Genomic DNA, 278,612 nt, shown 5'->3' on the forward strand with positions numbered 1-278,612 from the left:
TGCTATATCCGCTTTCTTTAAATTATCTCCATCTTTTGATTGCTGTGGATTGGATTTATCCTACAACCTCCATTTTGCTTTTGGGGGATTTCCCTCCATCCCACCTTAATCCTCTTTGACATTTGGTCACTGCTGGTGGTGGAATTTCTTCAGTGAGTCAAAGGACTTACAGAGTAGCTAAATGTCACGATTGATGAGGTTCAACATAAAGTTGTGGATCTGTTCATACCCACTGACGCATGAGTCTTCCTTCATGGTGAGATTTATTTGGCATTTGATTAGATGTACATCTACCACCCACCCCCCCACACCCCCGAAGCATTTCGTAAAGTTTAAAGGCTATGACAAAAAAGACAACAAAAATGTAGCATTTGTTGTATTATACATAAAACATTTCAAATCCATTAAAATGAGTTGTCACATCACCATAGTCACAAAAACTACAGTGTAAATGCAGTTGTTTGAGGCATGGGCAGGTTTTTGATGCATATGGAAATATTAAACTATATGCAAAAGTCTTACCTACTGTAAAGGACACACTGTCGAGCTAAAAAGGTTTCCTTTAACAAAAAAAAAAAAAAAAAAAAAAAAAAAAGAACCCCCCCCTCCTCCAAAAAAAAAAAAAACAAACCTTTCAGCATGCCAGAAGATAAAAAAAAACATGCACTGCAACTCCAAAAAGCAGGTTGAAAACTAAAACTAAGCAAGTTGGATGGGGGGAAGGGGGGGGTCAAAGGCAGCAAACCATCTTTTAACCATACATGCAAATTAGTTATACTTTTCACAATTTATAAGCTTTTGTTTGTTCGAGATCCACTGTGGATTGTCAATAAGCCAAAAGAAGGAGAAAATAACCTTCAGCAAATAAAAAAAAATAAAAAAAAAATTGTATATAGTACATTCAAAGATGAGACACACGTGCACAGTCAGACACGTTTACAGCCGTTTCCATTGATGAGCAAAAGCAGGTTGAATGCTGGTAGTTGTGGGTCGACTGACTCTCAGGTTTATAAAATTCATCCTTGAGTGGAACGATTGTCATCATATCACGGGTTTAACTCACTCCAATTCATACAGCTTCAACCTGTCTTTTATTACAATATTTTAGTGATCTCACTGAGAAACAAGAACAACAAATGATCCATCAATACCATGACAGAAACTCATCTGCAGTCAGCGACGTCACCTTCCTCAGGTGCTGAAAACAACCTCAATAACTGAGAAAACAGCTGCAGTGTGTGACGAATATCACATTCAAAACACATCAGGCCTGAAGGCGCAGCATCCACAGATTACCCCCCCTCCCCAAAAAAAACTAACAAACAAACAAACAAACCAAAAAAAAAAAAAAACTCAAACAAAAACCCCATTTAGTTGAAGGACAAGCGTGCAAAATATTGGGCACTAAACATAGCAAATACACAATTACCCTGTGATGATAAAGTAACAATACCGGGACTGCTTGCATGATTAAATGACTTCATGATTGTGAGTTATTTTAAATGAATGTATTTTTTAAATTGAAGGGCATGATATCATCTCTAATCTTCACATATACACTGAAAAAGCTCCATTCCTTTCCCTAGCTGATCAGTCGGGAGATCAGGCCATATCTATCTCATAATAGAATAGTCTGCAGTCATAATTTATCTTCAAAAAAAGGAAACAATACCAAACTCAGTAATTATCAATACCACAACATTTTCTGATACATAATGCCTTTTGTCAGCATTTCCTATTAAGAACCCAGTGGGAGCAAACCAACTGTACCATCTCCCAAGTTCAAAACTCTTTACTACAAAACATCACTTGTTGCAAATATGTGCTATAAACCTGGAAGACAGCATCATGTATCGGACTAGTTAGAAAGTGAGCAGACAGAAGGTTTTTATGAGCAAGTAGAAATCAAGATGTGGGACATGCTAGGACAGAAAAAGCTAATGAGAACAGTATTTGTAGCTTGGAGACCGACAGATCATTACAGATATGTCCATTTAAACAACAGAACGATGCAAACAAAAACGCACTGTTATTATTTGCCTTGTGTTGAAACAAAACACACAAATATTACAAACAGGGCGGCACAAACCTGAGGGGGTTATTTACATCAGATCTTCTTGACCAATCAGGCCAAATCTGAGACTTTTCAAAAGCTTTGTTCAGTTGGCGCAAAAAGTAAAAATGCAGCTTTCTCAGCCCAAATGTAGTGTTTCTCTTTTCTGTACACAAACAGTCCTCTCTGCTCCCTCAGGTGCCAAAGTCCTACCAAAACAACAACAACAACAAAAAAAAAAAAAAAAAAAAAAAAAAAGAACTCAGGAGTCCAACTGCGTCGTTTTCAGAAAGAGGGCATCCATCTGTTACTGTAACACCTCACAGAAACAGGCTGCTCCACCATCTGATGTCTCTGTATAAACTTAAAACTCTCTGTAGTCAGCATTTTAGATAAATGACAGTGTGCTGTATCGTCTCCCTGTGCAGAGAGCATTCATGACCTTCCTCAACTAATAGTTAGTGTCTGGGTGCAAATCCCTGCCCTCCGTCCTATACCACAGTGCTGAGGGAGGTGCAGTCAGCAGGCATGGACGCAGGAGCGTGGCCATCTGTTGGTGTTTCAGGCCCCACTAAGAGGGTGCTGCTATCTATGGAGTCCTCCCTCTCCTGAGAGGACGGCACTGAGCCCGGCATGGAACCAGAAGCATTGGGAATATCAGCCTGGAGACCATCTCCCATGGTGCTCATCTGGCTTGTCACCATGGAAACGCCGCTGTGACCTGAGGTAACACCGAAAGGGGAAATCAAAACTCTTTTCTATTCATGATGAGCTACGTGAATTACAAGGCAAGGATGTGCACCCACCGAGGTCCACATATAGCAGGCTTTCTGGGTTGATGGAGGCCTCATATGGAGGAGGGGGGTCGTCGGGGTGCTGGATGTCTGGGTATTTGTAGGCTGCATATGGCGGAGGAGGCTCTTGGAAATGAAAAGCGCCTCCTTCTCCATCATCAGACAGATGCAGAGGAGTGAGGCCAGTGCCAAAGGCATCCGGGCCGTAGTCAAAGCCTGGGACTCGTCTGCCAAGGTTAAAGTGGTGCACTGAGAAAATAAAAACAGATACAGGACAATGTGAAATGACTGCAACCACAATACAATACCAGCTCATCATCCAGCTAAGTATGCTTACAGTTTCCTCCAATCAATGTTTCAATGCGTTCACGTCTCCGCTGACGGAGTCTGTGCACCATGAAGAGCAGCAGAGAGAGAATGAGGAAGGACGAGATGCAGCTGACAATCAGTCTCATCCCACTTGCCATCGAGTCAAACAGGCTGTTTCCATCTGAGGGCGAAGAGGAAAAGTGACAAGAACATAGGCCCAATAGTTTACAATGACTGGCTTATTTCTTTGAATTCCGCCTGTAACACAACAATAACAATCATTAAACATTTCCTTCAACTATTAAATTTATGCTGTACAAGTTATCTTACAGACGACAGTAAAGTTGTCTTGCAGCTGCAGTAAATTAACTTAAATCTGTAAATCTGTGAGGAGTTCCACCTTGTTGGACTGTGAGCACTGATACATGTAGAAATCTTTAAAAATGAATGGTCAAAGTCTCCATGTATTGAGTAATTCAGCATTCTGCTGAGTGAGCGAAAACACTTCTCTGCTCAGCCTGATGTAACAGGAGGGGGCAGTACCTGGGTCCAGGCAGGTGAATTTGCAACACTCTTTGGGATCCTTGCGGAAGTGCTGGCAGCCCTGCGGCCGCTCACACAGCGCAGCCACACACATCTCCGGCTCGCCGTCATGACACGTGCAGCTCAGACACGGATCGTCGCCCTTTGGAGTGAAGTAGTAGCCCTCGTTTACAACATTGTCTTTTATATCCACACATGTTTGCCCTGTTGGGAAAATACAAGAAAATAAATTATCACCAGTGAAACAAAATGAATAGTGCTGCCATTTATCCATTTGGAAGAAGAGACTAAATGATCATACTCCTCTTGCAGAGAAAGGGGAACTTCTTGTAGCAGTTCTCAGTGTGCCAACTGTGCAGGCCTCGTTCATTCATGCTTTTGATCTGAAAACGCTGCAGCTGAGCACAGAACACGTTGTCCTGGGTGGGAGACACCTCCCCAAACTTGGTCAGACCCTCGGGTGGCAGAAACACCTGCATTGACCCTGGTGAGACACACAACAGCAATAGAAAACATTAGCATGAAGAAAGAGTAGAAATTATATCTTCTTTCTTACTTTAAGGAAGCAGATAAAAACAAATCTTTACCTTTGTATGCCACCTCCCAGCGCCCCTCCACAGAGTGGTTCTGATTAGTGATCACATACTGGTAGCCCACCCAAAACCTTAAAAGGAAACAAAAGGAGTGTTAATTTAAAGTCTGGATTGGTGTATTTCAGGATTTGTGAATGGGTCAGCCTAAAATGAGTAAACTACCACAATTCACCACTAGATGGCCAACAACCTACAAAAAAAAAAATAAATAAAATAAAAAAAATATATATATGACAGTATGTCAATAACAACACAGTCAACAAGAGGAAACCCTCAGTTTAAAGCAGAGATTTCATGTATGCATGTTCAGGCTAATATTTATGGTGTAAAACAGGCCAAAAAGGGAGTAAGAGGGCAGAGCTTAGACAGAGCTGTGCACAGGAGCAGCTGTTTTGTCTTACAGAAACTGTAGATGAATAAGCATTAATGTCATCCAAGGAAACCATTCATCACATAATATTAAATGGTCTGTAGAACTCCAGTAGGAATCTTGACTACACAAAAGTTCATTTCTTTCTGGAGTTCATCGCCCAAGGCTCAGACGAGCACCACATTTACCAAACACCACCGCTGTCGGCAAAAACTCACTTGCACTGGTCTCTGCGCTCACAGACTTTATCATCAAAGTCCACCTCAATCTTCAGTATGAACTGCAGCTCCTCATTTGTCACAAATGTAGCCAATGAGCCGTTGACTTTCTGGCAAGTGTCCACAGCCTGCCAGTAGTTCTCGTTCCTCAGGTACACTTTGTAACAGCTGGCTGTCTTCTCGTAGTGGTGCCACCCACTGGGGCATTTTTCTGCAGCCGGAGGATACACATTAGCATTGTAGTTCACACGCTCCTACTGCAGCTTCAAATCTAAAATCAGGTCGAGTTAGATGCTTACTGTTGAAGCGCACAGGCTGAGCCACACCAATGACGTCTTCTACCTGGTCATATCCGTTACCAAAACGAAACCTCTCCTCCTTTATAGCTGCAAGAAGGTGGCTATAGGTTAATATTTGTTGATATGCATTTCTTATTTCAACTTATTAAATAAAGTTTCCTGGAACTCTGGAACCCAAATATTTTTTTTTCCAGGTTGTGCAACATGTTGGAAGCTTGTGACGTAATGAGCCATTGTCAAGCTGCTCCTGTGTTCAAAGACAAGAATAAACCTTTTCATTTGCCTGAGAGCTTAATACATAAATAGGGGTTTGAGCCAGCCCCCCCCCCCCAAAAAAAACAACCCATCAGTGTAGCATGTTTCTGCATCAGCTGCTGTTTCATATTCCCTCTGTTGGACAAAAGCTCTTTAGTGTTTTATGTATTTATGAATGTCCATTACCCTGAATTCCTCTTTGTTTGCTGCTCTTCCCCTCATTTATTCTGAACTATGTCAGTATTTCTTCCATACGCATAACAATTAAGCGACAGGAAGTTTATGGCTACACAAATATTTTCAACTAAGAAAAAATAAAGGAAGTAAATATATATTTCAGGAAGATGACTGAAGAACAAGAGGTTTGTTGACTTTTATAATTACAAAAATCAATCTCATGCTAATATCCCACATAAGTAGTGTAGATGTTTCTTCATGATATACATGAAATAGGTTTAGGCATGTATGAAAGGAAAGGCGTTACGATGCTCTGTTGGACTTAATCCAGTAAAATTCGAACTGCTGACTGACCAGGCAAACAGCAAGAATCACTGTTTATGAAAATAACAATACTTCATCCTGAAGCAGGAAAGTCAGTACTTAAATTGAGACATAAACTGATGAGAAGCACTGAGAATAACCCAAACCCAAATACTTTCCACTAACAGTATGACATCTGCAGTTCTCAGCTGTACAGTAACAAGTCTGTAGTTTTCAGTGTAACCTTTTGCTAAAATGGGTACTTTATATTTTCCTTTTTTCAGTTTTGTACTATATTAAATTGCAAGGTTGAACTGTTTCATCTGGGTTTTTGTCTGGCTGGAATTGGTATGATGGATTGTTGCACCTTGCCATGTTATTCAACAAAGAGCTAATACCAGACAAGAACATCAATTTCCATGGCTGCTGTTGATTTAACACAATAGAAGAACCAAGTGTAAACATTGTGTGGGTTTTTCTTGCCTTTCCCTATGAAACCGCGGCCCCTTTGCACAGGCGAAGATATGATATTCAGCTGCAAGCTTTACAATGAATGAAAATTAATACCTTTGTTTTTGAATTGGTAGAATATTGTGTGTGCAGGTCTGTGGTTTAGTTGTATAAATAACTGAAAAAATAAGAAGTTTTTCCTTTAGAGATGAGAGTTGTTGGTGCTGTTTTAACAAACAATTCTTGCTTTTATTTCCTCTTCTATAAGAGTTCAGTGGAAATTTTCACTCAGCGTACTGTGTTGTTGACTGGCTTACAGCAAACTCAAAGCAAGCACAACTACTGCTGTATGGAGGTCACATGCTGGACTCAATCCATTCAATAATTCCCTTTATGCGGTCAGAGATCTGGGGATAAGGGCTCTCTGGATTTAAGGGGGGAAAACAATAGGATTTCGGTCAAAGGCTTAGCACTGCAACATCTATGCTGTGCTGAGGAGATCAACAAACAGTAAACAAAAACAGATACAGACACATGTGCAGCCACTCAATCTAACTCTGTCTGCTTCTGCCATGTGATGCTGTCAGTGAAGAGTGGCTAATCTTGCATTGTGTTTCACAGTGGGGGATTAGCAGGACTTTTTCATACCTGCTGTTTTAAAGCCAAGTCTTAACTACTTGGTAAAAGCAAATCAGATATACTGAACTGTGTTTTATTGTGCTACAAGCACATTCTAAACCTGACAGGGCTTTGCTGTAGTTGAGTGGTATTTGCTCTCAGATCACAGGCTATATATTATTTTAAATGTGATGTGGTAAAATGAAATGGAAAAGAATCCTTTTATTACCTTTACTGCTTCTAACAGCACTATAGGTGTCTGTTCCTATGTGTTCAACATGCACCACTGAACACCTCTGAACAGCTTGATTAGATCCCAGTGTGTCCTGGGGTGCGTTCACACCTGGGGTGTGATAAAAGTTCCTGGGAGCTGCTATTCCTTTCAGAAATCAATCATATTATGGATGTTAGGTAACAGAGTGGGTGTAAAAGAGCTTATGTGAACCATACTCACGGGGACAGTCCATCTCGTCACTCTTGTCGTCACATGCTGTCCAACCGTCACACTGCCAGGACATTGGGATACATTGCATCTTTCCACTGCGGCAGGCAAACTGCCCAGGGCTGCAACGTTGCTCTGAAATACAACAAGAGTTCGTGCGGTCAAACCTTAGCTTTCACGGCAGCTTATAAAGCAAGCTGCACACCGTAGATGGGTTGTGGAATTAATAAATTGTTAATGTTATCTCTGATAGTGCAAATTCAGGAAAAATCACTCAAAGAAGAACACAACAACCACTGAAGTCAGAGGGATGAACTCAATTTGGACACTTCAGTTTGTTCCAGCACAGTACATTCAAGAAAGGGAATTTTTGTGCAAGCTCTGGCTATGTATCTAAATGTACACACACCCTGTCAGCTCAGCAATAATATAATAAAATAAAAAAAGCAAAGCAGGAAAAAACAGACAGTTGGTAGAAATAATATAGGGGATCTTGGAGGGGGAAAAAAATTAACCATCGCAGCTGAAAAGAATAGGTTAAGATTTCTTTTTAGACTATTTTCCTGAAATGTGACAGTGAAAGCCTCTAACCTAACTAATTTAAACCATGAAGATTGAAACATTAAGCATTTGTAATCTTGTGTTTAAATAACAGTTCAGCAACTGGAAAGAGTCTTAGACCAACAGCAGACACATATGGAGCAACATTTCTTTGGGTTTGTTTTTGCTTTTTGTTTCCCTCAGCTACTCAGTTTGTGCTAAATGGGTCTCCAGTCCATGTCTGATTAACATAGGAGAAGCCATTAGAGCTGCCTGTGTTGAGCCTTTATTATGTGATCAATAACTAATTTCCCTTTAACATTTTTGATTTTAAGAGATCCGTTAAAAGGACACTTTTTCTAACATAATTAATAAATCGTCAGTTGAGTCTGATTTTAAAACTCTTCTTCTATGGAAAAGTCAGATTAAAATTTTTCTACCAGGTTTGCATTGCCCCCCCACCAAATAAGGCTCAAATAAACACTACACTAAAAAAGATACTGCTTGCTTACCTGACAATAACCTTGCCAGAGCTAGCCGCAAACCTGAAAAAAAAAAAATGGAAACAATAAAGTGACTGACCTGTATGTCAGTGTCTTAACCTTAAGGAGTTTTTCATGTTGCACTTCAAGCCAATGAGATTTTAAAAGAGGTCGATGCCTGTCCTGTCTCTGTTGCTCATTATGTTTGTCCACAAGGAATTCTCTTATTTTTACAAAGCATTTCCTGGTATTTGTCAGTGACGTCCCCAGTTGCCTTCCCAGCTGTGAGTACATTAGGCCATCTGTCCTCGGATACAGGTGGTTTTATGTACCTGGACCACCCGGTCACCTGGCAAACATGGCTACACTATTTTTACTTCAAAAAAAGCTCTTAGCTATTTCAAGACTGTGGTGGTGGTTGTTGTTTCAGCTGTGGACCAACCACCTTGGCTAGTGTTGAGCACAAAAAATAGACTCTCAGCGTTGATGATGGTACAGAGGAAGGTCACAACCTCCAGTCAGCAGTAATTCAATCTAATCAGTATTTATTACTTTTAATGCTGCAGAAATTAGTCTGAAATTAAATTTTAAAAAGTGTGGACACATGACTTACCAACTACGTCAAAAGAGAAAAAACATTTTCTCATCCTTCATTTATGATCCCTCTACAGAATGAAAATGATATACAATTCATCTGGATATCTATTCAGCATCTTTATGAAGAAATTAATAAAGAAAACTATCATATTTTCAAAACCAGAAAAAAAAAACTGTCACATTACAGCAAATATACCTGAATGCAACAAAGATCACAATGGTTGGATGGTTACACATCCTGCTTTATGTAGCTGTGCCAAATAAAGGTAGTCAAATTTTTAAAGTCTGCTATCCTGTTTCAGTTCAGTTCAAACAGTTGTACTGTGATAAACTATAAATGAAGAAAAAAAAATAAAACACTTATAAAAGTAAACTTATGCTTTATTGCTGACCTTAATTCAAATTTGCCTTCATGCTGCCAAAAGGTGTTGTGAAAGCTCTGTGACCCAGCAGACCTCCCCTTATTGGGGCTAAGTGGATTGAGACGCATTACAGACCTGTCTGCCCCCTGAGACTGTATGCATGTCACACCAATGGATTACATTAGAAACCATAAATAAAAAATAAACTACGTGTATATAAAATGTGTTTTGTGATTCTGCATTACATGCCTACACAAAGTGAAAAATACTCTTGCATTTCCTTCAAAGCATGTTAAACAGAGAGCTGTGATCCATTTCCTTACCATGTACAACTTTCAGTTCTAAGTTTTGTCAGAAGACTTGTTGCATTGCTACATTTCCTTGTTGGGAAACTAGAAGCCAAATCTAGCTACTTATTGATTAATTAAATCTTGCTCACTCTTATTAATCCTTTCCTTCATGTGCTCAGGTCTAGAAAATAGATGCTTTTTGGTGCATCTGATCTCTGTCAGTGTCTTTCTGTCAGCACACATTTGTAATTATTCTTTCCATGTTTTTCAGACGACTGCTGTATTTTTTATGTCTTTTAAATGCCAGTAGCCTACAGCATGAAGTTATCAGCTATTAAAGGCTGAAGGCACAGCCTCAGCCTTCTGATTATAACACTATGTTTAAAGGCTTCCAGTTGCCTCCCTTGCCATCACCTTGATGTCCTGCTGACTCGGACAGAATACCTGAGCCAGCTGTGATTTATAAAGCTTATACTATCCGCTTGATTTCATCGAGAAATCAAAAGGCGAGTATTAACCACCACAAGTCCGATGCAAACTGACTCTTGTGCATGGAAACACAATGCCTTAGAGAACATTACTGCTGTATATATTGTACTGCAAAAAATGCTGCTAAATGACTGATATGACAAACATAGCACTTCTGAATTTATGAGAAAAGTTGAAAATAATAAGGAGCACACACTCCTCTTAGCGAGGCTATTGCCTTGGATTCTGTGATGTCAAGTCTTCAGATGTGGTAAATGGTTACCCTGAGAAAAGTGAGCCTCTGCATCTCTTATATAACCAACAGAAAAATACAATAAAGACGATGAGATTGCCCCATTGCAGTTGGACTGAAGTATAACAGCACAGTGAACTGCCCTTGAACACACACTGCTTCAACTCCAGCCACCGATGATTCACATCAGCTAAAAGGCTCCCTGTTAAAAGCAGTGAGTGGGTACAGGCATTCATGTCCATTTCATTATATCAACTAGCACTTAAAACCAATATATTGTCTCTGCCCTGTGTAGATAAAAAGCATGATTGTTCAACATCCTTTGAGAAAACCAAACTGTTGGGTTTGAACAACAAACATTAAATGCTTCTATTTCTCCTGACCTGAACTCTGAGTGTTGACTTTCAATACTTCTTACTTCTTGGTTACAGACTTATACCACTAAGGTTTAACATATTAGTTAATATTAATCATTTTGAAAATATTCGGCATTTGCAGTGAATTCCAGGGGCAATAATCATGATCTTTACTGTTGTAGATCATAAAATATCCAAAATATATGTGCAGGTGTGTAATGTACGTGCCAGCTTTGAGACTTTGAAACACGTTGTCAACCTTTCCGTGTGATCTGTCTGCCCCATGGCACCGCCTGTGTCGTCTCAACATTTTCATGCCTTCCACATGCACTTTCTACTACTCAGTAGTAGACTGTAACAGCAGTCTCATCAGCAGGGTATGAACCGAAACATCTGACAGTTTGTCGACATATAATGCCTGCCAAAAGTTCAACTACAGCCAACCTTTTGAGCAGAACAAACACTGCTAAGCCAACTGCCAGTGTAACAAAAATGGGGTCCTCACCCCCATTGACATTGAAACAAGTTCAGCCAACTTGTAGCTTAAATTGTTTGGATGGGAGGGCATCAGTCTTTATTTAAATCAAGGGCTTTTTCACACTTAATGTTTACAAATGGACTCTGCTTCAGTAATTCATTCATCTTTAAATGGTTATCTGTTCCCAGGTCACAGGGGGTGCTGGAGCCAATTCCAGCTTACATTGGGCAAGGGCAGAGTCATCCTGGACCGGTCGCCAGTCCATCACAGGGCCAACACACAGAGGCAGACAGAGACCAACAACCACTCACACAAAGAGCAATTGAGAGTCGCCAATTAACCTAAACATTGATGTCTTTAGATGGTGGAAGGAAACCCACGTAGAAATGGGGAAAACATGCAAACTCCAGGCCCAGGATTTGAACCCACAACCTTCAGTGTTAGTGTGATGCTCAACTATTTTAAGTGAATTCTAAAATAAAGCACTTGATGTGCACCAGCATGGTCTAAAAACACATACCTCCCTGACAAAACCTGCAGCTTCTCACCCAGACAACAAGCTGTGATTTCAAAATGCAAAGAGAAGCTTAAACGAAGAAAAAAAAATACACTTTTCATAATACTCATTCAGGTTACATTTAAATGTTTTGAGTTCAGTCTTGAACGTTAGAGCAAACAATGACTTTTCCTTGATGATAAATACAATGCAGAAACAATTATGGACTAATTGAAATCCCAAGGACCAAACCACTGCACATATGAGCACACAGGCTGTGTTGCTATGTGCGCTGTATTTCTGTCCATGAGGTTGCTGCTTTAAAGTGAGCCAAACAACAACATTATTTGTCCATAGGTGGACTTGAGAGCTGTTTATCTAATTTGCACAACTGTCAGGATCACAAGACTAAGCCTGAAGCAACCACAAGATGCATTTGCCTTAACTGTATCTGGGGGTCTTTGGAAGTATCTGCATGCAGAGCAAAACAATACAAGTGACCTAAAATCATTTGATTACTTGATTCATTAAACAATGGCCTTTTAAGACAAATAATATACTTGAAGAGGGCTCTGTATCAGCAGTCTTAGAAGTGGAACCATTTACTTAGTCATGTGTTTTCATGATTTTTATCCTTTGATTAAAAAAAAAAATCTCAAATGATCAGTTAATAAGTTACATGAAAATGATCCAAATCACCTTCAGTTACGTTATAGTGCAGTTTATCAGTCTGACATGTTCAACTGTGTAGCTACAGACTGAGTAAAAGGCACCCAGGTTGAGTGATGCAGGAGACTGAGTCTCTGACATGCATTTCAAATCGCAGATCCGTGGCTGATGCTCTGACAAACCAAGGGATGTAGTGGAGGGTAAACAAACCTTTCCACAAGTCGACATAAGTCTTTCTTTATAATCCCCATAACATCTGGATCAATGAGTATGGAAAGAAGCCAGAAGAGCAAAGATGGGCTAGTGTTTTTTTTTTTTTACCTGAGAATAATGTGGCTGTGTGGACTGCACGGGTAAATCTTACTGTGTCTGAGGTTAAACCTTACCAACTGGTTGATATAACACATCCACCTTTAACAGTACAAAAAAAAAAAAACGATTTGGTGCTAACAGCGGGCTGCCTGGCGGCCGGAGCGGCAGTTCAGCGGCGGTCAATAAAACCACGGGAGTCCGCGGTCTGTGGAGGCCTCCCCGCCTGACCCGCCGCTTCTTCCACTTCACACAAGCAAAGGAGAAACACACAACTTGTATTGACTTACCTGTCCGGGATGGGTCCGTTACAGTGAGGACGAAGAGAAGAGAGAAGAGGACGAAACTGCTGCTGTCAGCCTTAGGCAACATTTATCCTCCATTCATAGTAACTCCTCTATTCAGAAATGTAGAAAATATACCGAGGATCCGCGCCGCCGCCGCCCTCTGAGGACTTACTACGTTAAACGCTTTACACAATCTAGACCCATTTTGTTCACTTAAAACGGGAGTCAACGAAAAAAAAAATCAGCTACACCAGTGAAACATACTCGCGTCGTACGGGGAAAGAGATTGCGGTTAATCCGGACGAGCGGCTAACGCTAGCGGGCTGAGTTTCCCCGTCCGTCCGTCCTCTCCCCCCGCTGCTCGGTGTGGAGCGGCGCCGATCCAAGATGGCTGCGGCCTCTCATCACAACAATCCCAAACATGCAGCACACAGGCCGTCAGCTGGAGGGGCTGCCGGGGCCGCCGGGGCGGAGTTAGGCAGATTAAACCCCAGATAACACATGGACACCAGTGTGTGTGTGTGTGTGTGTGAGAGAGAGAGAGAGAGAGAGAGAGATTACGTGATAAATCCAAACAAAAATGTCATCGCTGGTTGTGCGTGGCGGATACACGCAGCTGATGGCTGACAAAGTGTATAACTTAACACGATTTCGGATCTAAAACCAAAACAATTTGAACTGCATTAAGTCGTTTGCATTTGTATTAATGAGACACACTGTAATCAGAAAAAATACAAATCTGCAGCTGATCAACGGGCTACCAGATATCGTGCGTTATTTTATGGCTTTAATTCCACTAAGAGGACAATCTGACCTGTGTGACCTTGTGATATGGCACATGGACCAAACTCCGGCTGGTAATTATGACTTTTCAGCCAGCTCTTACCATATAACACCGGAGACATCTTTTGTCCTCATCAGCAGAATTTTGGGACAACAATGTACACATGATTTCTGTGTCCATCAGGAACTATCATCATATGTCCCAATACATACAACCACTGGGCTACATCTTCGTCTACACATGAAGTCAAAATTGTAGTAATCATTCAAATGCATTTTGTGTATTTACTACTTTAATCTTCATTATAAAACATTCACAATTATGTGTACAAAAGAGGAGTTAATGTTATGAAGCCAGCCCAGCAAAGAGATACTTTATAGGAAACGCACAGAACGAGTTATAGAGCCAGTTCTGTCAGATGCTATCTGCTCTAATCAGACTTCTGAAGCCTTACATGAGCTTCTACTGAGGTTTTAAATACATTGCAGGGAGTGCTGTAGTTTAAGCTCCACCCCTTACAGTGTGTTGAACTAAGCTTCATTGATATACGGTTATTGGTAATTTGTTCACTTCAGATATATACTTGAAAAATATTTAAAAAGAGATAAACCTGCATATTAAACACCAAGTCCTACATTTGAATGCATGCACATCTATGTTAAGCTGCATTATGTGTTGTTTTCACCCAACTGCCTAACCTCATTTAATAAATAAGAATTGACCTCAGAGGTATCTTGTAAACTGTAAATACAAATAGCACATGTTAAAAGTTTGTCTTTCTGTAGTTGAAACACAGAACAGTAGGAGCAGGACTATATGTGAAGACTGCCCAGGAAAATGAATAGAGGCATATGTTTTATTATTCACAGTTCTGTTGTACCACCATGGAGAATAGAACTGTTGACAGATGGCACGTTTATTGTATTTTTTAGCACAGAATTTTTAGTCAAATATGGTGAATTTTATTTCAGAAAAACATTGCACAGTTTTATAATACTAATGAAGCTGTGTGGATTGTTTTTGCTTTAAATTAAGTAGACTTAAACCAAATCTCATTTACACTGACACTCAGTGAGCTGTCTAATTGCAGCCTTGTGCTGACAGGAAAACTAGTTGTTAGACCAAACTGTGTGTTCTTTTAAATACTTTCTATGATACAGAGACAAATTGAAATGCCAAAGCTACATCTATGAAGTGTTGGGCAGTAGGCTCTTGCATACTGTGAGTAAAAATGTCATTTTTATGCGGAATTCCTGTCATAATTATTTCAAAAATATCACCTAAATATGGGAATCCCGTGGGAACAGCAAAAATTGAACTAAATATATAAAAAAAGGAACAGGTAGTTACATTGAAAAGTTTAACCAAGATCTACATGAACCGATCTGCACATAAATGTAACAAATAAATCCTTCAAATTCAAATTCAAATTCTTCATTCTGTTGTATATCTCTTTATCCAGTAATCCATCGGCAAGTTGTGCTTTTTTAATTTGGGAAAATTGAGTCTGAAGGGTTTACAGTAAAGTTATCCACATAATGACAAGTCTGTTTTGTAGAATCCCAGCAGAGAGCAGCTTCTCTTACTTAGAAAAAATCTGAGGCTTTTCGTCTTTTGGGCAGTTGCAGCAGATTGTCTGTGAGTGATGTGAGGTCCTGAGAACTTGGAGTCTTGGTTTTGTTTGGTGTTGGTGTTCCTGATGGAGTGGATGGACCGCCGAATGGAGACTTGCAGCCAATAACTCTGTGTGAAGGAGATGGGGTATAACTTGCTCTTAGTGCTTTGTCCGTGTATTTGCTAGATGTCCGATTTACGAGTCTCTGCAGGGCGGGAGTGAGGGCTGGGCTCAGGCCTTTTGGTGTAAGACTGCAAAACAAAGCATTTTCAGTTTATTTATGGAGATTTTAATTTCTTCTTGACTGCCCAAATACTGTGGAAAACTGGTTGTGTTAAATACATTTCTTAGAATTTAATCTAATAGAAAAAGATTTTGACAGATTCAGGGAAGCGTTGCCATCTTTAGAAGCAAAAAGAAAGACAAGATAGTAGAAGGTCAAATATTTTTACCTTGCAAGGTTCTCTGTGACCTTCCGCAATGCTTCCTGTTTCTTTGCACGGTTTTTAGCTGCAGCTTCATTGGCCATCTTTAAACCCAGCCTCTCTCGACGTCCTGGTTCTGGAATCTTTTTGAAACAACACCAATTGTCAACATTTTACAACGTAATAATAATAATAATAATTTTTAAAAAGACAACAATGCGTGCCAAATATTACTGAATGTACCTTAAATGATGGTCCATGATTCCTTTCAACATATGGAGTATCTGATCCATCCAGACGAAATGGGGTACTCTCAATTTCACCCCAAGTCATCAGAGGAGATTCAGCTACACCTGAGGAAAGAAAAACAATTTTCAGATCTCTAGACCACAAGGATTTATCCATTCATGTGTGAAACATTTATTTGAAGGAGAATTTTAAAACCAATTTACCAGGTGCAGGGGAAGGTGTTCTTTCAAAACCGTATCCATTCACTGTTGGGGATTCATGCGGGATGAGCTCTTTTCCATCAGGGCCAACTTTACCCTGTTTGAACTACATAAAAAAAAAAAAGGTTGTATATTAGCTGCTTTATTATTGCTATATATATTATTTAACTAAATAATAAACTGCCTTTCAGAAACACAAGCATGGAGGACATACAGGCCAAAATAACCTTTCTCAATAAGCTATCATGCAGAATCTTTTGTTTTTATTACTCATATTTCTAAAATGTACCTGTGCATTTAGAGCCGCAGCCTGCTGAATCTGGCTTTTGTTGAGAGCTTTGCTGAATGGGTCTCCCACAAAGCGTGTATTTTTATGAACGACTTCCCTTGGTTTCTTAAACACAGCATCATCGTCCTTAACACCTTAATTAGAAAATACGAAAAGCACATGAAATATTTTTTTCTTGCAGCTAAATGTGATAAATCTTTGCTTTTAATAAGGATTCACATTTTAAAAATATCTTACCCTCTGGATAATACATTAGTGCATTCTTTGCTTTGTACTCCCATGTCTCCAATCCAGCTTTGACACATTCAAGTGCTGCTTTTTCCACTGATGGTAAAGCCAGGTTCTCCTCATGGCGCTAAAAAAGTAAATGTTTATTTTTCACTATAGCCTGTGAGTGTAAAAAAAATTATTATTTTACTGAAAGCGATCAACTGCTAATTGAATTGAGCTAATCAAGTCAAGAAACTCTTATATCCATCACAGATGCAGTTTTTATGCAGGAATAAGATTAAAACCTTTTATAGCCAAATTTGATTCTCATAGGTTGATTTTTGTAATTAAGTTTCCTCAAATTCAAATTTTAGAAACAACTACGACCAGAAAACCAAAGCTTTGAATTCCAATTAAAATTCTGCACATAGGTACCTGTTTGAATTCAGCCTCAGCTTCATATAACCAGGCATGCCTTAGTTTCTCTTTGTCCTCTGCCAGATCCATTATCTGCTCAAATGATGCATTATCCTCACTGGTGTTTTTAGCAAGGAAACGATCAAGAGAGGGTAGTTCTTTCTCTTCCATGTCATCATCTTTGCTCTCTATAAATGAAACATAAATAGATTTCGGATTAAATTACTGTTAACGTTTTTAAGCCCATTTACGATAATACTGCCAACAAATATGTGCATTAATGGAACCAAATAAAGGCTTGAATAATGTAGAGCATTGGAAATGATTGATCCAGATCCATGGAATAATGTGAACACACAGGGCTCAGAGCTTCTGTCAAATTGTTTGCTCTTAAAGTTAAAAGTTAAAAAAAAAAAAAAAAAGGTGCTTACCTCTATCTAAATATTTGGCGCCCTGAGTGGAGGAAGGTGAGGCGGAGCAGCCCACTGGTGTCTCAAAGCTAGCTGGAGTCACATCTGATATGAAAAAGGGGACAAATGAACACAATGTCAGTACAGCACCATGATGGGAAATTCCTGCTGTTTTTTATATTAAAGCATAAAAACATATATACTCTTTAGTAAACTTGTCATAATACTCACAGGGTGCAGAAGATCGAGGGGTGGATTTTGTCAGAGCTGATCCATACTGGATGGATATTTCTCTCATTCTCTCAAGGTCTCCATTTTCCTCTGCCTCCAGGTAGTCCTTCTGCGCTTGCAATTTTGTCACATCTGGGAAGAAATCCCTCTGAATAATCTTCTCTAAACTCTGTTGGAGGTTCACATATAGGAATATTTGACTTGTGAGGATATTGGCTTGTTCTTTGATACTATACAACAACAGCAGCGATAGAACTGACCAGAATTTCTCAGACACCTGTCACGATTCACTCCATCTGATATACTGTTATACATGGCTTATTAGTGTTCAGAACAAAACAGATGGCAAGTCTGCAATCCATATTTTAAGCATCAACAATACTATTATTATTCTCACTATCTTCTGATCTTTGAGTGTTTGTCAATTTCCCACACTCCAATGAAACAGTATCTAGGAGTTTGCTGAAGCTGCGCTGTTGAAAACACAGACACATGCAGTTCATCACTGCTGCCAAGAGTTTCTCAGGCAATTTATCAAAGCTGTAGCCTGTCATTTCACTTCAATACGTTTTTTCCCCATAGTATTAAATCATAATTTCACGATTGCCACAGCTTTATAAACTCTCATCATGACTTCTATACTGTTGTGTATCCCGACTTTCAATATGTCTCGATAATAACAGGAGTTGAAGCAGATCTGGCTGACTAGCATTCACCTCGCTAACACAACAGCTCATTTCGCCTGATAAAAGCCACGAAACCACGTACGACCGTCTTTTATTTAACTACCTCGATGTACTCCTCTTCGTCGAGGACCTTTCTCTTCAGCCTCTCGGAGCCTTTCTCGTCGGGCTGCTGCCGGAGAGCCACTGTTGTTACCGACGGAGAGACCAGAGTCCCGGACAGCGCTTTCCTCACGCTGGCGCTGCCCTCCATTGCGGAGCCGGGCGACGGCTCAGGCACAAACATCGACAGGATGGCAACACAAAAGACGTCGCTTCTTTTTCACGAACAAAAATGTTTTAATTAGAGAAGTAATAGCGGTATAAGAGAAATAAAACGTTTCGAATAGCCGTTAGCCAAACTAGCTGTGACCCCTTAGCCAACAAGACCGAAACGCACCACTTACGTTATTACGTAGAATATTACGTCACCACAACCGGAAGATTGTGGTACGAGTCAGGAGACTTCCGGTATTTCTGTTTCTAAACGTCTCTTGGTAAGAAAAGGCTATATTTGTCATTTCCCATGTTGTAAAATGAAGTATGATGCTCTTTTTTGTTTATCTGCTTATTTATTTTACCTCTCTGATTGTTTTAAGCTTCAAAAATCAGAAAAGTGACACCGATTCGTTTGTCACTGTTTATTGGCTACATTATTCCTACAGCCAATGTAACAATCCCATTAGCTTTTTCTCAGTGGAACAATATTAATGCAAAATTTCGAGATGATACAACAATCAATCATCAATTTCTAATTTACATTTTAACAAACCATACGTGTTTTGTGATCAGTGTTTGCATAAAATGTAGCCAGCTTTTTGTTGTTATTTTTTGGAAGGCCTAGTGGCCTGATTAAATAATGCATCTGAAATTAAGATCCTTTAAGAAATCTTTTTTTTTTTTTATTTAACGGCACTTTTAATTAATTAATAGGATAGCGAGTAGTACAATTAGAATTCACTAATTTGAGAATAAAGAAATCACTACAGTTTGTCATCATTACTGTCTCCAGTATCCAACATGCTGATTACAAAGGACTCTTCTTTGAGAGAATCAATTTTGTTCCTTCAGACTGATTGATCGCTGGTTTGAACTGACTAAGTGATATGGAAGTCCATCAGATAAATGTGGAAATTTACTATATTATATTGCATATATGTCCCCTGAACACAGATGAGAAGATTAATAGTAAACAATTTCAATTAAAATTTTAGGAGTTCACTACATGTCATGTATTAAATATTATGAATCTGCAACGCATGATTCATTGTGTAAAAAAAAAAAAATAAATAAATCCTCCATTTTTTTCTTAAAAAAAAAAACTTTATTTGTTATCAACGTACATTCCCAAAACTGGTGTAACAAGAAGAATCCATGACAGGATTACTTACTGGATGTTTACCTGTTAGGATTAATATTAGCAAAAGCAGTGAGTATGATGCCAAACAGCCTCATAAACAGGTTACAAAACAGAGGCATGATCTGACTGACACAAAAGGCTTCATATCTTTGTATTGTCCTGGCCTGGAAAACAAGATATTGTTTGCCTATTATAGCTGATAACAATAGCAAGCAACATTCTTAATATAACTCACTCACTCATCCATACATACAGTATAAAATTTAGTTTTCTGTGTTTCCCACACTAAACGAAAGTCTTTTCTGGCGCCTCCACTTTGCTCTTCTGTTTTTAAACCAAACCTATGAGAAAAGTTGGTTGATATATTATATTGAACATAGACATTTAATAAAACTAAAAGAAATAGACATTTATCTGAATCTATGCAGTAATTTACAATACACAAATTTGTTACTTGTCATATATATTCATTATAAGGTGACTTAACAGAGATCGTATTTATTGAAAGAAGAACCTTGTGTTCATCGCAATATCATCTTGTCTGTTAGTAGTAGATACTTCAATTTGAGATTGCATTTGGTGAAAAAATGATAATGAATGCCATTTTGGTCCAAAAAGATGAGTTTGTAGCTCCCTCAGTCAGTCAGATTTATGTATTTTTTTTAATCTTGGGCCTTACAAAGATAACATAAATGGCACTGTTTTCAATGTTTAGCGTTCAGAAAACATGCTCATCTTGGATGCGCCAAACTTTTTTTGGACTATGAACAAAACTTTTCAGGACATTAAAGCCCAAACAGGGCAGCCAGATTAAATATTTTTAAGCCTTTATCAAGGGTGGAAAATGTGAAAATAGATGTACAGATCTTGGTTTGGGGACCTTTTTGAATTCAACAAAATTTGTGGCAGTACTGCAACAGCCAATCTGATTTCACACAAAAAGAGTTTGTGAAAGGCTGAATGTGGTATAGCAGTCTTACCTCTACTCTTTCTTCTCTTAGGTGAGTTTGCTGTGCTAATTTCTCCCTCGTGTTCACATCTGGATACTGGTTCTGCAGGAAGAGCTCCTCCAATGCGTCCAGCTGCTCCTCTGTGAAGATAGTGCGGTGGCGTCTGGTTCTCCTCTGCACCTGATTCTGTGGCTGCTCCTCTCTTTGAGCCTCTCCCAGCCTGCATGGGTTTGAGAGCATTGCTGGGGTCCATCCATACTGGCAGGCTGCAGGGAGGAAGTCTGATTTGAGGTTATGAAAGAATAAAATAAACCGATGACAAAAAGCAATGTGGAAAACACAGCTGATACTTAATCTTACCTTCATGAATGAAATCAGCTCTGAATATGTCTCCACAGTGGGAACAGTAGCAGCAGCACACACAGGTATGATGAACAGTCTCTGTCTGGTCTCCAACTGTAGTCTTCTCTTGTAATCCAGTACCACTTGTCCCACATGTCCGCCTGCCTCCAATACTGCTTGGATATTTGCTCAATATGTTTTCAATAGTAAAAGGAAATTTTTGTCTTTCCATCCTGATCAGATGACATTCCAATAATAAACAAGCAATGGTGATCACAGGATATTGACACACAGGACTTTGACAGACTCAGCTGCTCCTCTCCTTCTCCGCTCACTACAACAGTGTGTCAGACCCTTATAGTGAAATTGGGAGGCAAAAAAATAGTAAAACCATAATCCCCCCTATGGACCAGACACATAAAACGTTTGAAACTTAATTCCTAGCTAATCTGGGCAGTTTTGTGAAGAGGTTAGGGAGGACAGCAGATTCAGTTAATCTTGCCTCATTCCTTTCTCCAAAGAAATCAGATTTCACTGCATAAAATGAGAAGTGGAGAGCTCCTAAGATCCTTATTGTTGAGGTTTTAGAGAAAAGGGGATTGCTTGGTATTAGAAACCTGGATTTGAAAATGAACGTTTTTAGTGTGGTCACAGGCTTGTGTATGCCTAACTTTAGGATTAACTCCTATTTATTTCATAATGTCACTTTCCTATTTAGCTTTATCAATCAAGTGATCTTGGAGGGCACCCTGACAACAACAATGCATTCTAATTACGCACAATAATTGGGATGTGGCAGATGAATGAATTACTAATTTTGCCAGGTGCGTGTGTGGTGACACTAATGGATTTGAATGTACGTCTCACACAGATAAGCACAAATGGCAATAGTTAATTAAGAAAAGAGGTGTCTGTTCAACTGGTTTATATTCACAATCATACATCATGTGTATAATCTGTATGGTGCAGTCTTTTCAGTTTGACTTCTCTGACAATGTGCACAACAGAGGTAAAGCTATTACAGGTTAAATTCATCCCCCCAACAAATCCTGTGATTTCATACAAGGCAATACACGAATTAATGGATTTCCACAATCTGTCTTAAGCTCCTCTTATAAGGGCTTTTGAAAACAGATAACAATAAACACCATCCCATCCTTTTCACCTGGGTTTAATAGCGTCCAGATTGTTGACATATAGTTTGAGGAGCATGTGAGATCACTATCTGCAGTTATTGTGGTTCTCAAAAGAAGGAATTGTACCACATCCACATTGGTTCACACAGTTCAAAATTCATTATTGGGGATTAGAATGATAAAGGTTCAATTTGTTGTAAAAGTAATATTTTGTACAAGAACTAAAGTGAAGAGAAAAACCAGAGCCCCATGGTTAATTTTCAATTTAAAGTGGGATTGATTTGCAAACATTGTCAACCATAAATTGGTAAATTAAATGCTATATGATTTTGTGATACTATCAATATGCTTCAGAAACACTTTGAAGTCAAAAAAAAAAAAGAAAAGAAAAAAATTACAATTTAATTTCTGTGTTTTATGTTCTGTTACTGCATCTGTTCTGTTACAAGTGTTTTATCTTTGGAAAATGGTAAAAAGTAAATCACATAACAGGTAATTGGGGAAAAATTTTTCAACATTAATAATAAAGCGCACAAATCAAATCAGCACAACTCAAATAGGAGACACAGGATCATGAAATTCACCCAGACAGTGCCAGTTTGATAAATGAGCAGACAATTGAACATGGCATGAGATGATTCACATGTAAAAAAGCTTTGTGTTTCCGCTAACTGCTGTACCAGAGCCCCGAACCTCCAGGGAAACTGGAGATTGACTCTGTTTGTTCAGGAAATACAGAGGATATATCATCCACCTCTTTCTCCACACTTTTGCAAGGAAGCACAACTGTTAAACTTCAGACAGAAAAAACCCAGGGAGTGGGTGGGATTAGAGAAAACCATGATGTGATTGCAGTCTCCACATCATATAAGACAGATAAGATGGCCCTTTACTGATCCTTCAAAGAGGAAAAATGGATTGATACAGCAGTTCAAAATGCACAATATACATAAAAAAGGAAGCTAGAAAGAGTGAGATACATTAAAGAAAAAGTGAAGAAAGCGTTTGATAATTATTAGATATTATGAGATAATGATAGCTTTTACACGTTATGTTTCCTTTTTCCTCATATCTTCTCCAAGTAATCTGAAATTTTACTGCATGATCTGGTTTTTAGTTTGTCTGACTTAGACATCACCCTGGAGACTTTCTGAACTGAGCCATATGTTTTGTTTTTTTTAGATTTATGAAATTTAGGTTTATACTATACCCAGGTGTGAGGAGACAGACAAGTCATCCTCATGTCTCACTATATACTCTATGCGCAATTAGACACATCGACACTCCAGCCTTTTTACAGTTAAATTTAAGTACCAGTTATTGTAATTAAACTCAAAAGAGCTGATTTGTTTTTCTAAATAGCATTGGGTTGACTTTGCTGGATTATAATTAAGGTTTAATCATCCTCCTGCAAATGCACTTTATAAAAGAAAGTTAATTCACAGCTGCTAATTGTGGCCACCCCAAATTCAATATTGATGTGAAATTGAACAGTGAGAGTTGTTGTCAGCCAATTTTGTAGATGTTGTGTTTTGGGGCTGAGATGACAACATGCCTTCTCCATTATTCATGTCCACACCATCATAACAGACTCTGCTGATGGCAGATGTTTCTCTCATTTCATGTTTGACATCAATTTCAGTAATAAACCTCTCCCCAGCTGAGAGTTTGTTTAGCAGGCAGTATATTGTATTGTTCTTATTGTTCTTGTGTTTGATATTATTATTTTTCAAATAAATATAAAGTCTCTTAATCCAGTATATGGGAACTATGTAACTCAAAAGATACAGTTAATTTTAAGCACAAAATTCAGTCAGACAAACAACAAAGTATTTCAGTATTTAGTGGTAAAACCCAGCATTTGGATTAAACTGACATGTTACCCAGCAGTGAGGTAATTTTTAATTCTTAAGAACACATTCTACAATTTTTTTCCTTGTATTTGAATTCAGTTTGATGATCTATCTGGTGTTGTTTAAAACATACATCAAGTTAAATGATTGACATTGCCTATAAGATACAGGCCACAGTGGCTGATTTTCTCAAGCAGTTTAATTTTTGCTTCTTGCTTTTAAAACTAGAGTATGGGCTGGGTGGAGGTTGGAGTTGTTCCTTTTTTTTTTAAATGCATCTGGTTGACTTTAAACCCAGCCATGACAAACAGCATAATTTGAAAGCACACAGATTTAGTCTGCGTAAACCATGGTAAGATCTTGGTATCACAAACTTCAGTTTCGTAGGAGCAGTATATATCAAACAGATGTACTGTGAAGAAGATGAGGGAGGGGCAAAGAAGTGGGCGCCTTTTCAGTAGCAGTTACACAAATTCTGACTTTCTGAGAATAAAGTTCTGGTACAAATATTTTGTTTTACGTGACGCCTCTCTCTCTTTCTTCATCCAGCCGGTTGGGCCCGGTGGAGAAGGGGGTGTGGTGAGCGGAGGAGCGGAGGAGCGACACGGCGCGGCAGACCGTCCGCCACTCGCGATAACTCGCGTTGCGTCGACGCAGCTGCTGGGCGGAAAAGGCGGGAGAGGACTGCCGCTTCCGCGTCCGCGCAGCACAGATACAACGGTAGACCAAAATGGACGAAAAGTTAATATTGGCTGTATTTAATTACCCAGAGCTGTACAATATCACTTTACCAAATTACCGCTGCACGGAAAGTCGGGCCACCGCCTGGAGGAACATCAGCATCCTCCTGGGTCTGTCCTGTGAGTATTTGTTAGGTGTGTTTTTTTGTTAATCATAACTTTATTGCTGGATATTATTTGCTAAGCCGATATTGGCACGGACGAGCAAAGAGACAGAAATGAGAAAAGATACGCGTTTCCAACTGATGGGGACATTTCAGGTGTCTCTTGTGGACAGTTAGTAGCTTTTTTGTTATTATTAATTATTATTTTTTTTAACCGCGCGGCTGCAGCCCGGTGCTGTGGCCGCAGACGCGCCTACCGTGCTAGCGGTAGCAGGCGCGGCTCGCACGCCTAGGCCGCGCTGCACCGGACGGCCGACTCTCGCCGCTCCGTGCTGCGCCTCCAGCCACGTGCACGGCACGGCACGGTACGGTGTCAGCTCTGCGCGGAGGCGCGTGCTCTCCGTTACGACCGTTACCGGAGCGGACTGACTGACAGCCGCTCCGAGTCTCGCTGACGGCACGCTGAGTCAGAGCCGGGACGCGGACGCCGAAGTACCCGGTCCGAAAGCTGACCGGGTCAATGAGTCGCACACAGATGAACTTTGACCTTCAGAGGGGGCGTGTCCACGCGATGTAAATAAAAACAAACCAAACAAACTAGGCTCGTAATTCATTCCTAATTTTGTTTTCTTTATCTAAGTGCCCATTATACGTTGTTGACTTTACATATCCTGACCACTCTATTCAATATAATATAACAAAGCGAAAGGTTATTGGGTACTGTTTATATTAAAGCTTTTCAGGACAACCTATGAACGGTGTGATTTAATTTACCATTGTTCATAAATGGTAAAACAAATATGCAAACGATATCAACACCACAGCTGAAATAAGCAGTTTATTTTGTTCAACTGGTAGTTTATAAAATTACAAATTTTCATCCGTTAAAATAAATGAAAATATTTGAACTAACAAAATAAGCAATCTGAGCGCATGTCCTTAGACTGCAGGAGATAACTTCATAAACATGATTCACAGCTTTCTGATACTTTATAAGGCTCTATTAATTGAGTAAATAATTGAATCATTAATAACATAACTGTCAACTGCAGCCAATAACCACCCCAGAGTCCAGGTTTCTTTGTCTTTGGTAATGCAATTTTCCTAATTAGTGTGTTATTAATAAGGGAAATTATGTGATTTCTTTCTCCACCCACTTTAACCTTTTTCTTTTTACTTTCTAGCTGAGGAGTGCAAAAGAAAATGGAAGAACATGAGGGACCGGTACTTGAAGGAAGTTCGAATGGAAATCAAAAGCAAGAAACAAGGGGAGATCGTACAGAGCAGATGGAAATACAGACAGCTGATGAACTTTATTGCACCCTTCACCGGATCAAGAAGTGGGGTGGCAGACATCTGTGGAAACAATGAAGAAGACCACGAGCATCCTGATAATGAATCTGGCAGCGCGGAAGGAGAAACAGCATCACCAGAGGCAGTCAAGGCCCCGCAGTCCATCATGAAGGCCCCAGTGAGTCAACCTGACCTCAAACCCCAGGTAGCATTTGTCTCGCAGCTTCCTACCATGGCTCAAGACACACAGATGGCCCAGCTGGCTGTTATGGCCAAATCAAGCCCACAGACAATCCCCATCAGCAAAACTGGACGGAAACGGCGTCAAATACAAGAATCACTTTCACCCACTTCTTCTCAAAGCACAACATCCCCTACAAAGTGGCTGGTCAAAGACAATGGCGCCTCTTTTCCCTCCAGGCCACGGGATGAGGATGAACTATTTCTACTGAGCTTTGTCCCCGCATTAAAGCGACTTGCTCCACAGAAAAGGTGTGAGACAAAAATAAAGATCCAGCAGATTATGTATGAAGCAGAGTTCAATGTTGCACAGTCAGAATCCCAAGATAGACAGACAGAGCCAGAAACACAGGACTAAACCACACTTACTTTTTTGTAGTTTATTCTCTTTTCTATAAATCTTTTCCATAAAATTGCCAAAATATCTATTTTCTTTTTTTTTTTACAGCATAAAATGGTTGAGTTTGAAGTAAGTCCTTTTTCTCATGAGAAATTATTAAGAATTGGAACCCCTCCCCATCCGTATTTATTATGTTGTTTATCAAACCTCAATATCAAATATGTCCTGTAAAATTTTCAGACCACTTAGGTTTGGTGTGCCTTTATTTGCACATCAATTGGACAAGTAAAGGAAAAACAAGAATGAAGGCCAATACATTTACACCTTCACTGGAAAATGAACAGATGATGCCTAACATCTTTATTTACATAGCTTTACTGTAGAGTGAGTTCACATTTAGAGACAAAGTTTTGTCATCCAACCAATCTTCATTTTAACTCTGTAATACAGTATTTTACACTCCAGGTACAGTGAGATATGGTTAACTGTGCAAAATAAAATATGTTACACAGGAACACTGTTTCATAAATAATTTTTTCAACTTCTTATGCAGTATGCATCAATTGCGATTCTTTAAAATCTCATCAAAAATAAAGAGAATAAAGAAATAATGGCTGACTTTGTCCTGTATCCACAAAGCATGTGAGGGAGCTTGGTGAATTTCGAAAGAAAGATGCAATATTTGTGACCTCTGAAAGAAGTGGGCAGAGGTGGGTTCCTAAGTGAACAGAGATTTGGAATGTGTGAGGCACATGCTCTTATTTAGCTTGTAAGGCATCTGTTTTACGTTAGAAATTTTGCCTTGACACAAAAGGAAAAGCACAGCTGTAAATAATAAAATGAACTCTCACTTTCAACATTTGTTACAAAGACAAAATGAGTGTTCTGCTGTGAAAAAGGCCTTGCGACAATGGAAACCAACGTTGTGTTTTACAGTTTAATGTTGATTTTCTTAGATTAGTGCAGATAAATTTATTTTATATTAAAGTTCCTACATTCAAATATTTGTCAATGGCTTGATGAAAGAAAAAGAGAACTCAAGAAAAAACAGCATTTTCAGGGAGAATACCATTCTCACAAACCCTCATCATGTACTTCCGTATACTGGCTTTGTTGCATCTTTTGGAAGATGTTGATGATGATGATGAGTTGTCTTTCCATCCATTTATGCAATCAGGAGCCAAAACATGATCACCAGAGCAACAAACAAGAAGAGTCGAGACAGGAACTGTTCATCCATGTGTTGTGGTGTCCCTGGGGCTGCTGTTTGGGAAATTGTTGGAATTAAATTATTTGATAAATTGTTGAAAAAAGATGAAGGGTACAAAATATACCTGGAGGAGGTCTTCCATCATTGATGTTAAAAGCTGTAGCAAAGATACCAAATGGAAAGGCGCCGATTCCAAATGACATTTGGAAACCCCCATCTCCAAAGCCGAATCCTTGAAAACCCTGTAAAACATGACATGTATTTTAATTCTTCTGTTTATCCTTATCTTCACAATATCTCTTTAACTTTGAGTTAGTGAAATTTGACACAACAGGCAGTGCAATTTGAAGTAATTTTCAAGAGACACCTCTGCAGCTCAGTTTTTAGCATCTAATAGATCCCAGTGGGAAATGCCCTTTCGTTAATGAATAAAGCATAAGGTTGTGCTACAACATCTGCACCAATCATTGCAATGTTTCATCATGAATGGCTTATGTTACTTTAGAGCTGACATTACAGTGAGAAACTATAACAAATAGTACTGAACCAGCACAAAATTATGAATTTATACATACGTAGATATATACAGATATGTTTTGCCTTATACTTGTGTGCAGTACTTACACCACGGTTTTCTGGCTCAGGCCTTTGCCCTTGAGGTCGAGGGGGTGTTCTTTCTCTATAAAATTGAAAGTGCAGTTTGTAAAAGCCAGTTTAAACACTTTATAAAAGCAGTTTAAGTTATTATTCTCACATTACAAAACTGTAATACTACATAAAGCACTAACCTGGGATCTTGTTGGCATGTGCTTCCCCGCCCATATAAAGGGATAACTTTTTCGCGACTGATGCCAGCTTTACACACAGGACACACTTGTCTGTTGGGTCTGGTCTCCAACCACTGCATAATAACAAAACCATATTAAAATGAAAAGTACTTAAGTGGCAAGGCATTAACAGAAATACCCCATTATTAACAAGGTAGGTTCAACTTACCTGATGCAAACAAGGCCAACTTATATTAGAGAAGAGGCAAAGGAAACCGGGAGATGAGACGTTGGGACAGAGAAGAGATTAGATTAGATACAAGTTACTTATGTGCTAGAATAACTACACAGTGCTAAACATCCAGCATTTACTAAAGGAAACGTCCATTTCTGATGAGCTCTTTCAAAATAAGTCACCAAACTGGCCTGGACAAAACTGATATCAGACCAGAAGCCAAAGACCTGACCCGTAGTATTGATATAATCAAAACTAATATTTTTCCACCATTGTGGTGCAAATATGCGTCTCGGTAAAAGTATCAGTGTTGGTGTAGGTCTGCTTTTTCAGACAAGTAGCTGAACATAGATCATGTTCGCTTTATACTGTTATTTTTAAAGTAAAGATAACATGCATACTCCAAAACTGCTCTGATATCAGCAGCTGACTCGTAATTGTTGTTGTTTTTCCCCAATAAACAGCTTTTTAGAGGCGAGTCTGGAGGATCTGGACACCCTCCCTGCCGCCTGAGGCCTTCATGGGTTAGATGTCAAATCTGAAACAATCCCAGACAGCAACATACCAGAACAGGTGTCCACACAGGCTGATCACTGCATCCTTGGCAGTGTCCAGACATATGTTGCACTCGAAAGTGCTGTCCTGGTTGCCGCCGTCGACCGCAGTGGAGCTGCTGGACCCGGGACCGGTGCTGTCAGGGGCCGCATTAGAGTCAGAGGCTGGAGGGGGGGCAGCGGTGGCCATTAGGAGACAGATCCGGAAACAAGAAGGCACAGGTGGGGTGGACTCCGCCGGGACTTCAAAATGAGGACATGTGTTTCAGGACCTGGAGCAGATAATCCTTCACCGGAGGTGTGAAACCAAACAAACCCCCATCGGAGGCTAAGCTAGCTGCCGTACGGATCTACAGACGTTAGCAAGCGGAGAAGACCGAAGTCAAACACACGACAAGCAGCAGACACAAATACGCCGACACAAGCTGTCGCTGGCTGCTTTGGTCTCTGAGTTTACACTCAAACTTGGTGAGAGGAGTTGGAGTAAATATTATCCGTAAAGCTTGTTGTTGCATCACACGTCCTCAACACAAACCGGAAGTAGATCATTGAATGGGGGGCGTGGGGCGTGGCCAGATAGGGGGCGTGGTTTGTGCCCTCAGTTTGGCCTGACAGGAGCAAACAAGCAAGAAGGTCCAGAAATCAAGAGAGGTGAGGAGGTTTGTCTTTTTTGGCAGCGAAAACTCAAACACAGCACTCAAAAGTGATCATCTTAAAGAGAAAGTCGGTATGTTGGCAAAGCCTTGAAGCAGATACAGAGTCCTTACTGTCCTTAAAAAAGTTCTGCAGAATTAAGAGAAATGTTAAAGTTAAACAATTTTTATTAATTTTGCTGAACATAAAACCAGACAAAACACTGCTTCCTACTTGGGTTTCATAAGTTCACTTTGTATGCATCATTTTCTGATAACAAGATTAATAAGAAAGCAATTTGCTGGTCAATACATTTCACATATCCATTTGGTTTTTCATGGTCACATTGCACGTTTCACCTCAGGAATATTTTACATAAAGTCAGTTCATCGAAATGATTTTGTAATGCTAATAATACATTCAATCAAATTTGCAAATCTAACAATAAAATATGTAACTCATTTACAGACATAAACCAATCCAAAAACAAATAAAAGCATGCATAGTTTTATTTTTGTGTAAAAGCAAGTAAATTCATGTAAATTGCTAATCTATAGCTCAGATACTTTATAACTGATACTGATCCAAGGTTAAACATGCCCTCATCAACATCAAACAGCTCAATAATTATCAACTTTAAAGCACTCTATTTCATTGAAGGCAAAGGTTTTAATTAAACTTTAGATCATTTCCACTGACCTAGACCTTGAGTGATTTAAACCACCTGTGCGCAAATCCTCTGCCATTGCATTTTCTATCTTGGATGTCAAAGACTGTTTTAGTGTTTGTTTAAAGTCATTACCAATAAAGACATATAGAACTGGTGATATGAAGCTGTTTGCTGCAGCCAAAGTGGTCCCCACCTTCAGCCCAGTTTGAAATACTTCTAGGCTGTAGTTCCTCAAGTCTAACTCTAGAAGAACAAATGTATGGTAGGGGACCCAGCATAAGAAAAATGATAAGATGAGTGCTGCCATGACCTTGTAAGGCTTTGTTGACTTCACAGTCAAACTTCTGAGCTTCACACTAAGCACAGAGCAACAGAAAACAATCATTATGAAAGGAATAAGGAACCCACAGATGAATCGCGACAGTGCCACAACATGGTGTAGAGAATGGCCCATGTAATCTGTGTGGCACTGAGTGACTGAGCCATGGACAGTGGTTTGTCTGAAGATCATTGAGGGCAAAGTTAGGAGTGCAGAAAGGTTCCACATGAGGAGAACTATTCCAGATGCTTTCTTATTTGTCCGGTGGTTATGGGACCAAACAGGAAATGAAATCATTATACAGCGATCAGTGCTGATCAAAACCAGCAAAAATACACTGCTGTACATATTGAGAAACAGGGCAGAGGAGGTGATCTTACACAACACCAGTCCAAAAGGCCAGTGTGAAGTTATCATGTAGAATATTTCCAGCGGCAGAAACACACAGAACAAAAAGGCTGAAATGGCCAGACTGGTATACCAGGTGGTATTGACTGTTCTTTTCATTTTCCATCCACAGATCCAGATCACTACAGAATTTCCTCCAAGGCCCAAAATAGTTATAAGGATATTGACTGCCACCAAAATATGAGTCACATAGGATCGAGATCTGCCAAAGACTGGAAGTCCAGGTGAGGTGGTATTGGTTTCAGTGTCGTTGTCTGGAGTGTAATCTTCATATTCAACATATTCAAAATCCATTGTTGTTGCTCTTCCTAGTGATATCCATAAATTGATAATGTTTTGAACTACAAATTTATCAGGAAAATACATTTTAGTTCATAAAATAAATACATGAATTGGAATACTGACCTTCGCTTCAATGTGGAAACAATGACTTTCAAGGCAGCTTCTACTCGGTCCCTTGACACAAGATACAACTTCTCATTTCTGTTTCCTGTGCAGTACATATAACGAAAGTTCCGAATAATCAAAAGTAACATGTAACAGAAGAAATGAGAAAGATTTGCTTTTCCACTTTGTACCACTGATGAAAAGCAATTTTATGTTTGCGGCGGAGAACAATTTAATTATAATAATCATATAACTAATCATATATAGGCACACAAATAGAGTAGATTTTCATTTCCACAGGGTGTGCCAATAGAACGTTTTCTCTTGTAAAAAATAAGAATGTCAAAGATCAAATATACACTTCATCATCAATATCACTCGTTTTCAAAAACATGAACACAAATAAAAATCACAGTTACATTTTCCAATTGATTGCGACTTATTATAAGTATTATAAGACTTATTATAAGTAATAATAAATGTTGGAAAACAAAAACAAGTGTTACATTTCATCATCATACATTACATCTTACATTTGATCACTTTTGCTTTTAAATACAAGTTGAACATTTGTGAAGACAAAAAATTGAATTTCCCAGAGTTAACCTTTCACAGGATACTGTGAAAGGTTAACAGAACAAGCCATACATGTATATGTATCAATGCCATGAATTATGCAATACCGATTTCATCTTTTACCAACAGCACTAAAATTGAGGATTGGATTGAGGGTATGGATTTTGTTTTAAACATGAAGAACAAAGGAAGACAAACTGCACTGCTTGCATAATTTCTTGTCCAGCACGTGACTATTACCACAGCTTTGAAACTGGGTTTTGTTGGTTATTATGGTTTCAGTCATTCAAATAGAGCGATACGTGGCATTGTCAATTTCAATATGCTGTAACTAAAAACTACTTATTTTAAAGGCAATTTGACCATTATATTGGGTGACTGTAATGAATAAATTTTTACTGTTACTTCACTAGACATTGACTATCACCACTAAAGTATATTGCATCAAAAGTAAAAGTTCGATTTATTCAGAATTGCCAAGTAAAATGTCTGCTTGAACAATCAAGACATGAAGAAATAAACACATATAAAACACATGTTTTTTGGAGATCTTGTTAGTTATGAGTCCTGGTTGGAAATAAAATGCTTTCAGCCTGGGTGCATGCCTGTTTACTGTGGATATGCTGTTACATAAAACGGCTGCTTTTAAAGACTTTTTTCTCTGCCACTGCGTTGTGTCTAAGTATTTATTAGACCGTGATATTTTGCACTGTCAGGAGCTGGCGAGGAGCATCTTTTCTCTCAAGTGTGTTATTTTATTTTTCCAAATGCCACGAGAAACGACAAATGAAGGTTTCTCTTCCTTTGTTTGTGTGAATCGGACATGCGCAGAAGTGTTTCCCTTAGCCCCGCCCCGCAGAGAAGGAGCTCGAGCCTGTCTGCCGTTTCTAAGTGCGTCACTTCTCCGGTCTCTCAACATGGCGGGCACCATGGCCAACAGGTGTCTGAATCCTCTGTCCCTCATCACCAGGAGGCTGTCTGCTCCCGAGTTCATCACCCAGTGCTGCTACCACAAGAAGGTAAAACCTCCGGTCTGTTCCGCGGTGTGCGCTCGAAGCGGGCTAATGTTTCTGGTTCAGGAAACGACGGAGCCAGATGCTACCTTCTCTGTTTGGCTCCTAAAATAAAACAACAACAATAATAAAAACAACGAACGGTTTGTCTGAAGGTATTAATAAGTACAATTTAAACATCTTATTTACTAGATTCCAAATGAATTTAACATTAATTCAATTAAAACGTGTAAAACATATAAAAAAAAAACCCATATATACCCAACTTACAAAATGTATATAGTTAATTTTAAAAGCTAATTCTCATCTGTATGATTCCTGTTTCACGATTATACTTCAGTAAAGCTTTAGTTTTGTGTGCCCTGTGGAAACGCATCATATGGCTGCTGTTATGTTACATCAGCCTCCTTCCTCATGAGTTGTGCAACACATACATACAGCATGTAAATAAATGATTGAAACACCTACAAATTAAATTGACTTATCACTATCTGCTTCATGCCACAAGTAGTTAACAAGTTGAAGACTAGAATAACATCACTAATCTCTCACCCAGCTGGCACTGCCACAGCTTTGATACCCGAATCACATCCGATTAATAAGCTTTGAGGGCTGAAGGAGAGCAGCGTGTCGGAACCGCTTGTAAATGTTCTGTCATTTGAAGATGTGCCCAAAAAAAGTTCCCTAAAATCTCCAGGATCATAAGGAGATGTGATTTTAACTAGGTTTAATGCTACACCATATAGATAGTTTCATAGAGCTAAAAGATCATAAATACAGTATGAAGATTCTCAGAGCAAACAAGCACATAGACATACTTAAATTTAGAGTCATTTAAAATTGTGCATGTTAAATATTGAACATTTTTGGGCATAAGCTGCGATACAGCGCTCAGTCATTGTGACTCAGCAGAAACTGGGGACGAGGACAGGATGTAGGAGCTGGTAAAGAGGACAATGAAGTTCCATTCTAATCAGCTTATTTCAGTGTCCCTTATGTAACGGAGGAAACGTCATTGTATAACAGGGATGCACGAGATTTCTATTTATTTATTTTCTGACTGTAGTAGAATGGAGATCCAGCACAACAAATACAGCAGCATCCTGAATGCAATCCGGGATGCTGCTGTCAAGAGGGCGATGCTTCCTTTTAGTATTATTAAATTCGGTCAACAGCAGTTTATGAACACTGTTACTTTCTCTGTCATCTGAAGGTGGTGGATCACTATGAGAACCCAAGAAATGTGGGCTCACTGGACAAGAACTCCAAAAATGTGGGGACTGGTTTGGTGGGAGCTCCAGCCTGTGGAGATGTTATGAAACTCCAGGTATGTTTGTATGTATTGGATAGAATACAGAATTTGGTAAACACACAGACACACTGGGGCTGAATTTTTATAACACAGAAAAAGAGGACTAGCCAGATGCAATAAATCATTGCATTTAATCTTTATTGTAAGGAGTAGGTGACGTATAGTCTTTTATTATTGAGTTTAGCATTTTTGTAAACTATTTCTTCTGTCTTTGGTAAATACACTGGGTAAACCTGGTTCAAAATTGAATAACTGAGCTCCTTCCTTTTTTTTTTTAAATGTCTTTTGCATGTGAGTAAAACTGTGAAAACCTTTTAGATTGAGGTGGATGATCAGGGGAAGATTGTGGATGCCAGGTTCAAAACCTTTGGATGTGGCTCTGCTATTGCCTCAAGCTCTCTGGCCACTGAGTGGGTAAAGGGTAAATCTGTAAGTGAACATGTTGCACACACCTGCTCTGCGCTTTATTCATTTTTCCTCTTTATGTGAGGTTTTCGTCATTATTACTGCATGTGTTTTCTTCCCAGGTGGATGAAGCTTTGACAATAAAGAATACTGACATTGCCAAAGAGCTCAGTCTTCCACCAGTCAAACTTCACTGTTCCAGTAGGTCTTCTGTGAATCCTTCTATTGTCATTTTATTCATATTGTTCTAGACATTCAACCATTAAATTCTGTTCTATAGTGCTTGCAGAGGATGCCATCAAGGCTGCTCTGGCTGACTATCGCCTGAAGCAAGAGGACGGCCAGCAGGAGGCAGTCAGGGCCAGCAATTGAACAGAACACCTATGTGGGACGCCATTGCTCACTTACTGAATTACTGCTGTGAAGACAAGTAGCAGTACTCCACTTTCCTGCAATATTGATAACACACACCTAATCTGTTGATGACATATACACGATCATCAACCCTCTGTAGCAGTGTTACACCAGGTTTAGTCTGTTGTCCTCTAACCCTTCATACTTTGTCCTGTAGCCTGTCACGTAAACGCACAATTTAATGTAATGTTTGGGTTGTTGGTACAAAGCTGAGCCTTAGTTTTGCAATTGTGATATAGTTCAAGATTTTGAAGCTCTAGGAGCGTATATTTGAATGGTGTGATGGAGATATGGATTGACACTTAAAACTGTTGACATACCCTCTTTGCACCCTAAACACTGACTTTTGACATGCAGTAAAGCAAAGCGAGTAGTTTGTAATTATTTAGTAATGCTTCCTTCAACGTCTGCAATAAAACTACCCTGAATCATGTGTTTGTGACTTACTACTTTGAACTTCTTGAATAAAAGTTATTTTCAATAGCAGATTTAAAAAAATAAAAACCTGTATAACTCAATCGAGTTGGGCTCTAGAATTAAGAGTGCCTTTAATTGCAGAGATGTTTTGAGAATAGAAACATTTTATTTTGCTTACCTGAAACCAAAACTGGCCTTATAAAGTTATTAACACTTCATGTTCTTACAAAGAAATTCAAGGAATTACAGAACAAAAAAATAACCACATACAAAGAGTGGTTGTAGTGCCAGATATTACTTCTTGAAACATATTTCATACTGCCATAGTATGCAGTCAGTAAGTAATTTAAACAAAAAGATTAAATACTAAGTGTCTGGGACTTGGAGTGGAAGCTGCTTGTTTTTGGTTTGAATTATGGCTTTTTTTAGGCCACTGGTAGACTTTAGAGCAGAATATATTGTGGTGTTAGAAGGCTGTTTTCTCTCCTGCGATCAGTTGAAGTGTGGCAGAATCATTGTGAATATGCAGAGAGGAGGGCCGCAGACTCCGGCCAATCAGAGGCTCCTGTGCATCGTCTCTGTCTGGATGAGGCTGCTCTGAGTCATCTCCCACTGGATGAGGCTGCTCTGGAGGAATCGGCTCTGGGTTTCCTCCTGCTGTAGCTGCTTCACCGTTAGCGAGCTCGCGTGGCTCCTTTTCCTCAGGAAGACTTGGTAGCTGCAGCTGCTGATCCAGGATGCTGCCATCTGGTCCAGAGCTGTCCTCAGGACTGTGGTCACTTCCCTCTGAGGCATCAGCTGATTTATTTGGTGTGCGCAGGCTCTTGGCAGCCCTCATTATGTCAGCCTGGAGCTGCCTGTGAGAGTCCACTGGCTCGGTTTCCTGCTCAGGAGCTGGTTTCTCTGGCACTTCATTGAAGGGTTTGATGCCTCCAGTTTTGTCCCTGCGGTCCACATACATTTTTGAAGGGAAGGAGGAAGGGTAGTATGCGTTGACTTTTTGCCTTCGACTCATAAAAATTGCTCCACAGATAATAAGTAAGACAAGAAGAATGAAAGTGGCTGCAACAAGGATTAGGAGCATGTTCTCTTCAAGAAAATTCACAATCTGACTTAAAATGTCAGTTTCCACAATAGTGAGACCAACAGACGCGGTTTGGTACTCAGAGAAAGGGAAGCTGGTGGGCAAGGGGGAAGTTAAGTTGTATAATTCTTCCTCATCAGTGCTTCCTTCCAGAAAATTGTCGAAAGGTAAAGGTGTGGCCAAACTGCTGCTGATGCTAAACACCACACACAGACCAATCTGCTGAAAGGCCATGCTTCTCCACAGGATCTGTAAATAACAGTAAACATCAGCAACTGAGATGCCAGGGCCATATGTGAGGATGGTTTAGCTCTAAGCAACTGTTCTTCTGAAAAACAAACCACAATCTTTGAAAAACCCAGACCAGTCTGAACATCTGGATGAAAAAAAAAGAAAAAATCTTCCCACGGCAAGATTAAAATAAATAAATAAATAATACATTTTCTCCATCATTCAAGCGTGTCAGTGTTTCCCAAGCCAGAGGACAGAGGCAGGAAATAACAGTGTCTGTCTTCAATTTGTATGTTGAAAATGAATATTAATAAATTTAATTAGCTTTTATTACCAGCTGTATTGTCCTTGATGTCATCCTACTCTATCCTCTATATTTAATGCAGCTAAAATGTGGGGAATGAGTTAAACTAAATTAAACTGAATTGAAAGTCATGTTGTTTTCTGTCTATGTGATTAAAGGAGTCTATAATGTTTCTGGAAAAAACCTTCTCAGCCTATGACATAATAACACAGAAAAGCAGAGATCCTTTAGTCGAAAACTTCCATGTACACCGCACTAAACCTCAGTTATTGCATACTTTGTATATTTCTGCAGAATATTAGCCAAGTTTCTCATTATAAATGTTATTTTTATGCTTCATGAGCAGCCCCTACATATGACAAGATGACATACACTACAAGCTTACTTTATTCTATCAAAAGAATAAATAAGTCTGTTGATGTTGATGTTGATTCACCACAATTTCAAACACTCCAGTAAGAATTTTTTTTTTTTTTTTGCTCATTCAGATGAGTCCACTGTGGACATATGCTGTAGGGGAGCACAAAGAGCTCAGACTGTTTAAAAAAAGGATAAATTTGTGTATTTGTGTGGATTGCAGTCTGTGCATCAGCTGCTTACACACTTTTATCCTCAGTCTGCTGCATCTGTGTTCAAGCTGGGACACATAAAATCCTGCCCTCATCTGGAGAAGGAGAGCTGCTGGGTTGACCGCACATACCTGTGCCATCAGATCCATAAACATACGGGCATATGGCAGTCGTATGCACAGATACAAAAAAAGTTATTTCAACATTTTTTTTGTTTGGGTCTTTTTAATTTTAATTTCCAAAACTTTAATTCCTGTTTCTTTCTTTCTTTGAAGTCATGTTGCCCTCCCAGATGCTGGACGTTGCTCTGAAGGCATCGTGGTGTTGTCACTCCAGTTGTCAAGTGAGTTAACATGATGTGAAAAAAGCCTAATTCTGCGTTACTGTGTAACACTCACCTGAAAAATAAAATAAACAGAAGCAAAAATACAGGAAATGACAAAACGTTTTACTCACCATCCACCACAGAAGAACAAGTTCAGTTGGAGTTCCCTCCGATGGGGGATGAGTGAAAGCAGTTCAGAAAAAGTGAACTGAAACACAGAGACAGAGCACGGCGAAGAGTGGTGAATGCTCAGAAAGCCACTCCACCTCTGCAGTTTCAGGTTTCAGGTCGGAGGTTTGTCTGGATGAAAAAAAAAAAAGTAGTTAACCATGAGGACAAATCCCTCCTTCTCCCTCTCCTCGGTTCTCCTCCCCCTTCAGCTTCCCTGAGTGTCTGAGCTCTCTGGGCTCCACACAGATTGTTCTTGTTAGATAGGAGTTTATAATGTGCTGTGGGGGCAGGGTCCCCTCCTGAGCTCTCCATTTTGATTCCTTGAAAAAAAAAACCAAAACAACAACAACAACTTAATGGCTATTAAAACTATCAACCAACCATCGCCATCATCATCATCATCATTAGGGACTTATCAAATCAGGAGTCTCTTATAGCATGCAAGGTCTTCTGTCAGACTCATCCTGTGACATCAATGATTAAATGATTAAATATGTATCTGTTGAGTAAAATAAGAGCCAAAGAGCAGCCTTTATGGGTGATCAGCCAATACAGGAAGAGGTTAATGTTTCCTGTGTAGCAGCCAGGAGAAGGGGGCAGACTGTTCAACTCAATGTGGTGTTTTTTTCCCCTCTAGAGGCGAGCAATAAGAGTCACACGACGTGTGACCACTTTAGGGAACGAGTGTGACTTTGTGTGAGTGAGCCTGTAAGTGAATGTGTATGCGTGTGAATGCATTTTTGGCAAGACCACCGTGTTTGTGATCAGTCATGGCAAGTCTAGCTTTATATGGTCAGCAGGAGCATGAGATGAAGTCCGGCATCCTCCAGGTTTACATTTGTCTCAGCCCTGTTGAAAGTCATCAGTATCTGTTTCTGCTGCACATTGCTAAATGTAAAAAAAAAAAAAAAAGCTGGAGGAGGAAGAGAAAGAGGGAAAGCATGGCCTCATATCCCTTATAAGCATTCAGGGCTCAGTTTTGTTTTTACAGGAAGGGAAGTGAATATGAAATCCAGTCCAGGGGAGAAGAAAAGCCTCAAGTCCATAAATCCCCCGACGTTTTATGTTGAGCTTTAATTATTTAAATGAAAATAACTCAGAAGCATTTTTATTTAAAATCTTTGACCACAGATCATTTTATTGTTGTGTAAAGTCCAGTAATTTTATAATAATTTCCTATAAATTTTTCTGGAAATAAATATGCACCATTGTATTGATTCTCAGTAAAATGCAGACCGTGTTCAGCTGCTAAACTGCTAAATAAACATTCAATGAAATGTGTGACTGCTTGAGTGAATGTCTTCTTGGGTTTCAATGAAGCAATTCTTTCAGAATTAGCAACTGCTTTTAAATCTAAAATAACAGACTTCAGCAAAAGTTTGTACATTTGAGGAAAACCGCAAGAAATGGTAAAAAAAAAAAAAAAAACATCAGCAAATGTCACAAATAAATTATTCCAAGACAGAAAATGCCAAAGCTGAAAAATACTTCATTAAGCTTCACAGCTGCTAGAATAGCACTGGTGAGTGTCTGTAAAGAACAGTAATCCATTGACAAAACAAGTCTTCCTGTCTCCTGTCGCTAAGTGAAACACCATCAGGGCTCAGTTCAGGATGTGTAAAAAAAACCTCTTTGAATGTGCTCTTCATCCTGGTTTAAAGTCTCCAGAGGAAGGCAAGCATAAAACTATGGAAAACATGTTCTCTAGATTAAAATCCAAATTTCAACAAATGCCAGATAAAGTTACTGGTGCGAGAAAAACAACAGAAACATGACGATGGTGTTTGTGGCTTCTGTGTTTCCTCCTGCACAGTAATGCAGCATGCATCGAAACTAACTCCATATCTAAGAGGAAGCAGTGTCTCTTTTGAAGCAGCGTTTTTAGTTTCTGCTGCTTAGACATCAGACAGATCAGGCTCCTCTGAGACCTGATCAATCAATACTGATGACTCCATTTAAACAAAGCGGTCATTTTCTGGAAGGAAGCTGCTCAGAGTGAGGTTATCTCCCCCGTCCTCGTCGCTTTCTCCAGGGGTGTGGATCACCAGGACTCCGTTAGAAATGGGATTGCGCTGCCTTGTGTAGGAGAAATCCCTCTCTGGAAGCAGGGCAGAGATACACATCATCTCTGTGGCCTGCTGAGGTTTCTTCACCTTGTGCTTCCTTGCTGACAGCATGGTGCAGAGCACAATGGTAGAAACCATGAATATGGCGGCCAGTCCACCCAAGGAGGCGATGGCAATGAGGCTTTGTTTCACCAGTGCTCGGGTAGAGCAGGGTGGGCTCCTCGAGACTTTATTAGGTGCTGCTGTGGTGGCTGCAGTTGAACCGGCTGTCGGAACTGGCAACCTCTTGGGAACGTGAGGGACAAAGAGTCCTGTGGTGCTGGTGGGGGTGGAGAGGTTGAAGTCATTTGAGCCTGTGCTGGTAGGAGACACAGTGGTGGAGCTCAGACTTCTTGTTCCAGGAAACTGTGAGATGGAGATGTTGCTTCCTGTCTCAGATGTACTGGAGAGCTTAGTGCTGGCAGTGGATGTCTCAGTTTTCGTGACTGGTAAAGACGTGACGGGTGGTAGCTCGGAGGTAGAACTTGCTATCTCTGTGGTTGGGGTGAAAGCTGAGGGACCGCTGGTGATGTGTGAAGCATTTTCTGTTGCATTATCAGGTGAAAACATGGTGGTAATATCCAGTTTAGCTCTGAACGTAGGACGTGGTGAAGTTGCTGTAGGAGCTGTTGGTGGGTCGGTCATGACCGTGGAGGCAGCGGATGATTGTTGTTGTACTGGATGCTCTGGGGGTGTAGGTGTTGGAGGTGTTGTGGTATTTTTGAAGAGTTGTGAATCACCTCTAGTGGTGGGTGTGTGATCCCCCAAACTGCCTGTGGTTGGAGTGGACATGACAACCAAACCACGTGTGCTGCCGCTTGAACCCCGGCTGTCAACAGCTACATCTTTAGGAGTTGGACCCCACGATGCAGACTTTGTGTCATCATGAGGCGGAACGGTGGGCAGCCCGCTTGCTTTGTTTGGCTCAGTTGAGTTGCTGCTGGTTTCTGGGATTGAGGCGGCCGTTGTCTCCAAAGGAAATAAAACAGACATTCCCCACAGCATTGCAAGGTACGCCTTAACGCTGAGAGGCATCATTGTCCAACACAAGATCTGAAATAATAGACAAAAATGAAGTTAACAGGCTGTAGTGCAAGAAGACTCGTAAACAGTTGTAGTCACAGGGAAATTGTGTGTCATGGGTCTGTTGGTGACATCTTATGATGAAACAGTCACCAGCCAGTCTTTTACCACACCCATTGTTACAGTTTCACAGAAAATCCAGAGAACCCCCGACATCGTAAATTCACATTTCAACCAGAAGAAGTCTACAGAGAAAAAAAAAGGTCACACTGGATGTTCCACTCAACAAATTAAAGTAGTGGAACAAGACAGCATGAACTATGTACTTTGGAAACAGGACCAAGCACACAGTTTTCCCTAAAACCAGAAAGATTCAGCATAAACAAAGGTGTTAAATGTGTCTCACCTCACTGCTGGTGAAGCAGAGAATAGCAAAAGTTGGATTTACATTTCAGTCTCTGTGGCTGAACATCCTGGGAGTGCTGTTGTGCTGATTGTGGCAACGCTTTGAAGAAGAAACAGGAAATGTACATACTCTTAAAAAAACAGCGCCATACATTTCTGGATAAGTCAGATACAGACACTTCCTTTGAAACGAATAGCTTTAGTTTGAATCGGTGAGGAAGTAAAATGTATCAGATCTTATATCCCTTAATGGGCAAATGAAGAGTCTTACCTTGCAGATGGAGTTCAAGAGGAGGATTCAGGTGAACATCATGTTTGTTCTGTCAGTCCTGATGTTCTGATCACTACTTTACAAAGTAGCAGGAAGTTCGCAGTTCAGTAAACCACTGAGTTGTGTACCACACGTCAACTTCTGAGCAGACCTCTGACTAAGATTTAAAGCTGTAGGTCGTATGGGAGAAAAAGGCTGTGGTAGTAACCCAGAGTGACTGACAGGCAACCACACAAGGCCAGCATCAGCTCAACATGGAGTAGATTAAGATGAAATGGCATGCTGTTCAATCCGGTGACATTCAACAACAGTCAAAATACCTAAAGTTTAACCTTCCACATTCGCAAAGTGATGAAACAGAAATGTTCCTTTAGTCTAACACCATGACTACCACTTCCTGTGCTGATGAGTCAGACTGAGATGTCAGTTTAAAAAAAATAAACACAAAGGTGTCACCAAGACAAATCTCTTTTTGTGAAAACAGAACTGCCTCTCTGTTTACAAGGGGGAAAAAAAATCAGCAGGGACTGACCAATATTTCAGATCCAATTATCACACTGCTGCATTTGACTACATTACCATTGGCCTCGTCTGTCTATAACTGGGAGTGGTGAGAATGAGTCAGTGTCAAAGCAAATAAGACATTTTGACCATATCATCACATTTATATTTCGTGAAGGTGGGAAGGGAACATGCTTATTTATTATTTAATACATTATTTATTACTCCTGTGGATTCCCATATTTAATTTGCTTTGTTTTTCTATTTTTGAGAATTGGTCTTTGGGTGTGGAAAACTAGCATTTTTCACTTGATGATTTAGTATTGGCTCCCTGTGGACTGCATCTTTAATAAAGATGGAACGCATAATCATTGATGTATTTTAGTATATTGTTTGCTTTAAATCATGTTTGATGCAGTTAAATTCCCATACATCCTGGAACATACTCAATAATTTAACATTCACACCCATAAAATTAAGAGTATCAAACTTAACTGGCCTGAAAAGTTCAACTTTGGGCTTTTAAGATCTAAAAATAATCATTGGTCAAAAGGGAAATTGAGTGTGTGACAGGACTCAGTTTTGATTAACCCAAAAATATAAAGAGAAACGTAGAATAAAGCTTTTCATGTGTAAAATCTTTATTATGTGCACAGAACTGTTTGTCAGGGGTTCAGTGAAACACAAGCTGGGTGAGTGGTCCCTTCCCAACACCACATCTGCACTGGAGAGGGCGACTTTAACTCGACCCTTAACAGTGACAATAGGCACCACTACACTTGCACAACATTTACACCAGAGAGCTGCACACCCCATCCTCTTCCCTCCCTCCGATTAAAACCCAATGCTGAATTCCAATCCCAGAAGAGCGGGAACAAAATGTTTCAGAAGTAATTCTTCCACATTCATAAATCTGATGGTTATCAATAAGCAAACTGTTGGAAGGGAAAAAAATTCAACAACTATCGTAAAAAAAAAAAAAAAATCCAGTTTGACTAATTTATTCTATCAGGTTGGTACTGGAATGTACAACAGGAGAGAAAATAAATGCAAAAGCAGTGCATTAAACCGCACACAATTCATATTTGGCAAAACAAAGAAAGAACAATGGAAATACTGGATGCTACATACAGTTTTGAGTAGTAAGTACAAACTTCACATAAGAATGATTTACCACAATCTGAAAACAAACAAACAAAAAAAATTAAGACTTTTGCTTCAACAAAAATGTCTTTTCTTCAAATTTGTACATGAGCAAGAGTTTTTCATTTTCTCAGTGTGTGTCAGGGCAAAGTGTGAAACCAGAGGCTTGATGAGGAAAAATAAAGTTCATCTTGGAATGTGGGCCTGGACTCAGCACAGGGATAACGCCAGGCTGAATGAAGCCGAATCTTGAAAATCTGACTGTGGCTGACCCCATCTGTCAACTCTCCCCAAAGCAACTTTTTACATGGCAACCTTAGCAACCTGTTCTTCCAGTCTGGCAATTCGACGGTCTTGAAGGATGACACGGTCCCTGAGTGACTTGAACTCTCGGAGCACCTCTTCCAGTTTATCTTCCATTTTCTGGACAAAAATGGAAAAGAAGTTAGCTCGACAAAATAGTTTACATTTTTTACAGCGAGAAGTGCTTACAAGAGTAGGCGATGGCTGTTCGCTTGAGCTACTCCAAAAACAAATTTTGTTGTTAATCCTGGCAAAATAAACTGCGGGAAAGAAGCCCTGTAGCTGTTCACATTTTCCTGCTCCACTAACTTGTGACTCAAATAGCTAAATATGTGCTGATCCATAACTTCTCTGACTTGTTCCAGCCATAATAATTACTGTGAACAGAAGAGTCCGAACGTCAGCAAAAAAAGTGTTGTGTGCAAAGTATAAAACTACAACTTTAAAATCTAACAGATTGGTTTTCATACAAAGAAACACAAGTTTCACAAGTTAAAATCTCATTAACAGTTGAAGGAAAAATAAATGTGCACAAAAACCCCAGGGAATGTGACATGTTTATGTATGAAACTCACTACTGTGGGCTGGGAGGCATGCTGGGAGACATGCTTCTGGACAGTTGAGATGTTCTCAGCTTTTGTGGCGGGCTTGGTCTCCAGGACGTTCGCCTTGACCACTTTCAGGTCGCGGTTCTTTGTTGAGACGTAGCCATCTTTGAGCGAGATAAGGATTGGGCCCCCATTCTTGCCAGCAAACCACTCCTCTGCCTCCAGGGAAGGATCAGGGCCGGCTGTGTCTGGATACAGGTCGTCCTGGAACAGATCCGACTGGACAGGTGGAAAGAGAGCAGAGGTGACACAGGAAAAGCCATGAGATAAATGCTTAAATGTATATATGGAGGAATGCCTGGCCTGTAAAGCAGCCTTAACGAACAGCATAGATAATGAAAGGCACAAACGTTCTTACCTTACGTGGGACTGTCATAATGATTGGTTCACATTTTCTCTCATGCAGTTTGTAAAACCTACAGAGAAAATGGCAGAAGTTATTTTCCGCACAGCATTTTCATCATAAAGGAATGCTAATGCACTTCAGTCTATTAAGTATTATCATTGTTGGTAGGTGAAGAACAAGATAATCTGCTGTATGTATAAAAAAAGTCTGTAGATTTAAACAACATTTTTTTCCTCAAATATAGACTCCTCCATTCTGATAACTTCTTTAAAGCTGATAGTTAATGAAAATGTAATGGCTGTTCTACCTTGCGATTTCACATTTGTTAACGTCCAGGCCCCTCTTGGGCATGTATCCCATGCCCCTCTGGGGCTCCTTGGTGGAAAAGGTGTTGAGGTAGTGAACAAACGGTGCCTCATCTGTGATCTCAAAGTACCGAATGCTGCTGTCACCCTGAGGAAAACACAGTCACAACTAAAAGCGAGTTTGTGAATCCAATCTCACTGTAAACAGAGGAATTTCTGCCTGTCTGTATTTTGATTTTCTGGAGGGCCAGTTGTCCGATCAACCTGGTGGGTAGTTCACTGAGAACCAGACGAATCTTTGAGAAGACTGTGAAGTTGTTTTGGATGAGAAAACTGTATGTCTCTGTCCCAGGTTCAAATTGGCTGACAATCAGCTGCTCCCAACTGATCTATAATGAACAGCGCTAGGAAACAAAGTAAGAAAACTGTGATGATACACTTCACTCACCTTTCCACACAGGTAGACTATATTGGTGTCAGGGTCATAGAAGGGCAACAGAACTCCATTACTGCTGTCCATCTCCTGAACGCATATTGGCTCATCCATGTTGTCCTGGAAACACAAAATTCAGCATTTGAAGTAATAATACAGTTTGGAGGATAATTTACTATCCAAGGTTAGCTGATTGTGTCCATGAGTTACTCCTGTGATGGATCATTGTATGCCAAACTTTCACATATACACAACTAACCAAAAATAAATCACACACTGGTAGTACTCAAAAATCCAAGCTTTTGTCTTTGTATTCACCACCCCCTGCTGGAACTAATACGTTACAGACACATAGTTCAGTGTGAGAAAATCTGAGCAAGTTTCCAACACATGAGCAACTAGTGAAACCTCATCTAGATATGTTATCGGCAGGAAGTTGTTAAAAGTTCTAAAATAGTTCACCATCCATTTAAAATCAGTCTCTCTGTGATGTGTCAGGGTGAGGAGGATTAAAGGAGCTTCTCTTCAGTGACGTACACTTTTCCACAAAGCTAGCTGGCGCTCACTCATGCGACTGAATCCAGTGGTGAAAATGTTTCCATCTGCTAAAAAGATGGCTCTCATTGGTCGAGCTCCCTCGTGGGCTTTGTCCTTCTCCTAAAAAAAAAACAAAAACAAAAGTACCGGTCAGGTTGGACAGCCATGCTTGTAGTTTTGGTGAATGAAACACCAGTCAATATATCAAGCAAACGCCAAATCCCCTCAGTGTTCTCACTTACCGCCACAATCTTTTTCTTTCGGGGGTCAATGACACGGACCTTCTTGTCCTTGCAGGCAGTGCAGAGTAGGCTGCCATTGCGGCTCCAGCTGACACTAAAGATAACATCAGGGTGCATGTCCTCCAGGTTGATCATAGCCTCTCCCGTGCCCACATTCCAGATGATGATCTGGTTGTCACACCCTAAAATGGACACACACAGCATAGGCTAAATGCACCCACCTCTGTGTCCAAGTCTATTTTCAGCACTTTACATCACACAAAGCAATGCAGAAAAATATAGCCTGAGATAACTGGTCAGATTTGGAGTTCAGCTGTGCGCAGTGGGCAAATGGCAAACTGGTTACATGTTTCAACTCGAGGGCAGAGGATGTACCAGACGTTTAAGTCAAAGGTTACCTGCACTGAGGAGAACGTTACGTGCAGTGGGATGCCAAGACACAATGCCAACCCTCTTGGAGTGGCCCTCTAACACGACCACAGGCTCAGAGAGGGGACTTTCCAGCCCATTTTCAGGGATCTGCCAGACCTAAACCAGAAAAAAACAAAACAGATGAATAAGAAAGAATCTGAGATGTTCATTACTTTTTGATATTACGAATACTAAAAATATGGTGAATTCATGTGTTTCTTTTCTGATGACATTCATGTTCCATAAGACCAAACACAGAGAGCACTACTTTGTCTTAAAAGATGTGTCAAGCTTTAACAGTGTCTAACAGGAAAATAACTATGACTAAAACAACAAAACCAATTTTCAAAAATATAATTTACAATGATTGTTATTCTCATATTCATTGTAACCCACTGAATGAAACAACTATTCTGTGAATGCTAGTTAGGTAAACGCCCTTTTCCAGATTTTTCTTTAATCATAGAGATAGCATACTGTGCAGTGTATATTATTCAACCCTCACACAACTATACACTTTAACCTCCCCCAACAAAACATAGCAAGGGTAAATAAGAACATACTTTTTAGTTCATTTTTATTTAAATACAGTACACCCCTTTCAAGGTGTAAAATCACAAGTTGAAAGGTCAAAACTTATCTTATCATATTCAAGAATTTTGAATTAATATTGTTAAATAACAGCAACATAAGAAAGCAGGAAAAACTCAAGTGATGCTTCAGAGATGAACCGGATCCTTACCATGACCGTGCAGTCCTCTGAGCCGCTCGCAATGACAAGGTCATTATGAGGACACCAGTCGATGTCCAACACTGGGCCTGTGTGACCGCATACTGTGGGGTAGACTTTGTCTATACGGCCAGTCTACAAGACAGAGGACAACTCTGTGAGAAAGCTGTTAAAGGCTGTGACCTGACGTAGAGCAATAAAGATCAGTAAGTTGATATCTGCCAAAATGGATATGAAAATGACCAGATATAATGGGAGTATCATTTAAACATATATTCAGTGCTACATGACTACACAATAAGTCCTCACTTTTCATCAGGTTATATTCAATACAGAGCAAATTAACATTATAAACTAAAATGAAAATAAACTCTTCATCTAGCTCTGTAACACACCAAATAGTCAATCAATCAGTTGACCCTGAGAGAACAGGAAGGCTTCCAATAACACTTAATGTTGAAACCTTGAACTTAAATTCGCCATGGGCAGGAGGAGGTCAGAGGGTCAGAGGACATTTGATCGTCTGGCAAGTGACCACACAGTAAACACGTTTTTTAGTTTTCATAAACATTCAGAATTTGTATCTTAATATTGCAAAGTGGGGTGCTTCTTAGCAGACTAGAGATTATGCAGTAAATACAAATGAAGTAACCCACTGGCCTAAAATACTGACAGAGCATTCAATCTCCCTGTGAGTATCGTGCACAACTGTAACACTATATGCATCTTATACAGTATCTGTTTACTATCAGGCACATTTAAAGACCGATCATCTACTTCTTTAGAACAAATATGAGCCTCTTGGTTGAGGCTCACAGACTCACAGCAGCAGGAAACGGGCATATGGAATTGATTCGCCACATGCTTTAATATTATTTCATATCATAGCAATCTCTGGATTGTTTGTGAAAAACTACATTTCATAATAGTCTGTCTAATAACTGTTGAAACATTGCAGTGAAGACCGAGGAAGTGGACAGGGTACCCATTTCTAATGTATATGTTAAATACTTTTTGATACCTTGCAGTGCTTCTCAAATAAATTTAAAAAACATAATTTTTATATCTTGATGTAAAGAAGAGGAACCAGGAGATCGTCTCACCTTTGTTAGAGGGAGGACAAGAAAAGCTCCTCCCCCACTGGCCTCTATGATGATGGCAACAAACTTGGGGTTGACGGCACAGAAGGAGCTGTCCCAGGTGACCCTGGAAACACGGATGTCATCGTAGCACTGGTCATTCCTCACGGCCTGACCAAAGACGTGACGGAACTTGCTCTGTCGCACAACTCGCCGCAACATATCTGCAGAGAGAAATAAGAGGACTCTTAAGTTTTGGAGTGGCATTTTCCACAGAAACTGATGTTACAAAATTTAGAAAAAAACAAAACAAAACAAAACAAAAAAACATGTGACATCTTTTCTCCAACGCTATTTACTCCTTTACTGTAGGTTAATTCTAGACTTCTCAGAGTTCAGTAAAGGTTGACACTAAATATGCAGAAACACATGGGTTTAGTGAACTTTCTTCTTTTGTGTTAACGTATTCGATTCGTAGTCGATTCCCCTTTCCTCTTTTCATCTTTAGATCTGCAGTCAGAACATGAAATAATGCACAACCTCAAACTTTTCTATTGCAACTAGGAAACTCTTCTCTTTGACAGCTGAAGGGGATCTTTCATAATTTTAGCGACAGGCCTTGCTGCGTAATTGTGTGGAAAATATCGCACCTCAGGTCCATAATTATGCTGCCAATCTGAAGCGTCACACTGAGCTGTGTTAGAGGATGCTGCAGGATTTTTCTCCACTTATCCATGGATCTGTCATCACACCAAACCTCTTGCTCCTTCACATTCAATTACAGATCATGAAAATGGAAAAGCTCACAGCTTTCTGCTGACAATAGAAACTTGGCTTTTCTCAAATATTCATTAAGAAAGAGAAGAATGTATTTCACAGGGATCTGCCATATTTATGTATATTTAATATTTAAATGCTTTGTACATGTGGCCTTAAAGAAGCTCCATCTGCCATAATCATCAACACAGACAAACACACACACACACAAAAACAGCACCAAGGTGAATTACTGGACAAGATCCTTTTATGAAACAATTACTCTGCTGGGAAAGTCCACCAGTGTCATTGATCATGTTCCTGCAGGGCTGCATCACGCCCGGACAGCACAGGACTACAGTCTGCACTGACCAGCACAGTGTGTTCCCTCAGCAGGTTCAGGAAAAACTGCCCTCAATTCAAGCATCCATTTGACTTTACGAGCTGCCTCTGTCCATGTGAAGCTTTAGCCGATGCCATGCATACATCCCTATGCCCTGCTCCCCCCCATGTCATCACCCAGCAGGGCATGGCTGAGCATCCTGGTGGTGCTAATAGGGGAGCACCGGTGGAAGGCCTCTGGGTGCAGCAGCTGATCGGCCCATGCAAACATATGAAGGTGAACAGAACGAAAGGCCACGGCTTCCTTCATATGAATATAATTTAGTGAGCAGCCCTGCAGGAGCCGCCCCCCCCCCCTCCTCCTCCTCTCCCCAGTCTGGACAATGAGAATACATGGGTGTGCTCCGGGCCACTAAAGAACCGATCGCCATCACTGAGGTCAGTCTAAGCTCATCGTGGTGCCGTTTTTGGATCACATCGGCCGGTGTGTCCGGCAGATGTGCTCCGCCGGCTGTCCCCGTTTAGACAATGGTCGGCGGCTAACGCTAGCAGATGTCACCACAATGACCCGTCTCCTCCCAAATAAAACAAGTAGCTACCAAATCACAAAGCGGAAGTCACAGTAAGATATTTTTAAAGTAGACTTTTCAGTGTGATAAATCACAGTCGGTGATGTTGAAGGGAAGCTTTAGCCACAAATAAACTATTCATGCTAATGAAGCGTTACCCAAAATGTGTGTGTGTGTGTGTGTGGGGGGGGGGGTACCATATTTTGGTATGTGTCCGCCCCAGTTGTGGACTCTCAGCGAAAAACGTCTGTAAACGGGGGGTTTAGTTGAGGTTCTGGGTTTATTTATTACAGCTAAACGTAGGTCCAGAGGAGGGGAGTGCCGCTCTCAGACCGGGCTCCGCCGGCAGCTGTGCCGCGGCTGGACCCGTCTCAACAGCCGCCGACACGCTAGAGACACCGCGGACGTGGACGATGAGAGACGAGTTACGTGTCTTTTATTCATATTTTATTGAACACACATCACCGGTGGCTTGTGTGCCATGTCCCAAACAGAACTCCCCAGTCAGACTAAAACGTGTTTGCTTTTTTGTCCTCCTCCGGTCCTCCGTCTTGCTGTTTTGCCTCCACGCTCCGGCTAAGCTAGCAGCTAGCCTAGCCGCCGCTAGCTGCGGTGGACCGCTGCCAGCTGACGCAAGTGCAGATATTTCCACCCGACGTTTGTCAAAACCCATCCGGCGACCTAAACGGATGCTGCACAACCCCGAGCGACGGATCCCAGGGAGAATGCACAAAGCTGCGAGACGTTCAATTGTTTCTTACCTCCTAAATCTATGCAAGATTTTTTTCCTAAGCACGGGGAAATCAGTCACAACACATGAATCTGGTAGTTTTAGGCGCGCCCTTATCCTGCAGGACGTTGCTCTAGTATCCCTTGTCTCCACCACAAAAAAAAAAAAAAAAAAAAACCCAACACCAGCCGCTTTGCTCTTATTCCCCCTCCTGTCTGCAAATGTGTGGGCCGGAGTCAGTGTTTTAATCTACTGGTATTTGAAGGATGCCATCTGAAGAATGGAGCATCTCCTGTTCACTCGTCACCTGCGGGAGAGCAGCAGCAGACTATTCTCATCGTTATTAAATTCAGCAGATACGGTGACGACCGGAGACGGCACATGCGCACACGAAGAAGCCAGATTTCATTTCCCAGGGCTGTGGTTGGGGATGGGGCTGCAGGGAAAATGGGCTTTTCTGCTCATTACATCCCTGAGTCCTCTGATGTGCACCCCTCTGAACCACTCACTTTTGTTCAGATGTGCAAATTTGTGATTTTTACGGCCAGCACCATGTCTTTTGTCAGGGTGCCCCCCCCCCCCCTCACACCCACCACCCGTCCAAAGCTTCTCCCTCCTCAATACATCACGCATATTCAGCAGAATCTTTGCCTTTTCAGCAATTTTGAGTTGTCAGATAGTAAAATATCAAAGTGAGTTCACGCTACAGTTGAACTAATTTTAACTTTATGCACAATTGAAACATTACTTTTGTATTTGAAGTAATTCAACACAAATCGGTGCAGCTCTTCGTGTGATTTTTCACTTCTAACTGGTGGATTATGTCAGAAGTAATGTACAAAATTAACATTATTCCAACAACAGTACATCAATTCATGAGTTCACAGTTCACCCTTCGTTGCATGTGTTTTTGAGTGTAAGAAAAATCAAACCGGTACTGAGATATTAAACAGGAATGTTTTCTGGGGATAGCCTGCTTTTTCTATTGAATTACTTAACCAACCAGACACCAAAAAGCAGAGCCATGATAGAATTAGGTTTAAAAGATTGCGTGCTGTATATGTATGTTATGCAACTGTGCCTTTACTCTTGGGGTTTTTCATTGTGCAGGAATGCCTCAACTGTTTTGAATTAAATGTATTCAAATACTGCCATTAGCTACAATAGATAAAATCTTAACATTCATTTAGAATCAAGTTTAGTCCAACATTTTTGATCCACTGTTAATCAACTGATAAGCTTGATAAACTGATTTCTGGGTATTTTTTCAGTCGATTTAAAGCCACACTCACAAACATATCCAAATATGTTTGGATACCTTCATGTACCACATGTAACTATAAAAATATTTTTTAACTCAACCATTTTTTATACTTCATCAAATCCGCTAATGCTATGTACTTCTAAGATACATCCTGGTAAAAAGTCCTTACCTTTCTTTGGAGATGGTTGAACTTCTGGTGGTCTCTCTTTGGATTTCTTTGGAATATCAAAGGCGTTCTTCATTTGGGATACTTTCACGCTTGGGCTCTGCTCTGCCACTTGAATCTGAGCTTTGGCCCCTTCAGGTTTGACCCGACCCTGATGTCTTTGCATTTGATTTGTTTCCTTGATAATTTCCGCCACAGGCTTGTAGGAACCCACCCCACTGGCTGCATCCATATCAGTCCTGCGGTCAGTCACAGCTTTACGGTCACCTGAGTTACCATGGCCACTGTTGACCTGTACACTGATTCTGTCAGGGTAGATTTCTGGTTTTACTGAACAAGGGGGTTCGTGTCTGTGGGTTTCTAAGTCTGATGTGTCCTCTGGCATGTATAGATTCTCTGTGGATGCAAAAGGATTTGGGGGCTTTTTTGCAACTGTAGGAGGTGAGCTTTTATATCTGGATCTTCTCTCTAGGAATACATGTCTCTGCAACATGTCCAGGTTTTGTGGATCTTCATCTGGAGACAATTTTGCTATGCGTGCACAATAATTATAATCGATCATATCTCCATAACGATCATCCATGTCTTCAAGTGAAAGGTTTTGCCAAGGGCCGACGTCAACAGACAGCCGCCGTATGTTGGTTGGCATGGTGTAAGTGCCTTTTTCATCCCACAACAAGCACATGTCCTGATTGAGTGGGGTGTTGCGAGGGAGATCTTTGTAAAAATCAAAAGTATGGCGTCTTCTGACCCTCTCTTCAGAACGCAGATGATCTTTGTTTCTTCTTTGCACATCAGTTGACATTAGTTGTGCAGTTTTGAGCTTTATAAATGGGTTTTTAGGCTTTTTTGGCACTGGTGGAGGCGGACCTTTAACTTTGGGCTTTTCTTTTGGCATAGATTCTCCTTTGGAATCACCTGAGGAGTCTGGTGCCTTTTGTAAAGTAGCCGTATTTGCATTGCACCCTGTTGCCATTTCCGTGTCTTTCTCAGGCAACAGGTGAATTAAAGGTGGAGGGGTGATGATGGCAGAGAAGCAAACAAGCTCACTCTCCCTCTTTAAGCTTGCTATCTGTATATTTTCATCACAACCTTCTTTCCCTGGCAGAGGAAGAGAGGGGATTACATTGCATTGTTCCAGTGAAAATGAGAGATGGTCTTGCAGTTGTGGTATTTCAGAGTTTGGGGGCTTGGCCTGTGGGTGGTGAAAGTCTGCTGCTGTACTGAAATCCTCTCTGTCCTCTTTCTTGCATGAAAGATTACCTGTTTTAGCCCTCTTCGACACAACACCAGCAAACCTGTTCTGACATGACTGATCCCTTTGTGTTTTTGGTGCAGTAAATCCTGAATTGTGATCGTCCTTTTCTCGATTTTGTGACTCTCTCAGACAAACAGCTTCCTCCCTACCCCCCTCCTCCTGCAGCTTGTTTTCCAAATCACTACTGCTGTAATTTTGCGTTGACGGAAGTTGCTTGTTGGTGTGAACGGAAATTGGCCTCTTGCTGTGGTCGTTCGTGCTGCGTTCCTTCTCGGCTTTCCCTCTTTCAGTTGTCTCAGCGTGGGCAGCTCCAACACTGACTCCTTTTAGCCGACACCTGCTGTCTGTCACTTCAGCCAAACGTTGACCCATTTCGCTGTGAAAACTGGCACGTGCTTCCACACTGTCAGTCGTGACTAAAATTGTTTCAGATGGTCTTTGATTCCCACTGACCCTTTCTTGAGGGATTTTGGTGGAAGGTTGTGGAAGGTAATTATTACCGTGTGTAACAGAAGAGTCTTCCTCAGCTCTTGTGACATATGACTGACGATTCTCTGTTTTCATCCTGTTGCCGAAAGGATTACTTCCTCTGTCTGAGGACATCCAAGTTTCATCTGTCTCGAGCAGCACAAAGTCCTCATCATTAATTGGATCACATGAGGCTGTTTGAGTCCTGCTTTGAGAATTAGAGGCTAACATGCTGCAGCCAGGATCAGATTTCTTCCCTTTTTGCTGCTCCTCCATAACTGTAGTCCAAGTAGAAGCCACAGCCTTATGCTCAGAGCCTTGCTTTTTTGTTGAAGTTTGTCTGGTCACCGTTGGGTTTAGGAGAGTTTTTGACTCCTCTGCAGCTTGAGTGACCCACTGGCTCTGTTTCGCTCCACCCCCCCGCTCTCCTGTGGTGTTGAGAGGGTGCTTCTGGTGATGTAGAGGCATGATTGGCTGCCCAGTTTGGGGGTCTGTACGTGCAGAAATGACTCTGTGCCCTGCATGCCCTGCCACAATGCCACTGATCCCTCTGATCTCACCAATAATCTGAGGGGTCACAAAACTGCCATCATCTTGATGTCTGCTCTCATCTTGTTCCATTATCTCAGATTGCTGTGTCTCCACAGTTTGCGCCGAACATTCTGAATTATCAAGTGACTCTTCATCTTTTTCCGACAGCCTCTCCAGCTTCTGGCCCATAGTTGTGGCTCTGTCTGAGGAAAAGGAGACAAATGTCAAGACACAACAGTGTATTTATACAACAGTCAAAGTGACGAAATGAGGATGGCTCCCCCTCATATCAATGAAATGAAATCATGAAACAGACGCTGCTGTTCAACTTTCAGTATCATGAATCTTTGTCTATTTTTGTATTTTGTCCTATATGGCTCACATTTGCCCTCCTGAAGCCACTCTGTCTATCTCTCACTATTCTGGTGGAAAGGAATGCTGTGGTGGCTATAATTAAAGTTGGTCAGACTGCTGCCAGTGAGTCAGGAGGCCAAAAAGGAAACAAGACAAGTGAGATAAGGGGTCAGCTGCCAGTGCCAAGGTCAAATAAAGGGTCCAGAGAAAATGCAATCAATGAAATAGCAACTATGTGATCTATTAAACATTTCAATCACATTAAAGCCTGGTTTAGAGTGATTTGTGGGTTTAATAACTCATTTTGTACAAAACATGTCCCTTCAGTGCCAGCATGTTGTGAGACATCATGCACAGTCAATTACTGGTTTGGAGACAAGGTGTGTTTGTGTTGCGTGTGCGTCCTGTCCAACTATCTGGGTGTTTATGATTGTTTTGGTTACAGGGTCAGAGAAAGGTCCCCTGTAATACGTGATGCAAGTCACAAGTGCCTTCAGTTGACTTCTGGACTGAATTGTGTGTCTGGATCTTGATGGGGCTTTAATCACTGACGTGATGGATGCTGGAATAGAGATTATTACAAAGGGGAAACAGCTCAACAGGTTTTGAATGGCTTTGAAGTGCCATGTGGAATCATAGGTTGCAAACAACTAAATGTACAGTTGGCATACACAATACTGTGGCAGTGCATGTGTTTCTGCAGAAACACACACAGTATAAAATTATGTATTATGCTATTTTATAAGTGGTCATTTAAACAATTTTTGCCATAAATATTTTTCTGTCCGCTAAGAGGTGAGTAAAGAGACTGTCTCTAGTCTCTGGAGGGTTCGGTGTTCAGTCTGGTCTAGTCTCTAGTCAGGTGTGCATCCTATCCAACTACTGTTGGGTTCTGGTCTTTCTGTATAACTAACAACGGATAAAAAGATATGAGTAGCTAGAAGTCATTGCCAAACCGTCTTTTAAAACAAAATGTTAACATAAAATATAGTTTAAAGTAACTGGTCAATCTGTAATCTATAAATGGTTAAACTACATCGAAAAGGATAAATATTTGAAATAACTAAAGGTAACGGATTAACTGGTGGAATAAATGGCTTGAGTTTATCTGACAGTGTTGTGTTACTTCTGCTTCACATGAACCTAAAAGGAATTAGCAGAAAATATTGTTAATAAATGCCTTTGAAAGATGATACTGAATCCAGTTTTGATGTGTATGAAGTATTTAGCGTTGTCTGTCTTTGACCAGCTTCTAACTGATTTGCTGTGGTGTGCAGCCAAGCAACGGACTTCCATATAAACAGTGTTTAGTTCATCGTGGTACGCACTCTCTCATGCACCTGGTGTCTTTACACGTCATAGAGCTTTAACCTGGTTATGATGATACAAGAATCCAAAGCTTGACAGATGCGTTCACATGCAGCTTTGGTGTATCTAAAATGTTATTTTGGGATGGGTGCCTTACAATGGCAGTGGGAGTGACACTGGCTTATGAATCTCCCTGTATCTCTTTGCATTTCCATTCCTGTGTATCTCATGATTCCAATAGTAAGCACACAGTTTATAAGAGACTTGTGACTCAAATGATTAGCCAGTTCTTAGGAGGGACTTTTTTTTTTTTTTACTCCACACAAATTACTCTCGCAGGTCTTAAAAGCAATACATGTATGAAATAATACAGCTCAAACTCAAATGGACAGCACAACATGACGATATGACACATGATCTAGTCAGACAGTAAAATTTTCATAGCATTTTGTAAGGCAGGACTTGTGGTCATAAAAAAGATCAAGATAAATATACTTGTTTTAACGTGTCAGTGGATTTATGCTGTATAGCAATTTATAATACTACAATTTGCTGACATCTCTAAATATGTTTCATCTTATTTAATGGTAGATATTCACAATATTACCACAAACAACACAGGCATGGCAGTGTTCAAAAATATATGTCATTGATCCAGAAAATATTTAATGTTTACTGACCTTTAACATCAACGTTTTTCTCTTGCCCTGTTGGTACTTTAGCATTTACGAGGATAGTCAATACTGATGAATGATAGTGATGCTTTTCATAAAAAAAACCAAACAAACAAACAACAACAACAACAAAAAAAAAACAACTTATCGAACAGCCAGGGTAGTTACAAGAAATCATCTTTGGAGGATAATAGAGAGACACTTACTAAATTGAAGTAAAAAAATGATGATCTGTCTGCTGTGTCGTTCTGGTAGTCTTCGGTCTTCCTGGGAGATCTTCTCCTTCAGCTGTCACCTGCCCCATGATGTCAGCCAGACTTCATTTGACTAATTCAATAAGATATGTCTCTCTGCCCATTTTATTAAAGAGCACGCCAAGGCCAGAGGCTGACGCAGGCATTTAAAGTCATTAATCACACATGAATGATTATTATATTTAATCATTATTATACTGAAATGAGTGATATTTACAGTCTATAAATAGATTGACCAGCTGAGCAGTTCATGTTTGACATATGCCCAACAATCAACTGATTAAACCAATTATGCAGAGGAAATGGTTTATTTCCATGATAAACATTAGACTGGACATCATTTTAACAAAATGTAAAAAAAAGTGCATTACACATTAACATTGGCAAAGTACAGTACAGTACACAAAAGTTAACAAAAAACAATTAACAAAATCTTACTCCCAGGTAGGTTTATCGTTTTCTGTGTTTTTCACTCATACATACATACTTTGGGGCAGACTTGTGCTCTATGAATACACTCTATTAATGCCTGCCCCTCTCCCGAGTAGTTAGAATGTCCTTCCTCACACATAAAGTCTTCCTCTTCGGGCCCTTAAGTAGGATTGTCAGTTTGATGTCTTGCTGCCTGGGAATAATGCAATAAAAAACAATCATTGCCATTTTAATAGAGCCTGAAGACGTTTGCCTAAATTAAAGATGGTCTTTTTTGCTGTGGTGGAAACACAAGAACTTAATTATAAGTATTTCTCAATACACAGTAGCGTTATCAGTGCTTTTCTTAATATTGACCGCATCTGCAAGCTAATGTACTCAATAGCAAATTGTAGAGAAAACTATATACAGACTGATAAATTTCAGAGTCTTAGATCCATCTTATCTAATGTTTTCATGTAAATGATAGTTCTCATTCCAGCAAGTAAGGTTCTTCAGCCAGCTATTGAACCAATAGTGTACCACAAGTTTCAACAATATCAAACAAATACAATATTATTATAGGCTATTAATAAATGGAAGTCCATCAAGTATGTGTGTATTGAGGGAGAGGAGGCTGCTGTGCATGGGCTTATGTGTGTTTGCATACATTATATTATGTGCCAAGTTATACATTTCAAGGAGCATGATTATTATTGGGAGTAGGTGAAATAATGTACAAAAAAACAAAACAAACAAAAACCCAGACCATCAACACGCTCACAGAAACTTTGCAAAGCCTGTGATGCTTTATGACAGAGCTAAGGCCGAGGTTAAGGCACTTAAATGCAAAAGCAATTTCAACACATGGAGCAAAGAACCAAACATACTGCTGTGGTCTGGGAACACAAAACAAAAGATTTAGTGCGCATAACAACTCATGAATGTCAAGCATCAGGCCCACCTGTCAGGAAGGTTAATATACTGAGAACAACTGGCTTAACTTAGACTCATTTTTATCAATAAAGGAATTGTTCAAAATTTTGTAAAATAAGCTTTTTGGCTTTCTTACTAAGAGTTGGAGGTGAAGATCAATATCACTATGTGGATTGTATAGTAAATATTAAGCTGTAGCCAGCGGCCATTTAACTTACCAGACAAATAAATATCAAGTTTGGGTTTGTCCACAGGCAAAACAAAATCTGTCTCATAGCACCAATTCAGCTCACTGAAGTGTTGAAAATCACTAGATGTTGTTTTACACTTTGGTTTTTGAATGAGTTATAGTGCATTAATCACTCAGCCTTTGTTGTGCTAGTCAGGATTTTCATGCCCTCAGACAAAACCATCCCAGTTTATCCTTTTTCTAGTCCTCATGGTAAGCTAATTGAGAGCTAGCTGCCATCATCATCCTTTTCATTTGTATTTTTGCAAGAAAGCAAATAAACATATTTTGCAAAATGTTAGACTTTCAGAAATCAGTCTTTCACTGCCTTTAGCAATATTATGAACAATATTGCAATATTGATGAACTGCCTAATGGCAGCTGCAATGCTTTTTTGTTCAGTTTGCAACATTTCTATTTCAGATGCTGTCAGTGGCATATGTTACATCGTGCTGAAATGGCCATGTAAGGGAAAGAACAGTTTAAAGGCGAAACCTAATTACTTAAATCTAACTAACGGAGCAAACCTGCAGCTCCTTGGGATCCAGATAAAGACAGAAGGAACAGGCGACAAGTTAATTTTGTTTGTCTAACTTCCTACTAAGCTATTTAAAGAAAACCAAAAGATAGAAAAAGAAAATACATTAAATCCATTATCAAAGATGATTAAATAATTCCCATTCATTCTTTGCACAGTTTCCATTACCTCTGAAGCACCCAGATCTTTAAATCATAACACGTGCTTTTCCTACAAACATCATTCAGTCCCATTCTAGCACACCCAACGTGCCAAAACAGTAAGAACACAACAGCAACCAAACAGAGGAAGAGAGTAACATCCTATGGCACAGTAACTTTGGATTGAATTTTAACAAAACAGTTCAAAAGTTATAGCAGCATCTGCTGTTAACTATAACTATCTAATGATTATTAGATCAAACATCATTCTTACAGCAATGGGCTTTTATAGATTTTTCTATTTCTACTTTAGTGTGTATAAATGTCTTCTGATGGGATATAGCTATCTGTGCACGGTGTGAATGGATACAAAGTTGTGCTCAAGTGCTAAATCTTTACATGACTGGTGTGCCTTTGCAAGTATTTGTGGGCTTTGGGAAAGTTAGTCTGAGGTTTTTCGACATGTTACAAAAAAGTCAACCCTTACATAAATGACTACCCCCCATCAGACTGGGTACAAAGTTAAGAAAAATATGTTGGCCAAAGGAAACTGCACTGAGCTTCTTCCTATACTATTGTAGATGATAAACTAGACCTGGCAATGTGATATGGCTTTGGATGTATACTAAATCATCCGACTAATAGTGATATTTAAGTTAATGTTTCTCAATGCCTGAATATTGTAATGTCTCCCAAGGAGGGTTAGGTATTTCTTTTTGTCATTCTTGCAGACATTAAAAGAAGAGTTAGGAATAATTCAGTTAATTTACAGATACCATAAGTTGTCACTTAAACTGAATAATGGATACGTGACGTTTTTTCAATAACTGAGAAGGTGACTTTAATATGTCTTCTGCCTAAGCACATAGAAGATATGTTTTGTGATACTGCAGAGTCATGCGTTGCTAAACTGAGCACTTTAAGGACATGATTAAATTAACTTTAGTGGAGGAGGCTCAGGAGGAACCAAACACTGAGCAGAGACAAAAGTCTTTGATCAAAAACAGTCTGAGACGCTTGTGGTCCGAGGTACGACGCTTTTCAAAGAGGCATTAAAAAGGCTCACATCCTTTTTAAAAATGGTTATGCTTTCAGATGAATTGCTCTCTCTTGATGCAAAAGCAGGTAAAATATAAGTGAAGCTAAATGAGGATTCAGTCATCAATGATGGCATTAGGGATGCAATCAAACAAGCTCAACGGCAAACATTCATTGAGCTCCTTCTGATAGTATTGTTGAGTTGTATTGAAAAACATACAGTACACTGAAAGAGGCATTTTGCTCCAGATATTTTTTTTCCCATCAACGTCCAAGTGTTAACTATCGCTCTCTCAGGAGTTGGAAAGGGACAAAAAATGGATGTTACAAACCTCAGTTTGTCCTGTTTTTGGGAAAACAACAAACCTGTCTATTGAGGGAAAAATGGCAGCATTACGCTCATCTCCACTGAGGGAAATGTGGGGAAGTGTGAAGATCCTGTATGATTGGTGGGGCAGACAGGTCTGAGGGAAAAGTGAAGGACAACTGGCTGTCAGCGAAAGTTGAACACAACCAGCCTCATCTGTATCTTGGTGCCAGCAGACAATGTCAGGATTCTGTAAATACACAGAGAGCTGTAGCAGCTTTGTTACAGAGGAGCTTCAGGCCAGAACATGACAGTACAGGTCAGAGCAGAGCTTTGTTTCTGGTATGACACCACAGTGACAGTCATCTAAAAAGGGCACACAGCCACCATAATGTACCTGGCAGAGGCGGTGCTAATCTCTCCTCCTCCTTATGGGAGCTGGCCCTCCATGGCCAAGTTTGGCAGCTTCTCAAGCTGCTCTGCACTCGGGTGCATGAGTTCCAGACCAAAGTCTACACCCAGTCCTGGCATTTGCAGCGGGGCCAGAGCCTGCTGATGGAGCTCCACTGCACCACCAGGTTGTAATTTCAAACCTTCAGCAGTAGTTGCAATGGTGGGCCCTGTACTCTCCCTTGATTTTTGGACTTCCACCGTGTCACCAAATTCATCCATGTCCACTGTCTCCGCTGAACTGCGGTCAGAAGGTGTCTCTTCACAGCTCATGGGTGACACCCGTTTCTGGTGGTTGGCTAGTGGAACAAGCGGGACATCTGGGGCACAGGTGGCGCAGCGGTAGAGGTGAGAACAGGGTTGGACCAAGTTAGGTGGGACGACTGCAGTAGTTGGCATAGACTGCAGAATTGGGGTGGAAGCAAAGTTTGTCCCAGGCGGATCTATGCATATGGAGGGAACAGTGCAGTGGCGGGAGGGGTTAAGGCGGTGGGAACGACCTCCTGCCGGACGGTCACAGCGCCGACCTTGTGGCAGACGCAGGCATTCTTTACAGGACTGATAGGAGGGCTTCACTTTTAAAGGGTTCCCTGTGCTAGCACTGTCCTAAATGGAGGACAGAAAGGAACAGAATACAGAATATGGTCAGTGGCATGCAGGCTATTTAAAATGTTACATTACATGTATAATATGCTGTTGATATGAAAGCCATTTTAAAACTTGTAGACAACCACAGCATGACTTTGGAATTGTTGAAATCTTTATTTTCATGACTCACATCAAAAGCTGCAGGGCAGCTGCGCTTTGCAGCTAGCCGATTGCTGTTGTTGGTGTTCAGGTTGGCAAGGCCTAACCGGCTTTCCTCTGTCCTCTCAGCCTCTTCTCCAGCTCCCTTCCCTTCTGAATTTCCAGGTGATTGGGCCAAGGCTGCCATCTCGGCTTCCTCTTTCTTTGCCTCTTCCTCATCCTCCTCCTCCAATGTACTGAACTCCAGCCTCAGTCTCATGTCTTCCAGGGGGTCAAGACGTCCACATGTCTGAGCTGCTGTGCCCTCACCAGGCAGGGCTAAGTGGGCCATGGGGAATCCCTCGTCCTCCAGGAGTGCATCTCTCTCTACATCTTCAATCTCAATGAAAACTCTTTCCATTCCCAGCAGAGGGGGTCCCCGCACTGGAGTGGAGGGCTCACTGTCTAGTGCAGAGTCTGACAAACGCCTGAAGTAGTAGTTATAGTTAAGAGAATCAAGGGGCTCCATCTCCAGACCCATACCCCTGCAGGGAGACGCCCCACAGCCTCCCCAGGCTTCTTCCTCCCTCAGCACCGGAGTCTCCTCGCCACCAGTGCAGTGGCCAGTGGCTTGTAAGTCATCTGATCCCTCCTCATCTGTCTCAGGCCTCCATAGCTTATTGTGACGCTGTTTGCTGTGTAGGCACAATACACCAATGAAAATGACCAAAAACAGAAAGCTTCACAAAGCAGCTTCTCAAAACTGCGTTCCAACAGCATGTGCATAACATTTACTAGTTTTCTAAAAAGCAAATGGCTACTCTAACAAAAATAAAATAATGTTAATAAAAAACAGCAATCGCAAATCTGATTGAAATTGTCGAGCTTCTTACCTGGCGTCCAGGATTCCCTCATACTCTGCCAACTGCCTCATGAATCCCGTGTTTGGCTGAGCTATACTCCGTTTCTGCTTGACAAAGTTGTAGGCTTTCTCCAGAGACCAGCCGTACTCCTTCATTGCATAGGCAATAACTGTAGAGGCAGACCGGCTCACCCCCATTTTACAGTGCACCAGGCACTTGGAATTGTTCTTCCTGTTGGGCAGGAAAGAAATTCATTAATAATCCATTTAGGGTCCAGTTGATGATGAGGTAGACAGTGTAGCTTAGTATTCAGTACATGTTGGCACATCTTGTGTAATACAGCAGATTAGTAGATGAACAGGATGTGGTCATTTTCAGGATTGTGCTGTGTTATTGCTGCACACTGAGCCTGTCTCAACTTTAGCTCTTCCATTTTTATTTCTATAAACATCCTTTTCTACCTCAGGTTAGCATGGTTAGACAGTTGCATAGCAACCGGAGTGACTGCACCATTTCAGTGTTACTGGCACAACCCACAGCTGTGTCTTACATTTGGGCAGGAGAAAAATGTGTCCTATGTGATCATGGTCCCAGAACTCAGATACATGATGTGAGACAGTTTAACTGCGATCACTCAAAAATATTGAATAAAACATCCACCAATTAACACTAACCTTAACCCTCAAACCTGTTAAATGCAACTAAAGGCACAATTATTGTCGTTGACACTTTTCTGTCTAAATTCTTGTGAAAACGTAGTAAAAATTGAAAAAAGTGGAAATAGATTTTTTTTTATGCGTCAGGTCTCACTTTGCTTTGACAATAAAGTTGTAGGTGTCGTTCCAGTGGGCCAGCAGGTCGGTGGCATCTTCATCGTACACACGGACGTTGTGATAAGAAAACATCCCTGGGAAGAAGTTGTCGATCTCTCTGGTAACATTAAGGATGTAACCAACTCTGCAACCAAACATACAAGCATAGGCTGAATATAAAAATGGATGAGGCTGAAACATGAACTCAATGCTTAGGGGCCTGCATTAAACCTGCATTCTATCTAATGACTATTAGTGGGCGACTCTACTTATTGCAAAAACATGTGTAACTCCAAAAGAAAATCAATCAACAGGGGAAATAAAAAAAAGAGCACACCTAAAGCGTTTATTTAATCCCGTATAAAACAAACAAGCAAAAAAATTAAAAATAAAAAATAATCACAGTTTAATAATACATCAGAAAACATGACGTGTGCATCAGCTCACCCACAATCACGTAATTCTTCCAGGTTTGAGGCGTTCCACTCAGAACCCTATGAAGGTGATACATAGAAACATTTCAGTCAGAATAACTTCCAGGGTTTTAGTATAATGGCTTAACTGAGTGTATTGTAAAAATAAAATTGAAATAATAAGCCACAGTGTGTTTGAGTAACAGCGTGTTGGAAAAGTGAACAGTGCTATAAAACCACAGAAAAATAGCATAAAGTAAAAATTCTTACCAAGTACACATGATCAAAAATAAGTGTTGCCTTATCCATCTGACCCAGGATCAAGAGCATTTCGTTATCTATGAACTCCTTGTACTCTTTGAGGTTACAGCTCATATGCTGTTCCAGCTCGTTACGAATCTGAGGATCAAAAACATATGTTTTTTTTTTTTAATAACTAAACTAAATGTGTATTTCCCACTTAGAATATAAACCTACCTACCTACCTTTACATTCAAATATGTTTTAAACCGAATTTTGCTTTCATGACATCTTGAATTATGCATCTGAAGTATTTCTGGCATTAACTGTGTAAAGGCTACTCTTTCACCAACACTGAAGAAAATGGATTTATATTGTCCTAGATGTATCTTTAGCCTACAATACAGTATTACAGACAGATCGAGACCAAAAATGAATACTGCTGTTGTGTTAATTTGGTACCTCCTTGGATGTGATGTTCTCCAGGTCTTGAAACATCATGATGTTGCGTAGCTTGGCTTTAATGAGACACTCTGTTCTCTCCCGCTCAGTTGGCCTGCACATAATGAGTAAATACATTAGTGGTGCCTTCTGAATACAAATTTGTATGACAGTGTAACATTTTTGACTGCAGAAAACAAATGGCAGCCACAAAGAGGACAACAATTGGTTTTTACAATTGATTCCATGGCTAAGGATGTTGATCTGATTTGCCAGGTAAGACCAAAACTGTGTCTCAATTCTCTTCCAGCACAAACCACTAAAACCTGCTTTTCCTACATGTCATACTACTATTGCTGCTCCAGTTTTGTCACAGCTAGAACTCACTGATCGACAAACATGTTGGGTGAATCAGGCCGGGTGGTCTCTAGGTCAGTCATAGCATTCCACTCATTAATACAGCTCTGCTCTGAGGTAATGCAGCTCTCATAGAAGGCCATCCATGTGAGGGCAATGCCCCCTGGGAAGTAATTGAACCGGCGTGACACCTCACATGCTTTGTGAAGGACCTGCAGGGCAGACCTGTGACAAAAGAAGGCAGTAAAGCTTGATGACCAGAAATAATCAGTAACAAAATGGATGTAATTCCAAAGGAGCAGAGTGAATAGGAAACCTCAAGAGAGAGAACAAAGCAAATTTCTTTAGTGGTAATTCTGAGAAGTGGCCAGCAGGTGGCATGCGGACACAGGAGGATGCTTCTGCTTTGGAGAAACAGTGATGTCACTGGTAAACCACAAATAGTTACACTGGACCAGGGTGTCATTGAAGTAAGAGACATGGTGGCAGATTAATCTAATGCCCCAGAGCTGCTTGGAATTTAACCAGGGCAAAAATTTAAATTGAAAATTTCAGATGATATTCTAATGTGGTGGATGAGAGAGGCTGACGTTTCAGGGAGCCTTCACATTTAGCCTGAAACTACTTTCCTCCCTTGTTTATAGGCTGAATCACATTCACTCAGCGCCAGAGAGATCTCTTCTATGATGCAAGATATTAATGAGGTGAGAGATCATGCCCATCCCTGTTATTTATAAGGACTGACAGAAATATTAGTCATATGACAAAAGATTTCATCATGCCATGTACGTATTTCAATATAAATCACAAAACATTTACTTTGTTAAGAAATGTGTTCACACAAGGAATATAAATGCAAAGCCTCAGTGTTGACTAGTCAGTTACTTCTGTATAATTTTATTGAGTTGCTACTTAAACCCATAATTCAGATAACCTTGGCTAATCTAACTGTGCAGACAAACATGAAAAGGATCTCCATGAACAATCTAATTCAAAATTGTGCAATGTGTGACCTATAATCCCTCGAAATGTGGCAAGAGTTGGGGCAGGATGTGAAGAAACTCTAAATCTAGGTGGTACGCTAAAAACCATTTAAGACACAATTCCTCCAGTGTGCAAAATCACCCATTCCCTACACCTGCTCATACACAGCAAACACACAAAGGTAATCACAGGTAAACATGAAGAATTTCCTCACCACATGGCCTGCACAGAAACAGGTTTGAAGACATGTGACCGCCCTGCTGTATTCACGCTGAAGCCCCTGGTGAGGAAGAGGTGAAGGAGGAGGAGGATCAGTTTGAGTCTAGTTAGAGATGAAGAGTGATGAAAGGGAATGTAAACAGAGACTGGACGTGGCTGGCTAATGGGACTATTCAGGCCACCAACCAGTGGAACATTCCTTCAGCACACACACACACACAGACAATGTTAACAGGTCAGCAAGAACTGTTGTCACAGAGAGAAAAATGAAAGAAATTCCCTCCTCTGCCACTGGTGGGCAGTAAATCCTACAGGGCAGAAAACAACCAGATCCGCAGCTCTCACTTGTACAAAGCTGCAGCTTCAGCCTTGGCTGAACTTAAAACAGCTGAAATACACAAGAATTATTTTAGGTTTTGGAAAACTGAAACTTACCCATCTCCATCTAAATGTATGTTGGTATCACTCCATAGTGGCAGCACCATTCCAATGGAGCAATTTTTACTGAGGGTCAGAAAGATTACAGATTTTTTTTTAAATCTACTAATCAGATTAAACTGTGTTAAATGTAAAACAGCAGATAGATTAATTACCCATCCTTGTCTGTAAAGTCCATTCCCAGGACAATATTTTCCTCTGTATCTTGATGTCCATTCGTATAAATAACAACCATGTACCGCACCCGGTCCGACCATCCGCTCTCTAACCGGACAGCCTGAGGAACGAAAGGAGAAACTTTTTATTATATGAGAATGATTCTGACTGAAGCTGAAATCAATCAGACTAAACCTCATTAAGGATGACTAAAACAGTCAACTTCTGCCACAAACAATGCATGAAACCTGCTATCCAATGAAATGTTAGCATTTTACAAACCAGTTTAATGCGATCTTCAGACCGAAGGATCTTAAACATGACCTGCAGGTGCTGAGGTAAGTCACCTGAAAGTAAACCGTATAAAACTGATTATACAACAGAATGACAACAGTAAACAACAGCACAACAGTAACTAAAACTGCTGTTAATGATCTGAAAAAAAAAAAAAGTACCTAACATCCAACAATATAGAGGAAATAACTGTAACTCTCGATATGCTCCTTATGGGCGTGCAAACAAGAAAAAAACAAAACAAAAACAAAGGTCAGCTACAAACCGATCATTCATTATTTTTTGCTATATGCGTTCATTGTTAGTTTTTCTTTTCCAGTAGGAGGAAAAATATTTTCTGATTTCTAAACTAAATGTTCAGAACTGAATATTGCAAACTGCTTGTGGTGCCCCGCTGCAGTCTGTATGTTGAGTAACACCTGAGTAATGAAGAATCTGACTTCTGATTTGTTCTGTATTTATCCATGAGTGACGTCAGACTCTGCGGGGACAAAAAGTACTGGACTACACTGAGCGTTTTCGTTTATTTTTAGATTGTGCAGCACTACGACACAAGTTAATGTCTCTTTGATGTGCAAATAAAAAGCAGCAGTGTGATTGTGTAACAATACTTGGCCAAATCTGTTGGAGCCGATATAAGAAAAGTTTGCATGACATAGCACAAAAATCTGCAGTAATTTGGACAATACAGGTGTTATCAGCTACTGAGAGCTGGATGACGACAGCAGCACTTTCTTAGCTTGGAAGCTGCAGTAAATAGGCACAGTATACACATGCAAGTTCTTTTAAATGGTCATCATTATTATTATTTTATAATTAAGATATGTAAGGCCCAATTAAATTTTATATCAATGAGCTTCTGTATGTAGTCTGTATATGCAATCCTTTGAAATAGCTTTAAGCAAACTATTTCTTGCTTAAATCATTTGCGGGTGTCGGTAGTGTCTGACTGCAGGTCATTTGAGGTTGGACCCAGCAAGGCAACACTTTGGAATAAACACAGACAAACCCACAGAGGCAAAAGCCACCTCAGCTGATACAATTTTCCTTTTGTCTGGAGCTCATTTGCGACCTCAAAAAGAACAAGAAACAAAGCTTCTTGTCTCTGTGTGCTTGTGTGTTTGTTCCTACCTGCATGTTTGTGATGAGTGGGGGTCTTTGGTCCTTGTGCACTGCCTCCCTGCTGTAGGAAGAGGGCAGCTCCTTTGACCATGAAGAAGCTCTCGCTGAGGCTGGAAAATGTGGGAGTGGGAAATAAATGAAAGGCTACTGAAGTCTTGACATGAGCGATTTTGAGGAATGATTCTCAAAATCAAATTGACAGAAAGAAAAAAAAAATCTAAGTCAAAAATTGGACTCCCAAATGATCAGAGACTGCTGCAAACGTGTCTCGTGCCAACTGGCCATTTCCATATCCCACACCTTCATCTACCCTGAGAGGCTCAAACTATCCCGTTTGACTGGGTTCAACATGCTAACCAACCTCCATGTGTTCAAAATCCAGCTATCAGGAAACTTCTTCCATGTGTAACAGTCAGATATCATTCTCCAAGAACAGCAGCGGCACCATTGTTTTTCTCCTGCTTGGCTCAGGATTTTAAACAAGATTTCTTATGTCATTACATTTATTCTAGAACTAGAAGTTTAAGGACATTCTGTACTTCTACAGATGTGCAATATTCACAGAATCATAAAGACTTGGACGAAAACTGGACAGGGAATCGGGTGGGTTTCACTGGAGTGGATGCATTAAGCAACATAACTTCCCCAACGTGTTTCCCATCGCACTCTCCGATCCAGCCTGTGTGTGGATGCTTCACCCCTTGGGTCACGACCTTGCGGTAAGCAGGAGGAGAGCTCTAGCGTCTTGTGTCACACAGGACAGGGTGCAGCTTTGTTTAACCACACTCTCATTCCCCTCTCAAAACGCACACACAGAGACACACAAAGCCTGGTATGACTGAGTGGGACCATCACAAGGCCTTTTGTTCCGACTCCCCTGCTACGTACCATCATTGTTCCTTTTTAAACAGGGTAAATTTACTTCAAAGCTTGATGAGCTGAGCTAACATGAAACTGGCAAAAATAACTTTCTTTGAAGAAAGTGGCACTCCACTTCAAATGGTTCAACTATTAGAATAAAAAAATCCTTTCTATTGTTACCAGGGTAAAAACTTAAAAATGAAGCGTGCACGTTTTTAAAAAATAAAAATGTTTTAAAACTGTGTCCCTGTGTCCTAATGATTCTCACCCATATATCCAATTAATTAACCGATACCTGACATCCCATACTACCACTAAACATTTACGTACTCTAAATAGCCTCAATGTTTGTGCTGCTGTGAAAACTTACATGCGACAGATCTCCCTCCGAGTCAGATCAGCGTTTTCCACAAAGTGAGGCAGCACGGTTAACATGGCTTTATGAGACGGTTTCATGACCAGATGCATCCTGATGGCTGTTTTACTACTGATAGTCTCTTTCGAAAAACTTTATCTCCTCCAGAAATCCCTTTCTTACGAACATCTTTCCTATTGTCATCTAAATCTACAGCCTGCCTGGGCAGCCTACAAAGTCTCTCATCACGGTCTTGGTCTCGGCTACTCCTTCCTCTCCTCCTCCCACAGCTTTGTTTCAAACTCAGGTCTTTGAGTTTTTCTCATCTGCGCTGCTGCGTCTGCTCAGTTTCTGCTCCTCTTCACAGCGCGTGCTTCAGCAGTCAGCGGTCCCTCTGCAACACTTTGCCACAATGCCATCATTCATGCAAGTGCTGGGAGGCGGTGGAAGTGCAACTTGGCGTCAGTGTCAAGTTTGACATGCGGAATCCTAAATTAAGACTCCGCGCTGATGAATCACTGAGCCACAGAAACATGTTACTCACTGAGTTGGACAAAGCATGACATGACTGTTTCAACTGTGATGACCCACACACATGGCAAACACAATGACGGCGTCCGTGCCAAAGCTTTACTGACACATACCACAGCTTTTGTGACGTCATGTTGAAAAAAAGAAACACTATGTGACTGAGCAGAGTTTATGTTGACTCAGTTATGTAACTGAGGAGAGGAAGCATCTTTTAAAAATCTCTTCCATTAATCAGCAGTACCTCAAGCAGGATTTTCTCCTCGACAACACTAAGAAACTAATCGCCATTAGAGAAAATATCTGACGCTCGACAGCCTTTTAAGAACCAAATTTGCTGACATCACGGAATGTGAAGGACTGAGGACAAGACGAATAGCTCATTACAGGCCAAAAGAGTTTTTTAATGATTAAGGTCAACGCGATAGAAATGTTACATCAGTCCTCAATAAACAGCATGCAGTCAAAATCTTGTTTCCGTTAAAGAACTGTTACATTCACTTACAGTCTGCTGCCGGTGTTTGGCAGAAATAAGACCAAATAATCTAAAATACATCTGCAGCAGTTATTTTTTAGAAATATTAGATTTCATGATGCCACTCTTTTATTAGCTCTGCAAAGATTTTCATCTGTATTGTTTAACCCTCCGTCTGCCTACCAATCACTGATTACACTGAGCATTTTTATTCATAGTAACATAATTTTATTTATAGATCATGTCGAGAAGCTTGTTCAAACTGCAGATGTGAAGCTTACACATACTACTAGAGTTTTGTCTGACACATAAAACAAAATATTTATGAAAATATTTTTGGTGATTTCTTAAGATTTCGGTAAAAAACTAAGATTTCCACCCTTTTTGTGTTTATGAATGCTATATTTTTCACAATTTGAACTGAAATAACATTTTGAGGAACGATCAGTCAAGAGGTCTTTTTATAGCCCCAAATCAAACAAATCAACCAGAAGTTTATTCCAGCTTTCCTGAACAATAAGACTTTATTTAATTCAACACTTCTCACTAAATATTTAAGGAACAATTAAACCAAATTAAGCAAATTAGTATGAAATAAATACAAAAATTGACTTTAAAGCCTCATTTGTTCACTAAGTGAATAGACCATGTTGTTGTAGAGATTATACTCTCACTTTGACAGCAGTTTTAAGTCATACTACCCTCTCAAATACATTTGGATATTGAATATTACAGTTTGAGGAAACACTACCTGCTGGGCTCTCCCTATGAAGCTACTATGGATTTATTCAAGATCAGAGAGAAACTGACCATCAACACAGAATAATAATAATATATTCCACAATGCAAACAATTTTACAAACATTTTTTCTTGACCTCCATTTGTCTCTAGACAGAACATCAACTGCCAACTGCACAACTTTTTAAATTGATTAATCTTACCTCTGATTATTTTTCCGGTCATCATCACCTCCAAAGTCCTGAAGAGGAAAACAAGACAGATGGTTTAACACCTGACACAGGTTGTGTGAAGAAACCATACAAAGATTTAAATTTTTTCTGTCCTTCAAACCAATCTCTGAATCTAAATCTTATCTGAAATCCAGCAGAAACCTCAAATTGTTCTTGTGATTATTAAACAGACAATCTCCTTCTGTACGTTTTAAAAGAAGTGTTTGATATTTAGAATACAGTAATATCAATAAAAGTGTTGCAGGACTGGTCAGATAGAAATAAGGTTGTCTGCGCCACCTGCTGGTCCTCTGTGATCAGTGTTGTGGTCTGAACCGTCCTTTAGAGCTTTCAGATGAATCATTAGGACACCTTCAAACAGCACAAGTTCAGCAAAAAAAAAAAAAAAAACACACATCCTAACATCACACCCATCCACCCTGTCTTCCTGCAGCGCTGGCTGACTGGTGCAGTGAGAAGAAAGAGATAATAAAAACCTACTTATCACCAAAGACGAAATGTCACTGCTTATTTTTGTACCTCAACTCAGCTGGGCCTACTTATAAGCACATAATCCACTTTCCTAAAACCAGAAACTGGGGCACTAACACTAATGTTAGGATTTCACTGTGATGTCAAATGTGGCAAAAGTTGTTACATATTTTTCCTTGGATGATGCAAAATATAGGCTGGAGATGTGTGCTCATATGCAAGTCTGCTTTGAGTCATGCTGCAAACATGTGACACCTCAGCATCCCACATCTCTCCACTGCGAACACCAGTAAGGAATAAGCCGTTTTTGCAAGTTCAGAACAGAAACATTTGACCTTCCTGTTTGGTTGTTTGGGAAGGAAGGGGAGGGCGAGTGCACACACAAAAATTGGTGTCATTTCCCTTTAAAGTCCCCCAACCTTCAGTCCGCATTAGAGCCAATGGAAGCCCAATAACAAGGAGGGAGGACAACCTGAGAGCAGCGCGGCAAGTGTTTGTGCAGCAGCAAAATGGGTACTTTGTTCTGACAGCTAAACCCAGCAGCCCCCCACCTCCCCCCCCCCCCCACCAGCAGCAGGATTTTGTTTACAAATCCGCTGCCACATTGGCCACAAACAAGTCGCCCCCCTGGAAAAACAGGGAGACAACACATCAAGTTTGTGGGACACACAGCAGTGGCGGAAGTAAGGTTAACCCTTCCTGCAGGATATTAAAACACCACCCAGATTGGATTGATGCGGGTGATCCAGGCACCCCCCTCCTCCACACACACACACACACACACACACACACACACACACACACACACACACACAAAGACCACTCACCTCCCCCGCACTGCTGTTGGTTGTGCTGGCCGAGGATGCTGCACTGGGAGTGGGAGAGCGCTGCAGGGTGACCAGGGCCATGGTCGGTGGGCAGCGGGAGGGAGGAGGAGGAGGAGGTGGGGTGGGGGTCTGAGAAAATACGCCGCTGAGAGTGCCTCTGTCACCGGGGAGAAAATGCCTAGTCAGACTCCCATCCGGGGGGCACCTGACTCCCGAGTCCCGGCGGTGCGGTGCTCCCTTTCGGTCCTGCTCCGTGCGTCCTCCGCCGGCGGCGGAGCCTTCATGGGCGGGAGGGGGAGAGAGGTTTCCTCCGGTTGCACCGACGGCCGGCTCTCATCGCTGATGCGCACACAGACAAACAAAACACGGCGCAGGTTGAAGCGGGGCAGAAATGACACGCAGCTCCCCCGGCCGCCTCTGATTGGCTGGCCTAGTTCGCGTGCGCGCTGTCATTGGGCCAATGTTGTCAAGGTGACAGACCAGACTAAGAACTCCCAAATACAAAACGAGCACCGAGATTTTTCTGCCGTTGTTACGAAACGCAGCGAGTTTGTGTTCGCTGTTCGCTGTCAGTGATATTAACGCGATGGTCCATCAGTCCGGCGGCTCCTGCTGTGCGACCACCAGGAAACTGACAAACACGCCATTTTCTCCAGCCTCAGATGATGTCATGTTCACTCCGGCCAAGTGTTCATCCCCCAAATAATCAATGTACTGAAATGTTCACATCTGAGAAGCTTTATTGAGAAAATTTGGCATAAAAGTGGTAAATAATAGTCAGTCATTAGCTTTCTGCTGCAGCTAATTATTGTATTCATTACTTACTAAGTTTCAGATTCATTTATTAATTAAATATTAGTCAAAAATAATGATTGAAAAAAGCTTAAGATCATGGATAGTAAAGAAAAACAATTTTTTTGCTGATCAATCAGTCAAGTGATCGTTGCACCTCTAGACTTAATACATTTATCAGCAAGCTGTTCACGAGGAGCCATCATAAAGGCACCACTAATCTCTACAATTTGGAGATTTACTGACAAAATGTAGCCTAAAGGCATTTAAAACCTTTAATGGACAAAATGGCTTCAGACAAAATAAAGAGAAAAAGTAATCTATAAAATAAAATCTTCCGCCTCTCGAGGGCAAGGCTTAAAATGTGTAGCTCTAAGTAGAGTCTGCACCGCTCATCATCGTGTCCCTCTGTTGGTTCTCATGGCCTAAATGGAAGTGAGGATAAACAAAGCAGTCCAGGATAAAGTGCACTTCCGCTCTCATTAGACATGGGCAGTAGGCCTACCCTCAATTATCACTCCCTGCCTGTAATGAGATTGTCCCCCGGTGCTCTTCACCCATCATCGCTCAGATGATTCAATCCATAGTTAAAGAGACAACTCCAGCATCTGTAGCATCTTGGCAGGTGACAAAATGTCCTTCTCTTTCCATTTCTTCCTTTCCTTTTCACCTTTGGACTGACATTTGTGCTGTAGCATTTGCACGGCAGGTTGTGTTGGTTGTCTGCCTGCTGACTTCCTGGTGAAGACCGGACTCCTGCAGTCCCCGGCCTAATGTCTCAATGGGAAGCCACAGAGACGCGATGGTAGCCAGGAGACAACAGCCACAGTACACCGACAGGGTCAAATACACCGATTTTCTCAGCATCACCTAGAATCAAAACACAAGCTCTGTGGATGCAGGCAAAGAAACAGACAGTCTTATCTGATTGAGTCTGACATCAGACTGGTGCTGGAAATATTTTCTGCGTCAACAACGGATATACAGCATCACTAAATATTCAAAATGTATGCCAACTATTTTTTAATGAAATTTTGAATGTCTTTAATGAAATATAGTATTGTATAGTACACATATAACACATTCATCTTTAAATGACTGGCAATGATGCATTTAGCAACTGTTAATGACAGCGCAATCTGCCAAATAACCAAAGATTTAAAAGCTACATTAAAAAAAATTTACTGAACTAAATATTTAAAATTTCCTCTTTCAGAACAGCAACAGAAATGGCCACTCCTTCATACCTGGGCCACAAATGAGGTGATCAGGGCACCCACCCTGCCCATCGCACTGCAAGTCCCCATTGCGAAGGCTCGATTTTCTGTAGGAAACACCTGATGACGAAATAGGAGACAGCACTTTGTCTAAACATATTATTAAATATGATAAGTGTAATAAGTGGTGAAATAGTATGTCATCATACCTCTGGTGTGTAAACAAAAACTACTTGGAATCCTCCAGAGACAAAGGCTCTGGCAATAAAGATGAAGACTGTTAGAGCCGTCCTGCAAGAGAGACACAGAGTGGATGATTTTATGATATGCTTTTGTTCAAGTATGACAAAAATAAGACACAAAGAGTCAAACTTACCTCCCAATACAAGCATATAAAGGCAGAATGAACAAACAAAACATGAAGAAACAAATTGCCATGCTCTTCTTCCTGCCAATACACTCAACTGCCAGAAGCGTAACTAAAAGGCCTGAAACAAACAGGATGAAAAACAGTAAAATGCTGCAGTCTGCCAGTGTAAAGACACATAAAACCAGTAGCTTAAACAACACATCAGCATGTCTCATTTTCTTGAGGCTAAGTGATCCAGGCATGGGTGATGATGTAACTTAATATCTGTCAACACTGCTAAAGCCTGTTTCTTCATTGAAAACAATCACAAATGTCTCATATGACATTATATGTCGACCAATGTGTTGGCCCTTGGATAAATGCTTGTTAAAATGTTAGCAGTTTGGCCTGCACTCACTTATACTCTATTTATTTATATAGATTGAACTATTCAGGAGTTTGTGTGTTATTAAAAGGGGATTTATAGATAATGAGGAAGTTTAAAATCACACCCAACAGCTACTATAAGATGCAAACAGGCATTTGACCTGGAAATTCAGCCAAGGTCGTCCATAAAAGATCTTTGTAGTCAACCGTTGTCAAATATTTGCATTCCAGACTGCAGCTTGGTTCAATTTTGGCCCCTTGAGTTGCTATATGGAAAGAGGGCAGTTTTATATTAGTATCATTTCAAATTATGACCAAGTGCTGAAAGTGTGTTGACCTGGAGCAGCTGTTACTTACCCCCACATGAATCTCCAGCTTGGAACATCTCCGTTGTCAACAGGATTATGCCATAGTAGGAAAATGCGTTTGCAAACCTTTGGAAGAAATAGACACAAAGAAACTATGTCATGTGCAAGGAGTTGAAAAAGCTTTCAATAAGAAAAATGTATATAAAGGACAAAGTAAAAAATATGCGTTTTAACAACTGACCATATAAACCAAAGGAGAAAGGTGGTCCTCCTATACTGAGGGGTGAAGAGATCTTGGATTTTTCCACAGCTAGTCTGTAAAATATGCCAAATTTGTTGATCAACAATTAGCCTCATCTCTTTTACTTTTTATAATATAATCCTCAATCTCACCTGTGTATAAGCTACCAGTCGCCCTTGAGGCAGAGTTTTTCCATTATCTTTAGCAATGTATGTCAAAGTTCTAATGGCCTTTTCTCTTCTTCCCATCAGCACGTCGAAACGCGGACTTTCGGGCAGCCACTGTTCAGCATAGAGAATTTAGCTGTGAGATTGACTTCAGCTGGTTTCATTTGAACAATCTCTATTAAAACACACGTACAAAGGAGAAGCAAACAAAGATTGCCATGGGTATAGTGGACAGGCCAAGCAACCACCTCCAGCCGAGAGTGGGCATTATCCAGAGGGCCAGGAGGACCTCAAGCACAGCGCCAGCTGCCCAAAACACCTGACGGACACAGACAAAGGTCAAATGTGAATTAATGAGCAGTGAACTTATTAAGGCGAAAAGACTCAGTACTGGCATACAGTAAAGCCATGTGTTAATAATAAAGTCACCACTGTACCGCCATCAGCATGATGCACATGCCTCTCGCCTTCACAGGGAGGAATTCAGAGTAGAATGTCACTCTAAACAGAGACGGGATAATTGTGTTAGATGGTAATCTTTGATCTTTAATCATTAAACGTGAATGAAGCAAAAAACTTACGACTGAGGCGCTCCTCCGATGCCAAAGCCGACGAGGCCCCGCAGGAACAAGAGCCAGCCATACACTGGAGCAAAGGCACTCAACAGGCCATAGTACAGAGTCCAGCACATACAAACTGTCAGACCCTATTTACCACAGAAATATATATGGAAAACACATAGTATTAAATACTGTGTAAAATCAGTATGATAAATTTATATGATATGAGACCACTCACAATTTTTCTGCCATACTTGTCAGACACATTCCCCCATACAGGTGAACTGAGCCCCATCCCAATAAACACCACCTGAGGCAAAAAAGGAAAGCACATCTCAATACAAACACTGACACACAGGGAAACTCAACAAGGTGTAGAATAACACCAAAGGGAACTTTACCGATGTAATGAGTGCCACCTGATAGCTGGGAAGCCTCCACTCACAGTGTATCTGGGGGCCCAAGATGCTGAGGATCATCATTTCCATGGCGTCTGCCACCTGCACCCAGAGAGGCACTACATGAGAGATGCGCAGTAACTGGGAGTCAACAGGGGGGACTTTTTGTTATGAATCGTACCCACGACAGTCCACTGAAGAGCGAGAGCTTCCACTGGAACTTTCCAAAACCAATAGCCTCCAGGGCATCGTCCACTGTAAAGGTTTCTGTGAAAATGGACATCATTATAAGAACGCTCTGACCTGTGTTGTTATTTAGTTTAAATATATAAAGCAGTTAAAATGACCTTTACCCTGTAGTGTTCCCATATGAATCTAGAGTAATGATCCTACGGTTCAGCAAAGAAATGCTGACAGCAGTCTAAAGAATATGATTTCGACTCTTCATGCTTTGCATATACTTTAAATTACCAAAGCTTACTACAAGCAAAGGTGCTGCACTAACCTTCAGGTTTGTTGGCTCCACATGTGGCCCCAGGCTGTCCGGCTGCTGGGTCCACTCTGGTGGAGGTTATAGTGCAGATCTCACTGTCTGTGTTCTGGGACTCATCGCCATATCCCATAAAATCCGCCTCACATCTGCATGCCCGCACACAGAGCGGAGAAATCCGGGAGTTATTCAAAAACAAATGCTCGAAATAATGTGTATCAACGCTCACCATGATTGACATCAGCCTTCAACATAGCACACAGTCCATGTGAACAGTCCGGTGTGTAAATACAGAGGGACTGGCTTTTTACAGGTGTCCGAGGAAAGAAGAAATATAAGGCGATTTTGAGTTTTACCTTTGATCGCGACTCTTAAAACGCCGGTAAATGATCTCAGCCGGTTTGTTCCAAATATCCATTTGCGGGTCCGTCGGTGAGCCGGCTGTCACAACCAGGAATCACACAACACGGTTTAGTCACCAAACCTGTTAAACAAACTGGAACAAAAAGGTTTCAAGGAACACTCAGACACACCATACCTGTCGGTGCTGATGCAGAGGAGGGGCCACAAAAGGAAACAAAAACCGCCCAGGGAGGGGTCAGGTCAATCCAGGAGTCTGGAGAAACACTCACATTTGTTTTTAATGTTTAGTAAACAAACTCTAGATTAGGATCGCTAACACACATTGAAATCAAGCGCCGAACAAGGACATGCCAAACTCATTGTCTCAGGTAGATTCTCATTAATTAATTAATTAATTCATTCATTCATTCATTCATTCATTCATTAATCTTCTACCACTTATCCGTTTCCGGGTCGTGGGGGCTGTTGGAGCCAATCCCAGCTCACACTGGGCGGGGTCACCTTGGACAGGTCACCGGTCCATTACAGGGCCAACACACACAGACAGCCAGAGACCGACAACCACTCACACTCACACTCAGACCTACAGACAATTTAGAGTCACCAATTAACCCAAACATGATGTCTTTGGATGGTGGGAGGAAACCGGAGTACCCTGCAGACTCCACACTGAAAGGCCCCAGGAACCCAACCTGCAACTTTCTCTTTATGGGGAAACAGTGCTAACCATGCTGCAGCTGTGCTGCCCCCCAGGTAGACAAGATTTGTTTAAATCATAACAAGAAAAAAAATAGGCTAAATATACGCTTATATCCAGTTTAACAGCTTCAAGCTTGTTTTTCTGTACTTTAAGCAGGCCTGTTGTTGGTACCTGAGTAACTGTTGTAGCTTGTAGCTGACAGCAGGTTGTGCTCTCATACTGCTTGTGTTGTTGGTGGCATAATAATGTCTGCAAAAGTTGCCATCATAGTTTTGTGGACGCTTTTATATTCACCTACATAATGAGACTGTCCAAAGTCTATTTTTATCTCCAGGCCTTATGAGAGAAATGAATCACACTGACACAAGGCAGTTGGTCAAAAATGCAGCTCCAAGATATGAAGATATGAAGATGTGTATCTCTAATCATTTTATCCGCTGACTGAAAAATTCAGTGGCTAAAACACCCAGAGTAGAGTATGGTTAAGAAAACACTTTACAGTATAAGGAGAGCTGTCACCTGTAAGCTGAGTGGTAATGCTGTACTCTGATGTACTTAGGTATTAAACTGGCAATGCAGATGAAGCTATGCAATGGGCCATTCTAACTCATGAATTTTAATCCGTCATTGACCATATCCTCTGGAATTAAAACTTGTATGTGGCTGCTGAGGCCCCTCAGCATATTCTCCTGTGGACAAGGCCAACCTGAAAATAAAAGCTGTAGAAAAGTGGGACACAGCAAGGACATGCTGAGGCTGCTGCATTATGGGACAGTCATAAATACACTACAGGTGGAATATACAGTACGATCCCGAGTCTCCACGTCCTCTATTGGTCATATCTTCTGCTTGGCCAGACTCACACAGACCAACACTGAACCACAGCAACGCCTTTCAGATTTACATCATGAACTTCAACGTGGACTCTGAGGTAAGCTCTGACAGCTACACGCTGGAAAATGTAATGGCGATATATACCACAATATCATATATTTATTTCTTTTTTTTATATTGTCCTGAAATTGATCAGGTCCCATTTTCATTTGCGTGCACATTTGACGTGATTTGTTGTTTAAAAAAACAAAGCTGTTTTGGGATGCCACACTTCAGGTAATGTTTGTCATTTGTCCGTTGAATGTTGTTTGCGATTAATTGAGCGAATGAGAATATAATGAATATTTATTTGGACAAGCAGTGCATCCGGGACATGTTTTAATGTAACTTGCTCTCTGGTGTTTAGAAGCAACTGGCCATGTCATTCAACTCTTATAAGATGCTGAGTAGTTATTTGTGTTTCTGCTAGTGTGGATGTCAACACTACAACAGTCTTGACGGACTGAATCCTGTTTGTCCCAAATAACAAAATGTCCTGCAGGATGATGCCCAGATTCAGTCGTACAAACATTGTATAATTTAAATTATAGTTATATCAGACCGTATTTTATCAAATCAGAGTGGGCAAAGCAATTTTAGTGACAATATTGCAAATACAGCTCCGGAGCCTGGACACTGGACACTTCCAACAATGTTGGAAAATACTTTTTTTTTTTTTCCTCTCAAATGACAAATTACAACTTCCAGAAATGCCTTTTTGTGGAAGACAAAGTGTTGGCAGGGAATGGGATATTTCCGTGAAAGCTGAAGATGACTCAGCTTGCACAGTGGACTATAAGTTTTTACTGGATAAATAAATAGGATGTGACCATTAGCTTTGGTCAGCATGGCATGTAACACGTGAGTTTCACTGGGTCCTCATTCTGAGAGAATTGGTCTAAAAATTGACTGGATCTTAGATATTCCTGTTAATAACGGTTTTTGCAGCGCACTCTCTTATATCAAAGCATGTTGGGACCGAACTTCAGGCAGTAATGTAAGATACCTTTGCCTACGGGATGCCTAATGTTAAAATTTAAACAGACAGATTTGGAGGACAACGTTATGCTTCCTGCAGACCACTTTGTTTTACTATTCAAAACAAAGTGGTGACAGAGATTTGGGGTTTGCCCTCTTCAGGACAGAACCACAAGACTCCACAACAGGATGTCACTGGCTTTGTCAGCTGATGTCAAATGATCGGAAATACATCTGGAATAATTGAATCTTGAACTGGTCTGGGCTTCATGGCTGTAATGAGCAGTTAGTAATTAGTTTTGAAATCAATCCGTCTAATCAAAGATCAGTAATTGAATACCTGTGCAGTAATTTTGTGAGGCTGAGGACGAGGATGGTCCCTTGGAGGATTGTGTTACCACATCCTTATATTACATAGCTGCTTTTGCACACACACACACACACACACACACTCTTCCTTAAACGCATAGTGTAGCTGTTCAGCACTGAGGTGGAAGCGCTGAATGGATGTTTGCTGCCTGGGCTTTATGAATGTTTAAACAACCTAGTGACTCTGGAGCCAGGTAACTCATTACTGCCTCATTACCTACAATGAAGCAACACCAGCCCAGCAGGAAGCCGCAGTGCCACCCTTTTTCTCCCCCTCTTCAGCCTCTCTGTCCCAGGACATGGCACGGGACCTGCTCTGAGCCAACATTTCAGTCAGGAACCAATGCGAACCTGAAAGTCACAGGAGGGAGGATAGGTTCCTGGTAAATTATCGGTCCTGACTTGAAAAGACTGCGCAATGAGAGAACTTCTCGGCTGCTAAAGCCACCATCGCAGGTTGTCTGCGTCCGTCCGAGTTACATACCTGAAGACTGGTGATCTGAATAGTTCTGCTATATCAGGGTCATCACACAGGACTGGTTCAACCATGACACACATGGCTTTGGAAGTAAAGGAGGTAATTACGTGGACATTTCTTTTGTGTGTACCTGGCTTATGTTGTATTATTGTGCTTCAGGCCACTGCTGCAGATTTCAATGCCATTTCAAAATATTTTTTACAGCCTCTCAACATAGAAATTAGGGCTTTAAAACTAATGATTATTTTAATGTTAATTCATCAAATAACTATTTGTAATGTTTACAGTGTTACATAGTGACAGACATAGTACATAGTGATAAATATACAGACTTAACTCCTGACGCTGCAGTTGGCTTCAGATCTTCAGGATTTTAGTCTTTCAGCTGATTGTTTTGCTTTTTTTTTTTTGGCGCACAGCCAAGTGTTAGTTCAGTCTCATCCTTTAAAGCATAATATTTGGCTGCATAAACAACATGAACAAACATAAACAAATGTCAGAGAGCGTGAACAATTAGCTATTCTACATTTAAGCAGCTACAGAAACAGCTATTACCAACTGAGTTCATGAAGACCAATAACAAAGCTAAATAATAGTGGTCTTTTTTTGGCATTCCTGTACATTTAAAAGATGGCAAGTAACACAACTTCAAAACAATGCTAACATACAGCCTCTCCTGAGCGGGGAAATTACATGCGGATATTTCACAACAAAAAGTATGTTTTTTTTGGGGTGGGGAACTTATTTAAAAAACATATATATGCCTATAAGTATTATTGTTGCCTTAAATAAAAGTCCAGGTTAATACATTCAGCCTTTCTTCTTTCTTCGTTTAGCCATGTCATTCTTCAACCAAACCAGGTTAGCTTAGCATGAAACAGGGGCAACAGAGGAGGTGCTGTGCTTGACTGGTGCGATGGCGGCCTGTTGCCAGTCAGGTTTCTCTAGACACCCAGAGCCCCCTAAATGTGTGTTGCCCTGGGTGATGTGTGGTGTCAGTCAATGGCCCACGAGGAGTGCTATCTCTTTCAGGAGCCTAACTGCCACTTTGTGGCTGCGTAACAGGATCCTGCACCATACTGGATAGACATGGACAATGGAGTACCCTCTCGGGTAATGGTCTGCGGGTCAGATAGACTTTCCTGTTCCTCTGTAGCCTAACATCAAAATTTCATGTTTACCGTAGTTGTTCATTTATTTTTTTTGTGCGTGTTCCCTTCTGATGGTGTTTTGTGAATCTCAGTGGGTTTGAATTCTAAAGGTTTGCTCCACACACAGATTTGAGTTAAATGCAAATACTGCCAGGAAAAATCCCCTGTTATCTTGGAGTTTTAAGTTTCTCACCCCTTTCCATCTGACATTTTGTTAAGAAGAGCTCAAATTTCCCATGACAGGCTGAAAATCTCTGCCCTGACCTTTGAACCAACAGAGTGCCAAAAGAAGGTCAGATGGCCCAGCTCTTTGGTGCTTTACTTTTTTTTGAAAATGTTTGAACTTAAATTTGGTCCAAGGCATTTGCAACAAATTCCAGTAAAGAAGAATTAGCATGTCAGAGGGCTGCTTTTTAGTTACAGTAACATTTTGATATTCTATTGTAATTTCTGTTTGTAACATAATTTATATATATATATTTATATATATATATATATATATATATATATATATATATATATATATATATATATATATATATATATATATATATATATATATATATTTGTCAAGCAGGAAAGTCTGGATTTGGGCAAGGGAAGAGAAAACCTTTGAAAAATATAGACACTAAAACATAAAAGGAATTTAATGGTTATACATTTATTGTGGAGTTCCAACACTGGCAGGGTGAAGGACAATTGTATGCCATCTTTGATATTATTTTAAAAGAAAGGCTTTCAAAGTGATGAGATTGCCTAAATGTAACTTGGATTGAAACTCTTCCACGTCTACCAAAAGCTGAATTTAAAGTCTGAAATAATATATTTAACAGCAGAAATGTCATTCAGTAAATGCGGACAACCACACAAGCATGCCGTACGTTTTCAGGAAACACCTGATTTATCTTTGCACACACACACACGCACACATTTAAGCCTTGCTTCCTTTCTTGCACACACACACTATGTTATTGATGGTTTCCTATTGAGGGAAGTAGAAAATGTGATCTGTCAATGTTTCCTGTCATACTGTACGACCATCCTTCAATAAAACCAGATGTTCAGTTCACAAAAGACGCTGAGACACAGACACAGCAAGGACCTTCAGGGCAGGTAACTCTTTGCTCCTTTTCCTTGTCTTACAGTCTTGATATGGTCTATTGTGACTTTAGTGTATTTGTGGATCAGTAGAGCAACAACTTGTTCGAATGATTGTCACTTATGTTGACTTGGTGACAGGTCAACCTGGCAGTGATGAGAGCCAAGCCACTGAAGCATCGTGCTCTTTCACAACATCGTAATTAAAGTGTGCTGCGTTTGCTGATAATTTTACCTGGCAGTGTGTATTAAGTTGCAGAGCAAGTCTTGTATTTCATAATGGATGTAATTACTTCTGCATTATAGCTAATGAAGTTTATATTTGTGACAGTTTAAGTCCGTATTGAATTGTCATACATGTTAAAAAAGAGCTTTATGGAGCTGGGGTAGATGGACTATGTGGGCTGCGCCCCTTGTCATGAATATGACTGATGGCCCCTTACAGCACAGAAGCAGATTAGATAGTGGTGGCTGAATTTAGGTTTGTCCTGAGCACAAAGGATGCGGCCAAGGCCACTTAGGGCTCTGACTGCAAGGGACAGACAAGCAGGAAACTGTTCACTCTGTGGGAAATATATGTCACAGGTTGTATATGAGTGTGTATGTGTTCTTGCGTGACAACTTAAACAAAAAAAAGATAATTTCTGAGGAAAACAGGACACAGAAAAAGTTGGGCTTGGGCCAAAAATAACAATATCGTGATATCTCTAGGTCAGTGATACGATTTGGCTTTCTTGTGATACCTTGTTTCCTCTTCATGCCACTGATGTGTTTCTGCTTGGGCACAGAGCCTGGAGGAACGGTGTAACAGGATCCTGAGAAACATGGAGGCCTCTCTAACAGCAAGGGATCGTGTGGGAATCCAAGATTTTGTTCTCTTGGACGCCTACACGAGTGAGAGTGCCTTCCTGGATAACTTGAGGAAACGCTTCCACGAGAATTTCATTTACGTGAGTCTTTCCTGTGTGGCTTAATTTCAGATAACCAAGTTGGACTCTCTCTCTTATGCTCTAATTAAACTTAATGCCCTCAACCTTAAACCCAGCAAGGCCCTAATGCTATTTTGTTTCTGCTGAATCTGGCACCTTGTGTTGCTGAAACAGCAGCCTCTTTCTTTTCATTTGCAGAGTGAGCACTTTAAAGGTCAATGCTGTCTGTAAGGTCATGACAACTGATTAACCAAACTTATTGCTTTTTATAAGAGGAAGCAAATGACTTATCAGTAGAATGATGCATACATGCCACACTGCTTGGAGGTCTTTTTAATGTCATGTCATCTTTAATAAAAACAATTGTCTTCATTATCAAATGTGCAAGAGTTGCAGAGCATCACTTCCCCTCCTAATCTCTCCCTGCAGACCTACATCGGGACTCTCCTAGTGTCAGTCAACCCATACAAAGATTTAGACATCTACAGCAAGAAGCAGATGGACACCTACATGGGAGTCAACTTCTTTGAACTGCCACCTCATATGTAAGATTTCCATTTATTGTGGATTGTGTATGGTCATCCAGTTTGTATTGCTGGGTCTTAGACATAAAATTAAACATTCTTATTTGATGACAGCATTAGCCGGTCAATCCGCCATGTTAGTCCTGGCTGAAATATATAAAAAGTGATTGAATAGATTGATAAAACATTTTGAAGGTCAAAATGAAGTTGGCAGGCGTAAAAAGTCAAAGTTTGAAGGGTAAAAGTGGGTAAATTGAACAGCACTGTATTTTCAGTTATGCCCTGGCAGACAACGTCTTCCGCACGATGCTGTCTGAGTTCAACAACCACTTCATCCTGATCTCAGGGGAGAGCGGGGCTGGGAAGACTGAGGCCTCCAAGAAAATCCTTCAGTTCTATGCTGTCAGCTGTCCAAGTACCACACTCCTGAACAATGTTCGGGACAGACTGCTTCTATCCAACCCAGTGCTTGAAGTTAGTGTACATACATGTGCCAGAGCTTTTGAGACTTTTTACTTTTTTTTTTGAGAAAACCACAATTTTAATTTCAGTCATATTAATTCCTCATTTTTGTTTGGTTTCTTTTAGGCATTTGGAAATGCCAAAACCCTGAAGAATGACAACTCGAGCCGCTTTGGGAAATACATGGACATCCAGTTCGACCACCAGGTTGTCTGAGATATTTTACATTGCCTTACTGTGCAAATCACAAACTCCAGGTAATATGCAGCCTGTAAAGGTCCCACTGAGCCAAGACTGGAGGTGTACGTTTGCCTTTCTACTTCAGGGCGGTGCAGTTGGTGGCCACATCATCAATTACCTGTTAGAAAAGTCCCGTGTTGTCCACCAGAACCACGGAGAGAGAAACTTCCACATCTTCTATCAGCTGGTGGAGGGAGGTGATGAGGAACTTCTCCGCTGGCTTGGCCTGGAGAGAAACTGTCAGCACTACAGATATCTGGTGCAGGTTAGTTAAGAAAAAGCATGGTGTGTATCTGCTGGGATAAAAACCTCTTGATTAATTTTTTCCCCTCCTCTTCAGGGTGATTGTGCCAAAGTTAGCTCTATCAATGATAAAAGCGACTGGAAGACAGTGCGAAAAGCCCTCTCTGTCACAGAGTTCAGCGAGAGTGATATGGAGGTGAGGTAGAGCCATAAAGTCATCTGCACACTAAAGCTGGATGACAATTAGGACGAAATTTTAAACTACTTTTCTCTTTGGTCGCGATGCAGCACCTGTTTGGAATTATTGCCAGTGTCCTCCACCTGGGGAATATTAAATTTGAAGCAGATGCACGAGGATATGCTGCGCTCAACAACAACCAGGAGATGCTCTGGGTGACAAAGGTGAGATACATATAAACTGCATACTGTCCATACCCTTTGTTTCTGTTCATACAGTTTTATGATAGATTGAACAGATATATTTGAGCTTTCCTGTCTGGTTTTGCTCTGTGTTGTGGTGCAGTTGCTGGGTATTCCTGCTCAGGTGCTTGAACAGGGCTTGACCCACAGGAAGATTGAAGCCAGAACAGAGGAGGTAACTTCATACTTTAAAGTCATTTAGATTACGAAATATTTTAAACTTAGCTGTTATGTTCACATTTAATTACAGTATCTTCCTCATTCTGTCGTTCAAGGTGTTGAGTCCCTTCTCTGTGGACCATGCAGTTTATGCTAGGGATGCCCTTGCCAAAGCCATCTATGGTCGTACTTTCAACTGGCTGGTTAACAAAATCAATGAATCTTTAGCTAATAAGGTGAGTAAAACAGAGATTTTTCTGTCTTTCCAATGACATATAGCCGGACCTGTCTCGTTAATCTCACTGAAATGGGGAGAAAATTAGTGTAAAAAGATCTTAAGAGACCTGGAGCAGCTGTTTGATTGTTTGTCAGTCTGAAAACATCCATTTCGGAACTGCACATCAGATTTTTTCCCCCTTCCCCTGTAAATTAAATGTAGGATTCCTCCAGAAAGATGGTGATTGGTCTGCTGGACATCTACGGCTTTGAGGTTTTCAACGTGAACAGGTGAGGAAGAAAAAAATCTAATAAATCCTCAACAGTAAACATGTGAAAAGAAGAATGAGATTCTGTCGCCTATGATTTTTTTTCAGCTTCGAGCAGTTCTGCATTAATTATTGCAATGAGAAGCTGCAGCAGCTTTTCATCGAACTAACCCTCAAATCAGAGCAGGAGGAGTACGAGATGGAGGGGATTGAAGTAAAAACACCTTTCCTCATATTTTCATCACACTGGAGGTTCACATTGTGTCAAAAATAAATAAATACATTCTGCAACATTTTGTCTTCGTACACAGTGGGAACCAGTGCCATACTTCAACAACAAGATCATTTGTGAACTTGTGGAGGAGAAGCACAGAGGAATCATCTCACTGTTGGTAAAGATGTTACAGACTCAAAAAGATGAATAATGTCATCCCACGAAAGCGAAACGTGGTTAGAACCTTGATGATCATCTTCAAACACAGGATGAGGAATGTTTACGCCCTGGAGAAGCCACAGATGTCACCTTTCTGGAGAAGATGGAAGAAAAGATCAGCGGTCACCCTCATTTTCTCACGTGAGTTCAACACTTGAATTCACATAGTTAGGGGACATGACTGTGCACATCCCATAGCCACACAAAACCAACCTTCCTTTTTCTGCAGACATAAACTTGCGGACCAAAAGACGAGAAAAACACTGGACAGAGGAGATTTTCGCCTCTTGCACTACGCTGGGGAAGTTACCTACTGTGTCCTTGGTAAGTGAAAAAACATCTGTGGTCACTTATGCACAAGCCACGATATGCAGCTTGAGTTACCTATTTATTGCTTATACATTTAAGCTTAATTACGAAGGGGTTTAATTTGTTCTATCAACAAAAAAAATTTAAGGCTTCTTTCTTTGTTAATCAAACTTCCAGGGTTCCTGGACAAAAACAATGATCTGCTGTATCGAAATGGGAAAGAGGTAATTCATCAACACATTCATCAGTGTGAGGTCCACAGGTGCATAGTGCTCACGTTACATTAAAGCTGAATGGTTGACATGCTGAGTTGATGATGATGGACGTTTTCCTGCTGTTAAGGTCATGCGACAGTCCAAAAATGCCATCGTCAAACACTGCTTTCCCTCTACTGAACCGGACAGCAAGAGGAGACCTGAAACTGTGAGAAATTATGTTTTCAAAATCTTTAAAGCTAACATGAAAAGACTTTTGGCTCCCAAATCCCGCCAATTTCCTGTAACTCTTTAGGTGGTAACTCAGTTTAAGAGCAGCCTGGTGGGCCTGACAGAGATCTTGATGTCCAAAGAGCCGTGGTATATCCGCTGCATTAAGCCCAATGAAGCCAAGCAGCCAGGTGAGGCTTTACACCCCCCAAAACATCTACAGCTCTGTTAAAACATTACATTTACATTTACAGTGTATATACACCTGGTGGTGTCTCCTGCAGGATGCTTTGATGATGTGCTGGTAAGACATCAGGTGAAGTACCTGGGGTTGATGGAGCACCTCAGGGTCAGGCGTGCTGGCTTTGCTTACCGCCGCAAATATGAGATCTTCCTCCAGAGGTATCCCGGCACATGAACAACTTCACTGCTTTTGTTTTCATTCAAAATATGCAGATGGTCATGTGCACTGCTGGTGATATTGGTATTAAACACAAAAGCTGTGTGTGGGTGTACGATTTTTGTCCCGGGTTCAGGTATAAGCCGCTGAGTCCAGACACCTGGCCCAACTGGAAAGGTACAGCAGCAGAAGGTGTGCGCTGCCTGATCAAACACCTCGGCTACAAATCTGATGAGTATAAGATGGGCAGGTAGGCAAATATTAAAGGATGGGTGTCACTACCTGCCAGTGATTAGCGTCATTTGATTGTCCCACCGTCTTTCCCTTCAGGACAAAGATCTTCATTCGACACCCTAGGACTCTGTTTGCAACAGAGGACGCCTTTCAGGTCTGCAAACATAAGCTAGGTGAGACATTCTGTAAATCAATTTGTGAAGCTACAGCAAGTATCAAGACTTCATTGAGGATGAACCGTTCACTTCTGCTATTGCAGCAACAAGGATTCAGGCCAAGTACAAAGGCTACAAGGTGAAAGGAGACTACCTGAAACAGAGAGAAGCGGGTCAGTGGTGATATGGAAACATATTTGGTTTCTGGCATAAAATAAAATATTTCCTTTGCGTAAAGGTAGACAGTTGGATATATTTCTTTTCTAAACAGCCACTAAAATTGAAAATTGCTGGAGAGGTCTGATGGCCAGGAAGGAGCGAGAAAAGAGAACTTGGGCTGTCAAGGTCATCAAGAGGTAAGTCCACAAAATGAAATCCTTTCTAAGGTCATGGCCAGCCACAGTTGTGAGGTCACCTGTCTGTTTATTTGTTGCAGATTCATTAAAGGTTTCATAACCCGAAATCAACCAGCTTGCATCGACAACAGTGAGTACCTGGCATATGTGAGGCAGAGCTATCTCACAAGACTGAAAGAAAACCTTCCCAAAACCATCCTGGAGAAAGACTCCTGGCTCACCCCTCCACCTATCATGCAGGAGGTTGTTTTTTTGTTTTCACATACTGCTGCTGCTTCCAAAAACTGCATGCGTGCAGGCAATTTGAGTAATAACCACATACTCATGTTAAAGTGGATCTTTTGAAGGTGTCCCAGCTCTTGAAGAAGCTCTACATTCGCCACCTGGTGCAGAAGTACGTTCGGGGAATCACTCCTCAGAAGAAAGCTCAGGTACATCCAACCTGTCAGACTCATGGTTATAAATATGAAAATAGAAACTGTCGAACAATAACAATAACCGTCCCCTGTACTAATGGCACAGTTAGTAAATCAGGGCCTGCTATATTAATACATCTACACTATACATACATTATTTTAATAGTTGAGTAGACTTTTCAGGGTCTTTTGTGTTTGATTTGTGGAAGCAGTTTGTTGACGACCCAAACTTCCTTAAGGAATAAAGTTTTTATATTTTATATATAGGATATGTTTATTACTCTCAATATTATCATCCTATCTGTTTACATGTCTCCATATTTCAGCTTTTGTTAAAAGCACAGACAAGCGCCTTGTTCAAAGGAAAGAAGGAGAACTACCCCTTCAGCGTGTGCAGACCATTCCTGGACACCAGGATAAGTAAGAGTTTTCTTGTCACTGAAAGTGTCTCTCACTCTCTGGACAGTTGATTTTTTTCTAAAAGCTGACAAAAAATATCTAATCCAGCATATTGACGTACTTTGTGAGGCTATTAAAGGACTACTTTGCATGTATTTCTATTCTGCTGAGGTGTGGAAGACATAAACATCAAAGTGCTTCAGATGATTTGTCACGAGCAAATCAAGGTAAACTTAAACTATGAATTATTTAGCCTTAATATCATTTTCTTCTGCTCTGAGCTTTTGTCCCTTCTGTCCACAGTACAGTGTGCCAGTGGTGAAATACGACAGGAATGGGTTTAGACCTCGTCTCCGCCAGCTCATCTTCACTCAGGAAGCTGCGTACCTTTTGGAAGAGGCCAAGATCAAGCAGCGGATAGATTACAGCTCGCTTAAAGGTGAACGAGTGAGACAATTATACATAATGAGCACAACTGTCAGTACTGCAGTACAGTAGTATACACAGATGTGATTCAAAGATTAGAAGGTTGCATTTCTTTTCATAGGCGTGTCAGTGAGCAACCTGAGTGACAACTTCCTGATCCTTCATGTCACATGTGACGACATCAAGCAAAAGGTGCAGCGCACTTCTCACCAAAGTGGTGTCTACGGTGGAATATCATGATAACAACGTCTGGATGTGTGTTTCAGGGCGATCTGGTTCTGCAGTGTGACTACTTGTTTGAGGCTCTGACCAAGCTGTGCGCTTTTGCCAACAAGCAGAACTGCATCAAAGTGGTCCAGGGCAGGTCCAGTATCTGGCGTTTACATCCAAAGATTAATAAGAAAGATAACAATCTGAATGGGAAAGTTACTGCGTGGATATGTGAAATTGTTATCGTCACTTGTAGTGTGCGATTTGACATCCAGCCTGGCAGGGAGGGGTTTGTCGACTTCAAGAGCGGTCAGGAGTCCATGGTCTACAGGGCAAAGAATGGCCACCTGATGGTGGTGAGTTTAGAGCTCAGACATTGTTCTGCTGTCGTTAACCTACCGACGACTGACCAAGCTCTTTATGTTTTTTAGGAGTCAACGAGAACCAAGTCAAGATGATGATCATGTGGGATGGCACTGCTACTTTAAGTCTCAGAGTTGCAAATGTGGAATCAACAGCCATGCCTATTATAACATAACCCTGCTCTGTGGCTGTTGCCAATAGCTTGTGCTTGATGTCATCTTAATTTTTACTCAACGTAATGAAGTGGATGCTATTATTTCACAGTTACTGCCAATACCGTAGTAGTAGAGAGCTCCATACACGCTCATATCGGGGCCCAGCTTCAACATCAGGGGGCCTGCCTTTTCTTAATATTTAGAGTTTAAATCACCTTCATGTGATCAAACTGATCTGTGGATCAACAACAAATTGATCCGCAGTATGAAAGAAAGCACTTATGTTTTTTTTGTTTTTTTTTTTGTATTTAACATAGCCTAAATGTTGCCTGGATAAAATCAGTAGGGGAAACTGAACGTGTGCACCTGTGAATGAAACTATGTTTATACCTCACACATGCTGTACCTTCACATTAAAACATGTTAATCTGTTCGATTTTTTTTTGGATTGCTCGACAAAAATCTCACTGTGATATGAACCTGTGATGGGAGCAGCTCTACATGATGGCTTTTTTATTTTTATTCCCAGCACTCATTCATGACTCAATGCTTTTAGTCTCGCTGTTGTGGAGCCAATCACAGCTGACACTATCTAGCAGCGGATGGAGCACAGCCTGTATGTCATCACTCCCGTGAATCTGAGTTTGTAAAATAGTGCCCTGCCTTTTCTATTCATAGCCATTAGTTCAACATGCTTGAACAGATCGTTTTTTCAACTATCTCTTAGCCGGTCGAAAGCTCAAGTTTCTTATTATAGTACTTTTCATTACTGAATAACAAATATATTTCATACACAAACATTTGTTTCACCTATCTAAAAACTGTAAAGTGTCATGATAAATTCTATCCATCTAAATATTATATTAATTATAGGCTACAATGAGCATGAGACCAGGCTGAAAACCTTCCTGTATGACAGAGCTTATACTTAAAAAATTAAAGTCCTCTACTCTTTAGCTATGCTGCTGTAGGCCTAGGCTGCTGGGAAGGACTGAGCCTCTCTATCTCTCTCTCTCTCTCTCTCTGTCTGTCTCTCCCTGTCACCCTCTCTCCCTCTTACTCTCTCCCTCCCTCTGTCTCGCTCTCCCTTCCTCCCCCCTTGCATGCTTGCTTAAGTTCTAAGCATTTATACTACATTTACTAACCATGTTCTGCCAAAGTCTCTGTCTCTCCCAGCTCCTCTCCTCCCTCTCCCTGTCCTCATCCTGCAGGTGGTGACCCATCCCATGTTCCTGCAACACCTGCTGGTCCCATATCTTTATGAATTCTGTACTACAGCTCAACATGCAACACGTTCCTGCCTATACCCCCCCCACGGGCCTGGTTCTGCCCGAGGTTTCTGCCTCTTAAAGGAAGTTTTTCCTTGCCACTGTCGCCAAGTGCTTGCTCATCGGGGGATGTGTTGGGTCTCTTTAAATAATTTTAAATAATTAAATAATTAAAGCGCCTTGATGTAACTTGTATACAAATAAATCTGATTTGATTTGATTTGATGAGATGGTCAAAGGTAGTCATGTGAGGTCAGATATAGCTGAAGATATAATCATAATGACTTCTGGCTGATGATTAAACAGATGCTTGTAAATGGTTGATACAAGGGCCAAGGTTTAGGTTTGACTATATATAGGAGGAGCAGACATGAGTGGCACACTCGAGGCCTGGGACTGAAAATCTCACTCCGTCACGATGGAAGGATTTTCAGCAATAATACTTTTCCTTCTGGTGTCATGTATCAGCAGAGCATTAGGTAAGAATCCACAACTATATTGTATTCAGCTGTTCATATAATTAATGTCCTTGTTGCACCCTTTTAGATGGATTAGTTGAGAGAGAATTTTCTTAAAATAAAAGCAATCACAAAAAGAACATTACATTTTTAAAATTTTTAAAGCAGGACATACTTGAAGTTGACCATTTTAAAACATTTTTTACAAAAGTAAATTCTATCACAAAAAGTGCAGTATAAATCTATATATCTGTATAGGATTAGTTGGAGACAAATGAAATGTCATTAAATTCTAATTGAATTCAGTGATAAACGTGACTCATCAATGTATTCATATTTAAAACCTTTCTCTTCTTTGGAACAGGACAGACATGTGAAGGAAACTGTGGAAATACATTAGACCTCTGTTCATGTCACCCGACATGCAAATCTCTGAAGAACTGCTGCGCAGACTATAAAGAGTATTGTGTGGAACTCTTTCCATATTCTGGGACTTCTTTTGGTGGGACAGATTTTGTTGTCCTTGATACAACATTCAATAAGAGCTCCCAGATTGTTTGCAGGTAAGACTGTCTTATCCTTCCTGTTGTAGCTGCTCTCTACTCAGTCCTTTGGTTGTGTATATATGTTTGTGTGTGTGTATAGTATTATATATATCTATATATATACCACCTGTATCATAATAACATTATACAGTTGTTAAGAAAATATTTTTTTTTATGATGGCAGGTTTAATAATGAGACCAATACTTTGGGTTATGTGGATGACAGCAGCAGAGGCCACTGTATCTCCCCTCTACTCTATCAAACAGGATGGGTCCCTTTGCACATCTCTTCAGATAATGGCACCACATTTACCAGAGTTGGTTCTTGGCTTTCAGGTATTATGCTTACATTCCCTCACAAAGGTTACAATCAGGAGAATTTAAGTTTGGCGTTTAAATGACATTAATAAATAACTGATTTGATTTCAATGCGTTTTTACAGTGCATACTGGCAAGTTAGATCCGAAGTTCAAGGCAGTTCTGGTCAACTCAACAAAATGGCAGTACTACGGCACGCCCAATGTTGGAGGCTCTCTGGAGATGACTTGGAACATCTCTTTGGTCAGATCTGAGAGGGTCAATATAGAGCTCTGGGGATACAGGGAGACAGGTGAGCACAGCTGGGACAGACGTCGTTCACTCCAAATATCACGTGAGCACACCTTTACCTGGGGAAAACTGAACACTGAATATTTGTGAAATGGGTCTCTATAGGAGAGCCCTATTCAAACCTCTGGCGGGGTGAGTGGCAATATTTGTACTCCCTCACAAAGGATCATTCCAACAACGGTTCCTTCAGCTTTACACCCAAACCAGCAGAGAACGGATTTTCAAGCTGGGAGCTCGGCTCTCTGCGTGTAAGCCCCAGCACCTACCCTGATGGCGTGTGGTATGTACGAGCACTTTTTACATATTATATACAAATACAGTAATAAAGGTTTTATATATATATATATATATATTATTTAGAACTGATGTGTCAATTAAAATATCATGTAAGGATTTATTACTGTAAAAATAAGCTTACAGCTGTATTTATTTCATTTAGGAATGTCCAAGCTGCATGGACAGAGGATCATGCTTTAGCTTGGCACCTTGAGGAGAAGTTCAGGCAGAACTCAAGCGCTTGGGCCTTGGAGAAATGTTTAGCATGGGACCAGCTGGAAGCTCAGCTGCCTTCCTTCCTCAGTGAGATCATTGACTGTCCCTGCACCCTGGCTCAGGCAAGAGCGGACACTGGGAGGTTTCATGTAAGTCTGTTTCATGCACATTTAGATTTGCGTGCAATCACTTGAACCTGCCTTGAAGTTAACAGTCAGGTCATGCCAAGCCCTGCGAAATTTTGTTAGCAAGCTCTGAATAACAGAAAAATAATTTCAATAAAAGATAAAAGTGCAGCAGACAGTAGCGTCAGTGAGTGAAGTGCAATTTGAGATGAATAAGTCCGCTAAAGGGGGATGGGGGCTCAGGCCATGCTCATTAGTTTAACAGCTCAAACTAATGGTGGTGCAAAATCAAAATGCTCCAATTTGGTCCTGTGCCAAAAGCAATACGAAAGCACGGAAACACTCGAAGACAAGCCAAAGCTGTGTTTAACTGTCCTGGCAGATGAAAGTATGGAAATTTAGGATTATTGTACAGTGAATCAGAAACCAAGCACCATAAGACAGCCGTTCAGGGCATTTGTCTTTGGTCAAAGAGACCTTTGCACTAATGACTGAGGTTACCTGATGAGATGGTCAAAAATAAAAAATGAGACTTATTTCTTACTGGTTCAGATAGTGTCAGATAGTGATTGAGATAAGGCTCAACAGTACACACGCTGTGTATCATTAAACCATAGATTTAAGATAAAGGTGTAATCACCTTGTCAATACGTATTTATGATGACAACAACTCGTGGTCATGCTTGCAGCTTATCAGTGTGTGAATATTTAGTGATAGTACATTTTTAACAGTTTAACAGTTGGTGTGGTCCAAAATTTTTTGTAACGTGTAATATATGGATATTTGGAAAAACTGAAAAAAAAAACGAAACTTATTTTATTTAACACTTCATATTCAGGCTCGCTGTGTTTTTATGATTACAGTAAAAGACTGTGAAATGACATCTGGCTCACACAAACTGTGTCTCTGTCCTCAGACTGATTATGGCTGTGACATTGAAAAGGGGAGTGTGTGCACATACCACCCTGGGAGTGTACACTGTGTGAGGGCCATACAGGCCAGGTGAGTCCACGATGTAAGTTATTGATGTAATGTAATCCAGCAGCACCTAACATTTACAATACAGTAAAACGAAGACGTGTAATTTCACCATCTGTGAGAAAATCATTCAAATAGATCTTTGCAGGTTCCCATTTACTGTCCTAAAATTGAGTCATAACATATTCTGAATTGTCACTTTGTGAGTTTCAAATAGTTTTTGATTAAGTATCAGCACAAAAGCCCTGAAGACATCATTTTGTAAATCTGTCAACAGTCCCATGTATGCAGCAGGACAACAGTGTTGTTATGACAGCACTGGTGCTCAGGTCCTGACAGCAGACTCAATTGGGGGCAGTACTCCAGACCGAGCACACGACTGGGGCTCACCCCCCTACAGGAGACCTCCTCGAATTCCCGGACAGTCCCACTGGGTCTACGACGTCCTCAGCTTCTACTACTGCTGCCTGTGGTCCGACAACTGCAACTACTACTTCAAGCACAGGCCTTCAAGTGACTGCAGGCGCTACAAGTCTCCCAGCACAGGTGGGTGAAACATTAACCAGAGAACGCTTTCTGTGCTTTTTAAGGTTGTTATTAAAAGTTAAATCATAACGTTTCTGTGCAATGCCAGCCGTGGTGTTTGGAGATCCACACTTCATAACATTTGACGGCGTCAGCTATTCCTTCAACGGCAAAGGAGAATACACGTTGGTCAGCACGGAGAAGAAACAGCTCACAATCCAAGGCCGAACAGAAGTGGTGAACGGTGAGCTGCTGAGGTCTCGCTCAGCCACGATCACTGACTGCTGACGGACTACTGCTAACGAATAAGAACGCACGTGTCTATATAAAATGCACACAACTCATAAACTGTTTCAAAAACAATGCCTGTCCTCACAATCATCGATCTACTTCTCTCACTATCAGGAACAATAAAAGCAACGATGCTATCAGCTGTGGCCATGAAGGAGGGATTCTCTGATGTTATTGAGGTGCGGCCTGACAGCAGTCACAGCAGCCTTCAAGTGTTGCAGAATCAAAAAAGCCTCTCTTTTGCTGAGCAGACCTGGATGGACCTGCACGGTGAGACCATGATTCACCTTTGCTTTGATTTTGGATTGATTTTTGCAACACTGTGATTTGTGACAGTGTTAAGATGTGAACAAGTATAGAGAATTGATTCAGGCTAACATAATTGCTAAACAATTATATTTATCACCTTAAATCCTCAGAAAACATGGATTTGAATTCTGTGTATTTCTATGAAAGAGCTGTTTTAAAATAATTTCAGGTAGAACAGAATTTTTTTTTTATTTCACAGAAAAAGAAGCTTCCTCTATTAACTATTAAATCTACAATTTAATCTCCTTGCAGTATTTATTACATATATTTGCACAGCCTTTGCCATGGCTCTATTTTAATCAGACCTCTCTTGTAGGTGTGTTTGTGTTTTCTCCGACCTTGACGAATGTGACAGTGATGTTTCCCTCTGGAGCCGGCGTGGAGGTGCGACTGAGAGGGAGAACCATGACAACGACTGTGCTTTTACCAGAAGAGTTCAGAGACTCCACTCTGGGATTGCTGGGAAAGATGAATGGAGATGCCGCAGACGACCTCGCTCTCAGCAACGGTCAACTTGTGCAGAACCACAGCAATCCGGAGGAGGTGTTCGGATTCGGGGCCAGCTGTAAGAAACGAATCAAACCTCATATTACGGGTTCAAAATACATGTGAAGTTCTTATCTCTTATGATTTTATATGAGCATTGCATTTTGATTACGTTATAAAAAAAAAAACAGCGTAGTCTAGTCCTTTGTTTGGCATGACAGAGCAGCTGTGATAAAACAGCTTTAGTTGGGACTTTAGCCACATTACATTAAATAACTAGTTATTTTCATATTCCTTACTCACAGTGGAAACGATCACAGCTGTGAGCCAAGGAGCTTGAGACATAACACAGAGGTTGAAAATCCTTTTACTCGTTTCTTTCTCAGGCTTGTTGGACTCACTAAATGAAAAAATAGCAGAAGAGGTTGCTTCATTTCTAATTTAATTCTTTCCCTTTTAAATGTACATACTCAGTGTGCATCTTTGTGTTTTTCTCACAGGGGCCATATCCAACAGCTCTGCCCTGTTCACATACGATTCAGAAGATCTGTTGAACACATATTTCTATGCTCCCAGACATGACCCCACTTTTATCCCAGTGTTTTCTGTTCCTGAGAGTCCAGATGACCCATTAAATAATCAGGCATCCAAGATCTGCTCAGGGGAGGGATCTGAGTTCTGTAGGTCAGTGAAAAAAAAACTTGAATCTTCTTGAATTATTTCTTTATGAATAAATTTGGATGTATAAATGGGCCAAATGAGACAGTTTGAGCAATTCTTCAAGCAAAAAGAGAGTTTATAGCTGCATGTAAATTGTCCGGGAAATATCTTCATTAAGTCATGCAGCTCAGTTTCTGACCATTTCCTCTGTATTGTAGATACGACATCCTGGTGGGTCGCAGTCCAACAATGGGAAATGCTACCAGGTTGTCCTTCCAGAGTCACATTTCTCTTGTAGATGATCTAAGGCCAGGTGAGTGTACACGATGAAGCCACCGAAAAGGTGCAGTGTTCATTATGTATAAGATTTATGGGGTTTCACGGTGTAACTTGTTGTCGTTGTATGCAGTGGTGTCCTGTGGGTGGCTTTCGCCACCGGTTAATGGGAAGAAGGAGGGGACCACATATTTACAGGGAGCTAAGGTTCAGCTTTTCTGCAGTGATGGCTACGCTCTTCAGGGATCAGCAGAGCGTGTTTGCCAGGAAAACGGCCTGTGGTCTGGAGAGGAGACAAGCTGCGTGGTTCCCAGTATGAATAAATAATGAAATAAGTCCTGTCCAATGTTTTTTTTCATCTTCACTGATTATGTGTGAGTGTGCTGCTTTGTGTGAATTGTCTAATCCATCCAATCAGCTCCAAAGTGTTGAAATGCACAGAAAAATTAAGTCACCTGTATGATTTTATTTCCTTTGACACTTCCACTACGTTTTTAATATTAGAAGTATTTATAAAAGTTCTTTCTGATCTTGTATCTTTTCTGTCTGGTTCCTTTTTGCTGGAACAACTCCATTCATAGTTTCTGCAAAAGTCCAACATTTATTCACTGTGAGAACATGCTGAGTGTGTTGCTGTGAAGTTGAATCAAGCTCCTGGAGGTCCTGATGGTCCAGTGACCACTTGGCAGCTTTGTTGCGTGTCTTCTCTGTTTGTGTTTAAATAGATTTATCTAAACTATCTGCCGAAGAAAATAAATATATTCAATCAAATCAAATATGATTTTTAATATGCTTCTGTCACATTTCAGGTAATGTCACAGGGATTGTGGTTGGTTCGGTCGTTGGAGCTGCGGCATTGATTGTAATTATAACAACAATTGTACTCTGCTCCAGAAAACAGAAAAGGTGAGGTACACTATTCATTCCACATTTCTAGACTGAACAGATGAGCTGTGTTTTATAGTTTCCTGCCACCAATGTATTAACAGTAAATTTTCTCTTTTTGGTTCATTATAGAAAAGCTTCAAAGGCGCTGACGAAAATTGAGCCCTTGTAGACTCAACATTTGCTTTTATCACACAAATGAAAAACTTCAGAATGAATGCATACATACTTGCGACATACATGCTGAGAGGCATATTTTTTCTTTCTTTCTTTAATAATTGTTTTCATTTGCTTTTCAGAGATTACACTCGAGTCCTGATATGTATATCAGGACAAAATAACAGATCTTTACAGCATAATCTGCATTCACACTAATCAGCCAGTCGCACAATATATACACAGACTTACACTCACACATACATAACATATATCTACACCCATATGCACACATCATACGTCTACGCCTGTACACACACCACACAGCCAAACATCTACATCCACAACCATCAAAGCTATCTCAACAAGTTTCTTTACTTATGGCTTTCATAAAGCATTATAGATTTCCGGCCATATTTTATTGAACTGTTGCTAAGAAGTATAATTCTTGACACCACATGCAGTATGCATGTATAGAAAACATAAATAGGTAACAAATGCAAACGTAACTGAACTCGTGTATGTACTGTTTGTGTATTGACTTAAAAATGCTGTTATATAATGTTCAACTGTGTTTTTTTTTCCCAAATAAAGTTATTGTAATACAATAATACTCTTTTTCTTATAGCATGATGTGTCACATGTGTCACTTGTTTGCCCACAAATTACACAAACAAAGCAGCGCATTATTATGGACTGTTTGCCTGCAGTGATAGCAACATTCAGTGTGGCGGCTCAACTAATGACCTTACTGTCCTCACATTTATGTAAATTATTTTTTCCTATTTGGATAGGGTTAGGGTTAGGTTTCCAAATCATAAAGGTACATAATATCTACTCATGATGGAATAATCACCTCTCTAATACTCTATTTATCTGATGCCATAGTGTGGTATAAGAATAAGAGCTTGCCAGGGATGCCGTGATTGCACAGTTACAGCACTTTGTCTGATAAGGCCTGTTAGCAGCTGGTGTTAGCAGATACCTTTAGCTGCTCTTTTATGGTACGACTGGAAAGTTTTACACCACAATGGCATCACTCAGCGTTATGTAGTTACATAGTCCAACTAGTTACTTGATGATGCCCCATGTTTTTAGTCTTTTGTATCTTTGACAAATGTTTTGAATGCGTGCTGAGGCGAAAGACTACAGATGCATATTGCCTCATTCACAAATATTTCTCTCTGTGAGTGAAATGCACACTGATTTATTTCTCCACAGCTCGTTTCGTTATTTGTACAACACAGCACTCATGTAAAATTCCTCACTACCACTCGACTGCATCAGTTTTTCAACCCTTCATTCTGTCCTAGTGGCAAACACATCCTTATCATCATGATATAGAATTATTTGCCTCACATACTCGCACATAACAATGTTTGTTTGGGCTTGGAGTTTTTTTGTTGTTGTTGTTGTTAGAAAAACAAAGTAAATCCCAGAGTTGTTGACTGTGTGACTCTGAATGTACGTGCTGTTCCCTCACTTCACACAAGGCTGTGATTTCTATGGACAAAGAGCACCAGTATGTGACAAGACTGCAGAGGCCACTGCTGAATAAGCTGTCCTCTTGCTGCTTCCAGAGTCATTCGCCAACAACTTGCCACAGACACACCAATGATATAAATACAAGTAATTAGCATTGTCCAACGCAGGTGCCGGGGCGACGGAGGAGGTACATCCCATGTGAGGGCATACCAAGACGCTCTCATCTATTAGATCACACTAACTGCTGGACAAGTGTTAAAAAGAATCCCCTTGGTATATAAAGTGTGTGAGCTGAGGATTACCGATGCCAAATCCACCTTTTCCTCAAATCGTGAGCTCACTTTCTCTTAGTGCTTGAGAATAAAGATACAGCTGCCCTATTGTTTCATGTCCCAATCATCAGTCTAGGTTTGGTTGTCAGGGTGGAGCTACAGACTGCAGTTTCAACATCCCTTCATACCGAACGTATTTCCTAAGACATGGGTGAACAAAACAAAATATTATCCCGTCCCATTTTCCGCCGAGATGTCAGCTGGGATCCTTTCCCCAACTGGACACAGCCGAACCGCATCTTTACTCAGGATTTTGGCCTCCCTCCTTTCCTGGAGCCGAATGATCTGGATTGGATAGACTGGGCGAAGAAGAGACTAGCGTCTTTCTCCTGGCCGGGGTACACACAACCGCCCCCCCTGCCCCCATTCAGAGGTCAGGACACCACTGTGGTGAACGAGAAGGACCTGAAACAACTCACAAATGGAGTGTCAGAGATCCGGACAGGGCAGCACAGCTGGAAGATTAACCTGGATGTCAATCACTTCTCGCCTGAAGAGATTACAATCACAACCAAGGAGGGCTACCTACAAATATCAGGTACAGCATGAGCTCATTTGATAGACCACAAGATTTAAAATGATACATGTGAGTTAAAGCACACTAAAGCACCAAAGGACGTTTTACATGGACTGCTTTGGAATGTAATCATTTTATCGTGTCTTTCTTAAATGTTCCATTTCAAGGAGATCATCAAGAAAGGCACAATGAACATGGATTGGTGTCGAGATGCTTCACCCGGAAATATAAGTAGGTTAAAGTTTAAGTTTGAAAGTTAAATCTATATAATATTACAGTATGGGGGGGGGGTTAGGGTCATTTCAGTCTATTGTAATCCAAAGTAAGCAAACAAATGTTAAGAACTCAACTCGGCTACAGATAATGATGAAACATGTGGATGAAGCTGATGTTGTGCTTGTTTCTGTTAAATATTGCCTTCGTTTGTTCGAGGTTGCCGGAGGGGGTGGACTTACGGCACATCAGTTCATCGTTGTCTGGTGATGGAGTCCTGTCCATAGAGGCTCCAGTACCTGGGACATCTACGAGCGGCCCGGTCAACGAACTTGTCATTCCTGTTCAGACCACACAGAGCCAGGTCGTTGAAAAGTGAAAGCAGTTTTGCAGAACTGGAAACTAGACTTTAACCACAGTTGCATGCAACATTAACAAGTCTAAGTGGCACTGACATTAAGAAGAACAACCAGCTTGTTACAGCTTACTAAACGTGATTTCCTGGAACAACAGGCTTGTTTTTAATAGATAGTGTCTGCTACTTTAATGAATGACCAGCAGACAGCAGAACAATGCCATAGTTACTTTTTTTTTTTTTTTTTGGAACAAACTCAAACTCAAAACAACTCATCAAAGTAGAACAGACTTTGAGAATGAGGAATAGGGGATGAATACTTTTTGCATGGAAAGTAGTTTTTCATGCACTTCTACTGACTTCATATACCTTCGGGATAACATGGCAGTATAGGATAAGGAAGATGTCAGATACTCTTCAACAAATGTATTAAAAAGCTCCTGTCATAAAAATATAAAAATGTAAATTACTCATTTTATTTCTGATGTATTTATTAGCAGACTATGAAATTAGTAGGATGCAATTTAAACAGTTGTCGGTCTGTCTTTCTGAAATCTTTTCTGAAACAGTGTCACACTGACATTGATTTCCTCTTGCAGTTATCGGAGTAACTCACTTAATCAGCAGATTTTTCACACTGAATACGTTTTATGTTTTAAAATTACCTTTCACATAGTTAAGTCCATCAATGTTCAAAACAGTCAAAGCTTGCACATAAATGCAATAAAGTTATTCAGCAGGTGTGAAAATTACACTTTTTGTGTCTCTTCAAATGGTTCAAATGGTGCAAAGCTTAACAGGTTTGAAATGCAGGTGCCAAATTTGGCTGATGAAGGAAAATTCATTCAAAGATCAGCAGCGACATCTAGTGCCTGGATAGATTACTAACACAACAGACACTGTAGCTGTCCCATTTGCCATCACATGAACTAATGCTGCATCTTCAGTATGTCTGTAATATACAGAAACCACACACACATTTTGGCAAAAACACAGAGGAGCTTGTATAAAACACACACACACACACATAATATTAGGTGGTGAAAAAGTTGAAATGAACGGTGTGATAAAATAATCAGGAGTTTTTTTGATTGAGTTGAGTGGTAGAATGGCAAAACAATTCAAATAGAATAGCACTCCAATTATCAACACAGCAAATGAAATAGAGGAGCAATTAAAATATAGCGCCTTGAACGATAGATTTGGTCAAATGATCACTAACTTGCATCAACACATTCAAAAGTATCTCTGGGCAAGTCGATGAGTCCAAGGTTTTCTCTGCTACAGCCCGACTGATGCTCACAGGCAGAAGCTCCAAATAGAATGCCATCCTCTCTCCGTCCATCGTCACCTTCACAGCCACCCGCCAGAGTTAAAGCATGCACATTAAACATTACATCACTCGGCCTTTCAGGCCTCAAGCCTGAACGCCCCCCCCCACCAAAAAAGACAAAACAAAAAGAGAAGGCCCCTACACCTTAAGACATGCTTCACTTTGAGCATGTGGCCTGCCTCCTACGAGCACAATTCACATTTTACAATGTGAAAGCTCTACCCTTTGATCTCTCAGCTAAATTCAGACTTATAAAAGATAAATTACAGTAATCTGTACTGAAAGCATACCTGGACCCCTCAGCCTTTCCTCTCTGAACTAGCTGACAGGTGTTAGGTGTGTAGGTGGTGGACCTACAGCAGGACAAAAAAGTAGAAGATACTGAAGCAAATGCAAGCATGTCTCCCACCCGAAGAAAAAAGTGACTTTGATTGAGATTCTGTTGGATTTCTGCTGTTGGTTACTGATAGGGGCTGGTAGGTGGTTGCTACATTTCTCCTATATCACTAAATATGTCGCTACAGTGTTACTCGCTTGTTGCTAAGAGGTTGCTATGGTGTTTAATGAATGAGGATGCCTGCTCCTTTCATGTAGATGCTAAGTGGGGTGTTCTGCAGGGTCGGCAGGGTTGTGCTGGGTGGTTGTCAAATGGTTGCCATGGTGTTCCTGATATTTTCTAGGTGCTAGGGAGCAGTTGCTATGATGATGGCATGGTTTCTGGGGGTACTGTGTGTGTGTCCTAAGGTGTGTTTGCAGGACTTGTAGGTGCAGCAGCCTGGGTGGTGGTAATGATAGCGTACGTTGGATGCAAATAGATACTATATTCAGCACCACGGAGAGAGACATCGATGTGAATTAAAATCTTTGTCTCTATCGCCACCAAGCGACCACATCCAGCACCCACAGGGACAATAAACGGGCTCAAATACTCAGCTTTATGCTCAACTTTCCTTGCTTGATCGTTCCTGCAGAATAAAAACAATGTTCACAACCCTCAGGGGACGTTTTAAGTCGGTGTGGGTTATAGGGAGTTTGGCTAACAATTGCTAAAAGTTATGATAATAGCGATTTTCCTTAAAGAGACATCCTAAAGCTATTCTTATGGGCTTTCAAGGGGAATTTTGTGAAAATATATAATAACAATATAACTTCCACACATTTATACAAATGCTGATTTACATCTCTGTGAAAAGTGATGATTGTTTTTGTCCCATGTCACAGAAGTATCACCCAATCACAGCGCGATTGTTGTTTGTAATTCCTAATATGCATTGTGATGATGGAGTGACATGTTAGACGGCCTAACTTTAGATTTGCTGAGATGTGCCTGTAGTATTGCGGTGTCTCTTTAAAGGAAGGGGGAGTGTAGAAGAGGGACAGAGGAAAGAGATGAATAGAAGGCACCAGAACCACCTACCATGACCAAGTGCGCTGTAAATGTAGGACAGATATTCGAGTGGAATACAAACGGATCATCAAGCGACATATTCGAGGAAAAACCATGTTTGGATGTGCCTTATCTGACTCCAACATTTTTAAAAATGGTACCACACGCGATCGTGGGAACACAGGAAAAGTATTTTTCCTCCCAAACATTTCTTGCATTTTGAAACGGAAAAGAAGAGTGGTGGCAGTAACATACATCTCTCTGCTATCTTTCTCCGATTATCAATGGTAGGCATTGCATAATTCACCCTTATCCACCGGAGCCATTTGGTTCCTCCTCTTTGGGAAGAGGAGGACGCCAAAAAAAAAAAAAAAAAAAAAAAAAAAAAAAAGCAACAACAACAACAACAACAAAAAAAAAGCCAAAATCAAAAAACAAACAACAACAAAAAAAGCCTAAAAAAAAATACAACAGAAAACAACCCGACTACATCTAGAAGCTGCCTTCACGGTGGTACCTGCAATTGTTTGGCAATGCCCTTTTCTCTCTTAGGAAGGACTTCCAGACAGTAGCGGGGGAACAAGCAGGGGAAGGATGTATTTAACGCTGGATGTGTGCTGCATTCAGGGAGATTCGGCAGTCATAGCAGCTCTAGCAGAAACAGCGAGTGCGGAGGGCCTGGGAAGCACCCAGCCCCACTATCTCCTCCTTTTCCTCCCCCCCTGCAGGACCATGCTTGCGTGAGGGATGAGGCTGTGCACAGGGACACCAGGCCAGAGCTGCGGCCTACTTCTCACAAGAGCCGGTCTCTCGACTGCAAGACCCGTGAACACATTGCCACCATCAAATCAGCATCTTTGGTACGCGGCTCCCTCTCTCCACCGTTTGCATAAAAAATACTGGTGTGTGTGTGTGCGCTCGCGCGTGCACGCGTCGCGTGTGTGTGTGTGTGTGCGTGTGTGTGTGTGTGTGCGTGCATGCGTGCTGGCGTGGGGGGTGGGTGGGAGGGGGTAGGTTGAGGGGGGGTGTCTGTGTTCTCAGCTGTACATCTGTAGTCATGGCAACCAGATCCTGTTAATGGATGTCATTTTTTCCATCCTCAGCTTCCCTCTTTGCCTCCGCTTCTCTGTGTGTGTGCTACGCATTTATATGTATTCCATGTAAATCTTTACCTGCCAGTCTATTAGCAGTCAGAGTTCATTTATGCCACACACTGTAAAAGGTTCATTTCGAATTTCTGCTCTCAGTAGTCTTCACAGATTGTTGCCTCATAGACTAATCTTGATCTTAATCATGACATCATATAGACATTACTTGCTTATTGGAAAGGACACAGGAGTCATTGATTGATTCATTCACGTCTATGCCAAATTTTAAATTGAATTCAACGAGGTCTCTTTAGATTGATTCAGACCTCTGTGTCACTCACAAGCCCTTTTTAAAATTTTAGCTCCTTGTGACATGCAGGCATCTGCAAACTGATTACTTTTCTTTGAAAGAACTGTATTGTGTGATTTGTATTATACGTGGCCTGTTTTGAGGCCATAGGTTCCAACTTACCAGCTGTTGGTCCTCTTTTATTTCTCTCTTCACCGGGGCAATTTCCTCCGTCTGCCTGCTCTGTGTTTTTTACTTCCTGCCTCCGGTGTTCCTCTGTCTAGGTCATCAGGTAGATCCAGGAGCATGAGCAGGACTTTGAGCTGCGGGAGCAGATGTCTGGGTATAAGCGCATGCGGCGGCAGCACCAGAAGCAGCTGATCGCCCTGGAGAACAGGCTAAAGGCCGAGATGGATGAGCATAGGCTCCGGCTGCAGAAGGAATTAGAGACGCATGCGAACAACACTTACATTGAACTGGAAAGACTGGCCAAACGGCACGCTGCTCAAACAGACAAAGAGGTAAAGCCTCTGCAGCAGGTGTCACTTGTGAATGAGGTTGAAGCTAAAGAATGACTTCATTCACCTTAAATCAGAGCATTTCTGGGTGACTGTTTGAATATTTTGATGTGTTCTCACAGATGAAGTCAGTTGCAGCAGAAGAGAGAAGGATCCAGCAGCAGATTGTTGCTCAGCAAAAGAAAGAGCTGACTACTTTCTTAGAGAACCAGAAAAAGGAGTACAGGCTCTGCAAAGACAAGATCAAAGAAGTAAATATTTGAAAGAATCACAGCACAAAGTTTACAAACTTCCACATCATATCACTTACTTATGTAACACATGGTCCCAGACAATGTGCTTCATCTTCAGAGCTTATGAAGTCTATTTCCATTGGTCTGTTATTTGTGTGCTTTTCATGTGTAAAGGAGATGAATGAAGACCCTTGCACACCCAAAGAGGAGAAGCAGGAGCGTCTGTCCAGGCACAAAGAAACAATGCAGCGCTCTCAGGCTGAGGAGGAAGCTCATCTGCTGGCCCAGCAGAGGCTGGTCTATGACCGGAGCTGCAGGGCCCTAAAACGCCGAAGTCTGGTCAGGAGGCACGAGTTCGAACAAGAGCAGCTGAGAGAGGTAGAGAGACTTCATGATGTTATACTAAGTTATGTATCATCAGACTGTAAAAACAATTGGAAAAGTCTGATGGATTAATTATTTGCATATCAAGTATCAAATGCATAATTCCCATTGTAGTTTAAAAAAAATGCCTGCGATTTTCCTACAAAAAGGTGTAATGCATTGCAGGACCTATACTCCTGAACATTCATGTGAGGATTAAGGCGCCTCTTCTTCTTCCTTTGTTTTATTGTTGGTTGGCAAACAATGAAATGACTCATTACTGCCACCAGCTGGTCTGGAGTCCGAGTCAGAATCTCTTATATCACTATAACCAGGGGAAACAAATCCAGTAGAGAAATCATACCTATATCTTTCAGTCATATGCTTCATTTCTGCGGCTCTCTGCCAGTGTAAAATAACACGCTCTCTTCTTTCATCATGCCCACAGTGTTCACATGTTCCTGTGTTGTGTTTATTTAATCTGAAAAGTGAGCCGTTCACTCCAGCTTACCCACATCTGAGTTGTGAGAGCACACTGTCATCTCCACTGCTCCTTCTTACACGTCATTTCTCCTACTTTCCTTTCAGTTCTACAGAACCACTGTCCATTTCCCCCGCCTCAAACGTATGGCAATTTTTGCTAGTTCCTGCAATTTTCCAGCAAAAAAAAAAAAAAAAAAAAATTCACATAAAAACTCTGCAAATTGCAGCACATTTTCGGAAAAAGTCAGAAAACATTTTCGACAGCAGAAACCGCAAAAAAAAAACAAAAACAAAAAAAACCTGTGAGATCCTGAAGGAACATATAATTTACAATAGTTACAAGACAATACAATCCTCCCATTGGGAAGCTGGAACCAAACCAAGGTTTGGGAATTTTGCTTGTGCAAAGCTACACTTCCACACTAGGATATGGGTCGAACAAGACGATAAACATGGTTGCCTTTAGGACAACCTTCAGTGTGCCGAATAAAAAAGGTCATAGCTCATACCCAATAAAACATTTAAAATGTTGAAGTCATAAATCTCATAGTCATTGGTACACAGACAGATTTTCCCCTCTTGTAAGCTTTCATGGAGATGAGAGCAAAGACTGGTCCTGAAACGAGGTTTTAAAGTTGTATGTCATCTGCGTATGTGTCTAACAGGCCATGTTACGAATAACAAGTATGCCAACTTAAGAGGATCAGAATTAAAGTGAAACCTGTTCAGTGAAATGACATCATGACAAACTTCTTCTCCAGGAGTTGAACAAGAAGAGGACCCAGAAGGAGATGGAACATGCCCTGATGATCCGGCAGGACGAGTCCACCCAGGATTTGGAGCGCAGGCAGCTGCAGATGCTGCAGAAGCTGCGTGTTGAACTCATGCGGCTGCAGCACCAGACGGAGCTTGAAAACCAGGAGGAGTACAACGGCCGGCGGCAGAGAGAACTACACAGGAAACACAGTCTGGAGCAGCGGCAGCAGCCCAGAAACCTAAAGGTACCTGCAACATTTTATCTGCTGCTGTAATGTAAGTGGATATTTAACATCTTGATGTCCAGTTAGCTACATTTCAAGTTTTTTCCTTTCAATGAAAGTGACGTGTTTCATGATAAAAGCATTACTTGCTGTGTTTAAAATGACAGCTCTGCAGGTAATTAACATCTGTATCATTTTTCCAGTTTTGAGATTTGGTCAAATTAAAATCAACCCTGTATTTTCTTTTTAAATTTACAAATAGAAAAGTAAAAAAAAACTACCATGTTTCACGTATTCACCAAGATGTATTCAAATTGAGATGCTCTGGGGCACGCTAAAAAAATGAATTCCTTAATGATTCAATTATTAATACCACTTTAAAATTATTCACTCCACTCTGAAGGTGCATATGCTAAATAAATAAAACAAATTAAGATTAGGAGTTTATGTCCACTGTTTTTAATTATATTTTAAATCCATCTCAAAAACTGGTGGACCTTTGATTAATCTACAGTTAGAGTTTGACCGGAGGAAAGAGGAAACAAACCTTTTTTTATCCGTTTTAATCCTCACAGACACTGGAGATGCAGATCAAGAAACAGTTCCAGGATACTTGCAAGGTGCAGAACAAACAGTACAAAGCTCTAAGGAACCATCAGCTGGAGGTCTCCCCCAAAGGCGACCACAAAACCATCCTGAAGAGCCTGAAAGAGGAGCAAACGCGCAAGCTGGCTGTGCTGGCTGAACAGTACGAGCAGAGCATCAACGAAATGATGGCGTCACAAGCGGTACGAGGACCCTGAAGCATCACAATTGTCACGGTTGCAAAAGTGGGCCTTATTCATCATTTGTATGTTTTATATTCATTTGCTCTTCAGAACAAGGGAATGGGAGCAGTTACTATATGAGCATCCGTTTTTTTTTTTCCACTGTCATCATGCCTTTGGAAATGGTAGACTTGATTATAGCTGAAGGTTCGTTAAATGCTGTTGGCCTGTGACAAATGAGGCCTCACCCAGGTTTGTTGCTAATGTGGCTGTGACCACCTCTGTCTCCATGGGTTTTCTAGATGCGATTAGAAGCAGAGCAGGAAACAGAGTGTGAAGCTCTGAAGCAGCAGCTGAAGCAAGAGATGGAACTCCTGGACGCCTACCAGAGAAAAACCAAGTCACAGATGGAGACACAACATGAACGAGAGCAGCAGAAACTTGAGCAGAAGGTCTCCATACGCAGAGCGCACCTTGAACAGAAGGTAGGTTTAGGACGGAATCCATTCAATATTTGATATCAATACAGCAAGTAATCCAAACTGGACAAAAAATGGCCACAGCATAGGTAGAACAGGTATTTGAACGGGGCAGAAGGAGACGTACTATTATTATGGGAGCTGTTGCAGATGTTAGTGCCCCCTAGAGGCTATGATGTCTATTACAACTGTAAATATCAAACTGGGAGGGTGAACACAAACGTTTGGCCCGGGTGCTTCATTAATTCTGACCTGAGCACAGTTCCAATGAATTGACACTTTCTGCAGCAGGGGAAGTGATTTAGAGGTCATGCCATCTTGGTTGGTTTGGATCTCCGCATAGGTGGAAATAAACGATAGATGACAGATGGCAAGAGAGCCTTACCGTCTTCCCTAGAGCAGCAGAAGAGTGAATGAAGACGGAAACATGGATGAAAATCAGCAAACTTAAACAGTAAATAAATACAAAACCTTTGTTGAAGATCTTATAACTCCTGTGAGTCCACATTTTGTCCCCAGCATAAATAAACTCATAGGATACTTTGATCAAGACTGAAAAAGTTGCAGCAACCATAAGATGGTTTGCCAAGAAGTGTAGACATTTGTGGACGAAACCTGATTCTCTGCTTTTTCGTGCAGCACTACCAGCTGATTGATGCAGATGTTAGCATGCTAAACTAAGCTGCTGAACAAGATCATCAGAATGTATATTGAATATCAGAATTTTGCATCAAATGTAGTGACAAAATCTTGAAATGAGGATTGGGCATTGCTATTACAGCAAGAACGGAAATATTTTCAAGTAGCAGACTCCTTTTGTTGGACATAAAGTAATTTACTGAATCACTTCAGCTTTGAAGTAGTCCAGCTGGGAGATCCTCCACTGCCCGTGAAGATTCATCTTACAGGATCCATGAATATACAGATCGCATGTCATGACGTCTTGTTTTAAATCCTAGCAGTGGCCAAGCCCAAGGTCAAAAAGTCATGGTGTTCACGTAATGTGATAACTACTGCCAAGTTTCTCAACTGCAGATTGAAGAGGAACTGGCTGCACTTCAGAAGGAGCGTACCGAAAGGATCAAGCACTTGTTGGAACGTCAAGACAGAGAAATTATCGCTTTTGACACAGAAAGTAGAAGTCTCGGCTTTGGAAGCCTGGGATCTCTGGACTTCCCCAAAGAAGATAACAGATGAAAGTGGACTTATCTTTAGAGGACAACATATCTGTGCCCTTTTCATGTCCACTCGACTGTTTGTTACATCCACAGTGGCAAAGCTGGATAACTCTCTCTATTGCTTTTCTTCTCTCTTAGATATTGCATCTTTGAATGGAGGTGTTACATGCAATGAGAACTTCTTTTGTGAAACTTGAAAGGGGGAAAGTAAAACAAAAGAATCTACAACATGTCAATAAAAATCAAACCTAGTCAGTGTAACTCAAAACTTATGTGTTATAACAGACTCTTTCCTCCATGCCATTTCCTCCTTCTGGTATGAAATGAATAAATCAGGAAATTTTAGTAAAATGGGCACTTTGATATGTTTAAGTAGAAACTCATCATGTTCATATGATGCTTAATGTGTGTATTACATGGAGGGACATTGTGGAATGTGAGCTGCGGACTTGCCCGTGGTGTTAAGCTGCTTTGTCTTTTTATTATTATTATTATTATTATTATTATTATTATTATTATTATTATTATAAGTTTTGTTTCATTTTGTTCTATTTATTTGATTTTGTTTTATGCTCTGAATGTGAATATTACTGTATGGGGTCACTGGATAAAGTCAGAGTTTATTCATTTTTAATTTTTCTTTTGGTCATACTTCCATATCGTGCTTATGCATACAGTATACTGTGGTCCCTCACTTTTCTAGGCAACAGTTCTTACCTTTTCTTTTATTTGATATGTAGGATCAATTGGCATTAGCTTGATCAACCCGTTTATCTTATCACAATTCAAGATCCCACTTGGTAAAATTGCTTATTATTGCATGCACTTTAAGGACAAATTCAGGTTGTGAAGTGAAGCATGAATCTGTCAGAGATTTTAGCTGTTTGTAAATAAAAGTGGTCATAGCATTTTTTTGTTCAAAGCCTATGGATACTGGACATAAGCGCCATATTTGATATGATAATTTCACAAATGCCTTTATTTAAGTTGTGCCTGAAGCAGATTTTAGTTACGTGTTTGTTATATCTATATTTTATTTACTGAGGCCGGCACCATTTTGTTTTGGTTTCATCTCAACTTGTGAATCATTTAATGTTCACTTATCAAAGTTCTTGTAAAGGAAAATGGTGAGAATTGTGCTGTATAACTTTTGATATGAATATTTGTACATGAGATATAGCTAGAACATACAGAGACACTGGTCTATTACTGATAACGGAGCTTAATGATAAAGATTTTTGCTTCATTTTGTTTTATAATATAGAGATATGGTCATACGATAGCTCAATATATTGCTAATTGAAATCACTAGACTCTCAGATTGTATAAATGCTGGTGAATGGAACCACAGACTTCTTACAATATCATTCCGATGATCTTTTAATGATCAGCGGTTCTACAAAAACAAAACAACTTGTGGGTCCAGATTGCATTTAAGCGATTAGTGTCTAATGATCAGATTTGCGTATTTTTTTGCCATGTTCATTATGGTCATTGAACAGGTTGCACAATGTTTCCATTTATACTGAATGGAAAGATAATTGTTTGGTGCTTGATTTATAATACCACCTTTAGCCTTGTAGTTTTTTGTCTCGGAGAGACAATTGATTTTTACAAAATGTAAACATGAAGCATTTTGAAACCCCTCTGAGTCAAAACTCTACTAAATTTTTCAGACACTCATGACATATTTAGAGTACCCCATGCAGTGAAACCCCCTAAAAATGAAGTATATGTATGGAAAAATAAACACTATTTTATCATGGGTCAGTTTTTGAAACATTGTTTAATGTGGTGGACTTGAATGCAGCCCTGTTGTGTTTGACGGTATGTCATGACCTGTTTGTTTCTTTTTATTTCAGAGCCACAACTTGTATTAATGTTCAGTTGTGTTCAGAAAGGTGGAAGCTGTTCCCAGAATCAAGTGTTTTAAATGGAGGTATACAATGACATTGATGGCAATAGAACTTAACGCTCTTGTTTTACACGGAGGAAACTTAAATTCTGAATTTGTTATGTTTTACCAGGGTGTGTTCTGAAGTTGAATGGCTCCTCTAGATTTTTCAGCCTTTTACATTTTCACAAAGTTTCTGAAATTTGATGAAAATTTTTCTCATATGCAGTAAGGCCATTTGTCTGGTCACATGTAACTGAAGCCTTGTGGACAAATGGTTCCATATAAAAGTGCTACTGGGGTGCTTCAATAAGGTTTGCCTGAGAGCTTCAGAACAGTTATGAACCTTACAATTTGTGTGAATTTTAAGTCACTAGAAAGATGTATTTAGTTAGAATAAAGGGGACTTTCCTAAACAACCTTATTCACCATTTCCTGTGCAGTTAAAAACAAAATAAAAGAGATTCTGTTGAAAAAAGAAAGAAAGAAATGGTCTCAACATCCTGCGTCGTATGACAGTGCGTTTCAGAATGTTTGTTGTTGCATTTCCTTGTAATGCTTTCTTGTGTGGTTTAGGCATTCTCACTTTAGCTTTTCCTTGGTGCAAAGCACCCGCAATGACCTGCAATAGTTTCAAAGGCTGTTCTCTTGTTATTCACTGCACATCTAACAACACACATGCAGGTCAAAGATAAACAAAAAAAAAACAACAAAAAAACAGAACTTTGAAAAGGGAACAAGTGGTTAGGGGGAAGTTAAGCACCCAGTGTTTTCGAAGCCTTCTTACATTTTAGGGTAAATGTGCTTGGTTGGGTGTTGATTGGGGTTTTTATGGTATGCCTTTACTGTATATACAGGCAGGAGTCCAACTGTAGCTTCCTTGAAATGTCAGCACCATCTGCAACAGTTGCCCGCCCCACCACAACCCCTCTATTATCCCCTCAGGCAACTGGAAAGCACCGAGAATAGAAGGAAAGTGGTTCGGCTTTACCTGAAGTAGTGCTGACAGGACTGTGGTGTGTTGAGTTCCCCCCGCTGTTTCTCAAGTAGACAGCAGTTTGACAACAATACAACATCAAACATGGATGCTTGAAACTAAGATGTGAATAACCACAAGAGAAAGAATGAAGATCACCTCAGATGTTGAACTTTACCTTCTGCTCCCATGCATAGCAGCGTTTTTCTGACCTGCAGCATGACCCCTGCTCAGCCCCGTGACAGCTGACTAAACAGACCAATGAGTGCCTTCAAGCAGAAGTGACCACATTCATTGAAGTTAGTGATGATGGTTGTGACGACGATGAGATTAGACAACACATCATGAAAAAACCCAGTTTGCGTTATTTTCATCTTTTACATACTCCTCCAGTTCCTCCTACATTCTGGCCAAACCAATGGTGTGCCTGTAAGATGTCACAATGAAATCATTCCTACGAACCATGAGCCCAGTCGGTCAGACATCAAGCTGACCGACTGACACTTTGCATCCTTCAGCCGGCGGGAGACTCCCAGTTACGCACATGTAAAAATGTGTGATTGAGAAATTTATTTCCTGATTGCGTTGCAGCTGTTGTAATATCCGAATTATGCTGATGACAAATCCAAAACTAAATGGCGTTTGAATTAAATATATTTTACATTTTTACAGGTTTATATTATTAGATGTAGTGCATGAGAAGCATCACTATTGTGCAGTGCTGTACTCACTTACTTTTTGGTTCCCACTAAGTTCTCACCTTCTCACCAACACTCTCTAGAGGGCAGCAAAAAGGCATCTCAGTGAATTGTGTCAAAGGGGAGGCTGATCCCAGCAATTCAATTACATTCACACACATTTGACACCGTTTCTAAATTCAGCAGGTTTATTTCCCTCGAGCAATTTAAATACATCAGATACATGAGCAATACTTTATGCAAAAATGACAAGTGCTCTTACATGCCTTTTTTTGTAATGGTCAGCCATGTAACAATAAAAAGACAATGCCCATACATGTCTGCTCTGTGCACTGGCATGTAGGGGCACTGCACAGTGCAGAAAAAAAAAAAAAAAAAAAAATGCACACAAAGAAGGAGGAAATTCTGGGAAATTTGGTTGCCTCACAAAGTGCACGTCATTTCCTCCTATGACAAATGTGTGGTTTCTGTCTTTTAAAAAAGTTTTTCAGCAGTGTGATTATGACAAGTCTGCGCAATTTGCCTGCGATACTGAGTGGAGAATGAATGGTCATGTGAAGAGCATGTATTTTCAACAGTTTATGCAACTAGCAACAAGTAAGTTCACTATTTTTTTTATTTTCCTATTGTAACATCAACAGAACTATTAAACACAATAGCATCTTTTCTTGACATTGTGCATCCTGTTGCTGTAGACTGTTTTTGGTGCTTCACAGCTGCTGCTGTTAGACTGACTGACAAGTTTCAGCTTCCAAGTCCTTCAATATAGATTGGAGTTTTGTATTTGCATCAGTGAATTTAAGGGGTTTTTCAACTTTTTGGATAATCTGGCCAACATCTAAAAAGAATGATCACATTAATCTGCTGTATAAATAAATTGAAATGGCTCCTAGACAATCTATTTTTAGTTCTGCTACTCGCCTCTTGTGGCTTTAAAATGCAGTTCTCCTTATTTATGGTATGTAGGATAACTGACGGAGCAATTTCTTTCTCCTCAGCTTTGCTCACTGTCCTGCTGCTTATGGCTGTTAATTCAACAAGAACTGTGGCAGCGAGCAGAAACCAGCAGTGTGGGAATTCTCTGCAACAGACTCTGAAGCTCAGCAGACTTACACAGAAGGAATCTGTTGACTTAATCAAAACATATGTGAGTACAGACACAGAGAGCTGTTCCTTGCTGGCTTGAATCCTCATATGCTAGTTTAGTGTTTACCATAATATATGCTGACATTACATAACACAAAGGTTGTGTGGTTTAAATATATCTGATTATTTTTGGATTCCTCTTTTGCAGAAAGCATCTCAAGGAGAAATGTCAGAGCTCATCTGCAAGGTGTCAGTAAACAATGTCCCTGATCCCAACATCTCTGGCCTGGAGCCTTCAGAGAGGATTGCGAGCATCTACACCCATCTCCAAGCCTTCCTCCCACATTTCAAGCGGGTGTATGAGCAGCAGACGGACTTACAGTTGCCCACCAGCCCACTGCTAACTGAGCTCACCCGTATCAGCGCTCGCAGCAGGAGCCTGGCCGCTGTTGTAAACAGCTTTTATCAGATCATCTTCCCAAACCTGCCTCTACCAGAGCCAGCAGGGGGCGCGACGACACTACCACCGCCCCAGAACATCTTCCAGCAGAAGGTCTATGGCTGTGTGGTCCTGAAGACCTACAAAGAGTTCCTGTCAAATGTCTCCAGAGAGCTGAGAACTATAAAGAGCAAAGTGTGCAGGAGGAGGATACCAATAAACACATCCTTCTTCTGAGGATGCCCCGACGCTGACCTTGAACAGACAGTCAGACAATACTTAAACTGACTTGTTATAAAGACTGAAAATGAAAAGTAAATCTGAAGATGGCTGGTACATCAGTGTAATGGAGCCTATTTATGGTATTTAATATTTATTTTGTTATGTTTCCGAGAAAAACGCTGTCAAAAGATGAAGCGTGTCGATATTATCTCTATGCAACTTATGTATATTTAATATATCTCTTATGTGAGGTTCTATTTTCCTGATGTAAACTATTTACTGTGTACAGAATTATTAAAAGATACTTTCTAACAATGTATATTTGATGCTTTTGATTTCTCTCCGTGTTGCATCAGTCATTTCGAACCACAACAATCCACCTGTTTGTAGACAAAAACAGCTTTTGTTGCGCTTGAAGCACCATGTGCTGTTTTCTGCACAGAATCAGTCCATCAAGAAGAGTTAAAAGAAAAATCAGGAAGCTTCTGAGACGCTGACTGAGCTTATATCAGCTTGGAATGACGCATGTGTTCAACACAAGGCTGCATCAGATAGGAAAGATTTCATGACTGGCGGGCTGTCTGGCTGGTCACAAGGTGTGGGTGGGTGTGGGTGGGTGTGGGCCAGATAACTGTATCCTAACAATGTCCGCAGTTCCTGCATTAAACAGATGGAGATGCAAGTGTGTCATCAACCTTTTTCCTAATTGATGAATTATAACGTTTCATCTATACATACATGCACACGGTCACACATCACCATAATTGTTGAAATGAAGTAATGCTTAACTAAACTTTCCTCAGATCACAAGCTATCAGGAAACTGGAAGTAGATGGGGGATTCACTCTAGGTCATGAATCAAGTTCCTTGTTATAACTCTGTTTTATTTAAAGCACAAACTCAGAGGGTACCTCAGGACAACAGCAATTCTTCTGTCTACATCATTTATACATTTCCACTACCCACTCAATGGTGTACACACCCTGAAATTGATTAAGTCAGAGCAAGTATTTCTAAAAATGCAGACACACCCGAAAGTGCTTAGTTTCAAATATAAAACACATCTTTTCTTGTGAAATAAGAAAAAAGATAACCTATATTAAATATCAAGAGCAACACAGGGAAAGATTTGCAAAGTCTCACAAAACTGGACCGACTGAATCCAGGATCATTTGCAGCTGCTGTAAGCACTGACCCAAATGTCATCCATAACTGCTACTGACTTTTGAGGTTCACAAGTGATGAACAAAAGCACTGACAATCAAAGCTGCTATAACAGTATATGTCATAGTTAATTGGAAAGAAAAAAAAAGACAGCTGAAAAGCTTAAATGACATGTCATGTACTACAGAAGAGATAAATATAATAAGTTCAATTGATGACAACAACCATAAAAATGGCCAAACGTACCCCACTGAGAAGCACTCCATCATACATTTTACATAATCTGAAGCAGCATACAAATGTCATTGATGAATCAGGTGCACATTCATGCTTTATAAAGTGTGACCTGTGGATGGCAGCATACCCCCCCATCCAGGATGTATACAAGAGTGCCAAGTTGCAGTGCGTCAGAAGTGTTGCAGGGTAGTATGCATTAACAGTCGATCACAAATCATTCACAGGGAAGGTTGAAAAGTTCCAACATATAATTCAGATTCGGGGCCAGACAACATAAACAACGCCATAAGCTGAGAATTCAATAAAAACTCATGACTGCTGTCTTTAATTGGGAAAATATTTCTGTTTAAGAGTCAGTGCAGGTCAGGATAAACATTTAAATCAATATTTAAGTTTGGGGATATAACACACTCATGTTTATTCTCATGTTACATAATGTATTAATAATGTTCTTCATTTTTTTCCAAAAAAGTGAAAGCTAAAAATTAGTACCTAAAAATTATTTTAAATGTCTGATATGATGAAGCTATAATATTTTTGTTCACACTTTTGTTCTATATGTTGCAATAAAACAAACGTGGTTTTACATAAAACTTTCAACTATCAAGCATCACTGTTTCATGATTTTATACTAAATAATCAATCACTGTTCACAAAGATAACTAACACAAATGATCTGTATCCATACTCTCCAAGACACACCATGCTTTGACTTCTCTGCCAAGAGAAGCTGCCAAATTGAAAATATTCTAATGAGATCATGTAACACAGAGCACACAATAAACTTATTTCCAGAAGTCATTCATTCTCTGAAAGGTGCATTGACTTTTGGTGAAACCTGCTGAATGCTTGGAATTGAAAACTTGATGTAAGCCGAACTGAACTCATTGCCATCCATCGGTTTTGATTTAACTGGAACAACATCATAATTCAAATTACAGGACTTCACTGCCTCTTATGAAATTACAACTAATCAGATTCTGCCTTTAAGCATTTCATCTTGCACGACAGCACTCCCATTTCCTTTTTATCAGAAATGCCATTGTGAACGAAAGTCAGACCTCCTTTATTGTACAAATGCAGTGTGCTGAGCATGCATCATGTCGAATACACGCAAGTGTCCGTTTGAAGGTGACAAACCTGCATACTGCATACCTGATTACTGAGAGTTATTGATTTATAGCATAACGTTTGCAAAGGTCCATCTAGCATTCGTATTTGCATGCATAGTCATGTTGTCTGTTATTGCAGACATGGATAATTGATTATTGCTATTTCAAACTGCTAACAGTCTGATTATTATCTCACTGAAAATTCAATATTATGGCTCACTGTCAAATTAACTACTCCTTAACATACACAACATATATATGAACTATAGATTTGCATAGGTATTCAATGAGTAAGGCATATAGTTAACGCAAGCCGAAAAGGTGCAGGTAGGAAACAAGCGACAGTTGCTCTTATAATCACACCAATAATATGCATCCTTAGATTCTTTCCCAAGCTGCTCAATAGTTTAACCAACCTCACTTACACATAGTTGCTGTGTCCATGTTCAAGAAACGAATGTTCATTTTTGATTCAATTTCAAAGCCATCCAGCAACTGCAAAAGAGTTTTACATATATACGTTAAAACTCTATCTCCTTCCAACTTCCTTCACTTTGATCCTCATCAACTATATCTGTATGTTTGTAAGCACGTTCAAAGTATGTGGATTAGCTAAAAATACAGGTATAGCAAATATACAGAGTACATCATTGTGTGCATTTTGTATACTAACCTTGAGGAAATGCTCAAATGTAATTCCCTCATAGAATTCATCGGGTTCCTGTGCGTGAAAATGTGGGGTTAATGACACTGAGCAAGAGAAAGAGAAGTGATTCAAACTGGACGTTTGCAGTATTGTAGCTGACCATACCATGTGTCCCATAGAAATGCTAGCCACCTCCAACATGGCAGCATCAGCAATGCTTTTGGCTGTTTCCTTCCCCAGCGCCCCGCTGCGAGACAGCAATTCCTCCACCACCTGGACAGAGATGAACAACAGCTGAATCGTAATAGTATTTGACCAATGACTTACAAGACCCAAATCTCTGACCTCCAGAGGCTCCGGGAAATAACATGCCTCCTCCCTCCTCTCATTATCTGGCCATTTAGTGTTTTTGCAGGAAGACGGCTGATTCGAAATTCAAAAAATCCACAGCAGAGTGATACCTATGACTTTGTTCTCTGCATTTTTTAACGTCTTCAAAATTCACCAGAAAATTGTTAAAGGATTCTGATGAACACAGCTGCAGATAGCAGTAAACACATATGACCTAAGATGATTTCACATCATCCATCATGTGTCTGTCTTGTTTTGTTTCGCTGATAGAATCAAGTAGAGTCTTACATGTCTATATTCCTCGAGGGTTATTGTCCCATCATTGTCTGTGTCATGCATGTTGAATAAAACTGCAGAAAAGAACACAACTGTTAGTTGAATAACAGCCTTGGCCTCAGTCACACACAGTGTCATGAATTTGATCTGCTTTCACGCACATCTCAGTTTCTCCCTCCTAATGCCCTCTCGCTGTTCTTCTGTAAAGTGCATCGATGGAGGCCTGAAATGGGACATGACCACCAGGAACTCCTCAAAGCCGATCTCCTCAACCGACCCCTCGCCATTCTGACGATAGTTCCTGTTCCAAATTAAAATCCATTAAATAGGCTATTCCCAAATGAAACCCAACAACAGGTGGGATCACAGTGTAACTGGCTGTGATATTTTGAACTTTCAAACTAAAGGAATTTCCACTGCACCTTTTGTCAAAGAAAGCCCCGATGATCTGTGCGCGGATGGGGTTGCATGCAAGATCTGGGATTTTCTCGAAGTGATCTCTCCTGAGGATGTAAAGAAGATTTAAAGGAGTGGCACAAGAGTTGAGACAATTACTATCCCAACTGTCACACCAACCTGAAGCCAGTTCAACAAGTTTCCAGGCATGAAAACAAAAAGTTAGCAAGACGCCAAGCTTAGAGTTTAATGAAAGCAATTTGTCACACACCTAAAGGTGGAAACTGGAAGCTGACTGAATTTATGAACTAGGACATTATTTTTTTCAAAATAAAGTACTGCAAAGTACTACAAAGAACAATATTAAGAACAACTGACCTTAGAGTTTCTTCATTGTGGCTCAGCTGTTTGAATCTTTTATGTAGGACTGCTATCTGCTCAAACGAAACTGAAAAGACACAGGGAGAAAACCGAGGGCCTGAGGTTAAATTATGTGGATGAAATAAATGGCATAGTGTCAAACCAATTATGCACCAATCATACAGTATAAGACATTTTCAACTAGTAACTTGTTTGTTGGGAATGTGAACACAACAGCTGTTTCGTGTCCAACAAGGTTAACTGGAGGCTTCTTGGGCAGTAGATTTGGGTATGCAAAAACAGAGGAGGAGTTTGGTGCTGTCTGTTTCCATGCAACTATCACACAGTGAAACCTAACGCTCCCATTATTCCTCAATTATTCATTGTACCAGCAGCAGACCGGCTGGTTTGACTTAAACACACACAAAATGAATCAATTCACTGGTTAACACACAGAAGATGTCAGGCCGAATCAAAATTCAATTTCCAACACACAGCCAATAAGCCTGACTGGCGCAGAGACGCCAGCAGCAGCAGCTTCTGTACTCACAGCCCGTCTTCTCAGCCAGGTCAGTGTATTCTGGCTGACCGGGTGCGGACTGCAGTGCACCCATTCCTCCAAAGCGTCCAGACCCCCTCACACACACTACGAGCCCAGTCGGAACCGGGAGGTGATCCGGATCTCAGAGGATCACGTTTGGGAGCCGTCCATCTCCACCTGCAGCTCTCACCTCCTCCGTCATGCGCTGTCGCAACTTCCGCACCTCACCGTCCTGATGACGACAGCACTTTCAGGAACAACAGGCAGCAGGTTGAATTATTTACTCAGACCCTTTTCTTTTATTATTAATACTCAGGCTGTCCTGTATAAAGTTGGCTGTCCATGAGGGATCCCATCCATCCGATGGGCTGGGTACTAAGAACATCCTTAAATTTCACCATACAGACTTAAAGAGGGGAGTTATCTGGTTTACCAACGATGCAAAACATGAAATAATTCAATTATTATTTCACTGTGACATATGGTGAGTTCAATGTGCTGTTACAACTTTACTGAAACTACTACAATGATCAAGATACATCGATGCGAGTTAAATTACATATGACACAACTGTGTGGCCATAAAAAAATGCATGTCCATAAAATAATTTTAGTTTAGTTCCCTTGTTGGCTCTGAAGCTGAGGGTGAGGGTTAGGGACAAAAGCCCCAGAGCGTCCATTCAATATTATGCTCAAATCAAGAATGAACTTTGAAACTCAAACATCATGTAGTGTGTATTGGAGCTGACAGTGATTTTTCCCCCCCCCCACATCTTACAGGAGGGTAAAATATTTGTGGCCGTGATCAGAACTGGATTGAATGTACATTGTGTTTTAGTTGGAAATTCAAACTTCTGCCCTCCTTGTGCAGGTTTGTCATGCCTAACCTGACCTAGACAGCACGCGGCCGCTGAGAGACCAGAATGACTTCCTTGTCTCAGATTGTTTTTAAGGGTGTGCCTGGGAGTCAAAAATGTTTCAATACTGTAAACCACAGACAGTCAGCACCTGGTTTCTTTGCGTTAATGATAACAGTGTGAACTCCCAAAACTCAGACATCAACATCTCCTGCCTGAGGATCTTAAATGATTTCTAATGTCTTTTTTGTACAACTAATTTGTAAAACTTGGCATCACTTAACAATCTTCTGTTTTTTATACATATGAAAACGTAAATAAACTCATAGAGGTTGTATAAAACCAGAAATGCTGACTTACACCACATGGTGGTAGTGTTTTATCAACAATTGTCTGAACACAAAGAACCAGTTATTCACGATGTGTTTTGTTTTCAAGAGAAGAAAAACCATATATTGTGTAGATGATGTGTGTGTATTTATTCCATAGCGTGATAACTCAGGGTAGCATTTATGGCTCCACATCACGTCACCACAACTGTGGTGAAGATGAAGACGGCAGAGTTGTCATTTTTAGTATTGTATCCACAAATTATACCCTGCTGCTCATCCCCCTCATTCTTTGTAAGACATTGTGTGGCTTGTCGTCAAATTGTAATGAGCTGATCCCAGTACACTCTATTTCACAGCTGTTGCCAAAGCTGTCAAGCCCCATAATGTGTAATTGGTGCATCCTCCAGTCATGAGGACTAGCTGTCCGTGCTAATGGCGAGGCAAGAGGCATCATAAGTAAAACACAAAAATATGTCCGCCTGTGCTTAATCTTTAATCCAGTTTCCACCCAGTCAGCCACATTTATGTGCTCGGGTCCAATTCTGAAAATCTTTATTAGTATTTCTTCCGGATAGCAGATTGTACCACAAATTGACCCAAAAGGATTAAGGCCAGTCTCAAATCTGTGTAACTTTCTAACTTTCCTCTGCAATACAATGATATATTCAAACTTTAGGATGTTTTTGAATGAATGCAGATTTTGTCATTTCCCTGTCTACTTATATGCTGTATTTAGGAACTAAGAAAGCTCCATTTAGATGCTTGTCAATTACAGATTCTAAATTCATGTGCGGTGACAGAACACCATCAGCACTGAAGCTTCCTCTGACACTTTGTATTTGTTTTGAAAAACCTTGGTTAATTAAGAGTTCTCCCTCAAGCAATAACCATCCACTTGTGTGAGCTTTTTTTTTTTTTTTTTTGTTCTATGTGTCAAGATTGTGCGACTCTGATGAAATGCAGCCTTTGTCAAAGCATCAGTCCTTACAGCGTGGTCAGATCAATCAGTTTGAGGGCCCCAGGGTAATAATTTGTTGCCGGGCCCCTGTTTCCCACACTTCCTCCACATCCTATACTTCCAAACCTTACACCAACAATTCCTCCTGAACTGCTTCACCACTCAGCTTCATGTTTTCTGTGTGTTGTTCCTTTGTCAGCGCCATTGACAGACCTTTAATTTTGCAGCATAATAGATCAGTCCAATATGCAAAAATTACATTTTGCATCAGTTCCCAGCGCGTCTTTGTTGATGCTGGACTTAAGCAATGCAATTAAAATTTCAAATTAACCAAATTACATAGAAATGGATGAACTGAGGGTCTTGAATCTGAGGCTTGGTGGCAGTTGCCTATTTTGACAATCCGACAACAAAGCAATGAACCGAGAAATAACATTTTATTATTAACTGTGAACCAAATGCAACGTTCTAGGCCAAACTTCTTCATCTTTATTGTCGACAGGAATATGAGCTAACAGGAATCAACCCAACTATTTTCAATGAAAATAAATAAATCTAAAAGAAACTAACCAGTATAATTGGGCATAATCCTCTGGCTGCTGGTAACTCAGAGTAAAAGAGGATTATTGTGGGTAAAAGATCTCAACCAAATCATATCATGTATATTAATTTTCCCTCTGCGGGGGAATTGATGTATTGAGTAGTGCACAATCAATCTGGTCAGAAAAACAATACATATTTAGTCTCTGTCCTTGAAATGTTCTTTCTCGTAAAATTGTCTCACTTCCGGCAAGTTGTGTTTGTGTGTGCCGCAACTGTTACTGAGTGCACTACGTTTGATGGCTGGAAATTGATTTGAATAAAGACTCTGCTTCAGAGAAAGGGCGGAGAGAAAATAAGGAGGTGCCTGTTAAACATGGAGACAAAAAGGGGCGGAAAAGCATGGCCAAGGAGAGAGGGCAGCCCGAACCTGTTTTGCATGCACGGGGGCTTCTGTGGGAGAAGGGTTTGACAGGGCGCCGCAGTGCTGCCTCCAGCTCTCAGACAACAGCTGCTCAGAAAGAGGAGACGTCCTGAGGGTGCTGCGACATGTCTCGCTCTCTCCCCATCTCTCTTTTCACCTGTCTGCCTCTTCCTTTCAGCAAGCAGATATACGCCAGACACGTGCACCTCGACTTCCCTACATTGGCACATGCTAACGCGCACACACACACACACACACAGGCACACAGATCTTTCTGAATGACACACACACACACGCACTCACATGGGAGCATGTGGGTTGTGAGATTCATAAGAAATTGGCAGGCTGCGTCTCCTCAAACTAAACACTTAAGTAGCCCAGGTACAGCTAATGTTTGATGGATTCAGTCGTTGGTTGTGTTTCCTTGGAAAGATGCTTATGAAGAAAAATTACCAGCAGTTTAGTGGAAATTAAAACATTCTCCCTCTTTACTGCTTTCAAAGACGCTGATGACAGAAGCATGAGACGGCAAGCCTTTGTATTAACATTAAAAACAAATTTAAAAGAATTTTGCTGTGGTGTAATTGGGTCACTTATGAAATTAGCACAATAGATTTTGATGCATGTTCTTATGCAAAGAGCAAAAATCCAGCATATACAATTTTATTCACCACACACAACGGCTGCCTGTTTTTATTGTCTCCACTACTTTTCACAAGACTAATGAATTATATCTCACAGTAACACTGGAAATTTGTTTGATGTGACAGTGCACATATTTTATGATTGATGAGACATTTTCTTTCGCAGGCAAAACCCCATTAAAGACAGAATATCATTCGTGGTGAAGTATTAGTCTGTTTCCAACAGAAGTTCTCGGTCTCACATGAAAACTTAACAGTTAATTATAAATTAATGCCAGTTAATTCATCCAAATGAGCTCATGAGAAATTCATAAATGGTCAGTCACATTTATGAGCCATGCTATACATTAATATAAATGGAGCTGGACCAACACCATGAAGCCATTTTTTCTTTTTTCATTTTTTTTTGGGTCCTTTTAATTACTTTCATCACTTTAGAGGTGACCCAGTTCTAAGAGCAACCAGGAAGGGCAGACTGTTTATCATGAGGAAGATACTCGCTGAAAATAAATAAAAATTTGGTTAGCATCATGTCCATGTTTGTATGTAATTTCAGTTATTTACACTGATTCTGGTGCAGTAAATCAGAACGTGAATGTGGTGTGAACATAAAAAGACAAACAAACATGTCCTTTTCAGCTATTTTCCGTCTGCCAATAGAGAAAAAAAGGGGATAACAGAGGCATGGACAGGACATCCTTTGATCTCCAAACAGAAAAAAAAAAAAAAAAAATCAATTTCACTGTACAAGGAGTTCAGAGAGAGGCAAAGACACGGCAAAGTTACGGAATAAAACAGTGTGATTACTGGAAGCTTTACAAGTTTGTAAGTAAACTTTAGAAACATGTCGTTGACTCACGATCAGGAAGAAGACATGAAATTCATTAAAACTATTTGTTTTCCAATGCTGACAAAAAGCAATACTGTCCAAATATGTATTCCCCAATCCCCCAAGTGTGTCCTTGGCCTGTTCTGTGGTGTCTTTCCAGTTGGTCATGCCTCAGGGCTCCCCCAAACGCAGCCTGGCATTTTCATGAGATTGCCTGAGCCACCTCAGCTTCCTTCTCACAGTGCAATGGTGCAGTGGTTTAATGCTGAGGTTTTCCAGCACTACAGACAGAGGCCAGGCGCCCAGCAGAGTAAGCTCATTAACGGCTTCTGTGTCTGCAGTCTCAGTTTTTTCTTGCGCTATTCAGAGTGTGACCGTAGGTGAGGAGTTGAATGAGGACTGACAGATAAATTGAGAATCCCAGGCTACTTTACACCTCAGCTGCAATTTCCAGTGGCATTCTGATGCAAAGCCTGCAAGGCAATGGCCCTAAGTGATCATCAATCTCAAAATCTTTTGTAACATTGCTCTCCAATATTTCACCGAAGTTTCTCCTTTGGTGGCAGATGCTCCCTCCTCACCTAGAATAAGAAATCAAACCTTTCATTCATTCATTTATCTTCTACCACTTATCCATTTCCGGGTGGTGGTAGTTGCTGGAGCCAATCTCAGCTCACATTGGGCGAGGGCGGAGTACACCCTGGAAAGGTCACCAGTCCATCACAGGGCCAAATCAAACCTTTCCTGCCATTGCTGAAGCCAAAAAGACAACATGAAGCTAAGTGAGCCACATTCGCATTTGTTCAGTATCAGAGCCAACTTTGTCAATTCTTCTGTACATACAAGATACACAGAGGAAGCGAAATTACGTTTTGCTTTTTTGCCCACTAGGGTGTAACATAAAACCAAAAAAATGAAAGTGGAGAATATAAAAGAACAAAAAAAAAAAAAACTTTAAAAAAGAAGAGCAAAAAAAACTACAAAGTTAATTATATATAGAAAGTTGAAAATTAAAAATCTGCACTCAACATAACATACAAAGCAGCCAGAAATGTTGTAATTTTGACAAATAAAGCCATGCATGAAAATGGAATATGCAATTTGTGCATATTATATCCATATAATATGGATATGGATAATATGGATAAATTATTATACATATCATCATTTGGATGTATTTAATAAATTGAAATGTTATACCCAGATGTGTTGCAACAAATAAACCAATATGATACATATAGTGAATTCTCCATTAATGTCCACTATTTGACACTGCTGAGTCAGTGAGCAAGATTTCAAATGAAGCTCAGTCAAGCTTTGAAATTTCTTGGTAATTTTACAAATGGCTGCAAATGGATTTCAGCAGGGATGAAAATAAGCAGGCCTCTCTTTCACAGCTGGCAATTGGCTCGAATGTGGCAAGCTCAAATGTTGCAAGCAGATTTTATCGGCTGTTTCTGTAACTAGCTAATTCTAAACACTGCGCCTGGTGGGCTTATGAATATTTCATTCACTCGTTTTGAAGCAAAAAACTTTTTCAACCAGCAACAGCATTTATACTTACACGATAATGTGCTAAAAAAAAAAAAAAAAAAGATGCCAAAGATGAATGTCATCGGGAATAGTTTGATTAGTTTACCTGTTGTCTTCTCAAACATGAGGAATGGGCAGAATTGCTGCTGGGGTTAGTTTACCCAGACTGCAGCTCAGGTTTGAGAGGATAAACATTCATTCATTCATTCATCTTCTACCACTTGTCCGTTTCCAGGTCACGGGGGGGTGCTGGAGCCAATCCCAGCTCACATTGGGCGAGGGCGGGGTCACCCTGGACAGGTCAGCAGTCCATCACTGGGCCAGCACACACAGACAGACAGAGACAAACAGCCACCCACAGTTTGGATGGAGGAAACCCAGGCAGGCATGGGGAGAACAACTCCACACAGAAAGGAACAAACCCACGACTCTCTTGCTGTGAGGCAACAGCGTTAACCACTATGCCTCCATGCCACCGCAGGTAAACAAACTTCTTTAAATTCCTTGCACAGACATCACCCTCCAAATTGTCTGAGTGAGATTATCAGTCCCCGAGAGGCTCACTCACACTGCTTTGCATGTGAAATAAAGACAAAGCTTGACAGCCCTGCCATAAGTGGTGACCAAGGTAAGATCATATCTCCTTGTTAGAGAGTTTCCCGAATTTAGAGTATGACTGAGTATGAAATGAGATTGGTTTAATTTCTTACCAACTTTGCCCCCAACTTTTGAACTAGGCATGCTCTTTGAAAATATGCTGGTCATCCTGTGGCATACTCTTTATATGGACCATCTCAAATGTTTTGTGTGAAGGGCATGCTTGCCTTGCTATAGCGCAGACAAATCCTAGCCAGTGCATGAATGTTGTGCTTTGTTATATAATTATTTAAATAAGTGCAAAAGAATGATATTTTATGCCCTATAATGCTGCCTAAGTGGCATAAAATGGAAGGTTTCCAGCAATGTCATGGTCAGGGGACAATAATATGGAAAGGTCAAATGTGGAAATACAAATATCTAAATGGTTTAGTTATGAATCTCGCAGTGGACAATGTTAAGGATTCAGTTCCATTCCTCTGACCTTACATGTAATCAAAGTCTCGAGCAGAACTGCTTATGACCTCTAGGCTCTGAATGATAACAGATTAACTGTGTTTCTTTGACGTTTATTTAGGTCAAAATTTTCTAAACTCTTTCTCCTTTCCTAATGACATTCTTGCTAACAATTCAGGAGAATCATTAGCAATTCAAATGATGAATCCACATTTTATGCAAGTCTACAAAAACTTAAATGTAAAAACAAGTCCTTATCACAACAATCCGGGCAAGTGAAAAATATGACAGACCAGAACGAATACGATAAGACGTGTAGCATTTTCAATGTGAAGTAGCCAAAACAGTGGCACCTTTGATTTCACTATTCACTCAGCATATGCACTATGTGATAAGCATACATTATATTTTGGTATCACAAGTGAGGAGAGCTGTTCAAACCCCAAAAAATAGAATGCTGAGTAAATGTGGGGCATCACAGAGACTGTTCACTGCAAATAAATATGTGATGATTGGCTGGAGCACAGAAATCTGTGATTATGAATAATAGTCATCCAATCTGGGCTGGGTTCTGTAGCCTGATTTGATTACTGATTTCAGAAAGATCCATGTCTTGCTTTGTTTTGTCCTGTAAATGCCAGGCTTCCTCTGGACTAATGTGTCCCCAAAGCCATTTGAAAATTGTTGAAACTGACACAGTAGATCTTTCACAAACAATGCAGCTCCCCAACACACCTTTGATAAACTCACATGAACCCCGATACAACCAGAAATAATATTATTAGCTTCAATCACACGATCATTTCAAATTTGAAATGTATCTGACAGACACTAAATATGTCATCATCCTAGAAAAACAAACAGCTGTTCAAATCTTTGTGCCGATAACTTGACAGATGTTGAGATATTTCAGGAAGAAAAGTTGGACCTGATGGCATTAGATGAAAAGTTACATCATCAAAGTCAATCAAGGCCCATGAATGTCAGAGACCGACAAGAATGATGTGGGTCCATGTGGAGGATAAATGACCTCCGATAGAGGCTCTCATTGGAGCACGAGACACGACAGAGACTGAAGTGTTGGCTGGCATCACGTCGCATCACGTCACGTCTCGCTAGGACAGATAAGTGACATTATTTTGGAAGGTAAACTGTTCAAATGCCAGCATTCAGAGCGCCATTTTGCTCAGGCGCTACATGTGTTTTGTCAGAGACGTAAGCAAATGGCTTCCCATGACATATGCTGTGAGTATTCACACCCCTTAGCTGATGAATCTTAATGATGCTGGCAAACCTTTGAACTTTCTCTTGCCCCGCTCTTTTTCCCAGAGCTGGATCATGGTTTAATTGGCAGATTGGTGGATTTAATGGCATTGAGTTTATGTGAAAATAGTGGAAAGGTAGTGTTGGTAAAGTGAGTCCTTTCCAAGCCTCCACTTCGTCAGTCCCTGATGTGTTTGGAGGTGCTTCTGTAACATTGACTCATCTTATTCTCTTGTTCTTTTTATGTGACCACAGAGAGTCAACAAGCTCATGTAAGCCTTCATAAAAATGCATTGTCATGAGCCAAGGATGGCGCTGTGTGAGTAAAACCTCAGGTCCCCTGTCTTACCTGCAGGCTAAATTACTTGTATTTCCATGGAAATGTAGTAATACACCAAAGCTGCACTGTGGACCTATAAACTTTCTTTTATTAACTATTCTAAAAGAGGATAAGAGTAAAAAATGCTGATCAGCACATTGCTGATCACAAATCATCTGTAATTTACTCATTGCTGGTTAAAACAGATCTGACCTGAACAGTTCCAGCTTAACGTCTCCCTGAAGGCAAACAAGGAAGCTTCAAAGCAGGTTTGGCCATCAAGGGAAATTGAATCGGTTTCATCCTTGCCTCCTTGTTTCTCCTGTTTTTGCTGCACACAGAACAGAAAGTATTCCACAGAGAGGGCAGCTTTGTATTTCAAAGGGGCCTTGGCTAATATTTAAATCAAGCAAGAGTAATCACTACAACAGTGTTTGTGGTTTCAGTAAAATCATTTTCTCAGGCTGTTTCTTGGTGCCTAAAAAAATGGATTTTGCCCAGTTCATTCAAAGTTTGTAGTGAACAATGCAATTCTATAGTCTCACCTTGAAGAAAGTCTTGGACCAGCTACAGTCGGAGAGCTGGTTCAGCTGAAAGAAGCTGACTGTCATTTGAAGTTTCAGAAGAAGAATCTGAAACTTCAAATGACAGTGGTCCCCCCTGCATCAGAATGTCTTTCTTCTGACCTGTGTCTCCTCTTTTATTCATTTTCCTGCACCACGTGAAAGGTTTGATGTGCAGCGCTTTGGCAGGAAGGATGGATTTTCAGGCTGCTCTATTAGGTTATCAGCAGGCTCAGGTCCCTGCTTAATACTCAGAAAAGCCCTGTTGTATTGAGACGCCAGCCTGTGTCACGCTGTGCTGTGGCTCGGCAGGGTTCAGCTGGAAAGCTGACTTACTGCATTGCAGACATGGCCACTCGATCGGGGTGGCCGGGCTCAGTTCGTGGGCAACAAGTTAGACACGTGTGAGGTGAAGGGCTGTTTAATTTTTTATCACACACAGAGAGCAGCTTGTCTCGACTATTTCACCAACCACATTTCTGAACAGCCTGGATGAGCCTTCAGTGATGTTTGTAAGTGATACTCCTGCAGGGTGATAGTCAATTATGCTTGACAGGAAGTGTGTGTTACTCTGTGATTATCGGCTTCGGTGGCTTTTCTTGGCAGGGAGTCTGCCATTGTTAAGTTTCACCCCATAAGCCTGTAAAGCTCTTTAAGGTGATTTAAAAAAAAAAAAAATACTGGTTACAGAGTACACTTAAAATTTATATAACTCCGTCAGGTCAGCTGGTTTCCTGTGTGCAAAAGTATGAAGTGGATCGAGTCCCTTTAGAGCGCTCCTCGCATTTGTTGACCTAGACTAACCTTCGCTGTCGTTGTCTGACGTCTGCCATGTTCTTGCTGCAAATATAGATTTTAATTGTTTATTGGATGATTATCATTCAGTCACAGACTGTGACGCTGGCAGTAGCTCCATAACAGGGGAGAAGTAAGATAATCAATCGCAGTGTGTCAAGCAGCAAAACTAGACACAGGACAACTAAAATCCAAAATGCAGCCCCACGCAGTTTTCCCAACTGGTTTCAAGAAGAAGCCTCAAGGAGAAATTAGCAGTGATTTTCAAGTCAAAGTCTCGTACTTATTGCATTACATTCAGCCAATGAGATTTGTGCACCAGGAATATGCAGCTCAGCAGGCGCACTGTCCAGAAAAGCCTTCACGAGAAAGTCTGAAAGTCAAAAAGTTTAAAATACATTTAAAGACTTTACTGCCATTTTCTGCACATTCAGCCGTATGAGGATGATATTTTAACAAAAATATAGGTAATCATAAATTAGTTTGTCTTTCTTAGCTTATTCATTGAAATGTTGCAAGAAAAAAAATCATAGATCATATCATAGAACAGTTTCTGTCAGTAAGTTTAATCACGTATTCAGGAATCAGGCCATATTTCAACCTGTGCACATTAAGAGTCCTTTTCACCCACACAGACATCATCAATATTTCTGCTCAGGTTCAAGTTGGGTGGAGCCCTAATCACTTTTATATAAGATAATATCCCATACTTTATGGTTTATTATAATTTAAAATTTTCTGAATAATTTTCAGTCTTTTCTAACGGTACCATTATTTTTATCCAGACCAGTTTCATTAATTATTATTATTTTTTTTTTTTATGATTCTGCTGTACCGCAATTCAAAAGCAATGTCTGATTTTCATTAGTTAATTTTCAGTCATTTTTTATTTACTATCACTTTTGTCAGTTTCAAGTTATTTCAGTGACCAATGTAGAAGGGTACCAACAATTTTGTCCACGTCCGTATACGACAGATAAATGTATGATCAAACAGGTGGAATGGCCAGAGTGTCTGAGACTCTTTGAATCTTCCCATTTGACATTATTTTGTGAGAGCCCTCTATGGTGCATGTTTCTACTGATGAATTGAGCGCAACAAACCAAAGCAGTTTTCCTTTTTTTGGATTCCAAACTGTGAGATACCCCCCTATTTTCAAAACTGTTATTTATTACAGATAAAGCTAGGTTGCAATGTTTTGCGATGGGCTGTATTTTACCAAAGTTTATTTTCAGCTGCAAAAGATTGCATCACTGCGCGGTGTATCCAACAGCCTAATGTCGGTTATCGGGAGGCAGCAGCTTGGAAGGTTGATCCTTGTGATATCCCACATCAAGGCATGTAAATAAATGGAGAAATCAAGGCCGGTGGGTTACTGAGTAAACATCTTGTTCTTTTGTGTTTACTGCACAAACAGGGGACCGAGAGGGACTTCCTCAATTGTGGCAGGCAGGTTTCCCAAGTAATGTCAGTCTGAGAGAACCCAAAGAGACCGCAACCGAAAAATGTGTCGGTGTGAGTCCGTGAGTCACTGTTAACTCCCGTCCTGCTGGTTAAATGATTAAATGACCAACAGTTGATGCCAGTTACAAGATCATGTCCTGTTTATTAACCTGCCCAGCATGTTCTAATTGTTGCCAATAATTTTTAGTTTCTGTGCCTACATTTCTGGCTGTGATTCTACATATCTGTTCTTTAATACCCATACTGTGAGACGTTTAAGTCAATAAGGCTTTCATTTTGGGTTCAGGGCTCTAGTTGTATGCATGAAGCAAATTTTGTGCTTTTTGTGGTGGAGTGCCTTTCATGCAGAACCACTAAACTGACAAATATAAGCTAAACCAACTTCTAGTACATGCTGATGTTGAGGTTTTTTTTTTTTTTTTTTTATCTCATTGCTCATGCTATTTTAATTATATTTTGCAAACATGAGTAATACCCAGCTTGGAGATTAATATGAACCTGTCAGGGGGGGGTATTCCATGATAATCAAGTGTGTAAATAGGCTGTGGTGGCAGCAAATCAACCCCACCTGTAAGCATGACAGATGGACTGGAGGGAGGAGCAGTGACCCCCTCACTTGTTGGGAAGGGAAGCACAGTGATGCGGCCGAAAACAGAAATTTTGACAGACAGATTTTGATTCAATTAGTGGGCCGAGCAGATGCATGAGGGAGGAAGGAGGAGGATGGAGGAAACACTGACTGGCTCTGCTGGCAGCATCGCTGTAACCATTACCCAGTTTTCAGGAGCTGTGTAATACATGTCACCTATTTAATAGTTTAACTCATGTTTACACAGACTTTCTGGTGCTTTAACTATATTCGTATGTGTGTAAGACCCAAATTGTTAAACTACAGATGATTTGGGGGCAAAAAAGGCAGGAATTGTTTTCAATTTTAATCTTACCTCTGCATTTGTTGCGTATTTGGATCCTTTTTGACCAGCCCTGTCTGCTGTGAAGGCACGACCAGGTAATTCACCAGGCAGTCATTACCACACTCTTAACCTTTGTGTTATACACATGCTAAACCCGTGGGCAATCATTGCTCATTTGTTATACAGCTAAATCTCCTTAATCTCGGTTGGAGGAAACATCCCCGATGCTCATACTTAAGTAACTGGTGTTTACAAAAGTAAAGCTGGCAATCCTTCCATTTCCTCATGGGTTCTGTATGTTATGCATTTTGTTTATGTTATGAGCATTGGGTACGGACATTGTCGATCTGTCAAGTGCTTTGAGCAAGCGTTTATTTAATTAGCTATTGTAAAGTAAAGCCATTGAGAAAGTTTTATCTGTTGACAGGAGTTTTAACTGCTTCATCAAAGTAAAGCTCCAACCCTCAAAGAAAGTGAAATCATGAAAGGAAATTAAGTGTGTAACCCTAAGTGTAAAGAATTATTTCATAGGTTTGTATGCAGATGACAGTGTTACATAACTTAATTTCATTACATAGATTTTGAATTGGTGGTGTGATCAGTTATGAACATGAATACACTTTGCTTGAAAAATTAGTTACCGAGAGACTGACATTACTTTTCTATTGATTTCAATAAAGAAAAATATAATGCTTGTGCTTATGCTCTTTTGCCAAGTGACAGACTCTCTTCAACCTTCAATGTCTTTGCTCAAAAATTACTCTCAGAAATGAAACATCTGACCCCAAGTAGCAGTATCTGTGTGTCCTAATTCAAAAATCCAATCCCAGATGAAATGAGCTTCACACATGCAATCTACGTGATTGCAACACACAATCAACAGCATTAAGAGAGCGACCATCCTTGGAAACCAATATATCTATGTGATGCCTGTGCCTATGTGCATGGAGGAGATTAATATGGCAATTGTGTTGAAAGACCAGCCCATTCAAGAGAACTGTTTTAATAGCCCTGATATATCTAAATCAGACAGCAACTGTCTGCACATAAATCTTCCTCCTTGGATAGGACAATGCTATGTCGTAATTGGCAGGGCAGTATGGGGAGAATATAATCACCTGCTGTATAATAAAAACCACAAATTGTTTGTATTCCTGAAATATGGACAGGCCATGTGATTGAGTGCAGAGTTAAAGGATTTCCATTTAAAACTTAAAGCTATGATAAACAGAGCGAAGAGAACGTATGGGAGCAGATGGGAGGCTGTTGGAGAAAGGACATTTAAACCAAAAAGCAAAATAAAGAGAAAATTAGAGACAGAGTGACAGATGTAATGGCTTATCCAGAATGGAGTTTCACCATTGTTATTCATAGAATTGCATGCTTGGATTAGGAGAGGTTTCTCACCCACATAACATCTGCGTGGCCTGAAATTGCCCCTTAATTCAATGATGGTGCAGTGAGATCGGGCATGATTATGGAAAAAAACAAAAAAAAATACAGCATGGCAAGAAGCTGGATGGATAAATATGTCTTCATTTAAAGGAAGCGAATGTGTGAAAATTAGACCCCAAGTACGTTTTTTAATTGAATTACTTGCGTTGCATTTTCACCTCCTTAACACATTTTAATTTTTTTTTTTTTTTTAGATATGTGTTATTCCTAACTTTGCTAAACAAGACCGACAGGAAAGATTGCGGGGAAAGAGGGATTACCATAAAGTACTTGGACCAGATTCAAACCCATGTCACAGTTTCTCGGTTTGCACTTCATCCAAGTGAGCCTCCGGGACACCATAATCTCTTTCTTCATTCAGCTGACCTTGAAATAAAAACAATCATTACCATCTGCTGGACCAAACAAAATTCAACCAGAATAATCACAAGATACTTCATACATCTCTAATCATTAAATCCTACTAGTCTCCACTTGCAGAAGCTAAGACAGCCCAGATGAACTGAAATATACTCCTCAGCATCAGGAATTATGCACTGTAATGAGGCGACATAATTACACTTTGGGCAAATCTCTCACCAGCATGTCAGAATTAATAGTAATGTTACTGTAAAACTGCCTCTCATTAAAACCTTATTTTTGCTTTCTTTGAGGGGACAGATCAGTCTGTGAGTCAGCCTGGAAAGTTATGTGTTAGGGCTGCGTCTGTGAAGCTCAAACGCAGCCAGATAATCTTCGCTGCCGATGAGCTCTGGCAAAAAGCATCTGATCCTCTCTGCCCAGTGGACACCGATGGCCACTGTCCTATCAGGGGCAGTCCTTGTCCAGAGGCATGTTCCAGAGATAACAGGCACACAGGAGACCGGGCACAATAAGCAGATGAAAAGCCTGGGAGGAGCGAATAAGCACCAAATTCAAGACATTTTAATTTGTTGAATGAACTCTTATTACTTCGTTATTATCATTATTACAGATTCAAGACATTCAAGGCACTCTCGAACTAAAATAATGATTTAAGAGCAGACCGATCCGTTTGTGACTTAGGAAATATACCCGTGTGACCCTGGCACAGATGATCACCGTGGCATCTTGTCAACACTGTTCATGTGTCAGAGATGGCACACATCAAGCATGTGCCCTTGCAAAACTGCTTTGATCTTCTCTCCCGAGTGCATCAGATTAAATGAACAAAAGTGAAAAATCCCGTAGCAATGACACTTGGCAGAGAAACATGATGGCAGGTTAAAAAAAAAGTTCTTCCTTAAACCAAAATGGACATAAGTGTGTGTCTACTGAAACACACAGCAGCAGAATTCCAATTCAAATGGGGGTCTGAGAGCAGCAAATATATTTATATGCATAAACAATCAAGATATTCTCTGGCTTGAAAATGAACACAGAAAACCGCTCATGCATAAATGCATAAATGCATAATTGAAACAATAAACAGACGTCTAAAGTAATGTTTGTATAAGTAGGTTTTCAACCTGAGAACTCAGCTCATTGCAAATCGATACATTTCATTCTTGTTCATCATTCTTTTTCACCACCACCGCATCTGCTTCACTTGCATGTCTGCTCGCTGGACAGCCACTGTCGGGATTTCCCATCCTGTTTCAGTCTCGTAATTGAAACTGTGCAGGTGTGAAGCTCAGAGCTCAGGGACTTCATTAGCAAAGAAAGAGATTCTACCTGACCCATTTTCAGAATACCATGAGTGCTAAAGAGAGCTTCTTTGACGCACCAACTCCTGTTTTGACCGAAAGAGAAAGGGTGATTAATTTATTTCTATGGCATGCTGACCCACGGAGAACATCTCAGGGTCTTTTCCGGACCTTTAGTGCTAAAGTTCTGCCGGGTCAAGGTGTGCGTGACAGGTGATCAATCTTAAATTTTACTCTTCCTCTGTCAAATTTAAACCGTTGGTCCTTACATCGACAGTATGCATTTGTTCTTGTTTACATACTGATGAAAGTACAGCCTTACAGAAAAATAAATGAATTAAAAAAGCAAAGCTTCTCTAGTCAAGTCAAGCTGAGACAGACAGATGTGGATCTGTTTTAGATCTTCCTGCCAATGGGCTAATGCAGACGAGCACCTCAAATTGTCTTGCTGGAAAATCACTTTGCTGCGAGCTGACGACCCACTCACTGGAAGGAGGCACACATGTGCTGAATATTAAGTGCTGCACAGATGGAAATCACAGTCATCAATAAGTGATGTGCATCCCCTGAAATTAATATTAGGGAATTTGATTTGATGTTTTGTTGCGATTTAAACTCGACAAACGCGTTAATCGATAAGGACTCCAATAACTACATAAGTGAGTTATTGTTTACCTGCACAGTGGAACAAATCAATAATAATGATTTGTGTTTGTTTGTGAATTCCACATGTAGGGCAGGTGCTGGTCATGAAACCAGGGGCGATTTGCATGAATAATGTGCGCAAGGACAAAATTGAACCCGCTATCCAATAACATGAAATTGTTCACAATGCCAACAATGATGTTGGGATTGTGAACAATTGTGTACATGTCTGTCCAAACACGGTGAAATCAGTCTGGAAATCAAACTGTAGGCTGGCTGACTATTAAGTAGTTAACAGTTTCCTGCACTAATAAACTAAAATAAAGAGGCGTCACTCATGATGTAGTTGGAGTCCTTGGTTAATATGACAAAGACGGGCACTCTCCTGTGCCTCAATGACAGTACGAAACGCTTGTGCAGTTGACAGAAACTTTCAGAGGTTTGCAAAACCAGATGGGAGTAGAATAGAAGAATTTCTCTCCCTAAAACTTTCTGTCTAATTACAGGAAAATGTTGAGTCAATATCGACATTCAACGCAGAGAAATGTGAAAATTACTTATTTTCAGACAGTAACTGTCATCTGTGACCAAAGACTTATTTTGAAGCCTGTGACTTATACTGTGAAGAAATTATTATGATGCTGCTTCCTCCTGGATGAAATTGTCCAGGAGTTGTGGCCCATCCTTAATGAGTCTAGAGTCAACAACTGGCACAGACGTGATGGGTCATGAAAAGCTTATTTCACTGTGTCAGCTAGGGAGGCAGATTTTGATTCATCCCAAATCTGCATACCCGATTTACATTTCAAAAGGAAGCAATCCTTTTAATTTCCATGAAATTGGGTGTCTATTAGCGGGTGACTTAGATACATTGAATACAGGAGTCAGTCCAATAGGATTCTGACTTAGGGAACATCACACATGGGAAATTATCATACAGATTATTGATTGTGTTAACCACCTCTCAGGATTTAGATTTTTTTTTTTTCCTTAATGAACAGCTTCCCAGACAAATAATAAATTAAATACTGCGATCCATCATATTGTCTTTCGCAACATCTTAGCAAAGAACCTTCTGCGGGAGAGCTGAAAGAAAATGTTCATGTTTTATTAGGTCAGGATTTGGAAAAGCAATCATCTTATCAATCATTTTCCATTTTACACATTTTTGGGATATCTTTTCCAAATGTCCTCAGTGGCTTCTTCGCAGTCTCAGTGGTAGCTAAAATGGTTATTACAGGATAATACCATTTTATCTTTTACTTCTGTTGCTCAATGATGAAAGTCAAAATTATGTAACAACTCCTCAGATGGATCATTCTCTGATCTGTCATGGGTGAGACAGATTCATGACCTAATTCTTTACTTACCGAATTGAGTACTTACATGACAAATCATCGAATGTAGGTCATTCTGCCATTTTTATTGGTCAGCTGTGCTGATTGGCTCAACTACAGAGTAAAACAACATCAAATATTTTGTATATAGCAAGCTGAAAGCCACAAATACATAATAAAGATTTGACTTTCAAAGTTGTGTTCCAGCAGATGTTTCTGGACCACTCCACCATTTGGCTCGCTGTATGCAACCCAGAGACTGATATTTGTTTCTGCATCTCAGGTATTTTTCAAAGAAATGATGCCTCATGAGAAATGAGCTCTCACATAAATTCCTCTTTTTCCCAAGATACTAGAATCCCCAGAAAACTTCTCTAAGAGGTCAGTTTGCCCAAGCGCCTTGTCTTTCATAAATAGTTCTCTCCCCCTCGGTGTTTTACAGCCTCATTTTAAGCGTGCTCTTGCCTGAAAGCATCTTTTTATTCCTGTCAGAAAGAGCTGACCTTTTTTTTTTTGGCCATTTAAAGTCAGAGACAATTACAGCTAAACTGAAGTACAGAAATATTTCACTCAATGATTTTCTATCAGCAGCTGATCCCTTTCACTTCTCCCAATGCTGCATGTTAATCCCCCGGAGTTGCTCCATATACGATCAATCAACAGCAAGAACAATCTGACATTTTGGTAAATATCAAAGTAAACCAAGGAGACCTTTATACAACCCAGTTAACTTAGCTTAGTCTGACAAGCAGAAGCATAGAAAAATACATAACTCATTCAAATCCAAAAAATGCCCAAATGGAGATATGGGCAGCAGCGTAGTGGTTAGCGCTGTTGCCCCACAATAAGAAGGTCGCAGGTAAATTGTCTGTAGGCCTGAGTGTGAGTGGTTGTTGGCCCTGCGATGGACTGGTAACATGTCCAGGGTGTACTCTGACCTTGCCCGGAGTGAACTGGGATTGGCTCCCGAAAATGGAAAAGCGGTAGCAGATGAAAATAGATGAAATCGAGACATAATCTGTGAGCTCAGTTAGCTGTTTCTCTCTGTATGCCTAAATTTAAGGCAAGGCTAATTGTCGCCAGACCGTAAAGTTTCTCAGGCAACTAAACCATGCCATTTTATGTCAAACTTCTGTGATACATTAAGCTAATTGTCCTCAAATTTAACAGAGAAACCTAAAAGGGGCTTCAATTCTCTCTCTGTAAGTCCCAATAAGGGCATGACGGCATTTCCCAAACTGGTTACTGGAAGATCTGGTTGGTATTCAGTCTGTTTTCAATGACTCAGTTAGTTTTCAGATCAGAGATAAGTAAAAAGAGAAAGTTTGTTTTGAGAAGATGTCCAAGGCCAGATATTGAAGACCACCCCCCCCCCCGCTTTCCAGAAAAAAAAAAAATGCTGATGAAGGAACAGATAACATCAAACTTTACAGGAAACATGAATTGTATGGCAAGGGAGTACAGGAGATTGTACAGAGAGATTGAAAGCAGATCCAGTTGTAGGAGAGAGAGTCCTGCAGTTAAACAGACAGATGAGGTCAGTCAAAACACAATAACGTCTTTGTGGAGAATCCTTTGTTTGAATCTAATTGATGTTTCATTTTCCAATTAAATTTCTTTGACAAAGACACACAATGTTGAAACAGCGATAAAGGTCTTCAAAGGCTTTGGAAAAGAAAGATAAAAGCAACCAACTCTATGCAATTATACGACTGATATAAGAAACATTAATAGACCCTCTTAATTTGAAAGGTCAGATTGTGTCTCCAAACTTGAATTCATGACAAATCTTCCTCTGCCTTGTTGTTCAGTTTTTTCTCCCTCAACCATATTTCTGAAACAAACCCTCAAAAGCAGGCCTCAGGACACAAAAGTCACAGGTGTTTCTGTCGACAGCAGGAAGAAATCCTGGAAAAAATAAGGGGTCGCCATCCTCGCTGTCAAAAAACCATAAGCACTGAAACTTGTTTTCATCGTGTTGAAAAACAACCGGATCGTTATTGATGTCACAAGAACATGACTATTTGTTCCACCCTTCTGCATATTAAGTGAACAGCAGTTTCATTGATGGGATCATTCACAGGAAATGTATATATGTATAATTATTAAACCAGTTACTTTGACAAGAGCTGCATCAAGAGGTGGAAGTGATTCGTGTTCATCTTAAGGGGTTAAATTAAATGTGGGAAATGTCCTTGTGTGGCCAAACACCACAGTTTTAATAGCCAGAGGGATTCTTGCAATGTGAAAGCCAATTTAACGCTTTATGACTCCTTTCTGAGGGCATCAGGTATCAGATGATCATTTAAAGGCAATCATTTAAAGATGAACTTTTAAGAGCGTTTTAATTGACTATATCCTACAGCTGTCTTAGGTCCCTTAGATAGTTCAAAACAGACTGACAAGGGGAATTAATGTGGTAAGTCAGGTTTAACTTTCAATATCTGCACAAGAAGGATTTCTCCTTTTGCACATTCTGTTAATGCACTGTCAGTAGATCAGTTCAATGTCGTTAGTCTTTAAAGTCAGCAGCACCTGAAATAAAAATGATCATTATCAGTGGAATGTTTTGTTCCTTTAGACCTCCATTAAGTTAAAATGTAGTGGCTTTTTTTTTTTTTTTTTTTTCAAAATAAAATAGGTACAATGGCTTAATTTTATGTTCATTTTTCATTGTTTAAGATGAATACATACCTAAAGAGGTCAGTAGCAAAAAATAAATACACAAATACAATTAAAAATTACTTGAATGTGTTCAAATTAGCTGGTTATCAGTTACCATGAAGGGTGAGCCTCCACTGCTGACATCTGGGTTGGATTTCAGCCTGAGGCCGTTTGTTGCATGTCATCCCTTCTTTCTCTGCTTGGTTTTCCTGTCATGATCTGCAGCTTAGATAAAACAAAAACGGCACAAAAGCCACTAAAAAGAGGCCCATTATTATTCCATCTGTTGTGTACATTGTTTTTCATAATTACTGGGAACGTAATGTCTTAATGGAAATCAATACGTTAGAAGTGGCTTTTGGATTTTTTTATGCACCAGCATCTATCAATATGTCAACTGTAAATCTCCCTCCAAATGTTCCCACAGGTCCTGAATGTCTTGTTTTGTCACACTTAATGTGGATGTGTGTGTGTGGCCACGGATGTAAAATGTCTGAGGACATCCCACCCTATATGCTCATATTGATACAGCTGGTAAATGTGTCTTTATATGTGTAGTTGTATAGTGTATAGTTTGTTCACACGTACACCTACACAATTAGACAAGATGGCTAATTAACTGCAAATGAAACTGTCTGTGCCGATATGCAGAGCTTTAGAAGTTAAAACAAGAAAAGGACGGACGACAAACTCCTTCACAGCAGACAACATTGTGGTGTGTCAGAGAAGGAAAAGCACTGGTGTAAATAATGAAATCAGTGAAGCCTGAATCACATTTAGCTGTTTCTGTTTCAGGTTGCTGGTAATTTTCATATCGACACATTGTCACACTGTCATGGTTTACTGAGAGGTTTGCATAAAGCGGAGCTATAATTATCAGCAACACCTGTACTCTTCAAACCTCTATGAGAAGTGAATCACATCAGTAAGCAGGTTTTGAATATAGAGTTCGGTTGTACAGGATGTTGACAGAATAGATTGTTAAGGACAGTTGGGATGCACACAGAAAATGCTCGATCACCGACTGTGGAAAAGGAGGAAACCAAAATATTTTGGGGGAGAAATATTTAACTATAAATATGTTCTCTGATACGGGGTGTTTTACTAATTGTAAAAACATCAGAAAGGTTAGTATATTGTATTTTGTATGCAATAATATTCAAATTTGTCTTTTGGGTGTTTTAAAATACAAACACAGTGGGCAGTTAAGTGCTCCATAAATTTTTATAGGAGACTTTAGAATTTATGAGTATCCTCACAAACACCCAGCTCCTCCAACAATAATGCTTTAACCCTGAGCTTGGTTCCAGCTCAGCTCTCCATTTGTAGAAATGAGTTGAACCACATCTAGTAACGCCAGACTTCCTGCGCATCTCCCTGCTCCCCAGGCAGACTATGTCCGCAGAATCAGGATTTCTCGGGTGCAGTCGAACAAATACTGCTGTGCTTCTGCCTGCAGTCAGTCCCTGAAAAATGGGACTCTTTGTTTGTCTGAACATCCACCTCAGACCAGCTCGCCCATGCGGACACCACAATGAGTTTGACCTCTCCGGAAAGAAAAGGTCACCAGGCCACGGAGACACACACTGAAAAAAATAAAGATTTTGTAGTGTAGTAGAAGTTATTAGGTTAACTGTCACAACATTTACTTTCTAACTGTAAGTATCAGTGAGAACTGGAATTACTCAAGTAAACGTTAATTCTGTAATAAATAAGTATTTTCACATAATATTCAAAGGTTTCCTTCATGATGCTGTGGCTACAGAAACTTGAGCGTCTGGTTCAGCTATAAGCCAGAAAGCTAACGTAATGCTAGCAAGATTCAGATTCAATAACACAGTGCATCCTAAGACAAAGACATTTTTTTTAAAAAGTTAGCATCTAACACTGATTTACTCACTGCCTAAGTCTGCTGACAAGTGAGATGGATTTCATCTCGTTAACTGTACGGCCAATATCAAATGTAGTTACGCTTAATACGTTTGCATGATCTCTAAATGTATATCCCCAAAATTTTGCCACGCATGTGCCACAGACATCATCACCAAAGCCCCTTTCTGAGCCAGGAAAAACCCTGATGCTAATTATTATAAATAAGCTGCAGAGAAGTCATCATTTTTGTTATTTTGCAGGGTACTCTTAGTTTGCCACAAATATAAACGCTTACTGGTCGCGGATTCGGCCTGGTGTCGGCAGCCGAGCTCTTAACGTTGGTTAGCGTTGCCCCCCCGCAGTAAGAAGGCCTCTTTCCTGATCCCCTAAAGTGGAGCCGTGTGAAAAAACAACTCACCAGAGTGGCAAGTGGTCTTAAAAATTTACCAGCCAGAAACAAAATCTACCCGTAGTGGGCGGGCCGTGAGTGTTACTTTTGGACCCTTCCTGTTTATGAACTGGGATGTAAATGAAAAATACAGATGGAGGTTGCTGGTCTCCCAGTTTTCTGCCGTATGCCTTGAGCAACAGGAGGGGAAAAAACAATGGCGTAGTGCAGGGGACACCAACTCCTGGAGGTGCTGGACGGCCACTGTCCTGCATGTTTTAGACACGCCTGATTCAAATGAGTGGCTCCTCATCAGACCTCAGCAGAGCTTGATGACGAGCTGGTCATTTGAATCAGGTGTTGGTGACCCCTGGCGTAGTGGTTGGCGCTGTTGCCCCACAATAAGAAGGTTGCGGGTTTGGTTCCCGGCTCAAACAAGTCTAGGTTAATCGGTAGCGTGAGTGATGGACTGGGCTACAGCATGGAGAAGCAGTAGATGGATTGATATGGATTATCTGATAACAGTGACTGACGCTGACTGACTTGGTGTGAATCCGATCTGTGTATACTCCACAGACTGGACCCCCCCAGAGACTGGACCCCCCCCCAATCGTTCAGAAACAACACATCACTACTGCTGACCCAGGGGGAGGATGGACAGCAGGACCAGAGTGTTCCTGCTATTTGTCATCAACAAATCGCCACACCCACCTACACAACGGTTCTTTATCTCAGCATAGTCTACACTCACCGATTACCTGTCCTCCATTTGAGTCGTATGGCTGGTTGTTCATTGTGTTCAATGTACAAAAAACTAAATTCTGCCTGCCTTTGCCTCTTTGGGCTTGTTTTTTGTTTTGTTTAGTTTTTTCCTGAATTTTCCAGTTTTAACAAAGCTTGCTTTATATCAGTCAACACCTTTCTAGCCAAGACTGTTCCAGTTATAAACTGATTAAGAGTGCTGACACCCACGTTTTCTGCTGGAAATTGAGGCCAGATTTCAGCTCCCTTTTCTCTCAGTAAAGACTTTAATCAGACTTTGAAGAAAGTCCTATAGACCATTGGACCGAGAGATGTTTCTTCATATATTTTAACTTAACATGATTTATACATGCTGGCTTTTATGAAGCACTACAACAGAATTTGATACCAAATCAGGCAGCATGTTCCAGTGTGTGTGTGTGTGTGTGTGTGTGTGTGTTAGGTAATATGTTAAAAAAAAAATTACAAGGAAATAAGGAACATGAAAATGTTGCAAAACTGCTTATGTCAGAAAATTACATCACCTCATCCTTTTGCTCTCGATAGGCAAGAAGAAGCGAGTTTCCCAAAATGCTTACATCCTTAAAATGTTTTTATTACAGCTTTCAATTTTCTGGTAAGTAAAAATGCTAATGTAATGATTTTGTATGCACCATATGCTTTGACTCCATCTTCTGTAGCGCGGAGGTAAGTCAAGGGTTTGAACCTAGACAGTCATTCAGTGTATATAAGAAGCTTCCCAATCTCCGTCCTTTTTCTTCACACTGACATGCTTTTGTCTGAAATATGCCAAAGATTTTACATTTAATCCTCAGCACAACTCTGTCAGCGAATAATGCTGATATCTAGGCAAGAGTCTGCTCGTTCCATCCAGGAAAGACATCTCATAAAACTCCTCTAATTGAACGACATCCTTGCAGTTGTCTGTTTTATGTTGGACATCCTGACAGGAAGAAAACAGTTATCGCAGCTTCCTGGGTTGTGGCAGCCCTTTAAATAGTTTGAAAGTATCTGCCGCTTCATTAAGAAATCCAGCCAGAGGATGTTCATTTTGTGGAAACGAAGAAGAAACAGACTTCAGAGAACCCTGCAGAGTTTTCTTTTGTAAACAAAGACTGTTTTAACAGTCTGTGCTTCTCAACAAAAACTGTGTATCCTTAAAGCCCGACAAGTATATTTATTGCATTTCCAACCACAATATTTGCAGGGACTTTTTTTAAATGACTGCATTGCGTGAGACGTGAGATTTATATGCTTATTTGTCTTTATTGCTTATCTTCTTGCATTACACCAAGTGACGATGTTGGTGGTTTGCTGGTGATGAAATGTGCACACAAACAATAGACGTGCTGCTCCACTTTCAAAAAATAAAAAGAAAATGCCATCAAGGTTCAGTTTCATAAAACCCCCCAAACTAAGTCCATGTTGGGCTACATGTGGGGTCACCTTCTCAATTTTCCTCACATCTCCAGCATGGTACCTGCTCTCTTACGATGGTTGTTAGCTGTCAGCTAACTCCGTAAAAGAACTGCATGACATGAGGGCAGAGAGGAGGGCAGGAAGGATCACGGTCAACTCCAAACAAACCAGCCATCTGCTCTAAAAACCCTGCTTTGAGAGACATTGCTGATTCATCAAAATTAAAATTAAGAGTTGTTGCCAGATTCCAACAGCTATTGTAAGACTCGTTCATATTCTCTTCTGTCTGTGAATGTGAGATGTTTGAATTAATTTCGTCTCAGGCTCAGCCACCGCATTAGCCTAACCCAGAATCTATGAGCTAACGATTAACTTGCAATTTGCTTTTCTTGTTGAATCTTCTGCTCATGTGTTGCTTAATGCCCTCATAATCTAGTTGGTACACTGCAGGCGAGAAAATGTTGACATGCCCACGGGATTATCAAACACATTGTCTTAATATTTCCACCAGTGGGTGTTGCAGATTGAAGGATGTGTGGAGAAAACAGCTTTATTACTCCGGAGGCAACTGACCCTGAGAACTGTAAAATTGGTCACAGAAATGGTATTGATCTGGTTTTTCAAAGCGTTGTTGTGACCAGACTTATAACACGCCTTTTGTAGGAGCCCCCTTTATGCTCTGTCTGCCAGCCTCATGTGATATTATTATACAATGTGTGAGAGGAAATCTGCTGTGGGATTTTGAGTGATTGGCAGAGATTTTCATCAGGATTGTGTAATTTGCAAAAGGAAAGCCATCTACAAACTTTGCATGAGATAAAAATGTATGAGTTTTAAAATAGTTTATTCATAGAAACTTTGACAAATCCCTCCACTGAAGAGCTTGTCAGCAAATGAGACCGTAGATTAAAAGTTTCCGTAATTGAAAATGAATTATGCTTCAGTAAATATACATGGGAATGCTCATTTAAGATGTAGGGTGACCTTGTCAGTAGCAGAATTGGGCCTTACTTAGATCCCCACCTGGGCTGCAGCGTAATGGAATGGCAGATGAGGAGGAGGATGAGCTCGTACAACCGGCCTGTGTAGACAGTGACTGATCGTCTGGGGAATGCTACCTAACATAATGCATTACCGCAACATGAATTCACTTTAGTTCAAGACAAGATCCCAGAGGACTAACAGTTTAGCCTCAAGGTCACGGTTTTGGGCAGAAAGCGGCGCAAGATGCAAGATGAGGACTGCGTCAAGAATAGGTAAACAAAACAGTAGGACACAAAGAGAGCCATTATGGTCAGCATTGCTTCCAGGAACGTGAAAGAAATCTACGTCTCACAGCAGCTACAGCTTTCATTCAAAGGGAACGTAACTTTTTACAGTAACTCAAGAGCTTCGCCTGGACAGCAATATTTAATCCCCGGGAATATCAGTCTTTACATGGCCGGTTGCTGAATGCAGAAACGCATGTACAAAAACTTTGCTAATATACCATTATTTTGTTTGGAAGTGTGGTGGTGGAAACTGCTTTTGTCATTTGACAAGGCCTGCTGAGTTTGTCTCCAGTCTCTGGCCAAATGACAGCATATTTAGTGTCATCACCCATCAAGCACCTGTCAGTCTGCTGTGCCTTGCACCCTGATTGATGGTCACCCCCTGGTGTAAAGTGAACAGCAAGCCATCAGACAACCGTGTCACTATATGTGGTTAATGACCCGCTCGAAGCCTTCCAGGACTCAGAGGCTAAAAGTTAGCTGACTGCACTGACAATCACAACCGATGGGCTTAATAACAGACATGAGCATATAGCACGTTCAAACAAATGGGTAAACAGCTTAATAGGATTATACCAGGGGTTTGTGCATAACTTCAATTGGATTGATTGTTTTTGCTCTAGTAATGCAGGAAGTTGTGTTGGGGATTAGACGGAGGCACAATAAATCTCAGTTCATGATTCTATTTGTTATTTATGTTAAAGTGAAAGCCATAGAGCTTTGTATGGCTGATGAGTGTGCACTTAATGTTCATTCTTGGGGGAAAGTTACTGCTCAAAATGTTTCATCACTTGACACAGCAGGCTATGAAGATGGACTAAAATGCAGCCTCCCAAGTACAATCAGTCGCCTTCGTGGTAAAATGTTTACCGACTGAATAATCTGCACAATGATTATCAGTTGTGCAATACAAAGATATTATGCTTCAGCAGCGGCGTGTAATAAAAGAAGAGAGGTCTCACATTATAGTAATGTTAGAAACCGTTGTTACACTGTGGGAGTAAAGAGGAAGAGGAAAAATTTTAAAGCTTAAATGTGGCAAAATGAGTTCAAATCTTTAATCCTTCATTAGGTAAAACCTGTCTTTCACTTGATGCTGGAATTAGGAAAAGACGCAGGAGCTAATTTCCACTCATATTTCCATCACATTTTTTGCGGAATAAGAATTTTTTCATTGTCATTCATTGAAATGAGAAAACTTTAAGAAACTATCAGAGCAGATGCGACTGTCCAAACTGATGCATTAGAGGAAGAAGGCTGAAAGAAAAAGGTAAAGGAGATTTACCAACTTTCCTGAGACCTGTGTCTGGCTTAAGGGCCTTGCTCCTTAAAAAGGTCCCTTTGGCGCTGCTTTCCACCTGTAAGGATGTTTTTAGGTCTGCTGGAGAGGCAGCTGCCATGTTTTCTCGACAAACGGATGGGTTAAGGTTAGTGATAACATCGATGCTCCACAGCAGCATGGTGGCAGCTGTGTCAAGTTGATGGCCTGTTTAACCTTGTATGGCCACTTACTCTCCAGTCCAGATGATTATGCAAACGATATTTTTCTCTGACTTTCCTCAATATTCGATGCAAATTACAGTCAGTATAATTAGAATTTTATTGAAAAAAAAAAAAAACTTGCCAAAATGTATTTTTTTCTAAAGAAAATTGAAAATGCACAGTGCCAAATTATGATGCACAACAGAGATGGAAAGCATTTTATAGGTTGTAAAGAACTGAAAATGGTCACTTTTTGAATTTGCAGCATTGAGGTCATATTTATTGAAATCTAAAGCCATTTCAATCAAAACCATCTGAGCAGGCCAAGTTACATGTTAACATAGGACCCTTTCTTTCATATCGCCTTCACATTTCTTGCATCCATTGAACTTGTGAGTTTTTAAAGCGTTTCTGCTTGAAGGGTTAGGGTTGAGGCCAGTGGAGGACGGGGGCCACACCATGAGTTTCTCTCCTTGTATGCCCATAGCAGCCAATGACACAGAGGCATTCCTTGCAGCACGAGACGGTGCATTGTCACACATGAAAATTATTTTGATACAGAAGCCGCAGTTGTTCTTTTTGGACCGAGGAGGAAAGTAGTCAGTCACAAACTCTGTACACGGGACTCTACAGGGGCCGACCAGCTCTCATGACTCCGCCACCTCCTTGCTGACGTCGCAGCCTTGTTGGGACAAGATTGGCCATCCACTACTCCCTCCATCTGGACCATCCAGGGTTTCAGCGCGCTCATCAGTAAACAAGACTGTTTGAAAATGAGTCTCTGTGTATTTACGGGCCCACTGGAGCTGCTTCTGCTTGTGAGCATGGTTATGCACAAATGCGAGCCTCTGGAAGATCCTTCACCTTCAGGTTCGTGGGACTTCAGAGGCAGCAGCTTCAAATACCTGGTCGCTGCTTTTTAATGGCATCTTAGCAGCTGCTCTCTTGATCTGATGAACTTGTCTGGAAGAAACCTTCCTCGTTATGCCTTTATGTGCACGAACCCGTCTGTGCTCTGAATGAGCCACAAATCTCTTGATCACGCTTAGGTTTTCGTGAAATATCAAATGTTTTCATACCTTGTCCAAGGCATTGCAGCGGAGCAATCCTTTTTCTTTCCCATATCATTTGAAACCCGCGGCCTGCTTAATAATGTGAAACGCCCTTCTTAAGTAGTGTTCCTTCGATTGGGCTCAGCTGGCAAAGTAATTATCACAGGTGTGTAAGATTTATTTCAGCGATCCAGTGCCACCCATGAGTTTAATTGAAGAACAAAAGATTAAATATTTATGACACCTAACTCCAATTTTCATAATAATTTGGAACATGATGTATTTATTTTTACTGCCTACCAAACTGATCTAATACCAGGAGGCTTGGACAGAATCTACCAGGCAGGACAGAAACCGACAGACAATGACATGAACCATAATAAAACATCCAACCCTTGAAATTAGAATATCTAAGACTGTTAAGTGATCATTTGATTTCTGCACTGTCATGTTGCCATGTGTACTTAAGTGGCGGGCAGGTTTCACAGGCTGAAAATAAGATTTCAAAATAATTTCATCATAAAAAACTGTATTCATGCAATCTGAAAGTATTCTCCGTATTGGAATGTTTGTAAATTCTAGAGAAATATTGCCAATTACTTATCATACAGTAACAGATTTTGTCTTTTTATATATCGCCCACTACAGCTGCACTATGCAATATTTTCTATGCAAGTAAAGCACCAAATGTCTTATCGTAATGTGAAAAGAAACAACTGCGTCAATGAAAGTCAATATAATTACCACCATACACAGCAGTTCCTCACAGATTAAGTGTTTTCTGGTTTTCATAAATCCATAAACCAAATGTTTACCTGCACATTAAACAGCACACAGACAAAGCAGCTAGCTGGTGAAGTTAAGTGGAGCATTTTAGCAGACAGCCAGGTATTTCCCAGGAGCTGGCAGAGAGTCAGAGTTGGAGGGATTTGGCAGCATACAGTTAGTCAAGTAACTGAACGTGCTTTACACATAATCACACACATAATATGAATTCAAAGAATTTAAAGGTTTTCTAAATCAGTTTTTGGCACTTCTACTGCAGATGATGCCATCAATGTTGATGTGAATATTCAGATAAACAAAACAGAAATAATTCATATAGGCTTTAAAAATTACCTACTTGATTTCTCTTTGACGTTTCAGTGAGGACAGTGAAACTCTTGTTTGTTTTTTTTTTCTATTCTATTTTTTTTCTTTGCAGAGCTGTTGGGCATCAGCCCGATCATCAACCAATCATAACTCTATATTTAAGGGGTCTCACCAGGACTGGCCATTCAGAATCCACTGCCTCACATATTCAAGTCTTACATATTTAGAAGTGATGTCCTCATTACATTTTAATGCATCATTTGAATACTTGAATAAAAATAATTTCAATAAGCTCCCTTTGGTGCTCCTCTGGCCCTCATGAGGCAAAAAAGGAAATGAATTACATCCCTATTGGTCATGAAGATTCACGATGAATATTTCATCACCATGCCAGGGAATACTCACAATTGCTGTTAATGACAAAGCGTGCCATCTGCCACTGCAACAGGTAATTTAAAGAATTCATCATCATCTGTTGTCACTGAGAATTATGCAGTAACGCTGCAAACAGACTGCCAACAATGCCCCAAATGTCTGGTTGTCTGTTCTTAAACAACAAGCAATACGTTTATTTTCAGCACTTGGGATGTTACAGTCTTGTCTCATGTCTTCTGGCATTACTCAGTGAAAACAGAACAAATAACACATTCAAGAGCTGCATTTTTTTTCCCCATCACATTTTAACTGATCGTGTTTTACAGCAGGATAACAACAAAATCCTCATGTATGTAAAGTGGTGCATGATGCAGTCCGACCCAACCAAGGACAAATCAGTGTCAGGGTAGTTGACCGAGCAAGAGCAAGCACTCATGGTGAATGTGAATGGCAAAAAAGCAATTTATTATTAAATATTCATGAATCACCGTGCATTAAGGTCCTCAATGTACACCGATGTCTAAATGCCAATTAGAGCTGCGGCTCCCAGAGCACGATGGAGAAAGTGATAGTGAATACAGCAGTACCAGAGAAACAGCTCAAATTCATCTGTTGGGTCATCCCTTCATACGTTTCTCTCTAATACCATAAAAAAATCTTAACGAGCACGTTTGAAGGACAGTGAAGGGTCTTTGTTGTCGGAAGATAGTGGTAAGAAGGTGACCTCAAGAGGAATTTAATAGAGAGCACCACATTCATCCTGGACCTTAACAGCCTCCTTTATGATGCTGAAAAAAGAAATCACACACACGTTGCTGTCAGTAGGTGCTTGTTTTTATATGTATGCGTATCCAGGTCTCCTGGCGCTGAATAAGCTATGAATACTCTGGGTACTTAAACTCTCATTGCTTCCTTCTGAAATATTTTGTCGAAAATCCATTTTCCAGAAATCTCCAGTCAAGCATTTCACCTGAGATTCTATCACAATGACATGTTCTCTGCATTAACAGAATGACAGTATATATTTCATGCAGCTGATAGAGTGCTAGGAAAACTTCATATGAACTAGTGTCAACTTTTCATGAAATAAGAACTACTGCTCTGTTTGTTGTTTCTTCTTTAAGGGCAAAAATCTAATAATTATGGCTGTCGTTGGCATAATAAATTGTACAATGTGTCATTCAAGAACAAACATGTCATTATTCTTCCATTTAGAGTCGCCAGCTAACCTAGACATGCATGTCTCTGGGAGGAAATCCGGAGACAACATGCAAACTCCACGCAGAAAGGACCAAACCCACAACCTTCTTATTGTGGGTCAACAGTGCTACCCACTACACTGTGATGTGAGCCGTAACCTGTAATCTGTCTGTATGGCATGGGCATGTGGAGGGGAGCTCCCTCCTCTGCTGCTCCCTGTTTAAGGATTTAAATAGAGGATTCTCCTTGTTTGACTTTGCCATTTTGTGCCATGCAAATAAAATTCACTTGACAGAATTCTCCACTTACTGGTAGCTCAGTTACAAATGTGTCACAGGGATTATCCAAATACACTTTTTTTGTGCTAAGCCTCTAGCAAACCCAAAGGGGGAGGAAACAAAAGACATGGGATCCTTCTTTCCTTCGTACACATTGGGGAGCTCTTTCAATTCTGTTCACATAAAAATGTCTATGGTGTGACCTAACAGTTTCTGAAACCAAAGGTTCTTCAGTCAATTACAAAAGCAATCAATAATCCCAAATGAATCTCTGATGAGACTGTTTGGATGTAGGCCTCATTGATGAGATTTTTTAAACTTCCTTCCACATTGTTAGTTTTATAGATTGCATTTGGCATGCGGGGAAAATGGTTTTCCAGACAGTTTAGTTTAAAATCTCAGCACATGGAGCGAGTTGAACATCTCCTCAACACTTACAAAACAAAATACAATAGTTTATGAATATCAAGTAAATGTGCCTGAACAGAATTTAATTGTGCTGCTGATCTGTTCTTAAAGCCCCTCCAAAAAGATCTAAATCCAAAATTAATGTCAAACTGCCTGTTGTAGCAGTACTTAGGGTCATTTTAGGCAGGTAAAAGTGACAGCGTCTACACTGTCACATATTTCCAACAGGTTACTGTGGTCTCCTGAAGTATTTCCCATCCTGTTACTATTAATCTTGCTGGTAAACCTGAAATTAAACGTGAGCTCTTCTTCTTTTACTCAGTAACACTGGTCAGCAGGTTTGACTCTGTTGCCATGGAAACATGGCTCTTAGTTAGCCTGGGGTGGGGTGGATAAGTTTGTGAGCTGAAAAAGAAATCCGACTTTATTTTGCTTTGTGTTGTATAAGCCAAGCCCTCCCAGACACCAGACACAAGGTCGATATGATATTTGAAATCGTCCAAATCCAATTCATTATACTAATAAGAGTACCTTTGTTGACTAGACATATTTCAAAATTCATATTCTAAGACTGCAGGGAGATGTGCCCCTGCAGTCTGACGGGTGCTCTGCTGGTACTGTAGATGATCCTCACCGTGCCTGCTGTGTTTTTTTCTGGGAGGCTTTGATCAGGACGTGTGGAGCAGCTTGTCCTTGGATTTTACTACAGTTTCCCCCATCAAATGCTGAATATTTCCATCTTGGCTTCCTGAATGTCAGCAACCGTTAGCCTCCATGGCTCTTGCCTCCCTCGTTTCAGGCCAGTTGCAGACAACCTTCTGCCCACCCTGGAAGCTTAATTTAATGATTGGCTTGGTGTCGAACTGATGTGCTTTTCACCAGCAGAATGATATTCCTGTCTGTGAACCCCACCACAGCCACTTTTAGAGCCAAAAGGATGTATATGTAATATTAGCTCACTCCCTTTAGTTGCAACTGCACAGCCATCCATTGAAATACATAGGGTGACTCTCACAGTCCACCTGTCTCATAAAATATTGGCAGGTTTGGAGATTGAGCGCTTTGTGAGTGAGGCGGAGCTGTTCAGAGGTTTTTCAGGGTGGAAAATCATAAATATCTTTGTCAAACGTGCTGTATAGGAAGGACTGTCCTTTTTATGCATTGTGTCATGTGAAGTTACTGTTCAGAAAATCACTGTTCATTTTAATGGCCTGTTGAGTGATTAAATAACAGGATATTTGGATATTTCAGATCATATTGTGTTGCAAATATGTTTTTAACGAGACTTATGCACAGAAAATAGCATTAGAGCATTGTCCCATCAGCCTGTCTGTCAGTAACTATTACTGCCCTGGGTATACAATTACTGGATATCTGTGCTTCTCTCTGCCAGACTGCACGGAAATGATTAAACCCTCAGAATCTTTGCTATCATATATCCATCATGTTGCATGGGAGGAAGAACAAAGCCATTTCAGATTTTAAGAAGTGTGCTTGTTTGAGCACGGAGCCAGCAGGAGGCTCAGGTGCAGCAGAAAGAGACCATTCCTTCGTAGCAAGAGGGGAATAGACTTCACTCCGGCAAACCCTCTTGAAAAACCAGCCAGTGGAACCACATGCAGCCCCTGATGGAACAACATTGCACTTATCTGGTGAGAACCAGAGGGTTTACTGCGGTGCTGGTTTGAATGTGTGGCAGTAAACATCACATTTGAGCCTCAGAGTCATACAGCTAGTTCGGAACAGAATATGAGGGTTAATGCTGCTTTGTTTTTGGTGGGAATGAATAAATAAGAGTTGCGGCCTTACTCATTTTGCAGGAAAGACGTCTGTGTCATGAACAAATTAGGATAAACCACTGTCAGGTTCTTAAAAAGACATGTTGGGTGTGATAGTGCAAATACATCTTTGGCCTTGACAAGATAGCTAGAAAAATTGCGTCTTTCATATTGGAAATATGTTAAAATAACATATTGGAACTGATGAATGAACAAGAAGATAGTTTGCTGGTGAACTTCCTGTCAGTAGCGAAGGTTATTTTGTTTCTTGATAAGCTCCATCTCAGAACTTTAAAAGACGACTTTGACATTATTGAATCTATACTTGTCAAGCGTGAGATGAGACGATAGATATTCTCATGTCTGTGCAGTAAATACAAATCAGAAAAAAAACGACAAGGGCTTTGATTCCCTTGTTGCTCTTTCACACATGCCAGAGTGTCTGCAGGCAAGACACTGGCCCACTAAGTGGCAAATAAGCACTTTATTAAATGTTACCTTCCACTTGTATTTCCCTCAAATGAGAATTGGTTTGTTTTGATCTTGTGGTATTGTGTGTGGTTTTCTCTCTGATGAATGAGCATCTTAAAATGACAGCTTACATTTTCACACTCTGGGTTTCACTGAATTCCTGTTTGATCATTTACCACTTATTGAACATAGAGTGGTTAAAAGTGGCATAGATGTTAGCGCTGTCACAGGCCTGCACCTGCCTGGGTTTCCTCCGGTTCCCTCCCGCCATCCAAAGACATCATGTTTCAGTTGATTGGTGACTCTACATTGTCCGTAGGTCTGAGTGTGATTGGTTGTTGGTCTCTGTCTCTCTGTGTGTTGGCCCTGTGATGGACCAGTTACCAGAGTGAGCTGGGATTGGCTCCAGCACTCCTTGTGACCTGGAAACGGATAAGCGTTTGAAGATGAATGAATAAAGATCAAACGGCCATGGGTTTTCATTTTTCAGGATGCCATTAGTACAATAGTGATAATGGCGATATTAGGGCCAAAAGCAAAAGCTGAAACACAAAAGATGATGAGTAAAAATAAATTGCTAGCCAGCTTCACCTGTTGCTACATTCCTGCTCTTGATCCATCTGATCCATCAGAGCCTGCACTGTAGCCTGTATAATTACTTCAAATGCACTTGTGTTTTTTCATTTAAAATGTCAGCTGGAAGAAAGACGAAAATCTCACAGACAGCTCTGTGTCACAGAGTCCGTGGCAGTATATTTATGTGTGTTTGAGAGAGAGCCCAAATAACCAAATGAGACTGGAGCAGACAGATGGGGAGACGGGGGAGAGAGAGAGAGAGAGAGAGAGAGAGGATCAGTGCCTCATGCAGCGTGTCTGTATCAGATGAGAAGGGGGTCACCCCGGATTCCCTTCGAGCTGCTCTCCAGGAAAAAAAAATCTTTCAAGATTTCGTTTGCACCTCATTTTCCGGATAGGATCAGCTCGTCAGTGCTGCTGCTTTATCTTTATCATCCATTCGTCCTTTTTTTTTTTTTACCTAAGAAGATGCCGAAACGGGAAAGAAAAGTGAGGCTGAATATATCGGGGATAGACTGTTAGATAGAACAAATCGCGTTGCAGGAATCAACAGAGAAAATAATCGATTTGACGCAAATATTTTTGTACTTACAATTTTTCTTTTTATTTCTCTTTAATGTCCAAATGCATACATGCAGTAGATGGTGTGGTTGGATAGAAGAATGTTTATTTCCATAGATGAAGATTTTAATAAGCGCTGATCAGCATCTGAATGATAATTTAATTCCTCATTAAACACCGCGGAGAGTCCAAAGCTTTGCCCATCGGGCTATGTAGTAAAAGTTTTAGATGTGATTTTTATGAAATGGCATTGGCCGTTTGCTTCACGTCTTGCTTACAGTAGGCTGCTACAGGCAGATTGCATTGAAACCAAAGGCGATTTATACGCTGCATTATTGGGCAAACACGCAGCGCAGTGAAAGGTGCTTTCATATTTCACTGCCCTAGAAAATACCGAAAACACGACGAGGGCTGAACTTTGCGGAGTTAGGAGGGGGGCAGGGGGGTTCCCTCTGTGAGTTTGCTTGAGATTTAGTTTTGAAATATCAAGGACGGTAGCAAAGGGTCTCTCTTAAAACTCCGGAGAGCCAGGCTATATGAAGATCGCGATACAGTTGTTGGTTTTCCCTCGCAGAAATGCCAGTGCGTGCTGTGACCACCAGGTTCATGTACAAGGGACTTTGCACTATTCCAGATGTCCTCTCCTACCGGACCCCTGTTAACCTGCCCGAAGATGAGGTGGAGGGTAAGTCCTGTGTGCTTTGGTTTGTTTTGGTTGCTTTGTGGTTTCACGCCGGTGTCGAGCATTTGAACGGTAAACCGGTTCAGCACCCCGGAGAGCTCCGGGCTTCATGCGCTTCTTTTCCTCATCTGCAAATCCGGAGGGAGGTCTGCTTGGGAACAGGTTCACTACTGTACACATTCAACATCGTGGTGAGGGTTGAATTTGGGGAAAATTTGGGACACGATATGTGCACAATGGTCACCTTGTTGTGTCTGTTTCTGAATATTGATTTTTGGCACTAAGACAGAAAACATTTTTTTCTGTACGAGTAAAAAAACAATCATTTCATAATTGGAGAAAATAGCCAATAATCATTGTGCTTTTCAACATCATACATTTCAAAAGTCCTCCATGCCACATGGCCATAAATTTCTTATCTTTAAGCACAATGCAGTCCCTCCTGGCTATTATATCGTGGCACATGAGAAAGTTAGTAGTATCTGATATCCCTTGTTGGAGGTCATTATCGTTTGAGTCAAGCATTTCAGCCAGCCCCAGCTGTGAAGGATGGCAGTTTCATAAAACAGACTAACAACATCTCTTGAGGAAAATCTATGGCACATAAAAAGCAGTAATTATAACAGACTGATTCAGCTTCACCTACTTGGTTTCATCTCTTTCGGGCCTGTTTGATGTATTGCATTTTGTCATTAATTAAGAAGAACAACTACATACAATACAGGTTTGCATTTAGATCATATAAAAGATTCATTGGCATTAAAATCACTCTTGCTGTTGTAAATGTGGTGCATAACTGTTAAGAATGGAGGTTCTATATTGGCAAATGGTCCTCACAATGAAAGAGCACAGCTGGCAGTGATTTGGAACAAAGCCAGACAGACTACAATAAAGATCAGATTTGATATCACAAATCTTTTATGAGAAGGGAATTCCATTTCCCCTTCTTTCTGTAGGTTGCCCAGGCCTGCAAGTGACTGCCTGCCCTTGCTTTGAGCCACTCATTTGACATTGAAAATCCACTATCTGCAATGACGACATAAATTTAATCAAAGGTTGGCTATTGAGAAGCAAAAATTAGAAACAACTGTAAAATGACAAATATGTTATGGGGGAAGTTGTGCAGTCAGTGATGATACGGCTTTTCAGGTAATGGAGAAATCTCTCTCAAGCTGTAGTTTACTAACTGAGGACCATTATATATTCAGAACATAGTGTGGTCAAGCGTTCAACCATGAAAGTATTTACCAAGAGAAGACTCACTGGGCACATAATGCACGATCACATTTACATGGCCTCACGCTGCAGCAGCACCCAGGGTAAGCCGTGCTCTTCATTTTGTTACAGAGCAGCACCACCAGCACAAATAGTGCGTCGGGAAAGAGGTGTGCAAGTTTCAAAATCCTCCTTTAGTTACTGTACAGATTCTAAAGTCAGACTGAAGGTTTGAAGCAGCAGCCTCCCACATAATACAGACCAACGACCCTTTACGTTACTGCTGTTCCACCTTAACACCCAGTATGGGAGCTGCAGCAGTGTCTAAATGAATCTTGTTGGTCTATGAACAGTGCTGCAGTCCTGTGTGTCTGGGTGGAAATTGCTCCCTTTTCCACGGAGGTCTGAAAATCAACCTGTGAATGCGGTTTCGTCCAGAAAATCTTTAATTACCTCAGGGCAGAAGTTCCCTGATTACTCAACTCATATAATTACTCTCCCTAATCATATTTATGATAATAGTTTTTACCTTGCAAGGTTTGTATATCTACTCCCCATGTAATCTGACAAGTTTAAAAATCATCCGAGAAATAGGTTATGAACACACCACTGAGCTGCAGGATATTAAACTTTGGAAATTAGTTATTTGAAAAAAATGAAAGTAATGTAGTAATGGTGGGTATTGTTTTCAAAATCCAAAGGACAGACACAAAGTGGCTCATAAGAGGGGACAGAAAAAATGTAAACCTAGCACAAGTAAATACTTTCATTTGAGACAAAACAAACAAATCTGTGAGTAAGTCTAATTTCTCTTGGTGACATTGTTGCAGAGACATGCTGACAAGCATTTTTGAAGTACGCACAAATAAACACGCCACACAAGGACAAAAGGACCTTATATCCTGTGCGAAGGGACAGTGCTCGTCACCAAGTGGCCGTGGACACTACATGACACATCCTGCCACGGATAAAGAAATTAAGGTGTTTAGCTTCAGCCTCAAGTAGAATTATAGACGGCATGTTGAGAACTCTCTATTGTTCCACAAAACCAGCAGAAAGTAGCACACAGTGAGATGAGATACACAAAATAAATGCTGACAACTCCTGCTTTTTAATGTCTGTGAGCCAAAATACAGTGAGCCCCCCCAACACCTCCTCACCTGTCGCGAAGATAAGAGCAAAACTCTGCGTCAGTCTGTGGTAAGTGACTAGAATGGAGCACAAAGGATAGCAGAAAGATTCGTCATCTGGGCACAAGCTTTAAAGAGGCTGTGAGAAATGTTTTTCAGTTTCCCTTATTTCCAAACTTCACCTGAATGCAAACGCACTGCCAACCTTCATTTGACCGTTAAATACATCAGCAGGTCTTAAAAACAATCAGCGTTTAAGGCATTAAAGTTTATGCTGTTTCTCAAATGCGCCCTAAATTCTGTTTCTTCACAAACAGTTCATTTATTGCAGGAGAAAAATTACATTTACTCTGAAACTTAAATACCTTTACGACCAGCATTATTCAAATAGAATCAAACCCTTGATCGAACTTACCACTGAATTCAGTGACTGTAATTAACAAATAAATCATCGTTGTTACAATCTTTTAATCCTATCTAAGATCTTCATTTTGCATTTTATTTGGTTCAAAATTTGTTCTGCAATAATAGCTATATTGACAAAACGATCCAAATTGGAGATCCCCCCCCCCACCTTGAATCCTATTAAGTTTTCATGTGGAACACATCTGTGATTCATTTCAAATGTAAACAATTCTGTTGACGCTGCAAAAATCCACAATGAACAAGATTTTTGCAGCGGCAACAGTGATGAGGATTACAGATGGCTGCACTGAGAAGGGAATACATTGTTTATACCATGTGAGCTGCAGGGAGGCTGATTAAATACCCACAGCTTTTAATGTATCTGCTTCCGGGGAAGGATCTTTGAGCAGATGGTTGACGCGGTGGACGGGGTCAGTGGCAAGACTTCCTGCCCTTTCCTTCGCCCTTGTGTCATCCAGTTGTCATAAATGCTCATATGTATTCAAAACATTACTACTGTAAAAGCAATTGCTCTAAATCTATATCTGCATAGAGATGATAAATATACATGATTTCAAATGATTAACCTTGGGCATTGGCATCTGTGTCTCTGGAGGGAAAAGACCATAAATGCATAACAAATTACACCTGCGCATACCTTACCTCAGCTACACAAACTGACAATGTCTAAGAGCAAGCAATCATCATGTTGTTCATATTCCTCAACACGTCAATTAAACATTTATGAGTGCGTGTTCGGCTTGTGTGAAACAGTCACACTCACTGAACATGGGCTTTTAAATATGTATTCGGGCCTAACGTTGTGCCAGGTGTCACTCTGTCTAATGCGACAACATTAAAACCATTATCAAGAGCCAAGTTCATGAAGCGTGAACACTTGAACACTGGAAAGATCTAGGTTACTGACAGACATCATGTTTTGACACATTTCAAAGGATCCCGCCTTGGTAACACCGCTATTGCAAATCTGAAGCAAGGGCTATAACTTAAGTAAACTGGCAGACACTTTTGCCGCACTAATGTTGTCATAGATAAGAGTCTCATTCTACGGCTGAGCAGTTGTGACTTTTTGGCAGTAACACTCCTTGAGGTCTCTGCGAGCTTGTATCACTCCCCCCGGTGAATCTCCGACAGAGGATGTGAGCAGTATTTATAGATCGTAGCCGGCAGGAGAATCCCCTAGATATCAGACATTGTAGTGGAGTGTAGACCATCTTCTACTTTGTATGCAAAGCTGCCCTGTTTTGTGCCAACAAATGGAGTGGTTTTTGCAGCAATATTGTAAACAGACAAGTGCGAGTGTACGGTGCGTGTGTGTGACTGTATTACAGCTGTCTGGGATCTATGACTGTAAATCTGCTGTGCACATACACAGTAATATTAGTCAGCCCAGATTAATGAATGGAGATGCTCTCTGTGCTGAGGAATATATTGGATGCATTACTCTTTCTCAGTTGACTTCAGTGAACCTGTATCTGTTCATCTTTCCACACCAAGGTTGAAAAACAACAGACAAGACATTTGAGGCCTCATTGTGTTACCTGTTTGTTTTATGTGGTCAAAGACAAATGTCTGGTCGTTACAGCTGTAATCATCCCACATCATCTAACATTATTACAAGATGTTAATTATGAGACTGCGTCCTTACTTTCCCCTTGTCTGTTCATTTACAACAACCATATTTCTGTTACTGTCTTCATCTGCAGTCGAGAAATATTTAGATGCAGCGTTGCATGTTAACTGAGGAAAACTTAACTGATCACTGGATGAATGTGTAAAATCGATGCTAGTATGATCCCTGAATGATTAAAAGACCTGCAGGTCACACTGACCACTCTGATTTCTCTTCACAGAATCACAAATACAGTAAACTGATGGGTCTGGCTTGATATAATTTCACAGACAATACCTCCACCTCATATAAGGAGAGCTGGATTTGCTGGCAACAGAAAAAAAAAAAAAGACCAAGACAGCTGTTTTTCACTTTAATGTTGTTTTTACATGAAAATCTTAAGACATCTGGAGAAGAAGAACAGCTTCATTAAGTTAAAGTTCTATGTAATAAAGCAGCATAAGAACAGCAAACCATCAAATTAAAAGAATCTGTACTGTGTATGTGAGCAACACATCGTTTGATATAGTCCTGCAAAACAGCACCAACTGCTCATAAAGTCAAGCTCTAATCCCAAAAAGATTGTGTCACATAATTTCAATTCAGCCTGTGAAGAGGTGCAGGTAGTGGGAGTATTTCTCCCTGTTTTTGACAGGAGGAGTTTTAGCTGCAGGGTTTCTGTGCAGCATGTTTTCACCATCGCTTTTGACTATGTGTGTTTGTGCGGAAAGTAACAGCTGTAAATATGCTGCGGCAAAGAAAGAAAGAGATGAAGTGTAAATGTGCAGGACCTGTGATCATGGGCTGACTTATGATTTCCAGCTTGTGCATGTGTGTGTCTGCAGGCATGTATTTGTGTGCTAGTGTGTGTGTGTGTGTGTGTGTGAAAAGTGTTACTCTAAGAATCAACACAGACACAATTCAGTTCACACACTAATGACTGCCAATGATCTGTAAACTATGGGAGGACCACTAACATTTGGACATTATTGCTGTATGTGTGTGTGTGCAGAAATGAATCAGGATGTGTATGTTTTGTGTGCATGTGAGAGAAGGGCAAGTGGAGCTTCAAAGCAAGTCAGAATCGAAGCTATAACTTCACCTAATTACAAAGCTGGCAGGCTACAAACCTGCAAGTCACTGACGACAGAGTTTCGCTTCCATGCATGCTTATTTTGGGTTTTATACTGAGCGAGAAACACAATCTCTTCTTTTGCCTTTGTGTACTTTCTGTTTGCTGCACAATTAAGTGATATCCCCAGAGTCCTGAGTATTATTTCTTTGTAAATTTGAATTATTTTTGAGATCACGTCGATGACCTGTTTTTGTTAAGAGAGCCTTATTGGAGCTGTCCTTGTCGTGTCGTGTTTTCATTTTTGTTGCCTCTGGTTAATATGATTCACTTCTTTTGCACCTTTCATTGTCTGAGAGAAAAAAGATGTCATGGGTGTCACTGTACCATCACCGATTGCATCACCTGTGAGGGGCTTTAACTTAATGCAAAGAGTCTGATTTATATTTTATCCTTTGACCTATTTTTCTCCAAATACTTCTCCAACTACGTGGCCTTTTGACATGAAATTTTGTTTTAGGATGGAAGTTCAAAATCCATAGTTTAGTTTTTTTACTTTTAAAAAGCTTAGGTAGTAGAAATCTTTGTGATATTTTCATGCTTTTGGACTTGAGGTCGAGAGTTGTTCGTTTCTTGGAGTCGATGCTTGTATTCATTGTTTTCATTGCAACTAACTCAAAAGAACCTGACCAGCCAAGTGACGTTGGAGGAAAGACCTAAGCCTCCTTTTATCTATTTAAATAGAAGTTAAAAAAATTTTCAGTTTATGATTTTGAACAAGAGTCCCGTTGGATACGAGGAAATATAAACTTTTATCTGGTGTGCTAATGTGTAATAATGCGGAAACCATGTTGACACAAAACTTTAGACTGAAAACTGTCGGTTACTCTTGCTCACTCTTCTCTTCAGTTCCCTCTGGAAGGAAGAGACCTCTTCATCTCCCTCCTGCTGTATCAGCTCATTTATTATTTCCTGTGTGCCGTTATGATCATTACAGAAGGTGAAAAGTGGTTTATAGTAAACTGTACAAGCACAGCGGGGAGCTCTTTGTGGCGGTGCATGCTGGATGCCTCTCCTCAAGGACATATACAGTGATTATACAGCAAGTAAGACTTGGGAAAGAAGTAGCCACTGCTGCAGTACAAGCCCTCTCAGCTTGTGAGCTAATGAAAAGGCGGCACCAAACGTGGCTTCAAACAGCGTCTGTCATACTAACGGAGTAAGATGTGTGTTTCAAAGAGGCATTTTAAGTTTAACACGATGAAGGAGATTCCACAATGCTCACTCAATGACATACATGATTTAATTAAAAATGCTACACGCGAACAGATTTAACTGTGTTTCACTGCTGTGTTGTGGCTTCATTAGCTGTAAATACCACTTGATTAAAAATCAAATATATCAGGGTTGGGTTTTTTTTTTTTTTTCCAGACAAATCCTTTGTTAGGGATTTAGGGTGATGCAGTATCTATGATTGTTCTTTAAAGGTCGTAGAGGCATTGAGCACTCCTTTTCTGCCTCAAAGTCATCCTCTATGATCAGCTAGATTAGTTATTTAGAAGGCAGCACTTCAGTGGCCTTGTTGTCAGTGTTAGAGACACTGAAACTTTGCAACAGTGGGTTTTTGTTTTTTTGGCAGTAGCCTTCATCATGGACCATCTTCATGGTTGTTTTTAGCCCCACCAACACCAAGCACGAATCACTCTGTGGGTGAGTGGGAAAGGTCAGTGGGATCTGTTGGTCCTTCTGTTCTGGTTTGGCTCATTTGGAAGGTCAGCAGACTTTTAAGTCTCGGGTTCAGAGCTCAGGTTTGGCAAAAATAAAAAAGGTGCTTCGATGTTTGGGACAAATCAGTTCACGAGTACACCCATTTGTACAGCCTCTCGAGCATACTGTATATCTCTTGATATTGTGAGGTGACACCTGATTAGTAAGATGATGGGGGGGAAAAAAAAAAAAACAAGGGTGAAATTTGAGCGGTAGGTCAAATAACAAAGAGCTCCACATTGAATAAGAAATAAACATCAACACTCCGGTTTACCCGCCAGGAAACAATCAGCATTATGTATGTTGTGTTGGCAGCTGTCTAACCTGCCATGAATTTGTCAGTCACTATTTCATTTTATTCTTGCACAGTAACATTTAATGAATTGGTCATATCACTTTTATTTCAGTGAACTCTGGAGCTCAGTTTAGTGATTCTTTTTGATTTTCTTTTTCCCCTTTTTGATTGAAGTCACCCAGCCGTCTGACCTTTGTAACAGGTGACACCCCGACACCTGAATACAAAGAGTGGTGGCCAAATTAACACTTCACCAAAACTAAAAATGTTCTTCAGCGACCAGCAACACAAGTAGTAAAGCAGAAATATGCAGTCCCCGGAGCCCGTTCAAGATGATGTAGCATCTGCTGCCAGGATGTTATGTCTGTGCATTATTATCAGAAATAAAAAGAGTTTATTCGTTGGATTGGACAAAACACACAGTTATTTGGACGATCCAAAAAGTATTATTCGATCTATATATCTAATATTTTAATATTCATGTCATTTATTTTTCTAGTGTCAATCCATCTAAAACTCATACAGAGAGCATCTGCACTGTCTAGAGCAACGTAATTGTCATTGTGGACACACCCGTGTGTTTTTATCCTTGATTTGACTCTGAACACTGATGACGTATTTTATTTCACTCTTTGTGTTGGTCAGTGCCATTACATCACTTGTGGTTACTGACGTGTTGCAACTTTTGAGTCACATAAAAAAAAAAAAAAAAAATCTAGCCCAGTGTTGTCACTGATTTAAGCAATGATGTATTTTGTAACAGCATTAACACAATTTAAAACTATTTGACAGTTTGGAACCTCAGTAAATGCTGTGAAATTATACTCCTATCAACTAAATAACACCAAAAAGATCTGTCATACAGAAGGTGATTATCTGCTGCTGCAAGGGGAATAGAAAAATTTGTCTTTCCTTTTAGATATTACTTAGACTCTCTCATGAAGGACTCACTGAACAACAAAACGAAAAGCATTTAAGAAATCAGTTTAAGGGTTTTTTGTTTTGCTTTTTTTTTATATAGAAATTGGTGTGGTTTTATGTGTGTTCTTGTTGAGCCAATGTTTATATTTATGTCCAAATGCATCTCATTTATACTTGTGCCTTATTATTATCACTTCATTATGGTGTCTTTCAAATAATATACCGATGACCTACAGCAGTATATTGTGATAATAACAATAATATCCACAATGTTGAGAGGCCTATAATGATCAGTATTTGTTGAGTCAAAGACAGATTTCCAAAGCTGGCATACTACTACTCAGACTTTGTCTGTACTTCTGTATTTCAATGAATTTCAAAATATAAGCCCAAAGGAAATTTACTTTTTACTGTGAAAGGTTAAATCTTAAAACAGAAGAGTGAAGCAGGGAAGGGAGGTAGTAAGTGTGTCCCTGGTGTAGTTGCATCAGTGCATCTTTTAAATAATAACTCTTCATAGTGGGAAACAGTCAGTAGTCTAGCCACTTCTCAGCAGCCTGTGTGAATTCATTTTTTGTCACGGACTCCAGAGGTCGTGACATTGAATCCAAGGTGGTGCTGAAGGGAGATAAGAACACTCAGCTCGACCACTGTTTTTATTCAGACAAATATTTTGTGTCTGATTCGTCACGGTGTATTTCAGACACTGTTGCCTGTTCTCATATAAACCAATTTACAGAACAGTTTCTATCATTTTCTCACGGCAAAATAGGCTGCCACTATGGGCTATCACTTTGAGACTACGGTGTCTCTGTCATGCATGTATACAAGATGGATCGCCAATGTGTGTCCACCTGTGGCCTTGCATACAAATCCCAGACGGTGCCCATCCAATTACATACTTGCATGCAAATTAGTTTTAGCCTTGGAAGCGCTTGGTATACTCACATGCTTCCAATGAATATGAGCTTCAAATTAAGTTCATATAACCTATGTTAAGCCGCTGTGCTCAATTAAACATATAACTGAAGACAGAGATAAATCTTCTCATGTAGAATGACTTTTGGCCGTGTTGCTGCATTTTGTTGTCTGCCTCTTTTGCTAATATAAATGAGTCGGCTGGCTGACGTATTGATTTATATCATTTATGCAGTGGCGTATTATGACACCTGACCTGCTGTCTGTTCCAATTTATCAAACGTCCTCTGTCTAACACTTTATATAACGGGAGAGGCCAGAGCAAGTGTTGAAGTCTTGTATATTTGAGCATCTACATCAAAAAGGACCATCAAAGTCCTGCCTTTGATGTGCTACTGCTCTTTTTTCCACTTCAAACAGAATGCTGTGATGGGAGAGGACAGGAGCCAAATGGCACTGTTGATGGATTATGCACCAAAAGTTGTTGTTAATTATGAACACATGAAAATGCTCAACGCAGTCTGTCGCAATCTATTGGTTTATTGCCATGGTGACATGTATTTAATCTGAAGGTCTGAAGGTATATGAGGCAGTAAATGATCATTTTGTCGAATTGATGTGTTGGAAGCAGGAAGAATGCTCAACTGTACGGATGCGAGCGGACAGGGGTCAAACTATGATTCTTTAGCTGCTAAAGCTCACTGTCCTGCTGAATGATGAAATCTCTGCCAATGAATTTTGATGAATTTGTTGTGTGAACATGAGCAAACAACACTCCCTTGTAGCTCTTCATTCATCCTGTTGTTTCTGTTTCTCCAAGAAAGTTTTAATAAATGCCAGTCTACCACTACACATGGCCGAGTCATCGCTAACAACACGTTTGATAGATGAGGTGGTGGCCTTCGGCGTTTTTTCTTTCTTCCCTTTCACACTCTCCTCTTTCCATTATACGGATACAGACTGAGTTTCATTTCACTCTTACAATCTGCAACCTGGTCATTAGTTTAAGTAATTTAAGTAATCGTGTAATGAATGCTCTGAGGCTAAAGTCCCAAAGTCATCACCTAATCACTGAGAGTGTAACATGTTCATCTGCATCCTGGATAGTTGAGGATACTCAACTGTTAACTTTAGCAAACCACTTACATTTGGTAACTCTAGTGGAAGTCTGCTTTAAGTCACCTAATTATCACCTGCCGTACTTGTGTGATCACCGCTTGACTTTACATTGAGAGACAGCCCTACCCAAATCTGACCGGCAACTGTCAACTCTCAAAGATCATGAGTCATATGTGAACTGTTTTGGGCATGGACTATCAATGACATGACGCACAGCTGTAGGGGAAACATTTATGATTCAAGTATCCAGTTGCTTGTAGGTTGGATATTTTGTGAAAACATTCAAATGAAATTTGAGACATTTATTTCATCTCTACCTGAACGTGCCAAAGGAGAGTTCAACTTTCCAAACAATCTGGATGGTAAATAATACAATCTCTTTTCACGGTACTAAAGCAGTCATCTCTTACTCTGTCTATGGTGCTAACAGGCTCAACTTCAGGCTCGCTATCTCTGTCCATGGAGCTAAAACATTCACTACAGAAACCGGTCTGTTTAGACGATGCTTAAGAATTCAACCACAGTGTCCAAAATCCTTGTTTACTATGCATTGCATGATATATTTACTGTGCACCATTTCATCAAAGCCTCCAAATTCTATGCAAAAGTTATGCTTTGTACACCATCCTCAAAGTCTCCGTTGGAAGACTGAAAAAGCGTCGTGCCATCTAGAGCAGAAGTCATTAAATCACATTTAAGTCGACTCAACAATGAGTCTTTTGAGAAGCCACACCGGTGAGTGAAGTGATTATGATTTCCGGCTTTGGTGCGCACCACAGCATGAGCCACAGATTGATGATTATGACTATAACATATGGATCTGTCTCTGTGGGTTGTAATGAAACACTGAAGTACAGCGTCTTAGTTTCAGTCCGTGGTGCTCAAGCACTTAATCAGAAGCGTAACATCTCTGGGCACCAGCCTATAAACACATAATGAATGGCAATGCCATTACACAAAGTTGTAATTAACTAAAATATTGAGTTCAAAGATGATAATTGGCAAAGACTGTACCTAAATACGCATTTAATTTATGACCGGAAACTAGAAACAGCAAAAAAGAAAATATCAGCGGACTTCACGGACCATCAATTACTTTTTCTGACTTGTTACGCAATATGCCTTTTCAACATTTGCATTGAAGAAAGAAATAGATTTGAGGTGATCCGAGTCCATCAATTTTTCCTCTTCAAACACACAATATATTGAAATCTACGTTTCAATCAATCTGTTTTTGGTGCTATGGGCCAGCGTGACTGTCTGAAATGCTAAACACTTTAAACTACTTTCAAGCCATAGTCTGAATCAACATGTTCAGCTGAGTTGAATTGCTGCTGATGAGCGAAAATGCTTGTTGTTCTGTACTTTGTCTCCACTCTTAACTCAGTAATCGCTCTCCTCCTTCCAACAGAGATCCGTGAGGCTTTCAAAGTATTTGACCGAGATGGGAATGGCTTTATCTCAAAGCAGGAGCTGGGGATGGCCATGCGCTCACTGGGCTACATGCCCAATGAGGTGGAGCTGGAGGTCATCATCCAGAGACTGGACATGGATGGTACATTTCTCTCTTTCTCTCTGGGTTGAGAAGTCTGCACATGAATAGGCTGCTGCGTTTAACCCAGTACATGAGATGTACAGTGGCGTGGTTGTGTGTTTGTCTGTTTCATCAGGTGACGGTCAGGTTGGCTTTGAGGAATTTGTCACATTGCTTGGTCCTAAACTTTCCGCTGCTGGAATGCCCGACAAGTTCAACGGAGCAGACTTTGATTCGGTGTTATGGAAGGTAAATGTTGTCATCTGGGTCATCCATCAAGTCTAAACTCCTTTAGAGGTGTTTTATCCTTTGTCTTTATTTTCTTTTTTCTCTTTCTTTTTTCAAGTGTGTGCTTCTGAGGGTTTTTCTCTTGTTTCTAATAAAAAGCCATCCATTTTAAATAAAACTGGAATGCAAAAATTTCCAGAGCATAATTATCACCTTGTGTATTTTATTCCAAGTTGATTCTCTAACTTCTGGTAGATTGCCATGCTAATGATTACATCACATGCAGTAAATCGGTGCCTTGCTCTGAGTTGCGTTATCAAATAATTTATTTCACTTTCTGATTTGTATGAAAATGCATCCCGAATGTTTTCACTCTCTAACTAGCAGTTACAGCCAGGAGGCAGCTAGTATTACCAGCATTCACTGAGAAGCGTTTTTCCTCCGCTAATTAGACCTTGGTGTTTTTCTATCCTCCCAGTGTGACATGCAGAAATTGACTGTGGATGAGCTTAAGAGACTGCTTTACGATACCTTCCGCGACCACCTCACCATGAAAGACATCGAGAACATCATCATGACGGAGGAGAGCCACCTGAACAGTCCAGAGTCCCACGTGGACATTGACAGTATGTCTCATTAAAACATTTCATCTCTCACGGTCCCATCCAGACACATTTAAATGTCTTTTTGGACACTCAGATATGATAATACGTTTTACAAATGTTTCCACAGCAAGCCCAACACAACAGGAAAAACACACATGTGTGCGAAAAAGCCTGATTTGTGCCTTCGCCATCGCGTTCATCATCAGTGTTATGCTCATCGCAGCAAACCAAATGCTCCGCAGAGGAATGAAGTAAATACCACCAAGTTACAGCAAGATTTCAGGATGAACACTGAAAAAGCCAATGTGAACCCAAATACTTTTCTGCTTTCTTTATTTTCTTCAGCGTTTTCAATGACCGCAATGAAGCGATCCTGGCTTCTATCATGGATGTGTAATAGATTAATTGATGTCATGTGGTGGTTCTCTATGGCCACTAATCACAACATAGAATCACAGAATGACAGAACAGGAAGACCAGTCAAGGGCTGATTAGTACCCTTAAACATTAGCGTCTCCGATTGGAATTTCAGTTTTCTAATACATTAGAAAGGAAAGCAGACTGTCGTAGACTTCAGTATTTCAGTGTGCAGTGTGTGATGTAGTGGTAGCTGTGCAGTTTCTAATGTATTAAAACAAACAGTGTTGTTTATGAGAACTCTGCCGTTTGGAGTGTACCCAGCAATGAAAGTAGTGATCATAGTAATACAGCAATACAAAAATGTCAATGGGCCAATGTTGCTACACTCTTTCACTAATAACAAACAACGTGCAATTCTCAGTGCGTTTTTTATTTCGCTGTGCCAAGAATTCAAGTCAATAAACACAGCTGGCAATGTCAAGCGGATTTTGCCAATGTGGAACAGCATCACCATGAGGATTAGTAAAAATGCCACCACTGGATGTGAGCTGCGACAAACATTCGTACTTTCATCAGGGTGCACTGTTTTTACTTTGTCAATGCGTCACCATCACTGTGTCAGAGTTTATCATTGTGACAAAGTACCTGTGAAACCAGTACCATTCCCATGTCTGTTGTTTGTGTTTAATGCCAAGCAGCAAATGTTAGCATTGTAATGGCATCAGTCTATGGCAGTGAACACGGTAAGCATTGTACCTGGCTACCATCAGCACGTTAGCACTGACAGCGTAAACATGTTGCTGTGTCAGTCTTAGCACACGAACAAATCATTGTTAGACCTGAGTACAGATTAACAGAGCCACTGCCTTTTTTTTTGCGAATTGAAATGCAGAATATGTGCAGTTAGGTTTCATTCTCAGACTAACACACTGGGGATGTCATGTAAATTTGTCCAGCCCACTGATTTGTTACATGAGAAATAAAAAAGCTATTGTCCAGTAAGCCCCACTTTTACTTAAAGATATATTTAAAAGTTAAGACTTGAAAAAAATTGAAGTAAAGTAAATCTCCCTTATGTTCAAATCATGTCAATGTAGATTACAAAGAACCCACCATATAAGGTGGTGAACAAGCACAGGAACTACTCTGGAAACCACTGTTAAAAAGAGGAGGGTTGGAGACACGCTGTGTCCTCCAGTCAGATGTAGGAAAAATCCCACAGTCCATTTCTAAAGATGTCACAATTCTCATAAAAACAACAAAAGCGTGTGCATGCATCCAAGATTCCAAGATGAATATTGATCTGCTGACCATCACACACCTGATGAAGCATGTTTATGTCACCATATGGAAAACCTTTCTGCAAATCTGTGAGTTTAAAACAGGCACCAAAATGAGTCATAATGACTCATACCTGTATGGCCTGAGCCACCTACTGTGAATAAACGTATCACTAAAATATTAAGAGTTTAAACACAACTTGTGTTATTTCTGGCAAATAAGTATGAAAGGGTATTGAATTCACATGGCACACTTGCATGTACATTAAATTAGAAGAATCTTTGTCTATGTATGTGAGATGAAAATTTAAATTCTGGTGTATGTATTCAAATGATTATGCAATTTGTACAGTGATCATAGCAAAAAAAAAACAAAAAACAAAACAACACACACACACACACATATATATATATATATTAAACAAAAAATCTCAGCATTTGACATTTTGCTGTGAATGTCAAATTTTGTGGATGTGCGAACAATATCAAAATACTAAATACTTTGCAGTATGCTGTGAATAATAATCTAACATATCATAAAAATGTTGTTTTCTGGCTTTTACATGGACCACCAAAACAACATATTGTTTAAAGTATAACATGGTTATATTTTCTTACTTAAAAAAGTGGAACATAAAAGCTATGTGATTTTATGTAAACATAACTTTTTGTAAAAAAAACAAAAACAAAAAAACAAACAAACAAATCAAAAATCCACAAAAAATATCAGGTTCCTGATGTATAATTTCCAGTTTAACTGGACACTCAAATACTACTTCTTTTGTGTTAAGGCCACACTCTTACATGATATTAGTTTCCTGATTTGTTATGACTACTTTTTTTCTTAGTGGTTTCTTTAACAGATATTTGTCAAATTTGACAAGCTTAATGAAATGCTATATATTTTTTTCTCGCTCTTTTTATCTTAAGGTTTATCAAAGCTGGGCAGTAAGGAGAAATATATGTGACGGTTCTGGCAATAAAACTGATATTTGAACTTATATATTGTAGCTTTTCATGGATGGGCCACTTATATGACATCACATCGCCTCTCCATGTCATGTACGGTATGGGTTTTGTGGGAATGTAAAATATAGTTATTGTGTCAAATCTTGTCTTTAGACCTATAAGGAAATATTGTGTCTTCTGTATGTTACAGTGTTACAGTTACAGTTTAATAAGCATATTTATGTACACTTTGTTGATGGACTGTCTTAATTGGTGTTTGAGTTCGATTTGAGTTCTTGATGTCTTTTCTGTGCCTTTGTCATTTGGAGTATGAAATCTGCACTCTCATGTCCTGTCTTATAGTAAATTTAGAAAGACTTTCAGGATGACGAGAAATCTATTTGATAAAATTACCACTTTTGACAGAAATGAACCTGATGCTGCGTGTATTTTTGCATTAAACGATTTATCAAGCTTAAAACCAGTAGGTATTTCTGGATGCTGTTTCTCTCTCCTCTGTTCTTGATAAAATTTACTCTAACTTCCAGTTAATACTTGTTGTACCATCCTACTGTGCATTACCAGTATTTTTGATGTGGGACTATCCCTTACTGTTTAATTTCTGTAACTCTTACTGCACATGTAGAGGTTACTGCATCAGTTGTTCACTAATGTAAGTGGTGTCTAGATGCATGTAGTCTAATAAAGCAAAAGCATTGAAAATGAGCTCGTTTGTTGTTTTCCTGTTTACAAATGTGATATAGCTCACAAATCATAGCAGGATAAGACAATATGAAACAAACATTTGATACAAATATCAGGTTCAGGGTGACTTACGAGAAAAAATAGTAGATGTGTGTTGAAGGACTTGTCAGAGTTTAAAAGCAAACATATCTGATTTCATCAGTCATTTAACACCTTGGAACCAGAAGGGAGACGAGCAGAATTTGGTAGTGTGACGGGTCTCTCTCTGCACTGTCAGGCATGTTGATAACCTGTTAGTAGCAGGCCACAGCACACAGCCTGCAGCAGGAAGGCCCCTTTCCTTGGTGTTGTACAGCAGTGCACCTCATGTGTGTCCACAAACACCTGGGCGATGGAATAAGAAATCTCAGGTGGCCTCAGGATACACATATAGATCCAGCTTGTGATTCTGTGATATTAAGGAAGTTTCCATTTGAGAGGTTTAATCACTGATAAGAGGGTTTTGATCAGCTTCAAACGAGCTTTAAAGTGCATGAGCTGCTCCCAAGTTGCCTTAATATACATGTGGTTGATTGATTGTCTATCAAACTGAGATATATTGGATGCAAATTACTGCTATAGTGAGGGATGAGTGTTTGAGTCACATGAAAAATGGTAATTACAGAACCACACAGAGTCCAAAGACTCAGTACTTAACTATAACTTAGAATGAGATTTGAATGGAAAAGAAGAGGGAGTTGTCATTACTGCCTAACCTTTATCTCTAGGTACCTTATGACATGCTGTAGAAAACAAATAAAATGTTTTCTCTGCTGTTTCTCATCAAAATATATAATGCAGACCCTTGGGGTCTAACAAATCTGCAGGAAGTGTTTCCTTCCGCATTTAATATTTGCAGAGCAAATACCTATGTAAATAAACTCATTTCCATTAAAGTAAAAATCAGCATAAACCCAGTTCAGAGGAATAATTTTGTGTTTTAAAAGGTCAGTGAGATTTTATATTTGCTGTAGTCATACATTAATAGATTGAATAGACAAAAAAAAATCTAATATTTAGGAAGTATGCCAGTGTTTTCCAGAGGCTGGGATAAGAATAAAATGAAGTCATGGGATCAGTGATTCCCCCTGTGACATAGCACAAGATTAAAATAAAACCAAAAATAATGCCCATCTGCTCAACAGTCCTGCATCCCTTTTGGGACAATGGGGAAATTAAACGTAACTCCTAAATGCAGCAAATACAATCCACTGATGTAAATTATGAGCATACAGGCATGTATAGAAACTGCCAGTCAAAATTTTGGCTTAAAAAAATGTTTTATGGAAAATAAACTTGAACTCATTTGAAATGGTAAATTAATGTGGCAAAGGTAAAAAAAAAAAAAACAAACAAAAAAAAAAACACATCATATAAATACTGTACAATATACATACTACAAATTTGGTGTAATTCTGAAAATGAGAAACAGCAACAAAAATTCCAAAATGGACATGGCAACTGTATCAGCACACATAAATCCATTTTACATTGATTTAAATCCCAAAGAGAATGTCTCTTTAACCCCATTCAGAGCTCACTTTCACAGTCCATCCGCCTGGAGGAGGAGGCAGAAGTGAGGGTGGGAGGTCAGGAATGGAGAGAAGCTCTTGAGGTATGTCACTTTCTGTTTGCACCTCTTCACTGTCGTCTTTATTTTTTAGATCTCTGCAGAGAATAAATAATTGAAGAGCTGAATTGTAAATCAGGAGTAACCATTAGCCTTGCAAACCAGAGTGTTGACACAAAAATGAGCATGCATACCCTTTGCCATTTAGGGCAGCTTTCCTCCTCTCCCTTCTTATGAGCCAATCTTCTACACTTCGCCCAGGGATCACTGCGTCATGGGAATTCTCTCTCTGCTGCCTTTCATCTGACAGGCAAAGAGAAATTTTCTCAACATGTAGTTATTGACATCAACTGCACCTGACAACTTCCCACATTTGTATTTGTCTACTCCCAATTTCTTGCAAAAAATATTTTGATAATGAGAAATATTTCAAGCAGAGATTTATATTCAATGAGTGGTTCGCTCATTTAATAACAAGCTACATGGTTAGACAGCACCACCCTTTGGTTAGTTTACCTTCCACTTGTCTTTTTAGGTTCATCATGTCCTCTTCGGACATGTGGGAAAACCTGCAGTTAGGGCCGAAATCACAAAATCCTGAAATGATTAAAAAAAAAAAGGGTAATAAATAAATACAGATGATTCTGAAAAGTGAAATGAAAACTGAAATACTTTGAATTGGAAATGTTCTCACCTTTTTGGAGGAACTTCCGACAAGGTTTCTTTGATTGCTCGTCATGCAGAATGGCTGCAGAGTCTGCAAAAACAAATTGACACCAAAGTTGTTTATAAAATCTTCCATGTGGCAAGCAAACACGGCATAGCTAAATTAAAAGCTTACTTAATTCTCCAATCAAAGTCGAATACATTTCCATAAATTAACGTCTTGAATAGTGATCCTATACATAAAAATTGTGCTTTCATGTATAGGATTGCTGTCTAGTTTGATCAGCACACACTAAAACCAGCGCATATGTCATTTCATCTGAGCTGTCACAGAAACAAATGCAAGTTTCACCTCTGAAAAGGTCAAACCAGGCCTTCTTGGCTCGGTGATGTTGAACACCATTCAGATGTTTCTTCCTGTTATGCATGTTGTCCTGGAAGGACCGGTCACAGTAGTCGCAGAAGTATCTCTTTCCCATTTTGCAGGTAATATGTTCAAATCTATAAAATGTGACATTTTAAATCAGCAATAGACTGTAAACAGAAATGAAACCATTTCAGATAACTGCTATGTCAACACGTGGCGAGTAAATGGTCTGGCTAATGTAAATAATGCTTGTGAGATACCAAGATATCTGGTATTATTAAATATGATCCCATACGCACAAGCTTTCAGATAACCCAAAATTATTTACATGCGGCATTTGAAGTGGCTGCAAGTATACTTTATCAAACATGAAATTTAGGTTACAATTACATAAAACAGTGACAAACACCGAAAATGCATCTATAATTTGACTGATGGATTAATTAATTGACAAATTGTTTTAAACCCAAAGTATGCCTGGCAACAACAGTGACATAAACAATGTATAAATCTAATCTAATCTTGTGTTCAGGTCAAGCGGGTCTAATTTGTTGACTCATCTTATATCAAAACAGATTTATGTAACACTGACATGGAAAAACTGGATTGGATAAATCCAATTGGTTTGGTATTTGTTTGCTGCCATCTGCCGATTGGGTGATGGAGTCACGGTGATTAGAACTGCTCGTATAGCTTCCTGTTAAAAGTCTGGGGCTTATATCAGACTCACATCTGACATTTTACAGCTCTTTGGAAATCTACAAAACACGTAAACATGTGGCCCGACGCTCGTACCAACAGCTAGCGTTAGCATCCTCTCAATGTGTGTCCGCAGCGTCAGCAAAACGGCACTTACCCGTAGTCACTTAAAAGAGTCGTTAAACTTGAACAGCTTTATGGGAAGATTAGATGTAGTTTGTCTTCTGAGATCACAGTAGATAAATGTCAGCAATATAATCTACGGTATGTTTACCGGGCTCTTCGTCCACAGACCCTTTGTTTATATTACTTCCTGACTGCTGACGTTTGCGGCTACCACTTCCGGCCATGCGCACTCTCTCCCACCAACATGGCGCTGGTAAAGTCGGTCTACAATCTGCTCTTCAGGAGAACCTCCACCTTCGCTATAACCATCATGGTTGGAGCGGTTTTATTTGAACGGATGTTCGACCAAGGAGGCGATACCATTTTTGAGCAGATGAACAAGGGGGTAAGTTTGTCGGCGGGTCTTTCTGACGGCCCGTTTCATCCTGACCTTGTAGGCAGAGGGCGAAGCGGCGCCAATGTTAGCTAGGATAGCTAATCTTAGCTAGCGCCTGTACACGGATCTCTGTTTTTGTTGAGTGCGTTTAAATGAGACTCACCTGACTCAATCCACTGTTTACTGTAGAAACTATGGAAACACATCAAACACAACTACGAAAGCAACGAGGAGGAATAGGACGCCACCCTGGGTCACATAAGGCCGAAGCGTAACTGTTGTCACACTTCCATCATCCATTCTTCCTGGACTTCACACCTGAATCGAGCAGCGGTCAACATGGACAATATGATAAAGGTCGTCTCGGCGGACTGCGGCTGCTGGAGGACCTGTAGGACCCGAGCGGCTGTTCAGATCACCATGAAGATGGAGCAATGGTTCCTGCCATCTGATCACAGATCTCTGTTTATATGTGTAATGCCTTCATTCTCCCCCCAGATTGTAAATGGTTAAATTAAACACGTGTTAATGTCTTACTGACAGCGCAATGTTTTTATTCATCACATCATATACAACGATTATGTGTCACATATCATCAGAGTATAAACAAATTCTGCTGTCGCATAATTTACTTTTACAAAGATAAAGCCACATTGTGTCGCTAGCCCTTTCTTGGTAAAAATGTATCTCTGTTGAAGTGACATGGAAGGGAAGTTTTAAACAATGTTGTTATTCTTGGTAAAACATTTGTTTGTTTATTGCCTATTTTCAAGCCATTTTAAATGATACAGTTAATGGACATCTTTAATCTCCATATAATCAGGCTGCAGCTGTTTTTGTAGGTGGTGATATGCCCACATTCCGTTCTAAATCCTCACAAAGTCTTCCAGCTCAAATAATTTTGTCGAGAGCATCTAAACATTGGTGTTGCTCGACATCTCTACACATCTATACTGCACCTATACAATAAATAATTTTTCCCCAATATGGATTTGTATTATCACACTGAGTCACCAGTTGCCAAAGCCTGAGTTAAAGTAAAAATGTACACCAAATAAATTTTTTCATGCTATATTAAAAGTTTATAGTAAATGAAGACATCAGATGGAAACTTTCGGAAGAATCGCACAAAGTTACAACCCTTGAAGTACGTAGCAAACAGCTGCTCTTAAATCTTAGGCCTTTAGATGGCACACTAGTACTTCCTATCCTTTTGAAAAACTTCAGAGCTGATAATTTAACAAAGCGACCACAGTTAATGGCTCAGTTGTCACTGCAACACCCAGCGTTGCATCTCACGTGAGTCCATAGCAAGCATCACACATCCCTTTAAACATATTTTAATTGAGAAACATGTACAAGTGGCAAACATTCAAGCAAGTGAGCTTTAGCTATGTTTTTGAAACAGTGAATATGTAAATCTTACAAAGGTAGTGAGCATCAAAGGTTGAATATAAAATCAAGCGTTAAGTTGAACTCTTTTTGTAAAAGGTGTAAACACTTTTTTCTTTTTGTATAATATGGAAAAATGCAAGACAAATTGTTTGCACGGGTTCCTACGGTCCAGTGATATACACAAAAAATTGAGTGGTGACTCTCCATTGCCCATAGGCATGAGTGTGGATTATTATCTTTGTATGTCTCTTTATGTCATGTATGTTATAACCTGTTCAGGGTGTAGTCTGTTCTTCCCCAATTTCAGCTGAGCCTGACTTCACCCTCCCTGCATGTATGATCACTATAGATAATGGATGGATAGACCACAAAGAGTGTAGAACAGTTAGCCAGTAGATGATGTTCCTGAAATAACTGACCAATCTGTGGGGCCAATTAGGAGTGGCAATAATATTCTGACTGTAATGGCATAGTAATAAATCTAAAGAGGAATTCAGCTCTCCTGCAAATGTTGCAGAATCGCTTTTGCTATATTATAGCTGTAGATACATGAATCCAAATCAGGCTGTAAAAACTGTATCTTTTATCCAGCCCCACAGTCTGGTGAGCCACAGGCTTACGCCCAAGTCTGATAAGTACTGTATTTCAGGTGTGAGCATTTTTTCACAAGTTGTCCTATACTTGGGATGAATGTCTTTCTTCATGTTGTAACCCAGGATCGAAGACTCGCCAACTGGCTGCCAAGGCAAAAAATGTCTGTTCCAAATCTGCTGGGCCTCAACTGCATTTCCTCCCTCAATGCAGATGGCTTTCATCTCTGCATTTCTTCTCTTCAGCTCATTTACCTCACGTTTCATTCTCTCCCTGCCAAATGCTTCTACTCTGGCCCAGAAAGTAGCATTAAAGTGCTGATAGAGTCTCCAGTCAGCCTTATTCCATTCCAAAGCTTTTGTTCTTAAGTCAGGGGTCAGTTTAGATACAGATGAGCTCTTACGAGCATTTAACTTAAAATAAATAATGTCCTCCATAGTCCAACAGAGAGTGTCTTTTAGCAGGATGAGAGACTCCTCAAAATACTCTGCTATGAGGACCAAATCAAATTTTTTTGATAAATCATGAATGTCTCTCACTATACGTGGGTCATCATCTTCAACGTTGTTATCAAAACCAAAGTCAAAAAAGAGCAGATTTTTGAGGTAGAATGAGTTGTAAGCTTCGGGGCTGTAGAAGGTCTGAGGATTGTTAAGAAACTCCTCCAGTTTGTTGGAATTGAGCCTCCACGTGAGAGGAACCGCCCTGTGGTAATAATGGAAGGACGACTCAAAGAGATCCACTGGGTCACGTAGGATGGTGACATACACAGCATCAGGAGGCAGGAGCTTCACCACTTCTTGGTGGTTAAAGCGCATGTGGTTACAAACAATATTGAAACACTCTCCGGGCCTGTAGTCCTTCACTTGGGAGCACAGGAAAGGCGATGGGTAGTGGAAGTCATTGCGCCCATCAGGGAAGGCAAATTTAAGTTTGTGCTTTTCCCCAAATCTGAAGAGGATGTTGAGTATAGTGCTGCTGGCAGTTTTATGGGTCTTCATGAACATGATGTTCAGTGCAGGGGAGCACTCCTCTGCCTGGGATTTGGTGCTTTGAGAAGGTGAGGTCATATTTTTCCTCAGTGATTCTGCCATTTTGATAGGACAAGTATCCTCCTGAGAGCCCCTGTAAATAAAGTATATGAGTATAATAATCAATCTATAATAACCAAAAAAACATTCTTTTTTTTTTTACCTATTTATAATTTACCTGATCTTCACATTTGCTTGGTTTGTTAAGCAGTAGAGCATCAACATGATGTTGGTCATTACAACCCACAGAATCAGAACTCTTATTACAGGTGTGCACTTGGTTCCTTTGAGGCCAAACATTACTAAATCCCAGGCATGAACCTGAAAGGGAAATCAGAAAGCATATGTGATGCAGAGAAAAAAAAAAAAAAAAACAAGATAGGAAATCATCAATAAACACCTTTTTGGATTTTGCTGTGTAACTGTTGTGTTGTCAGAAAAGCTGAGTGCCTTGTGTAGCTCAAACAGCTAGGATGTCCTGCTAGGCTACACTGTAAAAACAAACAAACAAACAAACAAAAAAAAAAACAATAGGCTTTACCACTGCTAAAAAGAAAAGGTTAAAGAAAGTCATGGTTAAATGCAGAAGTTAAAGTGCAGAATAAGGAAGGCAATTTGAGCAGAGATATTCCAGATAAGCAAGAAAACCGCTGAATCATTCTTTCTGTCAAAGAAAGCCCTCATGTTTACACTTTCAACATGTTATGGGTATTCAATTGCTCGAACAAAGAGCAATATTGGGACATTAAAAAACAAGCTTGGGTATGAATGCCTTCTGACAGCACTGTGCTCACTTGAGAAAATAGCTAAATGAAAAAAAAAGCTAATGAATAAAACAGGTTTCCACTGAGCAAAGTTCCCATACAGCGACTTCATTAATGAAGCGTTCCAGAAAAAATTTAAATAAGTAGTATGCCTGTAATACTAAATCATCCTGACATCCAGACTATGACTAATATGAGTAATGTCAAAGAACAGCACACTTATGGAAGTATGTGTGGATGAAAAGTGGTTTCTTTACCTGCAGATGACCACACCAGCAGTGTTGGGGGCTGAAAGGAAAACCTCTGTTGTTCAGCAGACTGTTTGCACTCCAAAGTTAAGTCTCATTGGCTTAGAGGATGTCAGATATGAATGCCACTCCCACACAATGTGAACTGTGTTATTAGATACGTAGATAAAAATAAATCTAATTTAAAAACATTTGGATCATTTTGTTTGTCATGTAAGGCTGCTTTAAGTATTCAGAATTGATTCTTAAGAGATGCTTAATTGAAGTCACTATATTTGTAGTAAGGTGAATATGGATTTACTGTTGAAGATAAACTTTACCTTTGTGTTGCCAACAGCAGATAATAGTGATGACATGGATGATGCAAAGATAAAATTTTTGTTTGTTTGTTTGTTCATGAAAACCTGCTATTCCAGTCAAACTATACTGAGTCACATTGCCTTCTGAGATTTGAAACAACTAAAGAATGAATCTGTATTTAAATGTAAAATGTAGTGACAACAGTACAAGAAAGTTGAATGTGCATATTGAGCGCCAATAAAGATGTTGTTATATGTTGTAAAAGGAAACATCCAGTTGGCTTAATTTCACTTGGGAGGTCCTGTGTTCTTCGTCTTAACATCAGAAATCATAGCAGAGCACATACATCTGTGTGCCGTCTTCTTAAACCAGCTGGATGTTTCTCTTTATCTCAAGATACTTTGACGCAGCTGAATTATCTGAACAGAAATCCCACTTCTCTCCAACCTGTGTGTGTTAAAGGACAAAGCTGTTGAGATCACTGACATCAAACTACGTCAAAGGGGTCAGTCAGCTCTATGAGATAAGAAAGGTAGCTCTTCCATTTCCAATGTTCACTGTCAACATGAACAAACACAACTCACACTTTTTTTTCACATGAATACTTTTTATTGCATTGATTATTACATATATTTCATAATTGTAGAAAATGTCACACACTGATGAAGCAGTCACAAGGAAAACAAACTAATAAAAGAAAGACGTCAAAAGCAATGTTTCCAATAAATAAAAAATTCAAGTCACAAGACATTAAAAACAGGTTTCTTCCTGTAAAAAAAACAAAAAAAAAACAAGTCTCTATTCTAAAAGCAGCTCAGAGCAGCTGTTTTAATATCAACGTCATCTATGATTGTCTGTAAATTATAACAATTATTTATATTGTTACTGCATTTTATAGGTAATATTTCATTAAGGTCTATGGCAAAAATTATGTGGCAGTTCTCATACATTAAAATGTAATGCTGTCATTTTGGTTTCATCGGACTAATCCTTTTCCTTGCTGTGCAAGTGACGTCTTTAAATTTGACATCAATTGCAATTCAGGCCAACTTCATAAATTTTCTAATATGAACTTTGGCCAAACACCCCAAATATTTCACAGGTTTAAAAAAAACACAGATGTCGTTTAAAAAAAATAAAATTAAAAAAACCGCCTCTCACGCCGAGCAAAACGGCTCTTGAAAGGCTAAGGCACTGACGTAACCAACCCTGACTACAATATCAAACTGAATGAGGAAGGCATTTCCTCACATACAGCTTATGCAGCAGGCCATGTGCTCTGAATGTACTCAGGTACGCATTTGTTAGAAATCACACCAGTACCCGTGTCAGAAAACAAGATCTGATGTACGTGATGAGCAGATGACTTTCTTCACTTTAGGAAAAAAAATAAAAAAAATCTGTCACAAACATCCCCTTGCTAAAATCGATATGCTGCATTATAATCAACAAATGGCATGCTAAGTTGATTAACAGTGTCATATAATATCTGAAGGTGCTTCTAAAATAACGTATTCCTGTTGGAAGAGTGTGCAGCAATAACTAACGTGTTGTACTGTCAGCACTTGTTTCTAATCAATCTTGAGAAAACAAGATGAGAGACAGTTAAGTACTTGTATTTAAAAAAAACAAAAACAAAAAAAGAGCATTTTATCATTTATACCAACACAATTTCATACTGTTTAGCAGAAAAGAATTCATTTGAAGAATAACTTTACCATAACCAGCTTTAACTAAAATAAATTGATATTTAATGACAGAAAATCACTTCTTTGAGGAGCAGCATATGTATTGCTACATGTATTATCATAGCAATTCTTTAAGCAATCAGTTATTATAGATTTAAAATGTTAGTGAGTAAGACAGCACATCTTTCTTTGACAGTGTACAGCCTAAAAACCAAGGGAAAGGACATACGTTGTCCTTTTCTAAGAGCAGTTACTTGGTAGTATGGTGCAGTCAAGAAGGTGGAATGCTTACAGAAATATTCCAGTATGCTTTCATGGTCCTGTGGCTCAGTAGACAGGGGTGTAAAAAATCTGCCCGCCCATCAGCCTGCGCCTGAGCTCTTTCCACAGGAGGCTGCGCTCTCTTTGGGATCCCTTCATGAAGCCACGGTTCTCTTGAGCACGACGAGACAGATAGGGAATGACCTCATTGACTGGACCATAGGGAACATACTTATAGACAGGAAAACCAGCTTGACCTGTTTTAAAAAGATAATGCAAGTTAGGTTGAAACCAAGGCCCACTATCACCACTATGTGTTCATTTCTTGTTATGACTTGTTTACTGTTGATAAACAACACTCAGATCTGGAAGTAGTAGACACAAGACCCATTGCTGTTCTTCATATTTTCGCTACACTTTCAATAAATCGTATATTTAACAAGGTATAACTGTGCTAGGGGTTAAATGTCTATTCAATCTTTTCGCTTAAAGGAGAATATCTGATGAGTAAATGTTGAATTAAGGTTATGCTGATAAATAATAATGGGTTGTTGACACTGGATATTGTGATTTGACAAGGTCAAAACAACCTTTACTTCTTGCTACTGGAAGATTAAATCTGCTACATCATCATCATTTGTCTGCTATTTTACATTAGGATGAGGTTCAGGTTGTGTCATAGCTACCGTTGTGCTCTTATACTGTATATCCAGAGTAATCTAGCAGAACCAGTTTTACCTCAAAGGAAAACATGGGATCTGACTATCACTTTAAGCTCTATCACATGCACTTAACCATGTACAGTGCAAAGTCTACAAATATCAAGCAATGATATGTCAATGTTCAGCTTGCATATCCTCATTTATGGATTTTGAGAAACTAGAGGTTGTTTGCAGGACATCTACAGCTGGGACAGATAATTATTACCTTATTTGCTGTCTGAGTATTGAAAAGCTGACACCTGCAGTGATTAAATTTCAGTCCAAGTTCAATTACCACATGACCATGTGATGTAAGCTTCCATCGTTTCATAACTTACTGTTTACTTTTAGTATTCAAGCTGAGCACAACATACCTAGCGGGAAGCTGATCTGGTCACACATGCCCAGCAGCTGTCCGAAGTAAACTTTATTCTCACTAGGTGAAAGGCCCATCTCGTTCATTCTGAAAAAAGAGAAACGTTTGTTATATAATGAGAGTGTCCATTAGTGTTGGAAAGTCTTTCTGTAAATCCTTTCACTGCTTTGGAAAGTTAACACAGAATATGTTTCGCTTGACCAAAACCCTCAACAATAGTTTGTCCCATTATGTTTTAGCCTTATTAAATTTGAGGTTTAAAGCTTTCATGTGTGCTTGATACTGAATGAATGTTTTACTGTGTTAGAGTTTTCCATGCAGGCGTGAGAAAACAACGTACTTTTCAAGAGTAAATTTCACTGTGTCCTCATTGTGAGATGCAACCATGACGTTTGCTTTTCCGTTGCATTCAATCTCCTCCAGCACATACTCTAAACACCTGAATAAACAGCAAGGTAAAGATTTTGAATTAGAAGAAATTTACTAGCTGATCAATATATAATGGTAGTAATTCGAGACTCACTTGTGGTACATCCTGTTTGTGGCCTCATAGTCTGGGTTTATTGGGTCTTCGTAGCCAATCTCCTTTGCCCTGGCTCTCTCTTGGTACATGTAAGCGCCACGGACCAGTTTGGCACCAAAGTACCAGCCCTCACGTCTTGATAGTTCAATATCAAGACTTACATTATCATAGGCTTCCTAAAAAAACAAAAAACAAAAACTGTATAGACACACGTATACACACAAATATGACAACTGAGGAAGTGGACGTTTTAATACTCAGTGAAAGTGTACATAATAAACCAACACAAGCAGACTGTGGTCTCACCTTAAGGTAACACTGGAAAGTGTTGAATATGATTGGCTTCTCTCTGTTGAATTTTCTCTGCATTTCCAGGGTCAGTCGACTAATAGCAGGCTGGAAGTATGTCTGCTCAGCATCCACCATTAGCCTTACCCCATTCTCCAAAGCATACTAAAGCAGACGTATATAAAATTAAAACAGTTCTATACATGTCACAAGAGAAATCAACAAAACAATTTATTTCTGAATCAGGCTTTTAGTAGGAACACAGATATGCTTGTCACACTCGTTTCAGGTTGCTCACCTTGGCCAGAACATCCACTCTCTGCAGCATTCTCTTCATCTGTCTCTCCTCCTCTGCCGTAAACTTCTTCAATAAAGGCTCCAGCTGCCCCGTCTACCCAACCAGCACAGAAAACATTGAACTATTTGGACTTTGTATTCTACCCCTTCAGAATAAATGCACAAACTTAATCTTTATGCAAAAGGCACCACAGCAGTTGGGTGGGCAGAGCAGAAGTGAGAACAGGATGGTCTGTCCTACTTCTCCTTTCAAACAGAAATAAAAAGTATCCAAAGTGGCCTCAGCTGTCCGTGGCTACATGAACGTGTACATGTGAAGTCCACTTACATCAACATTGGAAAAAACATAGAATCCTAAAAGATGCAGAAGTATTTACTAGTTGGGATAGGGTTAGATATGATATTGCACCAGCAAGCCATCATCAGAAGATTAATTTCTTCTTCCAATTTAAGTACTGAAAGGGGGGGCGGGCTGTAGTCTGACAATTTCTTTTGATAAATTATAGTTTACACCACTACCAGTAATATAAATGTTCAATTTTTCTACAGAGCAAAGTACATGGATTTCCGGAGAGGATGTTTTTCCCCTCAAACTTGATCAATTTTACAATTATTTTTAGCATTATCATTGTTGGGTTAAGATTAGTATATAATAATAGTTATGATACAAGTAACAATTATGAATCATTTTGTTGCATTCTGTTACACCATAAAGCTCCCAGTGGGAAATGGGAGACTGGAATTCTTCCCCCACCTTCATTCACAGTCTGGACACACCCTTTAACATTTAAATGACAGTGACTCACTTCAAGGTTTGGCACCATCAGCAGACTGGAGATTTTTGTTGTATCGTTTATTAAACTGTTCCAATCAAGCAGATCTATTGTTCTGGAAATAAGATGTAGGAACACTTTTAATATGGAAAACACTTTCAGAATATTTTTGTTGTTTGGCCAAAAATACAACTCCACTGATTTCATTCTTATCTGGTAATTAGCATTTCAAACAATAAAGTTTCTTATCTGCGAATTTAATAGGCCTGCTAATTCAATAGAACTGGACATACTGGCTTAAAACAACACACACCTGCAGTAATGTGTACTGTTACGACTAATGAGTAATTGTCTTACCCCGACAAACCCAGCTTCTCTCCGCTGAACCAGTTTGCTATGTCATTCTTAGCTCCAACACCAAGCTTAATCATACTTGCCTATAAAGAAATATTTCAGTGATTAATATGGTGCATCATATGGCACAAAGAGTCACAAAGGCTTTAACACAGATCAAGTCTTGTAAACAACTAAATATAATTGAGGAGAACATTTTGCATGTGTTCACATTAACATACTTCTAGTTGTTCCAGTTCCAGTTTTTGATCCAAAATCATCATTTCAGATTTTCCCTGAAGAGCTGCAAGGAAATTGAAGAACTGTCTCCATTTAACCAGGACTTCTGAAAACTGAAGCTGTTAAAACACAAAACAGTTCCTTAAGGATTAAGTTACAGTATTGCTTGTGATAACTGTGATGAGGTTAAACCTGACAGGTTTGAGGAAAGACACATTTCAGAATTTCAGTGATGACAACAAAGCAACAAACAAACAAATTCCTCCATGTATGTATTTCCGGTGTTACCTTTTTGTTCATGTTGAAGAAACAAGTTAAACTTACAAGGAACTGTGGGCGTCCGAGGGCTGTCATTTTGATGGCGGAAAATCCATCAGCAGAGGCTCCACCTGAAATATGTAACAAATTTAATATCATTCCATTTCTGTATTATTCTCCAACTTTAAATACTTTGTTTTTTTACGTTGGCTTTTGTTTGTGCATCTTAATGCAATAACCAAAGTCTAACATATTATATTTCGCATTTGCTTCATCACTTACCGGAGGCTTTAATGCAGTTTATGAATGTCTCCATTTGCTTGTCACACTTTGCCTCATCTGCATAGAAATAGGTACGAGCACTGATAACGCCCCCGCGTCTGTCCCCAAACTGACGATGAGCCTTGTATTTCTTCTCACGATGAATTACATCTGGCATCCGGGGGGGAGGGGGGAGGGAAGCCATGAAATTAAAAAAAACATCAATGGTAATAATACTAAGCAGAACCATAAAAATAATACTAATAATACAGTTATTTATTTAATATAATTTAAACCGCCATATTTAGAAATCATATTAGACACAGATTCCATTTTCAGAGACACTATTCATAATTTTAGGAGAATTTGCCAAATAATTTTAAAAAGCAGTTTGTCTTTGCTCATCATTCATTAATACATGAATTGGAGAATAAGTGTTGTCACTGAAAAATGTTAATTCATATTACATTTTCAAATAATATTAGGATAATGATACACTTGAAAGTAGTATGAAATATCAAACTGTGACACAAGCTTCTCCTGACTATGGAGCATAACAGTTGTTAGATCCAGATATAACCAGTTCTAGAGTACCAACCAGGCTAGAGTACATTGCTATGTAACTTAAAATACCAATCCTGACATTTGACATGGAGTCCTGTTGCCTTTGGCCCAAGATGAAGTGACTGAATTATAAACCTGCAGTTCAGTGTTGCCTCTTAGTTACATTACAATAGATTTAACACAGAAAAAGGTTATCTTAAATTGGTAGACATACCTGGACCTTCTTTCTCTGCTTCAGAAACACATGAACTGAAAAACAAAGAGATTATCGTTAATTCAGTGAAAGTCATTTCATCCCCCTTATGCATTTTCTTGTGGATGATGCAAATGGAAAAAGACACAATGTCTTTACTTTCTATTGATCTATATCAGAGCCCAGCAGTACTCTAACCAACTTTATGTAACTTTCAGACTGGTTGATCATTAAAGTTTTGTGTCAAACATAAACATAGGAAGGTGTACACAATCTATTATGAAAGAAGAAAAACATTTTTATTTTTTTATGTTCAGGGGAGAGGCAAATGTTTTTCTTAATTTAAACCAGTTTAGCTTGGGATCCTCTTGTGCAATTTTTAGAACTACTTCCTAGACATGTTATGACATGAGAGACGGATTGGGTAACAGAAGAAATCCTCTATTCAATGTGTGGAGATAATACTCTTTCTTTTTGTCCAAAGATAATTTAAGGCTGAATCAAAAAATATGGTTGGATTTAGTTCAACATGCGCATGTTCATACTGTTAAATAGTCCTTAGGTAAAACAAGCCTAATTCCTCTTTGGGGCATTACATAACCTTTCTGTGTCTGTGTGTTCACGTCCTATTTAGGGCCTCAGCTCATTACTCTACAAGGATAGCAGTGTTTTCATGAGACCATGCCCCTGCTGCTCAACCTATCAGAGTAGAGAGGACTGCCCCAAAACAACCAACAGATGACAGCCGATGTTTTGGTGAAAAGAGATCAGATGAAGCACATCAGGTTTTGATTTGAGTGTGTTTATATGGAGGATACACAAGCTCACATGACATGAATTTGATAAGGGCCATAACAGAATCCAGAAATAAAGTAATAGGTTAAGAAGAAATATAAACTGGAATTGCTGTTGAGTAAAGTTCAGCTAAATATATTGGAAACTATGTTCTCTGTGTAAATGAGATAGCTGAGTTTCAAATATCAGTGCTGCACATTTTGAAAGGTGAATTTCCAGGATTCCAGTTGCCATAATATTCTATCCACCTGTGTCCTGCTTAGTTCAAACAGGTGGGAGGACCAAGAGTAAACATGAGTTGTGTTGCCCTTTCTAAATTACTCTCCGTAATAGAAATGGAAACACTTTATTCACTTGTATTGATGACAATGCAATGAAGCTTGCATTTTATTAAGATATTCATTGCAACATTTTTATCTTATTCCCAAAACTGCTCTTCCCAACATGGAGATAATTTAATCCTACATGGTATGGCATGCTGGAGAGGTGGTGATTGGGTGAGGGATGGGACACTGCTTTAAATATCATATTCAAATTCTTCCCCACTTTTCCAGGAGATATTGTTATGTGACAGTCACACACAGTGACGGTTTGAAGCTAATAATAAAACAAAAAAACAAAAAAACAAACCAGTCGTTGTAATTTATCTCCTCTGTTGGATGTGATCAACGTACTCACTCCATTTCCTTCTTCTCTGCCTCCTCTTGTGTCAAGTCTTCTTCAACACTGTAGTCCAAAACAGCCCCGACACCAAAAGCCTGGTTCTTCTGAATTAAAGGTTTGATGGAGTTGTGGTCTTCTCCTGCCACAAACTGGCCATAGAAAGTCATCTTCATGATCTTTTCAAACATCCACTGGCCAAGCAGTTTCTTGCTCAACTCCATCAACTGATAACGGTAAGAAAGAAAGAAAAAGACATGTTGTTCTACATTAGTGTTTTGTTGCTCATTGCCAAGACCATTAAATAAACATACATGTTATACTTATCTTTATGGTAATGTCACCACCAAATAAGTACACATATTATATACATTTAGAGGTAATTACCTTTGTAGGAAATAGGGATATAACAAGAAAATATGTAATAGTAATTATAATAAATTCATTTTGTTTATTATCATTCTTAAAAGCTACACAACTAAAATGATAAAACCTTCCAAACATTATAAAGCAAATACAGAACACCATAAAATAATCTGAAATAAGCAATAAGAAGGGAAATTGATTGCAAATGCAAGACATTAAAAATATAAAGATGGTTTGTTTGCTTTAAATGAGTTGTTCTGCAAAAATGCTCTTACGAGAAATACGGAATAAATGATTTTTTTTTTTTTTAGCAGCAGGAAAGTTGGAAACTTCAGAAGTGACTCACTTCTCTGTTCTTGTCGACCAGCAGGTCGATGGTGCATAGCTTGAAGACCAGCAGACTTCTCAGCAGCTCCATGTTTGCCTTGCTTTTGTAAGCTTCTTCGGTGTTGTCGAAGTCGATGTGGATTTTACTCAGCCGTGTTTTTGCGTCTGATTTTGGTTTCTGGCAGAATTCAACGGGCCCGGTTTCCACCACGGCGCAGCCTCCCATCGGCTGCTCTTTCTCTTCTTGTGTTTTGGTCGACGCGACTGCTGATCGGCATCTTCCGGATGAAACGCGGATTTTACTGAGGTTGGCCGAGTTCGCCCTGAAGACAGCTGCTGTGAGTTTGGTGTACGACATGGCCTCCCGTCTTCTTCCCCTTAACTCAACACAGTTTAAAGCCCAGAAAGAGCCGGAAAGACTCTTCCTCAGACCGCCTGAATGATGGGACGGAGCGCGCGGCGGTTGACGAATTAGCTCGTGCACGGTTGGGGGCGTTACCTCACGTGTCACGTCACGCTGCCCGAGAAGCGCTTGAACACCAAGCAGCTGGGATTGTTAAGGTGAAGGTATCAATTTATTAAGATCCAGACAAATGGCATTTCTGACCTTACAAACCTTCAACTACACTCACAAATACACTCTACAAATACTCTATTGTCTCAAACAAAAGAAGAATACTTTTTCTTTTTTTTTTGCATGGATAGTGTTGTTAAGGGATAATTGTGCTGTGGTGTGGTAACCTTAACCCCCATGGAGAACTTCAGCAATATATTGGTATTTCATCCAGCAATGCTTTGAAAGCTGGTATTACTGCTTCAAAACAGTCTTGAAATGGCCAAAATTGGTGTGATTCAAACAAGCAAAAAAAAACAAAACAAAACAAAACAAAACGTAATATACATAATGTGCACAAAACAGAGATTCATCTTGCTCTATACAGCAGTGTGGGCCAACAATAATCTGTCCAAAAAATGGGAGGTAACAATACCACAGGATCAATTTGTACAACTACCCACAGTTTTCCAACAGGTGTTGTTTATCATATCCCCCAAATCAGTCACTCTTAATAAAATGTTGCAAAGTGTCAGATTCAAGATTCAAAGCGTTTATTGTCATGTGTACAGTAAAGAAACACGTTTCCCTGTACAATGAAATTCTTTTTTCTGTCCACAATGAGGTAGCCCTGTTGGTCTTACTGCAGGGGGTCAAGGGTGACCGATATGCTGCTCTGAATGGGAGCCAGTGATTGGAGTGAGTGCCACTGGCCTGTAGTCATTCAGGCAAGTGGGTTGGCTCTTCTTGGGAAGGGGGATGATAGCCGTGATCTTGAGGCAGGTGGGGATGATGCTCTGGCTGAAGGAAAGTTTGCGGATTGCGGTGAGAAAAACAGCCAGCTCGTTGGCACATGCTCTGAGAGCCCACCCAGGAATGTTATCTGGTCCAGCTTCTTTGTGGGGGTTGATCCTATCTGGTCTGATGAGATACTCGCATACTCAGCACAATCCTGTATACTGACAGAAGAGTCCTCCAGGGCTGCAGTTTGAAACACATCCCAATCCAGAGTTTAAACTGTTTGGTGACCGGGTTTGTTTGTTTCAGTCTTTGTCTGTAGGCCGGGTACAGTAACAAAGAGATGTAGTCCGACTGTCCGAAGTGGGGATGGGATGCACCACATATGTTGCTGTAAACATACTCCAGTGTGTTTTTATCACAGGGGAATGTCCACATGTTGAAAATATTTTGGGAATACAGACTGTAGATTGCACTGATTGAAGTTGCTAGCAGTGGTGAAAACAGCGTTAGGATGAGCCGTCTCTAACGTGCTGATGACATTGTGGAGTTTGCTGAGCGCTGCCATGGAGGGATGGAAAGAGCGGCCAAAAACACAGCAGTGAATTTACTCAGCAGATAATAGAGGATGGCACTTCAGCAGTAAAAACTCCACAGTCTGTAAACAGTGTGTATATCTAGCACTGATGGCGGGTGGGGGGGGGTCTTAAGCCCCCCTCAAGCAAAAATAAAAATACTGTAAGCAGCTGCAACCAGAATACTCTGACAGCTCATCTGCAGACATCCCAACCCAAGAGTGTAGAGGGGCTGTGCGCACATATTATTGATCATGTGCACATACTAGAGAGCTAGCATGCGTGTCTATGTGTGACCGACAGACAGTTAAAATTTGTAAGCCCCCCCAATGAAAAATCCAGTCAACCCCCCAGCTCCCCCAATGAAGAATTTCTGGCGCTGTTACTGCCCTTTAGCTTGGCCGGAGGCTGCAGTCTGGTCTCCTCAGTGTACGGAGTGATGTGTTGTTATCCAGAGACCACACGTTAGCTAGTAAGAGGCTGGGTACTGGTGGTCACTCTCATGGGGTCAGCTGGTTCACTAGAGCTCAGTGTGTTGGTGGCCTTCACAGGATCAGTGGTGGTGGCTGCGTGGACGAACAATGAGTTGTAGCTCCAGTGGTATAAAACCAGTAAATCCAAGGCCGGGTCCAGTCTGTGGAGGGATCTAATCTCTGGGGGCTCCATTCTAGTCTCTAGTCTCTGGAGGGATTCAGTCTGTGGAAGGGTCTAGTCTCTCGGGAGGTGGGGGGTCTGGTCTCTGCGGAGGTCTGGTCTCCATTCTCTGGGGGATCCCGTCTCATCTCTAGTCTCTGGGGGATCCGCTCTCTATGGAGGGATCTAGTGTCTGGAAGGGTCTGGTCTCTGTGGAGATCTGGTCTGTAGTCTCTGGGGGGGTCTAGTCTGTGGAAGGGTCCACTTTCTGCGGCGGTCTAGTCTTTACTCTCTGGGGGATCCAGTTTCCGTGGAGGGAAGGGCTCTATATCGTTTGCCGTGCTGTCGCCCAGTTTCACAGACATTTCACCCATCATATAACCCGGGAAGCAAACCCACAGCCTTCTTTTTGTGGGATGACAGCACTAATTGTTAAACCACCGTGCTGTGCCATCTGTATTTTTCATTTACATCCCGGTTCATATACAGATGCAATATTATTTCGATATGATAGATCTATACTTTATTTATCCTGAGGGAAATTCACTTACATGCATCATTCACACAACATGCTGTTCCAAACCTCGTATACTTTTTAGTAGCTAATTTATGTATTTAGCAAAACATCGGGAAAAAGCTATGTTGACTATTTTACCACTGGAGGGCAGCAGAGAGCTAGCGGAGCTCTGTGAGCTGCCGGATATCCGGAGTCGAAGAAGACACCGAGCCGCTTGCTGATGTCGCTAACTAACACGGAACTAGCACGGCGTGCTAATCGGTATCATTAAACATACAAAAGGTGCCCACACGTGTTTCGAAAGGTAATAACACGTTTTTTATTTCCCTATTATTTACAACACACGTTTAATATGTATTCCTTAGTTACTGATACCTTTCGGTGTGGTTCATTTTAGCCGTAACAGACGCTCGTTAGCTCGACTTGCTGACCTTACATATCAACAAAGAGCCGATGTATGTTGAAGGCTGGAGCGCAGAGCGTGGTCTCAAGTTATCTTTCGGTCTGAAGCGGGAATCGGGAAGCTGCATGGCCGATTAAATTGCAATTATTTGATGGCTCTCTGAAGGCGTCAGAGAAATCGCTTGTAGAGCAAGTAACCCGTCGGAAACGTCGGCGGCTAACGCTAGCATGGCGGGCCACTGTCGCCATGGGCTACAGCGAAAGGTGAACGGCTGGCAGCTGCCTTTGTGACAGACACATCACTTTGAGTTAATGTGTGCACCCAGAGTAAATAATAATATTGTAATAAATTATTGCATCTATTGGCATCAATTTTTCGTTAGCAGGTGACAGATGGGCTTTGTCGGTTCACCGTCTAGTTAATGCGGTGGTTCAGTATTAACATGAAGCAAAAGACTAAGGAGGAAAAAAAAAAAGAGAAAGAAATGAAACTGTTTATCAAATGCAGTTTAACACTCATCCGGCATGTTAAGTGAATAAAAAATGCAGCAGGCGTATATTTAAAAGATAATTACAAATTATAACTTTATTCTAAAGAACGGCCGCCATAAATTCTAGGTGTGTTCAAGGTAAATGTTTTTCATGATCAGACAGGAAGTTGTTGTTTTGATGTTGTGCAGCCATTTATTACACTGTACACTTTGGACGTGTTGTGTCCAAAGTAGAGAAATTCACAACAGGCCATTCCCTGTGTAGTACTCCCACTTTGCACTTTTGTTCGATTTTCTTTGGTACATGCAGGTAGGTGTTTATTTAAATACACACGGACAACAAAGTCAAGAATAAATCTAAATACATGAACAGGAACATGATAAATGTGTAGCATATTAAATGCTATGCAAATCAGCCATGTCAGTTAAATCCATGCCAATCAAGCGTTAATGCAGATGTTTTCAAATGAGGCGCAAGATGTTGCAGGCTGGTTTAAAGAGTATGAATGCATGTCCCATTTTCTAAAACCTTAATCAACTCTCATGCCAAATAAACAGTTAACGATAGTTTTTCAGAAGCCAACCAAAAATTGTTGGGGTTTTGGCCTTTAATTTGTCATCCATCTACGTTTGTAAGTGTCTAATCACATGCAGAAGTCAACAAACCTATTTAAGCGGTTATACCACTAGTTTTTTTTTTTGTTGTTTTTTAGTACATTATCTTCACATGATGCTTTTAATTTCCAGTAAATATTTACTAGTGTTGCTGAGCATTCATTACCGTGTGTTTCAAAGTTTTCAGGCTTGGATCCGAGGCCCTGTGCCGTTTGTCTTGAACTCTTCATTTACTACTCTGATGGCTGCATACTCCTTCTAGAGCTGTATTTTTGTCTAAATTAAGAATTTGGAGACGGATGGACTAAGTTTTGGATTGGGACTAGCATTAGGATAAGGACCACTCCAACAGCTATTTGTGAAAACACGAGGTGATCTTACAGTCTGCAGGTGCCTCCATTCTGTGTCAGCAGTGCCACTCAATCAACCACCATGTCAGATGGACGGATCTATGTTGGGAATCTTCCTGTGGATGTCCAGGAGAGAGACATTGAGGATCTCTTCTACAAGTACGGGAAAATCCGTGAAATTGAATTGAAGAACAATAGAGGCACTATCCCTTTTGCCTTCGTCCGTTTTGAAGACCCACGGTGAGTTTTTGGGATGGTCTTTGCCAAGTCGAATCACATTCCCCATGTTGGATACCATAATTTCTGTGGTATAATACCGTCTCCAGTGACTGCCAGCAGGGAATGGATGGAGATGGCTTTTCCAGGTCAATGCCCAGTAGTGCAACAGGCGTACTTTGGTAAGGAGTTCTTTGCTCTCTTCTCTTAGGGATGCAGATGATGCTGTCTATGGAAGGAATGGATATGGATATGGAGACTCCAAGCTGCGTGTAGAGTATCCTCGATCTTCTGGTGCTAAATTTGGTCCAATGGGAGGAGGTGGTGGTGGTGGTGGTGGAGGAGGAGGAGGACCTAGGGGACGATTTGGACCCCCAACACGAAGATCTGAATTCCGCGTCATAGTGACTGGTAGGTGGACGTCATAGCCAGTTAGTGTTTGTCTTTCTCTGCGACCTGGAAGTCGAGGGTCCTGGTAGGAAGGTGGACTTCAGAGTCATAGGCAGATATTTTCCTTTTTCTCTCATGGCGGATTGGAGGACAAGAGGGCCTAGTTGAAGACATCATGAGTCATAGGCAGATACGTTTCTCTCTCTCTTATGGCGGATTGGAGGACAAGAGGGCCTAGTTGAAGACATCATGAGTCATAGGCAGATACGTTTCTCTCTCTCTAATGACGGATTGGAGGACAAGGAGACTAGTAGAGGACGTCATGAGTCATAGGCATATTTGTTTCTCTCTCGTGGTGGATTGGAGGACAAGGAGACTAGTAGAGGACGTCATGAGTCGTAGGCATATATGTTTCTCTCTCATGGCGGACTGGAAGTCAAAGGGACTGAGTGGATGAGGTCAAGTCAGCTCCTTAAGTCATGAAAAACAAAAGGGTAAACTGAAACCGATCATGTTGGCTGCACAATCCCAAACACCAACTATAGTGACTGGTAGGTGTCCTTTTGTTTTTGTCTATCTTAATTTGTTGTGCACTACTTTTATCTTATTGTAGCATGTTTTTATAAGCTGTTAGAATTGGACTTCTTATCTGAAACTAATCCCATAAAATCTTAGGTTTGTAGCTTGATCACTCATACTAAAGCCAATTTCAGCAAGTTAAAATCTGAATTTAACAATGATTAACTACCTTTGACGAAAAATGTCAGCAATTGGAACACTTTGTACTGAAGCACTGAGTTAAGAAAACTGTTATTCCAAGAGAGCACCATCATGGGATACAGCCAGTCTGTTTATTCCCAGCATTTCAATTTCAGTTGATTTTTATCATCAGACTTCATAAAAATTGTATAAAAGATGTGTATGTTTGCAAGGGATTTAAGGAAGTAACTTCTGTCCCTGTCACAATCGCCTTTTAAACATTTCAGGACTGCCACCAACTGGGAGCTGGCAGGATCTGAAGGATCATATGCGTGAGGCAGGAGATGTTTGTTTTGCGGATGTGCAGCGAGATGGAGAGGGTGTGGTGGAATTTCTCCGTAGAGAGGATATGGAGTATGCTTTACGACGACTGGATCGGACTGAGTTTCGTTCACATCAAGTGAGTGCTAATGATATTTATTTATCTTTTATGCTTAAATGAAAAATAAAAAATAAAAATAAGAATGTCTCTTTTGTAGGGCGAGACTGCTTATATCCGTGTCTATGAGGAGAGAGGCACTCCCAACTGGGGTCGGTCACGTTCCCGCTCCAGATCAAGAGGCCGCTATTCACCCCCCTACCATAACAGAGGATCTCCTCCTCCACGCTACCAGTCGCCTCCACGCCACGCGATGTCGCGCCATAGTCCACCCCCTAGGAGGCACCCCCCACAGCATAGCCCTCCACCACGTCATTATCGGTAGAAAGTCCTACCGTTTATAGAGGAATTGGGGAAATGTTTTGTAATTCTACTGTTTTGTTTTTGTTTTGTTTTTTTCGTTTGTTTTTTTTTTACCCCAGGCCTCCTTGTAGGATACACCATTGTTACTTCTTGCTACATACATTCCATGGTCAGAATCTCCTGAACACTTATCTCCCTCCCACGGCCTTAAAATCTTTTCTTTATTTTTGAAACTTCATGTTATTTCAGTGCAGGTTTGAAGATTTTTTTCTTATGGTAAGATAACTATCTGATCACTGTCTAACATTGGAGGTTTCTTTTATAAAGAAATCCTGGGTTGCAGTGTCAGACTTTGACAGGAACCAGTACAAAGATGTAATGTTAAATTGTCCAAAATTAATCACACAGTTCTGCAGCCATCAGGTTAAAGGTCATACTGCTTTTTAAACTCGTGACAAAATTTTCCTCTTTGTGTGTCACATTTTTGTAGCTTTAAGTAGAAAGTTTTTGGCAATTTAAGAACCTGTGAAGCTAATCAATATCCTCTTAAAAAAAACATGTCAAATTAGTGAGCCTTTTAGACTAGTGACACGTTGACTGTGAGCCTCACCTGTCAGATTATTTTTTTTAAATCGTGTGTACCTCTGATCGAGGAGGTCTGAAGGTGGACTATAATTTGTATGCATCTCTAATGTTGTTTTTGTTTTTTGTTTTTTTTTTTCTTTACCAATAAAATGCAAAATTTTACTGTTGTTTCATTTCTTGTCCTAACACTTGTCTTCAGTAGGTCATTACCATATTCAGGATATGTGCAGCAAACTTGACAGAACTGTGACTATTCTAGTGCAAATGCTAGTCCCAATTCTTCACAGTGGCTGGAATATCATTAATTTTACTACAGTACAGGCCAAAAGTTTGGACACACTTTCCCATTCATTTGAATGAGGTGTGTCCAAACTTTTGGCCTGTGCTGTATGTACATTTCAGTGGCATCTGAAAATGATTGGAAACAGCCTATTTTTATTTAAATTAGTATCTTAAGAAAAGATACGTTATTCTTTAGTCATATATGCCACAATAGTATTCAGTGAATATGCGGTGCATTCTTGCCAATTCAACACTAATGTGATTGAATTAAGTATTACGTTTGTCTTCATAGCACTGAATATTTAGCCCTGTCTGCCATTATCAGACTCTCAATGCGTGTCCCATGCTTGAATATTAAATATTAAATATTAAATATGAATTCTGCATATATACACAAGCTGCATCTACGGTAAGATAACATATTTCTAGAAGTATACACAAGGCACATAGGATGCAAAATATACTATTTTTAATACACAACAAATTAATTGTACCAGATGACAATTTGAGAAGAGACACAGAAAATAAAAATATATTTATTTCCAATGGCATACTTATATCTTTCTGTTCTTTATAGTCAGATAAAGCCCCTAAACTGTACATACATTGTATTGCATTTATGTACTAGGTTATTTTTTATTTTATTTTATTTTTTTACAATAAGTCCCCTTTAACACATTGTTTACAGTAAATCTTCTGACAACACACACAGCAATACACACACAGCAATACTCAAGGCATGATTGAAAGATCATATGGTGACGCAATAGCAGTGACATCAAAGCACAAGAATTTAAGCCACAGTGATACAAACATATATGTGCTTTGACTATTTTGCAGTCGTGAGTGGCACCGATATAACATATTTTCTAAGTTGATGTAGACATCTGGACATCTGGTGAGATTTTGAACGTTCTCTTAATATACATGCCACTGATGTATAACATTCCTAAAATATTTGCCAAATAGTTCCAATTCATGTTACTGGGATTTCATTGAGACTGGTGTCGACTATCATTATAAAGACTTGTGGCCATTAAAAAGTTGGATGGACCTTCCAACATTTGATATTTTTAGGTTAGAGGAGGAAGATTTAATGGTGCATATCTCAAAACTTACATACATACAACAAAGATTATATCCATGGCTACATACGACTAAATAGCTATCACTGAACCAAACCTTAAATGCTGTACTTCTTGTGCTTGCAAGGCTGAGAAACCCTGATAAGAGCTTCATCAATGTCACATTTTCAAAGCTGCGAGTTATCACGGTCAGAGGAGCATGGCATACAGTGAAGGAAAAATAAAAGTAAAAGCTAAAAACAAAAAAAAATAATAACAACAACAAACAAATGTTGTTCACTTAAGCCAAATGTGAGCATTAGTAAATCTGATCAAGAAGTGAGACCTCCAAGGAAATTGAGGGCACCAGACTGAGCAGGTTGAGCACAACTTGGCTGTTTAAATGAATAAATGGAACAGTTAAACCCATCAAGGGAGAGGAAGCTTTCAGGGTAATAGCTGGCTTTTATTTGACCAAAGAATGTCTGTAAGAAATGGCCAAGTGGACCAATGAATGTGATACTGGTATCAGCCTTAAATGTAGGTGTGAGTGGTGAGCCTGAGTGTGTAAATGTCATGGTGGAGACAAATGCACAGTTATTCTAGAAAATATTTTCACAATTAATGTGGAAATTGCGCGGCCAGTTTTTACATTTATAGGGTTAGTATGTCAAAGCCTAGACAACCTGCTGCAGATCTGCAGGGGAGGAGCAGAGAACTGCACAGAAATAAAAGCTACGATATGTGGCATATATCGTCCTGCTTACTTTACTTAATTCCTGTTTAAGATGAAGCAGGAAGTAAGTTACAACTTTATCAATGATCAGAGAAGGACCAAGACGGAACAAGCACACAGACTAAAAACGTAGGTAGCGGAGGATATTTTGATACCGGATACACACACTATGTGCAATCATGCTTGACTGCACAGAGCTACAGATTCAAAGTGGATATCCTGCAAGCACATGTGCATCAGAGACAAAGGCAGAAAGAGGATTATCAAGCCTCAGAAAGATCAGCAAGTGGTCCTCACAAAGCAAACCAGTGACCACACATGCTACTTGGACACAATCCAGGACCAACCAACCTTGGCCAGTACAACCACTAATGTTTCCAAAACCAAATCATCTAATAATGGGAGATATCACTACCGAATAATTCAAGTGTATCACAAAACGTTTAACCATGGCAGCTACAATTTCAGCAAAAATAACAATTATACTTAAAATATAGTCAGCTGTATTGCAAGATATACAAGTATAGAAGGTATAACTTAACAAAATGAACTTTCAAGAATAACATTACAGTTAAGAATTTGGTTGCTGTATCCCTGAAAATATAGCAAATTTTAAGGCAAAATAAATAACATCCTGAAGCATTTTCAACAAGGGTACATTCACGAGATGAACAATAACACTTTCGAAATAAATTTACTGGCAATACTTCCATCTCCTGACAATGGACAGGGAGGGAGAGGGCAAGAGGAAATAGGTTGTTAGATTATCTTTATTACTGAGCAGTTTCAATGACTAATTATCTTTCCAGTATTTAGTTTTTACAAATTCCCTCTCTTTTAAATATATGACTATCATGTGGTTGTCAGTATGCTGAAACAATTAATAATTATCAGTTTAAGAGCAGTGTTGTGCATCACTTGTTTTCTATCAGAGTCTGCACTTTGTGGACCAAATCCTGGGCCATCATCAGAACTTGGGGGACATTGTGTCTCTCTGCCATTTCTGAAGAGAGATTTTGAAAATAATTTTCACTTAAATACAATAACGACACAGTTACTGAATCAATCAAATAGTTTCCAATGGGTAAATGATGAAATTCAACAATAAACAGGTACGCAAACATTTTATGTATACGTTTGAAATTGCTATACGTTATCTTAACTTACATCTAAACTTGTTTACTGCATCAACTGCAATTCTGAATATGATTTGGCAATTGATCTTCAGTTTGTCATTGCATCTTACCGTTGAAGAACTTGATGATGTCCGTGAAGTCCATATTATTTTCTAAGATGATGTCTCTATACATTTCCACAAGCGCCAGAGCAATAAAGAGCACAAAGTGCTCAGAGGAGGTGTGCTTGGCAGCCCAGATGGTTTCCCACACAGAGAATACGTCATCATACACCATTTCTGTTCAGAAAAAAAGCGACAAAACATGTTACATACAACACCATGGTCAGTGCAATGTAAAGTTTATTTCAATGTGATTTTTGAAAAAAAAAAAAACAAAAACAAAAAACAAACGAAAAAAAAAACCCCAATGCTTGCTTTTTCCATCACCTCTTTTAAAGTCTAGTAGAAACCAGCGATAGCAGAAGTAGAAGTGAGTATAATCTCCATTCTGCTGCATCAGTTCAAACAGCTCAGAGTCCAGGATCTAAAGGTATGGAAACAAAATGTGTCATTATCATACATCTTGTTATATTGTAATATCATAACATTAATTAATATGTGTACGTACGTACCTGGATGAGAGAGCGCATATTGGCAAAGTGAGAGTCCATGGCACCACCATGAGGAAAATTCTGGTTCATCCTCTTCATCAGTTCAGTGAAGCAGCTGAATGCCATGACCTCTGGAAAGCAGACTCACACATATTTAAGTGATTCCTCTGACCATTTATGTACATTTCTGCGAAGCTGATATGGCGTTTGAACTTTCACTGACCATCATCCAGAATAACCAGTAGAGGGGCCAACAGATCACACATGCCCTGGACGTAGCCAGTATCCAGATGCTGCCACACATAACTACAGGAACAATCACATTTTTAAACAAACTGTTAGTTCGCCTTACCTTTTGGAGACAAACCTCAGATATATTTGGCATAGCAACACATTTACCTGCACATGATGTTGCGCAGCTTCTCCAGGTTCTCAGAAGTGAAGTACCAATATGTTCTGTCACAACGTCTGACATCTTTGTCAATGCGATGTAAGTTGATCAAGTACATGTCCAGTGTTTCTTGCTACGACAATAATGGTAAATTCAGTTATTAGATGTTTAGTTGTTTAAAAAAAAAGAAGTGTGCCTGTCATGTGCGATGCTTACAGAATAGGTTTGTCCTTCTGAGGAATCATGTTTAGCGTTTCCTCCCGGCTCTGCAGACTCTGGCTCAGTGAGCACATTCTCCATCTCAGGCTCATCTTCTGAGAGGCCCAGGTCAGTACCCTCAGGACTGGTGTTACAAGCTGTGTCCAGATGGTGATCTAGGACAAGATCCTCAGACGCCATTTTCTCTCTTTGTGCCAGAGAGATTGGTGGTGCAGCAAGGCCTGACAAAGGCCTCGCCTTAATGTCTTCAGAGGTCACACATGTTATCCCTGCAGGAATGTCCTCCATTTCCAAGGCAGAGGGAGAGTCATCAGAATCTGCTGTGTCCGGAGACTGCCGAGAGTGGGATGATAGTGAAAGGCTCCCCCTTGACGCTGACTGAAGTGCATTCAGTACTTGTCTGACCGGTGAATTTGAGCCAGGTTTATCAAATGGAAAATCTGGAACTTTGTCCTTTTTGGTTTCAGCCAAGTCACAAACTGCTGCTTCAGCTTCCTTTCTCTCCGACTCTGTGGCACAGGTATTGATCATTTGTGGCAGCTTCTCTTCGGAAGGTGTTTCAGGTTTTTCAGGAATCTCTCCCTTTGTTTCAATTTGCTGATGAGTATCTTTTTCTGCTGAAAATGGACATAAGGGCTCCACTTCCAGATCTTTGCTCGTATGGGCCGGAAAAGTCAACGTCTGTCCAAGCGGAGGCGCCTGGAAATATTCATTATGTATCTCAGTTTCGAGCTTTAGAACATTAGTGTTCTCTGGAGCAGGTCTTACATTCATATTTGTGTCCACTGCTTCTAAATCTTTAGGTTGCTCATTTGTTGTTATATCTTCAGGTTTTTCTTCAGCTTCAAATGTCTCTTTTGACTTACCGATTCCACTTTCCTCAGCTACCTCACTTTCTGAAACTGTCTCCATCTTTTGTTTCTCTGAAATCTTGTCCTTGACCTCTTGGTCCTTAGTGCTTGTCACTTCTGGCAGTGATCCAGTTGTGCTTTTTTCATTTAAGACTCCTGATGGCTGCGATTTTGGAGATCCGACAGCTAACTCAGTAACCCAAGGCCCGTTTTCTGAACCTGGATGTTGATTTGAAGGATCTGGAGGAGAGGGGTTGAAGGAGGGAAGTTGTGGAGAGCCTGCAGTATCAGCTTTGATTTCTTTCACTGGACTGCGATGCCGAACCTCTCCTTCCTCTGGCCTGGGCTCAGAGTCAAACTGATCCACAGCCTCCACTGATCCAAATACCTGATAACCAAAAAAAAAAAAAAAAAAAATGGTAACATCGTGAGTGGATTTCAACAGCACTTAAACTGACAAATTTTGAAGGATTGCACCCATTGTTTTGCATGTGTTAGCCCATTAATTGCAAATGAAACATACCTGACATTACTGCGGAAAAAAATGGCATAAATTAATATCTAACCAACCATGTAGTCTTTAGGTTCCATTCAATTCATTACCTGAAACACTCCCTTTGGGATTTGAATACTCTATATAATATATTATTCGATCCATCACAGTTTACTCACACCTTTTTCAATCATCTAACTAAATAAAAGATGCATCCAAAATTTGAAAGTTGGCTACAAAAGAGGAAACTCTTAAATCTTACAAAAAATGGCAACAAGGATGGTAATATGAATAAAGTTGGTTGGCCGAGAATGAAATATCTCAGCAACTACTGGATATATTCCCAGAATATTTGGTAAACAAGTTCATATTCCCTGAGGACAACAATTTGTTATGTGTCAAGCCCTGACCTTTTCTCTGGCACCACCAACGGTTCAACAGCTTTACTTGTCCTTAGAAATATGTGATCCTCAACTGGATGGATGAACGTGGAAATGGTACACACGGTCATGTAATCCTTAGGATAAATTGTAATCATGTTGGTGAGTCCCTGACGTTTCATTTGGAACCTTTATCAGTCCAAAGTTTAGTTTTTTCAATACTGGTGGTTTATCTCTTGCAGTGGATAGATTTAATGTTTCTAAAAAAAGGAGGCCAGCTGCTGCCATTCTAAATCCCATTAGGATACTTAATATAATGAAAAATGCTATCTATAAATAATTACATATAATCTATTTCTAGTTTTGGGCTAAAACACACAAAAGACTGGATTGATCTATTAGAAAGATGTGTTGCGATGTTCGTGTTTATGAAAAACTACCTGTGCGCTACTGCTGGAATCACTTTGTGAATGGGTATTCTGTTGGTCTGAGCTGCTACTTAGAGATGACTGCAGTGGAAAAAGTATCACACAAGAAACAAATGGCAGAACTGTCAGCTGTGATATACAATTATCTATTGCGTCTTTTGTGATAATGGTTGAAATTTTTGATGCTAAAACATCAAACTTGCATCTGTACTGATGGTGGAGTCCCGCTGCACTGGTCCTCTTTCCACACTGGCTCCAGACGAACATCTGGCAAGAGCCTCAGCATGTTTCTCTCTTTCCCTCTGACGGACAATGGCCTCACAACCTTGCCACTCTTTCAAAGTCTGCTCATACGTGATCCGCATCTGCTCATCGATCTGAAACAGGAACCTTGTATAAACAAAGAATTGAGGCTGTGTACATGTCTCCCACACTCTGCAATGTAGGATATAGAAATACCTCCAGCCTGGATTTCTCACTCATGGTGAACTGGTAGTGTCCTAATAAAAAGGGCCAGACTTCTTTGCGTAGTGATGGGGCCACACCACCAAAGTATACAAGCCTGTGTATCTCTTTCTCCTCATAGGCCTGAACAAGATAAGTTTTCTCTTTATTAATTCACACTGAAATCACACACTCAATAAAAACTTAGGTACAGGTGTGATTCTTACAGAGCTGTCCTTGAGGAACCTGACCCAGACCTCTGCAGAGAGACCTCCGCGGGCATCGCAGGGCACATCAGGGTCGACTATAGTGGTGTTCACCAGAGCAGAAAGGTGCGTGCGAACTGTTGACAGATGACGGCAGTATGCAAGCCCTGAAAAGATGAATGTTTACATATCAATGGGAACTACAGCTTCACCAAAAACAATCAATTTGAAAAATGTTAATCAAAGTCAACTTGGATTCGTTTGTACTCACATCCATAGAAAGCACGGGAGATGATCTGGTATTTCATTGTGTCACAAAGGAGCTTTAAAGGAGCCCTGATAGAATTCAGAAAGTGGCTAAATTAGTCAATTGGAATAATGTGAATATGGAGTTGAGTCTGACCCTGGAAAATAATTACCTCTCTTGATTACAGCCATTAGGAAGAGAGCCATCAGAAGAACCATTTTGAGAGCAAGAGGAACAAGAAGACTTCCTGGGGGTTGGTTGCCACATGTTCACACCCTGGTCCATTAGCTCTAGAGCCACTGAACAGCATAATAGACCTAACCATTACTGTTTCTACCATCAGCAACAAGGTAAAAACTGATGAAAAGCCAATAAATAATATAAAAAAAATAAAAAATAAAACATGGAACATGGGAAAAACAAACCGAGAGGGAGGATGTTGATGGAGATGTGGTGGACAAATTACTTTATATCCATGCAAAGTCTCCTGATTTGATGACAGGGCTATAGTGTGAAATGGACACACAGGCACTAAATGGGCAGGAAAAATATAAGAAATGTGGAAGTTCAACATCAGAGAAAGCTTAATTAGAAATGTTCACAGCGAAAGCCTGGGAAAAACAGATTTATCTTAACTGAAGTTGTCTAATTCGTAAATCAGTATTAAGAGCTGATCACAGATTTAATCTATGATGAGTCTTCATTAGATTCTCTGAGGAAGTCAGAGCAGAGAGATTAAAGACACTCACTGAACTCCATCTGGCTGCCAGGAAAGAGGATCCGAAAGACATAATCGGTTGCTTCATCATCTTCCTTATCAGATACAGAATCACATGACCCATGGGGACTCCTCTTTCGCAATTTTGGGAAGACCTTTCCCTGTGAAGGAAAAGGCCATGGAAGTCATGGCAAGAATAGTTAATTCGAAGTTAAGAGGTGAGTGTTTCATTATCCACTGTTCATGCTGACCTTTCCCCTCTGATTCCAGAGTGGTGGGTCCAGCTGTCCATGGGGCAGCAGGCCTGTCTCAAGGCAGGTGAGAAACTGAAGGAGGTGGCCACCTTTGGGGAAATGCAGTGGAGGTCTCTGGATCCCGTCTTGGCTCACCAAAACTACTGTCCCACCACTGTTCACTGGAGATATCAACACAGTGGGATGCAAGATGAATAAATCCTCAACCCCACGTTTTGGCTGCTCCATAAGAAAAGCATTACTACACCTTGCTGATGACAGTGGAGATACACAATCTCTTCCAAACGAATAGTCATGGCATAATCCCAATAAACACTGAAAGAAAGATGAACAAATGGGCGTCATCTCTGTAAGAACCAGATCTTATTCTAATTCAGCTGACGTTTTACTAACCTTTTCTCTGAATCCAGCTCCCCCACATTACCATTCATCAGCTGGTTGGGCGTCCATTTCAGTGTCATAAGATCTGCCGTTTGGTGTAGAGAAAGGTAGCCTGGGATGGCCTCCATATCATCTCTCTGGACACACAAATAACTAAATCAATTAACAGAAGCATCAAGTTCCTTCAGAGTGTGAACTATCCTCTATTAATATTCTGCCCCTTGAAACAGATACTAGAACCGTATGATTATTCTGTTACATATGAATGAATTCAACACACCGGCTGCACCAGGACATTGTTTTTCCCAAAAAGAAGTGTTGCTCTGGAGTTTTGGTGGAGTGATTCAACGTATTCCCTCACCCACATAAGGGGGCGATCGTCCATGCTACCACTGGATTGTCTTTTCTGGATCTGGTAAAGGTTAAGATTACATCAGTTGTACTACACATCTGATATTAAACATAGTAGGTTATACCTAATTGTTTCAATGAAATCAATTAGCTCCTGAACTGACTAACCAGGGCTGGTCGTCTGGAAGGAGAATCCTGCCGACAGTGGCCACTGTGGATACGATGTCGCTGTACGAGTTCGTCAGCAGATGGATCTGTCCAGAAATGGTCTGCAGTTTTTACTTTGGTGTACTCCAAAGCACAAGGGCCAACTGCAAAGGCAGATTAATCAGATTAAAGCAGTACAGACATATTCTGTAAAAGCTGTATATTAGCAAAACCAAATTATACTACAGTATAATAAGGAAAAGGGGCAGCATGGCGGCATAGGGGTTAGCGCTGTTTCTTACCACCGTCCAAAGATATCATGTTTGTGTTAATTGGTGACTCTAAATTGTCTGTAGGTCTGAGTGTGAGTGTGAGTGGCTGTTGGTCTCTGTCTGTCTCTGCGTGTTGGCCTCTGTGATGGACTGGTGACCTGTCCAGGGTGTACCCCAGAACTGATAAGCGGTTGAAGATGAATGAATAAATGAATAATAAGGCAAAGTAAAAGGTTTAGCTATTACACTGTGATCATAATGTGCAGATTAGTGAGGTTTATAAATACCCAAGAGAGATGCAAGAATTGGTCCATCCACAGGATCCATCAGCATAGCTTCTTTCTCATAGAAGGCACTGCAGGAAACAATATTGAGAAAATTTAGAGCATTTAGGAATTCAAAACATTACCTGACTTCCTGTTTGCATATCAGAGGGTTTCAGGAGATCTGTAAAGTAACCACATAAAGCGGAATGCCGACATACTGCACTGTGTGTGCAATTTAACGTGGAAAATTAAATCTTGGACATATTCAGTTATTTCTGTCACCTGGAAAGGATGTTTCTTTAGAACGAATCGGTAAAGAAGAGACCAATGTTCATGAATGCATGCATTAATGCATTCAGTTATGTTTAAAAATACCTGCTGTTCTCTACCAAGTACAGGACAATTTTGTCCAAGAGCTTCTCCATCAGTGCTGTTCGGATCCACAGGTGTTTCAACGCCTGAGGAGGGAGGTTGGCCAACTTAGACTGCCGAGTGCGGTCATTACTCAGTGAGGGATTGTTTTGTTTGCTGAAAAACAGAAAAGAAACCTATGAGATTTCTGTATGACACAATATTCGGATGCAATATGCCAAATAAGACAAGATACTTAAGACTAAAAATAAAATAATGCACTGACTCAATGTTACTGGCCTTTTTTGGGTACAATTGAAGTTCTTACCTGTTTTCGATAAGCTGTTCCAGCTCCTGGACTTTGTGACAGAGTTCTTCAGCAGGTGAAAAGCTTTTCGCAACCTTCATAAAGAGTGCTGCAACTTTATTACTGCACAGCAGGCCAGCAATACGGCGCTTCAGTCCATGAAGGATGCAGGCCTCCACTACCGCTACACACACACACACACACACAGCATTACTCATGTATTTGCCTCGTTTAAATGAAATGTTTTATTTGGCTTTGAGTTTTGTTTGCATCCCTTGAGAACAACACAATTTCATTTCTGTGAGAGCTGCAACGCTTTATAGTTTTTGCAAGAGAAAACAAGCACAGGCCTCACTCCTGGTTGGTAAAAACACCTTTGAGGGGCATTAGTCTACTGTAATACAAATCCATGCACTCCATCCAATCAAACATTAAATAGTTATAGTTTATGGCAATGACCAGACCATCAGAAGAATCCTGTGCACTGTGAGGACAAACTTGTAGAAGGTGACAGGGCTTGACACAAAGTGGCATGCATCCCTAAAAATCTCTCTTATTTACTGTCATTAGTCTCTCCATCTAGTTTTAGCTGGCACACAACACAATGAGCATCATCCCTTTCGTCTGGACCAACCTGACCAGAGGAGATAGCACTGAATGTAATGTAATCAGAATTGGTTTACTAGCAAAGAATTACCACAGAAAGATATGATGTGACTGCTGTCAGCATGCACAAATTTCCGTGTAACTGCCTCCTCCATGATCTGTTTCACCTGGAAGAAAGAAGGTACACAGTTAGACGAGACTTAATTTGTGTGATGCAGTTACATGAGATGACAGAGAGACAAAACAAGAAGCACAAGAATACTCTAACAAGAGAAAACAACGAAGCAAGAAAGTAAAAATCTGTTTTCGTACCAGTGTTTGAAGTTTAGGTTTTACTTAAACAGGCATTGCTTGTTGGATTAATGTATTTATTTATTTACGCTTTAGAAAATGAGCTTGGACCTGGATGTTCTGGAAAAAGGTCACATTCTACCAAGTGTTTGTGTTTGCTAATACAGCTATGTATAAGAATCAAAATGCATGTCACTAAAAAAAACCCCCAAAGATCCTCATTCACAATTCAGTTTTTGTAACAAAATGTAAAATTTTAAACCTATGATGGGTGTTCAACATACATCTCACGTGTTAAGAGCCTCCTTGCTGCAGGATCTGATATCAGAGTCATGGATGTTTGAGAGGCAGTGAGTCACAGGTGAGGGGGAGCATGGACATATAAGCTTGGAAGTACTTGGCTTTCTCAGCAATGCATGAAACATCCTGCTCTCCTTTTCTGGACACCCGTGGAGTCACTAAGCAGTTTGGAGGGGTCTTTAGTGAGCTCCCTTGAATGTCTCTAAGCATAAATGTCCAATTTGCTCACAAATCCATTTGTGTTGTACATTTAATGTTTGCCAGAAAAAACAATAAGATGTGAAATTAGATCGATCCCATGGTCACACCTTTACATTCTGAAAAATAAGATGTTGGGAGAGGGGCAGATGGAGAGCAAACCTCAGGATTAGATTTTTAAAAACAGATTTTGCTTTCCTAAACACAGAGGAATCTGTACACGGCTTGTTGAATTGGTGGTGTTTCCCCTCCCGATATAAAACCATCACCACCAGCATCAGTATTATCGTCATCACCACCACCGTCGTCATCATCATCTTACAGCAGCGGTGAAAAACAGAGCTGCATAGGATTTCAGTGGCATCTGAAAAGCATTAATCCTGAATATGAACTGAATGGTAATATTTCGTGGTAAACAGGCCTGTGGCGTAGTATGTGGATCAGACCTGACGGACGATGTCCACAAACACACAGATCTCCGCTCCTTATGGCCACTCAACATACAGTGTGATGAGCATGAGGGAAATAAAAAGCAGCCAACCTCTTTCTTCACATTGCGCAGTAATTTCTGGCGCGTCTCGGCCTCTGTCACGGGAGAAAACATGATGAATATGCCGATCGGACGCTGTGTCGGAAATTAGTAACGACAGGATCACGATAGGAAAATAACACCGTACCTCCCATCGCTCCTGGCAGGACGTGGCGGCTGAGCACGCACAGCTTTTCCTGGGGATTGTCTCAAAAACAAGGCAGACAACACTGGTCAGCAGGCGAGAAGCCTCCGAGATGTACTATGTGTTCTTAAGAGACTAAATTAGACCTATCTGCTACCTCTCAGAGAACCAACACCCCTTTAAAGTCACAGTAGCCTTTACATTAAACCTCACACACACACACACTCTTCCACTACCACGGACACACAAACTGAGACACAAATCTGAATCTCAAAGAGCCAGATCTGGCTTTGTTCCTACATTTTATTTATGTATGTGTACGTATGCATGTATGTAAAAAGAAGTCTCCAAAAGTTTCTTCGCCACAATCTCATAAAATGAATTAAAGTCTATTCCAGATTATTTTTCCCCACAGAAACTCATTTGGTAGTTAAATCTAAAAAGCCTCTGGTCAAATTATAGACCTCGTAGAATTAATCTTCAGAAATAGACTGCTGAGTTGAATTAATGAATTTATATGGTCAACAGGCACACAAGCCACAACCTGAAATTAAAAGAGGAGGCAACTGTGTCCATTAGACGTCAGACACCAGGCAAGCTCTTTTTTTTTCTCCCAAGGGATCAGAGATCACACACATACACTCATTTTTCAGTCATCAGGCTAGTGTGTGTGTGTGTGTGTGAATGTGAGCAACAACACTGCTTGAGATAGCACAAAAAGAGAAAAAAAAATTTAAATTACTGTTCGATAGGTCACCATGATGTTGTGGCTCAGTATATTATAACGTTATGAAATTAGGTTCTACTACATCTACTACTACATGTAGTAGGCCTAATCATACACGTAATCACTTAGTACACCTGAAGTAGGAGACAATGAAATCTAAATAGGAAATTTATTGCATATTTCATTTAGGGTGGCATGTACTGTGTATTGACGTTATAGGTGGGAGGAGAGCAATGATTAAGGAAGCAAGTATGCTTTTGCGTATCTTCCAAAATCTACTGACGAGACCAATGAAATGTTTTTAATTTGATTGTGACACATCCAAGTTCTTGCAGAAATAAATGAAGCAACAGAAATACTTCTTAACCACATCTTTTTTTTCCTCACTGTGCTGTGGGAGCGCTATTTCCTGTCATCTCAGTTCAACCAAGTGTTTCAAAAGTCGCTCCTAATCATCGAGACATCATCAAATCAGATGTATGTCAGTTGGTTTAGGACGCTTGTGTGATTTGAAAATTAATTTGTTCCCGCAAACCACCGCGTTTTTGCAACACAAACATCACAGGGACAATGTTGGCCTCTGGGCGGGGGGGTGAGGGGGGTGAAGTCGGCGAAGAAGGAAACGAGGAAGGAAGCGGACAAGGAGGCAGAGGAGGAGACAGTGTGAGTGTTGGGACGGGACACCGCTTTGTTCAACAGTAGCGGAGGGCGGACGGGTCCGGAGGCTCTGGGCTGCTGGAAGCCTTAAAGACAATCTGTCGGGGCGGACTCTCCTGCCTTATCTTCGTCCGGCTGCGTTACTGCCTGCCCTGCGAACACTCGTCTGTCGTCGGCTCGGAGGATTTCTCTCAAGGGATGTCAAAGCGAGTCCGAAGCAGAGAGGTCTGCGCCGATTGCAGCGCTCCGGGTATGATGTCAAACACGGCTAGCTGTAACGTTAGCTAACCGGGCTAAGCAGCTAGCTGCGAGCTGAACTTAACGTCCGCTCGGCTGCTCCGGTTAACGTTACCAACAGCTCCTGAGTAATTAGCAGCTCGTTAGCGACGGGGCTAATTGGCTGGAAAGTCTCTTCCCGCGGAAACATTTGCTAACATGCCTTGCCTGTGTACTCACACGAACTTGTCTGAAAATGTCTTTGCATGTGAATGAATTTAACGGCGGTTTATGATAATCTATCGTTAACGTTTGTTTAGCTTAATTAGCTGCCTTGCTAACTTATCCATGTGATGATTGTTGGATGTGCGCAAAAACATAAGGAAGCAATTAACCTGCTGGGCTCCCGCTTCCCCTTTTTGGCTGTCAAGTAGCCAATCTCCATGTCTAGCAAGAATCGATTAATTGACATAAGTGGTTTAGTAAAACTTGTGTGTTACGCCATATTATATAACGTCAAACGTACGCATTAAGTAACACATTTTGCATTTTGTTCCAGAGCCACGTTGGGCCTCTGTCAACAGGGGTGTGTTGATCTGCGATGAGTGCTGCAGCATCCATCGAGGTCTTGGTCGACACAGCTCACAAGTACGACATCTGACTCATTCGTCGTGGCCACCCTCCCAGTTACAGGTGAGCAGACAGGGACACAACCTCAACACATGCAAACAAGTACAATCTATGCATCTTTGTTAATAGAGATCACACAGTCATACACACCATGAACTCATGGCAGTCCCGTTAAAAAAACGACAAAGTGCAAATGATCTGTTTTGCGGCTTCATCTTTTAGATGGTCCAGACACTATATGGCAATGGAGCTAATTCCATATGGGAGCATAGTCTTCTGGACCCTTCCTCCTCAGTGAGTGGGAAGCGCAAAGCAAACCCCCAGGACAGAGTTCAGTAAGTAGTTTCAGGGTTTTGACATGTCAGACCTGATTGACTTTTGCTTTTTTCTGATTGTGAGATAACTCTCTATTTACCAAATTGAATTTCAGAGCCAGGGAGCATGCATAATTGCCCTTCTGTACCATGAACATGATTCATGGCCAGTCAGTCTCAAGTAATTCTGCAAACTGAATTAAGTGAATCTGTTATCATGCAGATGGGGAAATGGACAACTGAATTAATGCTCAGTTAAATGCAAGGAGCAATATTATGATTGCCAAAAGAGTGAATGATATACTAACCTGTTTTTGAAGCAATGAATAACATTTTCCTTCTCAATCAAAAAAAAAAAAAGACTTATCTTTGAAGGAACAAGATTTAATATAGTCATCTACTGCCAGGTATATAAACACTGTGTCGGTCTGGACTCTGGCTGGTGGAGTAAAGGTAAATAGTCAGACCCACATAAACACAGCCCTGTTCAGTCTGACCCTTACACGCAGAGCCAGTGCATTCAATCATGAGACAAAAGACAGATGCAGAAAGAGTGTACGCATTGCACCAAACAGGAGACAGCTTTCCTTGATCTTAAATACAACTTGCAAGATGAATGCCATCTTAACAGTTGCATCCAATACAGGAACACCAAGAGCCTGTTATGAACCAAATCTTTATAAATGCATTTATTATTATTAATGGGTTTTTTTTGTTGTTGTTATTGTCATTGTCGTTGTTTGCATGTTATGAGAGCAACAAGAGACCACACCTGTTTCCTCTAGGAAGTAAAGTGTGTTTAAAAAAAAAAAAAAAAAAAGGCAATTCTGCTGCAATGGTTCAGGAATTGCATGGGTGAAATTAACTGGTTGATTAAAAGCAGACTTGGTTGCAACTTTGTCTTGTGCCCAGTTTGATTCCAGGATGCGTATTGTGAAAGACATAAGCTTACATTAATTCATTGTTTTGTTAGCATTAAAAACACAATGTTTTGTTTTGTTGTCAACTTCTCCATTAATTTAAGTCAGAATACTCCACTGTGTTGTAATTTGTACAGAGATATACTTGATTATATGACAATCTAGCGGGATAGATATTCTTTTTTTCTTGTGTGAATTTTTTACCCTGATTTAGAGGGAGTATTGGGTTTACAGAAGGGAATCTTATGGGAAAAAGCTACCTACATTTCTTTATTTAAGTCTCTAGACATAAGTCTCTGAAAGATAATTCAGAATCCTGTGTGGTGTTATGTAGAAATAATAATTTCCATGATTCATAATAATATGTAATAAAAGGATGTTTTATGTGGCATTGGCAATTCCTTTGGTTTTAGATATGCATAACTTTTGTTGTTTTCAGCCCCAACAAAACAGAGTTTATAAAGGCCAAGTATCAAATGTTGGCATATGTCCATCGCATGCCTTGTCGAGAGGATGACAGTGTAACCGCGAAAGACCTCAGCAAGGTGAGAAATTTCTGTGCTGTTTCTACATCGCTTATTTACAGACATTTATTAGGTGTACAAGTAACCCAGCATTCTCAGAAGAATAAGGTCTCGGAGATACTACTGTTCATATCTTTTTTCTTTTTTCTTTTTTTTTTTATAAGTCATTCTCTTGCTATTACTATCAAATAGTGTTGCCTGTCTGACCACATCGATTGAAAAAGCTAAGCATACTCTTTTTGGATTCATGCAATTATTATTATTATAATTTTTTTTTATTTCTGAAACATTAAATACCAGGTTGGCTTATATGAATCAGAATTATGCCTTTCAATAACCATTGGTAACTAAAACCAAATTCTATGATTGAGAAAATGAAGATAAGCACATAAATAATATATAAATACAGTGCTATAAGATATGGACACAGATATAAATGTAGATTTTTGTAGGCGTATATCATTCTGTCTTTTCTTTACCCCTAAAATTATGTTTATTTGTCTTTGCCCCTTTTTCCACAATGATGTATTATTGTCGCATTACTGTTTTCAGCAACTCCATTCCAGTGTTCGGACGGGAAACCTAGAGACCTGCCTTAGGCTTCTATCTTTGGGAGCACAAGCCAATTTCTTCCATCCAGTAAGTGTAGTTAAATGAACAACAAAACATACTGTGAAAGTTGACATGCTACTAATGCGCCATCATTACATTGTTTGGGAATCACAGGAGAAAGGAAACACCCCATTACACATAGCAGCCAAAGCTGGTCAGATGTTACAAGCAGAACTCTTGGCAGTTTATGGTGCTGATCCGGGGGCTCTGGACTCCAGTGGAAAGACCCCTATTGATTATGCAAGGTAAAGCCCGTTTTAAAATTTGATTTAACTTGTTTATTTGTTTCTTTGTTTTATACAAGGATTTTTTTTGCAGGTATGGTCAGTAGGAAGTCTAAACTGGTATTCTATTTCTCATTGGATTCCTTGAAATGATCCTAATTAGAGAATTTTATTGGCCACTGCTATCCCTCATTATTTCTCCCAAATATATTCTCATGATCACAAATTGTTGTCTACAGAAAAAAGCCTAGCATTTTGGGGGTTGACATAGCTATACTGATAAGGGCTGCAACCATTGCTTTAACAGATGCAGCCCAGCTCACAGGTGGCTTTGCTAAACAGGAAATGATGCATATCCTTTGGATATTTTAAGTACATAGAAAAAAAAAATAACATTAAATCGCATTAATGAAGAAATGCTGGACACTTGAGTAAAAGGTGGTAAACACACCCAAGTTAGAAACTTGGCAAACAGTGGCCAGCTAAAATATTTGGCATGCCTTCCAGTACAATGAACACTAGACACAGACCCTGTGGCATAATGTCATGAGTCTCACTAATTCAATCACCATATGACTAACTGAGACAGGATGGGAGGGGATGTGAGATGTGAGAATTCTGATAGCTTTTGATTGCTATTCTGCGTTCTGAGAAGTATGATAGCTGACTCGGGTTTAGCAATTTAGCAGCAGCTGGGATGAATGACCAGCAATAAAACATAGAGATAAAAAGTACAAGATAGTAGAGACCCGATATAATCTTAAGAGTTATTTTGATAAAGTTGAGCTTTGAGTACTTTTTTAAAGATATGAAGGTAATTTTACAAAATTGTAAAAATGATTTATTTTATGATTTTTATGATGATCTGGTATCCAGGCATGCCTGGGCTCGCTCAGTTAACATGACCAGCAAGGGACAACCAACCTACTTCCCACAACTTACTTGGAGTTAATAAACCAACATTCTACTTTAATTTAAAGATGTACTACATTTGGGCTTATTGTCTTTGTACTGTGAGGTAGTTCTAAAACACAACCTTTTTATTCCTAATCTGTGAAGACAAGCTGGGCACCAGGAGCTAGCGGAGAGGCTAGTGGAGATCCAGTATGAACTCACTGACCGTTTAACATTTTACCTTTGTGGTAGAAGACCAGGTAAGTGCAGTTTGTATATCAAACAGAGCTGTTGTAGAACATCGGAAAATTTTTTTTCCTTTAATAGCAATTACTTGTCATATCCCTGTTGTGTTGTAGATCATAGAAATGGACAACACTTCATCATTCCGCAGATGGCAGACAGGTAATGGCTATGCATTAAGTTGTAGTCATTTTCATCCTTGCTAGCTACAAAGGTTGTTCTGAAAATATTGCCAAATTCAAACATCAGAATCAGAAATAATTTTATTGCCAGGTATGTGTAAACATACTAGGAATTTGACTCCGGTGTATCTATCTTGTTTGACTTATCACTAAGCACTCAGATGGCTGCTTCACTGGTGGGGAGCGTGCATTATTAGTGAACCCCTCTGAGAATGTTCCCGACAGATAGGTTCCTTTTTATTCTGGGAAAAAAAAACAAAAAAAACAAAGGCCGGGGTCCGTTTCCCTGTGGAGAGGTCCAGTCTCTGGTCTGGTCTGGTCTTTTCTCTACCCTCTGCAGAGGTTTGGTCTCTGGTCTGGTCTAGTCTCTAGTCTCTGGTCGCCCTTCGGCCATCACTCGTTACCTATTAGCCTAGACATGTTCAGGTGCCCCCACCGGGAATTGAACTGCACCCTTCTTATTGCAGGGTGACAGCGACTATTTTGTTACTTAAGCAATATGTTCCTTTTATGCGACAGTTGCAACAGTTCACACTTGAATGTCTTTATTTGTCATTCTGTCTTGCAAAGCAGACTGGACTAGATCATGAGGATCCTTTGTACACCTATAGAGTGAAACAGAAATCATTATGAATCAAATTGTGAGATAGTAAAACATGCCCACCGCCAATTCCAAATAGCCATATTTTGTAAACATCAGGTTTCTTAGGCCCCTGGATACTCAAGAATGTTATATAGCTTACTGTATTTATTTTTTTCTTATGCTGCATGGGATGGATAAGAAATAAGTAAGTATGTTTGTAACTTTTGCCCTCATGTTTCTCCATGTTTGTGAAAGAAAATAATAAGTTCATTTATTTCTGTCTAAAGCAGCCTGGATTTGTCAGAATTTGCAAAAGCTGCAAAGAAGAAGCTACAATCAGTGAGAAATTCTACCCGTTCCTTCCTATGAGTTCCAAATTGTATTTTCTTTTTCATTTGCTGTAAAGTGATGTTGAAATTCTGCTTTATTTTTTTCTAGCTAAGTAACCACCAGTTTGAAGAACTTGCCATGGATGTTTATGATGAAGTTGACAGAAGAGAAACAGATGCTGGTGAAATTTTAAGACATTTTAAAATTGTGTTATATATATTTCGAATATTTTATCAATGCATTTTAAATTTTACATTGCTGTGTTCCCCCCCAGTCTGCTTGGCCACCCAGAATCACAGCACACTGGTAACTGACACCACAGTTGTACCATTTCTGCCTGTAAATCCAGAGTACTCATCCACCAGAAACCAGGTAAGGAGTTGCGTAATTATTTATTTATTTATTTATTTATTTTAAACTTGATATTCTCTTCTTTTTATGTTTTTATACGTTTGTTTTCTCAGGGCCGTCAAAAGTTAGCGAGGTTTAGTGCTCATGAATTTGCCACCCTGGTGATTGATATTTTAACGGATGCAAAACGACGACAATGGGGTAATTCATGTGATAGTCCTAAAGGTAGGAAACCTCCTTTTATGATTATTTTATTGTATAGAATTGCAAACCAACGCGCTTGCTGTAAACCAAATCAAGGCACATTTTCTTCCTGGTGCACAGAAAAAATTGTTTGGGTTAATAATGAGGTCCTAATTTTTTTCATTCAGTTCAGCAAAATGATATCTGATCCTTAGCTGTTTAACTAGCAGAGTGTGTTTGATCTACAATTTCGCAATGTTGTGTTTTTTCTTCAGAAACTGTGGAACTAATCCTTCAGGGAATAGACAGTCGCCATAACAGCGAGAGTCAGGACAATGACCAGCCTGATTATGACAGTGTGGCATCAGATGAAGACCCAGTACAAGAGGCCACTTGTGGTGACAGCTGCACTGATGGAAGGACCAAGGTTTGTGGGACTCTACTTTTAAGATTTATATTACAAATCTTGCTTTACTTTTTAAACTGGTCAAAATCCTAGTCTGATTTAACATTCTCCCCTGCAGAGCTCAGAGTCATCTGACCTCTCTGATGGACCAATCACCGTGCAGGAGTATATGGAGGTGAAAAGTGCGCTGACAGCATCAGAGGCCAAAATACAACAGCTCTTGAAAGTCAATTGCCACCTCAGTGAAGAGCTGCGGTTGATGCAGAGCAAGGTTCGTAAATTCACATGAAGTCAATAAGTAAAACTTTTTATTTAGATTTTTATACTTTTTATTTGCAGGTGGTAATTAGATCGGACACATTAAAATTCCAAGATTTATATTAAAGGGTCTAATGCACAGGATTGATGGTATCTACAACATCCCTCTATATTTTATGTCTTCTTGTGATATTGTTACAAAAGCTGGTTATTGATGTTACAACTGCAATATGAGTGAACATTATGGTAGTGCTTCAAACTTTCTTTAATTTGCAAGCATCAAAATGATGTGTATGCCAGACCAGCTCCTCCTCCTGGAGACCAGAGACATTTATTAATTTGATTTCCCCTAAGGATATGTCATATTAAGGATGCACCTGAATTGAAACTTGTGCCCTGTATGAATCTATGTTTCGAGTTTGTGCCTGCAGGGAACACTAGACCTTGAGAGATAAATTAATGAAAGTACCATAGGGATTCTACATCACTGCCATAACAGAGGAAATAGCTGCTATGTTTCTGGATGGGTGAAATTCCTGTGTTGATGGATAACACCCCCCACAGGAATATATGCTATGCTTTTCAGTTAGACAGCATAGTAGATTTAATGCATTTAATGTTTTAGTACTACGTTATAAAACAGAGAGCGTTCATCAGCAAACACAGGACCTTATGATGGACTATTGTAAATGTAGCGAACCATTAAATGACCACCTAAATGTGATAGATGGAGCTGTAGTGTATGTGCATCATTGGAGCTATCAACACAGTGATTACTGTTACAGAGTTCATTGCATGGAGCCCACATCAGCTCATGGAGGCATTAAGCTAAGTTCTGGCACACCATAACAACCCACGTCCATGTTATGGATATTTTATTCCTGGAATTTGGTGCTACTCACTTCCTTAGATCTTGGAATTTCCATAATTTACTTTTCCCCTTAGTCCACATTGTATAAATATAGATGTGCAAGTAGTTGCGGTATTATTTTTGCTCAAGTTATGAGGAAATCCCATCACCCCAACACAGTGGTAAGAATATTCTGGTTATTCCGCAAAGTATGCAAACGCCTGTGTGTTATTTGTTCTTCTCAGAATATATTTCCAAATTAAAAGTTGGTTAGCGGAATTTCAGGAAATTAGGTAGTTTTGAACAACAAAGCAGACTACACAACTATACCTCAGTGGCCTGATTTGACTCTTATCAGGATCAGAAAATCTTTGAATTTGTCAGGGGATCCAAAGTTTTAGAGCTGAATTTCTTTTTCTTGACACTTGGCTGAGAGATGGTGTTCTTAGAGTGTACTACCTCCTCCTGCTGGTTTATTTTCTCCTTAAACATACTGCTTTTCTTTAGTTCCTTTATATTTTTCACCCTTTTCGCACCCAGCAAAACCTCAATTAGTGATACATTAATTCATTCATCTTCAACTGCTTATCCGTTTCCAAATCATGGGGGTGATACAGTGGAACCATAATTCAGTTATCTATACACTAATTAACCTTTAAAATTTGCTTTTGAAATATTCATGTCTTGTAAGATAAAGGACTAAAGTGTGGCCTACAGTCCCTTTTATGTTTCCCAGGAAACGTGGGTAAAACTTTACTTGATATTCCAAAAGTTAATTTGTTGACTTAATATCCTAATTTATATGCACATAATAATACTGTTAGAAAGTTTAGCAAGTTCTTGCCCATCTCTCTTTTTGAAACTGAAAAGTGCTTTTCATCTAAATAAGGGCAACTGCTCCTTCAGCATTTTCTCAGGGAGTCATGCTTCAGGTGTTGATGTCAACAGACAGTGTCAGCATTTAATTTGCAAAGAAACTACCCTTTTGTTGTGTGAAGAACTTAGAAGGGAAACCAAAGACAAAACAAGTGAGGATGAATGCCACATAGCAGAATAGCTTTTCTTCTGCTGTAGCCACATTCTAACCTATTGTTGATGTCAGGCATTTGAGAGCTCGCCCCCTGACTGATTGAAGTTAAGTTTTATTTCATTCTATGCAGTTGAACTCCCTGCAGACTGAGAACACAACACTGCGATGGCAAACCCCCAGCGGGCAACACTACCTCCAGGGGCCCTTTGGACGACACCCACCCCGCGGGGGTCGTGCTTTGTCAATGTATGAGACAGGTTCTTCTCCAAAGCAGTACCCCCAGCGAGCTGAGACAGCCCGGCATGAGGATGGAGTCATTTTACAACCATTTCCAACCAATGTAAGCACAGAAGCCCCAATGTTCCTGCTGGATAGTCCTCAAAGGGGTACAAAATAATGATGCCTGGCTTGGGGCTGGTGTTGGTTTTTCATTCATTCATTCATTCATTCATCCATTCAGTGATTCATTGCATCTCAATAGAGTATGCTCTACTTGGTTTGAACCCTTTCTAGATTGGGAGGGGCCCTTTGGGGACGGCTGCTTCCTCTCTCCCAACCTTCCCCTCTTCCCTGTCCTGGTCGTGGGACGAGAGATCTCGAAGGGTTAAGTACAGAAGTGTAGTGGCGGCCCCAGGGGATGATGAAAACTGTCCCACTGCTTGATCCCAGTGTTTTCTCCCCTGACCTATGTCTTCAAACTGCTATTTATCAGTATCACCTTTCTGCATGCATGCACCACAGTGCCTCTGCCAGAGTTCAGGTACCTGAACATCTCCAGCTTTTTCTGTCCATTGGACCTCAACAGAGCTGCTGCTTACTCTAGAAAACAGGAGAAGTTATGATGAAAGGCCCAAAAAGCTGTTTGAATGATCAGAGAACATGGTTGAATATACAGGAAAAATTAATAACCATCAAAACACGCGTTTAAAAGCTATAGCCTCTGATAAGAGGGCAGACAGGAAATGTCAGGCTTTCTTTGCATCTACTAATCGCATCCACTGCAGCACTCACTGTGAAACCACAGTGACTTTCTGGTATGTTTTCTGTCTTTTTCAATATATATGCATTGAAACCAAATGTCTGACACTGATCATGGCTTTATTTTCAGAAACGCATGATTCTGACTTGTATGTGCCTACAGCTGTTCCTGTGATACCTCTGCTGTACCTCAGTTATACAGTACATTGTAATTGATGGTAATCCATTGGTGTGTCTACAGGGTTGTAGTTTGGAAGGACAGACTACCATGCTGGAGAATGATTGTGACATTACACCCAATCACGCTGAACTGGGGGAGACTGAGTAAGACCCTTTTTTAAAGTTAACTTTGATGTAATTGGCTGTAGATTTTACTATCATTGATGTTATTAATTGATTTATTTTTTTAAGGGGATCATCTGTTAGGATATACAAATAACAAATACAAATTAAAACATTTGTTGAATACCAACTCTTGGTATTTAAGTGCCTTATTGATTTTTAGATAAATACAAAGCAAAGAAGGAAAAATAAATAACTAAAATGTTGTGGCAGACAACATTATAGTACCAAGCCTGAAAAGTTAGGAAAGTGAAGTCATGTGAGGGATGGGATAAGTATTAGTTATTAACCAGACCAATGTTAGTTTGACAGAGGCCAAGAAAGATGCCTAGATTTGTACAAACTGTCTGTGGAGCGGTAGGACTTTCACCCGTCTGATGTAAGTTACGGTTGCAAAAAATCAACATAAGAAAGCACCATCCAATTCGTGCATCATCTACCACATGTTGTGCTTTTGCAATTTACGTATTTGTTTTGCAGACTGTAGTCATCACTGTTGGCTATTTGTTGAGCAGCTATAAAAGAGATGCATCCATTTAGCTAATCCAATATCTTATTTTATAATTATGACTACTCTATAGGAGACCATCTAACAGGCACTGAAATGTAATGACCAGCCTTTTACTCAGTTGTATTTTTCAAATAACAAACCAAGCAGCAGTGTATAGTTATGGTAGTTCACTTTATTCATAGTTGGTATACTGCAAATCAAGAAAAGAAATCTCTATCTAAAATGGAACTGTGTTTGTTAATGACTGGAATATTGCCTCCAAGATACTTCTTTTTTTTTCCTCCAAACTCCTTTGAAGACTTAAAGTAGTAAGCAGAGATTAAGCATTTTTTCTTTGCTTATCTAGCAGCCCTCTTCCAGCTTGTGATGCTGTGGATCCAGAAGAAGGTGAGGAAGATGCCACGCTACCATGCACAGAGGACGTCATCTGTAAGACAGAGCAGATCACCAAGAACATACAAGAGCTACTGAGGGCTGCCCAGGAGACCAAACATGAAAGGTAGTTTGATCTGATGATCGATATGTAAGGAATAAATACTATAATTGATAAGGGATAAATCATATTAAGAATTTTTGTGTGTGCCCTGTCAGACCATATAATTCAACTGTGCCTGTATTTCTGTCATTTTGGCTGGGTTTTTACTAGATGCTGTACTTCTGTCTTAGCTGCTTCTAGGTCAGTGGTTTTCAATAGTTATCCTCAGGGCCCTGCTACTTTTGTACATTCTAGCCAGCTAACTGGAAACTAATTTTCCCCTGATTTGCAAGGTGAATGTTGTAGGTTCCCTGATATGGAAAACTAAAAGAACCTTGGTTCCCAATACTGGGATTGGATGTTCTTGAGCCTTGACTGGCTACTGTGCCTATGTACTGGGAACCCTGTATCTGCTGGTGTTAGGCCATGTGTCTTTTAATGCTGCTGACAGCAAACATCACATGATCATGGTCCCCTGTGACCTGCCAAATCCACAACTTCGCAGTGAGGTTTCCTGGAATCAGCCATTTGTTAATGTATTGCATTTATGCAGTTAAACATTACTGCAATATGTTTAAGATTGCATTTCATCAGGATGGGATATATTTACCTTTTTACTCTTCTTACTCTTTCCTCTGTGAAAAACTTCGAGGTTTAATATTTCATACCATAACACCACGAATGCTCATAGTTTCTCATGACAGCATGCACAGGCATTATAAATCCTGAAGTCATACACTAATCCTGAAGTCATACACTATTTTCAGCCTTACTCCTTTACATATTTTATCACGCTATCAAATACATGCTGTAGATTTGCTGTAGATTTGTATCAGTCCGTCATTTGATGACACAGACAACCAGTCAATTTAACCAGCAATACTGAAGTTGTGGAGGTATGTTGTTAATCTGTGAATGACCTACATTGTGTACTTTAAACAAAGGAAATATGCCCTCAGGCTTCTTTTTAAGGTTCTTGGTGGGGAATGTTTGCAGTAGCTTTTGCCATCAGTTGGTTTTTTTTTAATACAGCATAGGAGAGGCTGATCACCCATTCATCCTTTTTTCCAACTATACAACAGCTTTTTGCCTTGCTCTGAAAAGATCTGCATGGCTGTGACAGAGATGGCCACCCTGTTTCCAAAGGTAAGACGACGCCTACCAACAGCATGACAACCCTCCCCCGAGTAGTTAAAGGACTTTGTTTGTGTGGAAACAGCCAGGGGTAATCCAAACAGACTTGTCTGGATGAGTTGGCCGCGTTCATTACATTACCTGGTTTTCCATTGATTGGATTACTTTATTTTATGTTTCCTCAGACATAAATACACACACAAACACATAGTCACACACACACACACACACACACACACAGTGCCCCTAGGCCAACTAGTCACAATGAGAGTTAGTTTATGGACATTGTCATTGGAGTCCCTTATTGAGTTGACTTATCTCCATTACCCCATTCCACAGAGGCCATCCTCAGAGACCGTGCGAGGGTCTCTGTGTCTGCTCACATCGAGTGCCAGTCGGCTACATGGAGAGTGCCAGAAAGCTGCAGATCACAGTCCTTGCCCATCGGACATCCAGCTGGTCACTCAACAGGTCATTCAGTGCGCGTATGACATTGCCAAAGCTGCCAAGCAACTTGTCACTGTAACAACCAAAGAAAATAACAACTAACTAAAATCCAAAGACATTTCTAAGACACCCAGATTTGTTTCATCAATAATATTGCTAATTTGATTTTACTCATTTAACTTGATGTTTTGTTTTTTACATAATCGCGGTGTAATCATTTACATACATTGAGATGTGAAACTCTGGGCGGCAAAAAAAACAATTAAAACAATTATAGATGAACTTATTCATTAAGTTGTTTTGTTCAATGGTGTATGGACTAAACAAACATCTCTAAAGATACTGGACAAAATTGGTTAGATATAACGATCAGAGCAAAAAGCAGGCAAGCCTTATACGTTGTACTTTCTTAGTATTTTAGTAGACACCAGAATCATCAGTTGTGATCCTTGACTCTTGTATCTGGTATGACTGAGCTATCAAAGAGGACCAATAGTCTGCAAGACGCTGGGCATCAGTGATCAGAATAGATAAACTTCCATCTAATCCAGTGACATTGGTCTGTTTTACTGAAGCCATTTTATGTTGTTTGGTTGTGATTTGCTTTGTTTTGTTTTTTTTTGTTTTTCTTTTCTTATCCAATGACAGTGTTTTGAGCTTGAATTATTGTGATGCCACTTGCTTAGAGTTTAAATGTTTGTTTAGTAAGCAAACTGTGATATAAAAAAAACAACAACAAAAAAACAGCTTCAGTGCATTGAGAACCAGGTCCAGCAGTACCAAGAGGGTGCAAACTCTGATTCCATCCAGTCCCTGCATGCTGGTTTAAGATGTGTTTGTAAGAGAGGAGGTTTCAGTAGTTTTTGGAGTTCTGTTACAGCCATACTTCTGATGTGTACGCGCATGAATGTGAGTGTGTGTGTGTGTAAGAGAGATTGGGTGTGTATTTTTCAGATGACCTCAATGGTCTGTGTGAAATCCATATTGAATCAATTTTAATAGCATTATGCAAACATATAAGATGTATGTATCCATGTAATTCTTTATCAAAATAATCCAAATGCTATTCTATTTATAAATTGTATGTCATACCTCTAAGAAAATACCAATGTTTATTTTCATAAGCTTTTGTTTAACATGATGCTCCTCACAGGCTAACTTTTGTTCTGAGGTTTGGGACGTCTCAGCAGGCAGTTAGTTATAGGCAAATTGTGATCTCTGTTTATTTGATGTGGTGCTGTAACTCCGGTGTGTTAGATGCTGCCTCTTGTCAAAAGCGTACCACTATGGTTTACAATCAGTGATAAAGTAAATGTGCCCTCTTAGATAGAGTACTCGTTGCAGAACCAGGGTCTGATGTGCCACTCATTGTGAGCCAGAGGTTTGGACCAGGGGTGGAAGGACAACTACAATACCATTCACTTCACACAAGTGGAGCACAGATCATTCAGTATTATGCAAATAGAAGTGACACTGTATAGTAACTGTATAGTTAAATATCATTGACATTAAAGAGCCGGGGTGTGTATGTGTGTGTATATAGATATATAGACATGCATATATATATGTGTGTGTCCCTCTCTTAAGCAGTTCTACTAACAGTGATGCTTTTCAAAATGAAGACCGTGTATAAGGAGGCTGCTTGTGGAAGGAAAAGTGTCTTCAGTTTTCTTTTTTATTTTGTTACTTATTTTATGTTTTTGTATTTTCCTGTATTGATGGTGAACTTGTTATGCAGACTATTTTTTTTTACCACCAGGTATTTTAATTGACCTAATTTGGATCACTTTAATTAGCTTTAAAATCTTATTTTCAGCCTCGAAAACAAGGCCATTATAATTTTTGCTGACAGTCACTGTCGAGATAAATACTAAAACATACAGCAAGAAGAAAACAGTCATCACAGCCATTACACTATAATGTCTCATTAAAGTTTGGCAACACTGGCCAAGAAACAAATGCTGTTTGTAAGACGGATAACGTGTTGCTTCTTTCCAAAGTTAGACGGTCCTGTTCATTCATTAATAAATATCCTGTCCCAGCCCTGGTCTGAGCCTGTCGAGCCTCCCACTGCCTCTGTGTTTGAAACAATCCCTGCCTTAGGTATAATAAAGTATAATTCATACCTCAAGTCGGCCCGCTGTGTTTTGTTGACACTGTAGTACTTTTTATTTTTTATTTTTTTTTATCTCCCACCTGTCGGAGGAGCAGCACAGTGATCGCGGCTGCCGGCGCTCCTCCTCCCACCGACAGGAAGGGAGTTCCGGGTTCTCTCCAGCCGACAGCAGCTCGATCCTCCGGCGGCTGCGGTGCTGTCCACACGGCCGGACCATGTCTCTGCTGCTGGACAACCAGTTCCGGGAGCTTCCCGCGGACAAGTCGGTAGACACAAAGTTATTCTTGGAGACCGTTTCTCACATCCCTTTATTTTTTGGTGAGTACTTCTGGTCTGACTCGATGAGCTGAGCTTTCCTCGGTTTGTTGGAGACGCTCAGGCGGCGCTCTGGTCCGGTTCGGTTCACAGACCCGAACCTCATCACGTCGGTTCAGATGGTTCAGATGGTTCAGATGAACTTGTGGGCTGATCCGGCCTTGGAGGCTCGGTGAACCAGCTGAAGCCTATAGAGAAACTCTTTGTTGACTCATTGAACAGAGCACACATTGACCCCATTGTGAAGGCTGATCTGTGTCCCCCTCCAGCCAGGGGACGTGTGATGGAGTCATTCATATTTTATTGCTTTGGTCTCAAATTTCTGTTTCTCTTTCAGACTGCTTGGGATCTAAAGTGTTTTCAGTCATCAAATCCGACATCAACGGCAATATAACGGTAAGATACAGGCCAGCCTGTTTGTTTGTTTTAAAGTTATGGTTCCTGAAACACTTGTGTATTTTCATACCATGATTTAAATGTGAGCATCGGTGTGTTGGTGAAGCTTCCCACTTCCAAACTCAACCCACTTGCACTTTCTCAGAAAATTAGAGCAGTGTATCTCCAGGATCCTGTAAAATACGTCACCCTGCAACACATCCTGGAGGCAGAGAGGGAGGTCCATGGAGCAGAGTGGCCTAAAGTTGGAGCCACATTAGCTCTGATGTGGCTGAAAAGGTGAGCAGTCCCTGAACTCACCTTTATGTCAGACTGTATTTTAAACTCTCGGCCGCTCTGTTGACATATATATGAATATTGCCTCTCCCCTGAAGGGGTCTCCGTTTCATCCAGATCCTCCTGCAGAGTTTGGTAGACGGAGACAGAGATGAAAACAACCCCAACCTAATCCGTGTCAATGTCACCAAAGCCTACGAACAGGCTCTGAAGAAATACCACGGCTGGATTGTGCAAAAGATTTTCCATGTGAGGAAAACTCAAAGCTTGGCATATTTGAGACAGTATTATTTGAGATAATGTGTTTGTATTGGAGTTTCTAATGCATCCATTTAGTTAAGTTTCTCTTGTTTCTCATTTTACATGATGAGAGTTATTTATTAAACCTTCGTGTGAACCGACTTCCAACTTCTGATCATGCAACTTTTTTTTTTTGTACTTTCTCTTTTGCAGGCAGCGCTACTGGCAGCACCCTACAGATCAAACTTCCTGAAGGCGCTGTCGAAGGGAGAGGAAGTGAAAGAGGAGGAGTGTCTCGCAAATGTGCATCAGTTCCTGGTTAATTACACAGCCACTATAGATGCCATCTATGAGATGTTCATCAATCTAAATGCAGAGCTGGACTACACTGTTTGATGTCCCAGGACATAACTGAATTGGAGGTACACACACTTTGTCGTGACAGATGAGTCCAAAAGTGGTTTAATCGCATTGTTTTAATTTTTCCTCTGTGTGTGCTATTTATTAAATTGATTATGCCTTACTAAATACCAATACTGTGTGTTTGGTTTTAAACTAATGCATTTGTCTTTCTGTTTTTTCAATCAATCTAGCAGCATTTCCATTCTTGTGTGGAATTACACTTTTAAATTTAAATTAAATTTTTAATTAAGTTTTAAAACTGTTATAGCCACAGTGCTTCTCCTAGTGATCTTAGCGAGTTGCTGCTTTCATCCGGTTCAAATATGAAGAGGAAATTATGACACTGTAAATGATGTTATTAACTTTTCAGTTACTGCTAAACATTCAGTTTTTCTCTGCCTCTATAGTTCTACAAATGGCTCAGCCATTAACCTGCGAGCAACAGCCCCAGAAGTAATTCTGAAATTGTAGCCGTACATTTCTTGCTGTATAATAATAGCCGGAATCCACTGAGTGCCTTGGTGTTACAAAATAAATATATAGTCCCTTTGTAGTATGCTCGGAGCATTTCTGTTTCAGATGGACAGTATTTAGCTTCTTTTACTTTTCAAGTCTGTGTTTTAATCACAGAGGTGTTGTTCTTTTATTTGTATTGCTCTGTATTTATGTTGGAAACCCATTAAAGTGTGTCATGACATGTCGTGCACATTTACTGGTAATTTATTCATTTGACAAACATCTTAAGAAGTGTTTGTTTCTGGATATACTGCTCTTATCAGATTTGTTACAACAGTAACACTTGATTAAGAATAAGAAGTGTCAGATTGTATCACTCTTAAGGGTGCTGCTCGTTAATTCCACTCTAGAGGGTGATATTTTCTTGCTTTTCTCTATCAATCGCATTTATGTTGCAGCAGCATGAGACACGTGAAAATGTAAAATGATGAGAATCATACTGCTGTTTTTTTTTTTTCTTTTTTTAAACAGATATAGCTCAAGTTTCAGTCAAATGGGATTTTAAGTAGCTCTTAAAACTGTTTTTATATATGCCTGGTTTCCTGGTGTGTGTGTGTGTGCACACATATATACACACACACACACCTCGCCATTTTTTTCCCTCCAAACATTAACAGTAAATCCCCTCTCCCTTCAGTGTTTCTTAATCCTCCAAATCAGCCAAGCTCTTTTTCTGCCCATTCTTTCTTATCTGAAGTGTGTCCCAAAGAAGCCGGAGTGGCTCTGGTTCCTCTCCCAGAGAAGCCCAACCTGAGCTAATCGTCTCTGAGCGAGAGCAAGAGGAGCATGTCTGTAATTCTGTAGGTTTTATCAGAGGAGCATCCTGGTCTGTCCCAACTGGTAGGTAGGACGGAAAAGCTCCCAGCAAAGACGGGACACAATGGGACCTTATTTACAGCAAAGCCTCAATGACAAAACCACTGACCTTTAACTCTGAAATATTTAACAGCAATCAAGTCATCAACTGAATATTGTTATTTTATGCACAGGAGTGCATCTACTGCCGTTATTCACAGCATCTAGGTTATTTGTTTTGTAATTGGCTACTTAAAATGGGGGTGCTAGGGTGATCTAAACTACATTACAGCTATAGCATCCAATTTAGGGGGACAAATGAAGCGAAATAAGAGGTGCATGCAGGCACACCATCTAAGATTAGCAATTCAGGAGCTGGGTAATAGCGAGCCCATTGCTAAATCATATGAACAGTAATATTTTTGTGGATGCATCTTCAAGAAAGCATGTATTTTTCATGTACAAATGTAATATATTAAGGAACGAGCCAGTACATTTATATGTATTTTGAAATATTCAATGGCTTCTGCCTCAAGCACCAGGCATCCATCTAATGTAATTCACTATAACCAAATTAGCGCTTTCAACTTGCATCATTTATATAGGAACCTGTCCAATGTGTTTTAGCAAAGGACTGACTTACATCATATTATAAACCTGAGATCCTCCAGTGAAAAGATGGATTTTAATAAAATGAAATCTGACTTCAAAAAAGACTCGCCTGGTGGTTAAGCCTTAAATCCCTTCGCAATAAACCCAGAAAAATGTCTCATTTTCCCACAACCAGTTTATCATTCATGAATATAATCAAGCCATCTTCTCAGCTACACGTTTGACAGATACTGACTAATGATTTGTAAGAACACAAACTATTTGCTGCTATAGAAAATTTCATTTACTTGACAATCCTTATTAAGAAGAGGCAAAAAAAGGGTAAAGGATTAGGGTCATACATTGCAAAATGTAGTTATTTCAACAACATACTTCATGGAGAAGCACTCACATGTTCATATATAGTAATTGCACTTTATAATTATAGAGACAGTTTGTTATGTAACTCAACAGGCTGACATAAATAAATAGTATTACAGAACCCGCGCGCACACACACACACACACACATAATCTATTCATTCGTACGTCTCACACGATCAGAGATAATATAGCCCTACAAAGAAGATATATGAAAATGATTCAGGTGGCCCGCTCTGCAACATGGCACTCCATTATACTCGTGTCATGTCATAGTTTCAGAACCCTCCAGAGAAAAAGCATTATGTCATTCAAGAGAAATGTCCACACGAAATCTGACAATTTTAAATGTTAACAAAAATACAATTCAAGGGAACGTCTTTGCCCGAATGCCACAGTGTTGATTTATATATGCAACAGTCCTAATATGGTGAGCTGAGCATGACTACATGAAATCAGTTAAGATGTTAAATTACATAACTTTTTCCATGACTGCAAATATATATATATATATATATATATATATGTAAATCAAAATGTTTCCCCATTCAATGGCCAGGAGATTTGCATCATATTGCAGAAGCTGGGGCAGGACTCACTGAAAAGTGAACAAAACAAAACCACCAATAAAGCAGCAAACAACCAAAATATCAGTTAACCGAGGAACGTTCCCTCTCAAATAAGAAGCCATTGTGTGTAAAAATATACAATATATTCACAAAAACTGTTGTCAGACAGTCTTCCCAGATTCAAGTGTTGTATTTTTTTTTTTTTTTTTTAAAGAATGGTACTGACGATTAGTTCAGCTCAGCTAGTGTCCATTTTGTGTAAAGGCCTACAGAGAAATCAACTGCAAAAGAGACAGATCATGTTTAAGATGGAGATGCAGATTCTGATTGGGTGCTCAGCATTTGTATTCAGTGAAGAACAGCAAGCATATTTGATGGCCATTTAAGATATAAAAATAAAACATGAAAAGTCCATATCATTAGTCATGATTATCATTTACCATCAGGCTTACAGCTCAAAGCCTTCTACAAATAAAGTACATGCACAAACTAAAAAAAGGCATGTCTCATTCTCATAGACGTCTGAACTGACACACTTCCACTGTCTGTACTTGGTTTGTTGTGCCAGCACCTTGTCTTATCTGTAGACGGGGAGTTGGATGTGGGTTTGCTGGTGGTGCTCCAGCAGCTGAGGCATCCCCATGGCTTCATACCCACGGCCCAGCATGCGCTCTTTGATGCAGGGAGGTTGGATCTCACTGATGAGGCACTCCAGAGACTGGAGGCTGCTGCTAAGTACGGCAGCGTGGCACAGGCTAGAACTGGGCAGCCCACAACAGAGGTTTTGGTCTTTGCTGTAGGCCTGGCTATGAGGAGGCAGAGGAGGGTGGAGCTGTGGCTGGTGACGCTGAGGGTGGTGGTGGTGGTGGTGTTGATGGCGATGTGGGTGGAGATGGGGGTGAGAGAGCCCCAGGTCTCTAGGTCTGGCTGCACATGTACCCGTTGCCAGCACCTGAGAAGAGTAACAGTCGCTGTTCGGGGTGGCCACGACATTCTCCCAGAGAGGAGCAAAGTACTGGCCCACAGAGAAGTCCCCTGACATGGCGGCACAGTTCAGAGACGAGCTGTTGACTCGCTCCTGCCCGGCACCCATGCTGGGTGGATGTGGCCTGTATGACAGCTGTGAGGAGCATGCCAAAGGGAGGCAGGTTTCAGGAGACTGGCCAACCCCGGCCTCTGCTGCTCTGTGGCCCTGAGCACTGTTACTCACACTGTACATCCTCACTGCTACCGGCTGATACTGCTGCTGCTGCTGCTGCTGCATTTGATGTTTGTGCTGCCACACCGTGTAGTCTCCTTTCTCTAAGTAACCAGCTTTGGCCATGTCTGCACTCTGTGTCGGTAGCACTGCCCCTGTGAGTGCCAGACTGCTCTGGGGCGGCACCCCCAGGATGAAGTCTGAGTCTGAATGTGCCACCGCAGCCACAGCCTGCAGAGACGGGCTGGCCCGGGCCTCTCCCCCCAGCTGCAGGCTCTGGCTGTGGGGGACTCTGCTCATCTGCCTCATCAGGCTTTGTACCTCTGCCAGCTCAGACTGGGGGGCCAGGCTCTGATCTCTGGAGGCCATCCCTGCACTAGAACAAAGCGTCTCATTGGGCACATCAGGCAGCTTACAAGCGCTTATATGATAGGCCTTGTGCCCGTGTGTGACAGTGTAGCCATTATTCAGAGGATTATTATATGGTGCCACAGAAGCCTGGGAGTTTGCATGTTTAGTCCTCCTGCCTTCTGAGTTTTTCACCACACCTTTGACTACCACAGAGGCTTTAACAATGGCCAACAAGCCCTGATATCCTCCTGAGTACGGGTGTGAGTACGGGCTATAGCGGTGACCTGTGGTGTCCAAGCCGTTGACTGTTTTGTTGAGCTGTTTATGCTGAGGCACCCGGACGTCAGACGGAAAGATTTTGATGGACAGTGGGCTGTTGGCAGTCTTGTGGGCAAACGCATCCAACTCGGCAGGAGAAGGGTACCGAGAAATCATGGAGGCTGGCTCGCCTGAGAAGAAAGCAAAGGAAAATAAGTGATTAGTCCATTAAGTGAACAATGAAACTGTGTATGTTATGTTTTCTAAGTCCGCCTCTCTTTCAATGTCAAACCCTCAAGTGGGAGACGTCAACTAATTTGAGTGAGGAAAACACTTTCAGCACTCCTTGATCACTGCTGAATGGAATTAATTCAGACTTTGTTCAGCCTGAAATTAGTTTACCAAAGGAAATCAAATGAAGAGCAACAGCATCATAAGAGGAGCGAGAAGCTAATTTTACTGCAGTGACTACAATCACATTCATTCCAAGATATTTAGTTGTTGAACCTCAGCAGGAGGAGCAAGTGGAGGCCTAATATAGTAACTGGGAAATTTTCCCTGAATAAAAACACCTGAGCAGTGTCACAGTTAATAAACTCATATTTCAGTAATTTGTCTAAATGCTAAAAATCTTTATTGCAGATCCACCAATCATTCCTAGTCATGTCTCCATAACTTTGGAATGATTCAAGCTTCACTGGTTCCTGTCTATGAATTTTCTTTTCCACTTTATGCTTTTATGAGCCTGCATTGATTCTTCTGTAAAGGCCCAAAACACAAAATAGGAGAAGGAGAAGGAGAAGTTGCTGCAGAAGGAAAAGGACTGCTCATTGAACTGTGTGTGGGAAAACTAATGGGAACAAACTAAGATTGGATTTAAACGCCATTATTCAAGCAATTTCATGGCTGCTTGACTCTTTGTGATAAAGGTAAAGTGGGATAACACCCACTTTACCACCCCCCCCCACACACACCTTATTTAAAAACAATAAATCACCTTTTAGAAATTACTGTCACCTTTTGAAATGACACCTTTATAGAAATCCCAAAATACAAAGAAAGGGTTCTGAAATTAACCAAGATCACGATGTAAGTCAGTGGAAATAATAGCCGTCAAAATAACAAGCTTGTAATCTGCAACAAAGGGGCTAAAAATAAAAAACAAAACACTTCATTTCATTTTCAATAACAAAACCAATTCCAGCTATGCAGGGGCGAGGCTCACTTGTTGTTCCCATTTGAAATTGATTTGGGAGTTCATTTCATTTCAGGCCTACAGTGAGCCTCCCGACTGTGAAAATGATTCAATCTACAAGATCCATCTCATGAAAGAAATAAATTGGGTGTTTAAAATGGAGGAAAGAGGTAAGGTGGAGTGTTCAATCCATCCAGAAATCTCCCAGTGGAGCAGAAGGAGCAGCACCATGGTGCCAGGAGCATGAGTGGATTCTACAGAGAAATACAACAAAGCAAAGCACTGCTTATTATGTATCACAGTGTAGTGCTGCTATAGAAAACAGTGACATCTGGGATGTTGGAGAGGTGTTTATACTGTATACAACATCAAGATGTGAGTGCTCTCTTTTCTAGTTTCCCATAATCCTTGTCACGGATAAAGAGGTAACAGGAAAAAACAGCTGCAATAACATTTTCTAGCCCGTAGCTAAAAGCTGAATATCCATGACCACAGCTGATAACTAGAAGAGAAGCTTCTCATGCAGTTGAATAGAAAGTGATCAATACACCAGTCACATTCACTGATACCACAAGCACACCCACATTTGTTTACCTTCTGCCCTGGACACTATTGCTCCATTAACAAAGACAAATGATTTAGTGTGAGGTTTTCGCCTGTTCTTGCTCAAGAAAATGTCAGTGTTAAGCCCTGCAGGCTGCGATTGGCTTGCTGTTCCACAAACATTTCAAACACTTTGAATGCTAACACATCTTCACGGGGTGTCTGATATTGTTAGTCCGGAGATTACAGCCCTGTCAGAGCCATGGAGACACAACACAGCTGTGCTTCCCACTGCGGCTGCCTTAATGTGGCACTATAGAAACCTTATTAGCGGAAAGACCTTCCCCACTCCGCATTCACATATTTATCATCTGCAGGTCAGTGCTGTGTGACATATGCATTAAAAAGAGATCATTTCAGCTGCTCCTGACACAAGCCCAACTACTGGATAATGTGAAGGTGAAACTGGGATCAGACACAGCATGATGAGCTTCAAAGCTGCTCTGAATTACAAACAGCAGTAACTGTCTTAATCCGGAGGACTTCATTACCTATACATATATATATATATATATATATATATATATATATATATACACACACACACACACACAAAAATTTCGATTAACCTTCAGATTACACTCTTGTGCATTTGAAACAGCTGGTATGTTTCAGAACAAGAACGTCAGTTGTTTTGAGTTCATTAAGGACATTTTTCTGAAAACAAGCTCTCTGCTCAATTCCAACCTGACCGCTTCCTAGTCAGCTAGAGTCATATGTTAAACCAGCCGTGCCTTTATTTATTTATTTTTTTTTTTCAAACTCTGAAATACAGAAGTGCACAGGCCAGAAATTAGGGAAAGATTTTTTACCTCGCAGGTGAAATATCTGCGCTACAAAACAGCTATAAAGCTTTAGCTAAAATAATGTGAGTCACTTAATCAGCCTATGTTGCCTTAAGGAGATGAGATTAGTCAATGTTGTTCTTCCGCTACTGTTCTTCTAGTAGTATATTAATGCAGGCTTATTTTTCAGTGCTTCGTCAGAATGTCATACAGAAGAACTATTGAAATGAATTCAACTCAAAAAAAAAAGAAAAAGAAAATCACATGAGAGGTTGCAAGATAAATCAGACGAGCTGTGAAATTATTTATACATTAGGAGAGATGAAGGAAAAACATTTTTGCTCCAGAAAATTACAGTCTTTTTCTTTCTGTCTTCTTTTTGCTCTACGTCTGCAAACCAGTGCATTTTTTAAACGCAAGGAAAATTTAGGAAAAACATGTTAGCCCGTTAACTAATCACCCTTTCATCCTTTTCACTACAGCCTACATTTTATTGTGACATGGTGTCCTTAGATTCTTCACTGTAATTCAGGGGTGTAAAGCTAAGGTAGGAGGAAAATGTGAGGCCATTCACATGACATCGAAGAAACGGCAGCTACGTGTTGTCAGGTAAGGAATGGCAGAGAGATAATTAGCAGTCTGACCTTAAGCACTTAATCACCCTGAACCTGCAGACTGCACGTCGTTTCACTCCTCAGCTCTGACACAGTGCAGAGGCAGAGAGAAAGGCAGAAACAGCACAGAAAATAACACCGGCCATGTTTCATGAGGAGGCTTGGTGGAGGCATTATAAACACATAGAAATTCCTTGACCCTTTAACACTTGCTTTCAGAAAGGTCTGATTGAAGTGGGTCACGTAGGATTGAAAGGCTTGTTTGTATTTTTTTTCTTTTTTCCCCTGTCTGAAAAATCTGCATAATGACTCTGATGTGTGATACACTGAGAACATTAGCTTGATAAATTTAATGGTCCCACCAGTCAGGCTTGAATATTTTCTTGGTTGGATGCGGCTGCCACACATTAAATATGCTGCTCAACTGTTGTGGCACCATGCTGAGTGAAACTGGCACTCTTTCATAGGAAACACCTAATCCTGATTTCCTCTTTCCATGCAGGAGACTTGCTTGGAAATAACAGTTGGGGAGGAGTAGCAAATGATAAACTCTCAATGAACACAAGGTATAATAATGTGTATGTCCACTTGTGACACATATACAGGGCTATTGAAGACCATATATATATATGTATATAAAAATAAATAATCTTCAATAACCCTGTTTCCACCCCCATACAATTCTGCCACTTTCAACTGGCTAATCTTTTTCCCATGGTCACACTTGAAGCCATTTCCCCCCAGATTAGAGCGGAGCCCTCATTGTTTTGGAGCAGTTTAAGTTAATCACAAATTTATGGGCAAAACAAGCCCGAGAGGCACCGGCTGAAAACAGGAGCTCATTCCGTTCCAAAGCCACTGCTACCGAGCGTAACGTACCCGGAGGGCAAACATAAGGAAACAATTAGAATGACCACCCGATATAATCCCCACATGAGCTAAAACTAAAAAATTCATGAATTATTCCTCTCTAATATCTATATGTGTTCGGCTGAGCAGTCTGCCACAAACCCTGCTGGTCTTTGTTATTGTGCCGGAGACATGTGTTGAACACTTTTGTGAAATAGCATGTTTACAAGAGTCAAATGCTCAACAGGAACATGGCACTGAGAGCTGGCGGTTAATTACAGAACAGCATTTGTCGGCAGGCATAAATACTTATTTACCACACCAATCATCCCAATATTTAAAATACCCCGACCTATCTTAATAACCAGCAAGTGCCCAGCGCATACATGTTGACTTTTAGACCTATGTCCCTGTTACCATGACAACCCCATCTTTGCACCCGGTTGGCCCAGTAAGGCCAGTCATTAGAACCATGAATTAATTGGCCCTGGCTTTATTCATCTGTTTGAGGTGAGCTTTTTCAGTTGACTATTTGCTGGTGAGATGGAGCAGAAGCACCAAAACTAGCATCTGGTGAGTTCACCCTCTCTTTTTTTTTTTTTTTTGGGGGGGGGGGGGGCTTCAGTCAATTTCCAACTTAGCCAGAAGTCAAAACAGAGATACACAGCTCCATACATCAGTAATTTAAGGCCTTTTACTGTTTCCAAGATTCAAGAGCAGATTTAGGTGTTCCTGGTTCAGGAAATATCCATTTTCTAATTAATAACTGGAGGTGACTCATAGTTGGACCACTTCTGTGGCTTCGACTGACCAAAAGCCTCTCAAGTTGATAGATTCATGAGTTTTGATTCCTAAAATCAATTTTGGCAAGTTTGCAGTTTAAAGCTAAAATAATTAAAACCAATGACCAAAACATACTCCTAAAGGCTTGTTATATCAGTCTGGTCACTCATTATGTTTTTCTTTGTTACGTAAAGTTGTAAACATCATTACACAACAAATTTGTCATGGTAATGATAAATGAAGTGAAACACTCCATATTTGGACTGTGTTAAAGGAAAACCATTTTCAATTTAAATCTGGTGATTCAACTTCTAAAAAGACAGCAGGCAGTAGTTTATCAAAATTTTTTAGTGAAAACAGATGCCTGCTGCTGTCACAAACAGAGCTGATGGGTCTAGTTACATGAACCATTTTGTAAATGTGCCATGAAACCACAATGATGTGCTGAGAAAAGCTAAACGGAACTGAACAGTAATTCACCGGTTGGTTAGTCACTTAACTGTTATAAAAATTTTAAAAAATATATTGATCGGTGCATGTTTAAACAGTGTCCTCACATGGAAAGGTGCAGCATCAGCAGCTTTCATCATACTTCAGTGAAAGGCATGAATATTTATCTCCTAAGAGGTTAAAAGAAGGTTCGTAGTTAATGTCTCTGTGTGGTTTACTCAACTTAACAACAAAGGGGAGCATTAAGTGGAGATGGATGCAGCAGGAATAAGTAGACAGAGGCCATGCTGACACCAGAGCATTTTCTCTTATATCTAAGTTACTCAGTTTTTCTATTCACAACCTTCTTGCTTAAAAAAAAAAAAAAAAAAAAAGACAGACCCTCTCTCCATGTCAGTTATCTCCACATGAAGGGAGTTCATAGGACAGAGGAACCTCGGGGGTTGAACACTTAGTTATGTATGCTCCTGAAGGCTCTGGCGAATACTCCTTTGCACCAGTGTCACTCCTCATTTGTTTCTGTGCCGCTTGGCCCAGCTTGGGCAAAGTTTCCCCTCTAAAAGCCAGCCCAAGCACAGGCCAGCATCGTGGGGGGGAAAAAAAAAAAAAAAAAAAAAAGCATTTCCATCCTCAGCTTTCATGCCGAGATAGCAGAGAAGAGCAAAACGCTCATTCACTGTCATCGCATAATTCCCAACACTCGTTCCTCAGACATCTTTCACATGGGGTCTGTGTGTCTAAGAGCTTTTATGTCCTGCGCCTTCCATTTATTGATAGCTAAAAATGGAAATGGCTTTTTCAAAAGCACAGCAGCGACCAAAGACTGTCCCCATTTAACTCCATCCAATGACAACTCATTTAATGAAGAAGCCGAGGCCACACGCACTCAGCAGTCTATTCCCAGTAGTTGTGCTTGAAATGTCAAGATTGAGCTGGAGGGTGCTGCACTACACACAGTCGCAGTACATAAAACTTGGGGGGAGGGGGGCCCTGCAGGTAAACAGAATGAGAAACGCACCCCTGGTTCTGCCTGAGGCAAACCAGGCCCTTCTGTTCTGATGTTTAGCAGACAAGTGCTCCAATGATTCCCAATTAATATTTAATAACAAAAAAGATGAAGAGGGCATTTCCCCCACAGGATACGGAGATGGTGATCGCTGAGGAGGGAATAACAGCCTTTAAACTGAGGTTCGGTTGTATACACAGTATATATTAATGCTGCGTGCTTATTTATACGGTGCCATTTTAAATCATGGCTTTAATGGGGTTTTAACTACGTGGAGTTTGGTGGGGTCAGACAACTCTCAAACCAGCTCCACCCAACTTGAGCCTGAAAAGAGGTCTGCCTTTCAAGAATACGAGAAACACCCATGTGAGTGTGTAGGTGTGAGGTTAACCTGCCACCAAGATCTGATGATTGTGTTAAAATTAGGCTAACAGTGCGGTGCTCAATAGAACAAACAATGACATCCTGTATGAAAATGCACAAGCTCGTGGAAACGAGCAAAACATTTATTGGTAATGGGACCGGTCAGATAAGAGTCCCGAACATTGCCCTGCTGGAGATATGACACATCGGCTTAGCTCACACCGATGGTCAAATATGTGAATGTGCACGTTACTGGTCAATATTTGCATATCCTCCTCTCTCTTAGATCAAAGTCTGAGCCATGCTGTTTCATTTCATTCATATCCCTGTAAGCTTCTGCAGTGCAGCAGCTTCCACGGCTCTAAATAATACACAAAATATATGACAGCGTAAGCTCAAAATAACGACATGACACACTGCAACACCTCTACAACCAAAGCAAACGTTTTTAAGGGGCCAAATAATTTAGGATGTTTCATGGCTCTGTCCAATGCACCCACTATCTCACACACAGCTGAAGCATTAGATTATGAGTAACTATAGATCTTCAATGTAACTTCAAATCAGAACAGCAAAGTGCTATAAGGCATCAGCAATTTTTTGAAAGCAATTGAGAAAAGGAAACCACAGCAGAATAACTTCATTTGTGGTGCCATAATCTCAATATATTAATCGAGACTATCCAGGGAAGAAAGAAATAAAAGATGCGTAGATGGACGTAGATACTGGTACATAAAAGAAGCCAATGACACCAAGAAGACAGACATTGCATTTAATCCGTTAATTGAAAGAAATCCAATCACAAACGTCAATCCAGGGTAGTGCCAAAAATACCCACTCAACCTTTCAGTTAATGCAACATAATCAGTGGAGACGAAGGTCATACAGAACTGATGTGGGGGAGCTTTTAGCTCAAAATGTGAACATCATCAGTAACCCTGTAAGGGCGACCTGATTAACTCGGTAATTTCAGAGGTCCACTTTTACCTGCACACATTTGCACTGCAGGAGCAAACTGATTAGACACCCAGTTAAAATGCATCATCATCATCATCATCATCATCATCAGGAGGTCAATTGGTTTATTTTAAGGAGCTTCACAGCAGCTGACATCTCCGACACGCCGAACAGCACTTGGTCTCCTTTCATGCATCCTCCAACAGGTGGGTGAGATGCTAACATTGATGATAAGTGCTGATTAATATGTGTTACATTTCTTGTGTTTTAATGAAAAAGTTCCCCTTAGATACATATGTGGAGATTAGTATTTGACCAATGTGATGTTGATCTCCCTATCTGTCTATCTCTCACCTGTCCCCTAGACTGCCTTTGGCCATCCCCTGGTTCTGCTGGACCGGGCCAAGCCCTTTTGGGCCTTTGGCATCAGCCACTTGTAGTATAGATGGGGGGGGGGTTATGGTGTGTTTGGACAATTTTTATATTATTTTTCTTATCTTTATGCATATTTTTCATCTGACATAGTATTGATAATATGTAGTCCTCCTACTATGATTATGAGTGTTTTCGGATGAAAATGTATGATATTTATCTGCCGTGCTTTTCATCAGTTTTGGCCCGGCTGATTTGCACTGTAAATACACTGCACTTACTCCACTGCAAAAGATCAGAACACCTCCGGGACTTTATGTGCCCTTGGAGGGGATCAAGTCCAGCAAGACTAAAATATCACTCAGACACATCTCTTACCGTTCATACTCCTTTTCCAAGTGTGAAAGCAGTGAAGTGCTTGTTGTGTGACTCACCTTTGTGGGTGCAGAGCTGCAGTGGTGGTACTGGCAGCAGTAACTGCGGTTGTGGAACATCAAGGCTTTTGGTTGTGCAGGCCAGACGCTGCGATGAGAGGTTCTGCCGTCTCTGGATACAGGCCAGCATGATAGTTCACTAGGGCTGCCCACAGCCTGGGTTAACCTGCTGGAATAAAGAGAAAGAAGCACTGTTTTTCTCCAGAACACCAAATGATAAGCTGTTTTAAGAAAACTAAAAGGCTGCTGTGCTAAGGTGGCTAAATATGGACTGATCTCACTGACAAAACTATTCACCATTAGCTAATTAACACTTTGGCATAGGAGTTGATGGAAATGTCAATTTTGCAGGTATTTGATCATAAATGTTAAATTGGTGGCAATTCATCACAGTGAGACAGCAGCGGTGGACCGTCAGGCTGTCATCCATCGAGCGATGGGGCTTGCACAGTCAAAAACCTTAATCCACTACTGAGATAAATTGACAAATAAATGTATTTCTGATCGCATAGTTAGGATGCATAACTGTGGATCTCTGAAAGTAAGATATCTGCGGGCTTAAGTCTGGAAAAAAAAAAATCTGATGATCAATACATTCAAACTCTTGCATTAGAAATCAGAAATATTGAAAGAAAAAAAAAAAGCCCATAGGAGGTTCTCTTCTTTCAAATACATTACATCTCTGAACTCTTCCAACATCTTGGGTCCTTTTACCGTATTAAAATTCGGCAGCCTCACTTTGAACTGCCAAGACTGTGCATTTAAGAAAGTAATATCACTTAATGACGACTCCATCTCCTCCTTCTGCTTAGTTGTTATGATGGCTCTTTCCTGTTATCAACCACGGTCTGTCGGCTGTAATCACACAGATCATTTACAAGGCCTCTTGTAGCCTCAGGCTGTGTGTTTCAATTTGTAACTGGCCCTGAGACCTGGATTTCTTGTTCCATAAATTTATGGCCATATTGATCAGCAGAGAAAGCCAAAAGCAGCTCACTCCTGAAAATGGGCTCCACTGTTTGCAGAGTTAAGTATTGTCAGAGGAAATGAGAGGCTGAGTCTGAAAAAGAAGGCGCCTTTGAACAGCTGTGCTGATTGAAACCATCATTCAGAGAAGAAAGACGGGCATTGAGGGAATATTTCAGTAATAATCGCATTTGACATTCTCTTTGATTATCTGAAAGAGTCAGCAAATCTAAATGCTGGCATGGCAGAAAGGAAGAAACCTTCAGGCTACTGTAAAATACTTAATACTATGTGTGAATCAGGTGTTTTGCAGTTGGACAACAAAATATCACAGATGTTAATAAAAAAAAAAAAGGCTGCATTTTCATTTCATTACAATATGTTGCAAAGAATGCTGATATAAGTCTGCACATATATTTGTCAGATTCCCTAGTTTCCTTGTTCAGTTTCGTTTTTCTTTTTCTTTTATTCTTTTGGATTTTTGCCTTCACTTCTCCCTCGGGATGCAGGGAGCAGCCAAAGCAAGCCAACCACAGAACAGAGTGCATCAGTGATGAGCTGCAGAAACATGATTACCTTTGCCTCAAAAGGAAGGGGAGACAGAGTGGCTTTCATTTTACTCACATGCCGGCCTTCACTCCTCCCTTCTCCTGCACCCACCTCTCCCCTCCTCTCCTCTCCTCTCTGCTCAACATCTGTCCCTTGGTGACAAGCCCACTTCAAACAGCTCAGCGCAACCTGTCTCATCTGAGCGTGCAACAACTCAGGAGCTAAAACTCTCAGTATGGGTAGATTCCATTTTGGAAATAATATGGGTTGCACAACAACCCCTCCATTACCACACATTTGTCAAGAGGGAGGCGCCGAAAAACAGAGAAGGAACACAAGGGAGAAAAAGGCATCTCCAGGGAAATCCCTTCACAAGCAGAAAATGAGACATGAATTGAAATACCTTCCATTACCCCCCTAATTTGAAGCTGGAAGAAAATACATCAAGGAGGTCATTATAATTCAAAGTGAGGCCAGCAGTAGCTTAAAGAAAAAAAAAAAAAAAGTTACACTGAAAGCAAGAAAGGGAGCTAGATATGATGCATAAAGTGCAAGTAATGATGGTTTCTTTCATCCTGATACCTAAATTTTAAATTTAAAAGAGATTTTATGAAAACTTAAGATTAAAATTGCCTCCTCACTCTTGAGTAGAATTACCCGGAAAAAAAGAGGGCGGTGAGATAAAAAAGATCAAAGTGATCCCAAAATTCACGATATTATCTAGGCAAAGTTCTCAAGCAATATCTGTTCTCCTGCCCTCCATTTAATGTTCTGCTCAACACAAAAGTTTTGTGGCTTGCACTTTCTTCCAGTGCCATATCAAGATCTTACACAACTGGGACTACTGATATAATATCACTCATAGTCACTGTCAGCAATCTTAGAAATGGCAGTCATTATCACAGTACAGGTCAACCTTCACAAGTAAGGCCCAAGGTCTTTGTTATTGACAAAATGGTCAGTGCTGCTGCCTTTCCAAGCCAGTTTTTTCTTAAATCCATGACTAAGACATCATGATAGCTGTCACAAAACAGATGTCTGACTTCTCAAGTTCACCCCCAAGCCCTTACCCCAAGACTTCCAATGTCTCACAATATTTCCTCGGGGACTTCTGTAGCATACATATATTGAAAAAGGAAAGTTTAAGCTGGAAGGATATCTAATCCTCGCCACTCTCAGGCAACATCCGCAGGACTGATAAGCAGTGCGATGTGGCCCACTGAGGGCGTGCCAGCAAGATAAAAACCTTGCGCTTTGCAGGCCATCTAACTGTCCCCCGCGGTTTTCTGATAAGGCTGTTTTGGCAGACAAGTTTATTTTTCAAGCTTCTTCTCTCATCACTGACAGGATTTAAAATGCCTTGTTTTTCTAATGTCATCTATCTTCTATATCAGTGCAAGGCATTTTTTTAGAGGATAAGGTCAGCTGAGAAGCCATTGGAGAAGTGACAGAGATTTTTTTTAATGGCTGCTTCAGTTTACCAAGCATCGAGACAAAATTATGTCTTAATTGTTCATTTAACAACAAAAAACCTACAGACTAATTTTATTGCATTGTCATTAAACTGGAACTAATCATCTTTGATTTGCAAACGCAAAGCTTGTATAATTTGATTGCTGAGAAAAATACACTACTACGTCTGGAAAATTGAAAAAAAAAAAAAAATTGAAAATGGGCCATGCCTGGCTTTTTACCTGGCTGTACAAAGTGGCAGTGCTGGAATAACCATCAAAGCAGGAAAAAGACCTAAATTATACAGGGAGTCAGACAAGAGCATCTGTCTGACCTTCTGGAGTCTTTTATGACTCTGCACAGCATCAAGGGTCAGAGCGAACAAAGAAGCAATTTGCAAAGAGAGCCTCCCTCTCAGCAAACATGAAATGCACAGAGAAAAAAGATGCACACTGGCTATCCACACACAGACATTCACCCTACAACACACACCCGCGCACACACACACGCAGGCAAACCCCCACACACCCAAACCATCTCAGCTCCTGTTAGCAGTTCTCAGAATCCTCAGTTAATAATTAGATGATAATGAAAAAGGTTTAAGACGAGCACCCTTTTCACTCTCCGGGTGGATTAGCGTGTGAGTGCTATGCTAATGTTGCTCATTCCTTCCACTGAGAAACTGAAGGCGAGCATTAAAAAAAAAAAAAAAAAAGAGTAGAAAAATACAAACGCAAAGGATAAGGTTAATTTAGAGGGAAATAAATGATTAACAAAGAGCAAATGGTTATTAAAGAAGATGAAAAGCAGCATCCCTCTTCGAATGAACATGACATGGCCCATGAATAACAGAGCACTTACTGTATAATTCATTTTATATTATCTATGGCTTCATACTGTCTTCAAGGTAGGCACTGTAGGAACCTGTTTAAGTAATGGAGACCAGACAAGTAGTCTGACATTCAGTTCTGCTGCAGCTGCTGGATTCATCTCTACACACCCCCCTCACACACACATCCACCAACCAACCCACACACCCACACACCAACCCAACCCCCTCATACATTTTTAATAGAATCTATTACTTCTGGATTAGCCGATAAGAGCTGCCCTGGTTAAATTCTATAATAGTTTGCATAATTGGTATCAGAGCAGCATATAAGAGAGACCTAGATTTCTCTTTTCTCCTCCTCTGTAGAGAAAGAAGTAAAAGGACACAAAGGTTCACATCCAGGATAACCAAACAACCTGGAGCCTCTCCGCTCCACACAGCAAGAACACTCAAGGCCTGAGGCTGATAACAATGAGCCTCATTTCCATTGAGATTAGCTCCTGGAAAAGGTATTACAACAGTCTTAAAAAGCATTTGCTATACAACTTGTGCGCAAGCACAAAATTTATGTAAATACGATCACTGGGCAATACTCAGACAGATGTCCACTGAATTCAGTTAGATGTAAATCATGCAGCATTAATGGCTGCCTGTCTGGGGAAAATGTTAACATTGCAGTCGCTCTCGTGCAAAAATTTCACAGAGCCACCACAGGACAGTCGTGTTACAATGAAGCCACAGCCACTGATGTCTGAGCATACAAGAAATCATAGGTTTTCAGCTCTCTAACAGCAGCCAATCATCCACTGACATTTTAGGGAGAAGTCTCTCCACTGTAGTATCTTCTCGCCCACATTGCCTCACTATTGCAAAGACACATCATAGGGTAACGTCTACTGAATATATGAATCAAATATAAACTTGCTTATTATTCTAGGACTGTCAGAATTTCCCTATTCTTCACAGTCTGTAAATTACGCATCTCCCCCCATGTGTTGCTTTTCCAATAAAGGAAAGCACAGCTTATGTTACTGTGTTTTAATCCTACCGAGCAAAGCTACATATGAGCTCTATTGTCAACAACTATGAAACCAAACCTACATCAATCAAGATTTCATTTCCAGCTCTATCAATGATCTGCCTTCTAAATAAGACACTTATTTGGAAATCCAGATCAACTCTGTATTAAATATTAAAAGTCTGAACTTAGTGTGGGATTGATTAAAAGAAAAAGTCACAACTACCTGCAGAGAAACCCTTCAGTCCCACATAAAGCTGGTCCCCATTTATCTTTTCGCTCTCTCCACCTAATAGTGAAAGAGAATTACATCATCTTCAGTGGGAACAATGTCAAACTGTACGATCAATTATTTAACATCTAACACTGCAGCAACGAACGGTTTGAAATGATTGACAGCGTCACTCCATGAGATCAGAGCTTCCGTCATTAACTTCAGCAGTAGCCACCGCTTCTGGCAACATGAGCTTTTTGCCTGACAGCTCTACAGTTTGGGGGCAGCACGGCAGTTAGCGCTGTTGCCCCACAACAAGAAGGTCGCAGGTTCGGTTCCTGGCGCTAGGGGAGTTTACATGTTCTCCCCGTGCCTGCGTGGGTTTCTTCCCATTGTCCAAAGACATGCATGTTTAGGTTAACTGCTGACTCCAAATTGTCTGAATGTGAGCTGGTCTGTCTCTGTGTGTTGGCCCTGTGATGGACTGGTGACCTTTCCAGGGTGACCCCGCCCTCTCCCAGTGTGAGTTGGGATTGGCTCCAGCAACCCCTGCAGCCCCAAAACGGATAAGTGGTAGGAGATGAATGACAATTAATCATTTACATTGGAGTTAATGCTGGTCATTTCTGTCATTGTCTTTTTTGAATTAGCTTAAAATTAAGTTGTTACTGAGCCGATATATCAACATTACATATAAACAGTATAATCGCTGTTGAATTGCTGCCAGTTTTTTCGATTATGCTGATTTCTCCTTGCCCAGCTTCAATTCTATTATGAATGAAAGGTTGAGCTATACCAAAAAACCTTGCTCATATTTCTGCACTTTAAACACTGTTTGTGTTATTTAGGGGACAAAGTAACAGACTTTGCATTCATACAGATTATGAGTACAAATTTAGTCATTAATCCAAAACTGTACAATTAAATCTCATCTTTGAGAAAAGCCTTATTGTCAATTTCAAAGCCTTGGACTGTCCCAAATCTGCCCTTGCACATTGATGGCACCAAGGTAAGAGAAATTCATTGCATGGGGTAAAGTCTGGCCAGTGCCAAGTTAGCATTAGAGGATACACAGAGCCTTATCTTATCTTTATCCCAGTATGCACACTGAGACACCCTGTCAAAGAGCTATGGGTATGTTGTCCAGCCTTTAGAGAAACCTTGACTTTAAAGATAACAGATGGTGAAAGCGTAAACTAAATGTTTTTGTAGGAAGATAGCGTGTTTTTCAAACAAAAAGTGCTGTTTTGACATCTGTCAGTCACTCTGGACTGGAATTCATTAATAGACCTCCAATTAAGGAGAAAAATTAAAAAAGAGTTTAAGTGTAAATTCAACCTTGCTAGCCCCCTTTTCTCTTCCATCTAACCCTTTTTTCCATAGTCATTAAAACTGTGATGTGGAAAAAAAACAAAACAAAACAAAACTTCTCTATATGGGAGATAACCTAATGGTACACTTCAAACTGGGCATCACAGACGTATAAAACGGGGAAAAAAAAAAAGAGCATCTTTGATCTCTGGACAAACTAAAGATGCCATCGTCTCAATCCCTCTCTCTTCAGGGGAAATTGTAATGCATCAATTACATTTAGACAGCCTCAACCATTAATTTGAAGTAATGACCATCACATAGACAAAATAAAGTTCCAAACAACCCTGTCAGCTCTGTCCCTTCCCCAATGACCCCAGAGGCCCAGTCCTTAACCTTCCACCCTTAACCCCGTCTCACTATACCCCTTCATCCTATTAGAATGAAAAGACCAATTAGACAGATTTCAAAAAATGGCAGACTGCCTGTAATTACACATGACATCTCTTAGCAGATAAAAAGGTGATTACAAATGGTGCACAGGAGAAATTGCTAAGCAACTGAGTCAGTGGCATTATCACTGCAAGTTGGGAGGAGAGGTTGGGTGCATGTACATTCTCAGAGTCAATTTGCATTATCTTATGATTCAGTCTCCAAACCATAGACTGACGTACAACAGTAGCCTCACTGTGCACTTAACAAGCCATAAATGTGAAGCAGCAAACGACATGGCAGAAAAAGACATGACCTTAATCAGTCCTTGTACTGGCCTGGGTAATGATCATCCAGGAAAAGGTCATTCTCATGGTGAGCCGTTTCCTCCATTCAGTAATTCAGGAGGCCTGGAGATTGTGCGAGGCTATGGAAACTTCACAATAAATCAGAGCTCAGCCTCGCTTCCGAGAAAGCAAAGGGAAGCAGGCAGCCAAATGACAAATCCCTTCTCTTCTTGGAGTTGGAATTACTGCTGGGGTGTGATGTGAGATCAGAGGGAAACCCCCATGGGATACCTGCACTTTGACTGCTCATGATACAACAATGCACAACCCCCTCAAAAGGCTCCAGGCTGCCTGTGCAAAGCACAATTGCAGCAAACAACCGGAACATTAATATTTGCCAATATGTAATTAAAACTTGTCACATCTAACAGTCTGTAATTGAGCAACATGGCAAAGCTAATGCACAAATAGTGTTTGTATGCGATTGCACTGCGCTGAGCAGTGACTGGGTGAAAATAAACGTGTGGGAAGCAGATTTATGGGTTGAATGTTAAATCAATATACTTCAGGACAAAAACAACAACAAAAACACCAACATTTTATCACTGCAATATGATAAATGAAAGGAATCACAAGGCATGATTTAAGTATGTTTACGGAAAACGAAAAGGAAGAGAAATTTTGCCCATTTTTGATCAGAAAGTTAACATACTTATCTCTTTGGTGGGGGAAAAAAGAAAAGGAAAAGAGGAAGAGAACCATAATAAGACACCAAACTGCCAGCTTTTCTTCTCTCCCTCTGGTGGGAAACTGTGACATCCCATCTCTCTGGGTAATAAAGGATCTGGTTCAAGCAGGAAAAGCATGCAGAGTAGAATTTCACACCTGGCCAATAATCTATAGGCCCCTCTGCTGCGGGTAACCTTCAACCTCGGCTGCCACCGGTGCAGTGAGGTGCAATGATCCCACCTCCGGCTTCCAGACAATAGAAATGGAAACCTTCAGAAGCAGCCCTCAATGACCGATAATATACTTCAAAGCACTTCCCGTTTCCACTGAGCTGCTGACATATAAAGCGCCTATCAGTGCACGCAAAGCCAGCATGCAACTCCCAGATGCAGGAGGATCAGACTGGGAATCGCATTGACTCACATCAGAACCGTGTTTAAAAAAAAAAAAAAAGAGAGAGAGAGAGAGAGAGAGGAAAAAAAAAAACATAAATAAAAAAATCATTTTGAAATTAGTTTGATACAAATCGACTCTTGTCCATTAATGAACAAAGTGGGCCTGCAATTTTTCTTTCTTTATTTACCTTTCAAACGTATTTCAGGGAATATCCCTCTATTAAATAAATGATTCTATACAGTAGATATAAATTACAGCCCCCACTGCTGGACTCGGCCCATATAAATACACATTAGGCAATAGCTGGACACTGATATATAGTGAGGGCGAGACGCTCCAATCCATTAGTGCGCACTGGGCATCTTTCACCACTTAAGCACCGCCGACCTAAAATCAATGCGGGGCGAATCTTGGCAAGAAGCACCGGAGCATCTTTACAACCATACATCTATTTTTCTTACTCTGTCATTGTCGTGCAGTCAACACAGCACCCATTAAAAATCAATCCAGCTGGTTCAACTGCAGAGGAAACAAACATTAGTGCCGGAAAATTAAAAAAAAAAAAGAATAATAACAAACCAAACAACAACAATAAAAAAAATTCCTTTGTGTCCCTTAAAGATTAGGATGGGAATAAGAAACACAATCGATGTCTTACAGAGTTTGGTTTTATCATAAGGCTTGTTTATCTTTGGTTCGCCACGGCTGATTGGTTGTTCTGCTCGGAAGGCGTATTTCCTCTGGAAAAGCAATCTCGCCACTGATTTCGCGATGCGCACTGGAAACCTCCGGAGATACATCCATGGATGAATCTGGCTCCGTTAGCGGCACTTCCTCAACATATTCAGCAGCACCGGAGCGGAAGATGGTTTCACCGATTGTGTTTTTCCGAGCGGCCGTTTGTGTCTCATCTCAGGAGCCGACAAAGCTGAGTGTGGCACAAACGGAGAGTGATGTCGGAATGGCAATGAGTCCTCTGCGCTGTTGAAACCGGCTCTGGGCCAATCAATCAAGCCTGAATTTGAATATTTCCCACGGCTCGTCCAATCGCAGGCGAAAGGAGGCGGTCGTTGAGTGACGTCACACCCATCAAAGTAAGCACGTTGCTGTTTCGCGGAAATATTTAAAGGAGAAGCCCATCATATGAATATTGTTCATATATTATTATTACTATTACTGTCTCTATTTATTATTATTATTAATAATAATAATAATATTGATCACATTTTTCATTTAACTCAGTTAAATCTTATTATCTTCGGTGGCTGCGAACTAAACTACAATTTCGAATCATCTTCAAATATACCTATAGACCGAGGTAAATGATCTTGCATCACTGATTCTGAGGAATAGAGAGGCACTATAAGATATAATGCAATCCAGACATGACAAAGTGTCGTCTCATTAAATGCTTGATCTGCAAGGTTGAATTAGTCAGCCAGGACTATGGAGGCGTCTTTTCAATAGACTTAGTCTAGGCCTAGACATTGTTCTTCGTAAAATGTACTGTAAGACAACCATCTATGGTAAAAACAGGTTTAACAAGTTTAGTGTTTCACATTTTGTGCATCACACAAAACAGTGTGCAGCAAAACCTGTGGTGCAAATAACTAATGAAAGAGTAAATTTTAATAAAAAAATCTCATCTGTAGGTTCACAATATCTCAAGAGCTTGTCACAGTCTGTTGATGAAATCAAATTTGAGGGCCACTTTCACAGCAGATAGTTTGTCCGAGCCATCAGTGTCTCCCAGTTGGAGTATCCTGGTAATGTGCTCACTGGTTCATGGATATGACTTGCTGTGACTCTTAAATGGAAAGAAGCTTACTTTAATGTCATCAGTAACACCTGAGCTTTTCCTTTTATGTTAAAAGTCAAGTCCAAATAAAAAAAGGTGTGTTAATCCACCCAACAATCCTAGAAACACGGTTTAATGTGAAACTACTACTATTTAATGTGAAAATGTGTTATTATGTTTTTAAAAGCTGTGTATGTCTGTGACCAAGTCAAGGTTGCATTTTGCTTTCTAACTTTGGCAAAATCCAAAGTTATGCACTTATCATTATAACACTCCACTTCTGTGTTACTTTTAAGTGCATGAGATGTGTGGCACATTTAGATAGAAATGACAGTTTATGCTTGACTGCTCACCTATCTTAAATCTAATAATACCCTCTGGCTGCCAAAAAGTGTGTGTGTTGTAAGTCTGATGGCATCACAGCATGAGGTGACTCCATTATAGGAGAGAAATAAATGTACCTGTGCATTTATATGGATGTGTGTTTGTGTGTGTGTGTGTGTGTGTGGATGAGTCTATCTGTCTGTCTGTCTGTGTGTTTGTGTGAACATGCACACGTTTCTCTCCCTGGGGGTGTGTGTGGTGTATATGTAGGTTTATTTCCTGGGGTAATGTGTCCATTCTGCAGATACTGTCAAACTAAATAGGCTTTTTGCACTGAACACACTCTGACCTGTCACAGAAGGAAAATTACAGGCATGAATAATACAAATTTTAGCAAAATTCTATTTTGCCACACAGTGTTGCAGTTACACTTGAATAAAACAGAGCCATCATTATTGTTAAAAGTAATTCCAGTTCTTTTCCTACTATGACAAGTCAAACTAATCCCAATTCCACAATTCCTCTCAGATGAAGTAACGTCACTGCACCAACCTCTGTACTTCTGGGATTATTTTTCTTTGATTCCTGATTGTGATTTCAATGAGAATATTGACTTAGATTTCACATCTCTGTATTAGTGGCAATTCAAGATGCACACTAGTCACAAAGTGCTTCACAGGCAAAAGAATAAAATAAAATGAAAGAGTTAAAGGGGATACACTACATGATACAAGATACAATAAATGAAAAGCCAGTCTGAACGGATGAGTTGTTATAGTTGAAAGAGTCACTGCTGTCCAAGGATTTCAGATTTAACTGAAACCTATTCAAGAGCATAGGAGCTGTTAACTCAGAGGCATGATGACCCTGGATCTTTGTGCTGCACTCAAAAGGTCTATTGCATATTTTTTAACTTGACCATGCAGAGTGAGGACTAAATAAATAAAATCTTAAAAAAAAAAAAAAAAAGCTAGTCAGGAGTGTGCTGCAGCCTTGTAGGTAATGGGCAGATATCATGTAATTCTCAGAAAAAGGGAAAATAAGTGCATGATGTGTGAGATTTTCTTTTGCAGAGGTCTTGTTGATAAGATTCCAGGTACTCACTGTGTGAAGCTTCCACATAAAGGCAATGAAACACACACCAAGCAGTGAGATGTGCAGTAGACAGACCAAAAAAGAATATTGAATTGTTTCTTGGCATCTCCTAGATGGCAGATGGCAAATGAGGTTACTATACTAACTTATGGTTCTTTCTGATGACTGAAGATGTAAATAAAAATTAGTTCAGATGATGGCTTGTAAAGGCTATGTTAAAGAAAATAAAAATTAACCTATGGGTAGCATGAGTGTTATTATGCAAACACAGTACCTACCTTTGTGAGACAAACAAATATCCAAAATCTACATGTAGTATACTAACTGTTGAGCTAAAATGTTCACCCAAGAATCATAATCCAACAAGAACCCTTTTATCGAAGGCATGCCTTATGGAGCGAGTAGGCAACTTTAGATAAATAATACAAATAAAACTGCAGAGAAAAACCAGCCCATGTTTGAACTGTTAATGTATAAACATGTGTAGGCCAACTTGCTGACCTCCTGCAGTTTTCACCAGCTCCTCATGTGAAACTCTTTAAACCATTCCTATGCATGATAACCAGTCAAAGAAGGTATATTAATGTAAATAAACAGGTAGAAAAGGGATAAAATATCTCAACAATGTGGTGATACTTCGGAAAAGAAAGTATGCTATATGTTGTCTGCAAATATGTACCCAGACTCATGGAACTAAAACCTGGATTGTTGTGTTTTTTCCAAAATTAGGCTGATAAATTAGACAATGATATAAAGATGGCTTAGCACTATTGAATCATTGTAAAATATTGCTGACAAAATAATGCATACGCTTATATTAGAAATGGACAGTCTGTCTAGGGATGTAACTATTTGTATCCTGATAATCATTGTGTTTCAGCTGTGTCCTCATGTGATGTTTAGATCACCCTCTTAAGACAGCACTCATCAGCCCAGAATGAACCTGGCAGTGACAGTCATGAAGGGCTCCATCTGCGCCGGGCAGGCAGAGGCAAATGAACCAATAAAGGTCTGATGGAGTCTCTGCCTTCACCTATTGGCAATGGCTTCCGTCATCTCCATCATGATGAAAAGGAGAGAGTGCAAGGGTAATTAAAAACCAGCAGGGGCCAGGGGGCAAACATAATAACTCTCGGTAACAAGCCAATAAGAGGTCTTATTGCTTAAGGGTTCACACAACTCAGAGGATGTTAATAGTGAAAAAAACCTTTTAGAGCACCCAAACATTCAGTTAGTTAATAGGCCTACAGTTTCCACAAAGAAAATTCACCTTGCGGAGAAATATCAGCAATGACTCAGAGACAAAATAGAAAAGCCTCACATGCCACCATCTGCCACCGTGATATTATTCTAGTTTCACACGAATTTACAAAGCTGTGCTCTGTGTAAACAGAGAAGTGTAAAATCCCTGCTGTGCCATGCTTCCATCTGCTGGCAAGATAATGTTAGTACATCAGTTTTCTGCAGCGTCCAACAACGTGTAGACCTTCACTGGTTGCCCTGTCATGTTCTGCTGCTTACACTCAAGTACTGAAAACCTAATTTCACGACTTAGCATCTTGTAATGATCTCATGTTTTTATAGTAAAGGTTGCAATTATGAATCATTTCTAAGGAGAGTTTTTGTATTTATATAATAATTTAATTATCAAGATGCTTTTCCCCATGAAAATATTTAATGAAGTACAATGTATTTTATCGGGTGAGTGCTTCGCGGTTTTTGAGTCACAGAGTGAATACATTAAAATGAAATTAAATTAAATCTTCCAGGAAAACAACAAATCTAGTTACGCCATTGCATCTGCGTTCCTACGGCAACGAGTCGACGCTTCCTTGCAGAGAATCATGGGAAAATATTCGGGATAGCGAACCGGAGGGAGTTTCGAAATATTTCCCTATTGGATGCGCTGTTAAAGGTAATACAGTCGTTTTTTTTACATTTTTACAGCCACCCAATGATAGTGCACTCTGTGAGCCTCGTCAGTGTTGTAGAACACAGGTCAGACCTTTTTTCAAGAGCAGTGCTTCTCGCTGTAAGCAATATTAGCAATATTAGCTAGATGGCTAACATCTTCTTAAACAAATCTAAGTCCAGTTACTTTCGATTCAGTTTGTTGCCCGGATGTGGCTAATGTTAGTTAACGGCAATATACCCACTGATAACAACGGCTGTACACGGATTGACCACAACAAGTTGATTGTGTTTAAAGGTGTTAAACCATTAAAGTTTACATTGCACAAACACGTCGTATCCGCTAACCTATAGATTTATGTCGTTTTGCATCTCTAGAGGGATCCTGAAGGTTCAACCAACCGATCGACTGAATGTCCACTCAATGCGAACTGGCTCGTCCTGTGAAGCATGGAGCTAAACTTGGAGGTTGTTTTGTCATCCAGCATCAAAAGGAAGAAGCCATGGCCGCGATTCTGCTGGCTTGGACAGGTGAGAAGAGCGAAGTGTTGGGAAAAGGCATTTTATTAAGAAACTGTAAACTTGTATATGCTTTGTCAGGGAAAAATTACTAAGAGAATGTGTTTCGGGTCGATCCTCAGGAGAAGGAGTCTGTGTTCCTGTTAGATGACAAACGGATCAGTGAGATCAACATGGTGTCTGGTCGCACCAAGAAGAGGACCCCTAAACTCCATTCACTGCTCAGCAGTGTGGTGACAATGGCTTCATCCCACAATGGTGTTTTTCATGAATAAACTCAAACTGACACTTTTGTCACCTTTCAATTTGGACGACACGTTATTATTTGTCTCTTGATTTTTTTTTTTTTTAGGTGTGTGGCTTTGTGGACTTTTGGTCTCTGGAGAGCTATTTCTATGGAACAGGGATAAAGATTTGTTGAAGACCACTACAGCAGCAGCAGAAGCAGCCCACATTATCACCTCTGGTCAAGGTATGCACTGCAAGTGACATGCAAATCAGTCTTCTGCTATCAGATTTTAATATGTTGTCACTTGAAAGATGTGGGAGAGTCAACTCATCCAAGAAACTTTGGATATTTTATCCTCTGTAGTTAAATGTAGCAGATTCAATGTGTGTGTTGGGACAGTGTCTCACAACAGCATGTTAAATATATTAAGTTGTATCAAATATTTGTCAATGAATGATCACATTTGAAATCAAGACTGTATGTGTGTTTTCACAGGAAATGCCACAAAGTTGTCTCTCCAGGTTTCAGGAGATGGGATGCGTGTCCTTTTGGTTGCCATAACAGGGCAAGTCTTCCTGTGGCAATGTATGGATGTCAGGGATATGACAGGAGTACGAGATGGTGCAGTCAAAGGACAATGGACACATATACAACCGCTGGAAGATACCATTCTGCCTTGTATGCAAGACAAAGAAGCGTCGCAGCACACCATTTTTGTAAAGAATGAGGTCAGTAGAAATTGTAAATATACCTGTATCAATTAGTGACACAATTTCACAATGCTAGGGTCAATTTGTTATTTTTTGTGACCCTTATATCTCATGTACTCTTTAAGGTTATGGGTGATGCTTGCTTATCAGCCATGGTTTTCACATCTGGAAAGAACCTAATAATCACATGTCTGAAAATTCAATGGGAGGAGGGTCACATGAGTATGGGGTGAGTGAGCAGGTCTATGTACCAGTCAAGACTGTCTCTAGAGATTACAGTATTTAAAAGTGTATATTTCTTCTTGCAGGTCTATTGGATACAGTGTGCGGTGGGCAACCAAAACATATGCCATGTGTTGTCTCAACCCTCCTTGCAAACCGGTGAAGTCAAGAGGGGCCTTGGTGCCAGCTTTTTCCCCGGATGGTCGACTGTTAGCCATCATCCTGAACCAGAGACAGCCAAAGGTGACCATACACCCTGTCTCATATCTGTTTTTCAGGTCTGTTAATCTGTAGAAATATGAATCAAGCACTGTTTTGTTTTTGAAACCAGGATACACAGGTCCTCTATGTGAGCACACAGAATTTTGTCTCAATATCAAGTAGCCTCGGAGGATGTGGAAGTAAAAAGCTGGAGATTCCCTCGAAATACATAAGGTGCAGTATTCATTAGTAAAATGGGAATATAGAAGTTGTAGTTACTGTTGTGCAGTAGTGAGCCAATGAAAGGCTCAATCTGGCATCTGACTGACCATGTCAGCAGAGAGAACTATGTCTAAGCAAATATAAAATAGCTTTCAAGGCATAAGACAATATGAACACATGCCATCTGGCGTCAGGATTAGTTTAAAATCTTTGATGTGCAATGTGTATTTATTTAGAAAGGAACTTAACATATCTTTGTTTAGGTCCTACTGGGTGGGAAGTGTGAGCTGGTCACCCAGCAGCCTTTTCCTCGCTTGTGTTCTCAAGAGAGGTTCCCTTCTCATGTTGGCTCGCCTTGGGGGGCTTCTCACTCTAACAAGCTCTGGTTGCAATGTTGACCTAGGGCCGGCGCAGTTTCTACCCCTGCACCCTCTCGTCACTTACCAGTGAGGCATTTTACTCTGTATTTCTGAGGACTTATTACAATTTCTTAATTTGTGTGAACTGATTTTCTTAACTAATAGTTCTTTCTATTGATGTCTACATTATTATACATGGTATGCTTGTCATTTTTGCGATATGTGATAAAGGTTTTTCTTTTTTCCCATGAATGATATTTCCTCACTGCAGGCCGCCACTGTCTGCAGGGAACAGGGAGGCCTCTCTGTCCAGCTCAAGCCTGTCTGTGTGGGACGGTCTGAGGCAGCGATATTCTGTGACCTGGCATCCACGGTTGTTGTATCTCATTGTGTCTGATGGCTACATGGCCACAGTCATGAGGGTACTGGGTAGACCTTCTGCTGGCCTATATCTGAAAACACTTCTAAAGGATACAAACAGGGATCTTGAGAAGGCCAGCTGCAAACTGGATAAATCACAGGTGGAACCTTCAGATGAGCAAATACAGATCTTAAGTCTCAGCTTTTGTATATACATTTGCAAAAATTATTCGTAACAATGTTTTTACTCATAATAATTATTTTCAGATTCATGTGAGGGCATGGCTAGAGTCTGTGTCTTGCCTGAATCTTGACAGCAGCCTTGAGGTCCTCAACCCGATTTCCACATGTGGGCCCAAAGCCTCAGATTCAGCCACAGATGTATCTACTTTGCCGCTTTTCCTGCAAGATAAGGGGGACACAATGGGTGGAACCAAAGAACTTCTTGAAAAAGTACAGGTCTGTCACATACTGGCTGGCTATGAAATGATAGCTTTAGATTTTGTGTAATAATCAGCAAACAATTCTGCTTGTAATTACACCAAGTTAGAATGCATCATGGCTGCAGTATCAATTACATGATCCACATATATTAGCTGACTTTGACTTGTTTTTTTTTTGATTGTGTGGCTTCCCAGACTCTTTTTGAGGATGACTCTGATGGAGATGAACCCCCTGCTGGTTCTCATATGGAAGATTGTGGCCGTTTGGAGTTCGCCTCAATGTTTGACACAATCCATGCTCAGGACACGTACATTGACACTGGACATGTTACTGGTCTAGATTATGAAAAGACCTTTGAAACAGCGAAGAAGACTCCTCTTCTTCACAGAGAACGTGGAAAAATCCAGAATAAGCTCCTAACAGCCTGGGCTTTTGGCATGTCTCTAGGAAATGCTGTGGAACACAGAAGTCATCTGCTGAAACACATCTTGTATTGTGTGGTACGATTTATAGCTTTTTTCCATTTGATCCCCAGCTCCATGGTCCACACAAAAAGAAAGAATACCTCAGTTTCCACTTCCCCTCTTCATCTTATCAAAGCTATCCTGTCTTTTCTTCCATGGGATAGCACTCACTCAGATGGACAATGCTGCCTGGGACTGGTGGTAGAGTTCAGTGAACGACTAGCATACCTTCTGCTGACCCCTTACCCTGAATCCCACCAGACCAGGCGCTCTCAGCTGTCATCCCAAAATCTATCCACCACCCTGCAGATCTTGCAGCTGATCTCGAATTCTCTTGATCAGACCTATAATCTAAATCTTAGAACTGTCTGGTCCTCTGTAGAGAAGCAATTTCACTCCCAGCAACTACAGCTCTGGTCTTCAGATGTACACTATGTGCCTCTGCTACAAGAAGAGAAGGAAAAGACACTCAGCCCACTACATCAGGCAAAAACTGTTCCCCAACAACCATCAAGCAGGTAAACATAGTTTTTTCAGACTTTTTATTCGTCAGTGTTTATGGGGAACCAACTAACAATTTGTTTTGGTGGATATCAGTCTTTGCCAGACCATTTCAAGATTTGATGGTTTTCTATTCTGACAGGCTGTTTGGAGTATGGCAGTGGATGTACCAGGTTGTGCAACAGTATCTGAAAGAGCTGGAAAGCTGTAAAGGCTGCGAGGGCTGGGAGGCAGAACAGCAGGAATTGTCCTTCATCATGTCACAGATTCAAATAGCTTTGCAGGCTACAGGAGAAAGGCTAGAAGGGGGTCCTACACTATTGAGTTACCCAGGTCTGAAACAGATGAACAATCTATCTAACTGTTGTACCAGTGTGAATACCGAAGAATGATGTGGTGTGCTCTTTTTAGAATATGCCCACTAGAATAGTTATATCTAACTATTTATTTCTGCTGTGAGGCAATTCACTCCTCTCTCTTTTCAGGAGAAAATTTTTTCCTATGTGGTTTGTATGCAAAAAGTGCCGATGCTTGGCGGGCGCAAATTTGTGAAGAGAGTAACAAAAGTAAGAACTGCTCCTTCAGTGTTGCCATTAAAATACACTACATGTGTACATCCCCGCTGAAATTGTAATTCTTTATCTTTCTATTAGGTTGTGATCGTAGTGTCTTCCAGGAGACACGGATTTGTCTGGCACTCCTGTACAGTCTCTTGTCCCAGTACCGTCTAAGGGAAGCCCAGGAGTTAGGGGACCACATGGCCCGTCTGATACTGCACAGGGCTGGATACGAGGGGGACAACACGACCTGCATAACAGGTCAGCCATGTTCACTAACTCCTCTGTCTTTGGAGTCAGTTTATAGAATGAAGTTGTAAATAGCTATGATATTTATGTAATAGTTGTAAATATCTGAACCTCACCAGTATGATTTAAGTAAATACATTGATAAGGAATGACACACTGTCTAAAAGGTACAGCTTTAGAGCCACAAAGTGAAAGTCTGCCTTTTTCCACAGTGATTATACAACAAACAAGTGTTTGAAAGTCAGATATGTTGGTTATTTTCTGCCTCGCAGCAGATTCTCTTCTTTGGCCGTGGCTCCCGATTGACCTGAGTAGTGATGCAGCCTGTGCAGTGGTTCAGAGCCTGGGAAGATTCATGGCATCTTATTTCACCAATCAACCCCTCCACATTCTGCCCCCTCACAATGTGGCTATCTTGCCTCCACTACATTTCTCACGTGGTATGTTTAAAAAAACAATAGATCAATAAAAAAATTATTCCTTCATTAATATTAATGATTTAGTAATAATTCCTCAGGCTCCAGTGTTGGGCGATTGGTGCCACTGTGCCAAGAGAAAGTGGCTACGGCAGTTCGACATCAGCATCTGTCAGAAGTATGGACCGTGGACTATGCCCAGGATCTGCTCCTGTTGGCGGGTCTGCTTCCTGAGGCCGTATGGATGGCTTACCATCTTGGAGATTGGAAAACAGCGGTGTCCCTCAGTCTGGCCTATACAAGTTACTGCACTGACCACTTTGACTTTACTCGGTCAGTGTGACAGGAAGCTTAAAGTATAATCTAAAATAATAAGTGTAAGGTGCACGTATGCAGTCCCCGTTGCCAGTGTTTGGGAATCTAAATCTGAGTTCAAACCTTAACTGTAAGTGTTTCATGAAGATGCCAATTAAATCTTTCCTGACAGGCTGAGGAGGCGAGAGCTCCACCTCCCAACAGTTTTGGAAGCAAAGAGCATTTTTCAGGCTGAGTTGGAGTGTCTTCTTGGAAATAAGTCTGACTCCCAGGAGCACAGAGACAAGGATGGTGACATAAGCTCCACAGGCATGAAACCTGAACACTGTAATATCACCTCATAAATTTAAATAAATGATAAATCTATAATTTTAATTTATTCATTATCTCATCTAATTTATCAGACCCCCTAGAAGGAGAAGACTGGGATTTACTACAGGTCTCAATGAATGAGATTCTGAAAGCATCAGTCATGGCTGGAGTCAATGTGGTGTCTTCACCTTTATTTTCCTTGCTTGACAAAGCCAAAGATTTATGTTCCTACCTGCCTATGTTGGTGCCTAGTGGATTGTATCTACCATCCCCACCTCTTTATTGCCCTCAACCTTCCCCCAACACACAGGTATGTGAAATAGAAGCTCAACCTTTACAGCTACTTCCATATGAACCCTGTGAGCAAATGCTGTATGTGACCCATTATTAGGATCCAAGTGGGACAATGGGAGAATTGGCAGAAGTTGCATCTCGTCACCAAATATCTGGGGTTCTTCAAAGATTACTTTTTCTTCTGAGATCTGCGCGCTGTTGCCTTCCTGCTGCCCAGTGGTACATCACTCATCTGCGCCGTGCAAGGCACATTCTGTACAAGGTATTCACCAGGCTGCAGGGTAAAAAAAACAAGCAAAACTGATTTAATAAGAACTGAAGGTGGCTAACAAAGCTGACATTTTCAGCCTACATGAAATAAAGAATTTATGTATTAGAATCTTTGATAAATGCATTTTAAGGGCCCATAAACAAAATAGCCATTCACAGTGTTATGAAAGTTGATGATTATGTCTTTTTTATGAAGTCATGCCATTTTAAATAGTTGAAACATCTCTTGATGTTTAAGATCAAGAAGAAGTACTCCTATGCAGCAGATGCTGAAGTAGAGAGGGCTTTCCCAGAGGCCCTGATGAAGTTTGTCACACGCAACGGTTTCTTCAGACGGGGGCCTAACAAGGATGGTCACTTGGACTCTTATACCATCGAAACTATAAGTGAGATGCCACCTAAAGTGCAATGTGGATATCATAATTGATAATCAATATTCAGATTGACCTCATTCCAGTGTATTTCTGTTCCAAGTCTGTTTCAGGGAGCTGTGTAGTTTATGCTGGATGCTGCATGTCAGGGACCAACTCTCAGTTTCCTGCAGGAAGTATCAGGCTGCCAGACAGCATGGTAGAGATGAACAGGTAATATATTGTTTTGACTGAGGGACAAATCTATAATTTTTCCTAGCTATTGGTAGCCTCTGAGCATCTGTGTGTATCTGTGGCCCTTAGATCCCTGTTGATTCAGAGGTGAGATCTAGCTGCACTGATGTTCTCCGCTGGGCCTGTCGTTTGCTGCCTTTCTCTCGTTTCCTGAATGCTGAAGAAATTCTCCAGGACATGCTGCTCAGCCTTGTGTCTGACCTTCCTCCCATCCCTTTGGTGAATTAATTTTTGTTTGCCTTTTACCGTTAAAGTAAAGTACACCTACCTAGACTAAGTACATTTCTGGACCTTGCTTGCTCTTCTTAGGTAGCAGACACTGTGGTACAAGCTTTCCCAGAGGAGGAAGAATCAGTGAGAGTCCCGCTGAGAGAAAAATATAATTCACTGCTGCAGAGACTGAGGCAATGTAATGTCCTTGGTATGAGCACATCTGTACATTACACAGTACAGTTACTCTGGCACAATTCATCTTTATACTTTTACACTGATGGTAGGGAGTTAAGGGTTGTTCATCTGTATGACCACCCATTTATTCCATTCTCATGAATGTGATATCTCAGCAACAAGTACATATTTCATTTGTTTTGGAGATAAACTGAATAGATTCTTTTGGTTAAGGTCAAGATTACAGTGGCCTCACAAATTCCACCCAATTGGCTAATATTTTATATAATTCTGGCAGAATTCTAGTTCATTCTTGTGTTTTGTTCAACCTTTAACTATAACATGTTTGTAACTCTGGCTTCAAAAGGTGCTATATTAATTTTTAATATTCATTATTTATGAAATGGCACTGTGTGTTCTGCCTGTTTTCTTTCTACGGAAGAGGAAAAAGAGGAGGTCGAAGAGTTGATGATGGTTCTAATTCAAGACAAACACAGGCAGAGGAGAAAACATCTTGGGCGTTTGCGGAGGCACATTGCCCCCCCTGATCTCTATCTCTGGGAGAAAGAGGAGGAAGATGATGACAGGGCAGGCAAACATGGGATGGCTGTGTTGAGGCAACTATCACTGGGAACAAGCTTGAGCACCAGCACTTTAACCGACTATGGGTTTCCCCAAGTGTGCAGTGATGGAGACACAGCAGAGAATACATTTGAGACTATCCCCCCTGAACAGCATTGCCAGCCCATGAGCAGGTAGCCAGTGTGGAAAACTAGCACTACAGTCACTCTGAGGTATGATCTATGTTGTAGCTAATTCTGTGCTCTACTCTTTTAATTTTAGGGACAAAAAAGCACAAAAAATGAGAGACAGAGAATTTACAACAAAGACTGCTGTTAAGATTAAAAGTGCCATTCAGGAGGAGACTCACCCAGATGATGATGAAGGGAACGAGAAGTCCTCCCTGCCAGTGGTTGGCACCTGGGAATTTGAGCTGGAAGATGAGGAGTATCTTAACTTCCTGGTGCTCTTCCTCAGCTACGTACTAGAGAAGGATAGTGCTGATGGTGGGGATTCCAGCAGTGAGCTTCCCTTGTTAAAAAGCTTCTCCTCTCAGCTGAGAGAGAAAGAATTAAATTCTCTCACTTTTGATGTGCTCACAACTATTCACCGCCGTCAGAGAGATGGGCACCATCCAAGGAGAATAAAATTGAGCAATGACCCTCCAGTTTTCAGAGCAGGTTACTGCTACAAGCCGATTAAACAAGGTGTAACAGCCGAACCACAAACACCTTCCATCAGGAGTGAACCTCCCATGTCCAGACCAAGTCTTTCTGTCAGCTCACTTCCTGGGCTGCAAACTGGCAGGAAAAAGGGTTTGTTTGGCCTCCGCCAGCATAGCAGTGTGTCTTTGGCCCAAAGAATGAAACACGAAGACCTTGGTTCTCAAGGTAGCTCTTTTCAAAGTGCTATTCCCATGGAGCAGCCATCAAAGACCTTGATATTTGGCTCTCAAACTTCAGTGGAAGCTGTGACTGACCTCCAACAGGGCCTGAACCCTAAATTAGAGGCCCAGTTTCCCAAGCTGGGCAGGCTGCTGGAGTGGATGGTGCGCTGGGCTGATAGAAGGGTGTTACTGGGACATCACAGCAAAACAAAGAAAGAAAGGAGAGAAAAAACAGCTGATGAAGGAGTAGTGATTCGTGTTAAAGCCTCAGCGCCTGCTGTCCTCACTTCCCTCAGTTTACTGCAGTGGAGATATACTGCTCTACTCGGGGCAGACCACTACTGTATGCGCATTCAAGTTCCGGAAACACAATGGACTGTAGCCCCTGTCCTACAACCTGAGGTGGACATCAAACTGGAGAGAGAGAGCAGTGTTGATACAGGTTACCCTGGATCAGCCAATACTCCCATCACTGGTCTTGATCATAATGTACAGCAAGAAGAACTGTCCATGTGAGTGCTCCATGTTTTTGGGCTTGCAACTGAACCAGTTGGAAACTGGTCCATATACCCATTTTCAGTCTGTATGAAGCCAGTGTGTGCCTTGAATTTCATAAGCTAGTTGAGTGAATGTTTTGAAATAAGTCTTTGACATAAAAGTTCCAATCAATATATAAAATGATGTTGATGTGCATATGGTTTTAGTTTGGAGATAATATGCTAAGGATTGAAATTTTTGATATGTTGGTAAATATCATTAATTGAATACAAAGTGGTAGCAAAGTAGCTGCAATATAAAAAAGCAGTATGTTTAGTATTTACTGATTCAATCTTTTTTTTTGTATAATCATTTTATTTCTTTGCAGTGATTCGTGTAGAGATGATTCAGAGGAACTGAAAGGTAATAGAATGCCTCCCCCAAATGACGAGGATCGGGTGACTTTTGATGCTCAGCAGAGATGTTCCACTTCACACAACCTGTTTCTTGATGACTTGGATGTCACACCTGAAAAAGAAAGTATGATATTAAATTATATTGCAGGATAAAAGTTACTGGTATGCAGACCCGCACATCAAAGGAAATGAATTGGTGCATTTGATATTTTTAGGCCAAGGTACAGACAGTGAAGGATTGGACTTATCCTCTTTCTCCCAGGGAAGCATTTCTGAAAAAATCTGCATACCTGACACGGTGAATATTATTGCTCAGGATTGCCATTTGTCATATGTATCATCAGGGTTTTCAAAGCGCAAACAACTGTCATTTTTGTTCTTGCCAGAATTTAAAACTTGAAGACTTGGATTTCTCTGTAAAAGCTGAAGACAAATGTAGTTCCACCTCTCTGTGAGTAATGTTTCTAGTTAAACGTATTCATTCTGGAAACACATGTTTGAGGTTTTTGGTGTTACATAACTGTTCTTCGTCTTCATCTACCCTGTTTTCTAAACTTGGATTTAACAGTAACTCTTCAACCCCAAACTATACAACAAAAGTAGAATAAGCTATTGTCAGTGTTGAGTTATTTTTACTTTGGCGGTGGAATCACTGTCTGGAATGTTGATGCTGAAGCAAGAGTTTTCTTGTGTCATCCGTAGAAGTCTCCAAGCTCCACTAAACCCAGAGCCCCAAGTTCTTCCTAATGTCCAACCTGAGGCCTCGATTCACACAGATCTTTCTGATTCAACTGGAGTTCTGCTCCCCAATACACCTGAACATCCTCCAAGACTTCAACCACAAAGTTCCTCGGCTGGTGCATTTGCTTCTGTTTCTACGGCCTCCAGTCAGCCACCGTCCACTCAGACTCCACCTATGAGACAGCGACTGGGTGAAGACTTATTTAGATTGGTCCAGGTCAGAAGATACTGACTGAAAGTATCTCTTCACACTCACCTATCTAAAATAATTTATTTTTACCTGAATTGTTTCTGTCTTTTGTTGCAGAATATTAACTACATTAGCCTGATGGATGTTTTGGGAGCCTCATTTTCCCACCTGCAACTTGCCCAGCAGAGCTGTTCTCTAGCTCAGTCTAACATTAATTCCTTGCCTCCTAATGTGCCATCATCTGATGTAACCACATTCGTCCCTCGACCAAATGCCCTACCTGTTCAAACTCCCCTTTCTCTTGCACATCAGACACAGTACAATGTCCCAAATTCATTATCTAACAACCCTCACCTTAATCAGGCCCCTGCTACCATGATGGAAGACCAGCCTGCTGAACAGAGCACAGATAAAACCTCTCCAACAGCTGGCCAGAGTCAAATTCCCAGAAATCTACTCTCCACTGCCAGTGGTGTGGTTGTAAATCATCAGGTATTGGTCAAATGTTTTGTTAACCTGTAATATAATGTCTTTCTGTCTAAACAATATTCGCATCATCGTGAAACAAAGTTAAATACAGTTTCTCTTGTTTCAGGAAATGCAGCCACTCTCTGTACGGGCAGAGTCACCAGAAATCCAGTTTAGACAGAGCAGGAGGTTAATCCCATCCTCCCAGGGGCTCCTGGTCACAACTGATGTAAATCACGCCATTGCCAGTGCTCCTGCAGAGCTGCAGTCTCATGGTAGCATACAAATTGACCATGCTCCTGATGTTTTGGGTGTGAAGTTACTTCAGCTTCAGCATCCTCCATTGCCCAAGCAGAGTGCTCCACACAATCCCCCAGTCCACGGGTCCCAGGCGCTACACACCACAAACCCTGTAAATCTAGAATCCCACCAACCCAATATTAAACACAATTACCAACCCATCTCAAACAGGGAGGAAGAAAAAAGAAGAAATGGGTTTTCAGTTTCAAGAAGACAACTACATTTTTATCATCCACATGATCCAGCTCCTCGAAACTCTCATCATGAGATCCAGACATCAGAGAGGTCCAGAGTGCAGGAGTTCTCTTCACTTCCTCCTGTTTTTCCAGTTCAGACACCTGCACCAATGGAGGGCATTCGCTTGCTGCACTTTCAGCCTCCTTCTCACAAGAACGTCACATTCCCTAAGCTTCCCTTACCATCTTCTTCTAGGCCTTCTACTGTGATTGCAGCTCCAATGGGAGAAACACATCTGATCAAGCTTCTACATATAGAGTCACAACCAAAAATGGCAAGCAATATGTCTACTTCAAGATATTTAAATCAGCTGATATGCAAATTATTGTGTAGTAATTTATGTATCAATATCTGTTTCTACGATAGATTTTGCCCCTGCAAACTCCTCCAAACCACATGGCCCGTCTCATGTCCATGGAAGAATTGAGGAGTTCAGTAATTGGGAGGCTGAATGCTGAAGAGGTTCAACCACGGTTGCTCCGAGTAGACTCACCTACCAAAAAGACTAGAACAACTTCCACTTCTCTCAACTCCAAGCCCAGCATGAGGCAATTAGATTATCTTATTAGTTATGTTATTTATTTCAATCAATCAATCAATTGTTTTGCTCACTGTGTTTGCTGGATTATTTCTAGGCAGAGGAGGAGAGAGGAGAAAGCGAGGGATACCAGAAAAGCAGAGGTCACATTCAGACCAAATGAGTCCATCATCCCGACACAAGAGATTGTATGATATTCAATCCAATACGTTTTTTATTTTTATTTTGTGCTATTAGCAATACTGAATATTATTCAATTATTATTTGTTTGTTCTGATATGTTTACAGTCAACAGATAAGCCTGTAATTGAAGAACCTACAGTTGCAGAAAAGAATGCCCCTGGAGATGATGCTGCTATTTCGCTCGGTAAGTCTGAAATGCATTCTTGAGCCTCCTCGATTTTCTTGATAAAGAGAAAAGCAAAATAAAATAAATTGAGGTAATCCCTTTTGAATAAGCAATGGAATTTTGTTTTGAATTCTTCTTCATAACAGTTTACCTAATCACCTTTCACCTTATGTGTATTGCAGACAGAGTAATCTACTTCCTAACAAATCAGTAGATTACAAGGGGATTTTTACAATTGCATTGATAGTTTTTTCTGAATGAATTTCATCTTCAAGGATCCTGTGAATCTTTGCTGACTGGTCAGACATTATTGGACAAGGCCATGGCCACTTCAGCTGAGCTTCAGGCTTTTGCTGCCTTACATAAAAGACCCCCTGAGTGTCATGACGCTTTCACCAACACAGACCCAGGTAATTGTGTATTTTTGTGGAAATCTTTGGGTCTTTTGATTAGCATTTTTGGTCAAACATAAATAAAACCTCTTTGTTCTGATGTATTGTGTGTCTTGCATCTCCAAGTACAGTTTTAAAAAGTAACATGTTGACAATTTTTCTTCTAGCTTCTCTCCCCACACTTGTGGACAAAGCTGTGTCTGCCTCTGTAACTACAAGTAACACGAATTTTAAGTTTTTCTGAATTTGTACATACTATGGCAAAACACTGTTTTTTGACTTTTGTGTGGATTCAATAACAAATTAAACTTTGAATGTTTTCTCCATGCAGCTCAAACTACACAGAATTTTCAGGATCATACTGAACCTTCTTGCCAAGACACTGGGGACACCCCAAAGAAACCAACAAACATTTTGGTAAGAAGCCAAATATGAAGGTGAACTCAACAATCTTCCAATATGTTTAAATGGAATTGAAATACCTTTTTCCTCCCATGAACTTACTGTGGCTGCTTTATTATTTTCAAATATATTGTATATTGACCAAACTTGCGTTTTGCCAAAAGGCCACTTTGGCTGATGGGACATTATAATGTACCTCTCTTTCTTGCTCTTTGTCACAGGGTGTGCAGGGCCACCAGTTCATATGTGTCCTGGATTTGGATGACAAAGCACTGCACCATGATTTGCCACTGTGTCTCAGCCCAGCAGAAGAAGATGTTACTCCCATCCGTGCTTCTTCACCTACTTCTGCTCAGCTTCATTTTCTAGCAACTTCCGTTATTAAGAGTGCTGCGGTTGCTGCTGATGAGGATGAGGATGATGATCCACAACCTTCTGTAACATCTACAGACAATCTGATGAAACCCATCCCTCAACCAGGTCTTCATTTTGGCTGTCATACACATTTATGTCTTCATATTTAATATGATCACTTTTGCTGAAATTTGGTCTAAATATCTGTGCTTCCCTGAAGCTCCTCCATTATGCAGCCTCATTGAGCCCAGTGCAAATCCAGACAGAATCACCCCACAAGATGCAGGAATTCTATCAGACTCTAAGATCTGTCAAGCCATGAGGACACAGAGCGTTGGACCTCACACATCCTCCTCACCACCTGTAGTCTGGTTCTCCTCGCGCCTGTCAGAGCTTGACACCCAGTTGGCTGCACTACAGAAAATTGCAGACCATCTGGAGATGGACTTTTCCAACTCCAGAATGGTACTATCATTCTAGAAACATTTTGTTTGTGGGTGTTATTAATTATATAGCCAATTGGCTACTAAGGCTAACACATTTATCCATGTGACTGCTGTTTGTCTCTCTGTGTAGTTGGTGAACACCATTGAAAAGCTCACTCCAGTCTTGGCTCCTGATATGAAGAGTACCATGGAAGTCAAGAAAACTGTCAGACTGTCTCTTCCACGGGAAGGTCTCCCTTCAATTATTTCATCTACATAGAGAGCCAGAATTTAAAAACGTATTTAAATTACATTGCAAATCCTTGAAATTCAGAAGCAAATGTTATAGCTTCATTAGAGTAACATACTCTGTATTATGCTAACATTGTTTGAAAATCTTACATTCATATTCTCTGTCTTTCACAGTGTGGACACCACAATCAGAAGTTTTATGTGAACCAAATGCTGGTAAAGAGGAAGGGGAAAATCAGAGGGACAAAAATGTGATTCATAGTGCCTCTTGCACTTCAGGAAGAAACCCTTCAAGCTGTTATCTCTCTCCTCACAGTGATCCTTCTTACCTTCACACCCCACCAGGTAAAGGCACACATTTACGCATGTTCAAATGTGTTCTGAAAAAATGTTACTACATTAAATACTTTACCGCCATCATAGATCCAGATAGATATTGAGAATCTAGTTTTAAGATGAATTCTTGTGTGGCAGAGTATCACTCTTGACTGGCAACTGCCAATTAAAACAAACAGCATCTTTTACATTTTCACCAAAAATGTGATGAAAGTACCTTTTGAATTACACTGTGATTTTATAAACAAATTTTCTTCAATTGCTACATACATGATTACACAGCATAATCGTAATGTTACTATTAACTGATACTATTTAAAAAAAAATTTCCTGCAGATATAAAAGAACAGTTGAGTGAAGCATCTGGAATATCTCATATGTAAGTTTAAATTAACTCTTGTAACCATATTGTTACTTCCATTACCAGTCATAGAGCTCTCATTTAATTACTTTCCATTTATCTCTAGATGGGAAGATGAAAATCTGGGTCAGACGGAGCTATTGGATACAGCAGAAATCCTAGATGAGTTGGTAAGGGAAGGGTATTTGTCCCCGACTGACCTGGATTTGTCTACTTCACACACTGCACATGATAGCAGGTATAGTGCCTAAAGTGATTGCTGAGCAAATGGTGATGACTAGCTAGAAGTGTCCTTGAGCTTGGTAATGTAGTAATGTAACCCACAACAGGCTGGATCAGCAGCAATGTAGCTGGATGTCGCAGAGAAGCATCTTTCCAGAGGACGAGAGGCGAGAGCTGAGGATTTGGATGAGAAGGAAACAGAGGGAAAGATTGGCAGCTTATCAAAAACACAGACAAAGCCTGAGAGAGAAGGAGCATAAACCATTTAATGCTTCTGGAGAAGTAGTAAGATGTTTTGCCTTTTTACTATACTTCATATTCCATTGAATGCTATATTTTTTATCATTGCATCCACACTGCTGTTCAACAACCAGCCCCCCATCTTTCCACAGAAACCAGCAAACAGGAATAAAACAACTATTTGGAGAACCAGAGAGGAAAAAGAAAGGTATGTATCTTTGCACTGTCCCTTGTCTACTTAGTCTACAAGCTTTTAAAGAAATGTAACTGTAACCAAATGCTATTTGCATTTGGTTTGATAGAGCCATGCTACTGGAGCAATACAACCAGAGGACCCGTGAAGCTTGTTCTCTGGCCAGTGACTTTCCCACAAGCCCTCTGATCCTACACAGTTCTTCACAGCTTCCTCACATCACACGGCCTATCTCCACGCCGCCCTCTGTCAGCACTCAAAGGTACCAGTTGCCAGTAATCTGACCAGGCTCTTGTCTCATGAAATAATAATTGTACTCTGATAAAGCATTGGAGCCAATCTTTACTTATTTATCAGTTATTTCAACATCACCACAATCTGTATGGACACATGTCTGTTTTGCATGCACATTCTAAACACCTTGAATTATGTAGATTTGTTGATTGAGATAATATCATATTCACAGGGCTTATAGTGCACCCCCTAATGATAAAACTGGTCGTAAGTCACAGTCAGGACAATCTCAGCCTCGCCCTCATCCATTGACTGCTGAGGTGCAGAGACTTTCTTTGGAGGACCACTCTAGGAGACTGGGACTGCATCGACCTGGTACTGTAAAGAGATTCAACTTAACTGATTTGTCACATGTAAAGAACTACATACTATAAATGTAATTCCACTTAATTCCAGGATACTAAATATTAAACTAGACAAAACATGTCTCTGTTGTATGATCTTATTTTATCAGTTACCTCGCTGCCAAGGGATCGTTTGTCTCAGGTGACCAGGCGTGGCATGCTCACTGACAGAAAGAGCCACAGTAAAGCGCTCCACGATAGCCAGAGTAAGGAACAGAATATTAGAAACCAGAGAAACACAAGGCTGAATAAAAGTCCAACAGAAGGAATGGTTGCAGGGAGAGGAACACAGAGGACAACTACCAAAGTGGGAAGTGAAAGGGACAAGATGAATCAGTGGAAGCCCACCTCTGAGCTACATAGGCCGCTGGACTTAGAGGACGTCGAATCGAACATAGTAAGAATCACTTAATAATTAATGCATTTATACATTTCTATGAGATAACAGTAATCTTACCTGTATGTCACAAATGTAGGTACCGATTTGTTAATAAATGATGTTTAGTTTCATCCGTAGTTGTGCTTCTCAGGCTTTGGCAGGGCTTTTGGATGAGAGGGATGATGGTGCCAGAGCCGATATGTCAGGGATGGACTGGCTGGAGAACTTGTCAGAGAGCACCAGCACCAGCCTCAGCAAAATAGACTGGGCTGCTATAGAGAGGATGGTGGCTGCAGAGGACGCTTGAGCATCAGTGCCATATTGAAAATAAAGTAGATAGTCCTTCAGAGACTCTTTGTGCCTATTAAATGTACTGTAACTTCATAATAAATTGAATATATCAACATATCATTTGTTTTAACTGTAAGATAGGCATAAAATATATTATGTGTAATACAGTCACTTTTCTTTTCAAATATGATTTGGAATAGAATATTATTCTTATGTACGTTTTAAGCATTTTTGTGCCATGTGTGTATGTGCTTTTCTAGGTCTATTATTTATTTTTCTACAGACTTGACAAGACAACTGTTAAATTAATCTGAATAAAAACATTTAAGAGCAACTCACAAGATGCACCCAGAACATACTTCCCCCTACAACACCTACAGTACACCTCTGAACTGAGGCAGGAACTGTCCGGATCCGCACTGCGCATGTGCAGCGCAACGTACGCCATACGAAGATAGGAATAACTTCCGGAGGTCAAAGGTAACCGTCGTGTTTGAAAACATGGATCCCAACAAAGTGGCTGGAGGTGAGAACTGTTAGCTGTAATATGTCAATAACACCTCTTATCGACTTCACTCGACTTCCATGTATGTGTATATGTAATAGTCTGTAACTCTAGTTTGCTTGACTTTCAACAGTTAGCTTTCTTTAGCTAGCATATGGGAGGAAACACAGTTCGTTGCTAATTTTGTTAGCTTTTTTTTTTTTTGTTTAATATATTTTAATAAAAACTTCTTTTACCAGTTGTACTTTGCGACTCTGGTTAGATTTACTTCAGTTTTACTATTACCCAGTTTTGTTGGATCAAAGGAAAGATATTTTAACATTTTCTAATGTAACGACGCTTGATGTGTGTTTGGGGGAGGGTTTTTCAAGCATTGCAGTATACGAAACGATGTATGGGGGTGAGATGTATTTAATCCATCGTGTTTTCTTGGTGTTCGTTTATGTAAACGGCGCCCAAGTACATGACACTTATGATCATGTAGCATTTCGTTATATGAAATATCTGCCATAAACTGCTAGTAATGCCGGATAAGTATGAAGTCATTGAATTGGGCAACTTTATTTTGTCATTCGTTTGTTTTAAGCTTTCACAGCTCCATACTCCATACTTTTTTCTTCATCGTAAGAATTACTTCCAAAAGGACTGTTGAATGATGCTCAAAGTTGAAACTGCTTCCCATTCAAAGAAAACGACAGAATTAACACAGCTGAACATTCACTGGAAGAGCAATTTGCCATTGCTTTTTTCATACAATCACCTGGATTAATGATGACTACTGTGCTTGCCTCTTTTGCAGCATCTGACAAGATGAATGATGATGGAGACATGGCATCTGTCATGGGATTCTCTGGGTTTGGTATGGCATCCAGCACATATATTATTTGTTTAATATTTATGACATATGATTCATTAAAGTTATTGTTTCTTCCAGGTAAGAAAGCCCGGACATTTGACTTGGATGCCATCTTTGAACACACCCGACGAACAGCAATTGAGAGGAGTCAGCGTGTATTAGGTAAATTTATCAGCAACTGTGATATGACAAACAGATTAGCTATGAACTTGTTTAGTTAATCAGAATTGGTGCATCCCCAGAGGAACGGCAGAAGGAGGCACAGATGGAAGAGGAAGGTGAAAGCTCCAAGTCAGTCAAATCATCAGTCCACACTCAAGGAGACAAAGCTGCTGCTGCCCGTTCCAGGTACTTTGAGGATTCATTTTGAGTGAATGTTATATTACAGTTAGGTCTGGCTGCAAGTACCTCAGAATTGTCTTTTCTTTTCTTTTTAGAAAACACGAGAGTGACAGCAGTCATGACAGTGATACGGACACAGAGCTTATTGGGCCACCGGTACCTCATCAGAATACGGCCCAGGATGATGATGATGATGATGAGCTTGTCGGACCTCCTCTTCCACCAGGTTACACAGGCAGCACAGCTCACTGTGAAGATGAGGATGAGGATGATCAGGAGGGCCAAGATGATGATGATGACGTATGTTTGACCTATTTAATGGAATGTTCTTCATGGAAGCAAAACAAAAATATTTCCCATTTGTCCAGAGCCCATCTTTCCGTAATGTCACACAGACCATTGTCAAAGCAAATATTTTGACATTTTGAGATAAACACAGTTGTTCCAACTAACACAGTGGTTCTCAAATGGGGGTACTTGAGGGCACTCCAGGGGCTATGTGAGATTTAAAAAAAATATATACATATGTTGAAAATAACAATCAATTCAAAAGCCCTTAAAAATGGTTTAGGGTTTTTAGCTGAGTGCCCCTAGACATTAGGGGGCACTTCACTGAAAAAAGGTTGAGAACCATTGAACTAACGTACATTATTCCTGTATAGTCAGCTATTTAAGGGTCATAACAGAATGTGCAGGACAGCAAGACATCAAAATTAAGTACATAAATAGAATCAGTCATAGTTAATTTTATTATTTACACCTTTTTGTTATGATATGTCAAAATGAGTTCTGGAAAACGATCATATTAAAGCACCAACATGTGCTTTTAATATTCCACCAGTAGATGGCAGCAGAATGAGCTCTAAGCTGTGAAGTGTGCCAGCCTGAGAAGGATGATTATCTTGTGTTATGGGACATTAGTTCTGTTGTGTAGTAGTTGTGGTTTTTTTTTGTTTGTTTGTTGTTGTTTTTTGTTGTTGGTTTTTTTTTGTTTTTTTTTTTCTTTTTTCACTTTTATTTATCACCATATAAATCGGATTTCATGAGTTCTTCAATTTGATTCTTGAGCATTTTTAGAATAGGCATAAGTAGATGTCAGGAATGCTTGAACAAGTACGTGTAATTAAGCTTTGACCATTGCCATTCAACAATGTGAGCATTCCCAGTCAGTAATGTGCAGCAGATTGCAGTCACATGATCATTAAATTAAAAATGTCATAAGTAAGTGAATGTTGTCATGAAACTGACTTCTCTTACCCTTCACTGTATTCATCTCATCCTTCTCCTGCAGAATCCAGTGAAAAAGATTCCAGACACACACGAGATCACTCTGCAGCACGGCACGAAGACGGTAAGTTGTCTACTTTTAGCAATTAGATAATAATTGTTCAGTCTGTTGTTCTGTAGAAATGTTTTTAGTGTGTATGGCAGTGGTTTGTAATCAAGACCAGTACCTTACTGTATTATCCAAATGCTAAACCAGCTCACAATGCAGATCTGCATTAGTCATTGGATTTTCAGCCGAGTGCTGAATTAATTTAAGCGGCAGCAAGTCTGTTTTTGCTTACCTTTTTGTAGCAGTGACAAAAATGGCAACATTTGTAGTGAGTTTTTGTTGTCTATTTAGAAAGTGAATGTGTTGTCCAGTTTTTAAATATGAATAGTTTTATCATCACTCATGAAAAACTTTAAATATATAGCTTGTCTTTATTTGGTGGCCTTTAGTGAAGGCAGTGTGACTACACTGTCAAAAATTTCAAATGGCAGCAGCAGCACACTACCACTGTTTGTTTGCCTCTTTTGGAAAATGAGTTGAAAATGAACTATTTGGGTTCACAGACTGTCTTTACTGTTTGAATAAGACAATTCTCTCCTCAGGTATCGGCTCTTGGTTTAGACCCCTCTGGAGCCCGTCTGGTGACTGGTGGATATGATTTTGATGTCCGTTTCTGGGATTTTGCGGGAATGGACCAGGCTCTGCAGGCCTTCAGGTCACTGCAGCCCTGTGAGTGGTGAGTCCATTTCTGAGAATACAATGTGGAACATCAACACAGTTGCTTGACATGTGGTTAATTAGTTTCATGCAAACATCCAGTACACTCACTGTGCCAAAGTGTACACACAAACACAGATTTGTTGAGCTTCATTGAGCCTCACTCTGTGACATCCTCTCATTTCATTCAAAATGAGCCATTCACAAGCAGATGTTTGCGATATGTGGGTGTTTGTGCGTCTACATGTGTTTATTCTATGTTTCACTGAAGCCATCATCAAAGATGTAATTCTTTTTGGTTTTGGGAACCAGCAGGCTGAACTAGAACAGGCTTCACCTTATTAACAAAAATTTATGCTACATTTAATGTGATTACAGTGTGATCCAGTAGCCTGTTTGGTTTACCAACCAGCTGGGCTTTAAATAGAAAGCTGTGTTGTCGAGGGCCACACTTCTTTTTTCCTTAGTGAAGAAAGCTCAGTGAAACTATTCAGGGATATGTAATTAGCTGCTGACCACAATTAAAAAGAGCAGTGATAATGGCTTCACTCTCCTTTCAGCAGCGTAACTGGAAATGTTTGTGTCCCATTTACCCCCTGTTGTGTTAATGCTATCTGACATTGATTTGAATTGCTAATCTCACTTTGGTCAAGTGGTCTAGATCTCTTCACTTGCACGCATGACTGTAAATTGTGGTGGATAAACGTGTTATGCAATGTTTAATTGGAAATATAGATATCAGATGTGTTCAAGCACTGAATATATTTACATATTGCATTAATGTATATCGTCACTTTGTGCTTTATTGTGAGACAAGTCTCTAATTGCAGATATTCTTAGGTTTATTTAATTAATTAAAATAAAATAAAATAAAATAAAATTTAAATACTACCATATTAATTTTAATTATGGTAGTATTTTAAAATGCGGGTGCTGGTGGCACAGTGGGTAGAATGCAGTTCCATAAACAGGAGGCTCCAAGTTCCTTGTCATCGACACCATTTCAGTTCCAGCCGGTGTCCTTTGCTTCATGTCATTCCCTTTTCTTTCCTCATTTCCTGTTGCTCTTCAAACTGTTCTATCTAATGAAGTCAGAAAGGCTAAAAAATCCTAAACAAATAAAGAAAAAATGCCTTCATGCTCTGTTATGGATGTTTGTTATTAGAAGACCAATCATCAGATGAGTATCAGATGTTATGTTGTTTTGTTCCTATAGCTACATGTATCTAGTGCTTGTTTTTTTCTTTGAGCCATTTGAAGGAGGAAAAGCTTCTTATATAACAATATCTTTAGTGCAGAAGTCTTGTAAAATTATAGTACACAGATGGCTTCCAGGCACAAAGGCATCAAGATTTACAGTGCATTCAGAAAGTGTTCAGGCCTCTGTTTTTCACATTATGCTGCAGCCTTGTTTGAAAATTTCCTATTTTTCCTCTATTATCTTTTAAGTTGTTTCTAAACTTTGATTCAAGCTCACCTCTGGGAAAGTCAAAC

General features: G+C 40.3%; 28 protein-coding genes and 1 long non-coding RNA gene across 55 annotated transcripts in view; 14 read left to right on the forward strand and 15 right to left on the reverse strand.

The window, feature by feature from the left end:
- Window positions 1-319: 319 nt before the first annotated feature.
- dgcr2 (DiGeorge syndrome critical region gene 2) lies at window positions 320-13,372 on the reverse strand. 3 transcript variants are annotated; one of them, XM_029515798.1, is made up of 11 exons: window positions 13,015-13,372; window positions 8,477-8,509; window positions 7,437-7,559; window positions 5,180-5,266; window positions 4,881-5,091; window positions 4,287-4,363; window positions 4,001-4,183; window positions 3,700-3,903; window positions 3,185-3,334; window positions 2,860-3,096; window positions 320-2,774 (listed from the first exon to the last, which is right to left on the reverse strand). In XM_029515798.1, exons 1-11 carry the CDS (start codon window positions 13,094-13,096, stop codon window positions 2,545-2,547), a joined length of 1,617 nt encoding a protein of 538 aa, XP_029371658.1. In that variant the 5' UTR covers window positions 13,097-13,372; the 3' UTR covers window positions 320-2,544. The 3 variants fall into 3 exon arrangements, with proteins under 3 accessions (XP_029371658.1, XP_029371657.1, XP_029371659.1); XM_029515797.1 differs by having other exon boundaries at window positions 3,185-3,337; XM_029515799.1 differs by lacking the exon at window positions 8,477-8,509 and having other exon boundaries at window positions 3,185-3,337.
- A 737-nt stretch (window positions 13,373-14,109) lies between these two features.
- On the reverse strand, window positions 14,110-18,957 carry ess2 (ess-2 spliceosome associated protein). The gene is made up of 10 exons (XM_029515808.1): window positions 18,631-18,957; window positions 17,842-18,010; window positions 17,632-17,715; window positions 17,219-17,388; window positions 16,811-16,928; window positions 16,574-16,707; window positions 16,288-16,390; window positions 16,079-16,188; window positions 15,863-15,978; window positions 14,110-15,661 (listed from the first exon to the last, which is right to left on the reverse strand). The coding sequence occupies exons 1-10, from the start codon at window positions 18,808-18,810 to the stop codon at window positions 15,382-15,384; spliced, it is 1,464 nt and encodes a 487-aa protein (XP_029371668.1). The 5' UTR covers window positions 18,811-18,957; the 3' UTR covers window positions 14,110-15,381.
- A 67-nt stretch (window positions 18,958-19,024) lies between these two features.
- On the forward strand, window positions 19,025-22,732 carry LOC115051978 (uncharacterized). Its single transcript, XR_003841338.1, has 2 exons — window positions 19,025-19,060; window positions 20,925-22,732. It is a non-coding gene; the product is annotated as an uncharacterized LOC115051978 (long non-coding RNA).
- A 2,180-nt stretch (window positions 22,733-24,912) lies between these two features.
- Window positions 24,913-27,526, forward strand: LOC115051793 (uncharacterized). 2 transcript variants are annotated; one of them, XM_029515449.1, is made up of 2 exons: window positions 24,913-25,079; window positions 26,233-27,526. In XM_029515449.1, exons 1-2 carry the CDS (start codon window positions 24,935-24,937, stop codon window positions 26,937-26,939), a joined length of 852 nt encoding a protein of 283 aa, XP_029371309.1. In that variant the 5' UTR covers window positions 24,913-24,934; the 3' UTR covers window positions 26,940-27,526. The 2 variants fall into 2 exon arrangements, with proteins under 2 accessions (XP_029371309.1, XP_029371310.1); XM_029515450.1 differs by having other exon boundaries at window positions 24,913-25,064.
- rnf185 (ring finger protein 185) lies at window positions 26,951-30,276 on the reverse strand. Of its 2 annotated transcripts, none has more exons than XM_029515452.1 (6): window positions 29,699-30,276; window positions 29,128-29,146; window positions 28,920-29,032; window positions 28,756-28,810; window positions 28,256-28,373; window positions 26,951-28,181 (listed from the first exon to the last, which is right to left on the reverse strand). In XM_029515452.1, the coding sequence occupies exons 1-6, from the start codon at window positions 29,875-29,877 to the stop codon at window positions 28,087-28,089; spliced, it is 579 nt and encodes a 192-aa protein (XP_029371312.1). In that variant the 5' UTR covers window positions 29,878-30,276; the 3' UTR covers window positions 26,951-28,086. The 2 variants fall into 2 exon arrangements, with proteins under 2 accessions (XP_029371312.1, XP_029371311.1); XM_029515451.1 differs by having other exon boundaries at window positions 26,951-28,184; window positions 29,699-30,273.
- A 248-nt stretch (window positions 30,277-30,524) lies between these two features.
- Window positions 30,525-32,166, reverse strand: LOC115051791 (chemokine-like receptor 1). The gene is made up of 2 exons (XM_029515447.1): window positions 32,123-32,166; window positions 30,525-32,025 (listed from the first exon to the last, which is right to left on the reverse strand). Exon 2 carries the CDS (start codon window positions 32,009-32,011, stop codon window positions 31,001-31,003), a length of 1,011 nt encoding a protein of 336 aa, XP_029371307.1. The 5' UTR covers window positions 32,012-32,025; window positions 32,123-32,166; the 3' UTR covers window positions 30,525-31,000.
- A 2,901-nt stretch (window positions 32,167-35,067) lies between these two features.
- Window positions 35,068-39,020, reverse strand: tmem119b (transmembrane protein 119b). The gene is made up of 2 exons (XM_029515448.1): window positions 38,886-39,020; window positions 35,068-37,574 (listed from the first exon to the last, which is right to left on the reverse strand). The coding sequence occupies exons 1-2, from the start codon at window positions 38,886-38,888 to the stop codon at window positions 36,708-36,710; spliced, it is 870 nt and encodes a 289-aa protein (XP_029371308.1). The 5' UTR covers window positions 38,889-39,020; the 3' UTR covers window positions 35,068-36,707.
- Window positions 39,021-40,026: 1,006 nt separating this feature from the next.
- On the reverse strand, window positions 40,027-43,072 carry selplg (selectin P ligand). The gene is made up of 3 exons (XM_029516130.1): window positions 42,730-43,072; window positions 42,460-42,558; window positions 40,027-42,083 (listed from the first exon to the last, which is right to left on the reverse strand). The coding sequence occupies exon 3, from the start codon at window positions 42,066-42,068 to the stop codon at window positions 40,881-40,883; it is 1,188 nt and encodes a 395-aa protein (XP_029371990.1). The 5' UTR covers window positions 42,069-42,083; window positions 42,460-42,558; window positions 42,730-43,072; the 3' UTR covers window positions 40,027-40,880.
- Window positions 43,073-43,853: 781 nt separating this feature from the next.
- On the reverse strand, window positions 43,854-58,032 carry LOC115051697 (coronin-1C-A-like). 4 transcript variants are annotated; one of them, XM_029515273.1, is made up of 12 exons: window positions 57,994-58,032; window positions 53,198-55,654; window positions 49,392-49,591; window positions 48,301-48,423; window positions 47,546-47,675; window positions 47,148-47,329; window positions 46,906-47,025; window positions 46,384-46,488; window positions 45,938-46,083; window positions 45,643-45,700; window positions 45,255-45,503; window positions 43,854-44,796 (listed from the first exon to the last, which is right to left on the reverse strand). In XM_029515273.1, exons 2-12 carry the CDS (start codon window positions 55,638-55,640, stop codon window positions 44,677-44,679), a joined length of 3,876 nt encoding a protein of 1,291 aa, XP_029371133.1. In that variant the 5' UTR covers window positions 55,641-55,654; window positions 57,994-58,032; the 3' UTR covers window positions 43,854-44,676. The 4 variants fall into 4 exon arrangements, with proteins under 4 accessions (XP_029371133.1, XP_029371132.1, XP_029371134.1 ...); XM_029515272.1 differs by having other exon boundaries at window positions 45,252-45,503; XM_029515274.1 differs by lacking the exons at window positions 53,198-55,654; window positions 57,994-58,032 and adding an exon at window positions 51,796-51,907 and having other exon boundaries at window positions 45,252-45,503.
- A 4,037-nt stretch (window positions 58,033-62,069) lies between these two features.
- ssh1b (slingshot protein phosphatase 1b) lies at window positions 62,070-73,725 on the reverse strand. The gene is made up of 15 exons (XM_029516433.1): window positions 73,645-73,725; window positions 72,317-72,354; window positions 69,165-69,265; window positions 68,022-68,086; window positions 67,739-67,860; window positions 67,581-67,649; window positions 67,141-67,206; window positions 65,973-66,167; window positions 65,607-65,700; window positions 65,175-65,303; window positions 64,939-64,985; window positions 64,490-64,636; window positions 63,710-63,910; window positions 62,869-63,511; window positions 62,070-62,696 (listed from the first exon to the last, which is right to left on the reverse strand). Exons 1-15 carry the CDS (start codon window positions 73,723-73,725, stop codon window positions 62,070-62,072), a joined length of 2,625 nt encoding a protein of 874 aa, XP_029372293.1.
- Window positions 73,726-74,388: 663 nt separating this feature from the next.
- Window positions 74,389-79,010, reverse strand: svopb (SV2 related protein b). Its single transcript, XM_029515984.1, has 16 exons — window positions 78,910-79,010; window positions 78,569-78,702; window positions 78,245-78,330; window positions 78,067-78,165; window positions 77,904-77,975; window positions 77,687-77,811; window positions 77,543-77,606; window positions 77,299-77,424; window positions 77,091-77,219; window positions 76,939-77,012; window positions 76,747-76,823; window positions 76,551-76,655; window positions 76,030-76,141; window positions 75,863-75,944; window positions 75,684-75,773; window positions 74,389-75,306 (listed from the first exon to the last, which is right to left on the reverse strand). The coding sequence occupies exons 1-16, from the start codon at window positions 78,969-78,971 to the stop codon at window positions 75,103-75,105; spliced, it is 1,641 nt and encodes a 546-aa protein (XP_029371844.1). The 5' UTR covers window positions 78,972-79,010; the 3' UTR covers window positions 74,389-75,102.
- Window positions 79,011-85,387: 6,377 nt separating this feature from the next.
- On the forward strand, window positions 85,388-92,246 carry myo1hb (myosin IHb). Its single transcript, XM_029515365.1, has 31 exons — window positions 85,388-85,513; window positions 85,922-86,037; window positions 86,292-86,490; window positions 86,605-86,685; window positions 86,804-86,983; window positions 87,059-87,157; window positions 87,250-87,363; window positions 87,485-87,556; window positions 87,657-87,776; window positions 87,980-88,047; window positions 88,134-88,239; window positions 88,337-88,417; window positions 88,508-88,599; window positions 88,688-88,782; window positions 88,945-88,991; window positions 89,110-89,190; window positions 89,278-89,383; window positions 89,477-89,594; window positions 89,729-89,842; window positions 89,923-89,999; window positions 90,086-90,154; window positions 90,253-90,337; window positions 90,418-90,580; window positions 90,685-90,768; window positions 91,080-91,173; window positions 91,324-91,379; window positions 91,456-91,591; window positions 91,700-91,770; window positions 91,845-91,942; window positions 92,045-92,144; window positions 92,220-92,246. Exons 1-31 carry the CDS (start codon window positions 85,388-85,390, stop codon window positions 92,244-92,246), a joined length of 3,075 nt encoding a protein of 1,024 aa, XP_029371225.1.
- A 1,710-nt stretch (window positions 92,247-93,956) lies between these two features.
- Window positions 93,957-100,239, forward strand: LOC115052334 (sushi domain-containing protein 2). Its single transcript, XM_029516402.1, has 15 exons — window positions 93,957-94,053; window positions 94,397-94,595; window positions 94,762-94,913; window positions 95,020-95,187; window positions 95,292-95,466; window positions 95,626-95,827; window positions 96,721-96,806; window positions 97,060-97,328; window positions 97,417-97,551; window positions 97,713-97,868; window positions 98,224-98,472; window positions 98,894-99,077; window positions 99,272-99,366; window positions 99,463-99,642; window positions 100,139-100,239. Exons 1-15 carry the CDS (start codon window positions 93,993-93,995, stop codon window positions 100,237-100,239), a joined length of 2,412 nt encoding a protein of 803 aa, XP_029372262.1. The 5' UTR covers window positions 93,957-93,992.
- A 2,095-nt stretch (window positions 100,240-102,334) lies between these two features.
- Window positions 102,335-103,296, forward strand: LOC115051958 (heat shock protein beta-1-like). Its single transcript, XM_029515778.1, has 3 exons — window positions 102,335-102,725; window positions 102,872-102,935; window positions 103,137-103,296. The coding sequence occupies exons 1-3, from the start codon at window positions 102,335-102,337 to the stop codon at window positions 103,294-103,296; spliced, it is 615 nt and encodes a 204-aa protein (XP_029371638.1).
- A 3,457-nt stretch (window positions 103,297-106,753) lies between these two features.
- Window positions 106,754-112,564, forward strand: taok3b (TAO kinase 3b). Its single transcript, XM_029515777.1, has 8 exons — window positions 106,754-106,852; window positions 107,654-107,890; window positions 108,010-108,138; window positions 108,295-108,498; window positions 109,728-109,967; window positions 110,522-110,734; window positions 111,016-111,198; window positions 112,228-112,564. Exons 2-8 carry the CDS (start codon window positions 107,705-107,707, stop codon window positions 112,387-112,389), a joined length of 1,317 nt encoding a protein of 438 aa, XP_029371637.1. The 5' UTR covers window positions 106,754-106,852; window positions 107,654-107,704; the 3' UTR covers window positions 112,390-112,564.
- Window positions 112,565-115,998: 3,434 nt separating this feature from the next.
- On the reverse strand, window positions 115,999-122,977 carry tescb (tescalcin b). Of its 4 annotated transcripts, none has more exons than XM_029516260.1 (9): window positions 122,778-122,977; window positions 122,246-122,315; window positions 121,894-121,974; window positions 121,633-121,772; window positions 121,484-121,545; window positions 121,010-121,117; window positions 120,872-120,919; window positions 120,624-120,693; window positions 115,999-116,017 (listed from the first exon to the last, which is right to left on the reverse strand). In XM_029516260.1, coding segments are annotated over exons 1-9 (645 nt in total). In that variant the 5' UTR covers window positions 122,842-122,977; the 3' UTR covers window positions 115,999-116,015. The 4 variants fall into 4 exon arrangements, with proteins under 4 accessions (XP_029372120.1, XP_029372121.1, XP_029372118.1 ...); XM_029516261.1 differs by lacking the exon at window positions 115,999-116,017 and adding an exon at window positions 118,324-118,342; XM_029516258.1 differs by lacking the exon at window positions 115,999-116,017 and adding an exon at window positions 119,006-119,998.
- Window positions 116,458-117,982, forward strand: m17 (IL-6 subfamily cytokine M17). Its single transcript, XM_029516262.1, has 3 exons — window positions 116,458-116,535; window positions 116,937-117,085; window positions 117,233-117,982. Exons 1-3 carry the CDS (start codon window positions 116,481-116,483, stop codon window positions 117,698-117,700), a joined length of 672 nt encoding a protein of 223 aa, XP_029372122.1. The 5' UTR covers window positions 116,458-116,480; the 3' UTR covers window positions 117,701-117,982.
- Window positions 122,978-158,581: 35,604 nt separating the features above from the next.
- cabp7b (calcium binding protein 7b) lies at window positions 158,582-171,784 on the forward strand. The gene is made up of 5 exons (XM_029516334.1): window positions 158,582-158,690; window positions 170,574-170,717; window positions 170,833-170,945; window positions 171,403-171,550; window positions 171,657-171,784. Exons 1-5 carry the CDS (start codon window positions 158,582-158,584, stop codon window positions 171,782-171,784), a joined length of 642 nt encoding a protein of 213 aa, XP_029372194.1.
- A 3,948-nt stretch (window positions 171,785-175,732) lies between these two features.
- zmat5 (zinc finger, matrin-type 5) lies at window positions 175,733-178,478 on the reverse strand. The gene is made up of 6 exons (XM_029516239.1): window positions 178,321-178,478; window positions 177,450-177,598; window positions 177,126-177,188; window positions 176,948-177,028; window positions 176,626-176,734; window positions 175,733-176,529 (listed from the first exon to the last, which is right to left on the reverse strand). Exons 2-6 carry the CDS (start codon window positions 177,574-177,576, stop codon window positions 176,382-176,384), a joined length of 528 nt encoding a protein of 175 aa, XP_029372099.1. The 5' UTR covers window positions 177,577-177,598; window positions 178,321-178,478; the 3' UTR covers window positions 175,733-176,381.
- A 42-nt stretch (window positions 178,479-178,520) lies between these two features.
- uqcr10 (ubiquinol-cytochrome c reductase, complex III subunit X) lies at window positions 178,521-179,650 on the forward strand. The gene is made up of 2 exons (XM_029515739.1): window positions 178,521-178,674; window positions 178,855-179,650. Exons 1-2 carry the CDS (start codon window positions 178,534-178,536, stop codon window positions 178,903-178,905), a joined length of 192 nt encoding a protein of 63 aa, XP_029371599.1. The 5' UTR covers window positions 178,521-178,533; the 3' UTR covers window positions 178,906-179,650.
- Window positions 179,209-182,734, reverse strand: gal3st1b (galactose-3-O-sulfotransferase 1b). Of its 3 annotated transcripts, XM_029515736.1 has the most exons (4): window positions 182,704-182,730; window positions 182,083-182,173; window positions 181,861-182,003; window positions 179,209-181,776 (listed from the first exon to the last, which is right to left on the reverse strand). In XM_029515736.1, the coding sequence occupies exons 3-4, from the start codon at window positions 181,980-181,982 to the stop codon at window positions 180,621-180,623; spliced, it is 1,278 nt and encodes a 425-aa protein (XP_029371596.1). In that variant the 5' UTR covers window positions 181,983-182,003; window positions 182,083-182,173; window positions 182,704-182,730; the 3' UTR covers window positions 179,209-180,620. The 3 variants fall into 3 exon arrangements, with proteins under 3 accessions (XP_029371596.1, XP_029371598.1, XP_029371597.1); XM_029515738.1 differs by lacking the exon at window positions 182,083-182,173 and having other exon boundaries at window positions 182,704-182,734; XM_029515737.1 differs by lacking the exon at window positions 182,704-182,730 and having other exon boundaries at window positions 182,083-182,628.
- An 860-nt stretch (window positions 182,735-183,594) lies between these two features.
- On the reverse strand, window positions 183,595-192,369 carry prodha (proline dehydrogenase (oxidase) 1a). The gene is made up of 14 exons (XM_029515434.1): window positions 191,918-192,369; window positions 191,224-191,432; window positions 189,772-189,806; window positions 189,015-189,164; window positions 188,799-188,863; window positions 188,477-188,593; window positions 188,259-188,338; window positions 187,935-188,016; window positions 187,130-187,222; window positions 186,850-186,996; window positions 186,544-186,719; window positions 186,361-186,459; window positions 186,019-186,107; window positions 183,595-185,200 (listed from the first exon to the last, which is right to left on the reverse strand). Exons 1-14 carry the CDS (start codon window positions 192,254-192,256, stop codon window positions 185,010-185,012), a joined length of 1,872 nt encoding a protein of 623 aa, XP_029371294.1. The 5' UTR covers window positions 192,257-192,369; the 3' UTR covers window positions 183,595-185,009.
- A 1,718-nt stretch (window positions 192,370-194,087) lies between these two features.
- srsf9 (serine and arginine rich splicing factor 9) lies at window positions 194,088-199,542 on the forward strand. Of its 4 annotated transcripts, none has more exons than XM_029515439.1 (5): window positions 194,088-195,218; window positions 196,806-197,012; window positions 197,200-197,399; window positions 198,365-198,537; window positions 198,617-199,542. In XM_029515439.1, the coding sequence occupies exons 2-5, from the start codon at window positions 196,855-196,857 to the stop codon at window positions 198,839-198,841; spliced, it is 756 nt and encodes a 251-aa protein (XP_029371299.1). In that variant the 5' UTR covers window positions 194,088-195,218; window positions 196,806-196,854; the 3' UTR covers window positions 198,842-199,542. The 4 variants fall into 4 exon arrangements, with proteins under 4 accessions (XP_029371299.1, XP_029371298.1, XP_029371297.1 ...); XM_029515438.1 differs by having other exon boundaries at window positions 196,836-197,012; XM_029515437.1 differs by having other exon boundaries at window positions 194,090-195,218; window positions 196,813-197,012.
- A 622-nt stretch (window positions 199,543-200,164) lies between these two features.
- Window positions 200,165-212,101, reverse strand: sgsm1b (small G protein signaling modulator 1b). Of its 6 annotated transcripts, none has more exons than XM_029516342.1 (26): window positions 211,993-212,064; window positions 211,857-211,900; window positions 211,102-211,434; window positions 210,618-210,693; window positions 209,942-210,104; window positions 209,638-209,790; window positions 209,284-209,351; window positions 208,746-208,888; window positions 208,507-208,638; window positions 208,239-208,363; window positions 208,093-208,160; window positions 207,843-208,006; window positions 207,623-207,752; window positions 207,046-207,172; window positions 206,898-206,962; window positions 206,648-206,793; window positions 206,436-206,564; window positions 206,180-206,353; window positions 205,989-206,057; window positions 203,822-205,063; window positions 203,614-203,738; window positions 203,438-203,520; window positions 203,236-203,345; window positions 203,051-203,147; window positions 202,733-202,900; window positions 200,165-202,489 (listed from the first exon to the last, which is right to left on the reverse strand). In XM_029516342.1, exons 4-26 carry the CDS (start codon window positions 210,679-210,681, stop codon window positions 202,401-202,403), a joined length of 3,834 nt encoding a protein of 1,277 aa, XP_029372202.1. In that variant the 5' UTR covers window positions 210,682-210,693; window positions 211,102-211,434; window positions 211,857-211,900; window positions 211,993-212,064; the 3' UTR covers window positions 200,165-202,400. The 6 variants fall into 6 exon arrangements, 5 of the variants coding, with proteins under 5 accessions (XP_029372202.1, XP_029372203.1, XP_029372201.1 ...); XM_029516343.1 differs by having other exon boundaries at window positions 211,102-211,135; window positions 211,993-212,040; XM_029516341.1 differs by lacking the exon at window positions 211,102-211,434 and having other exon boundaries at window positions 211,993-212,101.
- A 1,312-nt stretch (window positions 212,102-213,413) lies between these two features.
- On the forward strand, window positions 213,414-228,128 carry LOC115051891 (ARF GTPase-activating protein GIT2-like). 3 transcript variants are annotated; one of them, XM_029515655.1, is made up of 20 exons: window positions 213,414-213,623; window positions 214,149-214,282; window positions 214,442-214,554; window positions 215,893-215,998; window positions 216,530-216,616; window positions 216,704-216,834; window positions 217,873-217,967; window positions 218,067-218,112; window positions 219,003-219,054; window positions 219,154-219,226; window positions 219,320-219,417; window positions 219,510-219,621; window positions 219,855-220,006; window positions 220,104-220,256; window positions 222,254-222,463; window positions 222,637-222,726; window positions 223,343-223,425; window positions 224,301-224,453; window positions 225,512-225,575; window positions 225,903-228,128. In XM_029515655.1, the coding sequence occupies exons 1-20, from the start codon at window positions 213,572-213,574 to the stop codon at window positions 226,110-226,112; spliced, it is 2,214 nt and encodes a 737-aa protein (XP_029371515.1). In that variant the 5' UTR covers window positions 213,414-213,571; the 3' UTR covers window positions 226,113-228,128. The 3 variants fall into 3 exon arrangements, with proteins under 3 accessions (XP_029371515.1, XP_029371516.1, XP_029371517.1); XM_029515656.1 differs by having other exon boundaries at window positions 219,006-219,054; XM_029515657.1 differs by lacking the exon at window positions 222,637-222,726.
- Window positions 228,129-228,276: 148 nt separating this feature from the next.
- LOC115052228 (glycolipid transfer protein-like) lies at window positions 228,277-230,452 on the forward strand. Its single transcript, XM_029516238.1, has 5 exons — window positions 228,277-228,444; window positions 228,779-228,837; window positions 228,983-229,116; window positions 229,212-229,362; window positions 229,567-230,452. Exons 1-5 carry the CDS (start codon window positions 228,342-228,344, stop codon window positions 229,747-229,749), a joined length of 630 nt encoding a protein of 209 aa, XP_029372098.1. The 5' UTR covers window positions 228,277-228,341; the 3' UTR covers window positions 229,750-230,452.
- Window positions 230,453-231,985: 1,533 nt separating this feature from the next.
- On the reverse strand, window positions 231,986-251,933 carry LOC115052218 (protein FAM222A-like). Of its 2 annotated transcripts, none has more exons than XM_029516219.1 (3): window positions 251,669-251,933; window positions 242,825-242,993; window positions 231,986-234,604 (listed from the first exon to the last, which is right to left on the reverse strand). In XM_029516219.1, exons 2-3 carry the CDS (start codon window positions 242,952-242,954, stop codon window positions 233,184-233,186), a joined length of 1,551 nt encoding a protein of 516 aa, XP_029372079.1. In that variant the 5' UTR covers window positions 242,955-242,993; window positions 251,669-251,933; the 3' UTR covers window positions 231,986-233,183. The 2 variants fall into 2 exon arrangements, with proteins under 2 accessions (XP_029372079.1, XP_029372080.1); XM_029516220.1 differs by lacking the exon at window positions 251,669-251,933 and adding an exon at window positions 251,472-251,518.
- A 4,150-nt stretch (window positions 251,934-256,083) lies between these two features.
- cplane1 (ciliogenesis and planar polarity effector 1) lies at window positions 256,084-273,724 on the forward strand. 3 transcript variants are annotated; one of them, XM_029516556.1, is made up of 51 exons: window positions 256,084-256,142; window positions 256,517-256,669; window positions 256,780-256,915; window positions 257,010-257,129; window positions 257,382-257,614; window positions 257,722-257,825; window positions 257,905-258,061; window positions 258,150-258,253; window positions 258,505-258,687; window positions 258,872-259,121; window positions 259,228-259,419; window positions 259,599-260,386; window positions 260,512-260,702; window positions 260,855-260,935; window positions 261,023-261,187; window positions 261,448-261,615; window positions 261,693-261,924; window positions 262,079-262,215; window positions 262,311-262,528; window positions 262,610-262,774; window positions 263,021-263,168; window positions 263,257-263,366; window positions 263,457-263,606; window positions 263,697-263,808; window positions 264,217-264,529; window positions 264,618-265,733; window positions 266,087-266,238; window positions 266,330-266,412; window positions 266,501-266,565; window positions 266,817-267,072; window positions 267,163-267,537; window positions 267,641-268,324; window positions 268,417-268,598; window positions 268,686-268,776; window positions 268,877-268,955; window positions 269,213-269,347; window positions 269,497-269,547; window positions 269,661-269,746; window positions 269,953-270,211; window positions 270,306-270,550; window positions 270,662-270,761; window positions 270,937-271,107; window positions 271,435-271,477; window positions 271,566-271,697; window positions 271,789-271,966; window positions 272,074-272,129; window positions 272,224-272,376; window positions 272,581-272,723; window positions 272,863-272,958; window positions 273,031-273,149; window positions 273,283-273,724. In XM_029516556.1, the coding sequence occupies exons 2-51, from the start codon at window positions 256,589-256,591 to the stop codon at window positions 273,436-273,438; spliced, it is 9,744 nt and encodes a 3,247-aa protein (XP_029372416.1). In that variant the 5' UTR covers window positions 256,084-256,142; window positions 256,517-256,588; the 3' UTR covers window positions 273,439-273,724. The 3 variants fall into 3 exon arrangements, with proteins under 3 accessions (XP_029372416.1, XP_029372414.1, XP_029372415.1); XM_029516554.1 differs by having other exon boundaries at window positions 272,863-273,149; XM_029516555.1 differs by having other exon boundaries at window positions 261,451-261,615; window positions 272,863-273,149.
- Window positions 273,725-273,809: 85 nt separating this feature from the next.
- wdr70 (WD repeat domain 70) overlaps window positions 273,810-278,612 on the forward strand; it is a 37,371-nt gene continuing 32,568 nt past the window's right edge. Inside the window, exons 1-7 of one of the 2 annotated variants that reach the window (XM_029515504.1) lie at window positions 273,810-273,948; window positions 274,727-274,786; window positions 274,862-274,945; window positions 275,026-275,131; window positions 275,221-275,425; window positions 276,417-276,476; window positions 277,004-277,137. In XM_029515504.1, the coding sequence (XP_029371364.1) occupies window positions 273,924-273,948; window positions 274,727-274,786; window positions 274,862-274,945; window positions 275,026-275,131; window positions 275,221-275,425; window positions 276,417-276,476; window positions 277,004-277,137 (674 nt within the window). In that variant the 5' untranslated portion in view covers window positions 273,810-273,923. The other variant, XM_029515503.1, reaches the window with a different exon arrangement.

Source organism: Echeneis naucrates, chromosome 12, assembly GCF_900963305.1.
Source record: "Echeneis naucrates chromosome 12, fEcheNa1.1, whole genome shotgun sequence".
Taxonomy (NCBI): Eukaryota; Metazoa; Chordata; class Actinopteri; order Carangiformes; family Echeneidae; genus Echeneis; species Echeneis naucrates.

Excerpts from the sequence above, each read along its gene's own strand:
- dgcr2 (XM_029515797.1), bottom strand. The coding sequence starts at position 13,096 with ATGTTGCCTAAGGCTGACAGCAGCAGTTTCGTCCTCTTCTCTCTTCTC. Across the intron at positions 4,184-4,286 it reads CTGGGAGGTGGCATACAAAG|GGTCAATGCAGGTGTTTCTG; the intron begins GTAAAGATTTGT and ends GTGTCTCACCAG. Across the intron at positions 3,904-4,000 it reads CCCCTTTCTCTGCAAGAGGA|GGCAAACATGTGTGGATATA; the intron begins GTATGATCATTT and ends TTTTCCCAACAG.
- ess2 (XM_029515808.1), bottom strand. The coding sequence starts at position 18,810 with ATGTTTGTGCCTGAGCCGTCGCCCGGCTCCGCAATGGAGGGCAGCGCC. Across the intron at positions 16,708-16,810 it reads ACTAATGTATTATCCAGAGG|GTGTTAAGGACGATGATGCT; the intron begins GTAAGATATTTT and ends TTTCTAATTAAG. Across the intron at positions 15,979-16,078 it reads ATCATGGACCATCATTTAAG|ATTCCAGAACCAGGACGTCG; the intron begins GTACATTCAGTA and ends TGTTTCAAAAAG.
- LOC115051793 (XM_029515449.1), top strand. The coding sequence starts at position 24,935 with ATGGACGAAAAGTTAATATTGGCTGTATTTAATTACCCAGAGCTGTAC. Across the intron at positions 25,080-26,232 it reads GTCCTGTGAGTATTTGTTAG|CTGAGGAGTGCAAAAGAAAA; the intron begins GTGTGTTTTTTT and ends TTTACTTTCTAG.
- rnf185 (XM_029515451.1), bottom strand. The coding sequence starts at position 29,877 with ATGGCCACCGCTGCCCCCCCTCCAGCCTCTGACTCTAATGCGGCCCCT. Across the intron at positions 28,811-28,919 it reads ACATGCCAACAAGATCCCAG|AGAAAGAACACCCCCTCGAC; the intron begins GTTAGTGCTTTA and ends TCAATTTTATAG. Across the intron at positions 28,374-28,755 it reads CTGAGCCAGAAAACCGTGGT|GGTTTTCAAGGATTCGGCTT; the intron begins GTAAGTACTGCA and ends CATGTTTTACAG.
- LOC115051791 (XM_029515447.1), bottom strand. The coding sequence starts at position 32,011 with ATGGATTTTGAATATGTTGAATATGAAGATTACACTCCAGACAACGAC.
- selplg (XM_029516130.1), bottom strand. The coding sequence starts at position 42,068 with ATGATGCCTCTCAGCGTTAAGGCGTACCTTGCAATGCTGTGGGGAATG.
- LOC115051697 (XM_029515272.1), bottom strand. The coding sequence starts at position 55,640 with ATGGGCCAGAAGCTGGAGAGGCTGTCGGAAAAAGATGAAGAGTCACTT. Across the intron at positions 47,676-48,300 it reads CAGAGGACTGCACGGTCATG|GTCTGGCAGATCCCTGAAAA; the intron begins GTAAGGATCCGG and ends TTTCTGGTTTAG. Across the intron at positions 44,797-45,251 it reads ATGCCTCCCAGCCCACAGTA|AAAATGGAAGATAAACTGGA; the intron begins GTGAGTTTCATA and ends ATTTTTGTCCAG.
- ssh1b (XM_029516433.1), bottom strand. The coding sequence starts at position 73,725 with ATGGCCCTGGTCACCCTGCAGCGCTCTCCCACTCCCAGTGCAGCATCC. Across the intron at positions 67,650-67,738 it reads GACTTTACAGACAAGGATGG|TAAAAATTGCTCCATTGGAA; the intron begins GTAATTAATCTA and ends TCTGACCCTCAG. Across the intron at positions 63,911-64,489 it reads AACTTTATTGTCAAAGCAAA|GAAGAACAATTCCAAGTGCC; the intron begins GTGAGACCTGAC and ends CCTGCCCAACAG.
- svopb (XM_029515984.1), bottom strand. The coding sequence starts at position 78,971 with ATGGATATTTGGAACAAACCGGCTGAGATCATTTACCGGCGTTTTAAG. Across the intron at positions 76,656-76,746 it reads AGCTGGAGATTCATGTGGGG|CAACTCAAGGGGCCAAAATT; the intron begins GTAAGTAACAGC and ends CTTTCCATATAG. Across the intron at positions 76,142-76,550 it reads GACCTTGGCTGAATTTCCAG|GCCTTTTAGTTACGCTTCTG; the intron begins GTCAAATGCCTG and ends TGTTTGTTTCAG.
- myo1hb (XM_029515365.1), top strand. The coding sequence starts at position 85,388 with ATGGAGGCCTCTCTAACAGCAAGGGATCGTGTGGGAATCCAAGATTTT. Across the intron at positions 86,038-86,291 it reads TTTGAACTGCCACCTCATAT|TTATGCCCTGGCAGACAACG; the intron begins GTAAGATTTCCA and ends CTGTATTTTCAG. Across the intron at positions 90,338-90,417 it reads GCTGTCAAGGTCATCAAGAG|ATTCATTAAAGGTTTCATAA; the intron begins GTAAGTCCACAA and ends TATTTGTTGCAG.
- LOC115052334 (XM_029516402.1), top strand. The coding sequence starts at position 93,993 with ATGGAAGGATTTTCAGCAATAATACTTTTCCTTCTGGTGTCATGTATC. Across the intron at positions 94,596-94,761 it reads AGCTCCCAGATTGTTTGCAG|GTTTAATAATGAGACCAATA; the intron begins GTAAGACTGTCT and ends TTATGATGGCAG. Across the intron at positions 95,188-95,291 it reads CTGGGGATACAGGGAGACAG|GAGAGCCCTATTCAAACCTC; the intron begins GTGAGCACAGCT and ends GGGTCTCTATAG.
- LOC115051958 (XM_029515778.1), top strand. The coding sequence starts at position 102,335 with ATGGGTGAACAAAACAAAATATTATCCCGTCCCATTTTCCGCCGAGAT. Across the intron at positions 102,726-102,871 it reads GGGCTACCTACAAATATCAG|GAGATCATCAAGAAAGGCAC; the intron begins GTACAGCATGAG and ends TTCCATTTCAAG. Across the intron at positions 102,936-103,136 it reads TGCTTCACCCGGAAATATAA|GTTGCCGGAGGGGGTGGACT; the intron begins GTAGGTTAAAGT and ends CGTTTGTTCGAG.
- taok3b (XM_029515777.1), top strand. The coding sequence starts at position 107,705 with ATGTCTGGGTATAAGCGCATGCGGCGGCAGCACCAGAAGCAGCTGATC. Across the intron at positions 109,968-110,521 it reads AGCAGCCCAGAAACCTAAAG|ACACTGGAGATGCAGATCAA; the intron begins GTACCTGCAACA and ends TAATCCTCACAG. Across the intron at positions 110,735-111,015 it reads AAATGATGGCGTCACAAGCG|ATGCGATTAGAAGCAGAGCA; the intron begins GTACGAGGACCC and ends TGGGTTTTCTAG.
- m17 (XM_029516262.1), top strand. The coding sequence starts at position 116,481 with ATGAATGGTCATGTGAAGAGCATGTATTTTCAACAGTTTATGCAACTA. Across the intron at positions 116,536-116,936 it reads GTTTATGCAACTAGCAACAA|CTTTGCTCACTGTCCTGCTG; the intron begins GTAAGTTCACTA and ends CTTTCTCCTCAG. Across the intron at positions 117,086-117,232 it reads TTGACTTAATCAAAACATAT|AAAGCATCTCAAGGAGAAAT; the intron begins GTGAGTACAGAC and ends CCTCTTTTGCAG.
- tescb (XM_029516258.1), bottom strand. The coding sequence starts at position 122,841 with ATGGGTGCACTGCAGTCCGCACCCGGTCAGCCAGAATACACTGACCTG. Across the intron at positions 122,316-122,777 it reads CCTGGCTGAGAAGACGGGCT|TTTCGTTTGAGCAGATAGCA; the intron begins GTGAGTACAGAA and ends GTGTCTTTTCAG. Across the intron at positions 120,920-121,009 it reads GCATTTCTATGGGACACATG|GAACCCGATGAATTCTATGA; the intron begins GTATGGTCAGCT and ends TTTCACGCACAG.
- cabp7b (XM_029516334.1), top strand. The coding sequence starts at position 158,582 with ATGCCAGTGCGTGCTGTGACCACCAGGTTCATGTACAAGGGACTTTGC. Across the intron at positions 158,691-170,573 it reads GCCCGAAGATGAGGTGGAGG|AGATCCGTGAGGCTTTCAAA; the intron begins GTAAGTCCTGTG and ends TCCTTCCAACAG. Across the intron at positions 171,551-171,656 it reads GTCCCACGTGGACATTGACA|CAAGCCCAACACAACAGGAA; the intron begins GTATGTCTCATT and ends ATGTTTCCACAG.
- zmat5 (XM_029516239.1), bottom strand. The coding sequence starts at position 177,576 with ATGGGAAAGAGATACTTCTGCGACTACTGTGACCGGTCCTTCCAGGAC. Across the intron at positions 177,029-177,125 it reads TCGGAAGTTCCTCCAAAAAG|GATTTTGTGATTTCGGCCCT; the intron begins GTGAGAACATTT and ends TAATCATTTCAG. Across the intron at positions 176,735-176,947 it reads CCTAAAAAGACAAGTGGAAG|ATGAAAGGCAGCAGAGAGAG; the intron begins GTAAACTAACCA and ends TTTGCCTGTCAG.
- uqcr10 (XM_029515739.1), top strand. The coding sequence starts at position 178,534 with ATGGCGCTGGTAAAGTCGGTCTACAATCTGCTCTTCAGGAGAACCTCC. Across the intron at positions 178,675-178,854 it reads TTGAGCAGATGAACAAGGGG|AAACTATGGAAACACATCAA; the intron begins GTAAGTTTGTCG and ends TGTTTACTGTAG.
- gal3st1b (XM_029515738.1), bottom strand. The coding sequence starts at position 181,982 with ATGTTTGGCCTCAAAGGAACCAAGTGCACACCTGTAATAAGAGTTCTG. Across the intron at positions 181,777-181,860 it reads CAAGCAAATGTGAAGATCAG|GGGCTCTCAGGAGGATACTT; the intron begins GTAAATTATAAA and ends CTTTATTTACAG.
- prodha (XM_029515434.1), bottom strand. The coding sequence starts at position 192,256 with ATGTCGTACACCAAACTCACAGCAGCTGTCTTCAGGGCGAACTCGGCC. Across the intron at positions 187,223-187,934 it reads TGATGGTGCCAAACCTTGAA|ACGGGGCAGCTGGAGCCTTT; the intron begins GTGAGTCACTGT and ends CTGGTTGGGTAG. Across the intron at positions 186,108-186,360 it reads GTGAAATTTACTCTTGAAAA|AATGAACGAGATGGGCCTTT; the intron begins GTACGTTGTTTT and ends CTCTTTTTTCAG.
- srsf9 (XM_029515439.1), top strand. The coding sequence starts at position 196,855 with ATGTCAGATGGACGGATCTATGTTGGGAATCTTCCTGTGGATGTCCAG. Across the intron at positions 197,013-197,199 it reads GTCCGTTTTGAAGACCCACG|GGATGCAGATGATGCTGTCT; the intron begins GTGAGTTTTTGG and ends CTCTTCTCTTAG. Across the intron at positions 197,400-198,364 it reads ATTCCGCGTCATAGTGACTG|GACTGCCACCAACTGGGAGC; the intron begins GTAGGTGGACGT and ends TAAACATTTCAG.
- sgsm1b (XM_029516340.1), bottom strand. The coding sequence starts at position 211,919 with ATGTTTTCTCCCGTGACAGAGGCCGAGACGCGCCAGAAATTACTGCGC. Across the intron at positions 208,889-209,283 it reads AATTCTTGCATCTCTCTTGG|TTGGCCCTTGTGCTTTGGAG; the intron begins GTATTTATAAAC and ends CTGCCTTTGCAG. Across the intron at positions 206,565-206,647 it reads GGTTCCTCAAGGACAGCTCT|GCCTATGAGGAGAAAGAGAT; the intron begins GTAAGAATCACA and ends TATCTTGTTCAG.
- LOC115051891 (XM_029515655.1), top strand. The coding sequence starts at position 213,572 with ATGTCAAAGCGAGTCCGAAGCAGAGAGGTCTGCGCCGATTGCAGCGCT. Across the intron at positions 214,283-214,441 it reads GGCCACCCTCCCAGTTACAG|ATGGTCCAGACACTATATGG; the intron begins GTGAGCAGACAG and ends TTCATCTTTTAG. Across the intron at positions 215,999-216,529 it reads CCGCGAAAGACCTCAGCAAG|CAACTCCATTCCAGTGTTCG; the intron begins GTGAGAAATTTC and ends TACTGTTTTCAG.
- LOC115052228 (XM_029516238.1), top strand. The coding sequence starts at position 228,342 with ATGTCTCTGCTGCTGGACAACCAGTTCCGGGAGCTTCCCGCGGACAAG. Across the intron at positions 228,445-228,778 it reads TCACATCCCTTTATTTTTTG|ACTGCTTGGGATCTAAAGTG; the intron begins GTGAGTACTTCT and ends TTTCTCTTTCAG. Across the intron at positions 229,117-229,211 it reads GCTCTGATGTGGCTGAAAAG|GGGTCTCCGTTTCATCCAGA; the intron begins GTGAGCAGTCCC and ends TCTCCCCTGAAG.
- LOC115052218 (XM_029516219.1), bottom strand. The coding sequence starts at position 242,954 with ATGCTGGCCTGTATCCAGAGACGGCAGAACCTCTCATCGCAGCGTCTG. Across the intron at positions 234,605-242,824 it reads GCAGCTCTGCACCCACAAAG|GCGAGCCAGCCTCCATGATT; the intron begins GTGAGTCACACA and ends CTTTCTTCTCAG.
- cplane1 (XM_029516554.1), top strand. The coding sequence starts at position 256,589 with ATGGAGCTAAACTTGGAGGTTGTTTTGTCATCCAGCATCAAAAGGAAG. Across the intron at positions 256,670-256,779 it reads GATTCTGCTGGCTTGGACAG|GAGAAGGAGTCTGTGTTCCT; the intron begins GTGAGAAGAGCG and ends GTCGATCCTCAG. Across the intron at positions 260,703-260,854 it reads TACACTATTGAGTTACCCAG|GAGAAAATTTTTTCCTATGT; the intron begins GTCTGAAACAGA and ends CTCTCTTTTCAG.